The 288,358-nt window shown below is 42.0% G+C and overlaps 8 protein-coding genes across 16 annotated transcripts; 3 read left to right on the top strand and 5 right to left on the bottom strand.

Moving 5' to 3' along the window:
• Window positions 1-38,905: 38,905 nt before the first annotated feature.
• On the top strand, window positions 38,906-42,215 carry LOC138588955 (G-protein coupled receptor 26-like). The gene is made up of 3 exons (XM_069659213.1): window positions 38,906-39,576; window positions 40,908-41,021; window positions 41,939-42,215. Exons 1-3 carry the CDS (start codon window positions 38,906-38,908, stop codon window positions 42,213-42,215), a joined length of 1,062 nt encoding a protein of 353 aa, XP_069515314.1.
• A 22,506-nt stretch (window positions 42,216-64,721) lies between these two features.
• On the bottom strand, window positions 64,722-86,155 carry LOC138588601 (carbohydrate sulfotransferase 15-like). 2 transcript variants are annotated; one of them, XM_069658813.1, is made up of 8 exons: window positions 85,992-86,155; window positions 73,386-74,009; window positions 71,306-71,642; window positions 69,569-69,712; window positions 68,722-68,878; window positions 67,261-67,417; window positions 65,203-65,350; window positions 64,722-65,093 (listed from the first exon to the last, which is right to left on the bottom strand). In XM_069658813.1, exons 2-8 carry the CDS (start codon window positions 73,851-73,853, stop codon window positions 64,903-64,905), a joined length of 1,602 nt encoding a protein of 533 aa, XP_069514914.1. In that variant the 5' UTR covers window positions 73,854-74,009; window positions 85,992-86,155; the 3' UTR covers window positions 64,722-64,902. The 2 variants fall into 2 exon arrangements, with proteins under 2 accessions (XP_069514914.1, XP_069514915.1); XM_069658814.1 differs by having other exon boundaries at window positions 86,082-86,097.
• A 14,255-nt stretch (window positions 86,156-100,410) lies between these two features.
• On the bottom strand, window positions 100,411-102,510 carry nkx1.2la (NK1 transcription factor related 2-like,a). Its single transcript, XM_069659272.1, has 2 exons — window positions 102,294-102,510; window positions 100,411-101,009 (listed from the first exon to the last, which is right to left on the bottom strand). Exons 1-2 carry the CDS (start codon window positions 102,508-102,510, stop codon window positions 100,411-100,413), a joined length of 816 nt encoding a protein of 271 aa, XP_069515373.1.
• A 36,209-nt stretch (window positions 102,511-138,719) lies between these two features.
• Window positions 138,720-165,487, bottom strand: LOC138588519 (protein FAM53B-like). Of its 2 annotated transcripts, none has more exons than XM_069658673.1 (5): window positions 165,380-165,487; window positions 153,221-153,503; window positions 151,246-151,300; window positions 147,738-148,600; window positions 138,720-139,885 (listed from the first exon to the last, which is right to left on the bottom strand). In XM_069658673.1, the coding sequence occupies exons 2-5, from the start codon at window positions 153,299-153,301 to the stop codon at window positions 139,538-139,540; spliced, it is 1,347 nt and encodes a 448-aa protein (XP_069514774.1). In that variant the 5' UTR covers window positions 153,302-153,503; window positions 165,380-165,487; the 3' UTR covers window positions 138,720-139,537. The 2 variants fall into 2 exon arrangements, with proteins under 2 accessions (XP_069514774.1, XP_069514775.1); XM_069658674.1 differs by lacking the exon at window positions 165,380-165,487 and adding an exon at window positions 165,253-165,296.
• A 1,323-nt stretch (window positions 165,488-166,810) lies between these two features.
• eef1akmt2 (EEF1A lysine methyltransferase 2) lies at window positions 166,811-173,480 on the bottom strand. 2 transcript variants are annotated; one of them, XM_069658923.1, is made up of 6 exons: window positions 173,333-173,480; window positions 172,496-172,561; window positions 172,233-172,347; window positions 171,767-171,874; window positions 170,075-170,291; window positions 166,811-168,260 (listed from the first exon to the last, which is right to left on the bottom strand). In XM_069658923.1, the coding sequence occupies exons 1-6, from the start codon at window positions 173,443-173,445 to the stop codon at window positions 168,163-168,165; spliced, it is 717 nt and encodes a 238-aa protein (XP_069515024.1). In that variant the 5' UTR covers window positions 173,446-173,480; the 3' UTR covers window positions 166,811-168,162. The 2 variants fall into 2 exon arrangements, with proteins under 2 accessions (XP_069515024.1, XP_069515022.1); XM_069658921.1 differs by having other exon boundaries at window positions 172,506-172,561; window positions 173,333-173,340.
• Window positions 173,481-173,528: 48 nt separating this feature from the next.
• On the top strand, window positions 173,529-183,145 carry abraxas2 (abraxas 2, BRISC complex subunit). Of its 2 annotated transcripts, XR_011307832.1 has the most exons (10): window positions 173,529-173,627; window positions 174,937-175,027; window positions 176,798-176,834; window positions 177,262-177,328; window positions 177,580-177,770; window positions 178,436-178,558; window positions 179,241-179,325; window positions 179,410-179,527; window positions 179,778-180,489; window positions 181,909-183,145. XR_011307832.1 is itself a non-coding variant. In XM_069659304.1 (9 exons), exons 1-9 carry the CDS (start codon window positions 173,556-173,558, stop codon window positions 180,344-180,346), a joined length of 1,353 nt encoding a protein of 450 aa, XP_069515405.1. In that variant the 5' UTR covers window positions 173,529-173,555; the 3' UTR covers window positions 180,347-183,145. The 2 variants fall into 2 exon arrangements, 1 of the variants encoding a protein (XP_069515405.1); XM_069659304.1 differs by having other exon boundaries at window positions 179,778-183,145.
• A 796-nt stretch (window positions 183,146-183,941) lies between these two features.
• On the top strand, window positions 183,942-203,159 carry zranb1b (zinc finger, RAN-binding domain containing 1b). Its single transcript, XM_069658966.1, has 10 exons — window positions 183,942-184,236; window positions 185,406-186,472; window positions 191,148-191,335; window positions 194,381-194,534; window positions 195,422-195,493; window positions 197,169-197,367; window positions 197,993-198,113; window positions 198,489-198,618; window positions 200,902-201,131; window positions 201,354-203,159. The coding sequence occupies exons 2-10, from the start codon at window positions 185,500-185,502 to the stop codon at window positions 201,570-201,572; spliced, it is 2,286 nt and encodes a 761-aa protein (XP_069515067.1). The 5' UTR covers window positions 183,942-184,236; window positions 185,406-185,499; the 3' UTR covers window positions 201,573-203,159.
• Window positions 203,160-205,898: 2,739 nt separating this feature from the next.
• ctbp2a (C-terminal binding protein 2a) lies at window positions 205,899-284,547 on the bottom strand. 5 transcript variants are annotated; one of them, XM_069658499.1, is made up of 10 exons: window positions 284,242-284,547; window positions 259,094-259,260; window positions 221,518-221,672; window positions 215,277-215,421; window positions 214,363-214,569; window positions 212,816-213,030; window positions 211,312-211,442; window positions 210,987-211,114; window positions 209,532-209,655; window positions 205,899-207,562 (listed from the first exon to the last, which is right to left on the bottom strand). In XM_069658499.1, the coding sequence occupies exons 2-10, from the start codon at window positions 259,149-259,151 to the stop codon at window positions 207,379-207,381; spliced, it is 1,347 nt and encodes a 448-aa protein (XP_069514600.1). In that variant the 5' UTR covers window positions 259,152-259,260; window positions 284,242-284,547; the 3' UTR covers window positions 205,899-207,378. The 5 variants fall into 5 exon arrangements, with proteins under 5 accessions (XP_069514600.1, XP_069514601.1, XP_069514599.1 ...); XM_069658500.1 differs by lacking the exon at window positions 284,242-284,547 and adding an exon at window positions 271,608-271,669; XM_069658498.1 differs by lacking the exons at window positions 259,094-259,260; window positions 284,242-284,547 and adding exons at window positions 245,036-245,056; window positions 246,440-247,265.
• Window positions 284,548-288,358: the final 3,811 nt, after the last annotated feature.

The following is a 288,358-nucleotide window of genomic DNA, read 5'->3' as shown; positions in this document are numbered from 1 at the left end:
TCCTCATGGAGGAAGCTCCAGGGAGCCGTGGTTTAATTCCCTCCAATAAAAAGTACTTTTAAGTCGGGATTTTCTTGAATATAAGCCTATTGTGCGTCTATATAGACCAGGTATTACGATATTAACAGGGTTCATCCTTTCTTAACACCTCATGCTGATCTTAAGAAGTCACAAATAGCCAATGAGACACAAGAACATCCAGGTGGGGGTCAAATTCAAAGGCTCTGCTCTTGAAGATTCACCTCTTTTTCTACTTCTGCTCCTGAGAGCGTCCATTTCTGATAAAGCCTTTTGTCACAACACCTCGCTCAATAGTTCGAGCAATGCATTCATTTTGTTTGAGTGTGGATTACAAAGTGATTGAATTAAGTTCAAGCGTGCCATTCAGTGACATATGATGCACGTTATGCCCCTGCACAGTTACCCCTGACAGATAGAAAGCAGTTTAATTTGCTCTTTAATTTTCCCTCTCAGCGGTTACATCTTCTGTGTCTGAAATTGAAAGGAAAACAAGAACCCGGCTCCTCGTTTTGCTTATTGACATTGAAACCTGCTTTTCAGTTCACTGTACAGATCAGCCACTCAGACACCCTTCAGTGGCGTCAATTCCAAATAATATCGCTTTTATTTCCTTGTTGCCCTTGTGTTTGAACGTCATGGCCTCTACCCAAACACATAGAATGTTAATACAGTTATGCTGAATGAACTGCCTGTATGTGACAGTACTTGAGACCGTGCGTAGATGATTTTGATACCAAATATCAGCCAATATAGAAGTATGCAAATAGAATTTGATTTCTAACACTACCTCCTGTTTGTTGAGAGACACGGGTGACATTGTGTATCTTCATCATCCTTCCTCGTCCCTGAATAAAGCGGTGTTCTTTCCTCTGAAGGCACACAACTCTCTCTCTCTGCAAGTCATCTGTTAATGCAACATTTAACCACCTTTGAGAATTAACACAAATATGCAAAGCTGGACAAACTTTGAAATACATGCACAGGCAGTACAGCGCACACATAAGCAAACACACAACAACCATTAGCTTTGGCTGACACGGTAGCCATTAGCACACTGTTTCTAGTTGTGTGCGTTCCATTCCAAAAGAAGAATCATTTACATAATGTGTGTTTTCCCCAAACGGTGTGAACAACCGGCACTCTGTGTAGGTTTCCTGCTGGCAAATGTTTCAAACTGACCTCGGGAAACGGTCCACCTGCAAAACGCTGCGCAGTTACATCCATAATGGGCCTTTTACTTTGTTTTTGTGTATTTGCGTGTGCAGATGTGCGTTTGAGAAAGAGTGTGTGTGTATCTGCACGCGCACACTTAGACATTTGTGTGTGTGTGCGTGTGTGTCTGCAGCTGATGACTCGGTGCCAGCCGGACGGCTTTTATACGTATTAATATTAATATGTGCCTGAGCTGCAGCCCATCACATCCCTGCCCCTCGGTGCAGAGAGTCCGAGGGCGGCCATTATCATCCCGATCTGACTGTCAGTGAACCTGGAGGAAAGTAAGACAGGCACGTTGACTAGCGTGTCGGGGTCAAACAGTCAGGCTAATACAGCTCAAACCAGCAGCAGTGCAGAGGAAATGTGCTCGGGTGACGTGCATCTATTTGTGCCGCAGTGCATCTTCTTATATACGCATGCACGCCGTCATTCATGCACATACGCAGAAATGTGCACACTTGCCCTCATATACACACACTGACATAAAAAGGTATTCCATATGTGTACCATCATAAAAAAAAATCCCTCCATACTGGTGTTTATCAGGTACCGTCCTGTATGTAATCTATGACAGGAACTATTCTTTTCCGACTAAGTTGGTGTCTTGGTCCAGAGGGCAATATTGATGATAATGTTAACCATGTCCCATAAAATCAATCAATCAATGGAATATTAAATGTATATGTCTGGGAGGTTGTCAGTGGAGCGCTCAGGGGTGAATCTCCAATAGCCTGTCAAGCTTTATTGCCTTTTATGGGGGATCCACCAATGCGCTGTTTCCGTGAAAATACACCTGTACAGTATATCAAAGAGGCTGTGACATCACAGCTGCAGACAGAAAGTGAAGACAACCAAACACTCTCCATCTCTGTCCTTTTTTTTTTTTCTCCCTCCTTCTCTTTTATGCACGCAGACAGAAACACAGCCCACCGCCGCTGCACACCAAAATAGATGAATTTTGCTCCAACAAAGGCGGTATGGTAATTAAATGTCAGATAAGGCCATTCAGAAAGCCCGGGACTGTGCCAGGCAAATATCCTGATCAGCTTAAAATCAACCAAGTGGGACAGAATAACAAAAATCCAAATTGGTTGGTCTAGATCAGCTCGATAGGGCTTTTCAATATAACACACAACAATGGCCAAAATGAATAGGAATCAAATTACGAGAGCCGCGATATGGCACCAAACTGCATGGGGGAATTCAAGCACAATCACTTTTCAATGCGGCTTCCAATATTGCAGCCAATCCTCGCACGATTCATATCCGATCACAAATAATGTTTATCACCCTCATATCTCTCTCCCTAATGGAAAAGGCCTAGTGTTGGGGTTTAAGGAGTGCATTCATTTTTAATGAGGTCTGGGCATTGGCCAGAATGAAATGAACAGGCTGAGAGTTTTGGGCCGCAGTACAGCAGCGGCTGGCAGTAAAAGGTCGATCCATTCTTTCTAATTTGACCAGGTTATGTGCGACTATAAGTTGCTAAGTTGTTTATTGCAGCCGAGCAGCCATTTTGACTTTAATGTTACAGGAGTGTTTGGAAAAGGTGTAAAGAGCAGTTGATGGTGGGAACTTTCAAAGGGTGGCAGCGTTTTAGAGAGACGGAATACGACGACAAAAAAGGCAAAATTGTGTTTTTCCGATTGAGATCAACACTTTTAAATCACCTTATGGTTGCTAAAGTTTCATATAATCTATCTCATGATTTTCCACCAACAAAATTCCGCTGCGTCCGTGTTTAAAAACTGAATCTAAATCACTTAAACGGAGTAGTTCTCTTCTGTGTTTGCAAGTTTAACACCACCATCAGATCTCATGTAAAATAAGCTCTCATGCAGGAGGAGACACTCATATTTTATGTCTAATTCTGGAGGAGAAGACTTATTTCCTGCTTCCTCATTCAGGAAGCATGATTGGTGTGTGACTGCGCGTCGTGACGAGATCACTTGGCGGGGCTGAGGATAAAATGTCGCTTAGGATAATGTGATTGCCCTTAAGGTACAAGGAGGTGAATTATATTCCCTGATTTATAATCTGAAAATTAAAGACTCACTCATTTTCTAATTTAATTCCACCTTCAATGGAACAATGTTCACTCTGAGCCAAATTGGCGAATAATGTTACTAATTCAGATGCAGATGTAATTTCTATTCGGGGGGCTGCGGCGCGCCGTGATGAACGAGTCCCGGATGGATCGTTGCCACTCCTATCTCCCCGTCTCGACAATTCCCCAGCAGTTGTGATAATAACCTGAGCAATAAAGGAGGGAGAGGCAGTGCTAGCCTGCTCAAGTCATCTGATACTTCATCTAATAGTATTTCTGTCCTTTCCTGTGTCACTCTGTCAGCTGACACTGCGCTCCTCCACACAGGAAAACAGAGTATCCTGCGTATTATCGATGTGAAACTGCATTAACACGAGGACTCCTAATAACCTGCATAATTACTGCTGCCTTCTGCAATACAAAAAAGTCATTGCAATAAATCTGCTGTTAAAAACTTGATTGAATGCAGGGTAAATGTCAAGGTAATTATGAGGCGCTGAGGGTTAAAAGCAACGTTAAATCCTCCCGCAGAGTGGTGACATTCAGGCGAGGGAGGAAGAGATCGCAAAGAGGAAGAAGGAGGAGAGCGACAGAGAGAGGGGACCAGTTTGTAAATGTATCAGCCGGCACGAGTCTAACAGTTCCTCACTTGTCACGGCCCTTTTATTTATGACTGCGAAGCATTTGAGATATGACCTCTGTGTGACTGGTTTCTTCCTGCACGCTAATGGCTCCATTAAGGACAGGATTCATCATGTAAAATATCAGAAAGACGCAAACACGTTCAGGCAGATTATTCCTGGTGTAGCTATTTTCCATGTTAGCTCACTTGACCTGGAAAACGCAAAAAAAAGAGACAGGAAGTGTGGGGAGGAGAGGGTGGGGGATGACATGCACCGAATGGTCACAGGCCGCGAGTCGAGCCTGCGATCAGCGCGTCGACTGTGGCCGCTGTGTATGCTCTACCTGCTCTACCAACTGAGCTAAACCAGCAAACCGAAAATGATTCATTTTATCTGTAGATTTCATTCAAACACGTCCAAATCCAGCTTTGCCTCACACCTGTTTGCACAATAAGTTCTTATAATGAAGTAAGAACCTTTATAAATGTAATTTGGAGTGTCCAGGTGGAACGTATTTTAGGTTCCAGGTTTCTGGAGCTAGCATTTCTAATTTAGCAAATATTTTACTCCTGAATGATGATTCTATCATTAGTTTAACCAAATCTTAGAGAAGAAGTCTGCTTTTAGGTTTGAAGGCCAGTGAAAAGATGATTTATAGATGCTGATTGCTTTTCCCTACGCCAGTGGAGTATACTGCTTTTGCTCTCTTTCCTGCTGCGTCACTGTCTCGTCACAGGCGCGCCAGAGACAGGGTTAGTAAACAGTGAAGTTGTTACGGTGGTTCAGTCTTTATTGTATCTAATACTCACTCAGTCTGTGTATCAAACTCGGCGACAACAAATTTGGAACGATGTTCGAGCGCTGCTCAGACGGAGACAGGCGGAATTTGTAGCTGAGATCACCGTGCCGGAAAGGGGGCGGAGATTAACATGTCGACCTGGGTTTTGTGTTCCCATCATTGCCGATCGGAGCCGAGGCGATAATTACCTGGGTCTACTGCAGAGTTGTTTGACCCGGGTCCAAATGCCGATTGTAACCTTTCACATTAAGCATAAAAGCCGTGTGTTAGCAGGTTTTTTGACCAGTGGGAAAGCGGCTTAAATCAAATTTAGGCGTTTTAGTTGCAGAAATTTGGTTAAGATATCCAAAAGATACAAAAACATGTTTTTCAGACCTCGATTAATGCAAAGAAAACAAGTTCATGCTCATTCTTCAACAACAGATGCTAATGTTTTTCAATCAGGAGGAGTTCACAAATCAATATGTGGTGGAATAACCTGGTTATCTATCACAGCATTCACGCGTCTTGGCATGCTCTCCACCAGTCTGTCACACTGCTGGTGGGTGACGTTAGGCCACTAGAGTGAAAGCTCTGCTTTGTTCGATGTCTTGACGATCCATCTTCCTCTTGATCACATTCAGGAGGTTTTCAATGAGGTTCAGATCTAGATTGGGCTGAGAGAGATGCTGATTTAAGGAAAATTTGGAGTGGTCTTTTTTTCCTGGAGCTGTTTATATATATATATAAAATGATTTGATTGCTTGAGTTTTAAGGTGGAAGTTGCCACAGAAGCTGGAGAATTCTCTGTTGGACATCATCTCTTAATAACTCAAAGGATCATTCAGGAGACCTTCTGTCCAAGGCTCTGAAAAAAAGAACAACACATAACACCTTTGTCTGTATACAGATGTTCATACAGTCACATGACATGGGATTTGATCTGCTTTTATTTGTCTTTAATTTTCTTTTCTTCGATATATGTATGTTTCTTTACTTGAGAGAGGGCGGCTTTCGGACTGGAGGAGCAAAAACATGTTTTTAGAGGCGAATGATTTGCTGTCATATTCAAACTAAGCTCCAGTGTTGAAATATAAAAAATGATCAGAAGAAAAGGTGGAAGGAGGTCACAAAGTGTGAAAAGGGGGACAAAAGGAGAAGCGTGCACCTACTTCCTCTCTCATTTTGCACCCAATGCTATCCTGGGGCTCAGAGAGGAAGTCTGCTGCCTCCGTTCATCCATCTCAGCATCAAGCAGCCGTACAGATGCTGTAATACAAGAATTTATCAGAGGGGCCGGCAGAGGTCAGGTCATTTACTCACCGTTCAGCCTTGCTGAGAAGCGGGGTGGGGGGTGGGGGGGGCTTTGCGGGAGGGGTGGGTGCACAGCTGAGAGCCTGTGGGTGCTGCGTCGTGTGCCTCCTCTTCAGATCCTAATGATCTGCTGAGCATAATGACCCCAAGACGGCGGGGCCTCCACAAGCCTTGACTACAGGCCTCCTCCAGCAGCCCCTGCTCACACTCACTTCACTCCAGATATAATGTGAAAGAAAGGCTTTTTTCCTCCTGTTTTGTTCTCCCCCATTCTCTCCCCCCCGCTGCTATCCTCCCCCAGCCACTGTACTGAGCCAAGGCTCCATGACAAAAAGCCAATAGAGTTAGCTGCCAAGGCTCGGAGCTCTGAGAGGGATAACTGGCGCAGAAGGTTAAAGCAACAATGTGCTCAGGCCCATTGAGCTGCTCCTTCTGTGTTCATGGTGAATGTGTGTGTGGATGCGTGTGTGTGTGTCAGAATCAGTGTGTGTGTAAGGTGTCAAGGGTTGTTAAAATGTATGTGCTCGGATATATTTAAAAGAACACCTGTTCACTCAGCTTCCTGAATAAAGAGGCCTCATTTGATTTCAATCAAACCTTAGTTATGAGTTTAAGTAGAAGAAGTAATCGCCTGAAAGAAATGTTAATTATGAGGGTCTTTTATTTTGAAATGCCGACTGAATTTGACAGACCCTAAAGTGAAAAGCAAATGTCTGGATTTCCAGATAACAAACGCCTCTCCGGCTCTTACAGGTAACAATTTCAAGGCTGCTGCTTTTTCCACAGAAGGCACCCGGCGACAATGAAAGGTGTGATATCCCCTCTCTCTGCACACCATAATGGTGCCTTGTTTGAAAATGACAGGTGTACGAATGAGGCCCTCTCTTTTCCTAAGTACGGCAAACCGTGGTCATTCACTCTGCTTTGTTTTTAGCGTAATAGCCCCATTTACAAAACGTCGGCGAAATTAATGTGGGACAAACGCGGCGGTAACCGAGCCAACTAATTTTTGCTCATTCAACTTGAATTATTAATAGGTGAGAAATATACCATATGCTTTCAGAGGAGCGGCATACATTCATTTTATACGGAATCGCTGCTGTTTTGTGAAAAGTATAAGTAGCTTAACTGCTCTTTTCAAAAGGGGTGACTTATATGGAGGCCTTAATGATGTATAAATCAGGCGGTGTAATTACGCTTCCAGCTGCTGCCTTGGGCCGCGCTGAAACTATGGGCCCTCTGCACCGAGGCTGCAGCCTTCATCACCTGAATCCCCTTTAATCAAGCGGCACTAGTTTTCTCTCCTCAGATCACATTATTATGAGTTATTGAGAGAGGGGGGAGGGCTACAGAGAGACTGCTCAGAGCTGTGTGAGTGTGTTTAAAAGAGGTTGGAAAAAGTGTGTTTTTATGTGTGCACATGCACAAAACCCTTTTGTCTTGTAATATAACTTCATAATCTGGCTCTACATTTATACTTATTATACATATTTAACGTAATATTGTATAATATTTTTATTTTTGGTTTCATTTTTTTTTGTTTATTGACTGCTGTTGTTCGCTTCCTATTTCTTATTCCATTTCTATGCTCATTGTTTGCACCAAAACATAACATAATGCCTTATATGTGTAAATCTACTTGGAAATAACCTCCAACTCTGGCACTGAAAATACAAAAAAACAAGTAGATTAACAAACATGACGTGTCAGTGTTGATACAGGGTGATATTCTGACACTTCTGACTAAATCTTCATCACCCCGCTCTCATGCACATCATCATCATTACAGGTTTAGTGGAGGGTTTAACGGTGAAAGTACCACCGTGCGGCTTCTGTCCTGGTGAAGAGATGGGGCACCACCTAGTGCACACGCACCGCCACAGCTGTGAGCGGCCTCTCCCTCCACTCAAGCCTTTGCTGGTGGTTCAAATTTGAACACACAAATAGAACAACATAAACAGCATAAGTACTCACCCCATTTTTGGAGTTTTATATATTTTACAAGCGGGAATTCAAATCTTATTTGGTCTTTATACATGATTGATTAACAAATAAATAACAATTGGGATGTTGCACCTGATCTGTGTTAGGGGTTTAACAAACTTTACCTTATTTGTAAACGATTTAAATATTTCCAACTCCCACTTTTTAAAAATGGACTATTTTGTGTTGGTGCACTCAAATGACCCAAATAATTTTATTCTGCAGTTGTAACGTGACAAAATATGGACATGCAAATACGTCTGCGGGCACTGTACATGTAGGTGCATGCAACAACTTCTGCAGTAAAGCATCCTTTTTAAAGGCTTATTGTGCGTCTTTGCGTCACTGGAGATGAAATCTGTAAGATAAGAGATAGATCCTTCATTGATAGCAAGTAAGTAAATACAGTATAAAAATAAGAATAGATAAAATAAATAAAATAAAATGAAAGGTATGTACAGCTGTAATACAAGTAGGAGTAAGGGACCAGTTAAAGTGACTGGTTTAGCTGAGTATGGTTAGCAGCAGCATTTTAGCAGTGTGAAATAACACAGTATGATATGAGGTATAACATCAGGTGCAATATAAAAGAGACAATAAATACTGTGTGGTATATTACAGTATGTATATGTGTATAATGTATAATGATATGGAATATTAGTCAACAGTAAAAATGTAATATAAAAGGTAAAAATTGCAATTATATGCTATAATAGTATAATCTAATAGACCGATATGGTTTTTTCAGGGCCGATACCGATTATTAGTAATCAAGGAGGCCGATAACCGATATTTGGAACCGATATTCATTTGCAGTAAAAGTTGAAATATTGGCGTCAAAATTTTGAATAACACAAACTCCAACACTTAACTTTGTTTAAATGCCTTTAAGCAAATAATAAATAAAACAAAGTTAAATAAAATTTGCAAAGAAATGAACTCTTATCAGCCGTCAGATTTTAAATTTTTTTTTTAATTTAATTTTAAAAAAAAAAGGCCGATGCCAATATGCGCCAAAATGCCGAATATCGGCGCAGATAATCGGCCCGGCCGATAATCGGTCTATCCCTAATATGCAGTATGTCATATCAATAATAACTAATAACATATGTATAATAATAAGGTAATAACGTACAGTACAGCAGACATGCTACGATCGTCTATGATCGTAACTGTGCTTTAGATGATGCAGTGTGTAATAAATGTCTGCATTAAACATCCCAGTCTCCCTCCTACATCCCAAAGTGGTCAAAAATGAGCGCTGAAATATCAGCAAAGACGCAGCAGGGCTTTCAGCTATCTGTCACACTCTTTAAGAATCAGATTAGAAAACAATGAATAAGCCGTGCTGGCGTTGAGGAACACGTCTCTTTGTATGAACTTCTATCTTTATACAACCATACACTTTGCATATACAAACTCTGTTTGCTTGGCAGAGCTAAGAAAGATGCAAAGCGCTGCGGTCACGCAGACATGTAACGAGGGCGATGGAAAACAACAAAGGGCAACCAGTGACTTACTGTAAATGTGCAACAATGTGTTTTGAAAGGCTTCCCTTCCTGAGAAAAGGTTGGGTAAGTGAGATCGGGATTTAAATGAGGAGCGCGTCTATCAGTGTCCCTTTGTTGTGTCACACGCTGCATCAGTTATCATTTACATGTGCTCCTCGTTCTGAGGTCACAAATATCTTTTTCATGCAAATTACTTCTGTATAACTCTGACACATATGCACTGTTGATGCTGAGTGATTGGAAACAATGCTCAGTAGTAAACACTGAGAACTTATGACCACCATGAAGGCCCGTTTTATACAAGGACAATTTTACATTTAAATGATCTATTTGCTCATTTTGAGGCAAGTCAAATTAAATCATTTTAACAATCAAATTGTGCATCCTCATCTGTCTCTTCCTTTAAACATACCCTAGACGGGATGTTCTTAACAAAGATGGACGTCTTAACAGTGAGCAGAGTGAAACCATATTGGGATTGATAACCGAGCGCCTCCTTGTTAATTGTCACATCAAACAAACAGGTCCTAATTGGCAAAGGTTCCAGCTCGGTGCTAAGTGGACACAGAGTGGGCGCTGCCTCTAGATCGCTCCCTTTGTCTGCTTTCATTAGTTGGTCAAGCCCCTGCATTAAGAAGCCCACACTGCAGTCGTGTTTTCTTTGCCGGGTAATGAAACACACACCTGCTACTCTCAGCCAGTGAATAGAAACTTGAATCTAATATCAGCGTCATGGGGCTTCTATTAGCGGTTACAATGCCTGTGTTTTGTGTTGATTTTTGGGTTTGTGTGTGTTGCAGAACGCACAATTGCGTCTGTTTTTGTGCAAGGAGAAAGAAGACGGACGTAGAAAAGAGAGATGCACGGTGAGACAGAGGGATGAAAGAGCAAAAGGAAAGGAGGGAGATGTTCAACTTCTCTCCCGGCGAGCAGAGCGTCCTCTCTGGCCTGCAGCTGCCTGAGGGAAGGCAACATTTTCAGAGGCTTGAAACAAACTATAGTTGAATTTACATTTTTATGATGCTTTATGATCTGAATCATAAGATCAAATTTGCTCTAAAAATATTTGGATTTGGGTCGCTGGTTTAGCTCAGCGGTTAAATCTTGCGGCCCCACTCTTGGCCCTTTGCCGCGTGTTCATCCCACACTCTCTCTTTCTGACGCTCTTCACTGTCCTCTCACTTCATGAAGGCATAAAAATAAAAAACAAAATTTGGTTTGGTTTATAAATGCAAAAATGTCACCGAAAAACAAGAGCTCATACTGTCTGAATATTTGCTGTCTGATACTTTGAAGTTGACTGAACTGGTGATGAAAATCTAAATTAGATTGTCTAAATTTTCTGTGTCAAATTGCACACACTCGTCTGCACGCGCACAAACATGCTGCTCCATCTTGAAATGCTAATTTATGATTAGCATCATTATGCAGTAGTGTAATTTCACAAAAGCCTTCCCACAGTGGCGCAACAAAAGACTCATTCACCGCCAGAGGTGCTGTGTGTGGGGAAGAATTATGGCACGCAGATGAATTCATTCATGTGGCGAAGGATTTATTCGATAATTATAGACCTTCACAGTTTTAATGCCACTTAATGAGGAGCTTGCATAGCGTGATTCCTGCTCAGGCTGACGAATGGATGTTGGTTTTTTTATTCTGGTGTTTTTTGTTGGGCTCCGTGCAACATCTGTTAGCCTCTCTGTGCTTGTGAGGCCTGATTCTTCTCTCTGTGTATTCTACAATAAGTCTCATTAAGTAGGCGATTCATTAATAGGCTGGTGGTCAGGTGTGAACAAATACTGTAATAATAGTGCTAATACAAATACCACTACTCCCATTCTACTACTGTGACACATCACCTTTTTTTAAGCTAATTAAAACCTTAACTAATTAGTACTTTTTACCTGATATTATATGCTTTGTTTACCTGTGCTAGCAGCTGGCCATAAACACTGTTTACCATAATGTCTTAATGCCTCATAGCCGTGTTGTTTCCAAGCAGGTAATTAAGTTGCCAAAGTTTAATTGCTCAATCATCAGCAGTTAACAAAGAGGCGTCAGCGGCCCCCGCTATACTTCCAACATACTATATTTATAATGGCTAACAATTATAGCAAGGGCCCTTTAGCTGGGGGAGCACTAGTGAAAAGCTGCCGGCACTAATGAAAAGCTAAAATCACTCCACCCACAGCAGTTATTAGGAGCAAATTATGGGTCAGTGAAGGGCTGCTAGTTATGTGCATTAAAAGAAATAACACTGATGCTTGTGGCAAGTGCAGCAAATGAATGAGGAGCATGTGTTCACCAGCTTCTATCCCATAATGTTTAGGATGACTTGTTATTGCCTTTTAAGAGCGTCACATTTTTATTTTATTTATGAAAATTAGTGTTTTTTTGCAATAAAACGAAATGTATTTACAGGTTGTTTAAATGCAAGAAACCTAAAGAAGAGCTCATTGCAGCAACACCAACAGAAACAATATATAAATAAATACCTTAAAGACCCCTCCGCAGTGTAAATCAAGTGTTTTTCATGTGCTACAAGACATATCTACAAGACATATCAGGGACAACATCAGCAGTCATCTCCATAGCTGGGCCTGTCTGCTTTTAAACTGCAGTGTACCAAGGACAGGCTGAACAACACGTTTTCAGATTGGCAGGTTTGCGACGTCACAAACCTAAGGAGCCAATCCTGTTAATGGACGGGGTGACGCTATGCATATCATTATGTGCAACCTATGGCAACCGCTTTGGCGAAATTTATTTATTTATTTTATTTAAAAGGGAACATGTAAAGGTTAAAACATAAACGTCACCATTTGATGCACCGTACCAGATTATAGCTTTAAGCTAATTCACATCTGTAGTCTCTTGGCAGGTCAACACAAAACAAAAAACAGGACAAACAGTGCAGAGTAAAACATACGACAAAGTTACACAAAAAAAGAACACACCAAAGCTACACACAAAGCAGCAAATCATAAATATATGCTTGTCTAATAAAAGCAAGCCATGAGGACCATAAGATGGAATTCAAGGTCAGCGAGTGAAGCAGCTTTTAACAGACTTTTTAAGTTAAAGATGCTGATAGAGCAGCAGCTCGTCACATCATCAGCCAGGGTGTTCCAGCAGCTTTAACCGTCAGCATAATTTTTGCAAACTCACTACTGACAACTAACGTTAACGTTACTACTACTAACTACTACATTTCAACAAGTTGCCACTAAACGATGGCAGAGACGGGTTTTGTTTTCGGCTGTAATTTTACAAAATGAGAAACGTAGTGGGCGGGGCCTATGCACATTAAGGAATCTTTAACGAGGGAGAAGGAGGAGATGATTGGGAGGACAAGGTAATTAAATGTATTTTGCAGACAAAAAATATCAGATACAATTTATTATTTCAAGCAGAGCGTTTTATACGTCAATAACATGACTAGTCTTTAACCATATATGTAAGAATATATTTACAATTAAGCTGTTTTTTAACCAATAAAACCAATTTATTGACCATCACACACCAACCCATTCTGCCAGGCACTTCCCAAACCTTGATGGCCAAACTTCCAGATCAATAAGTTTTCTTTGGCCTGCAGAAGCATGCTTTGCAACCTCTCTAATTGCAGCATTACTATGCAAAGTGGAGAATAACCCCCTTTCTCCTCTTCACCCTCTCTCTCTTTCTATTCTTATCTCTTCTTATCTTCCTTTCAGTCCTCCTCTCCCTCGTCCTATTTGGTTGCTCGGCCCGAGCCGCTGGAATGCCACGTCTCTTTGATCAAGTCTTCATTATGGGTGACTCTGTGACGCTCGGCTGTCGGGGGGCTATCCAGGGGGAGAAGCGTGGGCTCCGTGTGCAGGAGGCCTCTCCACACAAGACTGAACAGTCGCCAGGCATCCCGCCTCCGTTAATGAGAAGCATCCCCGTCCAGCGCGGTCCCCGGGCCACCTCCGCCAGGTGGAATGCTCGGCCCCCGTCACTCACAGCATTGCTGAGGGCTATTAGCAATTCATTAAGTGACTGACTGAGCGCCTCGCTGTATCAATTAGGGGATAGTTGATATGTGTGTTATTGTCAGAGTCTGTTTGAGATTGCACTGCTGCTCATTCAGTGTCTGCTTAAGGTTTTGTGCAGAGGCAGGGCTGCTAGATTTGAAGTTTTTGCTTGCATGTGTGTGGTCTCGCAATAACCCTTAAGAGAATAATGAGAAGACCACTGAATGGATAAATATTGATTAGCAGATTAGACCATCCCTTTGCAGCAAAGACAGCATATTAAAACAACAACAACAGTGTTTATCGCATTTGTTTTGCTCCGATATCCTAAAACAGGAAGAGGGAAATTGTTGCCATCTGGAGGTTAAATGAAGTACTGTCACAATCTCTGCTGATAAAATGCATCATGGCAAACCGTGGGCCTCTGCTGCTGCAGATAAACTTTGGTTGCAGTTTTTTGACCTGCCTTTGTCTTATTAAAACACAACCTTTGTCCTGCAACAGACCATGTCAACTGTCATTTTATGTAAACAGGTAAATTGGGCTTTCCATGTTACCAACTGACAACCCTTCTCCCAGTAAACCCCTTTATATTATGCATTCATGAGTTAACAGGAACAAGAAATAAACGGCGCCGAAGTACGCCGAATTCTGAAGCGATTACTGTTAATTTTTTCACAAGGCGTTACACAGTATATAAGAAATTTGTTTAACAGCCGGCGTCCTTGTGGCCTCGTCTGGCTAATATATAAAATATCCCCGAAGAGTCGACCGTTGTTTAGAGCCAGCTAGGCAAATCTCAGGCAAATTCCCCCTGTTGTTCACAAACATGATTCCTCATTTCACTCAAAGCGAGCTCCTTTGCATGCATATCTGATCATTTCATACGGAGATCCAAACTGCGATGACCACTGTCTCTGTTTTCATACAAGTGAAGAGGCGCTCGATGAAAAAATCATACAACAGCGTTGTATAAAAGTAGCTGTGACCGTATCTATTTACTCACCTTGACCTTATTTGCATTAAAAACTGCAGGGTGGGTGATTTCACATCCCCTTTTTAGATTTGTCACCGGCAACTTTGACTGCTGCTTTCAGTGTCACAGCAGACAGTGGCTTAGGGTGTTTTGAACTGTGAAAGCTGAGTGATCCCATATAAGCTCTACTAAAGGACTAAAGCTTACCTTAAAGTGCACTAAATAAAATGTTAAATATGTCCATTAAGTTGATGTGTTACGATAATTTGTATCATGCGCAATCTCTGCATCTGGATAGTGTTTGAATAGTTACTTCTGTTGTGATGATGCTACTATATATTAATCAGTCCCTGCAGGAAGTTGCAAAATTGCATCCCCGTAAATTCAAGCAAAATCAACCATTTGCCGCATCTTTTCCTGCAAATTCCCTGCACGTGTGAAGTCATTTATGTTTGATATTCAAAATATTGATCCCCTGATATCTGTTGCATAAACATCTGAAGGCATCTTTTACTGTTTTATCTACCTGTTACTGATGTTGTACATGTATTTAAATAACATGAAGATTATCCTTTGCACATACGGGCAGCATTGAATGTGCACTTGCAGTGAGAAATGAGCATTTCATGGCTGTTGACTTTATTGTCATTCAGTTTTTACACATTCTATTTGGAGTCCTGAACCTGAAATCGACCTGGAGTGATGTCAGAAGATGAACAGCTCAGCTTTTTTTTTTTACTGGAGCGTTTGTCCCAGTCGCTCACAGTGGATGTGTTAATGTGTTAAACAGGGAGAAAAAGGTTGAAGGGTCGCAACTTTCAGTGCAACTTTGGACACAACATTTGGATTCAAAATGGCAATGTTCATCTTTTTAGAAGGCCCTATTCTATCTGGTGAAGGGGTCACTGCGTGGGTAAATTAAACATGCTCTCCTAAAAAAACAAATCAAAGGCACAGTGAAGGATTTGTTTAAAATTAAAATGTCTGGGGTGCAGGTTTGGCTCAGAGGTGTGCGGAGGCCATGGTCCAGATGGTTCAGACACTATCCGCTGTATCCGATGCACGATATCATCAGCACGTTATCGGTATCGGCAGATATGTCATTTTTCTGCTGATATTTTCCGTCGACAAAACAACACTTTAATTATGCCTAAATGCTCGATGATTAAGATAAGATCATCTGTGACACGTCTCAGTTCTGCACAGAGAGTATGAGCTGCTACCCTCTGGTAGAAGATTTCGAGTTCCCCGCTGCAAATTAAACAGATTCAAAAATTATTTTATCCCTGCGTCTACTAAGCTTAATATAGTGGCAGATAAAAGCCAGAAAAGGCCAGAGGGATGGCGATTTGCGTGTTTGCACTATTCACTGTTGCACTTTATGTATTTATCTTCGGAGTTGTTATTTAGCACTGATATTTCTTATTTACACCAGGGTTGTTGTTGTCTTTGTTTATGGCTGCAGCATGGGTGACTGGCCCAAGACAAATTTCCGACCTGTGGGACAATAAAGTTTATCTTGATTACCTGAAAAGCTTGGCGTAATGCTATGACATTAACTCGAGTGTGTGCGCACACTGCCTGCTCCACACTTCTTCCGTCAAGTGTGATAAAGGGTGCAAGACGTCTGCGGTATGGCAGCTTTTCAAAGTTTCTGAAACAGACAGCATGGTTGCTATTTGCAATGGTTGCCTAGCATCGGTCATGTGAGGAGGGGCCAAATCTCATCATCCAAGTGGTCTAAGTTGGATGAATATTATAGTTTTATTTGAAAGAAAATGTTACATAGAAATAAATATGGCATTTTGTACATGCCCTAAGTTGAAGTAGTTACCCTATGAATGTGTACATTTTAAAAAGCGCTGCATTGTGTTATTTCTGCATCTGCCAGTGGGCCACTACAATAAGAGAAGGCATGATATTAATTCCACTACAGGGGAGACTTGATGTTCTCTGCAATTAGGCGGCACAAAACATGTGCCAATAATATATCAGTATCAAAATCGGCAATCAGCAAAAAGGGTTGGAAAATATTGGCATATTGGATATCGGCAAAAAATCCAATATTGTGCATCCCTTAAAAAAATGTCTTTATCCAACATGGAAATATGTATCTAAAATAGCCAAAGCATTGCGACCAACTTGGTCTTTATCAGAGCCATTGTCAGAAGTAAATAATAATAATAAATAATATTAATAATAAATAAAGTCCCATCATGTTTTGGTTTTAAATTTATGCAAGAAAGTAATGTAATCCTTCACATGCCAACAAAGTATGCAGACAAGGCACATCACGCTGCTTTGAGCTCAGTCTGCAGCATGAAAACTGTTTGGTTACTGACACACTGTTTGGCAGAACACAATCAAATAACAGTCAGATGTTGACTGCATCCTGATCACAACGATACATGAAAAAGCAACAAAAGACACGCAGACAATAATAAGGCCAATTATCACATTTCTCTGAGGGGTCAGAGGAAGCAGCATTAAACCAAGTCACCATTACCTGATAAATGGCTGAACACAACTCTTTTCTCTCCTGTGAGATTGTTTGGCAGCCATTAGCATCGCAGTGTAACGCCAATGATTGACGTCGCTGTCTACTTAGCGGTGACAAGGGATGTGTGTGTACGGGGAGGGGGTCAGCAGGCTGGCGGGGGGGCAGTGCAGGGGATTGATCGGGGTCTGCGTTGTTGCCAAACGTGGGGGTGAGGGTGTATTGGCGCGTAGACAATGAGCCTCGGCCAGCGCTGAAAGGCCCATTCTGCGGATCCCTGTTAGCTGTCTATTATCCGCGGTCTCCAGGGGGCTGCTAAATAGAGGGCATGTGTTAGGCAGACATTTATCATGTAATTACAGCACTAGGATCCGTTTCTGATGGTGTGTGATGATTACTAATAATTACTGTGCATTTCACGCCTCCAAAGGGCCCAGATGGGGTCCCAGGGCGTCAATACAAAGGGAGGGAGGGGTGGCAGGGAAAAGACGGGGAAGGAGGGATTGTAGGGGAAGAAATGGAAAGACAGATGAAGAGAAAGAGAGGAGGGATAGTGTCTCGCCTTAACCATTTAGAGGTGCTCATTAGCTAAATGAATTGAACCATATGTGTCCAATTCCTAATTAACTGGATGAAAGGAAAGGAAAGGAAGGGAAGGAAACAGGAAGAAACCAAGCTCACTTCCTTTATCCGTCATTGTTTTAACCAGAAATCTGGACCTATATTTATTTCATATAGTAAAAAAAATTCAAGATATGCAAGAAGAAATATAATAAAAATGTGGACGGAAAAACAAACCATGTTTGATTTACTGTTGGCATCCTGCCCAACATGCTTTGTTCCAGCATACACACATTTACACTGTACAAGAATAATAGCAAGGTTTCCTGTGCCTTGATTTGTGCTAGCATGACTGATATACAGTCATCCTCAAAAGGTTTCATATCTGTAAATGAATGGGCTGAGACTGGGGGTTTAAATAAAAAAGAGAGACACCCTCTTATGAAAGCAGCCATCTTGGCTCTGTCAAAGCAGGGGAATGGGTCTGCGTGCTCTGGGAGCCGATGTGGGTGAAATACAGTGGCTCACAGTTGTATTTCTGCCCTCTACAGGGAATCAGGATAAATCAAAGAGGTCAAGCTGCCACTGATATGATGTAGTAAGGAAGCATAGGGATGGGTTATGCCTTTGAATGTATGTGTGCGCATTTGTGTGTGTGTGTGTGTGTGTGTGTCACTGAGACCTGCAGGCATGAACTGGAAAGGACGGATCAACAGCAGAACATTTCCCTGATTGCTGCAGTCAAGTTTTCATTCTCCTCCTGAAGCCCCATGTGCCCCCTATAAATACTCACATTAACCTGCACAACTAAATGAGGGGTCCTCTTTTTGCTCTTTCAGGCGGCCCCAGGTAAAGACTACAAGGTATCCACCTGGTCAAGGTGAGCTCGAATGAAACCAACTGACTGGCAGCACAAAAGCCATCCGAATCAATATGAGTGGTGGGGAGGGGGTAGGGGGGTCGGTTCGGGGAAGATGAGGACCGTCCTGTTTAATAGAAACAAATTGCTCTCCACTTCCCGGTGACACAGATAGCGGACCATTTGTGCCTGCTGGCCTTTGTTGGGAACAACAGAAAGGAAATGTACTCATCCTGGCCGGGGATAAAGTTCGGGGGCTTTTTGTTACACGCCAGTTACCTTAGCCTCCGTGCCCACCCCCTCGAACAAGCACAGCGGTTAAGTAGTTCAGGTGCCTGCTACATTCTGTTAGATTAAAGGTCCCTGCTTCTGGTCCGAGTTGAATTGCCTCAGCTGCAGTTGAAGGGAGAGGAAGAGGGGAGGAGGGGGGGCGGCGAAGTTGTAGGACCATGGGGCATGAATGGACATCTTGTGCGTGCTCACAGAGGCGAGACGCTTTGGGACAGCCGAGCGGCCTCTCTCTACACCAAGAACCTGAAAGAAAGTCTGTTGGGTGGGTTAGTGAGTAGGGGTGTGTGTGGGGAAAGGCGGGGGTAGCCCAGCCCCTATTCACCCTCGCTCCTTTTTTGCTCTATATGTTCACCCACATTTCCCCCAGGTTAGTGGAAAGCTGTACATTTGTTTGCTACAAGGACTAGTGCAGGTGGGTAGTGGGTAGGATCTCAAAGGCTTTTTTTCAAAGCTGGAAACACACTGTTGCCCCTGTGGAACATAGACCTAAAGAGAATGGACACAATGCACACAGGACATGAGGGAGGGGGGTCTATGTAACTGTGCGCCAATGTGCACCTGTGCTACTCATTCACTTACACAGAGCGACAGTGGATGCAGGGGTCTGAGAGGAGAGAGTTGAACCCCTGAGGACATAGAACAAAAGGTGATTGACATCTGACACATGGCGGGTTTAACTTACTCCGCAATTATTGATTGACAGTTTGATGTTTGATTCTTTTAAATTAAGCTTTGTTTAGAGACGGCCCTATGGAGATTAATGTTTCACTTTCACTTCCAGAAACACATCTACTGTCTGTGGCCTGAGTGTAATATATCATGTGTACTGTAAGGGTGTGTCACTCGTCAGTTATTTAAATCTATCTCTCTCGGTTACACAAGTCTGCTAGCTCGTCTATCCAGCTGGCTCTCCAAGATCAACCTGAGATTGGTCAGGCGGAGATGCATAACAGAGGTTGAGCATGTCTGACTTCCACAAACTCATTCCCAAGGTACGGGGTCAAGTACAAGAGTCAAAGGTGAAGTCTGCCCCACAGGATTAGATTCCAAGTGGATTTTAGTTGAGTACTGCTCGATCCCTAGCTGTATGGTAGAGTTCAAAATAACACGTTTTTAATCTAGTGAATCGAACAAACTATATCATCATCATACTCGTCATATTTTCTTGACTGGGTGGAAAAGCTGCACCATCCAAATTCTGCATCAGCTACAAACCAAAACACCATCAAATTCACAGAAATGACAAGTGCATCCCTTTGGATCACAAGACAGGATTGTAAGACGGTCAGCGTGCCGTATCACTTTATAAAAACACACCGCATGCCTCCATCTGTGTGACATGAAGTAAATGTTCAGTAATCCACATCTTAATCTTTTGCCGCGCTCAGCGCAGCTTAAAGAAACCGATACTCCTGTGACTACTTTAGCGGCTGATTGTGTTACCTTTACAATTCGGCTTCCCCTCCTTCCTGTTTTGTACCCTTGGAATGCCCGATAAAAGTATCCCCACTGTGGCTTTCCACCTGCACAAGAGAGGATATGGCAGTGGTCTAGGGTCAGAACTAATATGCAGCCCCATGGGGAATCTACACAGTTTTACCATTTAACAAGGGTTTAGGAGCAATATAAGTATTGGTGAACTTTTAATAAATCATAATTAAAGTAAAACACGTGGTTCAACATCTGTTAACATTCTTCTACGAAAATCCAGAAACCTAAAAAACAAATCTCTTGTTTTGTTGTGACGTCTGGTACATGTTCTGTGTTACTATCTATACAAAGACATGTATTCATATGCAAAGCCTGTGGTTGTGGTTGTCAGCAGACAGTAACATATTCCTTTTCTTCCTCTAAATTCTGTTTCGTTCTGTGTAGCGGGGGAGGCAATTTATCTGTCATGGCTTCCAAAAGAGGCAGCTCACTTTGCCCCCCTCCGCCCCATTATACTGACAGCAGCCTTATTAGCCACAAGGGAAACCGAGCGCCGCATGAATTTGGCCACTGTTCACCTCTGGGGCCAGGGCAAGCCTCTTTTTACAATAGCGCCAATGACGCTGAGATTTTCTTTTCAGTTATTAATTTGATAAATATATTAATTATGACCTGGGGATGACAGTCCAATCAGATTGTCAGGCGCCCAGCCGAGGCCCCCACCCCCCACTTTGGTGATAAGTTCTCTCAGGTTTCTAGAGCTGTCATCCACTGGGCTTGGACTTCTTATCAGCACTGGGCCCATTCTAGGGATAATTTCCTGTGTGTCGTAATTAAATGGTGGCTCTCTGATGGCCAGGGGCGCCACTTTTAAAGAAGGAACCTCTTAACTTTTGTTTTTGTAGGGATGAGTTCAGGCGCGGCAAAGCCTTTGATGGGGTCAACATGATGAAAGTTTTATATGTGTGATGGAACCACTGAAACCTTGTTGAGAATCAGTCCTTGGTGAATTTTGTGCATTTCAAATTTGTTTAGACTGGTTGGTTGTTTTATACTGGAAGCATCTGGTAGTCCTCATGATATAAAAGAAATTTGCAATTGGATATAACTACGACTTAACAGGCAGTTGAGAGATACAACACTAACAGCATATTGTGTGAGCAGCCGTGTGTTCGGCGGACAAAATGTGTGTAGACACTCGCCTACATCAAGAATTTACTGCCTCTAATCTATGGAAAGGTACGCAATCATAGGTAAAGTAGCAAAAATTCACACGCCTCTATATTAGCCTGAAATATGTATCATATGGGACATTTTATTTGGGTGTTTACTCATGTTTTCAACTTGGCATCATATTTTTCTCAATGGAAATACACAGAGAGCCACACATCAAAGGTGGCTGCTTTTGAAAAAGCACTCTGCCTTGAAAATTTTTGTTTATTTTTTTGTACCAAATGGTCACAGGCCGGGAATCGAAGCTGCAATCAGTGCATTGAGGACTGTAGCCTCTGTACATGAGATGCCTGCTCTACCAAGGGAGCTAAACCAGAGCCCCACCAAATTTCTTTTTGATCGAGCCACAGGGTAGAAATACGTGGACAGTCCAGGCAGACCCAGAAATCCAGTATTTGGTTGGTGACACCAGTGTGCCTTGACAAACAGAGGTGCACGGCCAGTATCACCAATGGTGATGATCCCTACAAACTGTTCGATTGAATCCGAATAAGCCCATTGCTGGAGGACAACCAAACCTATTGCCTAAGGTGGTAAGGCGAGGGCTTTGGACTGGTGAATGTAGTATAAAGACTCTGTTATATACTGAAGGAGCAGAATGGACTGCTTCAGAAGGTCATCAAGGAACTGGAAAACCAGGGGGATCTGCTTGAGGAGTGGATAGGGAGGCACTGGAGAGTCGTGCAACAGGAAAAACTACCCAGGACAGTAGCTGAGAAAGCTTTCACTGGGCAGCAGAAGAGAAAAAAAGTCTTACTGAGGGTTCAGAAAACTGGTTCTAGCCTCTGTAATGTGACATGCTTGGACCTGGAGGTTCAGGGTCAACATGAACCCTTGAACATGATGTACACAGGTTGCTCTTCAACAGATGCACTTGGGGTTTTAAGGCAGAGATCAGGTATCTTAGACATTGTGTTGTTAAACCACCAGAGACCAGGACTGAATTGAGATACATGGACACTGGCAGTGGGCCAGGAGATGACTTCCGCAACTGCTACAAGAGAGTACTAGGATGCTTCCAACTGGGAGGAAGCTTAAGGAGGTCAAGGTCAGGGGTCAACTATGTCAACATATAAATGCAAAATACAGTCTCTGATGGGTTTGTTTTTGGGCCCAATTAACTGAAGCAATACCAAGGACAAGAAGCAGGACCCAAAAGCCGATACACAGGCTGGTGAGAATGGTGATCACTAAGGGACGAAACGTTACTGAGCGTGACAAGAGCACAGGTGAGGCAAGATTATGGAGTGCAGTGTCGAGGCAGAGGTTTTTGGAATGAGCCGATCTAGACAACACTACAAGCAGTAATTTGGTGACCCAAGTGGTCCGCCTGTTGTATTGGCATGCATTCCAAACCAGCATGCACTCCTTGAGAGAGCACTGTATGAGAAAATAAAAAGACTTATCAACTTATAGAGGAACTAATATTTTTGTGACTGACTTGACTGCATGACTGACTACTAGTATTCATCATTTCAATATGAATCATGAATGAATCCTGCTGCTGTGCAGTACCAGTGGAGAAGGAGATGTGAGACAGAGCTTTTCATGTTAAGTAGCCCGCTGCTGGAACCATCACATCTTCCCCCGTGCCACTGGACCTTGTCTGACAGCCGTCTGGACTTTAAAAAGGGGTGATAACTTAATTTCTACTCATGTCAACACTGCTGTGGGGGCCAAGAGGAAACTGTGGGCCTATTGTGTGTCTGTCATATCGTCCTGCATTATGTGGCCCCAAGAATGAAAAATATTTAAGTGGCTTTGATCTCCTGGATCTTGTTGAACTGCTCTGATGGTCTGAAAGCATTTGAGTCCTGCTTTCCTTGATGCTCATCTTCCTTCTCTCTTTATCCTTTTATCCTTAGCATGGAAATTACCAAAAATTGTTTGTTTGTGCATGCGCTACTTGCTTGTTGTTTAGCTGAGTATAGGGCTACTTGCATACAGCCAGCAATACTGCCACGTACCCTAGCAAAGGCAACACAAGTGCAGGGCTTATACTGGAACAACCTGGAGCTTGAGGGCGTTGACAGCAGCTTCTATCTGCCAATCTCCCTGTGGATATTGTTGCAGTACTGGCAGACAGACAGCCAGGGCTTGTGGGCTGACAGATCCTCTCTGTCAGCAGGTTATCATTTCCAATTAAACCCTTTCATCTAAACGTACAGTCAACTCCTTGGCAAGCCAAAAAATGACCCGAATAAGACGTTATTAGTCTATTTCAACAGGTACCCATTTTTTCAACCTCCGCCCTGTAACGGGAGGGGGCTGGGCAATCTTTTAAAGCATTACGGTTCTAGATTCTTCAGCTATCTTGATCCAAATAGCTCAGAACTTCAGCCGTCTGCGGTGGTCACTTTCTGTTAAGAGATAAACTTTCAAAATTGCATCGGATTGACACACCGGCATGTCCTCTCTAACATGTGTACCACACAAGGGCCTTTTTGTCTGGCTTTGTTCTGTCGGGACCCACTGTGGACAGCGCTGTTCCTGTCCACCATGCAGGAGACACGAAGGAATGCGTGCAGAGCTCAGTAACTGTCTGTTGAAAAAGGCCTCACAACGTCTCATTTCCTTTAATAAGATGGCCTCTAAGGCATCCGGATGGACCAACTAAATACAGATTAACCCTCAGCATCATCAGCAGCCACTCAATCAACATGACCGACTCACCCGTGCATGAGTGTGCAAGCATGCAAACAACTTGCAATTCATAAGACAATTGAGACTTTTGTCGTGATAGATATTGATATTTCATATTTAATTTTTGTTTTGCCTAAAGAAATCCGCCATTTGAAAGTTATCTAAAACACTTAAACACAGAGTTAAGTTAATGTGTACAGTACAACACAGATAATAATTGAGAAGCCAAAGACCTCCAATGACCCAGTAAACCAACCCTAAGACAAACAGGAATGTCGATATTGGCTGACTCTACATAACCGCCTCACGTTTTTATGCTGATTGTGCCTACCAGGCTTGTGTAAACTTGCCCAACACTAACCAACCATTTAGAGTAATTTGTGAGGTGCATATTTGCCCAATGTGTTTTTTATTCCTAGGGCAGTAAAATGCCTTCATACCTACAATCCCGCACATCGTTTCAATCGACTCCCATAAGCAGAACTTGCTGTTGTTGACCTCCAATGATCTGACCCCTGTTGGTCTTGTGCTGGTTGAAGCGAGTAAAAGCACGCTCTCACAGCTCCAGGGGGGAAACAAGCTTTAGCTCAGCTCCACTTTAACCTATACACCTACCTGTAGATCCTGGCCAACTCCTCTGGCATGTGGGTTTGCTTAGCGCTTCGTCTAGTTTTACAAAGAGGGGTTTTAAGTGCAATTCAATTCACAATTTCCTCTTTTAGCTCTACAGTAAGATACACTGAAATGTAGCCCCTCTAACCCACACCAACTTCCTGCTCAAAGACACAAAAGTGTACACTTTGAAAGCAGTCAAGAATTCAGATAAGTGCAGAATTAAACCCAATTTCAGATTGACTCCCTCTCCGTCCGCTTAATCTGCTTTAATCGGAAAATAATACTTTATTTATTCAGAGCGGGAGGTAGAGTTGTCCATTGGTGAGATGGAGAGTTTGCACTTTTGGGAATTAGGGTCATACAGAGAGTAATCCTTGGAGAAAAACGAGAGTTGAGAAAGGGAAATGAAGTGAAAACAGGGAGAAGAAAGTGATAAGGGAAAGGCTAAAGAAAAAGGAAAGAGAGAAAAGGACCAAAAGAGGGAGAGTGTTATCAGGGCACCTGTACCTGAGGTAAAGAAACACCGTCAGAAATACTAGGATAATCCTCTTGGTTTTAATGGTTTTGAAATGCTATGAAAGATTAGGTAAACAGCGCATTTGATTAATGGGAAAAGAAGTCAATTGGCCATGGAGCGTGAAGCAGCACACAAAGCTCCTTTCATATCCCCGGTGCTGCTGAGCCCAGAGATGGTCAAAGGGATGTCTTGGCACGGACAAGACTTAGTACATACCCTCACTGGAAAGACTACAGTCTCACACTCTGTAGAGATTTGGAAACTTGAGTGAGCATGAGGAAGTACTGATGTGTAACACACACACATGCAGAGAAGTTTAAGTGGATAAGGAAATGAAGGAGAGTGATTAGGGATGATACCATTCCGGTTTTGATGACAGGATTTCATGCGATGCTAAATGATTCACTTACTCATCCCTGAAATTTTGAACCAGACTCCAGACAAAGTGGATCTCTGCAGCCCCCACCCCCTGATCCGTCTCCGTTTCCTCTCTCCAGGTAAAGGTCAGCTAGCCCAGGTGCTTGCCCTCCACTTGACTCCTTTCCAGCAGACTGTGGCTAAAGCAGATTCTGCAGTGACCCATTCTAACTCAATGTCATCTATGCATGATCAAATCCCCCCAAAACAGCTTAGCTGGGCCGAGTCAGGGCCTGGGGTCTAGGGCATTAGTCATATGTGAGTATGACCTTTGGAGGAGGGGAGGATTACCCTGATGTGAAACTCATTCAAAAGGTCCCGGGAAGTTTTTGAAATGGTTGCTTTATCTGAAAAGAAATGTTCAGGGTAAATGTAAGTCAGCTAAGATTCGGCATCATATTTATATGTATACATATAGGGTAATATTGGCTGGTAAGGGTAAGGGTAGGTATCAAACACTTGGTTAAAGTTAGGACGGTAGCATGAATAAAAACACAAACACGAATTGCAAGTCTGTGATGGGACGTCTGGCCTCCTGCATAAAAGAAAGACGTGCTACATGCCCATCCTCCAGTCCAACCTCCAAAATCTTACCTGTCTACATAAATGGTTGCTTCCGATGTTGGCATTGCATACTGTATATGCATTGAACACAATGCAATTATTATGGGGCGGCTGCGGCTCAGTGGTAGAGTTGGTCGTCTCCCAATCGGAAGGTTAGGGGTTCGACCCCTTGACTGCTACAGTCACATGTCGAGGTGTCCTCGGGCACGACACTACACCCCAAAGTGCTCCAGCGTATAAATGGGCATATCTCTTGATTGGAGACTGGCAATTAGGCCTTTGCCATCAGTGTGTGAATGTGACATGTAAAACAGCGCTATATAGGTACAGTCCATTTAAAGTCCACCAGTCATACACAACAAACAGTATTCATACTCAAACCCTTTTTAAATGGACTACATGTGACATTCACACCCACATTCACACACTGATATCAATGACCTAAGTGCCAATTTCCAATCAGATCTATGCCCATTCATCCCGATGGATATGCCTTCAGGAACAGGTCGGGGTTCAGTGTCTTGCCCAAGGACACTTCGACATGTGACTGTAGCAGTCAGGGATCGAACCCCTAACCTTCCAATTGAGAGACGACCGACTCTACAACTGAGCCACAGATACGTTTGCAAGTTAAGAATTTTATTAGATAAATACAATAGTCATTAGCATCTCAAGTACCAAGGACTTACCTTTGCACATAATCTTTAGCCTTTTGTGTCTTTCCTTTCATTGTCCGTGTCTTGCTTACTTCATATGTTCTACATGATGTACATACACTTCCTTAACTTCCTTTAAGGTCAAACTCACAGGTCGCGTTGCCTGTTTAAGAATGTTTCTGAGTAAAAGCAGGTTAATTGCTACAAACAGAAAACAATTTGATGTGTTTGGTCTGTTGGAGCTCTTGACCTCGACCCACGGCACATTCTTGACTGATGGGATCAGAAGGAAGTTAACCACGAGAAGCTGCAGCATTGCATAAACAACTTATTGACCTTGACAATCAATGTCCTTAATTTTGTGCAGAATAAGCGCAATAAGGACAAGCAACTACTTAATTTTTCATCTCTCAAACGAAGAAGGTAACTTAGTTTTTTTACATACATTTTTATATGTATAGAATCAAACAGCTATGAGTCAACATGCTTTAGGATACCAGAGACGCCATGAAGGCTGCTAATCCCCTCATCCATAGCCAGAGGCAGCACAAGGCAGCATAAGCTCTCCTGTCTTCCTGCTATCACCTGCCTATTTACTGCCATGCCATCCCTACGGCGCTTTCAACCACTCTCCTTCTCTTTCTCCTTTCCTCTATTTCCATCCGCTAATCCTCTTTAAGGACATTACCTGCTAATATATCCAGTCAGAAGGTATAAAAGCCCAGCTATCTCTTTACTGCCATCGGCGGTACGCTAAATAGGCCATTAATGGAGGGAGGCAAATGGGGGATATCGTGGTTTTGACCCCAAATACCATTCAGATCCTGGACTCTCTGAGTGACTGTCTGCAGTGCAGCATGTGTTGGGTCACAGGGAGCTGAGGGAGAGGAAGGGGGTGGTGGTAGAAGTGCTAAAGTGAGGTTGGCCTTCAGTGTTTGAGACGTTCCAGGAGATCAAATGTTTTCCGTGTTAATCACGAGGGGATTGTTAAAAGCACATATAATGCCAGGTTTCAATGTCAGGAAATCAGGAAGCAGCACCGTATCAAGATTCTTAACAAAACCACTTAATATTACATTTTTAAATACACGAACATACTAAATGTTTGCTAAGCTTTATGTGCTGACCTCACTCACAGGTGCCCCCCACGGCAGAGAGTCAGAACTGCTTGACATATTTTACCTTAAATATCCAGAATTCATGATTGCATAAGGGAGTATGCTGCATACAACATTCCTCTGTTGTTCTTAGTTCAGAACAAAAAAGGGACAAATATTGGTGACACCATCTCCCTCTTGACTCATGTTTCTTCATCTGTTGACTTTAAGCACAACATTTATATTCAAATTGTCCCAGAAGGGGAACCCTGTTTTGCCAAAGGAGCACACTGAACGTCACAATACACAAGGACAATATCAACAGTAAAAACAAGACACAATACAAATGATCTTATCTCACTTTCCCAAAAAATGTCCAGCTCCTATTCTTTATGGATGATAATTTCAGTTATAAATGCTGATATATGTGCATTACACTGTGATTAAGGTTCATAAAACATGTTTAGAGGGAAATAGTGCCTATGTCCCAGTGTCGTAGTGCTCGAGTCCAGGACTCAGACACGACTTAGACTCAAGGATTGGCTTCATTCGGACTCTGACTTATTTATTGATAAGGACTGTTTCATTGTTTTTGTTAGTGTTTTTGTAAAAAAGGCCTAATAATTTATTCTGTTTCGAGCGAGGACCCAGGAAATTGTGTTCACCTGCATGCACGTTCACATGGCGTCTTGTTCAGCAACAGTTCCTGTTAAGACGCCTAAAGAGGCAACACGAATCGTGTGTTTTGCTATCAAAGATTTTATGCAAGCAAGAGCAGTGCAACATGTTTGATATGTAAAATAACAGGGACATTCTCAAACTTTAACAGAAATCTGTCCAGGATGCACCCAGAAAGGTAAGTGAGATGCTGAAGTTACTTGGACTGTTGATAACATTACCCTCAGCTAGCTGCTAACTAACTTGGACTCAGACTCAGGTCAAGTGCATAGTAAGAGTGCAACATCATGTATGTCTTATTAAATGTGTCTCTTTAATTTAAGTAAGAATGACATGAATCTGGGGCTATTCAGAGCGTTTAATAAGAACATAACAACTAAGAGTTTGTTCTCTGTTCCTGCTTGCAGCAGTTTAACCTGCAGACCTCCTCACTAACAAAGTTCACTTGTTGACTCGGCCTGGAGGCAGGGCAGCTGCTCATTTTACTGCCACTGACATCGCTTTAATAAGCCAGCAGTAACGAGTGCTGACAGCTCAGGCAGCACAGCACCACATCAGCTCACCTCCACCAGGTTCAGCAGGCGGAGTGTACAGAGAGCAGAGAGCGCCCTCTTTTGGCCAAAAACAGGAAATGACCACCACAGGGACCGGAGGTGCTACAGCAAATAGATTCCCCCTCTCATTTCCTGTTCCTGTCACCTGCTAATGCTAAAATGTGTTAATGTGTGTGTAAATAGAATACTACAGCTGATTAATTATCACACATGGAAATCCATCAGTTTAATCACTATGACAACAACAAACTAAGCATGGCTATAACCTCAGTATTGTAATACAATATTAAGCTACTCATTGCTAAACATTATATTTTCAAATAATTCTTTTATAATTAGAATAAATTATTTCACAAAATTAAAGTTATTTAAAAGCAACCAGTAATTTCTTGATCTGTAATAATAACTTCCTATCCACTAGGGGGCAGCACTGTATCAAAAGTGTTTAAACAGAAGCTCTAAAAACGCTTCATAAAGGATGAAAACGACCTGACAAATGCTTTTTTACAGTGCATATGTAATATGCGAATGAAATAATGATACATTTACGTGTTTTCTTTCACAGAAATAAAAAGTCTGCAAACAGCTGCTTGAAAAAAAAATTGGAAAAGATTACAAAATCACCCTATGTTCCCCCCTGTCCATCTCTGTGTGCTCAAACAGCCGTATGACAGTGTAATAAATTGTAGCAGCAGCTGCCCTGACTGTAAAGGAGGAGCAGTGGACACACACATCAGCACATCCATCCACCCACACTGCAGACAGGACGGGTGCAATGATTGCTGCCACTGCTGCGTGACAACAGAGGCTTCTTCACAGCGAGTAGTCAAAGAAAAGGACAGATACAGCTTTCATCATTCCCCACAAAGGGGCGCAGTAACTTCCTCCGAACAACAAACCGCAGCTTTTTCCTGAGCTGAGAAGAGTCAGTGAAGCAGCAGCATTCAGCCAGCTAGTCTAACACTCCCCTGAATCCTCTTTAGTGATGTTGTTATGATCAGAGGTAGCGATATTGAGTTATAATGCATTTTTGTGACCATCTCATCAAGTTTGTGTTCCCTTTCACATGTTTTTTTTCAGCTAAAGCTGTAACACAAAGTATTTGCCTCTCATTATCACAGCTGAGATAAGGGAAAGTATCCGATCATTTCCGGGCTTTAGAAGGTCACATCATTGACAAAGGTGTTGGCAAGTAGCCGCGACAAGACAGGACTTCACTTTATATCCCAGTGATTATTCGTATATCTGAAAGTGAGGGGAGCATATTAATTATGACACCTTGTAATCAGAGATGTCACCTCGTGCTGGGAGGGCAGCAGCTCTGCCAGAAAAAGAAGATTCTTTCTGTTAATTTAAGGCTCAGGAGGCTCAGGAGGCTGTCAGTCCAGCACTGCAGAGGTGTTTGATTTTATGTAACAAGTGTGAAATGAACAATGCTACGCTTACATTATAACAGCTAAGATGCATCATAGAGAGAACAGATGAAATACTTAAATTAGGCTCGGACAAGATCAATTATTCATAATAAATGAATAAATATAATAATGTGATGCAGAATCATTTCTCTGCAGATCAGGGAAGCATCGTGTCTTATTCCTCTTAATAGCAGAAATTATGAGACATGCCAAACATATGTTTGTTTCATCATCAAATAATCTGTCCATTATTTCTTTAGATCCGTGGTTCTCAACTGGTGGGTCGGGACCCAAAAGTGGGTCGCGGAGCTGTTTTCAGTGGGACGTGGAAGTTGTGGCAAAAAGTTTATGCTGCGCTTTTATTTTGAAGGACATGACATGCATGCAGTAGTAGTGTTCACACTCCATTTATTCACTGATTGGGTTACCAGCTACAGTTACATTCCTGAAAGTTTATGAGCCCAACAGTAGTTGCATTTATGTTGCAGTTTCTTAGTTTATTTCTGTTGAAAAAAGGCTGCTAATTGAATAAATTGTAGAGGGAGTATGTCCTTCTTATGCACTGCTATCTGCTCGACTTTTATACTGTTGTGTTTTGTGATGTTGACATACTGTCATGTTTTGATCCATCTCAGGTCCAAACTGCACCATTTTTCATTAAATAAGTGGTTGAAGTGTCAATAAATGTCAGAAATTTGGGTTGCCAATTGTGGTGGGTCCGGAGGCTAGACCAGTTGAGAACCACTGCTTTAGATGTTCTATGGATAAAATGTTACACAATTTAATTTAGTGTGTCCCAAAGCCCAAGATGACGTCCTCATATGTCACACCCCACAGACGCTCAGTTCACTGCCATGGAGGAGAAAAGAAACCAGAAAATATTTACATTTAAAAAGTTGAATCAGAAAATTTTGACTTTTTAAATCACTTCAAATAAATAAAAACGTTAGATTATTAAATATTTGACGACTAATTTCTTAACTGCCGCAGCTCTAAGGGCAAAATATGACTTTCTGTATGAGACAGTTACACTACATAAAGCAGTCCCTCCAGGAAGTTGCGATGTTGGGTTCCCACAAATTCAACCAATTTTTCTCAACATTGCAATTTTGGCTTACTTTTCTGCAGATTTGACCAGAGTAAATGTTATGATGTGTAGATTCTCCTTAGCACATATTGATTGCATTGAATGTGCACATGAAGTGACAAATTAGCATTTCCTTGAAATTTTACTTCAGTTTTTACACATTTTTTTTGGCATCTTGTAGAGCTTAATGATTTTGAAAAAATATTTAATTGTGATTATTTTGACTTATGTTGCAATTTCGATTTAATTTGCAATATTAAACTGAATGATAACTTGATAACTTGAAAAACATGATTTTGGTGCATTTTCTTCAGGAAAACCAGACAAAGATATTTGATACTTACGTCTGTGTATGATGTGTAGGCCAATTCTGCAGCACAATATTTAAATTAAAATAGTATTTTGACACATTTCATCTTTAAAAAATATAGCGCCTCCTGCTATTTGAAAATTGCGATTTCGATTAAATTTCGCTTAATTGTTCAGCCCTAGCGTCTTGTCACAGAAATCAACCTGAAGTGATGTCAGAAGACAAACAGCTCGCTCTGCCAGTAGATGGCTTTATTGGAGCGTTTGTCCCAGTCCCTCACAATGGCTGTCATGTGTCACCACAACTTGGGCCTTTTTGACCGCAACAATCACAGAAAAAGCCTGTGAAATCCTGCATGGACTGATTCAGGGCCCTGCAAAGAGCCCTTTTTTGGTTTATCTTGTGAAGTATTCATTCACGAATTGATTCAAATGTTTACTTTGTGTGCTTACTCTCCTATTCGACCCTCATGGACTGTGCATTTCCAACAAAAACAACCGCCCCTTGAGAGAAACAAAATTCAGTTACATACTTGCATGCTTATGATTTATCTGGTGCTCCTCTGAGTCACCAAAGCAACGTATGATAGTATGAATCATGACAGGGACGAGCAGTCTGGCTGTGCATGTGGATGTGAATCTGCAGAAGTGAGACGGCTGTCCGAGCACAAACAAACAAAGAATAATACGAAAAGACAGCCTCGGAAATTGTGCGCGAGCCAGTTGGGGCTGCAGCCAGGCGCGTGTTTATTCTGCCACAGGCATTGTCATCTACTGTGAGCACTGCTCTGCATCACGCATACTGTACAGCACTGGTTTTACTATGTAAGTGAGGACATTTCAATATCTAACTTGTTCCTTTTTTTTCTTTTTAAATAAAGACACGACAGAAATCTTCTATAAAGGAAATTCTTAAGATCTCTGTCCGAGTAGAAGCATCTCATTCCCATAAGAATAAAAGGTTGGACACACACACACACACACACACACACAGATCTGTAGCTACCAGCAGAAACCAGATAACAGTGGAATAAAGCTTCACACAATGCATCACACACATACATTAAAAGAAAAACCACATGCCCAGTGCATGAAGGTCCTGACATGCACCATCATGATCTCTCATTAAAGCCCGCTCGCTTCGTTTAAAGAACTACTGGGAGCAGCTTCCTGTCATGCTCGTGTGCAGCGATGTCACACTCATTACCAGAGAAAAGGACATCAAAGCAGATGGGCGAGCGTGATTAACTGAGCCAGGAAAGGCTGCGAGAATGTATGTACAGCCAAGATGCAAGCAGCCATATGAGCTTCAGCCAGTAGGGAAAAAAAGCAGAGCCTTCAGATCAACAAGAAATTCAAGATGAAACGGGTTCAACATCAGATGAGAAGGAAACACTGACTGTATACAGTAAGCTCTGTTTACAGGTGATTCTTTCAGAGGGAAAACGCAGATAAAAGACACAAACTGTACTTAGAAATGTAGTTACCACAGCCAACTTGGATTCATTATCATCTGAAGACTGACTAACCAGATCTGAAGCCAAACTGATAGTCCCGGCAGGGAAATGAGCTTTATTTCAATTCTTCTCTAACTGTAGCATGGCAGACAACTGGCTACAGCAGGTTACATCAGCTGAACAGTCAAATCAATACTACAAATCCGTCTTAACTAGCTAATTCATTAGACTTCACAAAACAGACAAGCTGATTGATATTGTTTGCAGAAGATGCAGCTGAATGTATGTCCTGAATATCAGCACTGCTGTGATTATCTTTGGCAAGAGGCCTGCTGATATTCAGTAGTTTAAATCATAACCTTTTGTTTGTAGATATAATCTAATCCTTATATACATTTGTACAAGTTTAGTGTTGCTTTAAAAGGTATAATAAGTAGGATTTTCCTAGAAAAATAAAACATAGACTTTTACAAATATAATATAAATCATCACTTATGGGTCTCTATACATGTGTGTTGGTGAGTGTGTGTGCAGACCCTTGTGAGACCCTTCCCTCTGCATCTATTCTGTTGTTTTGCTTTGCACGGGATGTTTTCAGGAGGGGCGCTGTTGTGGTTCCCTGAGACAATCACAGCGTATAGGTGAGTGTGGGAGTGGTTCAAATTAGCAACTTGGCCCCATTCAGACCGGCGAACATGGCAAAAGAGCGATGCAGAGTTGGCCTTCTTTCTGTTGGACAGGTAGGTGCCTCAAACCGGGTAGGACAAGCTAACCGCCAGTTAGCTTCAAAGCTAATCGGCCGTTAGCATGCTAGCACAAAGGTAATCGGCCATTAGCATGCTAGCGCAACAGTAACCGGCGGTTAGCATGCTAGCGCAAAGGTAACCGTGATGCTGTCGGTGTTAGCTTGGCCGCGTGAGCGTGGTCTCACACGAGAGAGTGAGAGTGAGCTTCTGGTGATGAAGAGCCTAGGAGGAGGGGCCCAGTTTGAATGTGTTGTTGACAAAACGCAAGAAAAAAGCCTACTTATTATACCTTTAAAGACCAGCTCAAGTCATGTTTTAAAACATAAAAAATGTTCTGCTTGAAATAATAAATTGTGTTTGACATGTTTTTTCTGCAAAATACGTTTAATTACCTTGTAAAAATCCTCCCAAGGCACCTCCTCCTTCTCCCTCATTAAAAATTCCCCAATCTGCACAGGCCCAGCCCACTATGTAAATATCCAACTGCCATTGTTTCAACTTCGCTAGCTTGGAATTTAGTAATTAGTAGTAGTAACGTTAACGTTAGCAGTCAGGAGTGAGTTTGCAAAAATCACGATGAAGGTTACAGGTGGCTCGCGCATCGCCGAAGTGGTTGCCATAGGTTGCACATAATGATATGCATAGCGTCACCCCGTCCATTAAAGGGATTGGATCCTTAGGTTTGTGACGTCTCAAACCTGCCAATCTGCAAACGTGTTGTTCAGCCTGTCCTTGGTACACTGCAGTTTAAAAGCAGACAGGCCCAGCCATGGAGATGCTCATGTTGTCCCTGATGTGTCTTGTAGCACATGAAGAACACCACATTTAAGCCAACTCATTGGTGTCCACTGATTCTAATGCTACAGTGTCCGTTTTGATCCTATCCTATTCAAAACCAAAAACTTATTATAAGCAATATTCTCTTGTAGATCTAGATACTGTATATTTATGATGAGCCTTGCAGAACAGTGATAACAAATAGCGTGTTAAGTAAAATCACTTCTTGGTTTAATGAGATAAATATAAACATCTGCTTCAAATGTGAATTACAAAACAAACAAAAAAACACACTTTTGGAGGATGAAATAAGTGTCTCTGTAGAGCTGTAACCTTTCACCTCAAAAACTCAAACTATAAGAAAACAGAGATGAGAATTATGAAGGCAGCACTGCAGAGACTTGATTCAGCATTAAAAAAATCCAATGTAGTTTCACCATCTGTTCCTTCACAAGGTGGAAATTGCAGAAGTGAAAAAGTTCTCTCTCAGTGGAATTAATTAGAAAATCTGCAAAGCCAATATTGTCAATTTGTCATTACTGATAATTCATAGGATAGGACAGCTGCACATGTGAGCGCTGTTATAACACACAGACGGCTCTCTCTTATCCTTGTAGCCGGACAGTGGAGAAATCTCTTCCAATTAAACTCTACAGATCACATCCACGCTTTTAATTCTGCTCCTGGAACTAATACGTGCAAAATCATTTTCTGTTAATGAGTAATTTTAACTTTCATCTTCACTTGGGGGGTTGGTCTCAGTCAGAGCGTTAATTTAAATTTCCAACGAGCGCAGATGTATGGTGGTCTGTGACAGTGGTAGATGAGTCTGTTCTGTACTCAAAGAAGAAACTGATATATGACTAATATTATATCGTACATCCTCTATCACAGTCACACTTATAGGCTAATGCTGTTAAATCTCACATTGCTCTCATGCTTACAAACCCAAAGGAACTAAGGCTTGACATGCAAAGACAGCTTGAACACAGCCCGGAAGCCTGTCTGGTCCCACGTGGTACGAGCCTGTGATCCGTTACCTGGAAGACAATCGGCTACTGAAAATCACTACTCTGTTCAACAAGCAATACTACAGCATGAGACCACATGTGGAAAATACAACTGCATAGCACTACAAGCTTATGTCAGTGCTGCTAAAGCTATTACAGCGGCCGGAATTTCCTTCTGTTTAGAGGATACAATATGTGATTCTACTTGAGCTCTGAGGCTGTACTTGCTATCGCACACAGTGGAGTTATCTTTAAAATAGGGGTTAGACAAAACACCGATACAGAAATATATTTCGGCGTCCTGACTCGTGCTATACACTGACACCATTATTGATATTGTAATTGACAAATATACAGCGCTCTAAACTAAACTACTTCATGACTCCTCGAGGTGCCGCTTATGACATGAATGAGGGTAGCGCGATCGGAAACGAATTAGCCGAAGAAGTTGACAGCAAGATAAGGAGATAGCTGGATAATGTCGCACAGAAGTTGAAATGTGCCAGCAACTTTCTAGTTTCTTTCTAGTGTTTCTACAATTGTTGTGTAGTTCTGTAAATTCAATTTACAGACTGAAAACACATACGTTGTTTCATCTGAGCTCTGTGAAACACATACGCCTACATTAATCGTGCACTTGAGCTTTTAAGGGCCATTTTGTATTCTTCAGTTAATAAGATATGTATCATTAGATGATTGTCTTGGAATATATCACTTATCGCAGAATCGCTGTATCGTGATATTATCGTTATCGTGGGCCGCGCATCGTATTGTGACCACCCCTTCTTTATAAAGCTGAGTTATATGAAGGAGCCTTTAAGCATCACACTTTGGAATTAGTATAAAAGATGTAGTTATCTGCAAGGTTACTGTGAAGGATACACAGGCAGCAAATAGTTATTAAAGCCAAAGAGTCATGTGTTATATTTGTTGGGGGATTGTTACAAAGTACCTGTACCCAAGTTCTTTACTCCTCCACTGTCACGGCTCAGAAATAATCCAAGCTTATATCCAAAAATTAGCTCTTCAGTTTGCCCCCACTCTGTCATCCCCAGCTCTCCAAATCGCTCTCTGTTCCTGTCTCCAGCCCCTGCTCACGTCTCCGAAGCCATGTATTCTTCTCCTGTCCGTCCTGCCATTCTCCACCTCTCCACCAGATGTCCTCTCTCTTTTATGCTTTCCACATCTACACACCCGTTCCTATGTCCTTATCAACCCTGCACTACACTTGTCCGCCTACCTACCTGCCTGTTTCCCGATACCAGCTCGCCTGTCTGCCTACCTGCTTGTAAGCCATTGAATGTGTAACAAATCACTGTATTGCACCAGTCCTCCAGGCAGGATCAGATAAAACTACAAGTTTACGTTTCTCAAAAGGCAGGGGAGGAAACTAGATAGACAGTCAGATCAGGTAAAGGAATCCAATAAGGGGCGAGGCGGAGAATCATCAACCTGAGAGTCAGACAGGCAGAGAGAGGGCTTGTAATGAATGCATATTAGACAACATGGCAGAGACAGACACACTGCAAGACTGATAATGGAAAAGGAGAACAAAGACGCTGATTCTGATTCTTTAGAGTTTGAGGTTCGGGTGTCTTTCGGCCTGCCTCTACCCCGGCTCAGCATCACCTGTGTTTTAATGGTTTGGATGCACTTTAGGTACTCAAGGTGCAGTTCATAAATTGGGCCAGACAGGAGGCCGGTTGCCGGAGGTTGGTTTTTAAGGTCATTCGCGACAACACTGGCGTCCAAGATGTCCCCTGCTTTTGATCGGTTCAAGTGAGGAGAAGCAACTTTTAAGGCCACGTTCTTCTGACGGCAAAGAAGGAATGTCCTTAAATAGTGTGAAAGGAATTACTAATAGCTCCTGTTAACATCTGTAAGTACTCTTACTGTAAGTACTTTTACTACAGAACCATGTTTTTGCAATATCAATAGCTTAAGATGTAAAAAGAACTTTTTCACAATGACTGCATCATGACTTTCTGTTGCCCTGCTGCATCCATCCTGGAGCCGATCCCAGCTGTCCCTGCTGCACACAGCTGCTGGTATTTTCTTTGTCCCTGTTCCTCACGCAGGCAAAGGACACCACTGGCTGAACTTACAAAAGTACAACAAAGGCGAAGGGACGGAACAGCCATGCCTCCTTAACTACAGTCAGTGATCAGTCTGGTCCATATTCATCCAATGATGGTGCAACAGACAATGATACAACGTTAAGTTTCATTGTTGCAGTAAAATGTATGGAGTAGTAGCTATACTGCAAAGCACCATATAAGGAACACTGCACTCTGGGTCTCCATCTATCACCCTGATGTCTGAGTTGTGGATTAAACTGTTTGCTGCTGAGATATTTGAATGAGTTACTATGGTGATGTGATTGTATTTACTCAGATACAAACACGGAGAAAAAATAATAAACCAATTTCTATTTTAAAATTCACGAACTTGATCTACGGCATTATTTACACAGAACATCTCATTACCAAAACTGCTGTGTTCAACGTGATGCACATGACATCAGCGTTACCACCAGCCACGCAACCGTGCGTCGTGCTTCTATTTTTACACCTGGAAGCTATTTTGAACAAGGGGGATGCGCACGTGCTTTAGACGCTGGATGAGAATACAATATAAGTAGCTGGAGAGGGCGACAGCTTAAAGTACTTTTATGTCCTTTTCAAAGCTGCCAGCATGTCAATGCGCAATTGCGCAGCCAGGAAACCCTGAGCGGAGACAGACGAGGGGGCTTGAAAAGTACCGCAGCGCGTCACGAGACCAAACCTCATGCTGTGACCGGATTCCCATGAAACGGAATCCCAAATTTACGCATGACAATCAGGTGAGGATTCTCTGTATGAATTCCCTGCGACTTAATCGTGGACGCTGTTGGAGGGACGTTTAATAAGGGGGGAAGTGAGCATTGCAGTGTGTTGGAAATGTAGTGGCTGCAACTCGCGATGACAGTTTGCATCAGGACTGCGGATGCACTCATCAAAAGTGTGGATATTTAAGAGGGAGCGCCATGGACGCAGCGGACGTAGCTGCTTCCGTGTTGGTTTTGGGGATTATTATCGTGTCGCTGCTGTCCAACGTTGTGGTGCTGATCTGCTTTCTGTACAACCCGGAGATCCGCAAACAGGTACCCGGTCTATTTATCCTCAACTTGACGTTTTGCAACCTGTTGTTAAGCGTGTCCAACATGCCTCTAACTCTGGTCGGGCTCATCACCATGGGCCACCCCGGAGGCGGCAGCTTCTGTCAGATCGTGGGTTTCCTCGATACTTTTCTCACCACAAACTCCATGCTCAGCATGGCAGCGCTCAGCATCGATAGGTGGGTGGCGGTGGTGTTCCCGCTGAGCTACCACTCCAGAATCCGGCACCGGGATGCAGTGATCGCGCTCGGATACACGTGGATACACTCACTTTGCTTCTCGACGGTGGCCACCTGCCGCTCCTGGGTCGGGTACAATCACCTTTACGCATCGTGCACTCTCTGCAATGTGAGGGCAAAGGGAGCCGGGACGCAGTTTATCCTTTTCACCGTGGCTCTGCACTCTCTCACTTTCCTCCTCACGCTCATCGTGCTGTGTGTAACATACCTGAAAGTGCTGAAAGTTGCGAGGTTTCACTGTAAACGCATCGACGTGATCACGATGCAGACGCTGGTGCTGCTTGTGGACATTCACCCCAGGTAAACAATCACTACAGAGGCGCTCAGCTTGATCCATGTGTCCCCCACTGAAGTGTATGTATCCTTTCATTTTGTCCAGCACGTGAGGCATTTCAGATCCTGTGGGAGAATCAGAGCATGCTCTTTGGAGGTTGTTCTGTGTGCTGAAGACACAAATAGTGATTATGGCAGAAAGCCTGCACTTAGTGTGTTCATATAGACGATCAAGAGGAGATGATGGTGGATTTTAGTGCTCTTTTTCCTGCAAAAAGTGCTGAATCAATGAGTTGATGGGCAGAAAAATAATCATCTTTTATTTATCAAAGTTGCAAATCATTTTGTGACGTGATGATATTTAGGCACCTGTGATTTACAGTCTTCTCTATACTTTTTATGAACCAAATTAATATGTTTTTTGCCAAAAAAATTCTAATAATCAATATTTAAAGTAGTTAGTCGCATCTCTACACTGACAAAAGTAAACTATACACTAGGGATGCACGATATTGGATTTTTTGCCGATATCCGATATGCCGATATTTTACAACTCATTTAGCCGATTACCGATACCGATATTTTTTTCCTGCACACCTAATTGCAGAGATCATCAACTCTCTTCTGTATTGGAATTAGCGTACAATATAATGATGATACTCTTCACACATTTGTTACAACGGTCGGGGTGACGGGTCTTGAGATGGTTAATCAAGTTTGTAGTGTTGAAAGACTTTGCCTTGGCTCCTCCTTGCATCACCGAAGCTGAGCAGTCATTGCAAATAGCAGTTTTGCTATCTATTTCGGACACTTTGAAAAACTTCCACACCACGGACATTTTGGCTTCTAACTCTCTCATGCTGCAGGTAGACACACATGACGTCATCACGCTGCGCCGAGCAGTTCTTCTTCGTGCCGGGGACAGTGCGCCGAGGTCGGGCATTTAATCAAGTATGCAGCAGCCTCTTATTTTATTGGTTAATTATATCGGCGGATATCGCGCGTGTTGGCCGATATCCGATAGTTCATTTTTAAGCCAATATCGGCCGATACCAATAACGTGCCGATAATATCGTGCATCCCTACTATACACACATTTCAAGGGGGCCTCTGACTACAAATGACTTTAAAGTAATGATGAACTTTCATTAAAAGCTTTGCCATCCATCCTGATTTCCTTAATTCCACTTTCAATCGCCCTCCATTTACATAATTGACATCTGTGACAGCACACAGCTCACTGCTTCTTCACAGCCATTCCACGTGTTTCCTCTGTGGATGGCTCCATTATGTCTGCTTGTGTGTGTGTGTGTTATGGTGCGTCATGGGTGGGTAATGGTACCTGTGTGCTTTGGCAGCGTGCGGCAGAAATGCTTGGATGAGCAGAAGCGGAGGAGGCTGAGGGCCACCAAGAAGATCAGCACGTTCATCGGCACATTTGTGGTGTGCTTCAGCCCCTACGTCATCACAAGGTGAGAAGAAGAGTTATGATGATGAGTTTGACATGTGTGAGAGTGTATGCACGTGTGTGAGGTATTTACCACCATACAGCTTCAAAACGTGATAGTTTCCTGCCTTTTGAATCACAAGATTAAAAGGAAACATGCAGCATTATTTATGCACAAACACAGGTTTGAAATGATCTCCCTCATTCCACTTTATAGATAGAACATCTCTCCCATGACAGAGTTATTCAGGGTTTTATCTTACCTTGCTGTGGCTGCTAATGCGGTTAAACTTGGCTTATCGCCCGAATACAGAAGGCGATAATAATTTTCAATGCCGTCTCGCGATCAGGTTGCAAATTTAAAGATTTTTTAACTGCTTCATTTTCCTCGTGTCATAGCTAATTGGCTCCACACACATCTGTAATCCCCTTCACTGAGCCTCTACACCTAGGGGGGAAGAGAGGGACGGAGGGAGATAACAAATGAGTCAGTGATGGTATCACTGGCTCTCATTAGTATTAGCCTCAGTATTAGTGGTGGCAACCTGTCACAAGCTGTTAGAACAGGGGAACGGAAATAGAAAGGAAGCACATTAGGAGCTGGGATGTGTTAGATTCAAAGAGATCATACTAATTAAGACGACAGACTAACAGTAAAATAATGCTGCTGTTTGTTAAATCAAATCCTAAATAAAAAAGAAAGCTAAGATTTGTCGTCCTGAAGCGACAAAAATGGCACCCATCAGTTCATATTCCCCAACACAGTGATGACATTTCAGTGAAGTGAAATGCTGACATTTTCACAGTATTGCAGCACTGGGGGAGGGCCATTTGCTTTACATTTCTTCCACTCCAGTTACACTGATGGAAGAATTGGCTGTATTTTCTATTTCCATGTATTGTGTTTGACTGTTTTTCTCCTGTTTGCTTTATTTGAGGTAGAATCGTAGAGCTCTTCGCCCCAGGGCCCATCAGCCCTCACTGGGGCGTGCTGTCCAAATGTTTGGCCTACAGCAAGGCAGCGAGCGACCCGTTTGTCTACTCGCTGCTCCGTCACCAGTACAGGAAGACGTGCAGCCTCCTGGCTAACAAAGTCCTCAAGAGGAGTCAGCTCAACTCATCGTCCCTCAGGATGGAGAGCAACGCAGGGAGGAGCAACAATAACGGCAACACGACCAACAACATCCAACCGCGCACCAACAAGCCACTCAGCCAGTGAAGGTCAAACTTTCAGAGACGATCACGGGACTTTCTGTGCTGAAGGTTCGGATTTTATACCTGACACTCATGAGAACCTCTTTTTGACAGTGTAACATCAAAGTGATGAGGGACAAGGCTGGTTATATCCTGAATATTTCCTATGTTCAAAAACCGAATTACTTCCCCTCATGACTGTGGCACTCATTCCCACGATTATTCATTCCTACAGTGGGGTCATAAGTCTTAAAAATAGGTCACAAATTTGACAAATACTCTCATTTGAAAAAGGCAAAATAATTTCCTCAACAACTGGGAGTTGCAGTTTTTCAAATGTTCCTTACACAGTAGTAAAAGTTCATTTGCAGGGGTCAACTTTCAGCAGCAGATTTGGTACATTAGGGATCATGGGATTAACTCAAAAAACCAGGGCCCATGTTCAGAGTAATGAAGGAACGGTCCAACAGTTTGGCTCGTGGATGTGTTTTTAATCTTTCTCGATGACAATGGGGGTCTATGGCACTGATGAATAAGCTGTATCAGACTGGTCAATAATATTTGGCATCAACTTTTATCGGAGAATCGACCGACCACTTTTGTAGGTTGTGTGTTTAGTTTGAAGTGTGATACAGTATTTTCCTGTGACGGATCTCTGATGAGATAGTTCTGTGGTATATTGGTAAATTTGTGTTGAGTAGCTTTTTTAACATGGAAATTGACATTTTGCTGGTTATTTGTTGATGGTATCATCAAAGGCACAATCGAAACATGAACACAAGTGTATTCCCAATTTTAAAATGGAGAATACAGAAGCCCGTTATGACGCAACTGTCCATGCCTAATATACGACCATACTGGTACCCAGTGACATACAAAGTCAGACACGCATTTTAAGTGGCCATATTAAATATGATGACGAATATAGTACACAAAAAGGTGTTAAAAGTCCATCAGGATTGGTTATCAGGTGCAGGGGATGTTCAATCAAACAGAGGACTTTCACCCAGGCAATCTTGGGAACCATCGGCTATCGACTGATATAGGGGTGGGAATCACAAGGTAATTTCATGATACGATACACCATACGTGGCCCACAATAACGATAATATCACAATACAGCGATTCTGCTATAATTGATATACTGCAAGACAATCATATTATGATGCATTTAGATATCTGATTAACTTCTTCTTCGGCCAATTAATTTCCATTCACGTTACGCTCATTCATGTCATAAGCGCCACGGCGGAGAGTCATGAAGTAGTGACTCCTCGAGTCAAAATCACAGGGAAATTTAGAGCAGAGTAAATTAAAATATCAATATTTGGCGCCAGCCTATCGATAATTGTCTTGCACGAATCAGGACGATATCTTGCTGTATCGATATTTTGTCCCACCCCTAGTCAGACGACAATGTAGCCTCTGGGGCAGATGGACTACTTTTAGGGGCTTCCGGTGTACCCAGCAGTGAGCGATAAAGGACTTCCGGCTAAGAGTTTAATTTCCGTGCGTTGCCATTGTTTACAATTCAACAGGCAACTTGAATAGCAGCGCTTGCACGAAGATGTCTGTATACTGATAATGATAAAACGGTAAATCGTCGTCAGACAATAGCCGATGGGTTTCGAGATTTAATTGTGTTCTCATTTGCTCTCCAAATGGACAGTTTTCCTGCAATACAACCAAAGCTCACAGAAAAGCAAATGGACATACCACTCGGACCATAAACGGAAACCAGAACATTCCCAACACCAAAAATTAAGTCACTTGCCTACAGTCATAAATGTACACATTTGTCATCATCAAAGGTGACCAGGGTTGTTTTTTTTGTTTTTTTTTAATTATGGGATTATCAACACTTACGTACACAACGTCACTTCTGTCACATGCATTGAGTATGGACTCATGGACGTAATATAACGTAAGTAGCATACTTACCAACAACTATTGGTGCCAAAACTAAACTGTAACCGTTTCACTACGTTAACCGTGTGTGACCCCTTTGTGGTCTTACATGCTGGGGGACTCCCTGGTTATGGCTGAAGTTGTGGACTAACAGTAGCCAACAACTAAATCTTAAGTATTAACAGTCTCTGATGACAAAGGTTTGTTCCAATAGGAATTGGTAAAAGTGAAAAAGCAAGAACATTTTCATCACCTCAACTAAGTACAGTTGTAAATTACGTGTTTAAGGTTGGGCCTTTAAATGTAAGAAACTTTACATCCCACCTGAACTGTATGGCTGAATTTCTTGATTTAAACTTCTGACCTCAAAGACGATTCTCTGGCTGGAATAAGCAGTATATATGTGCAGTATTTTTGTGCACTGCACTGGTGGTTTTATTGACTGTATGTTGTAGCTACGAGGCCTGAGTTCTAAAGTGCCTTTGAAACTATGAGCTCTCTGATTAGATCAAAACAGAACAGAGGAAACATTTCACAGTGTGTTATAGTCTTGGTATCTGTGCTGTGGTGACGATAGAGCCTGTTGATGCAGTTTGGTCAAATTGTAGGAAAGTTCTCAGTATCGTTTATTTTGTAATATCACAGAGTTGTATTGTTGCATCAGGAAAAACAGGGTGAAATAGTATTTGAATGTGGTAGCATCTATTCAGTGATGTGTAATTGACTTTACAGCTCACACCATGTGAGCGCGGCTGTGTGATGTCTGGGTTGTACAAATTATTCATTTTGCCCACACTGGCAAATCAGGATGTTTTGTGTTAACTGTGAAAGTATGAAGCCTTTAAAAGGTGTAAAAATCTATTTATTTTTGTCAGAACTGTGTTTGATTTTTTGCTAAATACGTTTGTGATTTTATTGCAATAAATGCTGTGCATTTTGACATTTTAAGACCTTACGGAGTACCTTCTTAAACATTTGTTCATGTCCACATTCATTGTTATATAACTTAAAAGGGTATAGACAGTAAGCCAAATTTATGCCTGAACAATGTTCTATCAAAAGACGAGCCTTCCAAATCTTAACACCTTTATTCTCCCACGCTGATTAAGTCAAAGAGAAGGAATAATTAATTTGAAAAATCATTTAGGATGTGTTCCACCCACCACCGCTGCTGTTGTTGTGGCAGCGGAACAAAGACTTTTTTTTACAAAAGCATCAGGGCTGAGAGTTAAAGGCTTTCGTAATTGCAGAGCTTCTAGCGGGATTGGGGAAGGAAGAAAAGGAGGCACAAAAAGGAGAGGGAAGCCGCTAACTCACCAAGTTAAGGCAGCTGTGACAGTGCTAGAAAACTCTACAAAACTGCATCCTCCATCCTCCTCACCCTCATCATCATGACCCTCACCATCCTTGACAAACTCTGGTTAACCTCCTGCTTCCCTTTAACCATTTAGATAACAAGTGCCAGAAACAATATCAATTGTTTCTAACAAATCGGCACAAGGCCAAAAGCTGCATTTACCATATCACTTTATTCACAGCACACCAACCAAGGGCAATTAGTGGAAGGTATTCACAAAGTTTGGAAGCATCCCCAGTCTGGAGGTGTGTGTAATCTCCCTGGGAGACTGACTGAGTGGGTGAGAGCCAGACACAAACCTGCCATACACGAACACTGTGTGCAGACCTTGTGATTAAGCACCAGCGTGTAGGAAGTACAAGAGAACAGAGCAGGATGGCAGCGAAGACGAGTGTGGTGGCTAACCTCACACAACCATGATGACAGAAGTTAATCTTTCAGTCTTGTAAAGCATACGGCGTCTGTATAAAATATAATCAAAACACTATTATGTCATTTTCTCATTGGAGATATGAAATGCATTTGTTGTGATTTCTTAGCTAATGTAGAAACGTGTAAAAATGCACCTTGTATACTTTGCTTTAGGAATTTATCATGTCTCACAAATTACTGCCACACAGTCAGTGCTGCCACTTTCTCTACAGTGTCAACTGACTTTGTTGCGTCTGCTGTTACAATTCACCATAGTCACGTGGCAGCCATTTTCCTCTGATGTCACGCTCAGGATGGGAAGCTTAAATGCTGTACTGTTGTACCCTTGTGTTCCTTGTGTAATCTTTTCATCGCTTCTCAAATAAAGACGGACAATTAGGCTAGTAGTGAAACCCAGAGGGATGTTGAGCCACATGCCAAGCTAATAATATATTGTAAAAAGATGTATTTAATATCCCATTCGCTAACCTTAGACAAATACTAACATACCATTAGCTAGCATGTAAATCCCTAGCTAACATTACATTAGCTAGTAATTTACGCCTTTATGATTGTATTGTATAACACTAACGATGTATCATTAGCTTTCAGCCTCTTCCCGGCTAAAGTAATATTAGCAGAAAGTGGTTGAATGCCTACACTAGCTGTTGTCTGGTATCATTAACGTTCAGCCTCTTCCTAGCTAACAGTCTTTTTAGCAGTTATTAGTTGAAAGCTAACAATAGCTGTTGTCTTGTATCATTAACTTCCAGCCTCTTCCTAGCTAACAGTAACATCAGCAGTTAGTGGTTGAAAGCTAACAGTAGCTGTTGTCTGGTATTATAGTTTTCAGCCTCTTCCCGGCTAACATAATATTAGCAGAAAGCGGTTGAAAGCTAACAATAGCTGTTGTCTTGTATCATTAACTTTCAGCCTCTTCCTAGCTAACAGAAATATTACCAGTAAGTGGTTGAGTGCTAACGCTAGCCATTCTCTTGTCATTTTAGCTTTCAGCCTCTTCCCGGCTAAAGTAATACTAGCAGAAAGTGGTTGAATGCCTACACTAGCTGTTGTCCGGTATCATTAACTTTCAGCCTCTTCCTAGCTAACAGTCTTTTTAGCAGTTAGTAGTTGAAAGCTAACAATAGCTGTTGTCTTGTATCATTAACTTTCAGCCTCTTCCTAGCTAACAGTAACATCAGCACTTAGTGGTTGAAAGCTAACAGTAGCTGTTGTCTGGTATTAAAGTTTTTAGCCTCTTCCTGGCTAAAAGTAGTAAGTGATGTAAAAGCTAGTGCTAGCTGTTGTCTGACTGTAGTTAACTGGTCATGAAAAATGCTAAAATATGGCCATATTTCCCTCCGGATTTTCACTATTTGTCTTTACAGTTTCTGATAAATTGATCATTTGTACAATTTCCTGCATTTATAAGACTTAAACATGGAACAGCAATTTGACATTTTAAAGGCATTTGAGCTTTCAACAGTCAGCATGACGTCAGAGGAAAATGGCCGCTAAGTGAACTCCTTACTGTATGTCAATATAGATATTTATCTGGTAGGCCCAATAAAGTGATGCTTACTAAATGTTCGATTGAGGTAGAAAGATGCTCACTACAACAAATGCTTGATATATTCTGGCTTGGTCGTTAAGCACACTGTAATTTTCTAAAGCTTTTTAAAAATATGTGCCCAACAATTAATCTTGAGAAATTATTTAAAAAAGGGCCACTGGAAAGCTGGACGTATGCGATGTGGGCTGTGTATTTTGAATTGAATGCATAACGTATTTTTGGAAAAGAAAGCAACTGTCAAAATGTACAGAACAACCAGAGTAACTGAAGTCAACCATCCACAAAGGCTTCTTCTTACAGGCAGCAGAGCTGAGTCGATGAGCAATGAATCATCCACCACACACTGAGAAAACTTAACTTCTTATTTTCTATGTGCCAACAAAAGAGCCCACAGTGCACTCACTGTAAACTACCTCTAGTTTGCTCATTAATTATACTAATTCATCCCAGTCTGCGTCCAAACATCACATATCACTTAATCACTGCAACTAAAACATGAAGAGATAATTATTACTGTATTGTGATGTGCTTGTATATTTTGTCTGAATGAGTCATACCCTTTTCTGAAGAAGTAGCCTGACAAGCTTGACCACAACACAGAAAGCGCAGTCAAGAACTGGCCACTGGCATTTATGTAATGTGAATCATGGGAAAGTTGAACCCAGATGTCATGGTATTCCCCATGCCCTCAAGCAAATAGCCCTCACTTCTCAGGAAATACATAAACAGGCCATCTATTTCTGTCCTGGAATGCTCTATTTGTTTTAACTCTGTACTGAAAACGGCTTCTGGAGCAATTGTAGCAGGGTTTAAAGAGTATCACTAAGTCTTTAGTCTTAATCACTGAGTTTAACCTAAGCTAGTTCCTTGGTTGCAGTATTGTATGCTACATGCTGCCTCATCACATGGTCTATTGGAGCACTTGATGGAGCAGACTTCTTGTTAATGAGATTTGTTTCAATTGAGTTTTTTCGGCTTTAAAAGGTCTGCTGGCTGTAATCCATCCAATAGTTGTTCAGACATCTCACTCTGAACTGCAAATGTCAACCTGCTGATGATACCAGAGGAGGGATCAGAGGATCAACCAAGTCATTAGAATTCCTCCTCGAGGGAACAAGGCTGTCTGTACTAATGCTGGCACCAGTCCATCTTGTAGATGTGGAGATATTTCACAAACCTTTCCCTGATTATTCAATACGGTCATTAAAATTAATGATTTGGAGACTATGGATAGGAAATGTCTTGGCAATCCAATCAACTGTTCTTGAGGCATTTCACTAAGAATCAAAAAGTCAACAAAATGATCTTCATGCAAACACTTCTGTAGGACCCTCTGGGGTTCATGAATGTCTGTATTAAATTTCATGGCAGTCCATCAAAATATCTGTTGAGATATTCCTACAAAGACCAAAGTCATGGACCAACCAACAGGCATTACTAGAGCCACCAAACGTTACTAGTTTGCATTACAAATGGAAAAAGTTTCTGTAAACCTTGCTAGGTTTAAATTGAGCCTTGTTATGCTCATAAAGTTATTACATAATTCTTTATGACCTAATATTGGTTTCACGGCAACGTTTTGTCTGTTTATAAATGTTAGCATCCTCTGCTGACCAAGAATTGATGGTCTTGGGTGACTAGTGACGGCCGTGGTTGTCTGCTGCAAGAGTTGAGAGTGGGCAGGGTGTTGAACACCAACGGGAGGAGCTTAATGGTGCTGTAGCCACTATGTAGCATAGCAATCATAAAGTGGTGGTGGGGGGAGAACTAAAAGGGGCATCTAAGCTAACGTTACATGAGTATGCTAACTGCTAACTATGACATGCCTGTATGTAACAAGTCTGTGACCAGTTGAGATAAATAATTACAGATGTTGGAGGCCCTGCCTCCTCTTGTGATTCTGACTCAGACTACTCAAACATTATGATGAGGTTTGCTGATAGTCACATGTTCTATTGCCATGCAGATGAGTCAGGCAGATGTCAATCAAAATCAGCCACATCCCCACAGTGTTGAGAAATGGCTTAAACTGTGAAATGAGCTGTTTTTCATCTTTCAAAGGCTTTAATGACTTTGGTATCTATGTAATATTTTACATATGTTTAATGTAATTTATGCACAGATATTTTAATAGCTACATTACTTGCTTATTGCAATGTCTTCATTTGAAGATTCAAGCACAGATACTCATGGCAGACACATGCATTTAATAATACGTTAATGATCAGGATCCTCCCATTCTCCATATGAGCACCAATCAAGATGCGCCGGGTTCGCTTCTTCAAAAATAGATCATCGCCTGGCAGCACTTTGCACACGACATTGTTCACGACTCAAAGCAATAAAGGCTCTTATTACTTAACCCAATCTGACCTTTACGTGAAGAGATTAGACCATTGTTCAGCTGTAAGATCTATAAGAGCCCTCTCTCTGCAGTTGCTGCAGTATAATAATAATCAGATGTGTTTAAATATAATTATGTAAAATAATATGCGTGTTCTGTCTTAATGACACCTTTTAGAAACATCAGGTTGTGTATGTGTGCCAGATTTATTCACCGTTTCTTTATGCAAAGGCAAAGAGAGTGGAAAAAGACGATAGAGATTAGGCTCTTTTATAAAAATATAAAAGAGCACAGAGTCTTCCTCTTTTCCTGCAGCTGCATCATATCTCTCAGCAGAGGCAGAAACCCTGGCTTCTCCTCGCCGGGTCGCTTCATGTGTGAGTCACATCCACAGCTGAGTAATGCTGCCCTGAATCAAACAACAGCATAACTTCAGGGGATGGAATTCTGCTACTCTTTGTGCTTGAAAATAGATCAGAGGATAATCAAAATTCAGCACAAGAAAGCAGGCACATTAAGGTGTAACCACGAGGCTTTTATGAGCATTTGAATGCAAAGTGATTTGATTTGCATTCAGGGGCTTTCTACAGGTATCATGAGTGCTTTTAAAAGAATACTCAAGGGTACTCGACAATATCCTCTTTGCTATTTTACTATGCCCGGTAATGTTTTGGTGACATTAACTGTGCCTGCCGCTCTGAGAACTGCACGAGTAGAGAGTGTGACGTACGTGGCTTCAGTCCTCGGAGTGCGTCATTTATCCATCTGTCTAATGATCAGAACCGGAGGAAGACATGATTTGGATGTTCTACAGATGGTTCACAGTGAAACTTTTGATTGGCATCAAATAATTAATGGATTGGCATCAAATAATTAACGGCCTTGAGAGATAGTCAGGAGGGAAAAATTGTATTTTTTCAAGTGATTTCTCTGTTGACAATGGGGGCTAGCAAGAAGGAGTAGCAGCAAATATGATACAAAGTGATGATAAGGGCCTGTGTCCACTAACAGCGTTTTTTGCTCTAGCAGCACCCACAACCTCAGTTTGAGAGCGCTTCTCACCAGGGCGCTTACTGTTGCTAGGTTATGAAAGTTGTCTGGCACATAGACTGTATAAAAAGATGGATGACATGACAGATCCCTAAAAGTGAAGCCAAAACATTTCGGGCGCCCCCTGCTGACTGGCTGCAGTATAGGTCATAAAGCCCGCCTCCTCCATGTTAACAGCTGGGACATGAGTCAATCTATAAAATCAAAATACACGCCAAACACACACAAGTTAAGTGTGTGTTTTGTTTAGTGGAAGTGGCTACGGCCGCTTCACTCGCCGATCTCTACTGCGCAGTCCCTGGCTTAATATGACGTCACCATCGCAAGATAGCAGCGCCTATCACAGGGGCTATTTTGGCGACAATTACATACAATGGGAGCAGATGGAGACGCGTTGTCCATCTATATATACAGTCATTGATCTGGCAGCACTTCCGCGTCTGTTCTAAATAGCTCTGTGTGCTTAACATTTGCTTATGTTCAAGGAAATTTAATAAAGAAAATGTAAACAAAGGGAAAGGAATCGTGTCCTGACATAAGCAGCAGCATTAGACCTGGAAATCGTACCCTAAGAAAAATGTAAGAATGAGCTTTTCCTCTGGTATTGTTGTTGGTAAAGTTGATATTGGAAGTCCCACCCCTTCTTGATTTTGATTGGTCGGTGAGGGAGAAGTGACATTGAAAAGCGCAGCCGTGTTCCAAAAAACTATTTTTAACTGAGAGCGCAGCGATAAAAAGAGCTGACAGCGAGGGCGTTTTTGCGCTGAAAATGCTGAACTTAATAGAAAATAGGCACTGCAGGCTCAAAAGTCCCTGTTAGTGGACACAGACCCTAAATGAGTAAATAATAGACTGTTGCACGACTTTCTCTTGTGAAATGTAGCTCTACTGAAAAAAAGCTATAATGTACAATCTAAATTGTTTTTTTACAGAGCTTGTGTGGGTGGCAAGAAGATAAATATTCAGCTGTAATATGCCATATACAAAGGAATACATAAATATGGATTAGAATTTGTAAGGTAAGCTGTAGGATGACAATAAAACAGAAAACCTGGCTCTGTGTGAGCATCTTTCTTCTACAAAATGTACAAAGTTACAGCCTTTACATGTTATATGTAGCAGGCTAAGGAGGTTTAAATACATCACCTAAACACAGCTGCATCTGAACGTTGTGTTTTAGGTGTTTAAGTCGCATTAAATCAAAGTCCTGCCAAGCTAAGTGCGCCAAATGCTGTCTGGTCTTCTCCGAGTTTGTTTCGACCTTCACGTCTCCAGTTAGCATGCTGCCCATGTTTACCAGCGCTGCCCGGTATACAAGGCACATATTCAGACAGCCGCCTCCTACTTCATTGACGGAGCCCTGCATGCAGACTCACAACCTCCAAAAATCCATTAACTTGACTCCACAGCGTTTCAATTGATGTTTATTTGTCACAGGCAATTATTGAAAAAAAAGTAATTGTTCTATGAAAAGAGTCTCACATCCATTCACAGCCACTTTGCTTATGTCCTGAATATCAAATAAACACTGTGCACCTTTGCCTCGGGTCATTCTGCTATAAAACCTTTGAATAAACCCTCAGGCCGAGAGCGGATGCTTTGAAATGCATCTGACAGGTGATTCCACCTTTTCATTACTCTCCTGTCAGCCACAGTGAAAGCCGTGTGAGATAAAAATGTGCCAAAAGGATCCACTCTGACATGAGATACCATTAGAAATCCCATCAGACAATAATTGAGACCAGAGAGGGGGCACATCCAAACTGACAGAGGGGACACATTCTTTTTTTTTAAGGTGGGTTTGAGTCTAGAGAAGGTTAAAGGTGAAGACACGGCTCTGGATTGTGCGTGCAGAGTTTTTTCTGAGGGAGATAAAAACAGAATATCCGCTAATGCCGAGTGTTACGTTCAAATGCAACAAGATGCGAATGTAGCTCAGCGACCATTTATGTTCCACTCATCAATACCCACAACCACAGAGGAAATCTAACAGAGAAAAGTAAGGAGATTGCCATTATAGGCGAGGCGGGAAAATCCAATGGGAGGGATTGGGAATCTATCAGGAAGGATAGAGAACACAACTGATCCTCGCAATCATTGTTTCAGCCGGCGAAGAGCTCACAGCTTAGGGAAAAAAAAAATCCATCAAGTCATGTCATTAGCAGAGACCGCAGCAGTGAAAAGATGTGGAGACAAAGAGGCTACTTTCTGGAAAGCGGTGGTTACACATGAATAAGAGGTCAAAAGGTTCCCACAAGCTCACGTCGTGTGAAAAGGAGAATTACTGACAGGTGAAAACGACTGATGACAATTACCAAGATAGAGCTGGAATTACAAATGCCTTTCTTGTAATTTCCCTGACGTCAAAGCCTTTAAGACACATGAGGAAAATGTTTGAAATGTCTAACGAAAAAGGGAGATGATCCGGGTTGTATCTGAATATACTCCACTCCTTTACTATCTTGGAAGGATGCATTAAATCCTTTACCGCACAATTTTGTCAATAAATAACGCAAGGAGCCTGTTGATCAAGCAGCCGAGTGCGATTTCAAAAGTTGTCAACACCTGCGGAGTGCTGCAGTGATGAGCACGGTCACAGCGCCTGCACGATTTTCCTCCGACTCCGGTGTCCTCCCACACTCAGCCCAAACACACGCAGGTCAGATGAACTGGAAACTGTGGGTGTGATTGCTTTGTCTATGTGTCACACTTGTTAGACTGCCAGAGTATAAACTGTCTCGGCCCTGCACAGGGTAAGTGGGCACGTATAATGGATAGATGGAACCCCTTTCAAGTTTGAAAACATCACCCAGTGTCAAGCAACACTGTGATTGAGTACTTTCTGTTTTCTAAACTGTTGTTTGTTCACACATTTTTTTACACCAGCTTATATTTAGACACAGATGCCGATGCCTGTCAGTGCACAACTTATATCCAGACGTAAACATATAAACATCTCTACTTTATCTTTTTGTATGTATGCCAAAAGGCAGCAACAACACAAAGCGAGAAGTTAAGTTCAGTGACTGAATTGGCTGTGTTGATGTCTAGCAGACTGTAATTTAAGGCTTAATATAATTGTAACTGGTGAGTTATATAAAAATTCAGGCCCTGTACTGTTCTTAGGAACAGAGAAATTAGGTATTTATAACCAAACTGTATTTTTGTACCAGGCAGTATGTTTATTTCTGCTGTAAAAACTGGCTTTTTTACATCTGCCCCATAGACTGTGTTAAAAGATGCACAACATGACAGCTCCCTAAAAGTGAAGCCAAAACATTTCGAGCGCCCCCTGCTGACTGGCTGCAGTATAGGTCATAAAGCCCGCCTCCTCCATGTTAACAGATGGGACATGAGTCAAACTATAAAATCAAAATACACGCCAAATAAATGTTTCTCAAACATGGTTTCTGTCATTATAGTTAGTTCTTATCAGGCTGATTTATGTCCATGTCTTTATTTTTCTGACCAGTTTATTTTTCATTAGATATTTGATGGTGTAAAAAGGATGATTGACAGCTCTACTGACAAATACTGCAGCCGATCACTTCTGGATTAGCAGAGAAGAGGAGGGACGGCGAGAGGAGACGTATCAAAAACAATCACTACAGTCATTGAAGTTTCCATATCTGTGAACGCTTCAGACCAACACTAGAAGCTGTTCTGCTGTTAAACACACCAACGTGCCGTTTTTTTCCTGGTAAGTTAAGTGTGTGTTTTGGTTAGCGGAAGTGGCTACGGCGGCTCCACCCTCCGATCGCTACTGTGCAACTCTGGCTCCAAATGACGTTACCATCGCAAGATAGCAGCGGCTATCACAGGGGATATTTTGGCATCACTTTGACACAATGATCAGATGTAGACGCCTCGTCCATCTATATATACAGTCAATAGTCTGCCCTAATGGCCTTCTGGAGCCTGCCTCCAGTGGACACTCTAGGAACTGCAGTAGCTTCATTTATCAACACCGGAGGTAGCCGCTTGGGTGATACCTTGTCCGAAATGTACATTTTTGGCTTTTAGTAATATACAGTATATCAACAGCCCCTTTTACATTGCCAGTTCAAGGTGGGATTATTGCACCACTGTTTCTCCTCCTCGTCTATGTAAAACACACAGAGGTGGTGTGGTGGGGCAAAGTCATTCCGCCTCCGAGCCGGCATCGGAGCAGAGTGGAACAGCTCCATGTTTTAATGTGAAGCCCGCGCTGTTTGTTTACACCTGGGGCACGTTTTGCTTCCACAGTTCTGGAATGTGAGTTGGGCTGGGAAAATCAGAGTTGAGAATGTGGGATAATAAGCAGATCTGTCAGCAGGGAAGTGGAGGGAACAAACATCTCTGTAAGCTAGCCCATCACTCATTTTAGTGCTAATTAGCAAATGTTAGCAAGCTAACTCAATAAAGTAAGATGGTAAACATTTTAAAGATTATACCCGCTGTGCAAATGAATAAAGAGTACTAACTACAGTAGAAGACACACACGCACACACAACCCAGTAAGGCTTCATTCAATTAACAACAGCAACATGATTAAGGACAGCAGCTGACGTCCATTAACAGGTATGTGTGAATGTGTCTATGTTCGTGTAGACGTGTACAGAGAACTAAAAAGGATTGAAATAATAGGAGTGAAATGACGTGAAACATGACAGAGGCGAAACATAACTCGCTGTGAACTATGAAGACCGGACACATCTCAAACTAATAAGGAGAGAGGAGAACAGAGAAATGTGCGTGAGTATGATGTATTTAAAGACGAAGGAAGAAAACAGACAAAATGCTGCTGCGGAGGATTTTTTAATAAGGCGATGATGCTGTCGTGGGAGATTTTGATATTCTTCATTTATCCTGACCACAACAGGTAATAAATTTAGACGAAAAAGGGACATTATAAAACGACAATCCATTAATATTTCACGCAAATCTGTGTCACAGTTTGACACATTATCACATTACAAAAGTGACAATCATCGCATTTTAGGTTTGACATAATTACAGTTTGGGACACTTGAGATGAATGAGTCAGACGTAAATCAACACAACAGCTAAGATGTCAGATTGAAAATGGCAGATATTCACACACACACACACACACACACACACACACACACACACACACACACACACACACACAGCTGTGGCTCAGGAGGTAGAGGAAACTTGAATACAAGCATTGTCTGAAATCAAAGTGAATAACGCTTAGAAATGATCGTACATTAAAACACATAACCTATGGCAGCCAGGCACCTTCATGAGTTTGAGATATGACTCATGTTGTGCAGTATTTTTAGAAAGGATAGTGAGGATTCAGAGCTTGTTACCTGGTTACCTTCATGTTTTTATACCTAACATGTTGAGTTGGAACGGTGGATTAGCTGTTCGCTGACGTGTCCGGTTATGTCTTGATAACGGGCTATTTATAGCGGCCCTGGTAAAACTCACCTCTCTATCTATCAATCTTTGAGTGACATATTGAAATCATATCACTTCTGTGGTCTTGACAACATCACAATATCATTCATTTTCATTGCCAGGTTTGTAGTGCTGCATGAATGAGGTTCTTGGTACTGCTGAGGGGAAATAGTTCACAAAAATGTACTATTGAGTTTCTCAGTTCACTCGTTACTTCCTGTCTTTATTGAGTGAGTCAGGAGAGAAAACTGAGAAATAAGTCACAGTGAAAAATCCACACGAAAAGCAAACAGAGCTTCAAACTGCTGCTGCAATTCATGGTGAGTTGCTGTATATAAAGAAGCGTCTCCACCTCCTCTTATTGTTCAAAAAGTGAGGCCAAAATACCCCCTGAAGCGGGCGCTGCCATCTTGCGCATTTGGAGCCAGAGTCTGCGCAGTAGAGTTCAGCTTGGTGGAGCCACGGTGTTGATGTCCCGCCCCTTCCGCGAACATAAACACACATCTAACTCACTGAAAAAACACAGCAAGATCCCTCATGTCGGTGTATGCAACAGCAGAGCAGCTTCTTGTGTTGGTCTGAAGCGTAATTCATGGATATATAAATTTAAACGACAGTTTTATTGTTTTAGTTTCCTCTCACTGTTCCTCCTCTACTCTGCTTATCCGGCTGCAGGTGCCGTGTTTGTCACCAGAGCTGTCAATCAGGACTTTGGACACTTTTTAAAACATCAAATAAGAAATTAAACTTCACAGAAAAAATGGATGCTTGGTCATAAATAAGCATGATAAGAACTAACTGGAATGACGACATGACAGCTCCCTGAAAGTGAAGCCGAAACATCTCTATGGCCCCCTGCTGACTAGCTCGAGTATAGGTCATAAAGCCCGCCTCCTCCATGTTAACAGATGGGACATGAGTCAAACTATAAAGTCAAAATACACGCCAAATACATTTTTCACACATGATTTCTATCATTATAGTTAGTTCTTATCTTATCATGTATTGTGTCCAAGTGTTTATTTTTCTGACAAGTTTAGTTTTAATTAGTTATCTGATGCTGTAGAGAGGATGATTGACAGCTCTGCTGACAAATGCGGCTCCTGCAGCCGATCTGTTCTGGATTAGCAGAGTAGAGGAGGAACAGTGAGAGGAGACATAACTAAAACAATCACTACAGTCATTGAAGTTTCCATATCTGTGTATGTCTGCTTCAGACCAACACAAGAAGCCGTTCTGCCGTTAAACATGCCTACATGCGGAATCCTTGCTGTTTTGTAAGTTAAGTGTGTGTTTTGGTTAGCGGAAGAGGCTGCATTTTTAATGTTGTTCTGCTAGTTTAGCAGTAGTAATAAAGTACATAAGTTCTTTGTGTGTAGACACATCAAGCTTTTTTGTACATTATCACTCAGTTAGTAGAGCAGCTGTTTATTTCTAACACTGACAGGATGCAAAAATATTGTTTTCTCTGTTTTGCCTAAAATAAAATAAAAGAGTCCCAGCAGCGAGGCTCTATTTTGCACTCAGATGAGGTAACAGGATGAGTTTCGTCTCGCTGAAATTGAAGTCATAGCACAGTTCAACCATGACCGATTGCCTCCGCTTATAGTACACAGAGATTTGTCTCCATCGTTATTTAACTGTGTCTCTCTGTGAGTGTAAAACGAGACATGCTGCCTTTTGATGTCGCTTGTTGTCGCTGCTGATGGGCGAAGAAACAGGTCAAGGAAACAGATCAAATACAAAGAGAGTGAGGACATGCTGCAGGCTTCGGCCACACATGGCCGCTTCATCAGAGGGTCAGATGGTGGTGTTTAGTTCTGTGGAAATCCCATTGAAAAGTATCTTATTGCTCAATGTCTGACATTTCCAATATATAATGCATCAGCTCCAGATTTGTTTTAAGGCTGAGCTTTTCCATCAAAGTCAAATATTCTTTAAGTTTTCAGCATCATTTTATGTACAACGCTCCAAAAATCAGGCTGGCATACCAATCTTTGGTGTCAGGGGAAAACCTTTTGATCTCCACTCATATTTAAACTGAGTAGGAGTTGAGACAATGTTTGGCTGGACAGCATTCTTTTGCAGTGAGCGACCAGTAGCAGGCTGCCGCTAGTTAAATGAAGGAAGAGTTGTTTAGATTGATAATGAGCCTCTGCAGTCAATCATTAATACAAGTCTTTTTCTACCCATATTTTCAACCTATATTTTAAAGTACTGACTTTTAAACAAGACTAGGTCAAAACCTAGGATGTGGCTGACCGCATTGGTTTAACGTGTGCTTTTGTGGGCAATGTGTTACAAGGACTGTCCTTATGAGGCCGATGACAACGTGTTTAAAAGCAGGTGCGCGCTGCGGACGTAGGTGAGAACAGCCGAGGAGCAGCCCCGCCTACTCCTCGAACAAAGTATCCAGAGCCGTATAGACAGAGAGTCGCGTCAGTGGAGGTCCAATATGCTCCATGATCCGCCATTGCGATGTCACAACTCTCTCTCTCTACGGCTGTGAAAGTACCGTCACTCACTCACTCACTCACTCACTCAGACCCTGGCGGTCAGTCAAAAAAACAGGGTTAGCTGTTGTATTGTGTTGATCACAGGTCCCTCTGCTGCCAGTTCTACTTGACCGTTTTTTAAGAAAATAAAGGGACATTCTGTAAATTACCAATAAAGTTTAAATACAATTTTTTCCTGTACGTCTCCGAGTCTTATACTATAAGCGTTGTAGTTGCCATTTCTTTTTTAAAAATTTTTTCTTTTGGCCATTTTGCCGCTATAAGACAGGACAGCTGAAGAGAGACAGGGGATATAGGGAGAAGAGTGTGAGGCATGACATGCAGCCAAGGGCCGAGGGTAGGAGTGGAACCTTCGAGGAATGTAGCCTCTTTATGGGGTCTCTGCCTATGGAGCGGGTTGGGACGGAACAAACACAAGATTTTCGCCCAGTAGACCTTGGTTGGTGTCCCATATTTAAACTGAACATCGAAGTATTTTAACCTACCATAAGTTCACTTACTTGCACAATTAACTAATCAATCTAAACAAGTAGTTTTGTGCCTTTACCCAACCAAACAATGATGTTTCACAACGTTAACCACTTATGCTAAGTGTCATAAGCTAAGGTCATATGTCATTATGTAAAATGGTCATGTTCTTTTTGGAGTGCGAAGTGTTACTTTAACATATCTTCTATTATCCTTCTTTAATTGCACATTTCAATTCATTGAAGAACATCTCACAGTTGTCTCCTAAGAATCGAAGTAAAGAGGGAGGACATATTGTTCCGTATTATAAGTCTTTATCATGGATCTATTAAAAAAACTTACCAAATGAGCCTCGAAGTGTTTGAGCGTCACCATAATGAGAGTGATTCAGACTCAGGTCTAATTCTGTGTCTGCAGAGGGGACAGATGAACCGTCGTATAATTGGATTAATTGGACCGAGCATTATCTGAATCATAGTTCCACATGTCTGCAATTTGCTGTTCTCAGTACAGCGAAATCGTAAAAGCTTGATCCTGCACACTGATGTGTTTGCCTCAAACTACCTTTTTTGGAAAACATGAATATGGTTGTTTTTTTTTAAACCCTTTCTATTTTTATATCATCCACAACGTCATTGTTCCGCTGCACATCAAAGAGTGTTTTTGAAGGGGTGAAGTTTGACCTTTTGCTGGTCAATAACACATGCGAAATACTCTTTTTATAGCAAAGAAACACACGCAAAAGTACAAACTGAAATAAAGTGCAAAAATAAGTATGGTTTGTTCCGATACTTGTCTTGCAGAAAACATATTTTCCAGTGAAAATACATCTTGAGTGAGTCTTTTTTTCACTCAGCAGTCATGCAAGTCCAGGGTTGTATTCAAGATGTCTACAGCAACAACCCACTTATGAAGCTTACAGTATATTCTGCCGTAACCCAAAGACCAGACAGTTTCTTATGAAACTTTGCTCTTAGTTTGACCATGTATGCTTTATGAACTACTGAGAAGAATTGATTGAAATAACAATAATGGGCATACAATTAAAATCAACACTGAAACAAAGAATATACATCTGCTTTAGTTTCTTTCTGTACATTGAAACTTTATCACGCCATGCTTCTGGCTACAGCCCTAACGGTGTACGTGAGAGTCAGAGCTGGAGAGAGGATGTACGTTTGTACTATTCTATGTTTTAGGGTGTTCATTCTCCTCTCTTCTTCCACTATGCCTGTTTCTTTCTGCAGCTTTAAGCTTCTGGGGCTCTAGATTAAAGATATTTTGCTCATTGTGTTCTCTATTGATTCACTAATCAATGAGTAGAAGATGCTCCAAAGCTTCAATTGCTTATTTTCGCCCGTGGTCATCGCAGATGATACAGCCATACAAGGTGGGACTATTTTTAGAGAAAAAGGGATTAGACTTGGGAATCAACTTAGACTTGAAAAAATATACCATGTATTTAGAGATTTTACTTTATTTTGTGTAGCCTATTTTATGTTTTTTGTAGGCTACCTGTGTTCCTCAGTTTTGGCGCAAAAGAAATGTGATAATGGAGGCTTTTCAATATTACTATAAAACAAAACTAATGCATACAAAAAGTAGAACTACAACAACAAACAATCGCGTTTCAGACTAAAGTCACCACAAAAAGCATTTGTGGGTTTACAAAATCCTTCAGCTGAGAGTAATAAGACTGTAGCACGGCCTAATGGGCAGTAACAGTACTATGGAAACAGCCCTACACAAGTCCTGCTCGCTAGTAGCTGCCTGCCAGCTGTTAGCTAACGATAGCCAGAGGCACACAGCAAATGACAGCAGTAGTTTACTTTTAGTTTGAAACGCTTACTTACAGTATTGATGCAGCTCGTTCAGACAATCCTCTTCTTCATCCTCCTCCGTGTGTAAAGTGTCCCCCACGTTAGCATCCTCATTAGTGGAATTAACAGTCTGTGATTGTCACGTGATCCAAATAATCCACTCTCGCTCGTTTCTTATGGATATCAAATGTACTGGTCCATATTCAGCTGATTAGCCTGAATGTATTATATTTCACCGGAACGATTTTGACACTTGTATAAACTTTGTATGTTTAGGTTTTACCACACATTCAAAAACACCGGCAACGATACGGACCTATCCAATCAAATCGCACAACCGGAAAGGTAAACGGTCGTCATCAGTCGCGTCACTGCAACGTCATTATGTAAATTAAGTTTTTTTAATTCCGTAATTATTTTTATCACAAATTTACTGTGGGAGGGAGCTCAGCCTTAACCCTCTCTCCTTTACTGGTAAAAATAGGTCTCTATGTGTTTTATGTTTTTACCTTGCTGTAAGATAATTACCCGATGGTGACAATAAAGTTGAAGTTAAATGACACAAAATAACATTGAATTAGACAACATTAGAATGAAAATATAAGTGAGATTACATAATAATATAGTAATATGAATACAAATAAAGAGTTATCTGACTACCAGTAATCTAATAACAACAGTTACGTAATTAAATGTTATATAATAACAAGACTTCTGACTACAATTTGATCCGGAATTTGATTATATTTTTAACTTATCTGTTATCTTGTAACAGATAAGTAATCTGTAATCTGATTTTAAAATTAAGACCCTGAGATTAATTCAGATTATTTTGAATGAAATCAATTAAATGCAACTGTTAGAATTCAGAGATCAAATTAAATAAATCAATTCAGATTTAACTACATCAAACCAGTACATTTGCATTAAATTATTCTCTTTACATTTAATTTGAATCAATTATTCAAGTTGTATTTTGCCACATAACATCATATTTATAATACAATCAAAGTGCAGTATAACCCCATCATTTCCTTCAATTTATGCACTTAAAAAGGAGTAATGGTTCAGTGGACAGTAGATGAGGATTGGGATGATGACGATGATAATGAAGGTGCTTTTTCTCCTCAGTTTCCAGGTGTGAGTGAAATCTGTGAGACTTGGTGTGAAGAGGAATGATGCGAGTGAAAGGGATGGGTGGGTGCTCAGCTGACTGATCATTCTCGCTCCTAAACTGTGTCCCCACACGCTCCCACACTCTTACATGTACAATACAATGCCTTACGTCCTTTACAAAAATTCCTGGGGAGGATTACCGTCGATATCACATGAAGAGGGCAATCAGACGAGCCTGATACCTTTCTCTCCTCGGCCCTGCAGCTCCTGGAGCTCTGTCGTCATCCATGAGACCAATCACATTGTAAATGCACATAATCACAACAGCTTAACAAGAGGACGCTCCCTCAAAGGCCTCTTCAATCTCTCATCTTTGATTTTCTTTCCTCTGTAAGTGCATGTTGACAATTACAGCGAGATAATGTTCATTTGAATTGCGTATGGTGCATTAAGTAGTCAAGCCACAAAGTCGTGCACAGTGAGGGTTGTATTTTGTCCTCAAATGACAACATTTTTTTATCTCAGTAGCCTACTCTGAAATGAAATAAGTCCCTGTGACGCCTCCTGTCCTGTCTGCTGAAATGTGAATTTGCATATGTTGTCTGAAACACCTGAGTCGTGTACTCCTACATGACGTAAACGCCCCAGAATTCACTGCTTCTCTTCACCGCCTACACCTGTCACCATTTGGTTTTCTTTTACACCTAACAACAGATTACACTTCATTAGTCACACACAGAAACTACTGATAGGGCGGCTGTAGCTCAGTGGTAGAGTCGGCCATCTCTTAATCGGAGGGTTGGGTGTTCGATCCCTGACTGCTAGAGTCACATGACAAAGTGTCCTTGGGCAACACACTGAACCCCAAATTGCTCCCGGTGGCATAGCCATTGGTGTGTGAATGCGTTGAGCACACTTTACGCAGCAGCCTCTGCCATCAGTGTGTGAAAGTGAATGTGACATGTAGTATGAAAACACTGTGAGTGGTTGTAAGATGCACTTACACAACTCAAATTTCCTTTGTTGCAAACTCTATTCTTATGATTTCCGTGTCCACTTCATACATTTACATTTTTACAGCTACATATATTATTTTGGCATGGCCTATCGGGTCAGCTTGGCAAATATATTAAACAAATCTCAAGCAAACTAAATTTCATATCATCCATCATATATCACATAAGTATAAAGTATATAGTATCAAATCATGTAATGTAAAATTTGATTGCCATGTAGTATTCTTCTTTAGTTTTGTATTAAATGTATTCCATTGTTTTGTAATCATTTCCTGTGTCTAATTACCTCCATTTAGTCTCACTGTTCCTTCCCTTCCAAGCCAGTTCGTCCTTCATCAGACTTTCAACCCTGCTGCTTGTTTCCTCGTATCTCCCTGTGTTTTCACCGATGGTGGACCTTTGCTGTTATTCTTCCTTTGGATATTTGTTTGCCTAAAAACTGGCGCTAAGCCTTTTATTTTTGCAGTTTGTCTTTTTTGTTAAAAGAAAACCTTGTCTGCATCAGGGTCCTCTCCCTTTAGTTGTGACAGTGGCCCAAAGGCCTGAAATTAATTTGAATCTCTTAATCTTTCCCTTATTGAAAATGACACAAATTAAAAGTATTAGTAAGAGATGAAATGTTACAGCTCAATAGATGGGATATTTAAAATATTGCTACTAGAATCATTATTCAGCACACTTACACTACGACATTTATATCATCACCAAATCGGCTAATGGTGTTGCGTACCTGCGTGGACATACGGGTATATCACCGTGTGTTCTTAGGATTGGTTGTTGTGTTTTTTACCCTCACAATTTAGAGAAAAAGAATGAAATAAATAAACAGTAAGTAGAAATTATAAGATAAAAAGAAAGTTCTGATTTGTTTAGGATTGGTTTATATTTTGGGTCTGTGTAATTGTCTGTGTAAATATTTGAGACTGATTATAAGTACATATAATTTTCCTGATCACCAGGAGGGATTTGATTGTTGGGGGTGGAGTCGGTTCATCAGGGCCATCATCATCTGGTCTATGCGCCTGCTTTCTTTCTACCTCTCTCTCTCTCTCTCTCCCCATGATGTCATCCTTCTGGATTGAATAGAATGTATTTAGTTTGTTTAATACACCGTATTGAATTGGTAGGTTTGATAATTGCAATGATTAAACATTCAGAAGATAAATAAACCTGATTATGTGTCCCCATCAGCCTTTATTCACATCTTTTATAAAATCCCCAAAACTAAGAAAACACAGTTTATAATTCTGTACAGCAGTAAGTATTAATCTGTTTTGTATCCTTTTAATAAGATTGTAAAATAAGACCTGAGGAACAACAGTGTTAGGACGTTAAGGTTCTGTTATAATCTGTGCTCTAGTGCCCTCTTGTGGTTAATTCCAGTACATCAGCACGACGTCACTCAAACGCTTCTCTACTCTGTATGTATTCAACTCCTTACCATCAAGTTTTCCCTTCTCTTTCCCTTTAAGGTTGTTCATATACATATCTTGTCTTGTGTTTAGGAGCTCTTAAAAGGCTTTTCAACACTTAAACCGCATCAAATTAAAACACAAATTTATTTAGAAAGCAAATAAATATCACAGACAAATCCATAAAATTCTTTAAAGCTTCATAATTCCATTTACAAACGTACATCTGTGTGCTATTTCTCCCACTGTATCTTAATTTATATCAGATTTTTTCACATCCTCGACCACCTCGTCCACGCTCCTGTCCCATCAGGTGGTGCTCCAGAGGAAGGCCTTGCTGTCCATCACGCTGGCCAGTTTATGGTTAAATGGGTGGTGAAAATCCCTGAGGAGGTTTCTAGTGGCTGGAAGCATCGGGCCCAGGTTCCTGTCTGCCGCCCGCCGGGTGTTAGACAGCGGCCTTTTAGTCAGTGCTGCCTCCTCCTGCTCCGACAGAGGGCCTGCATGGAGGAGGGGAGGTTGATAAATACACAGCTCACAGGCTCATGTTTCCTGATATGTGCATTACCTGTACACAGAGTATGTTAATGTAGCTTTTTGGATACTTACCTACACTGAGAAAATTAAAAGCTTTCTTGATTGTCCCTTTAAGGTTGGCTGCGTAGTCCTCCAGTCGAAGAATTAAAATCTGCTCCCTTTGGAAAACTGTCAGCCAGTCCAGTAGGAAGACGATGTACATCCCCAAATTGAGCCTAACCTGTGGGGGAAAATCAAATCAAGTCAACATCTTAAGTGTCTTGTGGTGAGATTGTTTTGTCAAATGAATTTCCAAGGTCAAAGGTCAACTTTTGATCTCAACTGGTATTTAAACACAGACCAGATGTCCTTTTAGTGTGCTGTGGTAAGAATTCTTTGTCAAAGCAGGCTGCAAACATTCCAGTGGCAGACAATAATAATGTAAACACTTCCCGGGAATACATGGAAATGAGGGATAAAGATGGGAATATACACAAATATTTGACTAGTATTTGTAGTATTGACAGTAGAGCTGCAAATCCTGATGAGTCACATTGCTGCACTGGGTGACATGACGCAGTTTGTTTTGAGTCAACACACACGCTGCCCTCCTGTCGTAAGTACTCAAATAGTTGCCAACAATTGCACTGATTTCTGTTTAAGTTAAGGTTGTTGTTTTTTAAAATACGGGCCAGGAACTGTTGATCTTTTTTTAAAAAAAGGAAATGAATATATTTCTGATTCATTTGCTTTAATGGAGCGAAGGAATGATTTTGAGATAAGTGTCATAGACAGGGCAGGGAGGGGGGAAAGTGTTCAGGGAAAACTACGGTAACACATTGCAGTTTTTTTTTTTCACAGGATTAGTCGACAATGAGAACATTTTTTGAATATAGCAGGCATCCTCCCCTAACTGTTCTTTTAAATTCCTACAATTAAAAGTGTTTCATTCAAAACAACAAACACAGTTAGTGTTGGGGCAGCTGTGAAAGAGCACTGAAATCAACACTTTAATAAGCTTTTAAATCAACATTAAGTCTACATGACATGCAGCTACAAAGAAACCAAACTATTTCTGTCAAACTTCACAGGTGAAATATGAAAACTTTAGGTCTGCTCATGTTTCAGTGTTGTATTAAACCAGATGCACTGACAATTTGATTCCTCAGGAGGGCGCCAAAGTCTAATACCATCCACTGAAACTGAGCTACTGAGCTGTGATTCATAAGCAGAACTTGAGCAGCATTTGAAAGCTCTTGTCTTTAGTACATAAATTCCAGAAGAGCCACATAAACAGAAACACGGTTATGGTGTTTATCTGAATGTTTTTGCTTGATTTGATTCTGTTCCGGAGGTTTCAAGTCGAGCTGATTGCTGCTTTTTCCTGCAGTAAATCTCCCAGGATAACACTGCTGTCACCTTTATATTGTTATACGGAGTGACAACCGACATGGCGCATAACTCAGCTTACGCCTGGGGGAGCGCTGCCTGAGAGAATATATCTCGAAGGGTCTGAAGTGTAATATCTTTTAAATGCACTTCTGAGCAGTGATATCCATTATTATACAACAGTTACTTCCCACCAAGTAATCTGATTGGACAAGAGGCATTGCATTAGTTCTGATATGGAGTACAACACCAGCAGCACTTAATTATGTATCACTCCACCTTAGGTGTTCTGAATACTGTTAATTAACGTTACACCCAGCGGTCTTCGTCATGACTGATCAAGCTGGTGCCTCTGACTCACACATGCCATTAAAGCAACTGCTAACAGACTCTTATTTCACTGGTTGCGTGATATGAACAAATACAGACACAGTTGGCAGGGACAAACGACGGCTTATATAAACAAAACTGTGTAGTCTGTTGTTACATATTACTTCTAGATCTGTTGTTGAAAGGCAATATCACACTAGAGGTCGTGCTGTTGTACTGAATATCAGCACGGCTCTTAGACATGACCAAATTACAGCCGTGCTGATATTCAGTACAACAGCACGACCTTGAGTGTGTTATTAGTTAAAACCACTTGGAGGACAGCTAGAAGTCTTGTTTTTACACATAATTAGATATAGTTATAAGAGCTGTAATTATTCTGTTGTAAACTAACATTCAGGCAGTAAAAAGTGAGACGTCATGTCAGCTCACCGGCATCGAGTTGGAGAGGCTGGTGTTGTAGACACAGGACCGAAGTGACCTCTCAGACAGGCAGGACTGAAACAGCTGTATAGAGTCTATGACCTTCTGATGGAAGTCCTCTGCTGACTTGTTGGCTATCTTAAAGTACAGGTAGTCAGAGTACAGCCTGTTAAAAGACAGAAACATTGTAAGTGAGTTGTAAGTTATAATTTTTATCAGATATGTTCAGCAAAATTACAAACTACAGAAAAACCTATTACAAGCAATTCAAATGTACCAACACTGCCCGGACAGATGAATTGAAGGTCAATGATGTTAAAATCATCTATCCACAGCTTGAGCTAATATTTCATTAGCTAACTATTTCAACAAGCTAATTATTTAAACCCTTTATCTAGCCTACTTATTAGGCTACTAAAACTAGTTATCGGTGACTTTTAGCTACTTTTAGCGACCCATGTAATAAGATTATACTTTAATTTAAGGTATTTATTTCAATCATGCATCCATTAGCCTACGTAAAGCTAGTTGGGCTATTTCAAACACATTCTGTTAGCTACTTTAAACAAACTATTTCGACTATTTATCGGTAACTTTTAGCTAAACTTTGAATTGGTTATCCATAAACTACTTTTCCCTCAAGATTTTAACCCTTTATCGATAACTCAAGCTTATCACTTGTACAGTTTATCCAATAGCTTCTTTTAGCTTAGCATTTCAGCCCTTCATCCATTACCTTTAGGTAATCACTTGAGCAGTGTATCTTTGACTTTTCACCTACAGACTTCTGTGCTTGCTAGTTAAAGATAAAATCCTGAAGTTTTCTGTTTTGTTCTATTCAGCGGCACCTTACGCCGATAAATAGAGCTACAGGCGCATACGTCCCAACTTAACCAGATGTCTACAATTGGCTCCCTTATTCATGGTTGTAACTCCTGATTTTCCTCACTGACGGTCGCTTTCCTTTTTTAGACTGTTTGCCTTCATCGGAGTGTAGAATTTGTTTCCTTTTCTTTGGATTTCCACTTATTGTTGAAGTTGTATCTGTCGTCATCAATCTTTTCTTTGTTTGTTCAGCCATAGTAGATTACTACTTAGTCGCTTGCAGAGACCGGACTACCCTCTCTGGCAGACCAACCACTGCTGGGTGATGGAATGCCGCAAATGTCGCCACAGACACCCAGTCCATAATAATACTAAATACTAAAGGCTAAAGGCTTTCATCAGTGGGCCATAGGCTCAATCACCATTGTGTTACCTCATTTGGCGATAGATAGCAACCAAACAGACATTTATTTACAAGAAAATCTTCAAGATTTTCACTTTAACTATGTTTTATGCACTCTTACATGATTGCAAAATTTTGTGTAAAGGTGTATTTCTAAATACTTGAGCTACTCAACAATCTTTCCATGTACACTCTGGCAAGTACAGAAGTATCCCTGGTCGGAAATCACAGCTCTACAGTACCTCTCTACTGGATCTCTGAGCATGATAATGATTTTGGCACCAGGCTGAACTGTGTGGATGAAGTCCTGGGCCAGGAAGGGAGGCTCTCCCACCTCCGTCTCTCCATCAAGATAGCTCCAGGCTTGATTGTCCCACATCGTGGATGCACTGGCTTCACCTGTAAAGAAATTGACAATCTAAGCATCAGCTCGGGAAACAAATTCAAAAGGAGCAAGTAGTGCAGACGATCAGGCATAATGTTGCAATGTTGAGGCCAAAAAACACTTGCCAAACATATTTGTGACAGTTGCAACATTTTAGTAACCATTCACTTCAGCAACCAAAGACACGTAAGCTTAACCTTCTTATCAGGACATTTCAGTTAACGCAAAACTACAAAACCAATATAATGTCCTGCATTGCCCTACAAAACATCAGTTCTCCTTCAATCAAAATGTTGTTTTTGCATTTAATTTGTGGTTTATTGGAGGATTTTCTGTCTTGCAAGGCCCTGCTAGAGAGATCAAAGTTTTTGTCAACCTAATTTATAATACAAGAGACACAGAGAGCCAAAAAAAACCTGGTGTAACAGCACCTGGAGGCAATTCTGGTTCTGTGTATACTTTGAATTACTGCTATAGTGCTCCTGAGGTCAGAGCCACTTGTGTGTGAATGACAATAAAAGGAAAGGAAGACAAAAGGCAGCTGGAATTTGAATCATGGTCAGGATCCAATTGTTAAGCTGTTCAAAAGACCTCTGAAAATGACAAGCCTAAAGGCGAGAGATTCTTCCATCTGACGCACAATGGGCGCTAACAATACCAAATCATACCCACCCACAGACACAAACACTTTCACATATGCTCACCTGTTATGAGCTGCAGTGCGCGGTTGTCTCCAGATGAATTTCCACTGATGTCTTCTTGGATTTTGTGGGCTGCCAAGTCAAACAGATCCAGGTAATCGTCCACAGGAAAACTTTCCTGGAAGCCATCTTTGAAACGGATATAACCTGCACCCAGAGGAACGAGGAGCTAAATTACAGCCTTTTATTAACTCTTCTGCTTTATAAATTCATTTATTGTAGTGTACGAGGATTGAATCAGTTAGTCTTTTGCAGACTTGAGTACAGAGACAAACAGGCAGAGAACAAACACACACAGTTCAATAGTTGCACAACACATTAAGTTTCTTTTGTGTCAACAGTTACATGTGTGGTTAATCAAAGCACTTCCTGCAAGCTCAAAGGAAAATGTCTTCATTGATGAGGATTAATGAGGAATTTTATGAGGAAGCAGCTGCAGATAGTCAGTGAATGAAGTTTAGTTTTTTAGTTTAAACACATTTAAATACTACCGGATAAGAACTGTGCTTATTTATGTGATACACTTTTTGTTTGATTATAATCATGAACTCTTTAACTGAGAAGCTTCCTGGTTCGAATCCCGGTTCGGACGTTGGGGGTCTTTCTGTGTGGAGTTCTCCCCGTGCATGCGTTGAGTTCCCTCCGGGTACTCCGGCGTCCAAAGACATGCTCGGTAGGTTTATTGGTGACTCTAAATTGCCCATAGGTGTGAATGAGGTTGTCTATCTCTATGTGTCAGCCCTGTGATTGACTGGCGATCAGTCCAGGGTGTACCCCGCCTCTTGCCCAATGACAGCCGGGATAGGCTCCAGCCCCCTCGTGACCCTGAACAGGATGAGCAGCATAGATAATGGATGGATTCTGAAACTGAATTTATTAGGTCAAATCCAAGTTGTGTTTTTTAAAGGTAAGTGAAGAGCATCCGAACAGGACAAAACCTGAACCAGCAAAGTAACTACTACAATAAAAGGCTTTGCGCTATCTTGAGATATTACATTTAAAAATATACAATGATAACAGACTGTTTAACTCTTTATGTTCCAATCTTCAGTTTTTTGTTACCCTAAAAGTACTAATCAATTGTGTTTATTATGAAAAATGTCCAGATTCTTATCCAAAAATCTTCCTCAAAATGCCATATTCATGTTTGCCTAAAGCACAAAGTGACACCAACATGTGTCTTGATTTATCCCACATACAGTCCAAATCCACAAAATATTAAATTTACTCAAATGTAGGAGAGGAAATTATAAAAATTGAGAACTTAAAATAATGAAACCATCAATCATTTGCTTGAATTATTACTTTAAACAAATAATTGGTTAGCTAATATTCGATGATTAATGCTACAGAAGGAAACATTATTAAGAATTTTGATCATTGCATGTCACTAACTATTTTAAATTGAAATAATGTTGACGTCTGATCTGTGACTGTGAGAGCCTGCCCCGTCTGAATCAAACAACCAATCAGGGTATCACGTAACTAGCCAATCACAGCAACTCTGTAGACGAGGGTCAACATCGGAGAAGCATTTTTCAGATGACGGCAGCTGCGGGAGTGGAAGGGGCTGAAGAGTGATACAAATGTTGAGGTCTTTTGATCCATTAGACAATTTTCCACCACCTGTTTCTGTCTAAGGATGGGCTTAATTCATCAGTTATAACTATCTTCCAATCTATCAGCCACAAACTTTTCCCACAAACATTAAGAACCACCATCCATCTCCTGATGACTCACCAAAGCGTTTCCTGGTCCACCAGTGCGGCTCCTTCATGGTGTTGAACTTGACCTCTGGGTGCAGCAGCAGCCTGTGGAACAAGTCCGTCGTGCCACACTTCGGCTGCCCGATGATGTAGAAGAACGGCAGGCAGCGCAGACGAAACAGTTTGCCGTCTCTGTGGTGTAAGTGCTGGTGTAAGTTGGCCCTCAGGCGGTCACAGATGCTCCTGAAGCTCTTGGAACGCTGAGTGAACAGGTTCTTTCTGTACGGATTAACGAGATCACCGGAGAACTCCTCCAACCAGCAAGGGCTCTTGATGCCGGGCAGGAAATCTTTTGGAATAACAGAGAACATCTACAACGAGGAACAGAGATCATTGTTAATCGGTTACTCTGAATTGCTCATAGGTGTGAGCGTGGAAGGTTGTCTGTCTCGATGTGTCAGCCCTGTGATTGACTGGTCCAGGGTCCACTCTCGCCCAGGGACAGCTGGGATAGGCCCCAGCCCCCCACGACCACAAACAGGATAAGCGGTATAGATAATGGATGGATGGATAGCAAACACTGTGATAGCTGATGCTTTGTGAAAGTAATTCTGACCCTTGAGGAGTTGGCCTGGAGTACCACCACACCTGGAATTATGTGTACATTTTTGTTAAGATTATCTGGATTAAATATAAATATCATTAAGTGATATGTTGCAGTAAAATAATCCTGCGTTGTCACGGCAGCCTTAAAGGGCCGGTTCGCTGATTTTCAACCTCAGTCCTATCATGCTATCATGGGGAGCTAATGCCATTATGGTAGGAAAAAAAAGCTGTTTCATGGAGGCCAGGGAGCTTGCTAAACTACACTTCTGTCTCGTTCAAAATTGTCAGGTTTGAAATCTAGACTGCAGACCTGAAGACTTTTTAGACGATCCACCGGTATTTTTTCGTCATATTTTGGATTCAGCGATCAATGTCCTTGAATGGAAAACGTAAGTATTTCACTCCAGCGTCTCTCGCTGGGCCGTTCCTTTCAGAAGGAGGTGCGCAATGCACGCTGGGTGTTGTAGGAATGTAGAATGGGCGACACCACAAGCTGTTTGTACAACTTCCTCCACAGCTATGGTGCCAATTTCAAATATTATTGCTTCTATCGATTACAGAGAACACCAGCTTTGACTGACGGCTGCTTTTTCAAGGGGCGAATTGCTCCTTTAAGATATTTTTGCTAACACAACCTATACCTGTATAAGTGCTTCTGTAGGCACCTGTTTCTGGTGTGGTATACTAATGACTGATATTTGTTAAATTAGCTGATTACTTGCATTACAGTATAACTTGGTATCAGGTGGAAATGTTCTGTTGCATCACAGGAGTGAAACAAGCTTCAGAGCTCCGGTATCATCTGCCCATAAAGAGTATCAACACATTATTAATGTTGAGCCGAATGACGTGATTTTGCAGCTTTGCCACTGATGCATCATCACCTACATTTTGAGCCATTTCCTACGACTGTTAGTTGCATTATGTGGTTTAACAACTCAGTAAGATATCCAAATGTCTGACACTGACACATACCACTTATGGGTATTCAGCTTACTGACTCACTTGTGTTGCCACCTCTGTAATAATAATTTACAGTGTAAATGTCAGGACTGCTGATGCCTTATACATTACCACTATAATAACATCGGGTAAGGTAAAGATGAGAACATACACCCAACATAGGATATCAGTACATTAACACATAGTAACAGCAGTCAGTGGGTCCTTATAAACACCAAACATGTAACCTGATATTAACTGAACAGCCTGACAAACATGGAGTTGAATCGACACCTCTGTCTGTCTCCACAAACACCGCTCATTATGAGCTCCACCACGCAGCCATTACCTGCAGCCATGATTGTAAGGTGTTATTTTTCAGCTACATTAAAGTCATTTTGTCATCAAAAATGAAGCAATCACAGTGGTCACTTATTGACACTTTCCAGTGCAGACTAGATTCATCATTTTACAGCATATTATTGCAGCCTGGAAATATACCAAGAAACAACATTTATTGTAGTTGGTCTATTGATTTAAATCTTGTGTTTTTTTCATAGACTTACATGGGAGTCCGTTTCAATTACGTCCTTTTCATCAGGCACCTTCCTGGGTGTGTATTCCAGTTTGGAGCTGATGATCTTCACCAGCAGTTTTATGTCTATTAAAGTGTTTTGAGAGGAAACGTCAGCTGCTGCCGTGCAGATCGGGACGCCCACGGGTCTGAGCTGATCAGGCAAGGGGGTAAACAACAGTCCTTTCTTGTCCCACATAAGGACGTAGGAAGCCGTGATGAGGAACATCAGCGTCAGGCCCATGAGGAAGCTCACCACTTTGACCTTTGAGAAGCTTCGCAGGTTAGTCAGAGACACCAGGGGAGCCCACTTTAAATCCAGACTTTCAGGCAAGTCTGTGTGTCTGAAGTCAAAAAATGTCCTGACAGGCCTTTTCCCATAGTTCTCAGCCATGGGCAGGCTGTGGAGACTGTAATTGCAGTCCTTTTGGCTCCCATGTTTGCAGTCTGAATGTGACATACTGACACAGAAGCACAGCAGCAGGCATGTAGAGAAACCAGCCAGGATGTTGTTATTTCAAAGGATGTGTGTCCTGATGTGTCCATTCACCGTAGTGTTTTAATCTGCAGGTCATCATTCATCTTCAACTTGCTCCCTTGTCTTCATCTGGGCTTCCTGTAGATGAGAAACAGTTGTTAAAACACGGGACATGTTTTTATTTAACTTCATTTTTCTTCTCGCCAAAAAAGCAGCTTCTGAGCTCCCTTTGAAGTATTTCAGTCATCCCCCCTAATTCCTAGAAAGGTGGTTTGAACACTTTTAATATCAGGGTATTTTAGGAAGCTTTATTCCCCATCTGGGGCATCAGTGTGCGAATTTAAAGCTCTACTCCCTCAGCACTTGTAACCTCTATAATGTTCGAGGTCAGCAGCAGCGTGCGTGTGGTCTGCTGGATGGAGAGCCCGTGCTTTATGATGAGGCCTTAAAGCGCAAGCAAAGACAAGCTCTACCAAAGAGACTCTCAAGGTTAGAATAATAGTTACTCTGTAATTCAACACTGAAAACACACCATTATTCCCTGTTAGGCAAAAAGCCCGCTGAGAGCTCTATTTTCATAACCTGGAAATATTATTTCCAAGATCAAGGTTTTTCACTGAGAGAACGGAGTGAGGTATTGATACAGGTGGAACGCACTCACTGTGGCAAGTGCAAGCGTTTTGTTTTCTCTTCCCGCCGCATGAATAATAAGAAACTCGTTATTATTTCAGGACCAGCGCAGAGAAATTCCAGATATCTCAGTGTAAAATGTTCTTAAAGCACTTCTCTGATACTTCCTCAGAACATTTATCTTTGGTTTGTTGCCGAGTCGGTTCAGCGACAGTCCCACCGGAGCAGGGAATGAAATCCTGCACTAGTCATAGCCAACTTTATAAAGCATGCTCATATTTTAGTGTTTTCTTTTCTGACTGCACAACAGGGGACTGTTAAAAGTGCAGCCACAAAAACATGATGTGACTCAACGTGCTCACACTTACAACATTAAAGGTGCAAATTCAGATCTAAATATTATTAATAAAGGCTCAGCTCAGTCATCCTACTACTGCTACTTTACTACTAAACCATTTGTGCAATAAAATCCAGATCGTGCAGACACCCACAGAAGTAATTGGCAGGCCGCCATCATAACTCTCAGGGAAGCCTATCATCTCGCCTTCTGTAGCTGTAACTGAGAGCAAATTCTTAAATTACTGGACAATGCCGTGAACTCGATACCAGCCTGAGGAGGTTTTCAGAGGTTATTGGATGTGTTGAGAGAGAGTGGCTCTGGGATAGAGGGACCAACACTCAAATCTACTGAAGAACTGAAGTCTTTTTTAACAGTGCAATAGTGCGCAAAGACTTACTGTGAGGAGAGGACAGCATGTGTACACACTCGTCATAATGTTGTCCAATAAAATCAGAGTAAAGTGGCCGTCCACAGATTTTACACATTAGGATTAGTTTACTTTTAACATGGATTGCTGCAATAAAAACAGTTGAATCATGTCATAGTGATGTCATCAGGGCTGGGTTTAAATCTACATTGTTTAACAAGAAAGCCCGTCTTACAGACTAACGGCCTAGAGATCGAAAGGCATCTCAGTCAGGCAGGTTAGATCTTTTGTATCACTTTTCAGTTGCATTATGGGTAGTGTAGGATTCAGTGTTTTTTTGTAGCTTTAAACACACATAGGACTCGAAGTCTAAAGAAATCTCGGCTACTGTTGTTTCAATTTTGACCAACTTTTTTCAACCAATCCCATGGAAGTGTGACACTAAAGTGATGAAGTGCCCCTTTAAGACCTGAAAAAATGATGTCATCACAGCATACTCAGCGCGCACACACACACAGTGCTTACTTGGGACCTGCATTCGTGTAAAATGTTCTCACTTGCTCCGAGCGTTGGTTGTTGATTTTGGAGCCTTGGCTTAATCGCTGTTGTAATGTTGTAACAGGTGGGTAAATCGTGGGTTACTCAAAGTTTGCACGAGTACGTACTTGTTCAATTCCGGAGAAAATCCTTCAGATATCGTAACGGTAGCTCTGAGCCCAGGCACACTTACCAAGAATTCATGACAGTGGTGTTCAGCAACATATTGTTGATCCTTTAAGAGGTGTAACGGCCTCACTTAATGAAGCATCAGTAGGCAGAGTTTAGCTCTTTATCATACCAATGACACCTCCTGCGAAATGTAATTCTCACATCTACAGTTGTTGATAGTTTGAGTTATTAGTGATTTTTTCTTCAACTGATAATAATCCCAAACCTTGCTTCACCTTAAACGTCTTATATTTTGAGTTGTTTTTATGCTCTTTAATGATGCGTTCGTGTCTTTCAAGCTGTGTTTTAAAAGGTATATCACTGTTTCCACTGTACTCTGGTCCCATTTTATTCATGCTCTGCACATCTTTATTTCGACAAATCTCGGTAATTGCTATCCCCTCTGATCTCTGTAACCATCTATTTATTCTTCCCATGAATGATTTATGTGTAGTTCGTGCAAAATTCAAAATCGGGGAGAAGAGAGAGATTCGGAAATGTGACAGAGCATAAAGAGGACAGCGAGAGTCAAGGGTAAAAGCTTGGAGTGGAGAAGTTTAGCAGCGACGATGAGAAACACAGTGTGAGAAAGAGCAGAAGAGACAGCCTTTGGACCCCTTTGGTCTAAAAATCGATCTGTGGCGGGAAGCAAACAGCAGGTGGGATTGACTGAGGTGAAACGGCATCAGCTGAATCCTGCTGACTCAGAATAAACACCAGCATTCGTCATTGCATTAGATGCTTTTGTTGTCCTAAGAGCACAAAATGTCACGTCTGATCCGGTAACAAAGCTGGAAAGGGATATTACTCATGTAGTTGTTTACTGTGAATCTATCTGAAATCTGACAGACCAAAGATTGAAGCTTACACAGTACAATAATTCAACTACATATATTATTCCTAACTACCGCATATAACCATGTGTGCAACTGTGCAAAAGCATTATTTTATTATGTATTTTTTACACTCTGTATTAATATTTATTCTTCAAGATTACACTACCAATAGTTCAGAATTAGGATGTTTGGAATGTGATTATTTTTGCTGGTATTTGGTCATAAACCAAAGTATAGACCAGGTTAAACTTCATAATAAGATAATGACGCTACATAAAAAAACAGATGATCACCAGAGTTAAAATATATTCATCCTTAAGGGACATTAATGTGTATAATGTGTATTCCACGGTTACTAATGCAGTAGTTATTGAGATATCTACCGTAAAATTCGGTGTATAAGACATTTTTAATAATTTCATCTAAAAAGTGGGCTGCGTCCTATATTCTGGTGCGACCAATATACCAGTACAAAATGCAAAGAGAGGTTACGGTATTTTACACAGACGACAGAGCTTTGATCTACTTAAAGCTTCGTCACGGACATGCACCGTCATGATCGCCAGCGAGCAGACATCCTCACGGCAACCAACGTTACTGTAGGCTGAGCTCAACCGGCAGTATTGCAATGGTGAAAACAGATGGTAGGCTAAATTTTGTGTATTTTTAATGTGTTTCAAATGAAAAGAAATTGAAATAGTGTTGAAATAACTTTAATAGCAATAGAAAACCTTTTTTCCCTCTGGGTTACCCCCAAAAACAGACTGCGTCTTTTATTACAGATTTTACGGTAACTAATAAAATACAAATGTTAGAGAGTAAAGGTCAGGGGTGGCAGTGTCAATATTCATCCTGGACACAAAAAGTATAGAAGAGAGTATCATGGCAATCCATCATATTGCTGTTGGGATAATTCAGTCTGCACTGGACAGATTGATCTTGGCATCCATAGCACCATGTCGCTTACGTGGCTGAAAACTCTACAAAGTTATTCTTGTAAGCACACACTTTGTTTTTCTTCTCTACAGTAATTTCCAAACTCACTAACAGTGCGGCCTAATTCCGGGAGGTCGTTCCAACAGTTGCTCTGTCCGTCAAACACTTGGCACCAAATCAACACTGATAAATATCTGCTCGCTTGATTTTTGCTGAATTGGTCTCCAGACAATTACTCCTGATGTGTTAGCTAAGCCCCGACCTCTCCATCACAGTGACACTATCAGGACTATTTGTACTGATATGTTGAAACTAAATGGCCGACAGCCATGGAATGTAGAGAGCGCAGCCATGCTCCCTCAGGAAAAACTTTTTCCATTTGAGTGCTCCTCTGTCCTCATCTGCAGGTCAAAATATCAAATGGAAATAAATTGCAGACTGCTGTGAAATTTGTTGAATCTATTCAGGATCAAAGAGTAAAACTATTTGGTTAATGTGGCCAAGAACGCAAGAGCTGCTGTTATTCTCACATTTCATTTCAACTATTATAAACCAAGGTCTCCTCTCTAAATAACTAATAGGATGAAACCGTGCTGATGTGCAGCCAATTTATTATGTTTATATGAAACCTCTTCTTTACATATGAGGATGGATAATGCATTTCAAATATCTGTGATGAGGACTAAAAGTTTATGAATGAACAGACGAATCAAATGTTTTCATGCCCTTTAGATGATCCAAACCACAATGTAAGATAACACACAATAATACCACATACAAAAACAGGGTGACAACGTCTTTCAACAAAACTAAGAGAGTCTTCAGTTATGCTAACAGTTTACGCAGCTAAGTGCTAACATGAGGATGCTAACATGCTCTAAATGACACTGCCAGAATGCTGATATTTAAATAACATCAACTTTACCATGTACATCATCTAATCATGCTAACATTTGCTGAGAAGTGCAGAAGAGAAACAGGTTTTTTAACCAGAAAGTCTTCAGTTATGCTAGCAGTTTATGCAGGGGGCAATTTCAGCTAAGTGCTAACATGAGGATGCTAACATGCTCTAAATAACACTGCCAGAGTGCTGATATTGAAGTAATATAAATGCAACCATGTACACCATTTAATAATACTAATATTTGCTAATAAGTGCAAAAGAGAAACAAAACTAAGAGTCTTCAGGTATGCTAGCAGCTCTGTGAGGCTGTAGGCCAATGAGGAACAAGGGCAATTTGAGGGAAATGCTAAAGTGAACAAGATGGCATGCTCAGAATGACACTGCAAGGGTGATAATGTTTAAATAGGCTAATAGGCTATAAATGTTATCATATTCACTATTTAAGCTTAGAATGTAAACAACATTTATGAACAAAACTTAAAGTTTTCAGTTATGCTAGCAGCTCTTTGAGGCTGTACTAAGACACAGGGGCAATTTGAGCTTCATGATATTGGAGCAGGCTAACATGCTCTAAAATTTAAATGACAATGCTAGAATGCTAATATAAAAAAGCTTAATACCTTAGCATGCTAACATTTGCTAGTTAGCACAAAACACAAACTACAGCTGAGGATGAAGGGAATGTCATGAGATTTGTGGGTGTTTGGATGTGATGATGGCACTTGAGGAAATTAAAGGCAGTTGAAGGGATTACAATTCATCCAAATAATGTAAGTCATCCAATAGCTGATATTACTTTAAAAACTGAACCCTGTGTTAGAGCAAAGTCCTGGATAAATGATCTGGGAACCATGCGTGTCTTTGCAAACATCTGTGCCAATCCATGAATTTGAGGTTGACACATGTCCCTGAATAATGGCTTGAGTTGTCATGTCTTAAGCACACGTAGATCCCTAAATGATAACTTAACCATCTGTCTGAATGCTTTAAAATCTAACCAAGAGTGCTGTGAAATACATTGTTTACTAATTTGCAGCAACAATATGTTCAGCTGTGATAATCATATCAGTAGCTGGTGGCTGTAACATGGACAAACCATGAGGCTCGTTATTTTTAATTAGACCCAGCTGTACAGATTCCACAGCTGTGTGTCAATGGAAGTAAAACTTTCCATAAACATAAACAACACTACCGTGTGTTGGACCGTCCGGTGCTGGCTGATTCAGACACATTTATTCATTGCTTGATTTGTTAATGACATGCACCTTACACACTGTCTCCCTGTCTTGCATCCTCTTATTTTCCCCTCTCTACTTATTGTTTGTGAGATAATGATGCCAATCAGCCAGAACCCAATCTGTGCTGCAGATACCAAAATACCAACTAAACAGGAAGTGAAAATCAGCCTACCCACAGAGCCTTCCAGAGAAAAAATGATGCATGCTGTATGTACAGCTCTGTTTAGTGTCAAAACTCTGAAACATTAGCATGAAATAGCTTTAACAAATGTGAAGAACATCTTGAAATTAGTTAAAGCGAGGAGACAAGAGCTCGTACACACATAATCTTGCCTCTCTCTCTCTCTCTCTCTCTGCAACATGTTTGAATCGCGTCTTCATGTTTAGAGCTGCGTAAACACATTCTGACCTTGTACAGTACACTTTGTGACTGGAACTTGGCTTAATCCCAGCGCTGAGAAATGGGAGGCACAAGAAAACCAATGCCACAAAAGGAAATAGGCCAGCCTCCCGGTTGACGGGGAAAGTCAAACAAAGACGGATGGGATACCAAACTGCAGAAATAATAACACTTTCTCTACTTGATGAAAAAGAAATCAGAAGTCGAAGCAATTTGAAGGACAGAAAAACAACAAATACTCCCCACTGGGAGGTACTAAAAGATCTTTTTTTTCTGGCCCTTTTCAGAGTCAGATTAGGGATAAAGCCTTGGCAGGAAATGTAACAACTCCCTGAGAACACAAATATCTCAGGAAGTGGACTCTCCATCGTGAATTAGTCCTCCCTTTCCTTTCCAATCCCCCCTAAGAGAAAGAGATGAGCTGGTTGATTTGCTGTCACTGAAGACCGTTGTTTGCCTTCACAGGAATCTGACTCCTTAATCTGTTAAACAAGCAGGCTGTTGAAGAAATAGTACAGTCTAAACTAAACAGACGCGTTCTAAGAAAAGCACACGAAATGTTAAACCTCTTGTTTAACAGTGTCTGACTTGATCGGCCAGGTCACCACAGTCCACCTTAACATCTGGAGAGCAGATGTGGTCCTCAGCTAAACTGTGTATTTGCCCGCATGTAAGTGTATATATTTGCATGTGTATGTTTTTCTAATAGTATTGAGTTGTTTGCTTTAGCAGCACTTTAAAACCAACGTGACATTAATAACAAGCAGAGAACATCTGAAACATCTGTCCTTACGTTTGCGAGGAAGAGGGAGTCCTGAAGACAGGAGGCAGAACTGAGGGCAGCCCTTGTGACTAAAATGAGATTTAATTTGATTAAAGTCGGGTCTTATTTTCAGAGCTATGGCCAATTTTCTATCAGTGTGCTCAATTAAAATGATTGATGAGACCTGGGATATGGCACGAAAGTCAGACAAGAGAAGAAAGATGTTCTTAAAACAACAGTTATGCAATCGTTCTTCCTTGGGGTTGTGAGTTGATGAGCTAGTTTAAACATGAACGCTACAGCAAGCACAGTAAGTCAAACAAGTGAAACAAGGACATCTGTCTGTAAACTACATAGCTAAAAACGAGAAGTGGACAGGATGGCACGGCTCACTGGGAAGTTACAAAAACATTTCGTCAGGCTTCTGTATTTTTTGTAATAGACATCTATGGGTAGTCAAGACTTTGTCACTTGTGTTGGAGCTTGAACTAATTGTGATAAAACAAGAACTCCCTTCCATCTTTGTTTCACAGCCATCTCTTTTCAGACAGGTGGCTAGGCTAATCTCTAAAAGGGATTGTGATAAAGTTGTTTGTCTTTAACAATGAAAAAATGTGGCTTTCTTGCTTGATACAAGTTTGAGTTGTGTAGGCCATTAGGAGCCATGTGGTAGGGTAGGTAGTGGCGGCGCTGTCAATACCTGGAACTCGCATTAATGGAGCCTAGGTCTGTTAAAGTTAGCAATGCTGCTTGGGTTGGGGTGACCACGAAGAGTCATGGGGTAGGTTAATTATAAGTACAGTATTGGGATGAGGGCACAAGGGGAGGGGCTTCTTCACTGAGCGCGTATCCTTATCATTAGGGAACAAGTATCTTGTGTTTAATTCAAAAAGTATTAAATGTGTGACGTAGCAATAGGCTGCTAGGCTAGGTCGCTAGTTCTAACGTACAGTTTATATGGCCTCTAGTTCCACATTATGCACAGAAGTTTGGCATGACATGATTTGGTTGCTAACACTTTTGTGCAACATGAGCAACCATCACGATCATTTAAAACTGACGGGAAAGCGGGTTCAGAGATTCCACATCAGTGGCGGCCATCTTGGTCGTTCATGAAAATGCTTTTATGAAACCTGTCCTTTATATTACAGATGGTTGTAATTAGGGGTGGGACAAAGTATCAATACGGCAGTATATCGTAGTCCTGACTCGTGCAATACAATTATCAACAGGCTGGCACCAAATATCGCAATTTTCATTTACAAATATGCGCCGTTCTTAACAGATTTCCCTGCGATTATGACTCAACATGTCACTACTTCATGGCTCCTAGCGGTGGCACTTATGGCATGAATGAGGGTAACGTGAACGGAAATTAATTGGCCAAAGAAATTAATCAGATATCATGATGTATGATTGTCTTGCAATATATAAATTATTGCTGAATCGTTGTATCGTGATATTATCCTTATCGTGGGCCACGTATTGCGCATCGTAACGTATCGTGAGCTACCCTGCGATTCCCACCCCGTAGTTGCAATTGGCCTGACCCAAATAAGGTCGGATGGAAATCTGTCTGAATGTGAGGGGGACCAGGCGCATCTACAAGAGAAAACACTGGCAGATTTGTTTGGTTCCCAGGCTACAAAGTTTGAATCTAAACGATCCAAAAGTAATGAATCCCAGCGCTGAGCAGGGTCTGTCTTATCAGGCTCTTAAACATTTATTTTCCTTAACAATTAAGCTAATGTGCAAAAAGTGGCTTCTCCTCCTACGTGACACTTGTATCTTCTTTTGTTGGAAGCAGGAGTGCATTTGGCTGCCAATTACACTGATGAAAAACGCTTGAAGACAGATCCTGTCAGTCCTGTTCAACTGCTGCTGCTTTTGATAGTGTGTGACGACCTAGTATAGTAAATCCCTTTTGCACACACAAAACATTGCCACATGACATGTAGGAGCTCGATCGTGCTTGTTGGAGCTCTGTGAGGCAAAAGCTGTTCACACGCGCTAAGGAGGTGTAAGAGGTTTAAACTCTGGAGTGATTTTTCCACAGAATGAATTAAGTTAAATGCGTCATGAACCTGATAAATATGAATCACTCCTGATTACCTAATCAACCTGTCACTTTGATCACTGCCCAGATTATAATACTTTTATTCGTTAGGGAAAACATTTGTCTTGGCCGGTGACCAAGACCAGATTTGACGCAAGGCTACAGCAAGTACGCAGCTAATAGACATTTTTGATGTGTTGCATTTCGTGAACTTTTACTGATGATTTTAAATGTTTCAAGCATGAAACTTTAAACTTCAGCTTTTGTTTAAGGTCAAGTGAACTTTTATTTCTAAAGCAAACATGAGTCATAATAGCCTTTATACTCCAGCGTAAAACATATCTTATCCATGACCCTGTTTATTCAGTGTGTCAGAATGGATCAATTTACTATAGTTTTCTGTTACTGAGGTACATGCGGAGCAAACAGCCTAATCTTATGGGAGAAATCTGTCTGGCTCAATTGTAGAAAATGAGAATGTTGAAACAACACTTCATCAAATGGAAGCGAAAAACAAAAGGAAGAAAAATCCCGGTGAAAAACATCATTAATCTGGAGAATTACTCAGCAGCAGGACAGCTCGAGCAGAACAACAAGGGAGTGACAGATGCGGATCAAAGTTTGACTACATTGAATCATCCCTTCCGGAACAGATTTCACAGCTGAAATAATGCAGAGCCAGTCGTGCATTACTGAGAATTGTTGTCGTCTCCAGCTCAAAAACTAGCGTCGCTTGAAATAGAAAGTGGGAGCCGTTTGCCAGAACACTTAAGGATCATATAATCCTCCCACATTCCTAATGTGCTCTGTTACAGAATCCTTTTCTTCCATTTGTGTTGGACCCCCAGAGTCCAGTCTAAACAATCTGATATGGTACAACTCTCACTTTCCATCTCCCCTCTCATACTTTCAGCATTACCTAAGCCTTCCAACATCAGTCCTTGCCAAAAGAAGCATTGCTCTGACATCTTAGCGGCTCTACGCACTTCTTCCACAAACTCGAGGGGCAACCTAAAACCTTATGCGCAGTTGACCAGACAGACTGCAGGGCCGGGTGCAGCAGACGGTGAGGTTTTCGGTTTGGGTGTGTGCAGAGTTATTGGGCGTGGAGAGGTGGTACGAACTGACTTTGTCCTCTTTTTCTCAGACTTTGAACCCTCTCTTTCTCCTTCCAATTAACAATAAAACACACATTTAGTTATTAAGAAACTGAGAGTCCACTGATGCGGTTTTTGTCAAAAGGTCATCTGCCTACCTGTCAGGTCCTCAGCTCTGCACTCTGAACAGAGCTGCAGCCCCTTTAACAGAGCCGAATGGGCAAACAATGAACTAAATGTCAAACAGAAACAGTGAGTGCACAATCATCTCACACTAGAGATTTTCTGTTACCATTTTTTCTTTGCTGATACCGATTCTCATACCCAGACTTAAGACTTAACTGGCTGAATCTGAGTACTTTTACAACTCTAGTGTGATGAACCAAAATATATAAAAAATGTTTAATGTATTATTAATAACATATATATATATATAACAGCAGTGTTCTACTCACTGTGTGTGTGACATGATTTCTATCATTTTTGTACAGCCTGGCTCAGTACACTTAAGGAATCCTAGCCTTGGGGTGCTGGTTTAGCTCAGTTGGTGGAGTGGGCGCCCCATGTACAGAGGCTGTAGTCCTCGTCACACTGATCGCAGGCTCGATTCCCGTTCTGCCGATCATTTGGTGCATGTCATCCCCCACTCTCTACTCCCAACATTTCCTGTGTATCTTCAGCTGTCCTATAAATAAAGGCAAGAGCCAAAAACAATAATCTAAAAAGAAAAAAAAAAGAAATCCTAGCCTTAAAACACGTTAGGCTAACATTAGCGGCAGCTCGACTAGCGGTCCGCTGAAATGTGTCAAATAAAGCTTCCTTTTTGACATTAAACTGTTTTATAGTGTGTCGTTGCAACTTTTTATTACTTCCTTTAATAAAATAAAATGCAGTCTTGAAATGTGTGATCTTAAAAACATGAATGCTGACATTTTGCTAGCTAAAGTCACACTTTCAGTTAGCACCACACTGTTGCTGTTTGCTTAATATCAGTTCTCATTTGCCGCTTTTGGAGAAGAAGAAACAATACAATATTTGACGCGAACAAATTATGCTAACTACACTCGCACTCGCCGATATCTGACACAACATTTTAGCTAATACGGGGGCATTTGCCAGAACAAAACAAACCAACCAAACCCCGGCAACAGCTGGAGTCACTTTACAGCTTTTTTGTTTGGGATGTATGAGAGAAAACACTACGGCATAATGGAAGGAAATAGTCAGGGAACATCTGTCATATAACTAGAGGTAGGCAAAAAACGCTCCAGTTTGTTATAATACAGTAAACAGAATAATTACAAGAGCAAGAGATTGGGAGCATGTGTACAAATGTTTAAAGGAGTTTATCTTTGACTCATAACACAGTGCTGTTTGTGGCTCTGACTCTGGTAGACCAAGTGTCTGTTACCCCCCAGAGACATGACACTGAGATATTCTGCAGCTGTTCAGTGAGCAAGAAAATATAACCAGGAGGAGGTTTGTTTTAAGTATTAGAAACTTTTCAATACATATTATCACTTTGGGGGACTTCATAGCTCGTTTTTGGTGTTAGGCTATGTCTTTATCTTTCCGAATTTTTAGTTTCATTCATGCTCTTATTGGGTGTTGCTGCATTTACAGGCAATCTAATCATAGACACTTATCTGCTGTCAGCGGATTTTTCATAACGTTTCCTTTGATGAAAAAACTGATCAAATCGAACTTTATTTCAAAACACGCAACATTTTTTATACCAGGATAATTAACAAAACATAATGAGGATGGGGATGAATCCCTTATAACATCATAAATCTAACAACTCCCATTTTCATCACACAAATACTGTTTTAAAAACATACTCACAGTCTACTTGAGGCGGTTTAATCCACGCGCCTCTTGTGCAGCCGCTCACGAGCCATGATGACCACCAATCAAGGCGACGAATAAACTGACCTGGCAGGTGTCTGTGTGAACCGCTGAGTGAAATAAACTCGGCTGTATCCTCAGCATCAGCGGTGCTCATGTTGACAGGCGCCGGCTGGGTTTTGTCGCGGAAATGAGCGACTTTCCGGAGTCTTCATCTGACTGAGCTCCCCCGCGCGCAACAGAGAGTGAAGAGGAAAGAGGATAGAGGAGAGGGGAGGGGAGCCGAGGTGCGCGCGAGGTGCAGCGCAGGAAACACCGGCAACAGAACCAATCTGATCTACATTTCAGCCTGCAAATGCCTTTATTGATTAGGTGTGACGTGCTGTTATGATGAATGGAATAGCACTTTAAAAGCAAATCAATAGATGAAGGTTTCCTCGGACAGCTTTCCTAATTATTGATGCCTTGAGGGGAAATAAGCTCCCTATTACCTTATTATCAAAAGTTGTCCTTTGTCCTGTCCAAAAACACAATATGGAAATCAAGAATCAACAAACTCTCCAACCTCCAGGTTTAAACCTGTGAAATTAATGTTGCTCTGCTTAGTTCTGCAGAAATTGATTTACCCCATGCAAAGTCCCTGCTCGGGGACTGAGTACTATCCAAAGGTCTAGGAACTTCCAGGGTGGGGCCTGCAGTGCGGACCGTCTCTGATTGGTCGAGAACTTGCAGCGTTTTATTTCACCCACCATGTTTATAACACTGCAGCTGCAACCTCACTGTTATCATAGTGCTTTGAGATGGAGTCTCCATGCTAACAGGCTAACTGGAGTGTAGCGCTTTATGGCGTCATCTTTGTTGTATGGCCTTCATCTTCTTCATACCGCCACCTACTGAGCTGGCGGTGTAGTCCAGTTACTTTTATTGCTTCTCCATATGTCATTGGCCTGATTTGCATAATCTTCCCGGGATTTTAGGCTGCTGTGGGAACGCTGACAAAAATAGGGCCACGGGAACCATTTAGTTCCTTGAAGAGAGGTTCCTGGGACCAAAAGTTCGTTTTGTGTGCTGAAAGTAAGCTAAGTCTGTTGTGTGCTGTGTATCGTGGGCTAATGTTAGCTACAGCTGGCGGGCTAGCTAGTAGGGGTTATGTATGGCTGTTTCAGTAGTAACAAAAGATGAATCTGCTTTATCATATCGTTACAGCTTAAGCGTTTTTTTAAGATCAGATGCACAGATGCTGTTTTGGTGACTTTGTGATTGTTGTTGCACACATTTTGTTGTGCACATCATATACCCTGGCCCTATTCCCTGGCTACTACCTCTAACTTAAGCGTTCTCAGTTATATACCGTAAAGCACTTTATGTCAAAATTATGTCCACAATGGCCCCAGTGTCCTCATAAAGCCCCACAGAAATCAGACCCATAACATGTGCTCCATCTCCTGCAAATGGTGCATTTATTTACCTTGGCAGAGTCACAGTCGTTCATTCTTATGAACAAACCAGACTCTTTGAATACATAGCAAGCACTCAACCTTGGAATAATCTCCTTATTATTATCTAATCTTTAAAAGGCTGTTTGACCTTTGTCAATTAAAAAGAAAGATGAAAAGGTATTGAAACAAGGCGCAGTATGGCCTTGAGCAGTGTGGTGAATAGGTGTCTTTGAAGCTTATCATCCACCAGCTCTCAGTGAAACTTTTATATTGCCATCATACTTTTATTCACAAGGACAACCTGTTCTTAGCGGACTGACAAATGCTGATGATTTTCTGTGAAATATTGTGCAATCAAGGTTATGCAAGATGTACAATTAGTATTACTGGAAGAGCTGACACATGCACATGACAGGTGAGTGCCCCTTTTTTTAATGAGGTTGTAATGTTTTACAGTAATGGAGAATGTTTTCTTCATTAGTTGCTGTGACTCATTCTCTGTGAGTGGGAGTCAATGGGGATGTTTCACAATGATACGGTAGGCGTAATGAGAAAACTACAAGCTCTGCTGAAACAAAACTGAACTGCAGGTCCACGCAGATATGATACAATTGTATTCATCCTTTTATTTACAAAATACAGGCCGCATATTCCTTCAATTTATACGTTTGGTACATCTGTGGGCTCGACTTGCAGCTTCTTTTGCCATCACAAGACGACAACTTTGTAAAAAACACCTAATCTAAGGTGTTAGGAAAAACCAGGAAGCTACAGTACTTAAAATCATTTAAGAAAGTGGTGCAGTAAATCTCCCTTAACTTGCCTTCCTGCTGTTTCCTCAGTAATTTTCTTCAACAAACAAACTTCTTGGTTTCCCGGAGGTGAGTATATTTACAGTGATTTCCATAAAACGTGGAACTTATCAAAAAAAACACCAAAAAGTTCTAAGACCCTACAGGAATTAACTTATAAGAATAAGACACATGTTAAAGGCAGCACAGCCTCACCTTTCCCTCCCGCAGGAGCCAACTGCACCAGGCTTTATAGGCTGTTCAATCAACCCATCGACTGCAGCTGCTTGTACCGCTCCCCAAGAAGGTGGACTTATTCCTAAACCTTAAGACAAGGAAATCAAAACATATCCTGCCTTTAGCCTTCGCTCAGCTACTTAACCCAGTGGACTTTTAACAGGTAAGTAATTTCTCTCACATCTCCACAAGATGAATGTAATAAACATAAAATAATCACTCTTCAAGATAGGGTACCCCTACACTTGGTACGACCCAGTGACATCACCAACACCATAAAAAGCAGGAAATGCTGGGCCTGGCCTTTTTTAGAAGCAGCCCTGCATGCTGGAACAAAGGCACAAACAAAGGTAAGTTTGAAAAAAAGAAACAAACATGCAACTTTTTACAAGTGACTGAAACAAACTTTGACTGTCTCTTTGCTTTAACTTACTTGTATGCTTTGATGTGAGAGCTAAGCTAACACTAACTCAAACAAACCCAGGATAGTAACAGCTCCGATGTTACAAAAACAAAGGTTAAAGCTACTGTAAGTTTGTGTTGATTTTGGCACCCCCTGTGGACTTACCTCTTACCTCTTTGCTGATTTGATCCTGTACATGCTTAAGTGGCGGTTTTTGCTTTTTGCTTCCTTTAACATTCATATGTATAAATCAGTTTAAATGTTTGCCCTGGAAAATGTAAACAAAGGCAGTGTGCAGTTAAACGCTTTGCCTGACACCTACCCCCTTCATTAAATTATAGTATAGCAATTAAGCTAACAGACCACATTCTGCACACTGAGTGGCCTCTATGATCACAACAGTGTGCTTTACTCAAAACAAAGTATGGCCTATTGATTCTGAACTTTTGTGGCCCCTGTTAATGGAGAAAAAGATATCATAGACTTTGATATCAAGTTAATGCACCCTTTAACAATAGAGAATGCTGCTCGTACCAAACTACTACTAACAAGATCTTTGTCTGTGATTTTAGAAGCGTGACATTTAACTTATGTTCAAAAGACCTAACTATGTATTTATTTTGTTGGCCTCCATTTCAACCGCTCTGTGAATTTGAAGTGTCAACAATATTAAATCCAACCAAACAACAAAGTGAGTCCAAAACGTATAGCCAGTTTCAGTTTAAGTTCCCGCAGCGATGTGTGTAACACCATGAAAAGACCTTTCATAAAGAAATTAAATCCTTTCAGTTCATCTAATTCATTAAAAAACTCAGCCTCCTCTATAAACCCTGCCCCCGACACGTTTCCCCCCTCTTTACAGGAAGCAAATTAAGTCTGTTGTCGGGAGAAAACTCCCTCGACATTCGTCATGACATCTGTGTCTTGCAGGGGAATAAACGGAAAGGAATAAGAGAAATGAAATGAAATGTTGAGGCCTGCCACGATGTTCATCTTTGCCGCTCCCACCGGTAGCAACTTATAAGACGTGAGATGGTTCATTTCTGACAAGTGAAAGAGCCAGCCCGTGGAAACTGACGCTGCTCTATGAAGATAAAGTCTCATTTGAATAAACTGCCTTCCCTTCAGAGCACATCCATATGCATGAGACTCTGAGTCTAATTGCCTTTAATTTCTGTTAAATTGTTTGTGATTCATTCACATACCAGAGATGCACGAGCTGTTTTTATGATGATTTCCCCACAGAGTCACCTGAATCACTTTGAATGTTTCACATGTGGTTTATGTTAATAGATGTTCTCACGTCCAAACACAACAATACATCACTTTCAAGGGATGGTAATGTGAGTCTGCTTTTAAATGTGGTACAGCCATTCACGTTCCAGAGACTTGTTGTCACTTTTCTCTTGATCTCTTGACCTTTTTCTTTAGTGTCACACAGAGGTCGACATTTGTAATTTGTCCAAAAACTTTGCTTCGTGACAAAATTCCCGCTTGACTTCCGACATTCCTTCCAGTCTCGGCTTTACTTTACGTTTACAGCTGAATATCACTGATGGTGCAACTTTCTAACTCACTAAATTAAGATGGTAAGCATGGCAAACATGATTTAGTAACTACATATAACCAATGTCATTGTCATTGCGAGCACGTTAGCATGCTAAAGTTTGCATGTTGTTTGCGCAGGCTAGTAGAGCCTCACAGAGCTGCTAGCAAGAATATAGTTTAATAAAATGCACACAAAGAGGCGCAGGTTAAACTCAGTTGGTGGAGCAGGTGTCACATGTACAGAGGCTACAGTCCTCGTCACACTGATCGCAGGCTCGACTCCCGGTCTGCCGGTCATTTGGTGCATGTCATCTCCCACTCTCGACTCCCCATATCCTGTCTCTCTTTAGCTGTTCTATGTAATAAAGTCAAAAGCCAAAAAAATATTTCTTAAAGAATTTATGATTAATGTTTTGATAAAAGCACGATCAAATGACCCTGTAGTTATTTAAGCCCTTATGTAAGAGGTAGTTTCATCACCTGAATTAATGTCCCCTTTGGATTTTCAGAGCTTTAAAGTGAATCAAAACTTATTCTAATTTCAGCTGTCTAGCCAGCAACTTCCAAATGCCTGTACTGGCACGGGCCATCCAAGGAGCCACCTCATTTCCTACAATATAACTGCCTTTCTGCCTGGTCAAAGCTGGGACCTTGCGTCATATTTACCTTCGTAAAACTTGATAATAAAACACAATACCAAGCTGCCTTTTCCAAATGAGATTTGCAATAAGCCAGCGCCCCACTTGAGCCACCTGAGTGTCAAAAATGTGGACATGCCTCTGCACAGCAGTAAGTAGTAAGAGCTCTTAAAAAGCCCCCTGCTCTCGCAGCTTGGCACCAAACAGACACCAAAGACAACAAGCTGGCAAACAAAGGGGAGCATTTAGCAGCTAAAAAGCCTGATGTATTATTAAAGAGTTGACAGAGAGAAACATGTGGCTTTACATTTGCACGTAGGTACTTGTTTCTGGTGCCACAAAATCCAAGTAATGACCCTTTAAGCTAAGAATCATCACTTTTTAAACTGTGATGTCTCTTATTCCTAGCAACAGTTTATGCAAATACTGTCGTATATCATTTTAACCATTATGTGAGTAAACTTTATGACCTTTATAGAGGTTCCAAAATTAATTTAACTTACTTGCGTTTAATCCTGCTCTTGGTCTTAGGCCCGCGAGAAGAAAACACCCCTCATCTGTACGTATATGAAGCGCGTGCTGTCTCACATGTTGCAGAATCTATGAACAAACATTGGCCTAGAAACTTAACAAAAGTTATAAGTTCATGAGAGGTGAGGCACAACTGTTGCATCTCGTTTTCAAGTCTAACAGCAGCAACAAAGTTCATTAGCCTGCCATAAGTTCAGTCAGCAGCCGAGATAATGCCCTCTAATGAACGTGTTGGAGCTTTGTGTGTGTGTGTGTGTGTGTGTGTGTGTGTGTGTGTGTGTGTGTGAGGGAGGACGAGCTCTCTTGCAGCACTGCGGTCTTTGACTTTAAGACAGACTGTAATTAACAGTGCGCTTCCCTCCTCTGTGTTATTAGCACAGCTGACCTTTGAATGCATCAGATCAGTGAGACAACACATCTGGTGAAGCTGCAGTGTTTGGGGAGCGGAGAAGCTGAGAGAATATTAACCAGTCAATGAGAGAAAGTTTCAGTAATTAGCGCAGGGCTGACTATTGTTGCATCATTTTTAGTGGCTCCATTAATAACCAGATTTTTACTTGAGCCCAACTTCAGTATTTATCCTCCCCGAAATCCATTATGTAAGACTTCATATAAGATTTATCACAGGACTTTTCTTAAAGAGCGGATCCACCAGAGGATTTCACTAATGATGTCTCTGTCACAAGCTCAAGCTGATCACACAGTAGGATGATTTTATACTTAAAGGCCCGATGTTACAAGAGTCTCTGAAGAGTGACGATAGGAGACACACTCCTGTCAGAGCTGCCTGGGTTCAACCCAGAGTTCAAGTTGATTCCAGGATCTGGAATCCCCCCTCATTTTGACTTGCGATTAAATCACATTACTCTCATTTCCCAAGCCGCAAAGCCGTTTCCTTGGAAAATCTGTTTTCATCCAGCGCTTGCCTTCTGTGCCAGTGGTCTTGTAATCACATCAGCGTGTCCACGTTAGCCTCTGCGCAGAGATTACAACGTGTAGTGAGAAGATTTGCGAGTGGGGGGAAAAGATGGACCAGCTTCATTAACGTATCCTGCCAAAAGTTTATCCAACACATCACTCACACACTGGCATGCCATTTCCGGTCTGTCTTGAGCAAAAACCCCAAACTGGGAAGTTCTCCAAATATTTCCCCTGAAGTCAAATCAGGCCTGATGCCTCGCTCTAAATCATGATCGCTGCTGTAATTGTTTTGCCACACACAGCCAGGGAACTTTTTTGCCTTTTGCGAAGCCCTTCTGTTTAAATTCCTCTATGAAAACCACCTTGTTCATCATAGCAGAAAGAAATCTACGAGTAAGGGGAAAGTGAGACAGAATGAGACAAAATACTGACATTCTATGGAAATCTGAACACACTACACTTCCTCTGACAATCCCAAAGACAACAAAAGGAAACTCTGATTTAGTGACCAATATGGAAAAGAGGATACGTACCGACTTTAAACACTTGGAAATTTCATTTCATTACAATATTTCCTAATGGCGGTGAACAGCTGGATAATGCAGCTGAAATGATGACAGACTGCAGGCAGGCAGAAGGCAGCGCTTGGAATTCTTTCTCAAACACAGTAGCTGTCTGACGTCTGGGCAGTTTGGGTTTTAGCTTCGAGGAATTAAATGAAGCAAACAGCTGGTGGTGCTAAATAGGATGTAAATATTCTGGCATGAGGTATAACACAATTGTGCTAAGATATTCAAAATGTCTTCTAGATTACAATGGCAGCACAAGTGGGGGCTGGCATCGTCTTAAAGCGAGTGAGTGATGATGACCTTTGACCTTTACTGCTTGTTGTTAGATTGGTGTTTGTTTGCAAGTACAACTTAAACATATGTTACTCTAACAGTCTCCTGTCTAGGAGTTACCGTAAAACCTGGTGTATAAGATGCACTTTTAATACTTTTTTTAATCAAAAAAGTGGGCTACGTCTTTTATACCAGTGCGACTAATATACTAGTATAAAATGCAGTGAGGTATTTTATAATGTTACAGAATTTTACCCAGAAGATGGCGCTATAATCGAGCTAAGGCTTCATCACAGACATGCACTGTAGTGATTGCCAGTGCAGCCGCTACCCTCACAACAATCAATGTAAACGTAGGCTGCTAGCTAGCACACCTGTAGCTAGCAGAATTGTAAACTTGACATGGCAAAAACAGATGGTAGGTTATAATTTGTGTGTGTTTTGAATGTGTTTCAAATGAATCAAAATAGTGTTGAAATTGAAGTGGAATACAATCAATTCGTGGCAAACAACTGGACCGCACTACATTTGTTATTGAAGAGAAATGAGCAAGAGATGTACTCTAGCAACAAGAAAGCTAATTGCTGACATGGCAGAGAGATTATGATGCCAAAACATGAAGTTTAAGGACAATGAAGAAGAGGACTGTCTGAATGAGCCACATTCATACTGTAAGTTAGCGATGTGGGCTAAATGTAAGCTGTCATGTGCCGTGTGCGTCAGGCTAACGTTAGCTACAGCAGGCAGACAGCTGTTAGCTAGCTGCACCGTGAGTGCTTGTGGTTGTTTTATACCTTTTTGTATGCAGTATACAGAATTAATTGTGTTGTGTTGTAAATTTGGTAACTCATTTCAATTATTTATATGTAATGGAGTCTTGTTTTTCTGTAGTAATTTTAGTATTTATTATTTTATTTTTTGTTAATAATCATTAGCACTTGCTACAAGTTAACTGGCCCCCTGCAAAGCTAAGACAATTACTTTCATTATTAATTCTGATGCTGCTGCTGCTTAGTACTGGTGCTTTTTAAGTTTTTATGACTTCCAAGGTTTGTCATTGAACTCACCCAGAGATAAGGTGATACAGCACCGCTCACGTCTGAATTCCCAAGCAGCCCTCAACCTCTGAGGACTCGCCCTCCATCTTCAAACCTCCACTGACTTTCACTTTCTGCAGCTGATTAAAAGACCATTACCAGTTGGCTCCTTCTGCCGCCTGACTGCCACTTGGTACTGAAGAAATCAGTTTTTATCTCCTCCTGCCTTTGCGGGTGTCCCTGCTGCGCTGTCGGATGCCGCTGAAATATAAAGCACCTACGAGAGATGTCAAGGAAAACTCGAGCAGAAGCAGGATGTCTAAAAACTCTCCAGGACCGGCATTAGCTCGTCTTCGCTCTCTTTATTTCCCAGCGTGCAGAGTGCTCACAGCAAGGTAACGGGAGAGATATACTTGAGAAAGCACTGGAATCTATTGTATTGCACCCCTTGATACATAAAGTTGGTGCGATATAATAAATATTAGAAGCGCCAGAGCTCTGAGAGAATTGGCTTCAGTTTAACATTAATAATAAAAACCTGGGGCGGTGTTCAGTAAGAGTGGAAGTTCATCCTTCAGTCAAACACACTTTTAGATATTAAACATAACAAGCTCAAATTGATATTCTCAGATCTTCCTGACTGTATTCTGCCGCATAAAGAGGATTACTCTCTAAAAATTCCCATACAGCCCACATACTTTCCTCAGAACACCACTATAATGATATGATGTTCAGAGAAATAGAAGCATTTAGTGTGTAGGTGCAAATCTGATCTGCTGCCATTTTCTCTTATAAATAAACCAGCTTTGTGGATTCTCTGCACCACGGAAGAAGCTGCTTGGATATTCACAGAGAGATAGCCAACATGGTTATAGTTGTGTTGCTTCCATTTTCTAGAGCAATTATAAAGCTCGTTATGCGCTGTTGTAGGTTTTATGAATTATTGTTTTTGATTTGCTTTGTTTGGACAATTTAAATCCAATCCCTGGAGAATAGACAGTGGACATGGATGTTGTTTTTCTTACTTCTTTGGGGGAAATTTTTTGGACCTTTGTTTGACTGCTAAAAATGAGCCTCCACACTCTATTTGAATGTTAATTTTTTTGTTGGTTAATTTTCCCCTCAGCTCTATTTAGCATTTAACGTCCTTCCTCTCCTTGTTTTGGTTTCACAGCCTGTGACTTTATTATTTTGGTTCAGTCTCACTGCTCTCATGAGTGTCATTTCTTACAAGTAGTGTCCAGTAAAATGCAACCACTGTACTTATCCAGCTGGCGGAGAATGTGGAGCATGTAACATCAAAAGTGCTGTGTATTTCTTGCAATGACTGTATATAGAGATTTCCACCTCCTTGTTGTACAAAAATGAAGCTAGGATGTTCTCTGCAGCGGGCGCTGCCATCTTGGAGTCGGAGTCTTCGCAGTAAAGATCGGCTGGCGGAGCTGTGGTATTGATATAGCCTATACGGTCCCGTCAGCTAACCAAAATCTACCAAAAACACAGCAAAGATCCTTCACGTTCACACATACAACAGCAGAACAGATTTTTGTGTTGGTCTGAAGTTCAATGACTGTAGCGTCACTGCTAATACGGATCAGATCGGCTGCAGGAGCTTTAAAAAATGAACACTTGGACATAATTTAGCATGATAAGAACTAGCTTTAATGACAGGAACAATGTTTGAGAGAAATATATCTGATATATTTTTTCATTTTTAAGATTACTTTTTGGCCAAGTTTTTTTGGGGGGATTTTTGCCTTTTATTGACAGGACAGCTGAAGAGAGACAGGAAATGTGTGGAGTAGAGAGTGGGGGATGACATGCACCAAATGACCGGCAGACTGGGAGCCGAGCCTGCGATCGGTGCGTCGAGGACTGTAGCCTCTGTATATGGGGCGCCTGCTCTACCGACTGAGCTAAACCAGCCGCCCCCTCTTTCAGCATTTTTGTCTTTATTTATAGGACAGCTGAAGAGAGACAGGAAATGTGGTGGGACAGAGTGGGGGATGACATGCAGCAAAGGGCCGAGGACGGGAGTCCAACCTGCAGCCTCTGTGTCGACGATTGTAGCCTCTGTATAATGGGGCGCCTGCTCTACCAACAGAGCTAAACCAGCGCCCCATTTGACATGTATATTGATTTTATAGTTTGACTCACGTCCCATCTGTTAACATGGAGGAGGTGGGCTTTATGGACTATACTGCAGCCAGTCAGCAGGGGGCGGTAGAGCTTCACTTTTGATGAGTTGTGATGACGTCCATCTTTTTATTCAGTCTATGGTGGTGACCAAAAACAGAGCTTAAAGAGGCTGAATATTTGACTTACATTCAGAATGAAACACCTGTGTTTCTTCATACCTGCTGGATGTATAAATAATAAACTGTTCAGCAGCTAACCATATTATATTCATAAGGTCATAAAGAGTCGATATAAATTGCTGGTTTAAGCAACCAGGCAGGATTTAATCAGCATAAAAGCCGTTTTAAAGTAGCTGAGCCAAGGACTAAATCCTAATTAATGTCTAATATGAGTGAGTAATCATAAATAAAATACTAAAACCATACATTATTAAAGAGAAAAACATGTGGCTGTATCCTTATAAAAAAACTCCTTTTTCCTTCTGTCTTCCTCTATCTCATTTTACCTCCCAGCCCACCGCCAGCTCTTCCCATCTGACCTGTGAACCTCAGTGGAAGTGATGCCGGTCCCTGTGGGCCACCATAGCTGAAGATAGCACACACACACACACATTCACATACCAGGAAATCCTCAGCAGCATTTTATTTATTCAAGCCTCCCACTCGCTTCTCTGCAAAAGATAAGTACGGGGAACAGGGGCTGGAGATGGAATTTTCTCCCCTTACCACCCCTCACACACACACACACACACACACACACGCAGACATGAAAGCACTGTTACTATTAACATCTGACCTTGTCCTAGAGCTTTCCCCAACATGAATTTTAATCATGCGTCCTCTTTGCCCGGACCAAAAAGACCCCCACCTTCAAAATTATTCATCACATTGTCGTATAACTGTTGCCTCAAGCCAAAATACGGAATGGGTTCCTTATGCCGGATTTACCACTGTATTGATCAAAACTGTCAAATCCTTCAGCTGCTTGCCAGGCCTTGTTGGAATGAAAAATATGCCTGAACCAAATTCCGGGGACAATCCGACACACAAGTCAGAACGAAGACATCAAAAAACATGTGGTTAATGTGCGTTGCGCATTTTTGCACGCGTGTGCAAAGGGGGGGGTTGTATGCAAAAACAACAGGTACACTAACGGCAGCACGGCAGCGACAGGTTGACATTCGCCGGGTTTTGACAGTAGCAAGAAAATTCCATCTAATTGAAGGATGCTTGTCAGCCCTCGAGCCGTCAAACTGATGTCAGGAGAAAATTGCCTACCAGTCATTCTGAGTCTGCTCCTCTCCTGTCTCTTCCTCCAGCTGCGTGCTCACTCTCTGCAGATATAGGGATAGAAGCTGCTTGTTCAACCAGCGTAATGCAGATTAAAGTAAAGCACAACACGCACTTGAAAGATGCCAATTAATGACATTGGTTTGACACTGGGTTTAAACTCTTCACACAGCTGTTGTCCCAAATCGTTTTTTTTGTTGGTGCTCTTCTATTAGCTTCAATGAGGTAGCTTAGCATGACATGTTACATCAATCGCGTACACCTGCTGCACTCAAAATGATGTAAATGAAGCACAATAGACGAGTGTATTCCCCAGAATCCTTCAGCAATTACACCAATAGTGCGTTGATTCAACAGGCAATTATCTGTTGTTCTAATTTCTCTCTGCACATTGTATCTGTGCAAACTTTCCCAGCTGAAAATCCTCCAGTTTCTCCTTTAGATACTTTGATTAACTCACGTGCTTTTGTAAAATGGGAACGAGTGTATGCCTTATATTAAACCTCTCGGTCATCAGGAACAGGCCGCACTTGTCAATCAGAATATGTATTGAATAATCAAGCGTCACTAAACATATAAGATAAATGTGATAAAGAAAGACTTCTTTATTACCAATAATAAAAAGCCTTATAAATCAGTTCTGCAGTAGATAAAAACTTTTCTTCCACTAGTGTCTTCATGTAAGCTGAGACGATGTGGAAAGAAAGAAAGGAAATGGTGACACTGTGTGGTTGTATCGTGTAAGTGAAGGTTACAGTGTGAACATGGAGGAGGTGTGCAGAGTAAATGTCCTGAAGACAAAACAAATATCTTTGCTCTCACTACAGCCCCTTTTATTAATCAATATATAGATTGGTACAATTTTCTAATAAGGCCCTCTTTAGTGTTTTAAAATGTATCAAATGCCTTAAAAGTCAATAGAATATTTACTTAATGCTTTGACCTTTGACCTCCTTTTGCTCTTTTTTTTAATCGATCATGTCTGTAGAGTAGCTGTTACTAATATTTTGTCAATAAATAACAGACTTTAGCTTTTTCCAGAAATAGGTACGCTCAAACGGCCCATTGCAGCCTTCCTGAAGCAGTTTTAACCTTTTATGTTGTTTATTTAACAGGTATGTAAAATCCTGATTCATGAGTTTCATCTTATTGTACAGCTGTCCGCGTCAAAACTTTACTGCTGCGCCCTCCAGCACAAAGACACCGTTAACAACTTCATGGTGAACATAGCGTAGCATTTAGCAGCTATATTTCCTGCAGTAATTGGTAGAAATGTGAATGAAAGCTGCTGTTGATCCACGTCTACTGGATGTGAAAAATAAGCAACTGTTCGGTAACAAGTTTAGAATCACATTTTATAAGTTATTGTTATAACTTACAATTGATCTATTAAGCATTTTTAATGGATATTTTATCCATTTATGCAGACATTATTACAGATTATAAAGTCTTTAAAATAATCCCTTATTATAAAGGACACCGGCATATCATACTGTTGGATTCTTATATGTAAAACACATGAAATCTAAAGCAATGCAGGATAAACTCTTCTTATGTTTGTATCTCAAATCTTCATGGCCTGTGACTGCAATGTCGCTTACTTCAGCTGTGATAGAAATGTAATGTACGAAAAAAAGTACTAATTGAAATGTAGAACAGCAAATGCGTAAAATAAAATATAATTAAATACATTAAAAGTTATTAAAAGTTTAGTACAAAGTGCCTGAGCGCAGTGTGAGGAATTATTGTTCTTCTTATTTTATTCTGCAATGAATCGCATTTTTGGAGGCTTTAACATGCACAAAAACTCTCCACATTTGACCTGCTCATCACATCTGGCAAAAAATGTGACATTTTGTGGGTGGCGCACTTGAGTGTGGCAAAATGGCTCCATAGCGCCCCCTAGAGATTTTCTAAAATTCAGCCCCTGGACTAGGTTCCACCTACATGTATGAACTTTAATTGAAATGTTTTCTTAAACGTCTTCTGTGTCTTTTAAGATCCCTCATCTTGCACTAGAAGCTCAGCCTCTGTTTCCCAGGAGACAACAAAGAGTAATTTCCCCCACGCTTCAACAAGGACATCTACAACTATTACACACCTATTATTGATGTCACTATTTGCCACAGTAACGTTAGGCAAAACGTCCCATAATCCATTTTCATTTAAAGTGTTTTTTACTCTGTAATCCACGAGCCACACGCAGATGTTTTATGCTTTTTTAATTAAGTTACACTGGTAATGTTGTATAAATGTCACCAGACATAAGCTGTGCAGGAACACAGCCGGGTGTTGGATGGTTGCAATGTGACAATACACTTATACAGAGAATTATGAGGTGTATGAGGTGTCGGGTACACAGTGTGAGCAGGTGTTTGAACAAACGTGGTGACGATCAGTGCATAGTGGTGCAGTCTGTCAGAGAGTTTAAGCAGCACCAGGTTTTAAATAACTGTTCAGCTCAGTCACATTTTGGCCTTTTTTATGTTCACGTTTTGGAAAAGGTCCATGATGAATCTTTAAAGACAGCCAGCCTCCCACTTTGAAGGTTTTTTAGTTCCCTTAAGATTTGATCAAAAGTATCAAGAGTCTTCACTTCTTTCATAGATGTGGATTGAAATAAGTTGGCTGCACGAAACCGCTGGATATGAAGGGATGCAGGAGCCCTCCAGTGGTAGAAAGCGGAACTCCACCCGCGGTGTGGAAGATCACATTCCCAGGGCTAAAGTTGGGGAAAGTTTGGTGGAAGCTCGCGGGGCTAGCCGCACACGTGGAGGCGTTCGGACTGACGTTGACCAGAGGGTTTGACCCACCGGGCTGCAAGGTGCTGTCCGCCCCGGGGTTCTGCTTTTTCCATTTGGTCCTCCTGTTCTGAAACCAGATTTTCACCTGCGTCTCGGTCAGACTCAAAGACAGAGCCAGGTTCAGTCTCTCGCACACGGACAGGTACCGAGTGGTGCGGAATTTGTTCTCCAGAGCCACCAGCTGCTCGTAGGTGAAGGCGGTTCTTGCGCGCCGGGGTTTGGCGCAGGCCTGGTCCTGGCGCCGCCGTTTGTGAGGTGAGGGGTCCTGCAGGGTGACCGCTGACTCTCCGCCGTCCTGCTCCGACTCTGGTTCGGCTTGTGGGGATAGAAGAAGGGGGTCGGCGACGACTGCGTGATGCCTGGAGGGTGGAGCATGTTCATCTGCTGTCTCTTCCTCTGTAAATAGAAAAGAAAAGTTAGCTCACGTTCTGCTTAACTCTGCAGCAAACCCAACATCGAACTTATACTGTTAGAACAAGCTTTGTTAGTGTTTCATTTTTAGGTCGAAAATAAAGTGGTCATGGCACGTGCTTGATATTTAAGGCTCTATAATTCTTCAATTCGTGTGTGTGCCAAAATCTTTTTAAGGGTAGAGTCATAATCAGTGCTTTTACTTTGAAGGATAACATCTAGCATTCCCCGGTGGTTCTTTAAAATGTTCTTCTTAGATTTATGAATATTTAATAGACGTAAACATTAACTTTTCATGTGTCTGTGTTTATTAGCAATAAGCCAAAAGGCCTACAAATGAGCTAAATAGTCCGTGGTGCTGAAAGGACAGCTCCCGAAAAGTCATTTGTCAGATCTCAAAGCTGAAGGTGAAGACCTGTCTAACAAAGTATGTCTTCATCGTGCTGTGTTGTTCCTCTTTGTCCTGTCGGAGCTGCAGGTTTAAATACCAAACACAGGAGGCCTGAAGCTGACATGTGTAAAGTGCTTGATTAGGATCCTGAGGTCGCTCGAGCGGCACGGAGCATAGATGCCGAGTAGAAGAGGGGAGACTTGGTCGCTAATCCTTAAATAATTTATAAACCACACAGCGCCTCAAATGTCATGTTGCGGAAAAGAAATCCCGTCTAAATCCAGCTCCGCCACCTCAGCCGTGACGTGCTAATGGAGTTTCATATTTGCGGACGGGTCGATAAATGTCATCTATTTAAAGGGAAGTTTTAATCGAACGATATTTAGGATCAGACATGGATGGGGTGTGAAGTTTGTACCTGCAAGGTGCTGGAGGGAGATATGCAGGATGCAGTAATGGGATATCGATCAAAGCGCGCAGAGGCATCCTCAATGGGACGATTTAAACAATTATCTGGCCTGCCTGTCCCAGTGCCAATCACACGCTGGGGCTCTGGGAGCAGAAGCCTTTGTGGCTTTCTTGAAAGGAAACGCAGCCTTGGAAATTAAGGGAAGGTCATACAGAGATGAGAATAAATCTGATAGAAAATAGCGTCTCACTTGCTGGTGTTTAGACCCGCAGAGAAAGTTTTTGTTGGGTGTTTTTATACCAATTCTTTCATTTGTTTTACTCTGGTGAATTTTTATAGTGTAAAGATTTAACGGTGCATAAATACGGAATTTGTAAGGAGTCTGTATATGAAAAAAACCCCGCAGAAAATAACGTAAACGTCTCATCCATAGGCATCGATTATATTGTTAAATGTCTGTTTTCTTTACCTGCTTTCGCGCGCTCAGCTCTGAAGTCTCCGCCTGCACTGCTCTCCGACTCCACACTTGCTCCCTCTGCATTGGGCGCAGGAAACTTCTCCTTTGCGATGGAAAGTTCGTTCACCCTTTTGCTGTTGAATTTGTTCGGATCCAAAATATCAATAATAGAAAAGGAAATCTTATGAGTGGACGTCATTGTCACTCCACAGTCCTTGGGGTCCAGCATCCTTTCAAGAAAAAACGCTTTAAAGATGGAAAAACTGACGTGCGTAATTACGCGTGTGGAGAGGAACTTCTCATAGTTTAGCCTTCTTCTTGTCTTCAAGCTTCATCAAACCGGATCAGCAGCGATGATCCCTCCGAGTGTAGACTTTGCTCTTCTGCTTCTGTCTGTCAGCGTGAATGAGATGACCGGCGCGCGGTCTTTAAAGCGTCTGTCCCCCCCGTCTCTCAAGCGGACACGTGACACAAACACTATTAGTGTTTCACACGACCACCTAATGGGCTCAAAGCATTCGTCGATAATCACCCATATCATTAAATTCAATAATCCAACGAGCTGAAAGGAAATTGGGCACAGATGGCACTTGGTCCGTATCAGAGATCAGCCTGTGTCCCCAAATTGGACTCTTTTAGAGGAGCTACAGTCACGAGCGAGAGGAAAACTTTCTCTGAATGGGAACAAAACGGTCTCTGCGTATAAACTGAAGCCTCTTTATAGAAGTGAGCCTCAACTTTACATTTTAAAATGTAAACATAAAAACACATCAACATATGCTTTCTCTTATAAAAGGAGGTTAAAGACAATCATCATTTAGCAGATATTTTAGTAGAAAAACACGTTTAAATGTGCAAATATTGTATCCAGGTAATATTTGGGTGTTGATTTAATATTTAGGATTACTCAGATGATAATTACTTCGAGTTGTTTATGAAGATATTGCGTTTTATCACCCTTAAGATGCCATGGCAACTCAAATTTGCTTAAATAAACAGTAGAAATGTGTCAATGCAACCTTGAAAGTAACTTCCAACTTTATTTTTAATGTAATAATTCATCAAGCTGAGCTTTTGTACGAAGCTTATTCGTTAAAATATATCAGTAGCATTATTAAGCAGTGCACATTTATTGTATATGCTTCTTATGAGTGTATTTCAATTAAACTGCGAGTTATGAAGGAAAATGTTACAACTGCCCCCGGTCTCCCCTACATATGAGAGTTAATGCAGCACAAGTGAGGATGTAGACAGGAGGGAACAATGTCATTAAGTGCCAACAAACAGCTTTGAGTGCGGTAACTAATAGGCACAGCACTACTATCCTCTAATATTGCTGTTTTCATAATTGCAGTGGTCTTGTATTATTTTTTCATGTTTTTGTTGATCTAATAAATCAGTGATAATTGCACTGCAGCAGCCTTCACACAGTTTAATGACCATATGATGCTTGGAAAGACACATTTTGTTGTCTTCTGACTTGTAGAAATCACTTTATGCTTCATTTGCGTGCATTAGCATGTTAACATTTTACACCAAATGACTTCCACTTACAGAGCATTATGTGTGTGTTTTGTCCAGACTCTAAGGATCCACGAGGAATGCTTCTCTAAAACTAAATCACCGTCCTGCAGTGAATGCAGCTGATTGTTTTCTCACCTGCGCTGATAGATTTATATTCACAATCAGTCGTCTCCCTGCTCTCGGCTATTAGTATTCAATATATAGTGACGTGAGGGTGTTTAAAGCTTGATGCCGGGTGATGGCTAAAATGGTGAAACCAGCACCGGATCAATATTCTCAGCAGGTGTCCGATAAAGATAAACCCTGATGGCTACAGACAGTCAGTTTGGATACTGGAAGGCCAAACCAGTAAGTGAAACAGCACGGGGGGGCTTTCTTAATGCTTCCTTTAAGTCCTCAGTCCTTGAATGACCTAAAATATTTTCATTTTCAGCTCATTCTTCTCCTTTATCTTATTTTAAAGAGGTGTTTTTGCAGAATCAGAGTAGTCTAAAGATATAAATGTTCTTCTTCTAGGTTACGTTGTTGCTGTTTTTGCTGCATATGTTTATGCATTTACATATTTTACCATCTAAGCCTGTGAGGTCTGCATTGTGGATGAGACGGACAGAAGGTATGAGGGCCGGTCCTCTGTCCGTATCTGTCTGGTGTCAGTGACGTGGGGGTTCTGACCATGTTTACACACTGTTTCCCCCCTACACAATTTCCTGTGTTACTTCAACAGTTCAGGGATGTTTCATTGCTACCCCAGTCATAGTCTGGTGGACCCGCTTGGTCTGCAGTAGTTACATAGTCAAACATTTGTTAAAGCCGCCCCTACAGGGTGTCTGCGTGTCCGCATTTGCATGTGTATGGCACTTGCACGGCCATTACTGTAGTCCCTCCATATGAATAGAGCCCGCTGCACACTGGAGGTTTACAACTTCCTACGAGAAGGCCCAGCGGCCGGACATCTGTTTGTGTGTGTCGGCGGGACAAAAGGGACGGGCCCCGAGGACAAAGACGCCCTCAGGTAGACTTCAGAGAGCGGGAAGATTCTGTACAAGCCGGAGCAGGACCACAGAGAGGAGGAGCGAGCCTTGTCAGACACCGCAGGGAGCCAGAGAGACACACTTCCATGCAAGACCCCCCTCCAGGGTCAGTAAAGTCATCACTTCACGGGGAGGCTGCCCCCAGTCTGCTAAGCGTCAGATAATTTGTCTAATGGCAGGAGAGGCATTATGATCTGCAGCTCTACTCAAAGACTGTAGTGTCCATTGTTTTCTCTAAAGTCCTCCACGGCCTCCCCGACGCTCCTGTAAAGTGAGACTAAACAAAGGATCAGCAAGTGTCCGGTGAAACATTAAGGGAGGCTGTTAGATCCTCTGTTCCAGATTCCTAAACTTTGTAGTTGTGGTGGTTTCTATGATACAGAACAAGCAACTCTCACAGCACGTTTTGCATGCTCTTTTTTTTACTAGGAAACCGCTGCTTATGTGCCATGAAACCAAAAGTTGACTCATATTTTTTCGCCCAATCTTTTCCCAAATCTGATAAATACTTTTAGTGCCTTAGAAAACTGTGTTTGTTTTCTTTACGCAACTTTAACATGTTAGAAATGTGAAACAAATGCAGTTGGGTTGGCTTCAGTCACCAATACTGATTATGTAAGAAAAAAATGAGGGTTAAAATAACGCACCACAAATGAGGCCACACACTCACACCTACGGGCAATTTAGAGTCACCGACGAACCTAACGAGCATGTCTTTGGGCTGTGAGAGGAACTCAGACGCATGCACGGGGAGAACATGCAAACTCCACACAGAAAGGCCCACTTCGTCCGAACAGAGAGTCAAACTAGGAACCTTCTAGCTTCCACCATGCAGCCCATGATCAGACTCATGTGGATTAAAGTAAGTTTGATTTATGATCTCACACAGGAACTTCAGTCTCCACAGTAAGAATTGTGTTGTTTGACCCCTCCATCCATCCCGACCTTCTTCTTAACTGGAGTTTCTCAACATTTGTCACCTGACTTCCAGAAGGTTCTCATTTGCAGGCACAAAATATAATTCCAGATGAATAACATAAGTTTGAGAGTCATGTCCACTGTCCCAAAAAAGGTAAATTCATGTCCATGTACGTGAGTCTACAAAGTACATTTCTGACTATTTTACAGACAGACATGAGACTGGGTTGTACAGTAAGATCAATCAAGAACATGCTGATAGTTTTTGTCCTATTACTGTTCACTTACCTTTACTGTTTGCTGGTTTCAGACAAGATTGATTGTCTTTACTTCAGTGTGATGAGTATCAACCAATTGCTGTATATAAAGATGGATGTCTGTCTCCATCTGCTCTCATTGGACAAAATTGAAGTCAAAACAGCCCCCGTGACGGGCACTGCCATTGTGCAATGGTGACGTCATTTGGAGCCAGAGCCGCTTCACAGCAAAGATCCCGCACATTGTTTTAGTTACGTCTCCTCTCACCGTTCCTCCTCTTCTCTGCTAATCCGTAACAGATCGGCTGCAGGAGCCGGATTTGTCAGCAGAGCTGTCAATCATCCTTTTTACAGCATCAAATAACTAATTAAAAATAAACTTGTCAGAAAAATGAACACTTGGATGTAAATCAGCATGATAAGAACTAACTATACTGACAGAAACCATGTTTGAGAAACATTTATTTGACGTGCATTTTGATTTTATAGTCTGACTCATGTCCCATCTGTTAACATGGAGGAGGCGGGCTTTATGACCTACATTGCAGCCAGCCAGCAGGGGGGCGATAGAGATGTTTTGGCTTCACTTTTAGGGAGCTGTCATGTCGTCCATCTTTTTATACAGTCTATGGTATTAACTAGCAGAGACCTACAACTTGCTTGATCGCACATTAAACAGACTTTATGCCTCTATCACAAAGCGGACACCACCAACATAATCTTTTGTTTGCTTGCCATCGTGTCTTGGCTTTGATGAAAACTTTGCTTGGATTTGCCAGCTGATTGTGACGTCTTGGATGTAGTACCGATCAGTGTACTTTGCAAACTCTACAAGTTTTATATCTAACATGTAAAGTTTTTGTGCCACTCTATGCTACTGCTGTTTGTACTTTATCTGCACTCACAGGCAGTTGGCATTGATATGTGCTGCTGCAGATCAATACAGAACAATCTTCTATAAAGCTTCCCTCATTTTGCCAACTCTCCCGTCTGCACTGCACGCCTTTGGGTTTTGCTGCCAGGCCTCCTTTCAGTCAGACCTCTGTGTTTGTTTGACTCTCTCCGACAACAAGGTCAGTGGCATTGCCCAGTAATTGTCCTAACGGCCTGTATACCTGTTGGGTGGAGGCGAGTAATGAGAGTTTTTCATTATGGGCGGGACGGGTGAGTGCGCCTGGCAGATGCTGACAGGCAGCAGATGTGTAAAGTTGGGGGTGATTTGTAAAGGGGTCAACTGCATCACAGAGGAGATGCGGGGCGATGTGGGGCGGGGGGGGTAAATTATGCTGAGGGACGTTGTCTGTCATGGTGAGCCCCTGTCATAACAAGGTAAAGGTCAGTTCAAGCGGTGATGTCGTCGCAGCCAGCTCAGTGTGGACATGCGGGCAAACTTTCTACCACATACTGACCGGAGATGTTTAGATCAAAGATTGTTGCATTTTTTAAAGCTTTTTTGTAACTTATTTCCATACGAGGCCTCATTTTAGCTGGATGTACATGTGCAAATAATCTGGTCTGACATTCATCATAATTCACTCCACAAAAAGCTGTTAAATTCAGTCGTATGTTAGCTTAACGGAAGCTTTGAGAGGAGGTGTGAAGTGTCAAGCTAACGTTGTTTTCTGTCCTTGTTGTGCAGCATATTTGGCAAGAAGACAACCAGGACTTGTCCTGAATCCTGTCTCATTAATGACACATACAATATAAATTATTATCCTGAGGCATTCACACAGCTTTGCAGGTAAACATGGATTCAGAAATCAATGAGAATCATGAACCTTAGCTGTGCTAAGCTGTAGGTGATGGAGCCAGGATCAGAGCATTTGATCTAATTTCTCTTCCTTATTTCAGGCCCTTTTTAATTGTTTAACAGCTAAAAGCAATGATGTAATGCAAGTAAAACCATTAAATACTAATAAGGGTAAATACTAGTAAGGGTTTCTCTTCCTGAAAGACAACAAAACAGTCATGTGACACAGCAGCGTTTGGGTACAACGCTTTTCTATCTTAGCCAAACATGCTGGTTAGACCATCAGATTGTTTAGTCTGTAATTTAGGCTACAAGAGTATTTTGGCCGGCCTTTCCTCTCCACACAAACATGCATTTGCAGCCAGAGCGTTGTGGTGAGTGAAGGAGCGTGTAAGAGAGACCAAGAGGAAACAGACACAAAGTGCTGCAGCTGCCTGTTTTCTGCAGCCACGGGGCCTGCCAGTAACAGCCCGGTGGTCCCTGCATGTGCACGGAGCGCACTGTCACTCAACGTGAGCATTGATTAGCCATTGTTCTGAGAAGGTCACATCATAATTCATTAACAATAATTAGCGCCGCGGTGCCACCTGCACTCCTTCTCTCGATTGCCCTGTTAAATTACGAGCAACCATCACGGTTCACGCGTGGAACAATGAAGATGTATCCGCAACGTAAAGGCAAGAGCTATTAGTTACATTATTTAAATGGACCCGTTTAAACCTGGGGAGCTGTCTTTATGAAGGGCAATTAGGCACTAACCGTAATTGATAATTCGTGCTAATTACAATTAGGAAATATAAATAGTGGGTGTAGGATTTATCATCATTGCGGTTAAGCGGGGAGCGGCGGCGGTGCAGGCAGCAGGGAAGGTGTGATGGAAGGCAGCGGATAACGCCCCATTCATCTCCATCTAGTGCAGAAGCAGATTGTGTTTGTCCCTTTATATTTCTCCATTGACCATTATCCCTGTTTTGTTTCTGTGCCCTTGCCAAATAGTCCATGAGGTAGTGACAGTGTGAGGCTGCAGTTAGTGAGCTGCAGAATGAGAGCACTTTGGTTCTGTTATGGTAGATGTTACTGGGAGTGCTGGTGTCTTCTCATGCATCCCCGTGCTGAAGTGATGCCATTAGAGTTTCTTTTACTACTGAGCAAGACCTCTTATAGTACTATATCTCGACATTTTAATTCTTTTTTTTTATTAATGTAAAGTCCTTTTTTTCAGCTTAAGTGTGGTTATTGTTTCAGTTTGTTGCTTACGGGGCTGCAGACCGATCAAGGTGCCCACGCTGACCCCTGTCCACCATAGAAAGCGCCTACGATGGGCATATGAGCATCAGAACTGGCCAATGGAGCAAGAGAAGAAGGAGGCCTGGTCTGATGAACCAAGTTTTCTTTTACATCATGTGGATGGCAGGGTGGATGTGTGTCTCTTACTTGGGAAAGAAATGGCACCAGGATGGGAAGAAGGCAAGCCGGCGGAGGCAGTGTGATGCTTTGGGCAATGTTTTGCTGGGAAAACTTCCATTCATGTGGATGTTACTTTGACACGTACCACCTATCTAAACATTGTTGTACACCCCTTCATGGAAACGGTATTCCCTAATACCAGTGGCTTCTTTCAGCGGAGTAATGCTCCCTGCCACAATGGGTTTGAGGAACACCACAATAATTTCAAGGTGTTGACTTGGCCTCCAAATTCCCCAGATCTTAATCCAATCGAGCATTTGTGGGACGTGCAAGTCAAACTTGACAATCAAGTCCGATCCATGGAGGCCCCACCTCGGCCTATTACAGGATTTAAAGGATCTGCTGCTAACGTCTTGGTGCCAGATACCTCAGCACACCTTCAGAGGTGCAGTGGAGTCCATGCCTCGACGGGTCAGGGCTGTTCTGGCGGCAAAAGAGGGTCATAGACAATATTAGGCAGGTGGTCATTATGTTATGGCTGATCTTAATAAATCTTAAATGAATGCTGTTTTTTAATAGACCACTTGAGTTTGTTAAATTGGCACTAGAATGGCTTTCTGTGTTGAGGGGAGTGAGTGATGCTCCTATGAAGGCCAGACAAACCATTTAATATATCACAAAGTAAGCATTCATAAAAATGTTTTTAACATGTATTTAGAGAAAAATTAACTAAACATGTTTATTTTATTTTCTATTTTTAATTGGCACCGTTTTTATTCAGTTGTAGTTTATAATGATTTGTATTTTTATTTCAGTTAATCACAATAACATTCTCATTATCTCCAGCTTAGTACCTTACTTTGGCTCAGTATAATATTAACAGCCAGCAGATGATGTTTCTTGAACACCAGGTGACCTTTCAGATTAAATCTCGGCCCTTCACCTTTAATTAGATGACCGTTCTCCCAAGGTCGCCTCATCTGACCTTTGAACCTGGTGTCTCAACCACAGGGATTAAAATGTGTGTTTGAATCGAGCCTGTTCACTCGCTGCTCAGTTCATGATGACAATATCATGTGAAAGGATGAGATGTAACCTCCTCCTAAAGAGATCCAGATTATGTCCTGTATTATTGGTATGCAACGGCTACATTTAAACTACATGCAATTAATGCAAAGCCAGGCCCGTGTCTGCCATCTAAAGTCAACCTACACGTCAGTTGCCTCCCAGCGTCTTTGGTCTGAGAAGAGACAACAGTGTGATTTAAATATAAATACCGAGCTGTCTTAGCTGAGCAAACAAACGAATGAGACTGGCCTCCGTGGTAGGTATGTGGGCATGTTGACTCAGATGTGCCCCCATTAGACTTTATTGCTTTATTCACCAGGGATTTGAATTAATCATTGGGGTTTGTGTGTGTGTGTTTAAGCGAGAGACAAAACAAGAAGGCACCTCTTATTCTGCTCTGTCACATGCAGACCCCAACCTGCTCTGCTGTATGCCATTAATGATAAAGAAGAGAGCATAAGTCAGTGAAATTATCCTGTTTCATTTCAGTACAGAGTCCAGAGATGCTTCCTCTTTCAGTCCGCGCTCTTCGAATGGGGCCCTGCACCGTGAGGCCCCCACCGGCCGGAGGTAATTGCTACAGTGAGAGCTGGATCAGTGGAGCCGCTCTAATCAATAAAGTCTTCATCAGCCATTTCCCCTGATGATTCTCCCTCATTTCTCCCTTAATTGTTCTTTTTCATCAAACAACGTCTGTGCCGTGAGCGTGTGTGTGTGTGTGTGTGTCTCTTTGTATGTGTGTGTGCTCCCAGAAGGTGGTGCTCCGCTCCTCCCTCTCAGTGGACTGCAGCTAACAGATTGCTAATGGAAGTTTTGCTGGAAACATGCAGGGGGGAACCTTTGCCTCCTTTAACTAGACTGTGACCTCCATGGGAGAAGGATTACTGTTGATCCAGGCTCAAGATACCCCAGAGCGGCTCCAGGCCCGACACTGAGCACGGCAGCTGACTCAAATAAAGACTGACACATGCTGCTCCATTTTATTGTACTTTAACTACAACTATGATTCCTGTGAACCTCCTAATATGTATTTTTTAGCGATAAATTCTCCTGAATATAGAAAAAAACATTAGTTATGCCTGTTTTAAGCCATGCAGTTTATTAGGGTGGTGAATTAACCCTTTAAAGAAGCAGTTTTAACAAAGGTAAGATCTCTAAAATCTACTACAACTTAAACTTTTCCTTAAGCGCATACATTTAACGCTTCTAAGCTCAAAGCCTCTTGAACACATCGTAGTTGCCCTCTGCCGCCCTGTAACCTTCATCCTCAGTTGGGTTTTTGCTCCATGACTGCCAAAGAATGGGAAATGATTGGGGTATAATTGTTTTCCTTTAGCTCTGATTGCCCTTCTGTGCCTGTAAAACGGTGTGGGTCCTCTCCATCCCCCAGGGGGAGGAGTCGCTGGCTTTCATAGGGCGTCCGTCCTGGCTGTCTGGCTCTGCAGGCATCGCTGCCCGTGTGGAGCATCGAGCCGTTAAAAGGCCGACTCTGGTGCAGAAGAGGGTTTTGTGTCTTTAAGGTATGTTCATAGCAGTTGCACCAAATTCTCACAGCTATGAAACAATTCTTAGTTTTTCATGCTGTATTTTAACACTGTACCTTATAAATAAGAGTTGCTGTAACTCCTTTAGATCTGATATAAATATGCTGTCGAGCTACCACAGGAGGTTAAAGAATGTTCACAGCTTTAGAAGTCAATTCTCATTAAGAATTCTTCACTAAAACTCAAAGTTACCTCTCGCCAATCACCAATAATTCTGTAAATTGAACAGGGGATCATCGCCTATACAGCCCTCCCTGCGGGTCATTAACTGCTCTTAATACGATATCACTACGCTCCCTTGAATTAAAAGGAACTGCCATCTCTTTAACCTCATTGATTTCACAGTTGCAGCAAAGAATAGGGAATAAAGCATCAAGAAAAAGTCACAGACTGGATACTTTTTGTGGGATACTTTAGAGTATATCATTCTGAATTTTTTGAACGTTTGAACTCTAAAATACATTCCCTGATTACAGAATTACATTTAAAGATAATAAATATGATGCAAAACAGTAAAGTTATTGCCTTATATATTCCCATCCATCCATTGTCTATACCACTTACCCTGCTAGGGGTCGCGGGGACTGGAGCCTATCCCAGCTGTCATTGGGCGAGAGGCAGGTACACCCTGGACTGGTCGCCAGCAAATCACAGGGCTGACACACAGAGATACCCACGCTCACACACACACCATATGGGAAATTTTAGAGTCACCAATGAACTTAACGAGCATGCCTTTGGACTCCGGGAGGAAGCCGGAGTACCTGGGCTGCCATAACTTTTTGCTGTGTGAATTTTACATTATTTTTGTCCGGCCCTCGTGTGAGTCATCAGCTATGGGGCCACACGAGGGGGCCAGCTGCACCTCTGACTGTGTACTGATTAATTAATTAATATATTTATTGTCTCTGACATGCTCCTGATGCTGTTGTTGTGGATGTACGTATGGTCTGGGTGGACTGTAAAAACTGAAAATGAAGTTAACTGAATCTGAACCAATGCATGCATGAGGAGAACATGTGAACTCCAAACAGAAAGGCCCCCTACATCGAAACCAGGAACCAGGAACCTTCTGGCTCTGAGGCAACTTACAATGAAATGTAGAACTCATTTGAAATCAAAACTTGTATAAAACTGAAGTCTTGAAAAGTCCCGCCTCTCGCCCAATGACAGCTGGGATAGGCTCAAGCCCCCCTGCGACCCTGAACAGGATGAGCGGTTTAGATAAGTCTTTAATAATTGCATTGCTAATATACCACAATATGTATATGAGATGCTACATTTAACTTAAAGGTATAATAAGTAGGGTTTTTTTCTTGCATTTTGTCAACAACACATTCAAGCTGGGCCCCTCCTCCTGAGATGTTCGTCACCAGAACCTCACTCTCACTCTCACGTGCGAGAACACGCCCGCCCCGCTGAGCTAACGGCGACAACATCATGGTTACCTTTACACTTGCATGCTAACCAGCAGTTATCATTGCTCTAGCATGCCAAATGTTGGTTACCTTTGCACTAGCACGCTAACCAGCGGTTAGCTTGTCCTACCCGGGTTGAGGTCTGTCCAACAGAAGAAGGCCCACTCTGCATTGCTCTTTCGCCATGTTCGCCGGTCTGAATGGGGCCCATGTTGCTAATTTGAACCACTCCCACACACACCTGTACGCTGTGATTGGCTCAGGGAACCACAACAGCGCTCCTCCTGGAAAGGTCCCATGCAAAGCAAAACAACAGAATAGATGCAGAGGGAAGGGTCTCACAAGGGTCTGCACACACACTCACCAACACACATGTAAAGAGGCCCATAAGTGATGATCTATATTATATTTGTAAAAGTCTATATTTTATTTTTCTAGGGAAAACCCTACTTATTATACCTTTAAGAAAACAGCTAATTCTGCCATTAGATCACACAGAGAGACGGGATAAATGCTGCTTTGGCACGCTGCCATAACAATAAATACGGCCTTGATGAATCTGTCCAGTATTATGACTTATGGAGCCTTTAGGGTGGTTGACTTACAGGCCTTTATTGAGAAAATTAGATTTGCGTTGTCTAACAGCCGGGCCACTCATCTCCTCAGTAAACTGCTGTAGATTGTCCCGCCGTGGGTTTTATCGACGTTTCCCATTACTGAAGTCTTCACGTTTTATGACCATTTCCATAAATTCAGCCCGGGACAATCTCAGCTCTCTGTGGGGCTGATGGAAAGACCATCTCAGGGGCTGTCGTTTGTCGCTTCAGCACCCTCACACACACTCGCACTCTATCTGGCTCTCTCTATCTCATGATCAGAGATGCCCCCCTCGCTCAGCGATGGAAATGATTCAGACTCTCCCAGACATCTGGGGAGAGGACGCAGAGAGTGTTGAATGAGTTTACACATGATGAGAGTCTAAGTTCAGGTCAATCTGTATTTACAGCTCAATCACTTAACAGAGCAGGCCTCTCTATTAGACCTCTATCTGCACGGCTGACACTCAGCAGCAAAGAGGGCAGTAAAGGGACAAGGAGGGCAACTGATAAGACCTCAGGGACTCACTGAGCACTCTCAGGGGGGTTTGCTCCGCTTTCCATCCAACCCCACTCCACTTTAAATCCATTTATGGCAAACATTAAGTTAATGATCAATTATAGGCCGTGGCCTTAATTAAAAAGGATGGCTTGGTACGGCTTAATCGTCTGTTTTAACCAGTTTCCACCAATTTAATTGGCCCATGTGCATCCCCAGTTTGTCTCTGTTAACATAAAATAACAGAACGCTGAATCATACGTTTGAACACATATGGTATGATGTTTTGTTGCTTTCAACCAAACCCCATTTAATTCAGTACAGCTTTAAAAAGGTAATTTAAAGCATTTGAGACCACAAAGGACAATCGAATCCAGATACTGTAGAGGGTTTATTCATCCAAATTACAAACACAAAACATATTTACCCCTTTGTCTCTAATGATATTCTTACCTCCACCGAGGAGCTCATGTTTATGGTTGCATTTGTTTGTTTGTCTTCAGGATAACAGAACAACTACCGGCCTGGTTTCCATGAAACTTGGTGGAAGGATGAATCATAGACAAAATACATTTTGGACTTGATCCCATTAACATTTATCTTATTGTTCAGGAAATATATCCAGACCCAGTGCATGTAGTGGTTTCACTTAAGTGTAAGTAATAAGACATCACTATTGGCCTTACAAAGTCTGCCCTCTCAGAGAGCGCTTTCAGTTTTGTGTTTATTTGGTTATAGAATATCTATCACTGAGATTTCTGCCTCCACCTCAACATGTTGCTCAGCATTGAAAGTTAAAGTTTCAAATTTCAACAAATTAGGCTGAAGGCGATCTCCAAGATAGATATCGCAAAATCTTGGCCAGCAGAACCAAAACCATCTCTGTAGCTGGTTACAGTAGAGGTAAGAGAGAAGATGTATCAGTGGCGAAAAGAAGAGGGGACTCTAACAGTAATATCTACGGAAGCCCTAAGCGGACGCATCCATACATTTGGTTTACTCAGTTTTTCTGTGATAAGGGTAATTTCTGACTTATTTCTCTCGTTATCTCGAGATAACGCTGCACCACTGTAACGTCAGATGATCATGATCGTGGAAACTGAAAAACATTGCTAATTGATGCTTTAGCAGAAACATTGAGCCTTTTATTTAGTGATACGCTGCAGAAAATGGCAGGTTGTGCAGGCCTTACATATGCTGTTGTAAAGCTGCTTGCTCATTGTCCTGTACCGTCTGTTTGTTCTGTGATTTATATACTGTATATTGTGACCTATTATTTCTGAAGGAAACACTTTGGGTTATGGCACAAGGGAGAGAATATTACTTAATGTTGAATAAGGTGTTTCAGACTTCAAATGTTGCTCTTGTTGTTTGTGCTGACTTTGTAGTTTTAGTTTTCCAGTAAGTCCCCCAGTAATTTTAGGTGTTGCATATTACTCCACTTAAATTTCAATTTGTTTTATCCTGTTATTTTAATACGTGTCTTTGAAATAGGCCCCTCAACTATGTAACATAATTAACTTTTTACACAGAGGAGCGATCTGTGATATTTTCTGCGTCAGAAGAGGGAGCAGTGACCTCAGAAATCTCACCATGAGCATTCATCACATGAGTTTCTCTAAGAGTCTGCATGTGTTTTGTTATTAATCCATAGAGTTAATTATCTGAGACATAAAAAAAGGCAAATTCATTGATATGTTCATGCTTGTAACATCCAAAATAATGCATCAAAATAACATTAAATAACACATTAAAACTCCCTCTGAAAAACAACTGAAGAAAGTAAAGAGATTCATAGCTGCTGTGCAAAATAACTTAACTCTGGTTCTGCAGTGTTGTGGAAAAATACGTATTTAAATGAGAGTTGTGGACTGACCCTTCAACTCACCACCTTTAAACATTAAATAACAGTAAATGGTGCCATCTGCTGGCCGTGCGCTGTAATGAGCTGCTACAGAGCGTGTTGGCTGGACTATTTTCCCACAAATTACAGGATTTTTATGATGGGCTTTATTATGTTGGTCACTGGATTTAGCCTTAACATGCTCAGTATTACATGCGGTCATAAAACTTTCCAAGCCAATATACTAAAACATGTGGCGGCTTGTATACTTGTGTGTGTGTGTTTGCGCGTGTGTGAGCAGCAAAGGGAGGCTGCCTGATGCTTTTATTAAGTAAGAGCGTCATTGGCAGGCAGCACAGTTTGTTTCTCGGAGCCTGTGAAAGGTGTTGTGCAACAGTCTGTGAAATGATTACCGGCCCCTGACAAGGACTATTAGATTATGAGCCCCTCATAGAAAGGTCAGGATGAGGTCATCAAAGGAGAGAAAGATACACACACATGAACACCCTTTGGTCTGTGTTTGTAAGCATCATTGGTGTTATTCTGGGTCATTTTAGCCATTAGCTGAAGGACTGCTGTATTGTTTTTTGGGATGGATCTGAGCACAGGTACAAAGACACACACGCATACATCACTCTACATCAACCAAGTGGGGACCCCTCTTTAAGGACACTTTCTAAAAACAAAAGCAGAATAGAAAATACGTATTTAATTTTTTCCCCCATTATTTTACGTTGCTTTTCCTCTGACTTTTGGTCTTTCGTCCACACAAACACCGTTTTAGGTCACTGAAAACGGACCTTTTGTAAAACTCCGGCCAGGGTTAAGAGTTTTAGAAACTCCGTTTCCATGGAGACATGTAGACGGGGTTTACTGTGTTTTTGACTCGTGACGTCAGGCAGTGCGCCGTTATGTCCTATCTACAGAAGCTACATTCCTTGCAAAGTGACGGACGTGACAAAATCAGTGATGCTTCTAACCTTGCTAACAGGACTTTTTACATGTTTACACATATATGTACAGTTACTCGTCCTCTATGTTTGTGTATCGTCCCCCTTCCTCAATGCGCCATTACAGCCCGCCAGGTAGTCTTCCAGCAATAGATTTTTTCAGACTTTTAATTGGCCGGAATTTTCTTTTTCTTCTTTGCATGACTGGGTTATATCGCCGTCTGCTGGTGTGGCATTCTCATGACAGCGTTTATGTTGTGTTTTTGTTTGGATGGGAATTTTTTTTTATAACCGTGCTTGTGCGGACGGGGTTGTTTTGGAAACGAAGGGAGGAAAAACTCTGTTTTGAAAAATACCAGTGTACGTGTAGACATAGCCTTAGCTTAAATGTTAGCGTTATTTACATTTATCTTATTACATCTAATATTCATGGTCAAGTTGATGAAATCAGATGAAATCAGAAGTAACTTGGTCTTCATCCATTTGAACCAAGGCCTGCTGTATTACAAACATTTACTTTATGTCGGCTTTAACTGTCTAAAGATCATTCTTAAACTTATATTTTAAAGATTTATCACATCAGTGCACTCATTTTTAAATTGCTCTCAGGGGAATCCACATTCTTTTGCGTTTGTCGTCGGTAATTTTTATGACTTGACACATGCACATGCACACAGCTGCCACGTTGCTCCATCTATCTGCTCCCATGAAGGCTCCGCTCAGGTTCAAAGCCTCGAGGAGCGTTCGCCTGCGTCTCCCTGACAGCTGCCCCTCGGCCCGCGTGTTGAATAATCATCTCTGGGCTTATTGGTTTGGTTATGGCTTCTCAAATTTCCTGTCCTTCTGCTGGATAGGCGTCTAGATGGCTTTTTACTGGAGCACAGTGTAATAGAGTGACATTCCAGGAAGGGCTGTTACATTAGCTGTAAATATAATGTGTTTCTGTGTGCATTTACATTGTGCTAGATGTGTTCAAGGCCAGATGCAAAAGCGTTGGTTCACTGCATGAATAGTTATGTGCTGCCTTACCCAAACCTGTTTGTGCCTCGCTGTGTTGTTCCAGCTCTGCCCTGCTCTCTCAATTACCTTCAGAGTACAAACCCTGCAGGGGCCGGAGCAGCTGATTAGCCGACACCGTTTACTAAATCAGGAGTTTAAAAGCAACTTCAGTGTTTTTATTTCTAAATGCAGAAACTGTTAGCTGTGGTGTAACCACTTCAGTCACTGTTTTGCAGCTTGGGAAGTCTCAAGGTAGTGGAATCTGAATTTTCATCTGTGCATTTGATTTCATGATGGGCTCAGGGGGCTTTTGGATGGACTTAGCTTGGTTTCTTCGTCATTCTGACACTTTTCAAAGGCTAATCTGACGGGGGGGGGGGGGGTTTGGGCCTTGGGATGACCCTGAAGCAACACATGACACCTGCTGACTCTCATTTTTATCTCTACTTCTTCCTCCTTGTTCTGTTTTCAGGCTTCTAAGTTTCAGACCCTCAGCCGGTCTGGGACCCATGTGATTTGTGATATTAGGCCCAATTCCGACAAAGGAGTGGATAAAAAAGCTTGGACAGCATCCAAAAAATTTAAGAAAGAATTTGACACGCAATATTTCTTGAAGATCATCCACAGGGCTTATCGGTAAAACTGTTTTTCCAATCAAAATTTCTCGAGTGACAAAGAGCATCCATCTGCTTGCAGATGTTTCCCAGACTCATTTTAGAAAAAGCTGCACAAGACAAAGCAATGCAACAGGTTTTCTTATCTCAGAGGAGCTCGCATGGAGTTCAGATTTGTCAAGATTTCCAGAGAGGGGTTGCTGAACAAGATGGCCAGCTTTCGATTGAGACAGCCAGACCATGTTTCAGCATTTATCTGATGACAGTTTTATAAAAAAGTGTCACTAAAATCTAGAGATGAGTTTCATTCAAGTTATTCCAACAATCAAACATTATATCAGTGTGTTGTATAGCCTTAGAAATCCTTGGCAGCAGTGGTTAATTCTTGCTCAATCATCTGTCAGCATTAAATTACCAGTACATACAACAAAGGAGTTACACTTAATAATTAAAACTAATTGAATATTATTTATTATTATTAATTATTAAGGGCCGCAGGGCTGCAGTGGTTAGTACTGTTGCCTCACAGCAAGAAGGTTCCTGGTTTGAATCCCAGTTGGGGCTTTCTGTGGGAGTTTGCACACTTTTACTCCGGCTTCCTCCGACAGTCCAAAGCTTGTTAGGTTCATTGGTGACTGGTTGTCTGTCTTTATGTGTCAGCCCAGTGATTGGCTGGGTCAATCGTTCAGTCCAGGGTGTGCCCCACCTCTCGCCCAGTGACAGCTGGGATAGCCTGCAGCCCCCCCCCGGAACCCTGAACAGGATAAGCGGTATAGATGATAGATGGATTATTACTGTTATTTATATGAACAAACCAGCAGAGTTAATTTTACTTGTTTATACTCTTGGTCCAGATCCGTATCAGCACAAACATCTATGAAAATATGATAGAAACTCATTAACACTGGAAACAGAATTCTGTCTTTCCTGGATAAATGCAGGCGTAACATTAAAACTATGCTGATGTATTGTGAGTGTGTTTTTGTTGCAGGAAGAGGAGAAACACAAAATGCTACTCAGAATACAGTCAGCTTGTATTGTTTGGTATTTCCAGTTGTCACATTAGATTAAGCTGCGCTCTGGATGATACACATCAGCAACCCCTTTGCATGTCATCACCAGGAAAAAACACAAATCAACCAACAGTGAGTGTAAACTCCAAACATCCTCCGGACCCTAACACCCGCACCCTGCAGGCCGCCTCGCTCTCAGATTCCTACATGCTCTCCTCTCTGGCACAAACATTGTTTTCATTACTTTGATTTGTAATTGAACCAAGATTCATTTGAATAACTTTTATGAGAAATCCTGTATGGCTCTGAACTTGTCTGTCCTTGTCCTCCTCCCCGGATAAGTGCTGGCTTCCTGTATTGTTGCGCCAGCCTTCCAGGCAAGCGGCCACGGGGTCCCAGACCACTCTGCCAATTAGACTGCACACACGCAAACCAGTGAGGAAGAAGAGCCAGAGAGTGAAAATATGGATGTTTTCTTTTGTATTCTTCCACCACTATCTCATCACAGAAGATCCTTCTACCTTTGCATGCCATGTGGTGTTTGAATACACATAATCAGGGAACAATATGCACTAAAACAGACACACAAAGGAGACTAAACTGAATAGGTTTTTTGTATGCATCAATCCACCTCATTATGCAGCTATCACAATCTGTCTGTGAAAAGAAAAAGTTGCCAGCAAACATTTACTGTCATCAGCCGCCTGTTGTGACAGGGGTTTGTCTGAGTGATAATGACAGCCTTGTGTCTGTGGTGAACTCAGACATCCAGACAGACAGTGGCAGAACTAGATTCTGTGGCGCTGCTTCTTAAAGGTAGTTATGGGCACCTGCCAAGTGTGAACTCGCACTGATGGTGAAACACCCACAGTGTCATGCAGTCACTTATGTTATATACCAACAGGATCTTAGCTGTGTTTAATATCACAGCACATGATATCCACACAGTAAACATTCAGGGAGAGGAAAGGACACACACACACGTACGCACACATCTAGTGTACACAAATACAAGCAGTGAACACCATGTTACAGCAGGGATTTACATGTCATGCGTCGCCTCTGTCAGTATTTGTTTTGTTAGCAGGGCCAAGATGTCCCTTCAGGGGATACGACAGGACACGAGTTCAGTCTGTCAAAGAATGGAAAACAATCCTTACACCGTTTTGTGTCACTTCTGAACATCACATAAATGTCAAGCTTGATCGCTTCATTCCTTAAAGGAGCAGTTCGCCGCTGGGAAAAGCCGCAGTCATTCAAAGCTGGTGTTCTCTGTAATCGATGGAAGCAATAATATTTGAAATTGGCGCCATAGCTGTGGAGAAAGTTGTACAAACAGCTTGTGTTTCGGCCATTCGACATTCCTTCAACACCCAGCGTGCATTGCACCCCTCCCTCTGAAAGGAACAGCCCAGCAAGAGTGAAATACTTCCGTTTTCCAGTCAAGGACATTGATCTGAAATCTGAAATACGACGAGAATATGCCGTGGGATCGGTTAAAAAATCTTCAGGTCTGCAGTCTACATTTCAAACCTGATGATTTTGAACGAGACATGACGTCAGAGGCGGGCGTCTAGATTGAGGAAGTGTAGTTTAGCAAGCTTTCCTGGAGGTTTTCCAGGGCCCATTGGAGAAGCGGATAGCGTCCTCCAAAGGCACAGAGCCAAATTGCATTTTTTTCCTACCATAATGACATTAGCTCCCCATGATAGCATGATAGGACTCAGGTTGAAAATCGGCGAACTGGCCCTTTAAAACGCTCTTATCTTTAGCAGGGTTACACCGAGGTGGCATCCTTTGTATCCCCTCCTTCTCATAACTCAACTCATCCCTCTGACCCCTTCAAGTCTTGCCTATAAACACCCATCTCTCCCCTTCCTTCACCCCTCCTCCCACAGCCAGACCTTGACTCATGCACCCCAAGGGGCCACCCAATGTCAAAAGGCAGACACCCCGCCCCCACAGCTACTCGCTCATGACCCCCTAAGACCACAACAGGAACCACATTCTTTCCTTTGTGACTGGTCTTTCATCCCTCTCCACCACCGGGGCATCAGAAATAACCTGCAAGGAGCATTGTGTGGCAAAAAGGAAAAACGGGAACCTTTTGTTCGGGTCGTGCCAGGACCTGCTGATAAAGTAAACACCTCAGGCTCCGTCCTTCTCAGTTTCTTTTTGTGTGTTTCTGCATAGCTCTGTGTGTTTGTGATATACCTTTTCATGCATGTGTGGGAGTGACAGGTAAAGCTGGTATAGTTTCTATCATAAGATTTTATAGGTATGTGTATGCTCAGGGAGTGTCACTTAGTGCATCTTTCTGCTCCCTTGAAACTGTGAAAGTGACTTGAACACACCTAGTTTCATATTTTCCCTCTGCGGTTTGCTCATGGATATAACATTCAGGAGTGATGCAACAGATTTGCTGCGCTGTAGACAATTAAAGCTAAGCCTGCCAGCGATTTAAAACGTCAGGTATGGCACTCCTGTTGACCCAGAGGCGGCGGCAGCAGCAGCAGCAGGCAGGCAGAGTGAGACAGGATCTGACAGGACAAGACAGTACGAGGTGTGGTGTGTTTATCTTTTAGTAAGGCTTCCTTCATTACACACGCACTTCCTGCATCACAGATAACACCTTGGGATTGTGGTAAACATAGTCCTATTTTTGCTCTGTGTATTGTACAAGGATGTGCCCTTTAAAACTACCAGTTCACTAAATTGTTTAATTGTTTTGTTATTAGGACTGACATTTAGGAATTGGCAGGGTTGTAGATGAGAGCAATGATACAACTCTCATGCTGGTTTGTTAAGTGTGTGGCTACAGCCAGGAAATGGTTAGTCAGCTTTAGATAGTAGCCAGGGGCGATGGATGGCTCAAACATAAATAAGACTTTTCCCAAGAAGACCTGAGTTTGAGTCTTGTGGGGTCGAACCAAAAGTAACCAATTTAATTTTCTTCATGTACCTAATTTAGTTATTTACATACAAGTAACTTCACTGACTTCTCACCCAATAACAGCTGGGATCGGCTCCAGACCCCTGTGACCCTGAGCAGGATAAGCTTTACTGACTTAAAGTGGTAATCTCCAAGGTCTCAGTTTCATTCTCCTTGGCGGGACCTATGGCGATAAACGGTAATTGCGGGAGCACACGTCCCAGATATCCTGTTAGTGTTGCATGTGTGACGTCCACGGTTGGCGGTTGTAGCTCTTGATTTTCCTTGCTGACGGTCGCTTTCCTTTTTAGACTGTTTGCCTTCATCTGAGCATCAATTTTTTTTCTTTTTCTTTGGATTTTCACTTCTTTTTGAAGTTGTATTTGTAGTCATCCATCTTTTCTTTACTCACAACACTTCCAGAGACCGGAAAAGCAGCCGCTTTACGTTGCATTAGCTCCGCCTACCCTCTCCAGCAGACCAACCACTGCTGGGTGATGGAAAACTAACACTAACTGGGCACTTGTGACATCTTGTGTCACTTGTGTCATCCTGCAAATGCAAACTTTATGAAGCCTCAAGTTCACCATTTTGGCATTTGGCATCTTGGTTTTTGGCACCAGAAGTGACCATATTTGGAGGACAGGGTGGTTGCACATTGTTACGTCTCCATTCGGGTTGACAGGCTGCTGTGGTACTGATTCGTCAATACAAACACTTTGTGGGTAAAAAGGCAGAGGGCGGGGAATCATGCAGCCAGACAGATGGAAGGCAGAAACTTTACACCAGTCTGTGAATGAGGAGGGTGGGACTGTTTGTTAGTAGAAGAAGAGAAGAACAGATCAGATCTGCTCTGATCAATAGTGATTCAATCTGTTACCTTTAATCCCTCATCATGAGCCCTGTATTTCTAAGACAAATACATGAAGGATTGCCTTGATGTGATCTTTGCTCGACCGGTGACGGTCGAAAGTTATGCAGGGAAGCTTCCCTTCAGGATTTCACAAATGAAGGAAGAGTGCATGTTTGTTTAGCTCCTCAGATCACTCCTCCTTTCATAAACCACAGTTTCCATGTTGGCACCGAGTTCCTTTCCTTGCTGACACTCTCCGCTGGACAAACACTTACAGTAATCCAACAGGCTTTTTGCCAGCAACTAGATGGTGTTCTGGTAATTCCAAGCAAAACATACAGTACAATGTTAGCCTACGAGGAAAGTATCCATGTACGAAAAACTAACTGTGTCGCAAGCCTGGAGTCTGTCCAGTCAGTGAATCATAGACAGAAACTGACAAAGGGAAACAAAGAAACCCAAACCCACTGCACGCTACCTTTCCGGCAACAAACATCAAAGAGACAACGTTTGGGAGTAGCTGGTGAACTTTTATTTGCTTTGGTTGACCCTACTTGCTTTTTCACTGCAAACAGTGCCTGCTCACTGTCATAAAATGCTTAGGTAACATAATTTACTCTATAAGTTTTAGTTGTTAAAATGTGTTGTGGACGTGCATATCCGATCTTTGACTCTTTATGAAGTTGTTGCTGCAGACCACATACCCAAACTAGTGGGTGATGGATGTCCTTTGTCTCGTTGACATGTGAGGGACTGGGGATGATTCTCTCTTACCAATCAATGGTCTTCAGCGTTTTAACCTCACATTTCAGCATCGGTTTATCTCATATGGAAACTTGGCTGAGGTGATTCCAACAAGCTGTACCAGGTACCCATTAATATCAACAACTTTAGCCATGAGGAAGCCAAGAAAGAAGAGTTCCAAGGAAGTAAAGTCGAGTCGAGTCATGCAGTGGAAATGTGTCGAGAGAGTCAGACCTCTGAGTATAGGCGACATTGGAGCTAATTGGACCCTAAAGACCTGCTAACATCTGGCTTTTTTGCTTAGTGGGAAAGGTTACAATCTGCATTCAGACCCGGGTCAAATGACCCGGGTAATTATCGCCTCGGCTCTGATCGGCATTGATGGGAACACAAAACCTGTGTCGACACTTTAATCTCCGCCCCCTTTCCGTTGCGATGCTATGCTCCGTCGGTAACTTCTGCTACTTCTTGTCATCTCAGCTACAAATTCCGCCCGTCTCCATCCAAGGAGCGCTCCAAATTTGTACACAGACTGAATGAGTAATAGATACAATGAAGACCTAACCACCGTAACACCTTCACTGTTTACTAACCCTGTCTCTGGTGCGTTTGTGACGTCAGACGGTGGCACAGCAGAAAAGAGACCAAAAGTAGTATACTCCACTGGCAATGAGACAATCGGCAGGTCTGAAAACACCCGCGTCAACGTGCTAAATTGAATGCTAATGCTATGTATCTGCTGGATGTGTAAATAAGCGACGGTATGGATAATAAATATATCCACGCTTTGATTACAGCTTGTTGCGTTCCACAAATTGGCCGATAAAATCAAGTTGTTTCATTCTTTCATTATATTAAATACAGAGAATTGTAACTGATATCGTCTCCAGTCGGTGCTGTGCTCATTTTCCCGCCTGTATTTTAACATCAACCTATACACAGCTCTGACAGCTCACATCCTTACAGTTACAGTATCACCTGCCACAACAATCGCTTCAGTGATTGGCCGCCCTCCAAAACATGATCTCTCGCCTTGAGCATGAAATCTTCTGAATAGGAGGAAGCTTTCAGTAAATATTTAGACACAGCCAAATTACAGATATGTTAAGATCAGAAAACAGATCGACTGTGTTTACATGTCAAATCTGTCAAAACAAAAAAAATGTATACACTGTTGTCGAGCGTCCTGTGGTTCTCTGCCTTCATGTCAGTGTGGTCGTAGTTTTTTAAGTGGTGGGGGCCAGTGGGGAGCAGAGCAGAGACGGGCCATATGACACAGATTTTAAAGCACTTTGTGGTCGATTTTGGCAGCTGGAAACGCCACTATAGCTTCAGCGGTATGCACCAGGGGGAGATAAAGTGTAGAGAAGAGAATGAAAGAAAAGAAGGAAATTGCTTTAAATGAAACCCTCCTTTTTTTCTGCAGGGAGTCTTTGTGTCTACACAGAGCTGTAGATGGCTCCGAGTGGGCTGAGATCGGTGAATTTATGTTCACCATTCTTCCCCAGTGGAGGATAGTAGAGACCAGGAAATCAGACTCTGATTATGTCAATCCACAAAGGCCATGCAGGACATCTGGGATAAAAAGACAGATGTGAAACCCCAACTATGGCACATTTAGTCCCCTTTGAATATGACAACCCATTGCTTGCAACTTCCTTGTTTTCATCACTAAACTTCTAATGCGAGAAAGAGAAGTGGGGAACAGAAAGAAGTAAAAGTGCAGCTCAAAGCTCATAAAGCTCCTTCCTCCCACTCTCCTGACACCCAATCAATCTGTTCCTGACATCCTGCTCTCTGCACAGGTCCACCCATGAATGCAAGCCTTTTCACATGGTACCATTTTGTTCTGCACACGTTATGTAACAGTGTGCTACAACACAGGGCCTGCAAGTCATAAGAACTTTTATTGCTAACATTGTGCGCATACTGTAGATTGACGTCAGTGTGATTTGACATGAGTTTGTATAGAAGTATTCATTAGGCCACGCCATGTATAGAGACTATAATTTAGCTGTCAACCCTGAAACTGACCTCATGATTATTCCTTTAGATTTATTATGACACAAAGATTCAACGTTAACAGACCTACAAACTGCAGTTACATATTTATATAATGTTACAATGTTGGATGTTCACACTAAACGTGGGTGAAGTTTCAAATCCGTAGGTAAATGTATGTTGGAGTAATCTCCAGTTTACTCAGCTCAGTCTGCAGGCTGCTGTGAACGGCAGGTTTCACACTGTTTTTTCTACACGCTGCCCTTTGTGACGTTACACAGTGCAGCCTCAATAGGCTTTGGAGAGCTGGCCAATCAGAAGAGAGCGGGCTTGTAGGGGCGGGGTTTCTTAATGGGACAGAGCTGACGGAGTCGTTTCCGGTAGAGGCTGTATGAGAGCCTGCACAGAGTGAAATGTGAAGATTGAAATGAGCATAAACCTTTAAGATTGCCGGAAATTGGTAAACCACCATAAAAAAGAAATTATTATCTACCTAGGAGATAAGAAATGTTATACTTGCATTGGCACCCTGAGGCAGCCCCATACCCAACAAACTGCAATGCACTGTGTGTTCTGACACCTTTATATCAGAACCAGCATTAACTTTTTCACCAACCTGAGCTGCAGTCACTCTTCTGTTGGATCGGACCACTCATGCCAGGCTTCACTCACCTTGCACATCAATGAGCCTTGGCCGCCTATCACCCTGTCGCTGGTTCACAGGTTTTTGACCTTGGACCACTTTTGGTCGGTACTGACCACTGCAGAGCGGGAACACCCCACAAGAGCTGGAGATGCTCTGACCCAGTCGTCTAAGCCGTCACAATTTGCCCTTGTCAAAGTCGCTCACATTCTTATGCTCGCCCATTTTTTCTTGCTTCCAGCACATCAACTGTTCAAATGTTCACTTGCTGCCTAACATATCCCACCCACTGACACAATGTTACTCACTTCACCTGTCAGTGGTCATAATGTTATGTTTAATCGTGTATTTCTTTAAGGGTTATCATCTTTGTTTCTTATAAAGAAGGCTGGGAAAATGTTTCTACTTCTTTGCAGGAACCAGAACAATATCTTTCAGCGTGGGAAAATCCAGGTAGGATCAACTTTTTCTTTGAGTCATACTCAAGTTTATTATCACTATATAACTAAATTAGTGTCATATAATAAGTGAGAATAACAGAACATAAATATGTTTTATACAGGAATTAATCATCTTGTGACTTCTTAGATTTTTCTTGTGACTCTTTGAGGAGGCCCTGACCCCCAGGCTCGGAACTTCTAAACCGCCTTTGATCATGAAATCAGAAATCTTTGTCCTGCAGCTGTTGTTCAACAAGTCTAAATTGATGTATTAAAAGTTTGTCATAGTCTCTTGTGTGCCTGGAAGCCAGCTTTTGATGCCTGCATGTGTTTTTTGTCTGCGTGTCTGGCAGCAGCACCAATAAATGAGCTGGTGACTTGTGTCTCACGCCTCGTGCCAAGATATGTTTTGCCTGCCGACTGTTTCTTCTTTCCTCCTTCGCCTCCTCTTATACTCTTCCCATGTTTTCTTCTTTCAAGTCTTTGTTTGTTTACATTCTCGGTGGATGGAAATCACAGACTCAGGAAGATGCAGCCAGGAACAAGGCCGTTCTCTCCCTTTTCTTCGTCCTTTCCTTCCTCTTTTCCCTCCTCGCTGAAATGCAGGCGGTCCGGCTTGCTCGGGGCTTCCAAACTAGCGTCTGTGTTGGGGGGTCCCTGGAGAGCAACCTCGCCATAATAGCCGGGTGGAGTGGGCCGGAGAAAGCAGGGGGAGGGAGAATGAGTTGCGTGCTGTGGTGCTTTCCAAACCCTAACTCCTTACAAGGCCTTTGTGGACAACATTGTGCTGAATTTATCCGTATTTCACAAACCATCCAGCATGTGATGAAGGACAAAGGTTGAACAACGTTTTGTGGCCTGTTTGGCGTTCTCACACTCGTGTTTGGTGCGGTCAGGCTGGTAACACTGTGAAGTTGCAGAAGAGAAGCTGTTTGTGTCTCTGCCCTATATTTCACAACTCATCCCTGTTTCCTCTTTTCTTGCTTTGTAATTGTGCACATGCGCTCAGATATATGCCGACATGATTGAGGGCCTGCGGTATGTGTGCATGTCAGTGCCCATGCATGTGTGCACGTATGCCAGCGTGTGTGTGTGTGATTCTCGTGCAGAGGAGTCGACCAAGCTGCGGCCGTAAATCTTAAACGGAAGCAGATAAAAAGAGTGCCAGCGACAGCTCCGACTTCCTCCCCTCAGAACGGACTTTGCTCCCTAACCTTGGGAAAGATCTGCCACGTGCTCCCGAGAGGAGGGATCAGACGACTCTGTGATGGACCACAGAGGAGAAGAAGAAAAACAGAGGAAGAAGAAGACCCCCCCTGGTTCTCATCCCTCCTCCCATCCCTTCATCTCGCTGATTATGAGCGTGCATCAAAGGAAGGGAGGAGTGATAAAAAGAGCCAGAACAGGAGGAAACGTCCAAATCTCAGACCAGACAGGCGTGAAATGCGTCCACTGACTCACTCTGTACGATACACAAAAAAAACGACACAGACGACCGCATTGTTTGATCGCCGAAAGGCATACACAGACATGTACACAAACAGGGCGCACACTTGGAAAACACACACTGTGCAAACATGGGGAAAGGCCTTTCTCTTTTGTCACAGACATGCAAACCTGCGGGGAGGCAGGAAGAACGGACACCAGCCCTGTCTTTGCTTTGAGCGCTATTGTCCTCTCCGTCTTTCCCCATTTACTCGTATCCCTGTACGTATAAAGACACCAACCGTTTGCACTTGATCACCCTGCAGGGCTTTTACACAATGAGGCCGGGGATGTAAGGGGAAGTGAAAACACGGGAGGGCAGACACAACAGCAGAGTCTTTAAAAAGAAAGTTAAAGCCTGTAACAAAAAGGCTGCAGACGGATGAATGTATAGATACAGTAAGCCTCCCTATCTCGCTCTTTTGTCAGACGCAGGTGTAGCCTTTCAGTCGCTCTGAAGAACTTCTTTCATTTTAACCTTTGCACGGCTGAGAACAATCAAACGCTAGCGAAACACAATGTTCTTCTTCTTCAGAGATAAAACCAAGCCGCTGACGCTTCAACTCTTATTTTCTCTCTTTGCCTGCTAGATCAAACAGTTCTGTCTGGGCCCATCCTTGACAGAGACCCACACCAAAGCAACAACACGAGCTCGCACAGATTAGTGTCTGCGCTCGGTGGGAACCTGAAACACCGAACGCAGCCGCTTCAAGAGTATCTTCTCCCACAGGAGTTGATGGAACTCCAAGATCCTGTCTTGCTCCTCCTCCCTTCAGATTTTAAGGGAACAAAATGAAAACATTTATCAAACTGAATCTGTTCTTCACGCGGCAGATGCAGTTGCTTAATGAGCACTTGGCTGAATAAAATATGGGAGTTGTTATAATTGCCTTACAGGAAAGACGGGGAGGTGGTTCCAATCAGAAATAATGCCAGATAAATAAACTGAAGAAGTGCAAGATATAGTTCGGAGCAAAGAATTTCATCCTTGGCTAAAGAATAAATAACTAACTTAATAACCAGTGTGTGGCTGCAAGGTCATTTAAAGTTATAATCTTGAAGATCTTACTATCTATCGCCGAATGAGGTAACACAATGATGATTGAGCCTATGGCCCACTGATGAAAGCCTTTGCAGTATCACAGACTGGGTGTCTGTGGCGACTTTAGTGGAAAAAATCACAAGCAGCACTCAGTTAGTGACGCGTTCTATCAACCAGCAGTGGTTGGTCTGCCAGAGAGGGTAGGCGGAGCTAAGCGGCTGCTTTTCCGGTCTCTGCAAGCGTTGCGAGTAAACAGTAATCTACTATGGCTGAACAAACAAAGAAAAGATGGATGACTACAGATACAACTTCAACAATAAGTGAAAATCCAAAGAAAAAACCCCAAATTCGAGTCTAAGAAAGTCTAAAGTCTAAAAAGGAAAGTGACCGTCAGCGAGGAAAATCAAGAGTTACAACTGGAGCCAACCGTGGACGTCACAAACACGACACTGTCTGGATATCTGTGCTCCTGCAATTACCGCTTATCACCATAGGTGCCGCCACCGAGAACGAAACTGAGATCTTTGAGATTACAACTTTAAGATGTATTTTTAAAAATGTGCTAGCTGTTCTCATAGATAATTATGATCTTCATTTGTGTCCAAAGTTATCTTTGTAACATAAGTTGGTGAGCAGAAAAAAGATGCTATATTTTTGATAACTGAAAGCCAAATATACAATATCTGTGTTCACCATAACCACGTCGTAGACAGGGCCAAGAAGGGCTTTAAAGCTTGCCAGCTTCTGAAATATTAACATTAGCACTGAAGGGGGAAAAAAATCCAAGGAAAGAGAGGAACATAAGCAGAAAAAGTCATAATGCGGGGAACATTCTTGGACTGAAAGATAATAACAAGGAAGATTTCCAGTACATTAAACTCTAAAGTAAAGAAGGTACATTTTAAAGTACAAATTAGCTAGTGAAAAGTATTTGTATGCTAAACACTCAAAGTGCTTTGCATCTTCGCATGTTAGGCTTTACCTGAGAAGATCAACATTTAAAACTGAAGTGTCTTCCAGCTGTGTCTGTTGATCCGCCTGGATTCTTCCAACCAGTTTATCTAGGCGTTTTTTCTGAAGCTAATTAGCATTTTCATGTTCAGTTGTTGTCCGCCCAGCAGCTAATGTCTGTGTTGATAACATCAGCGACTGCTGCCTACCCGTCTGCCCATGTTTACAGATGTGTGACCGTGGCAGGCGCCTTTCCTGTGCGCACCCACAGGACCCAGCTGAAGGGTGGTGGAGTAGATCTGATGGACGTCAGACTAATTATTCTCTCTGATTGTGTAATCTACACAACAGACTTTTATAACTCATAAGCCCACGGGTTATTTGCTACAAGTTCATTTCAAGCCAAGTAAACAACAGCTCTCAGAGACAGCTTCTTGTTTGTTCTGGAGTGTCTGTCTGCAGCTTTAAAAACACACTTTGTATAGAGCTTAGGTTGTGTTTGTATGTTTACTTTTCAGCTTCTAGTCTTCATGCAAACTATGTCAGTGTATGTTTAAAGAAACGTCCTTTTAGTTATTTAATGTGCTTTTTTAATGAACAGGAAAATAGCCGTATAAACAGCGTAAACTTACTCAACTATCACAGACAGTGCTGGCACATGGACGCCTATCACGCCCAAAGTTTTTGGACGTGTCCAGAAATTAAATTATTCTGAGGTGAAATTTTGAGGTTGTGGAATCTCCAATGATGTTAAGGTCCTGTATCTTGCAGTAATTGGAGAGGATGTAATAATAAAGATAGTCTGGTATCTGTGTAAAAGTTTACTGCTTGTAAAAAAGCAATTACAAGGATATGGTATAAACCTGACTCTCCTAATGTCAGTAAATGGATGGTTAAATAGTTAAATAAACCAATTTAATGGAAAAACGTTCTCTGTGAGACTTAAAGGAGGAATTGTTTCTAAGTAATGGGAGAAATGGACGGCTTTTGTTGCAGAGGAGGAGGATGCTAACTCCCGATGACTCTCGACACTGTGTATTAGGATTCCTTCGGCTGAGGCCTCCGCAGGGTTTTCTTTTTGTTCTCTTAGTCTGTTTTTTTATTTATCTTTATGTAAATGTGAACATTTACTCAATAAAAAGAAAAACAAACAGAGTTCAAAGCTCCTCAAGCAGCAGGTGCAGGTTGTTAAAGGTCAAAGGTGAAACGTTCATGTCAAGTCTTAAAATGTGATAATAGCCAGGTGTCCCGTGTGAACTCTTTTATTGACAAACACTGACTTTGATCATTGTTTCTTTTTCCTTATGATGCATTAAAAACTGTTTATCCTCTGTAACTGAATCAACACCATAAAACTGGCCTCTACATCTTAAACTTCTTTTAACAAATTAAATCTTCTGTCTTGGAAATGCATGTGAACAATTTGTGCTAAAGAGAATAATGTTGTCAAACGAGAGGTCATTTCACATCCATTATCGCCCCAGGTGGTTGTCTCACCAATTCACCCTCTATTAGCTATGACCAGGCGAGACTCTTGAAAGCGCCCCCCCCTTTCCCCCCTCATTACCTTTAGACTCGAGGTCAAAGGTAAGCAGGCCGTCTGCTGCAGCTGTGCGGGCTGTTTTCTCAATCCTGAAGTTGTTTCTGATCGTCGTCTGTGAGTAATCGCTCGAGTGTCCTGACTCAACCTTGTCTGCTTTGGTCACATCCATCACAGGCTGGAGCTGGAAAACAGACCTCAGCAATCTGACAGAGCAGCAGACCTCAGGTCAGGTTATAAATCAAGACTTTTATACTGAAGGGTGATACAGATCGGTTTACACTGCTTTTGCATGACCCAGGGATTTAACCTTGCACACTGTGTGTATTGCGATTTTATGGAAAGTGTTACGTGAGTTGCTAAATTTAGATGAACATGCTGTGTAATGGCATTTCAGTATTCTGTATTTGTTGACAGACAGATAAAAGTCGTATTTATCACAGAGCTGTTTATTAGGGCCCGAGCACCAAGTGGGACAAGGACCCTATTCGCCCGCTATGTTTACGATTCATCTGGTTCCAAATGAATCGCATATTTTGCAGCCGATCTTGTCGATGTAGATCTTGCACATTGGTGCAACAATATGGCTCCGTGGCACCCCACTAATTGTAAAACATTCAACCTCGCAGCGGGTTTCACATTCATGCACAGAATTTAGTAGGCAAATGTATCATTTTAAGACTTACAAAAAATAATATTATTGTCATGATGTTAATCCAACAGGAAGTCAGCCATCTTGAATTTATTTTTCATATTTTTGGCATGTTTTTGGTGATTTACAGGGTCGATATTTGATCAAATTCCTCCTAGATGCTTCATTTGATCCGCCTTTAATCAGCGTTTATAAATCACTTGCAAATTTTAGTTGTTCAAGTTTGAATTTTCGTGAAAGCGCACGGCCAGAGAGGCATCCCCGAATTCACCGAAGGTGCTGCAACATTTATATAATGTTCAATCTGCCCCAAATTTCACATATTTGATACAAGTCCCGGCCTGAATCGCACTGTATGCCTGACAAATTCACAGTGTGGTCTACACTTACGTACAGTGTTATGTTTCTTGACTTACATTAACAGCAATAACTAATGATTAAACTACAAAATAGTTTTTGTAACTTTACTGTTTAAGTGCAAAATCCGTCATACAGTATCGACGTATCACTTAACCTATAAACAAGGTACACTCACCACTGTATCAGTAACAAAAAGTAGTGCCAATTGTATGTCCAAAATATAGAAATAATGTATTATTTTTCCAAATACAAGATATAGTGGGTACAGGACTCCTGCTGCAACATACCCCAACTTTATGTGTGTGAAGGCTCGTTCAACTCTGCTTTCAGCTTTAATATCTGAAATGTCAAGAACCCTTCATTAATCACTGCCGATATTTATTGACTACACGATTGATAATTTGTCTTCAGTCATCATAAGAAACAGCCACTCTGGATTTGGACCAGGAGCACAGGCGCTCCAGGCAGCACTAGTCGACCCAGATGTGACTGGCGTGATGGATGTATGTGGACCAGCCGTTGCAACAACATGTCTATTTCAGTCCCCCCATTGTTTGGCGCTCAGTCATCACTGTGTATGTGGCAAGTCAACAGCCAGTCTCCTGTGTGTGCTACCCTTCAGCTCACAAAAGAAAAAGGATTCATAGAAAAAAAGGGGGAGCATGTGTTTCCTCTCTCAGCACGTGTCCTTCCACTGAGTAAAGCTGCCCAACTCCCACTTTCCTCTCTCCGTATTCTACAACACACATACTCGGTTGAAACACACGCAAGTGCACATGTTTGGGTGGCATGGCAACATATTTCCAAAATGGAATAAATGCTTGGCAGCATGCATGTTGTCAAATAGTCTGTGCTCCTATGGCACTCCTTTTTGTTGTAATAGCAGCGTTGTTAACAGGTCTGGCAGCGTCAGTCCTCAGTGAAACACTCCATTTGAACGAGTTGCTGCACATCAACACCAAATAATGTTGCCATCTGCTCCCCATAAACGCAGCCAGATTTACGAGCAGCTCTACAACGTGATTTCTGTTTTTTTCCAGGGTTTATCTCGGTCAAGTAAACAACACATTCTGCTCGGCTGCCCGTCACTATCTAACTTCTCCTTCCTCTAACTGACAGCTGGAAGGAAGGACTGCTCCCTTTAGAAACATTGCATAAGAACAGATATTAATGATGCCGATGGAAAGCATCGTCCAAATAACACCTCCCTGAAGCAAATGGTTTAACGTGTTTATGGCTGATTAAAAAGCATTAAAGACAGTTGGTTCTTTTTGGCAAGTTGCTGGAGGAGACAAAACACATGACTCATAATTATCCTCATTCAGGCTATTAAAAAAACCTGTTAACTTTAACTGTTTATGATGTTTGGATTGTGTTCGAGTCAATAGATGCGATTGAAAACGTCCGTGATACTTCATCTAACTAAAATATGTTATGTCCGATTTCTACAAGAATAACTCTCTGAGCTTTTTCAGCATAGTGGCTTTAACATATGTGAAACTAGGCCTCTAATTCAGGGATTTCGAGGTATTCTTGGGTGGCTCACACATAACAGAACCAGTCATTACAACATTTATGTGGATGTAAATCACACATCGATGCAGAGGTGCAGGGGAGGGCTCAGCATTCATGGGAAACATGGTGACAAAGTGTTGGGTTGCACTCTGTCACCTTTGAGGGGAAAATAAGTCAATCAGTGACATGTGACACCGCCGGCCACCTGTCTGACTTCGATAGGTGTCTGCTAACACACGGCGTACGCACTTACAAGTAAACATGTAGACCCAGATAAACGCAGCTGTCCTGGACTGGAAGATTCATTTGACCACAGAAAAAGGCACAAAGTGTCTCTTCAGCGTACTGGAGGAGTGATTCTCAGCAATTCTGTCTCATAACTCAAGATGAAAGAAGCAATGCCTACATGAGAGCAACGACCATACGATTAGCTTTTTACTTGCTCTCTTCTTATGGAGTGTGTCCAACTTTCTTTTTACTCAAACTTTAATAGCTGTAATCTTTGTTCATTCATGACACACAAACCCCGCTGACAGGAGTGTGTCATAGAATATGTAATATGTTTTAGAGCATGTTATAGCTGGATCAGAGCCACTGATGTCAATAAGGTTATAATACTTTTTAGCACTAAAAACAGCTCAAGTACCATCATGTAATGTGATGCAACATAAAGCCATCTTTCCTGAATTAATGGACGACTTCTACGTTATACACTAATTGCCAAAAAAATATTAGGCATTATTCAACATTAAAGGAATAATCTGGAAGATTTTCATCTAAGTAATGTCTGTTAAGTCACTATCTATCGCCGAATGAGGTAACACAATGGTGATTGAGCCTATGGCCCACTGATGAAAGCCTTTGCATTTGCAGTATTATCGACTGGGTGTCTGTGGCAACTTTTGTGGAACAAATCACAAGCGGCGCCCAGTTAGTGACGCGTTCTATCAACCAGCAGTGGTTGGTCTGCCAGAGAGGGTAGGCGGAGCTAAGCGGCTGCTTTTCCGGTCTCTGCAAGTGTTCCAAGTAAACAGTAATCTACTATGGCTGAACAAACACAGAAAATATCGATGACTACAGATACAACTTCAAAAAGAAGTGAAAATCCAAAGAAAAAGAAACAAATTCGATGCTCAGATGAAGGCAAACAGTCTAAAAAGGAAAGCGACCGTCAGCGAGGAAAATCAAGAGTTACAACCGGAGCCAACCGTGGACGTCACACATGCAGCACTGTCTGGATATCTGGGAAGTGTGCTCCCGCAATTACCGTTTATCGCCATAGGTGCCGCCAAAGAGAAAGAAAGTGAGGTCTTTGAGATTACAGCTTTAATGTTTGAAACCGCTGGCCACCACTGATGCATGTACAGGACAAAATTAGCAAGAGATAAGAGGTATGGCTTTGTCCACAGGGGGCGCTAAAATATAAAATATAAAAAATAAAAAGTTCCTCACAGGAGCTTTAAGCATCTCTTCATAATATTCTCTGCATACTTTACATGGTGCATTACCACATGAGTGTTCATGTAGTGTAACTTGAGACAGAGCCTTTTTCTGGTAAAAATCTTGTTGACATTAGAACTGATACTCAGATCTTTGACAACTGCATGAGTTACTTTGTCCTTCTACTGTAATTATCTTTGCTTTTGTGTTATTATCTTTTATGGTACCCTGTTTAGTCTTTTCATTGCCCTCTTTTTTTAGGCCGACTTACAGTATACACAGATGTCTCGTTTCCGCTGTTTTGCTGTTCTATTTTTGACCCATCTGAACAATAAAAGCCATTTTTCACCCAAACACAAAAAACTTGAAGAGAAGATTCTAGAAGAGGAGACCTCAGACTTATGAATATATAAAAACAAACCATAGAAACATTCTTCTTACGCTATTTTGCCAGCACAATTCCCACTCAGCTGGACATAAACATCAGATTACGCCTTTAAAAAGTGACGTCAATATTCTGACCTCCTCTGAAGTTCTCAAAGGATAGTTCAAGTGAATTTGCTGACAGCGTAAAACACAGCTTTCTTTGAAAACGCAGCCAATGTTTTCTCGCATGTAATCGAGGCGGCGCAGTCCAGGGCGCTGTAAATTTGTGTAATGCGGCCTTTCCTGTCTCCCTCTCTCCAACGTCTACGATTGCCAGCCACAACTACAATGCTCCCTATTTATAGTGCTTTTACCTCAGATATTAACTCTCTCCCCCGCTTAGGCTGCCACTTCCTGCCAGAGAGGAAACGTGTGTGTGTGTGTGTGCGCTTGTGTGTGTGGTTTACTGACCTTTGGGAGCGGTGAGCAACCAGAATAGTGTTGATAGCAACAGGAATTTGTGTTTCCAGCCTTTTTTGTCAAGTTGAAGAAGTGAGGTGTGAACAGATGTCGGAGCCTTTCACCAGCTTTTTTTTTGCTTTGTTTCCCATCCATTAGATTTGTCCTTTTTTTCATCAACTCGTGCTTATTTGTGCAACATCTGGAGGAAGAGACAAACTCTCAAAATCGACAGCCTGTATATTTTTACAGGCCGGCATAGCACGCTCAGTTTATTTGAAAGTGTGTGTGTGTGTTTGTGTAAGACAACACCTCAGGGCTGAGATGTTGGAGTTCACCCTCCTTCAAGGCCATGATCGAAGGAAAAGCTGCAACTGGCTGGAACATCCTGTTTTGGACGTAAACACCGTTGTGCTGCCGGGCTTTCCCCCCCAGTGTCTGAAAAACAATCCGTCCTATTGCTCTATTACAGAAATCGGCCTCCCTGGTTGCCAATAACACTGACCGCACAGCTCTTTAGTGCAGTATAAAGTGAGTGACCCCTACCAATGTGAGGATTATAAAGGCAGCAGGTGCTTGGAGTTTGTTTCAGCGACTTGGACAGACATAAGAGGGACATGATAGGAAATCCCAGGGAGGAACGGACTTGCCTGGTTGACGTGTCTGTCTGTCTGCCTCGCAGGTCCCTGGACTTTTCCTCCTGACATCACCTCCTCTGGTCACTGCTGGGTTACGGGCCAGGGTTATTCCATGTCTAGACTTCCTGCCTTTTTGTTTGGAGCAGGTGGGCAACATGAGGGCATTACACAGATGTTTACCTAACCTGCTGCATTCGTCAACAGCTGAAAATAACTCAAGTAGCCGCTGTGAAAAGAAAATAGCTCCATAAACAAAAGGACATCAAAAGATTTAAGTTTGAATAAGACAGCTTCAATAAAACGGTTCTCAAACGCGTTGCAGGAAGTGAGTGTGGGGGAGCTTGTCAACTTCTAAAGGGTATCTGGAAACTTTGCAGATTTTTCAGACCTTTGATCTGTCAGATTTTAAATCCGTCTTCAACAACAATCTTGCAGTTGGTGCAAAGCATTAAAGGAGCAATTCGCCCCTGAGAAAGTCAAAGCTGGTGTTCTCTGTAATCGATAGAAGCAATAATATTTGAAATTGGCGCCATAGCTGTGGAGAAAGTTGTATAAACAGCTCGTGGTTTTGCCCATTCTACATTCCTACAACACCCAGCGTGCATTGCGCCCGTCGCTCTGAAAGGAACGGCCTAGCGAGAGATGGCAATGCAGGCGATGGCTCAGAGTGGTACAGAATCCAAAATAGGATGAGAATAAACCAGTGGATCATCTAAAAAAACATCTGCAGTCTACATTTCAAACCTGACGATTTTGAACGAGACATGACATCAGAGGCGGCCGTCCTAGATTGAAGTAGTGTAGTTTAGTAAGCTTCCTGGCCTCAGAGACACAGAGCTAAATTGTTTTTCCTACCATAATGGCATTAGCTCCCCATAATAGCATGATAGGACTGAGGTTGAAAATCGGCGTACTGGCCCTTTAAGTAATAAGCTGAAAGCAGACATACGAGTGCAGGTTGTACATTTATTTCATGTCCATTCTGTTAGAAGAAAGGGCTTGCATTCTTGCTCCTTCACAAACAGCTCATAAAAAACAGTTACTTAGAAAAATATACATTGATATTAGGACTGAAAACTTGAGATTCAGTGTTGAATTCAAATATACAATTTGCATATTAAGAAACTACAAAAAAAAAAAAAGGTCAGAAAAGGTGGCTTCCATTGAGGCTAGGGCGAGCAAGCGTCTAAAAGAAGGCACCGTCGTTCTGAACTCCTCGTAAAGCTTATTGAGCTTACATTCAGCAGAAAGAATCAGACTTTCATGTGCGCACAAAACATGAAGAGGACAGTCAAAGGCAAGTCTTTCTGGTTTCCCCTTTATCTTTGACGCCCCCACTTTCTCTGAAAAAATAAAACTAAATACAGGAGAGCCCAGCTACTGCTACAGTACTATAAATCTAAAGGTTAGCTGACTTTGGAAAGGTCATCAGGTAGAAAAGATAGTGGGGGCTGTTTTTTTAAGACTTACCCTCACTTTCCTGCTCCTGAGTTAAGCTGAATACCCAATAAAAAACAACTAAAGTTACTGCTTTTTGATTCAAACAGTAAGAATGTTCAAGGCAAATGTGTCATTAAGACGCCAGCAGTTTACAACATACTTAATCCTTCATCTTCTCCGTCACTTTCCTCGACCCACCCTTTCAAATTCAACCAAACTTCCTCCACTCTTTCTATCAGCCCGTCTTAATAATAATCTCCTCAAAGTCCGATAACTTCCCACAACAGTCCAGACACAGTCTTCTTTTAAAAACTATAAGAATGTTCAGTTTCTCTCAATCTGGTCAAGATCCAACTCTCCCCCGAGCTGGAAAATGTCCCTCTGTGTCCCACAATCACCCTTCCAGAGGGTACGTTTACCGCCCAAAAGGCCTACAGGAGACCCGGGCCGTGAATCCACGCTACAAGCCGAGTCGCTATCCAGCTCCTCAAAAGACGAATCCTCTTCCTCGTCATTTCCTGCCACTTCCTGCCGCGACTCCAGTCCAAGCTCGGACACAGCAGCGAAGCCCGAGTCCAGTCGGCTGAAGGTCTCGGAGATGGGAGGGGGCAGGTTGTGGCTGTCGGTGGCGGAGAACCCGGGGCAGCTCAAGCTCTGAAAGGTCTGAAGTTTCTGCAGAGAGGAGACAAAAGGAAAAAATAGATGTTGGTTTGTGCACCTTAGCTCATTGTGGCTTCACTCTGATGAGGCTATAAAAGCAGACTGGTTTGTCAGGGGAGAAACAAGCTCGGGGTTTTTCCAGAATGTCAGTCAGAGATCTTGTTACAGTCAAGGCAAGCAAACGCTGGCTTTCCCTTTCATCGGCGGCATGTGAGCGTGTAAACACGAGTACAAACACAAGCCACTGAAGACGCACGCAAACTCTAAACCTTCTAGATTGAAAAACACTGAGATGAGTTGCAAACCGCAAAAGGTATCTTGTTGCAAACTGTGCTCTGGGTCTATTTATCACTGTGAAAAACACACTGCATGACTGGAAACCCAAACTTGGAAAGTGGAGGACTTTAATTGTTTAAGCTTTTGTTATCCACAGCTGTTTTGTACGTCTGCACCCGAGGGACAGTCTGGGAGAATCTGTACGCGTTTCTGCTCCCACTACTTGACCTTAAAGAGATTTAATTCACTACAAAGTTGTGTCTCGGTTTGCTTTTATGCTCTCTTTTCAACCTGAATTCCTCCCTGCAACAAAGAGAGGCGGCCTTGCAGCGCAGTGAAGGGGTTAATGATCTCTGTAGTGGCCCAGCAGCAGATGTTGGAGCCATGGAGGTGAATAGAGATGAGGTTTTCTCTATAGAGCCTCAGCTTACATGACAGACACCTCCTAATGTTCCCCTGTGTGTTAGGACATTGCTTTTCCTGTTACAATGAGCTGGGAGTCTCCCTTTCTTAAGTCTCGCTTTAGTAGGCTCACTTTTTACCCCCGGCCCAGATTTAGCACGGTCCAAATGAAAATTTAAAACGCAGGATTTTGGCTGTCGGGAGTTTTACTGGATCGACTTAACATGTAAGCTGCTCAAGCGCAGGATACTTCATCTGCAAACGCTTGAGGTGATCGTGTGAGGCCTTCGCTGTAGTTACCCCACTGGTCTGGAAAAGGGGATTTCAGAGTCCTCGCTCTCTCTGCACAACCCCCAGTATTACCCCCCTACTAATTATCACAGCAGAGGAGGAGACGAAGGGAAGCGAGGAAGGAGGGGGAGAGGCAGCTTCTCCACAATATGCTTTCTATAAAACCTAGGAGGCTGGCTGGGATTTGGGTGGGTGTGGTGATAGACTGAGGGGGGGAGCACGTTTTTTCTTTCACTTGAGCATGGACGACATCCAAACCATCGTAACTATTACTACAAACTAACACCCACATCTGACTTCAAGCTACCATGTCTCACTTAAACCTACAGCCATAACCAGGAGTTTGGCATGTTGCTTTCTTGATTTTATTACTTACTGGCACTTTAAGGGCCTGTGTCCACTAACAGCGTTTTTAGCACTAGCAGCGCCTATTTTGTAAACAAAACCAATGCATTCAGCGTTTTTAGCGCTCAGTGACCTCAGAGTGGCAAAAACTGCTCATAGCGCTCCCAGTTGAACTTTTGGAACATCACCACGCTCGTCAATTTCACTTCTCCCTCACCGACCAATCAAATTCAAGAAGGGGCGGGACTTAAGATATGAACAACAATGGCAGAGGAGAAGCTAATCCTTTCGTTTTTTCGAGGGGAAAATGTCCAGGTCTCGAACTGACACTAATGCCTTGTGATTCCTTTCCATTGTTTTTACCTTTTCTTTGTAAAATGTCCTTAATTAAAAGCAAATATTAAGCAGACAGAGCGATTTAAAAACACACTTAATGGTCACGACAGAAGGAAGCAGAAGTGTCGCCAGACAACTTTTGCAACCTAGCAACAGTAACCGCCAGTGAGAAGCGCTCTGAAATTGGGGTCGCGGGCGCCGCCAGAGCAAAAAACGGCGTCAGTGGACACAGGAGCTAAAGCTATAATACTCAGAGCAATTTGGCAAAACATCTCAACAAAGTTAAGGGAAATGAAATGGAATGGAAACAACAGGGGCAAAAATATCCTGCCTCATAGTATTCAGTTTTTTTTATGAGCTTGATACTCGATACTAATGACTAAATTTCCCAGACTGCAACTTTGATTCAACCCCTCTTCCTTCCAGCTGCACACACAGGCCACTCAGTAATACAGTTTTAATGCTTGCGTTCTGAAGCCCACAGTCTTTAAAAACCTGATGACATTATCAGTGTTTTCAAACTTTGAAAAGCTCCTCCAGAGCCTCTGACGACATTAAATTACTGCTGCTGTTAGTGATAATTTGTAAACTCGGTGGAATGCTCCTTTAAGTTTTTGGCCAATGCGCTTCACCAGCACATGTTCCAGACCACAGGGAGCAGCAAACACGCCCCACATGCAAAACAAGAAGAGCAAATCTAGACCATGTTTAAAACTTAGTTAGGACTGAGACTGTTTTATTGAAGATATCTTCCAACAAGGTGATACTAAACTGATGACTAATGTCTTCCGCATTACATGAAACCACACATGCAGCAGCTTCAGCTTCCCACACAGCGAGATCATTGTCACATGTGGGAATCAGGTAGTCACAGTTTGAATGTTGATTGTTAAAGCTGTTTGTAAAAATGAAACAAAGAGAGGCAATGGCAGAATTGAAACATATTCACATGGCGGCCATTTTCCTTTGGCATGCTGTTATGTCTTACTGGTTGTAAGTTGTAAAAAGAGAAAAGGAAAAACAACATTTTTGATGACTCATCAGCTAGCCTCAAAAACAGCTAATGTTAGCATTTAACCACTTCCTATCAAACATAACATTAGTTTGACGTACATTCCTAGTTAAAACAATGTTAGCAATACAATAGGAAAGGTGTAAATTCCATGCTTATATTGGCTAGAAATTTCCTGTTGTATCATGTAACACTACCAAATGGAAGAATGAGCTTTCAGCCACCTCCTAGCTCATGGTACTATGAGCTAGCAAGTGGCTGAATGCTGACATTAGCTGTTTTCGGACTTGTTAAAACTCCAAACAAGGCGTGATGACCCTCAGGGTTTCACTATCTGTTGTCTTTTCAGTTGCTGATGAATCCAGAAGTGGTGAAATAACAATGATTTGTCAGATCCTCTATGTTTAAACGACTTCAACACAGCAGTACAACATGATAACAACAACTGAGCTTTCCACCCTGAGTGTTACATTGGATGATACTGGCAGCTGTGTCAATATGGAGATCCATTGCACCACTGTTTAAACTAAGTTTTTCATTTTCTTTTAACCATTTACCAAAGTCATAAAAACAAAACTTCATTTTATGCACAAGGCTGTTTTTCTGTTGGTCTCCATAATTCCAATCTCTCAACACAACCAGAACCACTGCTTAAAAAAGGCATGATCTACTGCTTTTGGATCGAAACACAGCTGGTGTGGGAGAAGCACAAGCCGAGAGGTTAGACAAATATCCTCCTGATAATTAGAGCAAACAACAAACAACACCCTGCTAAGGACTTTGTCAAACGGCCTGCTGTGAACTTGACTCAAAACAATGCACACAAACACACACTAACATGTGTAAATACACAGTTAACACACGCAGGTACTCTACTTTGCACACTGTGTACAGATTCAAAATGTGAGTGTTATTCTTTAGCTTCGTTGCGTGCTGAAATGAGGTCAGCAAACAGCAAACTGCTCGGAGGAAGAGAGGCAAACAGACCTCTGACAGTAAACAACTTTAGAACAAAAGACAGGGCAGAGAGGTGCAAGCAAAGACAAGGAACTCATTCCTGACAGGTGGACTACATACTTGCACACCTCCGCATCAATTATCTCTGTTGCTGTCTGTGTGCAAACATCCTTGCTTTGGACTGGGTGTTACTCACTGTACCACACAGAGAACGCATGGCTAGCAGTCAGATGGAAAAAGATAAATATGTCAAGTTGGAGCAAAGTTGGAACAAGCAGGGGTAATATGACTGCACGCTGACATTTGGTGATGCTTTACCTTTTGGAACAAGTCTCAACATGTCCCGCTACACCACGGCGAGCGCCACACCTCAAGACGCCCACCTGGGTGTTCCCATAAGCCCATGGGGCTTGACTCTCAGCTATGATCACCATGCATGCCATCCCAGGAATGAAGAGGGACGGGGAGAGGAGGGGACGAGCGGAGGAGCTCGAACTTGGGAAAGTGAGAAGGTATTAATAGAGAGGAGTGAGGGGTTTGTCTGCCAGCTCCCCTGCAGAAATAATACCCCCTTTCTTCACCCTGATATTTCTCTCCTGAACGCACATGCACTTGAAAAACACAGGGTCGCCTAATGCAGCCTCCTTTTGCCACCTCTACTGCTAACACAGCCTACAACTTGTCTTCAAAATGTATGATGCCAACTTAATCTTGATGTTTTGTACTCCTCTACATCTGTTGAAAAGTGACAAATTGAGGGGTTAAGTGTTCCTGTATACTTTAAGAAAATACTCCTACTTCTTAAGCAAAATAAACAACTGTATTCCCTTAATTTATAGCCCGTAGTGAAATAAAACCGGGTCTAGAAAAGAGACGACACAGACTTAAAACAATCCAGATGAGACTCGCCATTTCCCCAAAAGCAAAGTGTGAGCCTTGAGCAACAATCATCCAGCAAGTGACCCAGAATCGAGAGATAACATTCCCCCTCTGACAGCTCGCTACACCCACCACGCAGAGCTAAAAAACAATGAAGGGGGCGAGGTGAAAGGGCAGCCAGGGATAAAACCGTGGCAGTGGACAGTGTAGTGAGTATATATACTTGGCTGACACGAGGAGGATATTCAAGGAATTTTGGGGGTGGTCACGTCTAAATCCCTACGGTAGTAAAGCTATAGCTGATTAGCACGACATGCATCCCCAGAATTCACACCCGCCTTCATTGACGTGGTTGAGGAATCTAGAGGCCAAATTGCGCCGTGTTCCACTGACAACACACGCTGGGGACTTGTTACACGTTGACCCTCACGATCCAAACAATCCTCAACCCCCCCTGAATCTCCAGCTGGCTTTACAACGACCATCTGCATTTGGATCGACCAAGCAAAGACGTTACCATAGGCTGTATAAAAAGATGGACGACATGACAGTGAAGCTAAAACATCTCTATCGCCCCCTGCTGACTGGCTACAGTATAGGTCATAAAGCCCGCCTCCTCCATGTTAACAGATGGGACATGAGTCAAGCTACAAAATCAAAATACACGTCAAATAAATATTTCTCAAACATGGTTTCTGTCATTATAGCTAGTTCTGATCATGCTGATTTACGTCCAAGTGTTCATTTTTCTGACAAGTTTAGTTTTAATTATTTATTTGATGCTGTCAAAATGATGATTGACAGCTCTGTTGACAAATACGGCTCCTGCAGACGATCTATTCTGGATTAGCAGAGTAGAGGAGGAACGGCGAGAGGAGACGTAACTAAAACAATCACTACAATCATTTAAGTTTACCTATCTGTGAACGTCTGCTTCAGACCAACTCAAGAAGCTGTTCTGCGGTAAAATACGCCGACGTGCGGGATCTCTGCTGTTTTTTTCCCCCGGTAAGTTAAGTGTGTGTTTTGGTTAGCGGAAGTGGCTACGGCGGCTCCACCCGCCGATCTCTACTGCGCAACTCTGGCTCCAAATGACGTCACCATCGCAAGATGACTGCGCCCGTCATCGGGGCTATTTTGGCATCAATTTCGTGCAATGAAAGCAGATGGAGACATGTTGTCCATCTATACATGCAGTCATTGGTCCGCACAAAGACAACTCCTTTGGGCGCAGACGAATGTCACACATATGCACTTCTACCACTTTAAATTTTTCCACCCCTGGATTTCAGACTGTATTGCTCATCCGCACCCCTGTAAAATGAAGGATGTACGGTGTGTGTAGGTGTGAGAACAAGTGATTACTCTTAATTCGCACCCTAAGCCAACACCCTATTCAGACTGAAAGTGCAGTGATTAAGACCCACCCACTTCTCGGGAGCGAGTGGGTGAAGGTGTGTGCATAGCCAGCAAAAAATAGAGTGTCAAGTCAGTGTAAGTTCAAACACAAAGTTTGCCAAAGTGAAAACAGTCAAACGGCCGAAATGTGGTGCGATTCTGACATTTATAACCGCAGGTACAAATCACGCAAAGAACAAAATTCCCAACAGAGGCGTGAAAATCTCATCTGGTCCCAACCCTGACGGTAATTCCTATGTTCTGTCTTCACCAGAACAGATGCAGGTTGTAACCAGCCCAGTGTTTCCACATTATCACTTCCTTTTCCAGACAGTTTGCCAGCTTCTAGCTTTCCCTTGGCTCTCACTGAGACGAACCACTATGTCAATTTAGCTCGATATAGTGCAACCGGGATTGTTTGGGGGATTGGACGCGCTAAATGCAGCCTTTGACATTGAGAAAGAGAAGTGAGAGAGTAAATGTGGTGTCGTTGGTACTGTTATGTGCTGTTTTAATGCTTACTTCCTCTAATCCAGGCATGCAAGAGTAGAAAGTGAACACATTGAGTAGATCCGAAATGACGCATCTAACCTGCAAGGCTCCTTTCAACATTAATGAGCACGTGCAATCATGCAAGACTGTTCGACAACTCAAAAAAACGGAGGTAAGTAACAACTGCTCTGCCTGTTACCCCAATGAGAATCCTCTTCAGAGGCGTGGTCCTGCATTGCTGCAACCAGAGGGAACGTAAAACTGGCTCCATGTGCGTGTTTGTGTATCTGTGCGATCATCGTGCTTGATTTTTTTCCCCTCTTTGCCGCTGGCATGACTAGAGGAAACACGCTCGCTAGGCTCCATTACCAAAGCCTTGTTTATCCAACCCTGGCTAGGTCCTGAGGGCGACTGGCTGGGAATACAAGTCTTCGGGAAAAGGAAGGGAGGGTGGAGGAACAAACTGATGATACTTTCTAATAAGAGAACAGGAAAAGGACATTATGACTGTGACAGGAGGTATTATGAGGGAAGATTTTACTGCGTCACATGAATGTTCTGAGTCATTATGTCGTGCCATCCTGAGCACAGGTTGGCTTTGGTATCAGTGGCTGCACACGGAGCTAAAACATTGACTCAAAAGAGCATTCAACTGATATTTTTACGTAGCCTACATAGATTTGATTCTTCACATCACATCCTGCATCATTATTCAGAGACTGGCTGTTCTATTTTGGGGTTTGGTTTGTCCGGGGTCATTAATCCTCTCTGGCTCCTTCCTCTGCTTTTGCAAAAAGAATAAACAAACTTCATGGGGAAAGCTTTTTGAATTTCTGTGCCTCCATATCACCTTTGGTTGCTCAAACTTCCCGATCACAGAGGGCAAAATAAAGGGCTGAAGCCATACAGGAAATGAAAGATGGAAATACAGGGGTAGACGTTGCAGAGAGGAAGCAAATGAACGGTGAGGGGTCGAGTCTCTGGACGGGCTGTTTACCCAACAGAGGGAACGAAATGATAAACCGGAGCCGGGTCTGCTAGAGTGTGGCGCTACGCAGCGTGACCGAACATGAGGAATGCTTTTTTAGTAAGCACCACTCGCTGAGCTGAAGAGAGGGAGGGGGGGCTGACATCACCTGGCCCAGAAGCCTCGGACCGACGACCCAGAAAACTTAATTCAGCTTGATTTAATCTGAACCCTGATCAGGTCGAGAGAGAGAGTTGTGTTTGAGGATCTCTTGACGTTCCCCTCAGCGTTAGAACAAGAAGGTTTTTGTTTCGGTCCAGGGTTTAGTTAAATGCATTAAAGGTTACTTTGCAGCATTTAAGCAGGATTAGATGTAAAGCTGATGCTGATTTATGTTTGCTCAGTGAACGACAGTGTTTAAACTGTGAAATGAGTCAAATCATAATACGGGATGTGAATGTGTGTGCTTGTCTGTGCGTGTCAACATGCATCCAGCACTCCCAGCTCACCTGAGTCATCTTTGCCAGGTCCAGGGAGGGCCGCTGCTCCTGGGCGTCTTCTGGTCTCCTGCGCTTCATACCAATCTTTTTGTCGTTTAACACACATGGCTGGGACCTGCTCCGAGACAGACACCCCCTGCCCCCGGCTCTCTGACCCGCCCGCCTTCCCAACTCTGGGGTAGAGTCGGAAGAGCTGGCCTCGGACGCCTCTTCGCACTGGAGCTCCGGCAGGCTGATCTGCTCGTGGGAGAGGGAGAGGAAGTGGTGATGGCGGGATTGGGGATGATGCGAGGAAGGAGAGGTAGCGGTGACCGGAGAGGCCGTGAATTGAGGGTGGAGAGGCAGTCGCTGGTTGAAGAACGGCAGGTCCAAGGCTCCGTCGGCAGGGATGCTGGAGCGTGAGGGCAAACTGAAGCTGGAGCTACGCTGCATGATGGGAAAATTGCTGCTGGAGAAACCACCTCCTCCTCCTCGGACACTTCCTCCACTGTGGCACCTTCGTTTCTCCACTGTTGTCCACACTCGGGAGCCTTGGGGCCTCCAAGATGAGCGGAAACCACCGAATTCATCAGACAGCGACAGGGAGCGACACTGGCGTTTGCTCGGGGGTGCTGTTGGAGCTTGGCTGGTGGCTGTAGTGGTGTAGTGCGCAGTGCTGGACGTGCTGTGGGAGTGGGGGCTGCTCACGCCGCCGTCCACGAGGCTGAGATCTCTTATCAGACTGGTGATTGCTGTGCCTGGCTCCTTGGCCCAGTGCCAGCTCCCCGGCTCAGGCATCACATCCCACAGGCTCTCCAGACTGGCACCAGACTGGCAGGGAGCTCTCTGCGTGATGCCACAGCTTTGCCCCCGGTCCAGCCACCGATCTGCCTCTGAAACATCCAAAACACACAAACTCACTCTGTTAGACCTCGTTAGCAGCCCTTTATATTCTGGGTCTCTGGGTAACGAGTAAAAATAAGCCAGATTTGCATGATGAGCATGATGAATTTCAGTCAAGTGCAGGCAATAATGTCAGCGGAAATGATATGAAATACTGAACCACAGTGAAAAAGGCGCAGGCAAACAGAAATATGCTAAAGGTCAGAGGTGGAAGAATTTTCAGACACTTTACTTAATCAAAGCTGCAATAAAAATGTTTGTAGCATCACTATGACAACCACGTATCTCTCTAAAGTCTACTTTTATGAGCTCAAACACAGCTCTGTTTTTGGCTTTGTGACAATGCATTTCCAGCTAATCCAAGGATTTAATAAATATATTTTTTATGTTAATAAGTAGGAGAATTTTCTGAAACAATAAATGAACACATCAAATTGGGAGATACTGGACAGGAAGGAAATAAAAATGTGTGATGTGAGAAGTAACTTAAAGATTCAATCTCGGAGATTTCAGTTTCGTTCTCTGTGGCGGCAACTTTGGCGATAAACGGTAATCGTAAGGGGTACACTTCTCAATTTAACCAGACGTCCACAGTTAGCTCCGGTTGTAACTCTTGATTTTCCTCCCTGATGGTCGCTTTCCTTTTTAGTTTGCCTTCATCTGAGCGTCGAATTTGGTTTTTTTTTCTTTGGATTTTCACTTATTGTTAAAGTTGTATCTGTAGTCATCCATCTTTTCTTGGTTTGTTCAGCCATAGTAGATTACTGTTTACTCGCTACACTACACTACAGACACCGGAAAAGCAACCTCTTAGCTCCGCCTACCCTCTCTGGCACACCAACCACTGCTAGGTGATGGAAAATGCGTCACTAACTGGGCGCCGCTTGTGATTGTTTCCATGAAAGTCACACCAGACACCCAGTCCATAATAATGAAACCATAATAATAAGTTATACCTTTAAGCTGTCAGATAAATATAGCGGAATAAAAAAGGAGAATAATTCCCTCTATATGTAGTGCAATTATACAGTTGCATGAAGTGGCAATTCTAAAGTACAAGTACCGAAACTTTATACCATTTGTAAATGCACTAAGTAGCATCCTACCACTGCTTAAGGCAAGAGGTTTAGTTGCTATAAAACAAGCAGTTTGGAAGAAAAGAAAGGGGGGTTATTGTCTCGCAACTGGGAATATACTGAACATAAGTTAACATAAGTAGAGCGCTAAGCACAGAAATTGGAAAATGATGACCTTTGGTGCATTTAAATAAATGTCGTCAATCTTCTGACTTAAGATGGAAGACAGCCTAAAGGAAATAACTGCAGCTGCACACTTTAAACCAGAACATTTTTTCACTGTGCAGTCTCATTTTAAAACTAACACTCAATGCACGATGCATTATTGGCCAACGAAGTTTGGTATGACTGAATAAGTTAGTTGAAGATTAACTAGGAAAGAAAAAGTCGAATTGTCCAAGTAATGAAAACTTCTTGCTCCAGTTATAGTCCACTTAATGTCATTTTCGTTTTAAAGTATCCAGTACACAAACAAGCAGCATCCTCATTCCTGACTTTTATATCCCGCATCTGCAAGAATGCCGATTCCGAAAACATCACACTACATACAATATTATGATAAGAATCAGCCAGTGAGGCAGTTAACAAGTCACTCCCTTTAGTCAAGTGGGTGGCAGGATACGCTTACAAAAGCAGTTTAACTTGCAAGCCGTCTCACCACCTGCACAAAAGAGTCTATCCCGCAGCTGTGGGAGATAATACACCTACAGTAAACTGTCGTAGTGACTGAAGCTACAAAGCCAAGAGGTTAAATTGTAAATCTAGTGAAGCGTTTTGGCAGAAAGGGCCGCTCGCTGATCCAAGTCCAGTCCTTTTGGATGCTTGTCTCTAATTTTGGCATGCTATCCGCAGACTGCTGGACGGAAATCATTGTTTTGGGCGGACAAACAATGCAAGGGGGCTACAGTGACGACCTGACAGGAATGTTAGGAAAACAACTTGACAAAGGGAGAAAGGGATGAACTTCAAAAGGCCACCCTTTGAAAGCTAGAGACAAAGTGCTGGTTAAACTAACAAGACATGCTAGACAATGTTAAAGTCAACATTAACATTGGAAAGAGTGAGACACTCTCCTCCCTGTGACGTCTCCCGCAAAAAGAAAGAGATTACAGTGAGTGATAGTAGCATGTCTTTTAACACACGGGATAATTACTGCAACACTAACACAGCTGAAGGGAAATTGTTGACATAGGCAACAGCATATTCAATTACAGTTGACTCCCATGAGAGCCGTGTGCAACGTTGTGTGGAGGCAGGTGCACCCTGATCATGAGAGGGGGATGAGTGACAGATGGAGAAAGGGAGAAGTGAGACAGGGGAGATAAACAAGGAGACGGTTATAGCTGGGGTCACTGACCTTGATGGTTGCCTTATCAAGGGACTTCAGAGGCATCCATTAAGCTAATAAATTGTAAAATTATATCATGACAAAAAGGATCCCACCTTGTCCGTTGTAAGTGTCCTGATTTTGAGTTAAAGCAGAGGACAGAAGGATGTGAAAGAGGAAGCAAAGAAGGAAAGACAAACAGACACGAATAGAGATAAAGGTGATAACTCACCCACAGTTCCACAGGAGAAGAGGGTGGTCCCTCTACTCATGGTGTGGAGGTCACGCTATGGAGGAGAGACAAAAGTAACCTTCATGTGAGAAACAAAAATCCAACATGTTTGCCCCTCCACAATCAAATGAGAAGAATGGTTAAATGTGTTTTGGACCCAATAATACATTAATTAATTTACTTTAGTGAAATTCATATATTAACAATACATTAAAGGAGTGTAATGTGAAAGGTTATTGCTAGTATTTATGTACGCACTTGACTCTAGTTCCCTGCAGCGCTTTGTAGCTAGCTTAACAGCATTCTTCAGCTTAATGTTTTAGTTTTATGCCCTGCACCTTCACTGATTTGGTTCACTCTAAATCATCGTCATTTCAGTTAGGATTTTTTTTTCAATAAGAAGTTTGGGTAAACACTTTATGCTACCTGCTTGGATCAAAGAGGCACATAGTCAAAGTTAGCAACTAGCTGCTGAACGCAGAGTAGCATTTAGCAGGTAAAGAGTCATAAATCTCCCTCAAGAGTTAGCGGGGAGAAATATAGAGCTAAAATATGGTGAATATTAGCACACTGGCTTTCATCTGGAGGACAGGAACACAACAAAAGTTACCTGTTACAGTTAGAAGGTATCATATATTGTTGTATTTACCAATGTTACCAAACACTTCTTCCACTTTGCTAAGCCTAGTTTGGCTAAATGCTAAAAACTAAGAATCTGCTACCCTTGCAAGCTCTGTCAAAAGTCAAAAGAGAACCATATTAAAATTATATTAAAACGCCTGTATTATAGTCTGGTTTCTTACAAGGAACAGATGCTATTAAGGGGTTATAAAACAGTTCTCTCACAGTTCACATACAGTTCTTACAACAGGGTGGTGGCTGTATGCACAATGGACAAAAGCACAATGACATGATACATTGCTCTGACTCACCTTAGCTTATAACCGCAACAACAAAATGTTTTCCAAGATACAAGGCACAAAAAAAATAAAGAGTATTATGTTGCGGAAGATTACTAACTGCAACAATTAGTACACTGAAACCTTGAACAAGATTAACTGATGAAGGAGTTCTATAGAGCTAAGAATATGGAAAACCAAACAGTCCAAAAAGCCTGTGTATTGACTGATTTAGTTTAAAGCCAAGCCTAATTAAGCTCTAAAAAAGAAGAAGAAGAAATTACTTTGAGAAATAAGAGAAACACATTTGCAAGGCCAATGGTTTAAGGCTATTCAAACTGAAGAAATATGGTATGTAAAGATTTTTTTTGATACTACTCCACTTATAAGGTTAAAGAAGTTTGATTTTTTATCAACAGCACGTTGGTCTGGGGCACATAAAGCCTATCTTAGCACAAAAACTGTAGTTGCGTCATTTTCAAACCTAGCTTCCCCTCTTGGCAAGACAAGGCTATGTTACACTTTTCAGCTAGCAAAAACTATGTGAACGCTAACACAATATAATCTTTAATTTTAGGTACTTTGAACATTAAATACACCCTGTAAGAAACTGTTTTGGAGTTGTAAGAACGTGTTTTTATGTTGGACCGAGCTACAAGCTATATTGGGCTAGCTTTCCCCCTGCTACTTTTAGCCTTCACTTTAAGCTAGGCTATATACATTCTGCACCTCTGATACTGAACACACAATGATGAAATTGGTGTGAATCTTCTCTTCTGGCTGAAGCTAAGACAGGTAGAATAGTAAAAAAGAAGATTAGTCTTCATTTGACAGCCACTTTAATGGGAACTAAACACTTTAAGATTAAATTACTCACTGCTGGCCGATTACAAATAAGCTACTAGATTGTGGTCTGGCGTGCTAACATGCACTGTGTTAGTATACGTTCTTGAGGTGTCATAGGCATGTGGTCATACAAAAACATAAAATAATCTCTTTTCATTTTGCTGAGTACAGCTGTACATGTGAAAAACTGTTTGCTTTGTGTGAAAGTCAACAGGTTTCATTTCTCTCACCAGCCGTCTCTCGATGTTTGTGGGCCTTACATCATTGACACCCTTCTTCTTTTCCAGTGTTTTCAAGAAAATGATCACCATGGTACCACACAGCTGAGCTCCAGTCTTTTCAGGTGCAGAAGAAGGCCACAGGCAGCCATCTTAGATGAGGGATGAGGGCAGACAGTGCATTTGGGCGAAATAGAGGATCGGTTTAGTGACCTCCCATCTGCGGAGCAGCCCTCAAGTGCTTATGATGGTGGTGTGGGAGGTAGGAGGGCCGCTCTCAAACATCAGACGATCCCTACAAAAGAGATGAGAGAAAAAAAAGTATAAATATCAATTTTATTTTATGATAACAGAACACATTTTTCAACTCGCCACCCAGGTCTACACACACAAACATTGTCGGACAAACAAATCCAGCTATTTGGGAGCGTGTGGCTTGCTGACAAGACGATTCAAAAGATGGTCCTACACAGCTCAGGTTTAAGCATCAACTAAAGCACTTAAATAATGGTCTAAATCTGGCCCTACAAGAAATATATTTGTTCCCCTTATTGCCATTTAAGTTTTTATTAAAATATTTCCGCTGTTGCTGATGGTCTGGTTTGCTTTTGTAGCTCATATAGAGTCATCAGAATTAATTTCTGTTTCATAACCAACAAAAAACTCCTCACAGGAGCTTTAATCAACCATGACTAAAGAAGGCCACTGTTTAGCCAATTTTAATAACATTTCTAGTCTTGTAATGCAATCAAGAAAATATTCCCATAAAAGAATCATATTTTAAATTAACAAGCTGTTTTAACTCTGTTTCAAATGTTATTTTTTATTGAAAACATACCGTAGCTATATGCCCGTTTTAAAAGCCAGCCCATGGCCGAGTCCACTTGTAGAAATCTGGCCTGAACCAATAGCTCACAACAGAGGAGTAGCATAATTTGACAGCTGATATAGTTGAGAAAAAGGAGTGCTGACTTGTGTTTTTCCATTCAACACTCTAACACTTCTAGTAACCACTCTCTAAGCTGCCCGTCTATAAAGCTACTGTGTCCCTAAACAAAACATGCTGCCACATGCTAAATTGCTTCCTTATCCCTTTGAATAATGGAACATTTGGTATAATCCAAGGAACATATGGGAATGTAAACATGCTGTAATAGAAAGCAAAGTTTAGCTAATCCAGGAAAAGACATCAGTCACATCTCATGACTACAGATGTGGCTAAGAAACCCGCAGGCCCCGTAAAGCAATGCCTGTAGCTGCTGCAGTAAACATAAAGGTCTAACTTAAAACACTTGAAGAAGGTTACATGTAAGGCAGATGGTCCATATGCTTTCTCACAAACATGCCCTGTCATGTCTGCTCGACTCAGCCTTTCATGGAAAAGATTTAGGTAAATGGGGGCAGCTTCAGTTATGTCTTTTTATCCTAAGTATGGGAAAAAGTAGGAATAGCTGCAGTGACCTCAGCTTGGGCTTCTCTCCTTCATTAGCCAACCACCAAACACACTGAAAGCGTCCAATTAGAGAGTACCAGCGTGGTTCAGATCCTCCAATCAACTGTAAGCTAAGAACAACTCTCTGCTTTCTGCGGAGCGACACACGAGGCTAATGGATCTTCCAGGCCTACTATGTTATCCTGCCCGTGTAACATGGGGTTTCACGTTAAGTAAGGGTTGTTGCACTTATATAACATGCCTCAGAGAGAACGTGCAAGTGCTTACTGGGTATTAAATGAGTTTTGTGGGGCAGAAAAAAAATCATCTAACAGGAAAAGATGAGCAGGTTCTTCACACATGGATTTGATAAGCAATTTTATACCAGTCTAGTCACATCTTGGTCCTTCACTTTGTCATCTCTATCTTTTCCCTCTTCTCCAGCCCCATAACTACATGAGGACTATAAATGTTTCATGTAGGCCTGCCCCAAACCAACTGCTAGCATATGACTCCCATTATCTCCATTTATCCCGGAGAGTCAGTGGAGCACAACTGGGCCTCCGGAGGCGAGAGGGACTGGTGCTGGTGGTGGGAGTTAGAGGAGAAGGGAATGTTCTTCTTGATCAGTTTCGCAGATTACTTGACTGATTGGGACTGACATTGAGTAATGGGAGTGTTGATGTAGCGGGGTTCGTGTGTGTGATATTAGACAGAGTGGGAGTTGATGAGCATGACGGTCATGTGTAAAAAGGTTGTAACCATAGTGTGGGGGGTGTGACTTGTTACATCAGGGCTGAAAGAGCACCTCAAGCTGAGAGAAAAATAGTGTGTATATGCGTCTGGATATGCACGTCTGTTTATGCTAACCTGTGCGTGCGTAGTGTGGAGTGACTGGTAGGTGGGGTCATGGGAGAGGGCAGAGTGAGTGTGAATTCAGACCTGGAGCCATGCTCACTTAATGAAGCGACTCCTCATGATGGGGAAACCAGAGCATAATGGAGAGAGCACTGTAGAGCACTCCACTGATCAAATCAGATTTTCACTGTTTAAAGCAAGTCTTGGCTGTTTCTCCCTGTTTGAAAAAGCTTGATTGTTTGACTTGCAGTCATGCTAAAGAAACCCAGAGTTAGATTAGTTTGAAGGACAACTCGTTTTCAAGTTTGAGGCGTCTGACACTTAAGTAGTTTAAAAGCTGGCAATGCTGGTATCTTCAGCCAAAACGATCTCTGAACCGATACATAGCCTATGGGTGCGACTCCCGACGGCTACCAGTGTAACCAGCTGGATTTCCTGGCCATGACGTCCAATGGGCAACTTAAGATGGGAAAATTTAGTTGGAGTTTAGAGACGACGGCTAAGACCAGATTGTCATACATATGTGGATGTCTACATAGAGATTAATAAAAGGATAAAATCGTGACCCCCAATGGGTTTCAAAATTGCATTACTGCCGATGTGTTCCACCTCTTTTGCTTTCCACAGGGACGTTTTCGCGCATACAGCCAAATGCGATTGTACAATACTACTCAGACAACAAACAGAAATCAGAACGCTTCCTACACTAAAACTTGTGTCCCTCTTCTACAGATTCTGGAACCTTGTCGATCAGCAAATGAAGGGGAGTGGCTTAGACGATGATTTCACACACCCCTTCTTGTACTTCCTTATAAAATAATTTGATCAAGGCACTTGAGATACGACCCTAAGACTGGATGAGCCAGTTCTCCAGTCATATTCTTTGAAGGAAGAGAATTGTCTCTTATAGTCCTCTACCAATCCTACATGCAATAACAAGAGTTCCAAACGTCTACCGAGCCTTGCAAGAAAGAAAGAGCAACGTCTGGCTCTGCAAAGTTAATTCTGGTCCCTGTAATTGCGCATTCCAAAACCCCAAAAAGCGTCATCACTAAATGGAAACCAGGACTTTGTTGGGCCTATAAAACATTCTAGGTTCATTTAACTAAATTTGACCTCCATAGCGGACTAAAATCCGATGGTAATTCCAGTCAGATTTGTGTACGCCGGGGTGCAGACAGCAGCTCTTGGCTCACAATAGCCAATGACTCAGGAGGGCACTAGAAAGGGCAGCTAAGATAATATGGCTCCTTGCCCGGGCTGTGATTTGTACAGGCAGATGAATAGAAGCCTATTTGGGGCCCCCTAAAGTTCTGTGACGGGGTGTTTGGTGTCCATCACCAATTGGCTCTGGTTACTGCATACTTGTGCGGAGCGCGTCTGGTGTCAGGACTTTGATCGGTGGCTGCAGCTGAAGGAAACCAAGTCTTTTCAAAATAAATAAAATGATTGGGACGAAACAAACCAAACATTGCAAGGATGACACAAGTGGAAAACCTTACGCATATCAGATTCTTATTTTAGAATAAGAATCTGTTAACAGAACATATTTTATGGTGCTCAAACTGGATGTTGACGTCCGTTTTACGTAGTCAATTTAGCCATGGTGAACCTAAGTTAAACAACAAAGAGAATAGTTTTGCACACTCAGGCTTTTTTGTAGTCTGGGGTGACGAAAAGTAAGAGCCGTTCTTTTGTCAAAGTCTGCGGTGTGGACTGTTAATTCAGGGTGAACACACAGCCACCCCTCTCTCACAGAATGAGTCCGAGGTCGTAAAAATGGTCCTAGGGAGGTCAAGACATACCACTGAACGCTCTGGCCATCACCCTAGTACCCACTGGCACAGCAACACTGGCCAAAAGCAACACGCCATCACACCACTAGATCTTCACAAGTGCATAAACAATGAGGAGCTCATTCAGTCAAACTTTATGCGTCGTCAGTGGTCAAGTTTTGGCCTCCTTCTGTAGATTCCCCCTTAAGGGTTTCTCAAACGACAGCGACCGTCAACTTCTGCGTAAACACAGCCAGCACTTAAAGCATCTACTCAATGAGCACTTTTAAAAGATCGTGATCTGTGTTCTTACGCTTGAATAGGAAGGGTCACCCATGACTTTAGCTCTGAAATGAAATCAGACGCAGGATTCATTGTAACAAAGAATTTCTTGAGAATTGCGTCTAAAAGCACCAACCTGAAAGTCCAGTTCATTCAAACGCTTTTCTCACTGCTTAGTTGGCATGAAGACATTACACGTGCAAGTACACTTCCCTTTGCAGCACACGGGTTGTGCTTCCCTTGTGGTCACATGCTGCTGTTGAATTGGGTGTGGAACGTACTGGCTCATTACAAAATACATGCAGAGAGACAACCAAAAGTGATATTCACAAAGCATTGTGACACCGAGTTGCAATTGCAATGCCTTTAAAAAAGAACACAACATACGACAGGATCATATATGCAACTTAATCTCTTAATGTCATGTGGTTATAATTACACAAAATCTACCTGGTAATAGCTTGTATGTGAGGATTGTATTTGCATTAGCAGTATTACAGGTGACGGGTGTCTGGTGCGACTTTCGTGTGAAAAAAATCACAAGCCGAGCCCAGTTAGTGACGCGTTTTCCATCAGCCAGCAGTGGTTGGTCTGCCAGAGAGAGTAGGCGGAGCTAAGCGGCTGCTTTTCCGGTCTCTGCAAGTGTTGTGAGTAAACAGTAATCTACTATGGCTGAACAAACAAAGAAAAGGTCGATGACTACAGATACAACTTCAAAAAGAAGTGAAAATCCACTCAGATGAAGGCAAACAGTCTAAAAAGGAAAGCGACCGTCAGCGAGGAAAATCAAGAGTTACAACCGGAGCCAACCGTGGACGTCACACATGCAACACTGTTTGGATATCTGGGAAGTGTGCTCCCACAATTACCATTTATTGCCATGGATGCCACCAAAGAGAACAAAACTGAGATTTTCGAGATTATATTTTTAATGCTTCGGATTCCTTTTGATCACTTAGTTTTATTTCCCACAAACTTAGGATGTCTGTTCCAACTAGGGCTGCAAATTAGTTAGTGCAATATGAGCATTCACAATAAACATCCTTAAAGTCTGAATTTATCGGAGAGTGAGTACGAGAAAAATATTTTATGCACACAAGTGACACTTTCTCACTCAGCACGCATAATGTAACCTGTTGGATCCCTGGGTATAATGGCCATGCTTTCACACTATTTTAAAGCAATCAGATGAAGCCCAAGCTAGCTCTCAGCTACCCTTAGATGTATTGGTGTCAATTTAGTGGTGAAAAACAGCTTTTTGAATGCATTTTAGATTCAGGGAGGACATGCAGAACAGCAGATAGACATTAAAACTAACAGTTATAACTAATATGCACACTTTAATATTTGTATATTTATCGCAAATCATATAATTATCGCAATATTGAACAGTGTAATCGCACATCGCAGAGTTGTCTAGGCCTTGTCCCAACCTATATATTGATTTCAATGAACTGGCACGAAAATAATCTGTTTTAAGAGTGATTCTTCTAACTTAAAGTTGCAGCAAATTAAGCTAACTTACCTTTTGTATGTATTTGAGCTGGAGCCGGCAGTAGACTAACACTTCACTTTCACTTTATAAGAATAAATGTTGGTCAACCATAAAGATCTTCCTGTGTCACTGAGTCCTTCCTCTCTAACCAACACAACGTAGAAATCCACCGGTTACCTAAGCGCAACATACACCTCCCACTTTGATTTTACATTAACAATTATACTAAGTAAACTGCATCATAAAGGGAGTAGAGTTTTGGCTCGTCCCTTTTAAGTTTACTCATGAGTCATCGCTTCATGATAAGACTCACTTTACATAACTTCTATTGTTTCATTAGCTGCCACAGAGCGGAGAAGTACAGCATGTACTGTCAAATTGTTTAGTCACACCGACGAGCATTAAAAGGTCCATCAGTAGGATTTTTCACAGATATTTCAGGGGGCGAGTTTCCCTCTGACTTCTTCATAAAACAGCTGCTAAGGAGTTCATTGTTCCTGGGAATATAATAGGTAGACATAGCAACCAAAACCAAAACAGAGACAAAACAGTGACAACTGGAGATGTGAAAAAAGGCGGACATCACCCAGCCGGTAAAGAGTAATAACTGGACAGCTCATCGTTTCTTTATCAGTGACTGTGTTTGTTGGAACCTGGACTATTGAACAAGGCCGGTGTATAAAGCTGCAACCTGCAAACACAACACAGTTCTCTAAGTATAGGCAGCCTGAAATTTATTTGGGGTCGACCTTTGTGTCTCAGACTAGGACTTAGTTAACTGACCTCTTAAGAAGCCTGACAGGCGTAGGATCAGGTGTTTCAGTTTGAGAAGAGGAAGGTATGGGGCCTCTTGCCCCCTGGAGTGACCCTCGCATGCCACGGCTCTCCATACATCAGGTACCCCACTAATTACACTACACCCCCTCCGTCAATCCTTGCCTTTCCGTCTGTGGTTTCTTCCATTATCCATGAGTGCCTGTGCTGTTGTGTGCACACTAACCAGAGCCCTAATCCATCAGGGATACATTACATGGGAGCCTCCAGTGCTGCTCGCAATCCCCTGCAATTGCTCAGCGCTATAAGGGCGACCACTCCTATATTGTGTAAGCAAATGATGTTATATAGACTGTCACGACTAATCAGCTAATAAAGGTGACATTACTGCGGTTACATAATGCTATGTGTCGTTGGGGTGTACGTAGTGAGATGAGAGTGCATTGGTGGGAGAAAGAAAACTATGACGGCATTCCATCGGTCCATTCATTCATCCATTCATGAGGGGGCTCGGCTCACCATATGGGCCCTCTGACTGCTCAGCATAGTGGGTTTTAGGGGTAAAAAACTAACTTACTGAGGGTGTATCATTGTAGGTTTTTTTACTGAAACATCACCTACAGACTACTGTTGCTCTGATACTGACAGCAGTATTGGTATTGGCCTCCGATACAGCCTAAAATGTGGTTTCGGGTTATCAGGAAGTATACCAGTGAATGCATCGATCCAATACTACAACAGATGGACATCGAAACTATCCCAACCTAGAAGCCTAGTCCCAACCTGTAAATATATTGATTTCAATAAACTTGCACTAAAATGTTATGCCATCGATCCGATACTATAATTTGCCAGAATCTCCCCTAAATCACCTGGTTTTAAGTAATTGATCATGTGACATATTGGTGGGACAAAATAACGATATGGCAACATATTGTCGTCCTGACTCGTGCAATACAATTATCGATAGGCTGGCGCCACATATCGATATTTTCATTTACAAATACACAGCGTTCTAAACAGATTTTCCCCGCAATTATGACTCACCGCGTCACTACTACATGGCTCCTCACGGTGACGCTTATGATATGAATGAGGGTAACGTGAATGGAAATTAATTGGCCAAAAAAGAAGCTGAAGGATAAAAGAAGAAGAAGACAGCTGGATAATGTTGGACAGCGGTAAAAAGAAGTTAAGAGATGCAACGGCCACTATTAAATCCAAAGTCCTGATTCGTTTTTACATTTGTTCTATAGTTCTGTAAATTTCAGTTACAGACTGACTCAGGGCCTGATCAGACAGAGCGCGTTTTAGCAGCTGGGGGCGGCTTTTTGTAGTTGTTTTCAATCAGAGGGATGTTTTTTGCATGCTGCTTTTGCGATGCTGAGCGCCTCGCGTTTTTCCGCTCTGAGCGCTTCGAGTTGAAAAAACTTCAGGGGTTCCTCGATACCGGCAAATACTCAAGCCAAGGTATCAGAATCGGCATCAGGAAAGAAAAACTTCAGAACATCTCAACTGTTTGAACAGCTGACAAAATAGAGTAGGAGTTAATAAATGTTTGCGGGTTCTTTTACTTTACATTTAAACTCCATTACAGCGGAAGTTTTAACAACAACTTAATATTTTTGGTGTTTTTTACAGATCACATTTAATGATCTGTTCTTTTGGTGTAGGAAAGATCTCAATAATTTAAATCAAACGTAGCCAGAAGGTATGATTGTTATCTAATCATTAGTTAAAGAAAGCAAATCAATGCATGTCTAAATTCTTGGCTACAAGTAAGAAGCGACAACAAAACCTTTTTTTTTACCCCTCATTACATTTTACCAGGCTATAAATTACATTACTTCTGTTAGATCTCCATCTGCACCAAACTCAAATTACTTCCTTATTCTTCTGCAGTGAATCAGCTGCCAGTAAGCTGCTCGTTGCTGTTCAGTCTTGTGCTGCTGTTTGGAATCACCTGCAGGTGTATGTAAAACATGCTGACAAACTCAAACCCAGTTACTGACAACCAATTAGAATATACATTGGAGGCCAACAGCCGGGAGTTACGACACATGTCGCTATGATAATTGGCCTTCTCTGTGCAAGCAGGATTGTCAGGACACAGTGGCTCTGCTCTCAAGCCCGGGCTTGCACAACAAGCTACTTTTGGAGGATGTAACACATTAAGTGTCAGGCTCGAATGAGGATACGCCGTTGCAGATAACTGTAGAATATACAGCTTTGACACAGCTGTGGAAAACAGCTTCTAAAAATACATCAAATCCGACTATCTGTGCCAAACGCTAACAGAAGCTTTCATTTCTCTTTTTCTTTGACGGGATGCAAATAGGGGATTGTTTCAGCAGACCAGACCTACAGAAAGCTATCTCCACGCCGCGTGATTCAGACAGGAGCTATGTGATGGCTGACATTCTGAGGAGTAGCCAATCCAAAGCAGCTGAGGAAAATAAACAGAACAATGCCAACCACTGTCACTCATGAAAGCAGTGTTATGATGACACGAAGCAACGGTAGACAAAATATTAGCTCATCTTAGGTTTTCCAGGGGGGGATACAGGTTATGCAAAAACTTTTGTCTGCAACATGTTGATACCATCAGACACTGGACATGCGAACAAACTGCCAATGTGCCAGTGAAGTGCTTCTCTTGTTTCAGACAGAGATAAAAACTAAGACCCAGGGGATCTAAAGCCACGCATTTGAGAGTCAAAAACTACCACGAACAAGTTCTTCTTTTTGTGAAACTAAACTTATGATTCTTCACCCGTGTGGGATGTGTTGATGGGAGCACTCCTATTGCATCCCAGAATGCTTTTCATCTCTAAGTAGAGTCTGGTGGCTGTCTTGGGGGGTTGGGGGAGTGCTTCTCTGGTGTATGTGAGAATGCCTCTTTTCTTTTCTTTTCAGCTGCAGGTCTTTGGCTCTGTGGGCGTCGAGACGCCAGACTTAGAAATCTATCATGTTAATGAGGAAGGAAAACACTAAATGAGGAATAACAGCATTGACACACAGATATACTGACAAAATTAAATAAGCTGATACTAAGTGGTATGAGTTTCAGTGTGTCTGAAGCAGCTGCAGTTATGACTGCAGGTCAGCGAGAAGAAAGGGAAGCTTCTGAAATGAATAGAGAGTAGCACGGAGGCACAGACGGGCATGGCTAACAATCCTTTTCTGGTGGGTTTGCATAATGCCTCAGGCCACAGAAGGAGAGACACAGACAGGGGGCCACAACATTAGAGGAAGAGAAAGACGAATAATAGCAAAAAAAAAAACAGGCAATAAGTGAGTGAAATAAACAGAAAGTTAAAAAGAGAAAAACTGGCAGAAGGTGGAAAGTGTGCGTCTGTGTGTGCACTGAGGGAGAGTTGTACACACAGAGGGAGAAAGGACCAGTGGCTTGCTCAGCACACAGGCACACAGCTGCCCTCTGACAGAATGGGGCTCTAATAGGGCCTTTTGCCTGCAACACAAAGACGTTGCAAATGTGTGCGTCTTAAGCACACACTGGAGTGCAGAGTGATCCCCTTTAAAAACCCACCGGCCTTAATTGCGTCCATAAATTATGTCTATGGTCTGTGCAAGACAAGTCCAGAGGACTGACAATGCCAAAGTTGTTGTCGAGTACAACTGCAGGGCATGAAGTTGGGTTTGGCTAAAAATAATAAACGCATAAAGTGATGAGTTACTTGCTTCTTCCTCTTTCATAAGTTATTGGGCTGGGAACCAAACCTTTCTGAGTAAAGACCAAATGTTTCTGTAACACGGAATATTTAAAAAACGTGGTTGAATCTCCAATTTTAGACTATGTTAACTCAAAATGCTTGGATGCCTGGTTTGTGACAGGACAGTCTTACACACTAATGGATCACGCATTTAAAACTAAAGAACTTTTGCAGGTATTTGCACCAGTACAGAACATTTTAAACCCATCCCTTGTCAGAAATAAATCATCAGTTACAGCAAACTACACATTTGCTGGTTCACATGATGAAAGATAGAGAGGCTTGTTAACATTAACATTCCAGCATAGTGGAAATCAAAGCAAGGTGTAATCATCGTAATCTCCAAACTGGAAAGGCAGATCAGAAATACCCTGAGCATGCTTTCTCTGAGCCTAACCTATATTTGTGAGGCGGTTCACTTATCAACTTCCTTTGTAATTAGACAATAGAGCTGACGTGTTATTAAATCTTTGGCCTAACTCTCTGCTTCACCTCCAACCTGAACTTCAGCTAGCAAGATTCCTCTCTAGAAAACATTTCCTTTTAAACTAGCCAGCCATCCCTGCGAGTCAAGGACGGCCGCCGCAATGGTGGCAGTGAGAAAAAGTTCCAGGTATTCTCAATTAGGGTGCCCTGGTGCTAAACCAGTTCCTCATGGTATAATGTTTATGGTGTCCACAGAGATAAACCAACTGTCGTGCAATATTAGAGAGGGCAAAACATAAGCACCAACAGTTACTTCCTAACGCACACAGGAAAGGAAACTACACTGACAAATAAGCAGTTTGGGGCTTTGCACACCACTGTGCTCCTTATTCAGAGGGTTGAATGCCTTTCATTTTGAACATAGGATGTAATAAAGTAGTTGCAAAATGAGTGTGAACCCTGTCCTGTGATTAAGTCACAAAGCCCTGACAATATAATGTCTTAAGCGTTTTGGGGTGGGAGACTTTATCTTATCTGTTTTTATCATCCTGATTTAGCTAAGTTTCAGTTTCACAATTGTGTAATGTTCATTTAGCAAATAGCCTATGTCACGTAGTCATAACAAGTATGCAACCTCTTAAACTGACACAAAATTAAGGAAGAATAAAGTGTCTCAACTTATTCAGCATAACATATTACCTCCTCTGTTGGACTAGGCTCAGAAAAGCTCTGTAATTAGTAATTACATATCACTATGAACCTAAATGTGTGGGGGAGATTGGTGGGGGATATGCAACTAGGCCTCATGACTCAAAGCACTCAAGCTTCTCTCAATCTCTTCTCACAAGTTGTGGTGAGTAGATGTGTGTTAATACGAGCTGCACAGTAACCACACTGAGTTATACCACCTACAGGTATCTGAGAGTCTGATCTATATTTATTACCACAGTTGAAATATGGAAGGGAGTTTTCTGACTTAAATAGCTTTGTTCTTGGGTGCAGCCCCTGTAGTAACAGGTTATTACACAGAAACTGTTTAGGGCCAGCGACAGGTTGACACAGCAACACAGATTTTCTACAGCAGCCGATTGGGTCCAGAAATGTTTTAATTACTAAGCTGGAGTCAATAATGACATCTACAAAGATCTAACAAGTTGTACTCTTTCGTGCCAAATCTGGTTAAAAAGTTGTAGAAACTAATTGGCATTGTGTAAGTAGAAGTAATTCAACAAAAAAAAGGCAAGTAACCTAATTATGTTGTCATATACCGTTTCAGTCACAGAGGAAACCAGCAGCACGAGCAGCAGACAAAGTAAACTTCACAGCAGCCAAAGAAGAAACGTGATGCCTGCACACAGTTATAGCGATCATATATCTAGACAAATGCCCTACTACCTGGCCAGCAGAGGCTGTCTTTCGAAGTTAGGTCATCTTCAACAAAGGAGAAAGCAGGAAAAAGTTTCTCGCAGTTGCAGCCGCCAGTTCAGCGTCGCCAGCGCAGGACTGAGCAGGACTGCGAGCAGCTGAGAGCTCGCTGCTTCTTTCAGCCCACAGCAGTGATTGTAACAATATCCGCATATGGACGCTACCATGACGTCGGGGGGACACCAGAAAAAACCGAGGGACTATTAAAGATGCGTGTAAAGCAAAGTTCGAGCTTAACGTACAAGTAAAGCCTCAATATTTGAATATTGATTTAAAATGACAAAATGTCTATCTGCCTGTTAACACATAGCCCGAAGTTTTATTACAATTAACACAGCGCACCCCTTTTGATTTGGTATGTTCCACTGCGGTCCTCCCTCAGGCATTTACGAGTCTCATGTGCTACTTTGTGTTACTATGCTTTTCATTGATGTTAATTCAAGGAAATAAGTGTAGACTTCTCGGTACCTCTGGGGAAGCTAAGTTCACACTAATTAACTAACCCAAAAAGTTGCTATCTCGCCTTGTAGTAGTTGTTTTTATAACTAGCCTAAACAATAACCGAGACGTGTCGAAAAAGTTAACAATCGATAAAAATGCACTTTATGGTGGTCGTTGCTCAAAAGGCGGAGTGTGAAAAAGTCTGAATTCCTCTAAAAGTGGAGTCTTTCCCACTTCCACTTTGGCTCTCCTGGTATGGAAACTTCACTGCTACATGGTGGAGTAATTCAATCAATCCAAGAAAATCCTATTACACGACCTTCAAACGTGTTTCCACGGAGATGGAGTGAAAAAACATAAATATTTGCAGTATCACACTTGAGAGGTTAAAATGAAAGCGTGGTATTCATGCTGGTAGAGCAGCCAGTGGGCTATGGCATCAAGTCTAAAGGCTTATAGGTTAGTATTATGAGTGGAATAAAAGTGTAACTTCACACATGTGCCAACCCAAAGGACATGGGAGTGCTGACAGTGGTAAAACTTACTGTAAAGCTCATTTGAACTCAGCAAGATCGACAGTTTTATGTTTTATTTTTTGTAGAGGGTTGTAAAATAGTTTTGAAGATGATAGAGAGAAATGGTTCCAACTTCTGTGATTGAAATGAAGCCTTAAAACAAGGAAGCCAGAATCCTGAATGTGTTTACTTTACACAGCAGGGCATGTCTCAGACACGCGCAATATAAATGCTCATTTCTAAAACATCACAGACATGAATCTGTCTGCACACATTGTCTGGACTACATCAGAACATAATGACTTTGTAGCTCTTCAAAAATAAGTTTTAAACTACTATTTTCTCAATGATAATTTCTGAAAATGACTCAAAAAGCTGATGGCTTTACTGTTACTGTCCCTTTGTCTGTTTCTTAGCAGCAGGAAATGAGTGGGATACAATTCAATCAAAGAGGTACCTTCAGTAGGTACCTATAATATTTTAATGACATGGTTTGACACAATGAAAAAATACTTCAAGAGCTGCCTAACAAGATGTTTTGAAGACAGTGAGAGTGAATGTCGACAGAAGCATAGGAGCAGTTATTCCATACAGTTAGAGCTTGACGGAGGAGGTCTCAGTTCATGGGAAAATATCTGAGAGAGCTGTAACGTTGGCATAATATGCACATCCAGGCAGGATATCCAGAGCCTTGTAAAATTCCAGGCAGTAATTCTTGTAAAGCTTGTGTGTGTTTACTCAACTGCATGCCTCAAAATCGACGGCCCCCATTGGACGACTTGCCCAGCTTGCAATTAGGATCCAGAGTTTGGCAGTTATTAATGATGCCATTCAGAGAGGAAATGGCAGGCAAACTTCTCCTCAGACGCTGCAGCCTCCTGTTTATTCATTATGTCAGAAGTTCTTAATCATGGTCCCCGGGACCCCAAGCTCTGCTGGTTTCCAGTTTAGCCAATTAGGTATGGGCTATTTTTCACATGGCATGAATGATGGATGCAATTAATGACCTTGTTAGGCAGAACAGTGGTTTTCAAACGGCGGGTCAAGACTCTCAACGGGGTCCTTGCAAAGTACTGTGAGGGAATATGAGATGATTTATGGAACAGGGAAAATTAGTACATATAAATTATAATGTATACACTTTGTTCTTGAAGCCCCATTTTTAAGAAAAGAATACAGAATACAGTTTAACCTATAAAATCTGTGATAATTTATCAAAAGAAACAGAATAATCATCAGGCAGAATTACCACAAATAGCCTCCTTGAAGAATTATTACACTCACAGAAGTGTCAGTGGGTGCATGAGGGTGAAGTCATGTTATTCAGAGGTAAAAGGTTTCATGAGAAAACATTTCACATTATCCCAAATCTAATTGTACAAAACCAGCCTATGATCTGTTTGCTTTATCTGGCCGTTTAAACAAGTTTTCATTATGCAATTTTAAATCCCCTCCAGTGTGTGATCAATAAACACCAGTAATAGAAAAAGGAGTTAACAGAAACGGCCTTTCAAAAATACAATTGAATAAATCAATCTTGGTAGCTGCCTGGGTAAATGTATTATATCTATTACAGGAAATTCTCATATATTTAACATCAACAGAACAAAAACCGATTGTATTTATTTCAAAAGAACTCAGTTACACTGTACATCTGCTTCATTTGACATACTCTTTAAAAACGAATCACATATAAACAGATCTTGTACAAAATATCTTGTAAGTGTTAAAAAACAGACAAAAGCTGGCAGAATTGATCGGACAACAAAATATAAATACCACATGAAGACATGTGAGTTATTGTACTCGCTTGAAGATGAGTGCTGTCACACTGTTGCCTGTCTTGCCTCCAAATTGAAACTTAGGTGTAGGCAACTCCTGCACAAACTCAAATCCTGTGAGGCAACACAAAGAGAACGTGCAGGTTAAGAAATGTGCATTATGCAAACTAACAAGAACATCAAACATGCTGCCTTAAACACAGATGCCAAGACTCCTTTCCCGCTGACTGTCGCTACAGAGGGGTTAGGAGAAGCACTGAGAGTCAAGAACTATCCATCCGCCATCTGTGGTGCTTCCTGGGGCCTAGTAAAGACAGGCTGTCAGCGTGACAGATGAGATCTCCAGGCCCTTTGGCCCCCTGCAGGCTCTCCAGAGTGACTACACTGAGGGGAGTGACAGCTACTGGAAGAGTGCCGAAATTGTGACTTTACAAGGCTGTTGCCTGCAGCTCAACAACCTGCCAGGTAACTGTCGCAGGCGTGGAAATATGCCTGTGTTCTGACTGAGGGTCAGACAACTGAACAGCCAAATAAAAAGATGTTACAAGCCAGAAAGACACAACTGTAAATCACACGGATGCAGGTCTAAAGTTTTACGTGTTTTCCCAGCAACTTAACTAATTTACTGAACTTAAAAACATCCTCAGGATTTATTTTCTAAATTGACATTTACACTCAGTGTAGTCAGCCACCAGAACCCACTGTGTATCCATTAGCCATATGAAACACGTTTAATGTATCTCCTTCCTCATAAAACATTAGCTAAACCATATATTTAAGTACTTTAAATCCAGCGTGGTTAAATGAATGTGTAATAGTTAAGTCTTTTTCTTTACTGTCTTTTTTACAACAGCTTTTAGTACTGCCACCTGCTGATCATGGAGGAATAATATGAAGCCATTGGCAGGAATGTGTATTTTTCCATCTGTGTGTATATGGGAATGCTCTCATAGGAAAATAACTGCATAGTGCTACTAGAGACCACATTTTCATAATAGGTTTTTCTTCTCTAGGGAGATATTTATTCTTATTAATTCAGTTAAAAGAAACAAATAACAATGTAATCCACTATAGAAAAGACTGGATTTAACAAAGCCTGATACCAAAACAGAGTACAATTTCTCAGGAAGGGACTATTTTATGTTTCGCTTCTATGCACTCAGGTGTGAATGTTCGCTAGAAACTGATACTAGGGTAGGTTTATATACACATTTACGGGTTTCTTAATTCAAAGAAAGGTAAAGCCTGTTGTTATTGTCAAACCACGAGCTCTGTTTTCTCATTAATTGCATCATGGAAGGTGTCTGAGCAACACCTTACATATTAGTTCATCAGCTTGTTTGTACAAAACTAATGGAAACACTCCAAAACACTAAAATCATGTGTATTTCCTCAAAGATATCGCTGCATACAATAATACTAATAATGACTGAACCCCTGCATATCCTTCAACAAGGAAAAATGTGTACATAGTGTGAATAGCTGAATTATTTTGTGTGTGTTATTATTTATAGTCATATTTTTTTAAAATCTTATTATTGCCACTTGTACTTTTTGTCAATTTTTTTATTACTTGAGTACTTTGTTTAATTTGCCTGTTTTGTGAGCTGCTGTAACGAGTAAATTTCCCCTGTGGGGGATCAATAAAGCTTATCTTATCGTAAAGTATAATTTTCATATACCTCAGAAAAAAACAAAAAAGGACCACCCTTGCACAATGGCAAAAAAATCAAAACTGCATGAGGAATGATGTGATGTAATATACTGTGTTTGGCTGTTTTTTTTGGTGAGTGAATCTGCCTTGTGTGACTGTTACGACAGCTGAATGACCTGCCAAGCAAGACCCAAGCAGCTCCTTTCATAAAGAAATTAACATGATTCAACGGGAAATCAAACAATCAATACATAATTTCAGCGTTTCCCCTCACCTTCACTGAATCTGTCCAGCAGCTGCTCTTTGGTCCAGTTGCAGGAGGTGATGGCAAAGAGTCCTTCGTCCTTGAGAACATCTTTTAGGGCTTGGACATAGAGTTTTTTGCCCTCCTTGGTTTTGTCTGGGTTCAAGCTTATTGCATCAAATGTTCCTTTGTCGATGCAGACATCAAAATCCTTTAGCTCGCCTTGACAGTTTAAAAAATCCACCTCCTAAAATAAAGCAAAGAAAATAAAGTTAAGGAAAGGTTTGACTGTTGATTGAAATAGAAAATAGGGTACACTTTTTAGTCACCTGCAGCAGAAATCTTTCAGCATTAACCAACATTAAAAGTGTTACAACTCAGTGGTTAACTTAAAAACTACATTGCAATATTAATATAAGTTAATTTGGCTGAGGTGCTGCCCTACTATACAACTGAAAGGACCCTTTATCTGGACATAGGGCAGAACAGCAGACCTCTGGGGAGAGCTCAAGAGCCTCATACTGTGCTCAAAGTGTGAGCAACTAAATGTGTGATTTGTGGAGATGTAATATCAATAATTTGGCAAGTAACCAGAGTTTGATAGGAGTTTAAGCACAATGAAAAAAAATTGGGAATATGCTGAAGGAATGCATGAAGGTGTGAAAGCAGCAGCAGACAGTGACTAATGTAAGTGGAGATGGCTTGGCACAGATTTAAGGACCTTTAAGGTAAGGCTCCTCAGACTCCCACAGACTGCACTCCAGGCAACAAAAGCACACACAAAATATTCTGGCATTCTGCAGTACCGAAAAGATGAACACGATGCCAACAGAACACACCATCTCGCTCTCACACACACACACACAACCACGGTGCTCCCCCTGTCCAGCTAAAGTCAATATTGACTCCAGTGGACCGCTTTCTGCCCCTGCAAAGCACACACCATCACAGCAGTGAGATGCATATGACATATATGCAACTTTATTAAACACACAGGAAAGGAAGAATCACTCATCTTCCATCCCTTATATAGCGGCCAGCATTTACAGCATGTTTTTCTTGCAGATATATGTTAGTAAATGTGTTAGATCCTGCCAATGCATTTGGGTTTGAGGTGGTTTAAAATGAATGGTGGGCAGACTTCCATCACTTTCAGGTCCTTCTTCCGACCCAACTCTCCCACATGGTAAACACGGGAGAGTTTCCTCTAACATTCCCAGGCACATGATGGCTCTCAATATTCCTGGAAGCTATATTGTATAATGTTAATTAAAAGTGTAAATGCCATCATCGTCAGAGGGCTGCAAGGCATTTTTATACTTGTGTAGAAAATACAAGTGCATAAACTCCAGTCTGCACTTATGTGAAAGCTCCAGTGGTACCACCTTAGCTGTATCTGCTGTAAAACCTAAAAAGCTTTGAAATTGAATTTGAATTGAGTTTGTCCATCATAATGAACATGTGAGTTTGAAGAGAAAGTAGTCCCTGTGGCTGCTAAATGTGTTGGGATACCAACACAAGTTAAGCGTATAATAAAACTATAGATTTAAAGACAAACATTAAAATTAGGTTGTTTATTTTCAATATCGTCCATGTGATCCCAGTGTCCACAAATCAATGTCCCATGTTAATACTCACCTGGACAAATAAGAATTGAATTGAAGACAAAGGATTGTATTGCTCCTAATATTTTACATTAATATTTTTATGAACTCAACCCACCTTTACAGGGACATCCTTCAAGTCCTCTGCCTGCAGAATATTTCTGGCCAGTTCCACAGACGCTGGAGAATAATCTATACCAGTCAAATTCCTGTATCCATGTTGAGCCTTAACACAAAAAAACACATCGAATTTAAGAACAAAGCTCAATAATATAAGTTAAATGAAGTATAATAATAAAGTCAGATCATCTAAACCACAAACATATTTCCACCTCAGCCCTAGTGGATTTTAGTACGGCAGATAGTGTAATAAGATTGCTGTGAGTGTGAGTAGGAAGGTACTTGTATTGTGGCTTAATAAACTTTGATACTAAAATATCCATATGCCAATTATGCTGGATAATCCACAGATGTTGCACTAGTTGTGTTATTTGTTGTGATTTTTTTCAACTAACTCAGTAAGAACTGCAAATAAAGCCAATGACACTCAAGACGCAGTTGTCTCAAAGTGTATTTTTACTCACAAGTTCAACTAAAAAGGCTCCATTTCCTGTGCCAATGTCAAGAATAGCTGCGTTTTCTGGAATCTTAGCTGTGTCCATCCATCGTAGCACGCGGCGCATGCTTTCCTCACCAAACCTAACGAGAAGAAGCAAGACAACAAGATAGGCTGTTATCAGACAACAAATATACTGCAAGAAAAATGATCATGCGGTGGCGCTGCTTTAATAACCACTGGAAATTCTGGGTTATTTCTGGCAAGCATGTAGATACTGTGAATGATTACCATATCTCACCAACGTCCCCAATTTCTTTGAATGTCTCCAGTTCTTGTTGATATGCATCTTCCCAGCTGCAGAAAAGGACAGTAAACAACAATTTTAGTTGTAACACAACTAGTGATGCACGATATTGGATCTTTTGCCAATATCTGATATGCCGATATTTTCCAACCCTTTTGCTGATTTCGATACCGATTATATGCAGAGAACATCAAGTCTCCCTGTAGTGGAATTTATATCATACCTACTCCCACTAGCAGATGCCGATGCAGATATGTCATTTTCAAGCCAAAATCTGCAGATACCGATAACGTGCCGATAATATCGTGCATCCCTAAACACAACAAGCACAGATGGCTCTATGTAATATTTGAAACACGACCGAGTGTACAGCAAATAACAAAAAATGAATATGTAGAGCGACTTTAAGAGTATTGTTTATTACTAAAGCAATCCCTGCTACTCTCTATTGTTCAGAGCGACAGCAAACCCCACCGAACTAAATAAAACTGAGGCAACAAAATCTGACAGCTCAAAATAAAATCGAAAAAAATCCATCTTCGTCTCGTTCTCAACACAACACGCTTGACAAAATGTGTTAGGTTGTCACTTCACTGCATGGTGGATAAAATGCATAAAAAATGTGGTGACATCTAGCAATTTCGAAAACCAAAATCCTAGAACACATTTCATAGGGTTAATGTTAACGTTTTGCTAGCAAGCGCTTTTGTTGCCTGTTGTAGTTGTGGAGCTCTTAGATATATCTATAGTGGAGCCTGACAAGAATAACCAACCATTATAAGTTAACGTTAGCAACAAAGCTAACGCAGCTAAAAACTTACTATTCTTTCGTTCCGAGTTTCGAAGTGCCAAAATCGGCATCTGCGCCTCTGTCTTCCTCCGGGTCCGAGTTATTTCCACCACAGCCATGTGTGCTTTCTGTAGCGACTTCCATGCTGGAAAGGAGTCTGTCAACTCGTCGCCTACAGTTCCCACAATACGTTGCGTTTGAGGAGAGTGCTTGCAACCGCAGGGGGCATCGGGATTGATAGGGATGTTTCCATCATGGCGGCATCCATTTCAGGTTATACTTTTAGTTCTGTGTGCTATCACAGTGCTAACAGCAACTCAGATCATGTGAGTATTACATATTCTGTTAACAAACTAGTATGCAATGGCTGCTAAACCGTTCGTAGCTCCGGGATTTGTCTGATCGTTTATCAACGCCATTAGTTTGTGTTGTTTTCCAGTGTCATCATCCTGTTGCTGGCTAGCTAGTATTGGTTCCGTCTATCTACCGGCAGGTACGGTCTATCAGACTGTATGGCTATAGCTACAAGAAGACATGACTACTCATCTTTAGATGACCTTGTGTGTTACAGACGCACCAGTGTTTATTACATAGCTATAACGTCAGCTTCAGATGCCCATATACATGAATACCTGTTATTTCTAAATGCTGTGTAAAGTTTGGGTTCCAGGAAATACTCAGCAGTTAGCTACTTAGCATGTTAGCTAAGCTTCTAAGGCAAGGGACTTCCGTGTTTCTGTGCTGCAAATATCTACAGTCAATCTGACCAGTTATCTTATAGCAGTTATATTTATCGTCAAAATGTGAAAAACTGTCTCCGTAATAATCCAAACTTGGTAACATTAAACCTGCTTCTTCTCATTTGCCAGATTAGCTTGCTAGCCACTTAGCTAATGGTGGTTGTATTTCAGTCAACACTGTCTATCAAAATCACTGACATGCGTTGGAACCGTTTTCTTAACTTTCACTTTGGTTTACTCATAATAGGGAACATTGCAAGTTGGGGGAAATGCTTTGTTGTCACCGTATAGAAAAGAAATAAGTTACAAAAACGTTAGCGCAAACTAAGCTAACTCCGGGGCGCTGTTTACATGCCTTTACCTCTTGTCAAAACTTATAAAGTCGACCTGAGCAGGTGGGTCGCTGCTAGATACTAGTTTGCTGGCATTCCTGACATAAAGAGAAGGAGGAAACCAGCACTGTTGTTTGCTATTGGCTGTATCTTTACAGTAGTGTTACATGGACAAAGTAAGAGGCTTTATTTACTCCGAAAACAACAATTTGATTTGTTATTGATTTGATTTGTATATGCTTTACTTGTTCAATAAAGTTTAAAACATATGCATGAAAACGTTAATCTTCTGACTAGCCTTTATTCTGTACTCTATATCCAATATTACTGGACTGTAAGGTTTTAATGTATGTTTTTATTTTTTTATTTTGTGTTTATTGATAAAACATTTGGTTTTGAAACCCTCGTAAATGAATACAAATGTCCTTCATCATTTCCCTGAACCAAAGGTCTTCAAGGTGCATGTTTGTTTAACCTATAATCCAAATAACTAATGGATTAATGGGCTAATTACGTCAGGTCGACAGTATTGCCCTAATCAGAGTTTTTGTCTATTTCCACAGGAGGGCTTCCTATTAGGAGAAGTAAGGCAAGAAGAGACTGTCAGCATCAGTGACGCACAGATCAGCAATGCAGAATTGCTCCAAGTAGTAGGTAAGCCCTAAAATAGACAAAACAATAACTTTAGGCCATCTTAAGCAATAAGTATCAACTGATTATTGCCAGTCTGTGATGGACACCTTAAGAGTCCAAGAGTTCACACAGGATCACAAGCCTCCTTTACAAAATACATTTTGAAATGTTACAGTAGGAAAAGCACAGGTGTAAATAATACAATTAACAATGGCTGGAGTGCATTTAGCTGCTTCGACGTCAGGGTCCTGGTATTGTGCATGCTGACGCAATGTCGTGGCATACTGAAACACTTGAATTGAACAGAGCCTTAGTTACTGTTAAAGTTCACACTTGTGTTTTTTCTGTCTGCTGTGGAAAAGCCTAATACAGTTTTTGTTTTTTAAATGTACAGCTTAGAGAACATGTAAAACAAGTTCTGTAAAGCTCGTGTTTATCTAAGGCCTACCTTCACAGGTGTTCTCGCTTATTTTGCATGTGAAGGGGTCTTCTAAAGACTGTGTAAGCTTGCACGTATTAATGTTTGTCCACTCTCTCCTGTTAATCTTGTTGCAACTATTACAGATGACTTTTATCATTCTATAAGTTATTAAATGTTGATGACGTGCCACGACTCCCTGTGAAGCATTTCCAATTTCTGAGGAGATGTTTTATCAGCCACAAGTGAAAACACCTGTGTAGATAGGAAAAGCCCTGGTTAAACTGTAAACATACTTTTTCTTGTTCAAATGCCTCATCAAACAAGCAGCATAACAAAGTATGGAAACAGTTGCTACAAAGCACATCTTCATGTATAAGTAAAGCACACTGAGGACAGTGTAGGGGAGGAATAAAAGCACAATCTCCTCGGCCTACAAAGTTCTATTGGGTGAAGCTTTCTTCATGCATCTGATCATAAAATGTAACTAGGACCGAAATGATACCAATAAGCTGTTTTTTTGTGCAACATTCAGCTTCAGTTTACTTTGTAACAGAGGTTTGAAGATTTCTGCAAATGTTCTCTTTTCTAAGGAGTTGGAATAGAGGGGAATCTACACAGGCAACGTATTTGAAGCGTATTTTTGACATGCTTTAGCCGTTATTTAATGCTGCGCGAGAGGCGGGAGTAAAACGAAAGTAATTTTCTGCATGTCAGTGAAGCAGAGAAAGAATGCTATATAAATACATGCCCACAACCAAGGAATCCATGTTAAAAGATGTGATCTCTTTATTTTGGCCAACTTCAGTTTCCTATTGAAGTTATTGTCAGGCTAGATGAGCAGGCAAGATTCATGTGAAAGAGCAATGAATATGTACATTTTCCTATCCTATTAATTCATTCTCAATTGACTTCTACATCCTACATACATACATACAGAATTTATGCACAATTAAGAAATAAGTCTATACATAATTTTGTACTGAGAAAAGTTTCTCTTAAGTTATTGTGCCAAGCTTCCTGATTGAAACCCCTGATAACATGACAGTGAATAATAGCTAATTCTGCATTTCCTCAATGCCATCAGAAATATCCTATTTGAATTCATTCACTCGACTTCTACGTGATGTATAAATACACTCGGCCCATTCATTCAGAAAGCAACTCATCTTTGCTGTCGTCGCAGCCGGTGTAGATTGCTAAATAGATGCTGCCGTGATGCTTGTCTGACGCTACAGCGTCAGTGTAGATTCCCCTGAAGACTCAGCTTGGTTCAATGTGATTTTTTTATTATAAAATATGACAACTAAAGCTAAAATCCAATGTAACATGTCAGTAACATGCCTTTATTTATCACTGTTTGTTTCCAACAGAAATCCATAACCATGATCCTTGTGCACAGTTATTTAGGTAAGATATGAGCTTTTTATTTTCAGTCCCAATCATTATGAATTAGTAATTCTCTTGGTGTAATGTGCCAAAACAATACAATACAATTGAAAAATTAAAGAACTGTCACCTCTAATGCATGTGAGGAACCTGCTCTCATTGAGAGCTCTGAGCATTTACTATTGTTGCTGTTCCCCTCAATAAAATGTGTCTTTGTGCAGAGAAGCTTCTGCTTTATTTCTGTTCTGTTTGCTGTAAATAAACTGACAATTTAAATGGAAACATAATTTTGCCTGACTTCCAATTCATCACACAGTGATTTAATTTGACATTGGACAGTAGATGGCTCCATCTGACAAGATTGGGTAAAGAATTAGGCCAAGGCAGAGGAGGAGTAGGAGCATGATGAATCAGTTTTGACTAACTTGTTTTTTCCCCCTCTCATCAGCTTTTATGACTACGCAGGCAAAATCAATGAAGAAAGTCTCAACAGCATTCTTAAAGATAGGCGGAAAGTGAGTGTATTGTGTTCAACATACAATGTGCCTGATATCCTGTGAAATTCCAGTTATGCCTTCTTATCACCTTTAAACCAAGGCTACACTAATTTGATCCTAAAATATCCAACATGAAATCTATATTATTATTTAAGTTACATTGTAAACTAACAAAGGATGGATAGAAATCTAACAACACAATGTACTAGTGCATTGAATATGATGACTTATCCATTAAAAAAAAAACCTTGTTTCTTCGGTCTGTGTAGAGCGTCATCGGTTGGTACCGGTTCCGGAGGAACACGCAGCAGCAGATGTCGTTCAGGGAACAGATCATCCACAAACAGCTGACTGAGCTGCTTGGTGTGCCCGACCTCGTCTTCCTTCTTTTCAGCTTCATCTCAACCGCCAACAGCTCCACGCACGCTCTGGAGTATGTCCTCTTCAGACCTAACCGCAGGTAATAACTGCCTGTCGACCTACATGAGCAAGCATACACATTCACACACTCGTTCAACTACTGTCTGTTCAATAGATATTTACTATTGTCCAGCTAATGTTTAAAGTAGAGGTATTTCCAATCCTGTCTTTTTTTTTCTTCCTTCATATCTAAGCGCAGGGATGCTCTGATCTGATGGGTATCTGGACTGATAATGACCTTATTAGGTGGATTAGGTGAATGTCTGTTCAATTAAATACATAATATTACATTTAAATGCAGTTCATTGGTCGGTATCCTTAAAAAAAAAAAAAAAGCGTTTCTGCCATTCGTCACATTTATTTAGCCCCTTGCCTCATGTTACCTCATATAACAATGGGTCCAATGCAGTGAGGTATACAGATTCAAAATTTGGAAGAAAACCAGAATTGATGCCGGATTGTGAGATTTTTACATCCAAAGTGTTGCAAATTGCCTCCTCTAAAAATATATATATATATATATATATATATAAAATAACGATTAGAAAGTTAAACATAGCTTGATGAGTTCCTAGAATCTCTCTCATAAATTTTTGTTGAATCAAAAAGTTTTTTGGTTGTATGTGTTTTTATTGTTTGGCTCTTCATTTCCTGATATATAAGTGTGCCATGTTTAAACAGTGCTAATTTGTTGTCTCCTCACAGTAGGTACAACCAGAGGATCACCCTCACAATCCCAAACCTTGGCAACACAAGCCAGCAGGAATACAAAGTCTCCTCAGTACCCAACACCTCACTTAACTACACCCAGGTCATCAAAGAGCATGGGTAAGCTTTTTTTGGCACTGCAAAAATGTCACTGCTTACCGTACTCCCTTTTTTATGAGAGAAAAGTTGAGACGGCCATGTGTCTTCTCTGATATGTGGGGAGCAGCAGCAGGAGCCACCTGTTTTCTCCTAATGGCAGCTTCACCTTAAGGCCATAATATGTCAAACCGTTCCCCCAGTATTAGTGCCTGCACATTTATTGGCTCGATTGGTGCACTGCTGTCAGAGATTTAACACACTCCATTGGGTCGTATGTGAAGCCAGCACCCAGGACACTAAACATTAGTGTGTATTTGTGTCTCTGTGTATGCTAGTCCTAGTTTACACTTGACTGACTGCAGTTGAAAGCTGGTATGTAGCAGGCTGCAGGTGCTTCTGCTAATATTTATGTGTCTTTGTGTCTAAATTTAGAGACGCTTTTTTTCCATGGTAGAGGGTTTGAATACTGTGTGTCAGTGTCATCTGTACTGCAGGGGCTTTAGCAGGACCTGTCTCCCGATAACAAGTCTTTCTCACCTCAGCTCATTGTGTGTGGAGTATGTTGGCTTGAGCTTCTTTACTACTCTAATATCTTGTAGTTTTAAATCTTATAAAACAAATATATTAAGCTTGTCCTATTTTATCTTATAACTTATGTCGTGAATGATATAATTGATATACACAATGGTGATTTTATTTCCAGGGCTGAATTTTTTGACAAGGATGGCGTGATGAAGGATATCCGAACAATATTCCAAGTCTACAGTGCGCTACAAGATAAAGTGCAGGTGAGTTGACCAACAGACAGCAGGATTGGTGAAATGTGGTGACTGTAGATAAAGAAGTTTTTCTCCTGTTTGTCACGTGTCTAGGCTGTGTGCGGGGAGGTAGAGCAAAGTGAACGAGTGAAGGAGAAAATTCAAGAGGATGTGAACAAACTCAAACAACAAATTGCTCTCAGGAAACGCAAGACGGCAGAAGAAGAGAGAAGTCAGTACCTGTTCTGTATTCACTATCCTGGAATTATGTCATTGATTTTCTGTGTGCGTTTCTAAAACCTGGCTTAAGATGAATCACAAGCGGCGAAGAAGAGAAATATTAAGCTGAGGTTGCATTTTATTTCTTCTGAGTTGATCCCTTTCCCTAAGGCCCTTTTTAAATATTTGATCAGTCAACCGGTCAAACTTGATTTCCTCAGATTTTAGGTGCTCCTTTTTTCATCTTCCTTTTTGTTCCACAGGGCTCAGTGAGTCCCAAAATGCAGACTCCCATTCCACTTCGGAGGAGACCACGGACACGTCTGAGGCTTCCTCTCTGTCCAGGATAACTTTCCAGACACCCTCTGCCCCGGAGCGGCCCAGTACCTCGCCTAACCCCCCATCTTATGCTGACCTCTTGTCCCAGGATGACTCTCTGCTTTCCTCTTCTTCCCCACCCACCAGCGCTGCTCTCCTTCCCCGGCCCCAGGCTGTGGGATCTCCAGGACACCCCACCCCTGGCCCAGTGGGGATGGGCCTGGGCCTCGGGCTGGGCCTGGGCGCCAGCTCTAATCCTGTCACCAGTCCCAGCAGCCCGTACCTTGGCAATGGCGACGGATCCAGCTCTGACTCGTTAGACAGACAAGCTGCTGGGCAGGAGGATGATGAAGATGAGGATGAGGATGATGAAGAAGATGAGGACAGTAGCGAATATGAGAACTTACTTAGTGAAGCCCCACATCTGCCAATGGTCTCTGCCAGCGTTTTAGCGCAAGGCCGACCAGCTGCGCTCAGTCCGGATGGGGACGCTCGTGGCTCACAGACCACATAGAAACATGCCACAGGGTGTGTACAGGACACAAATAAGTGACGCACCTTGAGAGGTTGGCATCTCAAGCAATCAAAGATAGACACATATAGACATAAGAAGTGCCAGTCCTGAAAGTGAAAGGCATGCACAGGTGGTTTCCCGCTGTGAGTATTTCTTCTCGTCATAGTCTGATCCCCATTTTAAGGGGAAACTTTGCTAGGCTTTGCAGGCTCAACAGGTGTGTCTCTCACTGGGGGAAGAGTCGTCAGTTTTCCTTTTCTCTTTTTGGATGGGGTCGATCTTGGTACTCCTGTGTGGATGTGTCTGGTTTCAGGGTTGAAAGTAGATATACAGAGCAATTTCTGCCAACTGGTTGGCAAGCTGGCTCCCTAAAGGACAGGCCCCACTCCTCGCTTTCTGTACCTTTTCTTTGTGTCATATTTGCAACACCAACTCTGAGCACCCACTCTTGCATTACCTCTTGCACATTTTTTTTGCCTTTGTTTAAACAAACAATCTCAGAATATAAATGGGACAATATTTTGCAGCCTTCAAATGTTTTTTTAAATTAAATAGGCAAACAATTGTTAACTTTTTATTTTTAAATTTGAAGACAGATATATATATGTAACTATTTCTTCATCGTGCACATTTTTTCTTATTTGATTTTGGACTTATAACATGTTTTTTCCATGTTCCACATCCTATAATTAATCATACAGTTGCCTATTTAAATGATAAAGACTAGATTTCAAACTAAATTTACTCTGCCACTTCTTTTATGGGTGCTTTATATATACATATATACTATATATATATTTTGTCAGATTAACAGTTAATCTAATTTGATTGACAAGAATGTCAATGTCTTGTTCCTCTTGGATAACACTGAAATTGTATGCGCTTTGCTGCACTTAACAAAATTTAAGATTTCTTTATAATTGTGCTTTACCAATGCTGTTCTGTTGTGCCACTTGAGTAGTCCTCTTTGACCACCCTGAGCTAACTGGGCTCAGCTTTTCGTGTGATGTACGGGGTTCACAGGGCAAACACAATGTACTGTAGCTTTACTAACCAGATGCTTAAGGTTCCCTTTCTGCTGCTGCAACCGAGAGAGCTACCACTTTTAAAAAAAACTGCATCTGTCTGTCTGTTCCTCTTCTTCTTCACATAAAACTTGGCTGCTACTTCCACTTCACAGTGCTGGTTGTCCCAATACTACTGACCGTGATCGTATAACCACTTCAAGTTCACTTCTCACTGACTTGTTCTCTATTAAAGTCATAATGGAAGGCTGATACCCCCTGTAGTGTGTGAATTGTAACCTTAGGAACAGAGCGAGTTAACACCTTCCTGTCAGACCTCATGTATTCTGGCCTGGTCGGGTCATTGTTACGTGTATGGACCTGGATAATGTGATGAAAACATCATGACCTTGCTTCAGTATACAGTGCCTTTCACTCAGGGCAGTTTCTATCTGCACATGGATCACATTCACGGATCTCTTTTATTTAAGGGGTGAAGTCATAACAAATGTGTTGTGTTTGCAATAATCGACTTCCAGCTTTTTTTGTGTGTTTCAGTGGTATGCCTCCCTTCCCATTTTGTGCTGTTTTGTCTACCTGAAACGATACTTCCTAAAGCTGTTTTCCCCTTTTACTTTCACCGATGACTTCTAAGTGGACCTGGTTGCAGCTGTGGCTTTGCTTGCTTTAAAACATTTAAAACTGGAATTAAAAATGTAAGGTCAGGGGGAGTCTTAGTAAAAGATACCTCCAGCAAGGCAGAGTTGGTAAAGATGAGCATGACTGACACGCAGATGACTTTTTTTTTTTTAAAACATCTGTCCCATTTGAAGACAACCAAGTATTGAGGTGTTGTGTGATAGGGTGCTGGATGTAGGATGCTCTCCTTGCATGAACCGGCCAATGCCCAACACTGTAATTATTGAGTATGGAGAGACATTTGCACTGCACATGGAGGACGTCTCAGCAGGTTGCACTGTGGGAGAAGATTTTGCCTTGTGAACAAGCTCAGCTTTATATACACAGCCTGTTTGTATGTCATGTTTTTTGCCTTAGGGTCCTTTTATTTGCCCTGATGTGTAATGCCAATGCATCACTTATCGGGAACTGGCACTCAAAATGTTACTAAATAATCACCAAGAGTAACAAAATCACACAATGTTGAAAGAAATTATATAATCAGTTTGTTGGGAGAACGGTTCCCGTTGAGTACTGGAATACAATAAGGAAATGTTTAATGAATGTATAGTAGAGGAGGGAGGGGGTAGCATTTAAACAGCACTTACTGTATAAGCCTGTCTCAGTTGAGTGTTGTAGTGGTATAGAGCAGCAGTTGTTAATGTTAGTCCTCACTTTTTATCCTGGTCCTCAGTCACTGAATGATTGCTTTTTGAGTCTTTCCTTCTGGCATCCCGAGGTGTAACCCTGACTTTGTGGACAGAATGATAAAAGCACAACTCTGGTGCTGAGGACCACTGTCATAAACCCTGTGAGGACTGACATTGTTAGGATCCTATACCTTTCAAGTTCCAACATAGTACAAATATACACTCAAGTACTCTTACTGTATGGGTCGACCCTTCCCTTCCTTCCCCTAATGGGCCATTGCAACATCAACACCTCCCTGAAAGCACAAAGTCCAGTACACAGCTTAGATCTTCTCTGCTTTTATCTGGATATGTGAACTTGACGAAAGCAGACCAAGGACTTGCTTGGATGAGCACAGAGAATATGGTTCTTAAACTGGGGGATAATAAATGAGACATGCATATGTGATATAATGTGCCTCTGTTTTCTTATTCTTTGAAATGTGCTAAAAGTGATATTTGCTTTAAAATTGTTTTTTTTTCAACGAAATCCGTTCTTCGGGTTAATTACACAACAGAAAACTTGTAAAAATTACTTCAAACGTCTACCACAATTAATTTATCTTAGACGTGTATATTAATGCGCAAAACCTACTTGTGCTTGTGTCAATGACATCTCATGGGTTTTAATGTAAACAAGAATTTCATCCATGCGTAAATGTTTCTCTGGTGAAAACTATACATGATTAAATTATATATATGATATAAATTAAATTCCGCCAGCGAAGAGTGTGTTGATGCACGTCAACTATAACAATATTTCGCTGGGAACTGTTGCTCAAGCTGTCATGCATTACTGCAGAATGCTTGCTGCAGTATTTTTACGATGACATCATCCTCTTATTCCTTTTGAGGGGATACCACGTGGTTGCTTGCCAGAAATGCAACAAAATACGATGCACGAATTAAAAACAAACCTGTTTTACTGTAAGAAACTGAGCCTATCGTCGACCAAAAGAGAATAATATTCAAGCGGAATTTTTGTTGATATTACTGTGACATAAGAGCCTGTTTTGCTTTAACGGAGCCTTTTAACAGTTGGAATGAGAGACGTAGACTCTGATTGGTCAGTGTCAAGGGATACACAAGAACCGACCAATCAGCTTGCTTGGCAGATTCGGGTGGTAAATCCTGATCCTGCCCCTGCCTGTAACACGGCCCAGAGAGCGCTCTGCTCTCCCTTCTCGTAGTGTATTTTTTAGCCCTGCCTCGGTTGCTTCCCTTCCCCTGTGCCGCCATTAAAGCCCGTCAGTTTTGTTGTTGGGAATCGGGAACAGGATAAAAATGATTTAACGCGTCAAAGCAAACAGAAGAGGGACGGGACAAGGGGGGGTTCTTACTCCGCGGTACGTATGGACCTTCAACTGCCAACTAAACGGCGCCCCAAAGAAGTAAATATGCGGTTAGTGTGGGCCAAGTGAGTGAAGCCTGAGTTCGGATTGGAGTGGGTTTCTTGGGGAAGCTCCGTTTGTTTTGGCTGCGGTGGGAAACTGAGGAGTGTAAACACAGCAAAGCAAAGGTAAGCGTTTCATCGTTAGCTTGTAGAGTTGAAAAGGGCCTTTCAAACGGCCACATAATCCCGTAATGTTAGCGAGCAGCCTGCTAGCTTGGCTTTAATTCCTGGCTGGTAACCGAACGATCGAACGTAGCCTGGTTGTCATGGATAACTAACGGCTAGTTAGCTCGCGCCGTGTATCTATTTACACGCGACACCGTGTTAAGTTATATTGACTAAGAGCACAAATGACACTACTCGAATGCTCATTTGAATTAAACCCAGCTTGTTGTTTATTTAAGTCCATTTCCTAATGTTTTAATTAACATTAAAATTAGCCTACCAAAAATAAACAGGTTGAACGACTATAGCTGGCTGGTAAACATAGGTACGTTCCTGTTTTAGTTTGCCTAACCTACTAAACATGCAGCTATCTCGCATTTGTGTGTTTGTAAACTTGGAGGCGTGGTGTAAACACGATAACTTGCAACCAACTCTTGTGCCTCAGCGGCCCAAGCAATGTTAACGTTGTCTTATCAACTTTTGTCTCGCAAATAAGGTTCAGACCAAGGGCACATGTGGTTTGAATCATTAAGTCTCATATGTAGGCTTTAGGGCGAATTAAATTTCAGTGCATCTGTATGTGTCTTAACCAGTCACGCGCTTCCCTGCTGGGTATCTGGTTTCATATGTCCTTGTCTCTTGTTACCCAGCTCGGTTGTAGGGCACATTTGCCAGGTCCATGTAACTTACTGTATGTGTTAAAAGCCAGCGTTAGGTTTTAATAGTCGCTTCATTGTTACCTTCCAGGTTGCATCTTCGTCCTGGGTCTTTGCTTTGTGGGTCTCTAAACATTGCTTCCTCTAAATGTTTAATGCAAATTAGTGCCAGATTGAGAAAGGACATCAGTGTAGATTTTTGTTTGACAGTAAATCATCTAACGGCTGAACAATGGGACAGCAAGAGATTTACCGCCTAAAAACGGGAAAGTTAAGCACCATTTTTTTTTTTTTTTTAAAAGCATCGTTTTTAAGTGAATTTGTAATCCTTTAACTCTTCCAGAGTGCTTGTCTTTGAATTATAAGATATATTGAATTTCTTTTATACTTATGTTGCATTCGATATGCTTGTTGCCATAACATCAAATCATTATGCTAAAATAGCATTTCTCTTTTGTTTCTGTTTTACCCCAGTGGACTGCTTGCTGTGTGATCTCCTTAAGAGTGGATCTGCCGAGCTGAGAACCCCTCTGAACGGCAGGAAGCCCCCCTCAGCGGCGGTGTGACGATGACCGAGCTGGTTGCCAAGTGGGCCTGTGAATACTGCACATACGAGAACTGGCCGTCCGCCATCAAGTGCACCATGTGCCGCGCTCAGAGGCCCAGCGGGAGTGCCATCATTACTGAGGAGCCCTTCAAGAGCAGCCCTGCTCTGGATGCCAGTCTGCACCAGTGGGACCCTGCAGGCCTCAGCAACAGCCCATCCCAAGGGGGCTCCAGCTTACTTATTTGTCCAGACTCCAGCGCACGACCCCGTGTCCGCATTGCTGACGCACCTGAGACTAGTAGCAAGTGGTCATGCCACATGTGCACCTACCTGAACTGGCCTCGGGCCATCCGTTGCACTCAGTGCCTGTGCCAGAGGCAACAGGCTCAACAACAGCAGCATGGGCATCATGCAACCCATCAAGGACTTCATACCCAGCAGCCACGCAGCCCCACAGAATCACCCCAGACCTCAAGCTCTGGGTGCCGCCCTGCTCCCCCGGCCACTACTACAGACCCCTGTGAGGAATATAATGACCGTAACAGACTCAACACTCATGCACAGCACTGGACCTGTACTGCCTGCACTTACGAGAACTGGGCCAAGGCACTCAAGTGTGTGGTTTGTGACCACCCAAGGCCGAATAGTCTGCTAGCTGAACCCATCGAACTGGCATCGGAGCCCGAGAGCCAACAACCTTCCTCCAAACTTAATGAACAGGACAGGGACAACAGGAGGGGCATTGTTGGGCATGTTGTTGGGCAGGGAGTAGGGAGCGTGGTAAGCGGGCTGGGGGGCTGTAGCAGCAGCCAGAGGAGGTCACCCCCGGCCTCAAAACGGGAGTCAGAAGTGAACATGGACTTTCAGAGGATTGAAGTGGCATCAGGGGCTGGGATTGGGAGCAGAGAGGAGCTGGAGGTGGATTTCAAAAAACTGAAACAGATTAAGAACAGGATGAGAAGGACTGATTGGCTCTTCCTCAATGCCTGCGTTGGTGAGTTTTAAGAATATTTATATATTCAACTTGTTTCCTCTGTTTATTTTGTTAAGTTATGTAGTTGGCATCAAGTCTAGTGAATGATGTAATGGGTGGCAACAGAGAAATGGATGACTGTTTTAACCATTTGGAATGAAACTGGTTGCAATCCACTTTATATCGCGCATTTCAGATGAGTCAGATTTGATACACGGGTGTATGCTTAGAAATCCCCTGCATTCAGCTATTGTACAACTTCACTACACAAACTCCAAGTGTCCGGCCACCCACACTGTAGACTGCTGGTGAATGTGGAGTGGGAGGGAGTATGAACATTTAAAGAACAAGTAGAGATTGCTTTTTTTCCCCTCTCTTACACCACTATCTCACTCTCTCCGGCCTTCACCGTGCCCACATAGAGTTTGTTCTGCACACCCACTCAACCTCTATTTCTCTTTGACAAACAGCTCTTTTGTGTTACACTGACAGCCACACATGTATTTGATATCCCAATGAAGCCCTTTTATGGATTAATAGTTGCACAGTGTTTCATGTGTGCTCAAAGCAAAGGGATTATCGGGTGTGAATGTCACAGAAGCATCGGTGTAGTTAGTTTGCTTCTGGTCCTGCACTGGGTCTCTTACAGCGCGTGACATAGTGAATTCCCTCATGTCTGAGTGGCTTGTCCCCTAGGGAACAAGTCTCATCTGGTTAGAATGTCTGATGTGAGTGGGTGTGATTTAAAGCAAATTCAAGTGTTAGCTCTTCTTATCTTATCGGAAATGCCCCTTACTTTCTCCATTGTTCCTTAAGGGAAGTGATATTCAAGTGATGCAAAATTTGCTCGTATTTGTCAACAAATACACATACGTCGTGGATATTTAAGGGCTGCAGCCAGCCAATAATTTCATGAGTGATATATCCTTATTATTTCCGCGATTATTCCATTAATCACTTGGTCTTGGGAAAAATGCCCTTGACAGTTTCCCAGAGTGCAAGCAGACGTGCAGATTGTTTGTTTTGTCTGACCAACAGTCCTTAACCCCGAAATATTTCCTTTAACCCCATAGAAAGTAATGATAGGAAGCAAATATTCACAACTGAGCAGCTGGAACAAACCCCTTGTTTTGCTTGCAAACGTATTTGGTCGATTAATAAACTAACTTTGCCTGAATGTAACAAAAATCCGAGTTTGCACACTTCTTTGAGCTGATAATGCAAGTTGTGCCTTTGCTCCTGAGATGACAGACATGCAGGTTGCACTCATTCCTCACCACATCTTTCAGCCATGTAACAAGCTCTCGATGATTCACCAGTGTTTGATTTCTCCGTGTAATGCCGAAAGTGCCTAGTTCTCATTATACAGGCAACAGTGAGTGAGTGGATGAGGTGTGACCCAGCTGCAGTCTCAGAGGAGAGAGGGGAGTGTGTAGCCCAGTTGCGTTGAGGACAGGCCAGTGAGTCTGCCCCGTGTTGCCAGGGAGGTTTCCCTGTCATTGACGTTTGGACCTCAGTGTTTGTATACAGTGTCCTCACAGCTCTGATAGATGCCCTGGTTTCAAAAGGGACCCGCTGCACTAAAAATAGCACGATCCATGTAACAGAAGTTGAAAATAAATAAGTCTCTGGCAACAGCAAAGACCTTTGCCCCTGTGCTGTGGATGACCCCGGACCAACTCCTTCAACTCTACTGATGTTGCTTACATATGTGGTTACACCTAAAAGCACTATCAATGCATTCTCACTGGCTCTGGTACGATCAGGTGTAAAAACAAGCAATAAATAATGTAAATCCCACCTATCCTAATCGCAGAATTTTAATTTTTTCATAAAAGTATAAAGCTCTAAATAGATGACATGAATTCAAGGTAACATGAACGGAAAATTTGCAGCGGAAGAAGTTACTCAGATATCGTGATGTATAATTATATGATTGTAACGTGATATTATCGTTATCATGGGCCACGTATCGCGTATCGTATCATGAGTTACCCTGTGATTCCTACCCCTAGTACAAACCCCCAAAACTTAAATACAAAACTTCCCACTATCATTTAAAAATAATATTACCTGTCAAAATAATTGAAATATGTGCATATCTTCCAGCCGTCTTCCACAACACAGTAGAGAAAAAACAGTGTAATAATCATCTCACCGTGTGTGCATTTTAGTTCGCTTGCTGTAAATAAGTATATTCAGATTGAATGAATAAAAAGCTCTCTTTTACAGTCTGGGGAGAAAAAGAAGTAGTTTTTTTGTGTGTGTGACAAGATGCAGTAAGCAGTGATATTTAACTTGTTTCTGTCGGCCATTTTTTAATCTTCACTCTGGTGGAAATGCTGCCAGTTATACTGCTCCCAGGGAGAACTTGACATGGTGGTGAATTACTCACTAAAGTGGCTAGTGTAGCAGGTACCAATCACAAGAACACTTCAAACTATCAACATTTCTCTGACAGTTGTTGTTCTTTTTTTCTATCCCTGTTTTCGGGAAAGCCCAGCATCAGTGAGCCTGATCCATGCTGTCTCATCAGTCTGTCTTTAAGTGTATGCCTGTTTGCACCTTTTGTGCTTTCTAAAGGATCTGTGGGTACAGTACTGACTGCAGGGCTACAGGCACGCCCACACTAATGGAGTGTTTTGTGGAAAGTGGTTGTGATCCCTCTCTATCACACTGCGCTGCTATTGTGTAGTTTCTCTCCTCATCTCGCACAGTGCCAGCCAACTCCACATGGCACAGCGAGTCCTTCCACCCACTCCATGTCTCTCTCGCTCTCGGTCTTACTCACACACACAGATTATGCAGCTGAGCATTGTGTGTGGTCCTTTGACGTGAGAACAAAAGCTCAGCAGTGTTTTAATGCTGTCAAATGTACGAGAGAATACCACATAGATGGGCTTTTACTGTACATGCTAGAAATGGAAAGAGGGATTTTGTGCAGCATTGAAATTAATTCACACTCTGAGGTTTGATGTCATTTGATCATAATAGCACACTTATCCAAATAGTTTACTCTCCATAAACAGTGAATAACTTTGGCTTTATCTCACTGAGTTAGTGGTTGATTACAGTTACAGAGGCCAGCATTGGTGCTGAAAACTAAAGCAGACGACTCTTCTTACGGCGAGCTAATCATACAAGCATGTTCCTGTCAGTCGACTTTTCTCTGTTTGTGCTAGTGCTTTGTTTTACGAGTTGGACTAAAAATATCTCATCCTTTAGTGTCTCTGGACTGTTCAATATATTTTTTTTAATCTCAGATTCTACACTTTATTACAGAAAATTACAAAAATGGTTCATATCAGAACATCTGATGTGTATAAGCTCACTGGAAAAGTATCACTGTTGAATCCTGGCAGTCAATTTGTGTTTAAGACCAGCTCCAGTCATGTTTTAAGACATAAAATGTTCTGCTTGAAATAATAAATTGTGTCTGATATGTTTTTTTTTTGCATTTTTAATTACCTTGTAAAAATCCTCCCAAGCCATCTCCTCCTTCTCCCTCTTAAAAAATTCCCCAATCTGCATAGTCTCCGCCCACAATGCAAATTTCCAACAGGCCCGTCCGTCGTGAAAACTAAACACGTCTCTGCCATCGTTTAGTGGCAACCTGTCGAAAGTTAGCGAGCTTGAAATGTAGTTATTAGTAGTAGTATGATGGTTACAGCTGGCTCGTGCATCGTCGAAGTGGTTGCCATAGGTTGCACATAATGATATGCATAGTGTCACCCTGTCCATTAACGGGATTGGCTCCTTAGGTTTGTGATGTCTCAAAGCTGCCAATCTGAAAACGTGTTGTTCAGCCCGTCGTTGGTACACTGCAGTTTAAAAGCAGACAGGCCCAGCCATGGAGATGACTGCTCATGTTGTCCCTGATACGTCTTGTAGCACATGAAAAACACCACATGGAGATGTTTACAAGGTTAAACACTTGCTTTTCATTGGATGGGTTTTTTAAGGAAAAGCTTTAATTGACAGATAACTGTAATGTTAATGTGGAGTGTTGTATGTTTTCTGCTGCTTGCAGTTTAGTGTGTAGTATGACTGTCTTGGGGAATAAGTAAGTAGTTAGGTTTAAGTGCTGGTGATAAATTGCTTCTGTTGGACTTGAAAAGGAAAGAAAAGCCAACACCTGCATCTGTCCGATCAAACGCATCCTTCAGCCCTCATGCTAAGAGATCTAAGCCTGAAGATTAAAAGGGGAAAAAATAACTGACGGACTACAATGTGGCCCCCTATTGTCTTTTCTCCTTCACTTCAAAGGCAGTGAAGTCACAAAGCTGTTACAGCTGTGATGGAGATAAAGCACACTCTGATCTCTAATATTTTACACTGTTTGGTTGAGCACAGAAAGTCCTCTGCACAAGGTTGTTGTATTGATAAATCTCTTGTGTACAGTCATGTTGTGATTTTAACCAAAGCGATAAACGTGTTTTGTCAATAAGAATGCCAACAAAGAGTAAACCTATAAACTCCTTTATTATACTAATAAAAGCTTTTGGTTAATAATAAGCCTTAGGCTGTTTATACTGTGTTTAAATGTCTCCATAAATAATTGCTTGTGTTAACACTGTTTGAGTGGCTCCGTAATGCTAAATGTCTTTCATGTAAAAGTACATAAAGAAAAAACAGGTGCCAGTCATAAGTGTTATTCATGAATTTGACCTTTTCTGTCGCCCTCTTTGTCTGAAAGGTGTTGTGGAAGGAGACCTGGCAGCTGTGGAGGCCTACAAGTCATCAGGAGGTGACATCGCACGACAGCTAACATCAGACGAGGTGCGCCTATTAAACCGGCCCTCAGCGTTTGACGACGGCTTCACGCTGGTTCACCTCGCCATCCGCTTCCAGAGGCAGGACATGCTGGCTGTGTTACTTACCGAGGTCAGTAGAGACAAGCAATAAGATAGCAGGACTAAGGCCTAATACAGGTATCAGAAATTGATATCACGCGGTTGTTCCGAGTGTTTGAATCTGTAAAGCCCCATTTCACTCTCTTAACACTTTTACTTGTGTAATATCCGGATTCATTACCTTGGATAATCCAGCCTGGACTCTCCCACGACTCTTCCCACCTAATTTGTAGACACAGGGCGTCTCTCCGCGTCCCATTAATACAGTGCATTCCGTTGAAAAATAAGGTGTGTCCATTTGTTGTTTGGCGTGGATGCCTTTGTGATATAATCAAGCTTCCGCTGTGGGAAGGCAGGAATGCAATGCTTGTATTTTGACAGACAGATTAGACGCTCAGTAGAGAAAATGTCATGGATTTTAATTGTCTGATAGTTCCTTCGGGTGTTGTTAACGAAAACATATCTGTCGTCGGAGATTTTATTATAAAAGATATATTTTACGCCCGTCAGCTCGTCTCTGTCATGGAAAAAAGGTCACTGACAAAGATTTATCGTCATAATTTTCATTAACGAAATCAACACTGCTCTACCATTCAGGATTTATGTTGGTAGATTATAGATACATTGTAATATCTGTCAGATTTTGTCACTGAAATTTGTTTTTCATGTTTCCGTTCATGATTTCAGTTGAGATGTTTGTCTGTTTATCACTATGAAACAGGTCTGAAGTATTTAGGTTAAAAGGTTTACAATACAAATAGTTCCAATGGCATCTAAGAGTGCAAAGGGTAGTAAGCATATGCTTAATCTGTGTTACAATTATAAGGGGGTCCTTGGAAAATGTTCCCCCCTGTAAGGGGTCCTTGGCCCAGTGGCCCCAAAAAGTTTGAGAACCCCTGTTATAGTAGAAATAAATTAGACGCGACCAAGAACTTGAAGACAATTTCAAACAAAGCGTAACCCAATATTGTTTTAAGAAACATACAAATGCATATATCTCTCTTAAATCATAGTGGGTTTTTTTAAAGCATGAGCATATGTTTATGGCCAGGTGTGATTTAGGAGTTATTATTGAAAAGGAGTAGGAGACCAAAAAACTGGATCATAAAAATTGCAGGCATACTTGAGTTATGGTATGATCGCAGCGGGGCTTGTTTTTGCGTCAGAGATGTGGCAGCCTTTTCTGGTGAAGGCTCTTAATCTCAACATCAGATGAGATCAAAAAGGAGGAGGAATCACAGGGGCAAAGGGGTTTGCAGAGAGGAAAGAGACTGGAACCCAGCCACACACTCCCTCTGGGTTTATAGATCAGATTCAAAGAGGCCTGGTGCACAGAGAGTAATAATACCACGTCCTCATCTCAATAGTGATAGTTCATGTATTTAATGTTGATTTTTATATGCAGTTTGTTGTTGTAACACAGAGACTCACAGAGCTAATGTGTGTGTGTGTGTGTGTGTGTGTGTGTGTGTCTGCAGTGTGCTGAGATGTACTGCAGCTTGCTTGCCGTCAGCACTGTGATCCCAGATAATCCGTACACACACCTCTCCTCCCACTCTCAGTCTCTGTCCTAGTTTCTCTTCCAAAGGGGGGGTCAGTGAGTAACCACTGGATCATGCCCCAAAAATTCTACAAAGCTGCTTTAACATCAAACAGAAACAGTTCTTTTCCTCCTCTTTTCCTCAAGGCAACTTAGATAAGATTAGTGGAAGTATATTTAGCTCAGGTCACAATGTTGTCTACCTAAAAAACCCAAACTCTGATTGCTTTGTAAGTGATCAGTCTCCAACTATGATAGAGTAATACATTCTCTTAGAGCCACAGTGTTTGTACTGTATATTTTTGCAGAAGTCAAATTGATATTCAGCAGCTATCAGTAGCCTGACACTGTTATTCCTGCGAACACAATATTTCCCAGAGTAATCTGTCATGGTTGAAAGGCATTCTTTGTAAAAGACATCCCAGAAATGTTCTCCAACTTGACATATTTATTAAAGACCAGCTCCAGTCATGTTGTAAGGCATATAAAATGCTTGAAATAATAAATTGTCTCTGATATGTTTTTGCTGCAAAATATGTTTAATTACCATGTAAAAATCCTCCCAAGGCATCTCCTCCTTCTCTCATTAAAAATTCTAGAATCTGCATAGTCCGCCCACTATGCAAATTTTCAACCGCCACCTCGATCGTGAAAACAAACACGTCTCTGCCGTCGTTTAGTGGCAACTTGTTGAAAGGTAGCAAGCTTGAAATGTAGTAATGTTAGTAGTCAGTCGTCGGTAACAGCTGACTCGCGCATCGCCGAAGCAGTTGCCATAGGTTGCACATAATGATATGCATAGCGTCACCCTGGCCATTAGCAGGATTGGCTCCTGAGGTTTGTGACGTCACAAACCTATCAATCTGAAAACGTGTTGTTCAGCCTGTCCTTGGTACACTGCAGTTTAAAAGCAGACAGGCCCAGCCATGACGATGACTGCTTATGTTGTCCCTGATATGTCTTGTAGCACATGAAAAACACCACATGGAGATGTTTACAAGGTTAAACACTTGATTTACACTGCAACATAGCTCAGGCTGTTTTGTTCTTATCACCCTCATTTAGGTTTTAAAAATGCAGCCATTAACCTCTACCTCTTTTACTTCTACAGCCCTTTAAAGGTCATGTTTTAGACAAAGTGTTTTCTTCATATATGCTCTCTTTATCTTAAATAACACTTTTGATCAGATTGGAGAAATCCGTCTAATCAAGGTGACAAGATAGAATTCAGGCACTTTGAATGTCTGGTTCAGTGTAGCATTTCATAAGGGCTTTTTACACTGCTAGGTCAAGGCGAGATTATTACAAGTCTCCTTTACGTTATGTCTTCTATGTAAATTGCACAGAGGCGGAGGTAGTAACAGGCGTAACAGGTAAAACGTCTGTGTAAACATCAGAGCCGGCAGGGTGGAACTGTACCTTGTGTGTGTATTTGAAGCATGCGCTGTTGGCGCAGTCAATGCCAGAACACTGTAAAAGGAGGCACTTTATATATTTAGATTAAGTTTCCCTCCCATTTTCCTCCCCTGTCTGCAGGTGTCCCAGCAGGCAGCCAAGTGTATTCCGGCCATGGTGTGTCCTGAGCTAACGGAGCAGATCCGCCGTGAGGTTGCAGCCTCTCTTCACCAGCGCAAGGGAGACTTCACCTGCTATTTCCTCACTGACTTGGTGACCTTCACCCTGCCAGCAGGTCAGCCCTTCAGCAGTAAACAAACGAAAACAAAAGGGTCTTTATTGGCTTAAAAAACTCTTAATTCATGGCTGTCAAAACATGAATTATTGCAGCTGTCAAGTTTGCATTCTCTGTTTCTAAGAGAAACCCCTAATAAAACTCTGTAGCTGCAGAAACCCTGTCTAGCTGTCCCCTCTGGCTCGCCAAGTGTGAGATAGAATGCGTGTTTTGTTTACTCGTGGCGTATGAAATTGCTTGTTGTTCGAATGCTGAGGGGACATAATACCACGGTTGTCTGTTTCCAACTGCCAGAAGACGGAGGCCACCTCTGGCTCATTCTTTGAGTATTGTTCTTGCATACTGAGTATACCCGCCCGCCAACGATGCATGTCTCTTGTTCATTACTGAGATATAGTTAGCATTTTTGCCAGTGTCTCTCTGTGAAATTACATGCAGTCGGTGCTTTTTTCTGTTCAATTTCTTTTTGTGGAACTGCTTTTGTGGCTCAGTTTGTCGCTGGTAGCTAAGCTAAGGATTTTTGTTATGCACTGTTTTCAGGACAATGCAGACCTTGGCTTCTGGCCACTATAGAAAGCCATTCTGTTCAGTTCCACAAAGTCAATGCATTCATTTATTTTAGCTGAAGAATAAGCTACTGTGTTGACGCGAGCTCAGAGCATGCAGAGAAAGCCAGTGACCATTGTGGGAAAAACAAAACATGATGGCTTGAGCCACGAGAGAAAACTAGTTAGCCTTCTCAGTTATTTCAGCTTAGTGTGACAGCTAGTTTAAGTAGAGATTAATGCGTCCATTTAATTAAACAGAAATTATTCTCTTCACCTGTGTCACCTCAAATAACCTCCCTCTTGGATTTCTCTCATTCACTTCTCTCTTGTTTCTTTCAGACATCGAGGACTTGCCCCCGGCAGTTCAGGAAAAACTGTTTGATGAGGTGCTTGATCGGGACGTACAAAAAGGTGACACTTCAGTTACACCCATCACATCCTGTGCAGACATATGAATGCAGTTGCTTTAAGAGAGAGAAACAGATCTGAGACGGTGAAGGTCAGGCTGCTCTGCAAACAGAGGGAGCCCTGTCACAAACTGTTTACTATGATAGGAAGGCCTTATATTACTTGTATCTTCCCTTTTAACCAACACTGTGTTTTGCCTGCCTGCGTCTTTATCGTGTCTACCAGTTGCTTCTGCCCTAATCAGCCTAATTGAGTTTTAGGGATTTCTCTGATCCACATTGGATGAATGTACTTCGTCCCAGCCCTGACGTACACACACAAATAAACACACATTTAAAGACAATGCATTCTGTCTTTGGTGCCCTGCTTATTTGTGCATCCTGTTTAATAAACCCTATGTCTAAAATATCACACGCAGGATAGGTAGAGAAAGACGCAAACCCTGGTTTCACCTTGAGTAACCTGTCTGCATGTGTGTTTGCACTTCATTAATGAGTTTTGGAAGCAATGATTGCCCTAATGAACAGAGAACCTTATCTCATCAGTCAGGTTAAGGGATTACAACAAGCCAGGTCAACACTACTTAAACACCTGATTACTTGGCCATGTAAACCCTTAAACCAAATGTCTCAAGGGTGAACAGCGTGTGTGCTTTTACAGGAAAAAAAAAAAAGGAAGGAAAGTGTCATTGGAGTAATGTAGCATAATGAAAGGAAAGATCTTTTTTTGTGTAGTGTCAGAAATAATGCAACACTTGACAAAATGGTTATAAACTACAGATATTGACTAGGGAGTAAATCTTTCTCTCTGGAGAACATTTTTTTCTCCAGAGCATTCAACCATCACAGACTTCCACTTGATTGTTTAAAACCACATGCCGTTTTGTCTCTTGCTTGGCTGTGATTGGCCAGTTGCATTGCCATGACGCTACACAGAAGAAATAATCAGACTGTGTTTTGTCTGTTTAGCTGAAAGAGACTGAGAGAGCTTCACAAGACAAATCAGCATGCCCAGTGTGGTGCTTTTATAAACCACCCAAAAAATACAGTTGATGCTCTCACTTGCACTTTATGTTTTTGTAACAGATTATAACTCAAACTGTAAGATGTAGCTGTATATTATATTATAAAGACCCACTCCAGTGACAATCAAGTGTTTATCTATGCTATGCATGTCATTATGTGCAACCTATGGCAACCACTTCGGTGTTAATATTACTACTACTTATTACTAAATTTCAAGCTAGCTAAGTTTCAACAAGTTGCCGCTAAAAGATGGCAGAGACGTGTTTAGTTTTTGCGACGGATGTGGCAGTGGCAAATTTGCATAATGGGCGGGGCCTATGCAGATTCAGGAATTGTTACAAGGGAATTAAAATGACTGAAGCTGGTTGTTAACAACACATTGTCTTATTTCTGTTGTAACACAGCTTCTGGCAGTGATTCAGTTTTCTGACTTACTCAGACATCGTTCAGACAAATCTATTTTGACAGGTCAGAGTAGTCATTAACATCGTCTGGAACAGTCCTTTCAAATGCCATCACCTGTCTTGTTAAACACTTTGGCCCCTTAAACTGCTGCTTCCTAAAGTACACTGTGTTCTCTTTGAAGAGTAAGAACCACTGAGAGGCTTTATAGAGAAACACAAAGCTCACCTTTTTCCTCCCCTTTCGTTCAGAACTGGAGGAAGAGTCTCCAATCATCAACTGGTCCCTGGAGCTCGGGACGAGGTTAGACAGTCGACTGTACGCTCTGTGGAACCGCACGGCCGGGGACTGTCTGCTCGACTCTGTGCTGCAGGCAACGTGGGGCATTTATGACAAGGACTCGGTGCTCCGCAAGACGCTACACGACAGCCTGCACGACTGTTCTCACTGGTGAGGCACTTAGGCGATTAGACTGTGTGTGCTGATAGTTATTTAAAGGAGGATGATTTTAATGATACTGCATATTTAATATACATATATGCAGGTGTGTTTTTAACCACTGCAAGATCAGAATCCAGTACGAAAACATCTGCTCATGCTTAAAGAATTTAGCCAACTGTTTTACACTGAAGTGAGCAGGTTGAGGAGTTCAGGAGTTCCTTGAAATTCAGCCTTCTCAAGTTATATTTTGTTTTCCTTCATTGCATGACTATGTTTGAAAGCGATGCCAGGGTTAAGAGGTTGGCATAAACACCAGAAATCTAAAGTTTTAAGATCCAGACCAGTTTAAGAAGACACAAATTTAAGAAGAGATTAATAAACTTCGGATGTGCTTAAGAAGTGTAAGGCCTGAGGCTGATTCTTCATGGACGTAAAAGCATGTCTGTTTCTAAAAGCTGTTGGTATTTCAGTTAGAAAATTACTATTTAAGCATAATGAGTAATTGCCATCCAACCTCCACCACAACAGTTCTGGAGGAATGCACTAAAATGCGGTCACCGCCCTTCTTCACAGTGAGGTCAAATAATGTCACAGACAAAACAACACGACTTGTGTTTGTGCGTGTGGTCGGCAGGTTTTACACGCGCTGGAAGGAGTGGGAGTCGTGGTATTCGCAGAGCTTCGGCCTGCACTTTTCGCTGCAGGAGGAACAGTGGCAGGAGGACTGGGCTTTCATCCTGTCCCTGGCCAGTCAGGTACAGCAAGCACACACATGAACATGGCGGCCAGCAGCTGGATCTGCTTAAAAATGTGGCACACTAATGATGCATGAATTATGCAAGAAGCTTTGCTGCTCTTACTGCAGTGTACTTAATCTGTAATGCCCTGTGAAAGTGCATCCTGTCTGTCATCAGCACTTCTCTGCCTCTCACTGCTCAGCGTGACCTCACAGACTAAGTATTTGGGCGGTTTGTTATTACATCTGGGCGTGAAAGCAAAGTAATTGTGTGTTTTAATGTTTTAATACTTGGCAGAGAGAACGTACAGTATGCAAGACTCTTTACTTTGTACTTTCACCGACGCCAGCTCTCTAACTGTTCTTTCCCTCCGTGTTGTGTTTTCCTTCACAGCCGGGATCCAGCCTGGAGCAGACCCACATTTTCGTTCTTGCACACATACTTCGCAGGCCTATCATCGTCTACGGAGTGAAGTATTACAAAAGTTTCCGTGGCGAAACGCTCGGGTACACCCGTTTTCAAGGTGAGCAGAAACACAACCGTTTTGACTAATGCAGTTTGGCGATAACATGTTGAGTGCAGCTCCAGTCCAGTGGGTGGAGAAGCTCTAGACTTCCTCTGTGAAATAGCTCCAGCCTACATGTGTCTGCATAGCTGACATAGCTGACATAACTGCCCCTCTGATCTGTCAGTAATTGCTATTTACATCATGCATCTGTGTTATGTCTTTCATTTAAGGGGTATTTTAGTACTTTGTGACTCAAAATAACATAAGCAACATAACAAAACGCCCCCTCCTGTCATAGGAGCACATTTAGAAGTGTATTGAGATGCCAGGAAGTGTTTAACACACACACACACACACACACACACGCACACGCACATTTCGGGGTACATTTCAACATATGTAAACCATCAGAGCTTCAGTCAAACAATCCCGCGAGCGTGGAGAGCAGGCTCCACGTTTACGGCGCGCAGTAAAAACAACCTGGACTCAGTTTGCCCGCCGAGCAATGCTGTGCTGGGGATGATGAAAGTGCTCTGTAATGGCCAACTGCTTGTGGTAAAGCCAGCCTGATGGATGTGTGATTTACTGTTGCCAGGAGCCGATGTAAAACACACAGAGGGAGGCGTGCGTACGGGCGCCTATAGGGAGGGGAGCGCGGTGTAAAGTGGTGACCAAGTGAACCCAGTAAAAACACAGCGGTAACTGGGAGAGCAGAGCAGCTACACACAGGCTTCTCAGTAGTGGTTTCAGTTACAGAGGAATTCACGAGGTGTGAGAGCTGCTTTGTTTGTGATTGAACTGGAGAAATATGAGACATGAATACTGTCCGTGTTGTCTCTGCTGCATTGTTCTGTGTGTAACCAGTATCTGATTCTGCCTTTAACTGTGGTAATGTGCTAGGTCATCTTCAGTGGTGGAACTTACTGTTACTGTACTGAAGAACGCTTTTTGCTTTATACTGCGTTATACTTTTACTCTAATAGATGGCAGAAAACATGTATTTTTTACTCCTCTTGTTTAATAGCTATAGTGACCGTGCAGATTTGAATGCAAAACAAATTACATTGATACTAACTAAACTTAATTTAACTTAATATACTTAAAGTGTAGACAATATATTAATACGGTATATACTACAACATGAAACTGCTTCTTTGAATCTTTTCATCAGTGAAAATAATCCTACAATCTGTATCTGCTGTATCAAAACTTTGATAATTTGGCAGATAATATCTGTATTTGTTTACCTTGTTAATATTGTAAAGGCAGGACTTTTTACACTGTTCTATTCATACGTTTAACAACATTTTACTGAAGGATATGAATAATTGTTCCATTAAATGACATGTCTCATCGTATTTTCCCCAGATTGTCTTAAAAAATTATCAATTTTTTCATCATTTAAATAATATACCTTGATTCATTTCATGTAAAAAAAAAAATATATATATTTAAATAGTTAAACAAAATACTGAAAAATACTTACATAAAGGTTAGTTTTAATTAATTTGGTCCAAAGCGGCAGTAACATTATTTACACTTTGTTCCCTTAAAGTCGAGGTTAAATGAAAAATGTAATTTTAATCATTTTAGATCACATCCCCGGTAATATTGTGGATCTATTTGACAATATAGGCCAAAAAAAATACAGAAAATCAATTTCTTCGTATTCTTATATCAAAATCCGATCATTTTTTCTGGCAGTAAAACTAAATTTCACGCGTGCTTACGTAAGTTAGCACCAAACTATTTCAACCAATCAATCTGCAACATTTAGCCGCAGAGCACCAAGAACGCTCGGTCAGTTAACTAGCTACTGCGCTGTGGAGAACGTCCGTCTACGCCCACTTCTCAGCGATCAAATCAACTCCCTCTAAGGATATGTCCCGCCTGCACGTCCTGTTTCACTTGGAAATACGTTACGATACGGAAGCTAGATACTCTCGAAATGCCGTTTCAGCTCGACTTTAAACAAGGCCTCTAAAATACCTAACAGGAGCTTATAATGCATTTCTTCACAGTACTAATGCACTGTATTGTGTAATGAGCAATGCTAGAGCAGAGAGTGTATTCCACTAAACTGTATAACCAGCAGTATCCCTGTAGACCAAGTAGGGAGCCATGAATGTGGTTCAAATTTGTTGGACAACAAAGGTGATCATATTCCATGTAATGAACTGAACATGAACATTAACAGTGGACATCTTTACCACCTCTGCTCTGTAAACGTAGGTTTTCATAAAGGCATAAAGTATATCTTCAGAAATGATTCAAACTAACCGTCTCCTCTCCCTCCAGGTGTGTACTTGCCCCTTTTGTGGGAGCAGAGTTTCTGCTGGAAGAGCCCGATCGCTCTGGGCTACACGCGGGGCCACTTCTCAGCGCTGGTGGCCATGGAGAACGACGGCTTTGACAATCGCGGCGCGGGCGCCAACCTCAACACCGACGATGACGTGACGGTCACGTTTCTGCCGCTGGTCGACAGCGAGAGGAAGCTGCTTCACATTCACTTCCTCTCAGCGCAGGAAGTAAGGACCCCATGTTTGTCTTTATAGAATTTAAATGGGTTTTGTTTTTTGTTATGGGCATGAGAGCTTAAAACGAGGATGCTTTGTAGGAAAGGTTTCTCTCCTTTGTGTCAACAGTTTAAAAGATGCAGGGCTTCACCGGGACTGTACATTGTTGGTATGAATTGGGTCTAGTAATGTGGCTCCCTCTGATGGCCATATTTGTGTCTCCCTTTCTATTAGATGGGTAATGAGGAGCAGCAGGAGAAGCTTCTGCGGGAGTGGTTGGACTGCTGTGTGACGGAGGGCGGCGTCTTGGTGGCTCTTCAAAAAAGCTCCCGCCGACGCAACCACCCGCTCGTCACCCAGATGGTGGAGAAGTGGCTGGACGGCTACCGACAGATCCGCCCCTGCGCCTCTTTGTCTGACGGCGAGGAGGAGGAAGACGACGACGACGAGTGACAAAACCGAGGTGGAGGGGCGGGACTCCTCCCCCTCCTCTCTCTTACAGTTCTTTTTTTCTTTCCTTTCCTGACACGGACAAACTGTGAAAGCCTTCAGGAGAGGACCGGGAACCAGAAGCTCCCACACCCACCCTCCACCTCTGACAGAAGTCACTGCTACTCTTCTAGCACACGCAGACATTATACTTAAACACATTCACTCCTGACAGACCTGAAACTGACAAACTCCGCTGCTGCACAGCAGATTTGGGGAGAGAAAAAAGGTTTACAAATGCAAATGACCTTGTTTTGATTTTCAAATGTAAAGGAAAAAAGGAATCTTTATCCATAGATGTAAATGCATGTGGTTGTTTAAAAGAGTATAAGGAAATATACCAGCAATGATTGAAATCAACACTTTATATCCGTTCAGTGTGGGCACTGACAAAAGCACACTTCCAAATTGATCTTTCTGATGTTTTTTCAAGTTGTATAAGAGTTGGCTTCTTTAGCGTTTTGTTTTTGAATGGGCAGGGACGAAGCCAATAAATATCATTATCTTTAGACAACCGGAGATTGTGTAATAATAAATGACTTTAATCCTTATTACTAAGCACTGCACATTTATTAAAACATTTCTATATAAATACAGTATCATTGCTTGAATTAAGGTCATATATGAAGCTCTTGAAAGGGGAGATGTTTCTCTTTTACAAGTCAAACCTACACTCATTAAGGTTTAGCACACGAACATTCATGTTGGATCTTTGGTTTACCTTTTTTCAGGCTGATTGAACTGAGAAGTTGTGTGTGTGTGTGTGTGTGTGTGTGCGTGTGTGTGTGTTTGGTTTTTCTCTGAACTTACTCTACATATTTATTGTTTGGAAAAATATTTTGAGCTAATAAGAGCTTTCTGTATATTTTCTCCTTTTTGTGGTTTTGTTAATTATTCTCAATCTCGATGAAGACACGTTGCACAGAAACACTGTTGCTGTGAGGAAAGAACCAACAATGACCATCAGTGAAAAGTTTACTTACGTTGTTGCGTGCGATTTAGTACCTCATCTGATTGCCTAAAATCTGGTGCTTTTGTTTTTTGGGCAGGCGAGTGTGCGAGTGAGACCAAGAGTCACACTTTGTTGTTTCAGACTTCCTCTTTGTCCTTGTTTTCCTTCGAGCATTTGTCGTCAAGGTCACCCTCATGGTACACATCCGTTCACCTTCTCTGTAACGCCCCGTTTGTTGTCATTATGTGAAACCATCTTTAAGTTTTTGATTAAGGTCGTCGTGAAAGACTGCAACATATAAAACCAAAGCTGACAGAAAAAATAAAAAACACAAGTTGTCGTTACTTTTTTTGCTGTGAATGTTTGCATTTTGTTTTCTCCCCTTTGCCATTGCGTACTGTAACCTCTTTCGTGTGTCATTCAAGTCATAAACGTTTTTTGAGCATCACCTGTATGTTGCTTTGTATTTATGCAATAGTTGCAGTTGTGACTATGATGGTTTGTGGATTTAGGCCTGACTTCACTATACAGAGTGTAACGCAAAGAGCAGGCAAAATAAGGAAAAAATAAAGGAAAACCTTTTTGAATGTCCAACTAAACTGTTTCTGTCTGATGTTCTTGTTTTTACCCTCTCTCTGTATTTCAATTAATGATGTGATTTAAAGCAGGTTAGAGAAGCTTAACGACACCTGTGACAGGTTTCATCCCGGTGCTAAGTGATTCAAAAGGATCAAACAGATCTTAAGTTTCTGTGGCACCCTCTTGTGGATTTTAAAATCGTTACACTTTTTAGTACAATCAGGTCGCTTGAAGGTTATGAAGTAAAGATACCCTTCTTTATAAGGTTTAGCGTCATTCGCTTTAAAATAGCTTTATTGACAACTTGTCCCCAATGCAAAGGAGAACAAAGAAATCACTCAACAAAAAAAAAGCTTAAAACCAGAGCAGGTCTAGACCTTTCACAGCAGCAGCAACAACAAGAGAGACAAGAGAGCACAGCTGCTACAGGGAAGATACAAAGTTAGAAACATGCATTAATGGGACATGAATGTTAACAGATGGAGAAGAGAGAGAGGAGCTCAATGTATCAAGTCCCCCTGCAGGCTATAGGAGCATAACAAGGCAAGCTCTAACTATAAGCTTTCTTCATAAAGCGAAGTTTTAAGCCTACTCTTAGAAGCAGAGATGTTACTACGCCAATACAAACTCAAGGCATTGAAAAATAGATTTCACTGATCTACTTACATGTTGCTAAGCGCAAGCGCGTGACGGCTGCCTTGCTGAACTGCGTCTCGTACTTCTCCGATGTCCACACAGGCAGCACGTCGGGTATACGTTGCTGCAGAGCTGCTGCTGCCAGCCCTTTCTCTTTACATGAAGTTTGCCTTTGATGATGGCTGTTAATAATTGACATGTATCCGTTTATTGTGTAGTGTGTCAGTTGCAGAACGTCTACCTGTTACATGCACACCAACATGAAAAGCGAGAGGTAACACGACTGACACGCACTACAGGTTGACCAAGGCATTACAGATAACAACTGTTAACATTATACTTATGCATCTTCTCGCTCAGCTACTTTTACCTCAAACTACAAATCTATCAATCAATTTAATTTACTTTAAATCGCAACAATAGTTATCTCACTACACTGTGCGAGCAGAGCGGGTCTACACCATTTACAGCAGCAGCAGTCTGCAGCAACGATCCTCAGGAACCTGTGACACGAGCGAGCACAAAAACTACAGGGGAGATACAAAGTTAGTAACATGCATTAATGAGACATAAATGTTAACAGATGGAGAGGAGAGAGGAGGCAGTGTATCAAGTCCTCCAGCAGTCTAAGAGCAGCATGACTTGAGGCTGGTCCAAGGCAAGCCTGAGTCAGCCCTTAACTTTTAAAAAAAAGTAAAGTTTTTATATAAAGTTATTAATCTTTCTGTACTTTTAGTTGAGTAAGATTTGCATTGCTCAGAATATATCCTAATACAGTGGATTACACCTGACTACTGTTACTTACATGTTGCTGAGCGCACATATGTCTGGATGGCATAGGAAAGGGACTGCACAGCGCTGCAGTGCTGTACTACTGCTGCACGTACCCACACTTTGTCCACACAGGCAGCGTGTTTACTGCTACGTTGCTGCAGAGCTGCTGCTGCCAGCCCTAATTCTTAACACTGAGTTTGTCATAAATGACGGACAGTAAATATTAAAAGTGGCTGAACGAGGACATGCATCAGTTTATAGTAAACATCTGAAATATGCTGTATATACAATACACAGCATGACTCTGTCAGCTACTTTTGCCTCAATCTATCAATCAATCAGTTCTATAGAGCACAGAACTACAGGGAAGATACAGTTAGTAACATGCATTACTGGATGAATGCTTACAGATGGTGAGAGAGGAGAGAGGAGCTCCCCGCAGTCTATAGCAGCAGAACTAGGGGCTGGTCCAAGTCTGAGCCAGCCCGACTATAAGCTTCATCAGAAAGGAAAGTTTTAAAGCTTGAACTTAAAAGCAGAGAGGGCGTCTGCCTGCTAACACTCGTATATGATTCAACATGTAAGAGTGTTAGCAGGCGAACAGTAACACGGGCACCTAATTGCTGGTACCTGCCAATCCAAACTACTGTACACACAAATAAATAAGTCACTTGTAACATTAAATATAATTCAGGATGCATTGTATGTGTTCCATTCTAAGTTATTCCAACATGTCGTCCTCCTGAATCAGTTAACTCACTTAACTAAGTGAAAAGTAACTAAGTTTATTTACTCGAATACACTGTTTCATCTCAGAGGGAATATTTTACATAAAACTCTGATTAAGTTACAAATAATTACCATTAACTAGATGCTAATTAGCATGAATATATTGGTCAATATATAGAATTTACGAATGAATATTTACTTTCATCCGCCGTGTTTCTTCGTCGTCAAATCTGGTACCAAAGTATTACTTTGATTTTTTATTACTCCTAACACCAGGTGTGAGAACGAGTTTCCGGGAGGGAGAGAACCATGGCGGCAGTAAAACACAAGTGGTCTGTGGCCAGTTGAAAACTGCAAAAAGATTATTTGACATACTTTTAATTTGCCAATTTGCCAAAATGAGGACAAATCTAAACTGAAAAATAACTTTCTAGTACCAGGCATAATGGGAACTGTTGGAGCGTGACTATCCACCAAATACAAGACATGATAATAGGAGGAATTAAATCATTTTTTTCCCTGCGGCACAATTTTTTACAGACACTGAGACTAATCTTTAAAATAACAAAAAAAGTGTCAAGTAACACTAGTAACTCAAAAACGTTCCACACAGCCAATCATCAATCAGAACAGTAAATTTTTATTTATTGTTTCCAGCTGCACTGTATGCTATATGTTCACCTTGTACAAGAAACAAATACAAATACTCACACTAAAAACCAAACAATCTGCTAGCAGCCGTCTCTTGCTAACGTCACGGGGCTAAAAGGGGGTGGATGTGGCTGCTGTTGTTCAGAGAGGGCGTGGCGCCTTCCGAGAGCCACAGCTGGCTTTCATTAGAGCGGAAAAACAAAGAAACTATAAGGAGGAGAGGGCGGGGTCGCTCACATAAGACTATGATTATAAGAACATTTAACGAGGCAAATACAAATCTAACAGGACTGAAAACCTTGAACATCAAAAACCAAACATTTGATATATAAAAAAATACCACAATGGAGAAAGAGTTGTGAAAATCAATAATCCGGACTGGTTTTCTTCTCTGGTCAGATTTGGACATTTGAAGCTTCGTATTTTTCCTGAGTCAGTAAGTAATTTACTTTTCCCCCTCCCTCTTAAGCTTGTTGCTGCGATGCACTGTAGGTCCTTTGGGTGCAGACAGATATTTGGGACACTTACCAAATAATGTAGGTACCTCAGCTGAGCAGAGTTGGAACAGATACAACAGCAATATTAAATTGAGGCGACACACATACCTAACCATGAATGGCAGACACTCTTTTTTCTTTTTTTGGTTTCAAATGGTCATTTTTTACCTCATAAGCCGAAATATTCTTCCTGGAACTGAAACCACATTTACAGCCCCACATCTTGTCTTTACATTCAGGGGCCACCAGCCATGACGGTTAGAAAAAAAAGCTAAGATGGAGTTCATATTTCTGATGGAGACGGCAGAAGCTGACTTTTCTTGCCTGCTTAACGTACATGGAATCGTAAATCCATTCATTTTCACACACTGAAGAACATAAAACAGATATTCACTTGCAACAGAAACACAGAATATAGGATAAACAGAAGAAATAATAGAAAAATAACAACATGTTTGCTCTGAAATGGGTCAAACTGACGGGGAAGAAGGGAAACGGAGACAAAGTTTTGAAGTCACAATCCCTTCAGGTTTCTCCTTTAAACCAGGAAGTAGGGTCAGATTTCCATCCTGCACGTGGTATCGTCAACGTGTCCCAGAAATCCAGAGGAATCTCCCTAAAATATACTCGAAAATAAAGATAAAAACAAAAAACATCAATGAAGAAACGAAAACAGATATGGGGGAGGAGAGGCGTCAGAGTTTGACGGTCAGTCCCATCTCAGTGTGGCAGCTCATGTGTGCGATAACATCCACTGTCCTCACTTGGTCTTAGAGGTTTCATACAAAAAGAAAATGTGTGAAACGTTGCCCTGCAGGCAGTCTGCTGGTAGGTTCAGATGGCTGAAGTCAAGCGTAACGTTGGATGGTTTTGATGGTAGGTTTCTGGGTTTTTTAAGTTTACATTGTTTTGTTTTTTTTCTTGCCCCAACTGCTCGGTTCCAGCAGCAGTCCTACGGCTCGCTCATGTGCTCTCTCATGGGGTCGCCATGTTTGGAGGGTTGGTTGGGGGAGACGGCCTGTGACGGATGGGTACCGGGGGGCAGGGTGTGGGCGATGGGCACTCCCCCAGGCACCAACCCCTCCATAGGTCCGGGAATCCCGCCGGGGGCGACGCCCACCACGCCAGGAGGGAATCTGGAGGAGGACAGGAGGTGATGAGCAGGTATGTTCAACTGTAATGTTTTTATTCTTTATTTTCAGTGCCTGATCATATTTCTGCTAAACATTTCATCTTGAATACTAAGCTCATACTAATATTTGTTGCTCTCGATAATTTCTAGTATAGTTTATGAAATACAGAGCACATTTGGTACAACTATGCACTTTTGTGTATACAAATAAACACATGGTAAGGGTTAGGGTCACATCCTAGTTTCGGTGCACTCTAAGCAATGTCACCTCTATGTAACAAAATATTAAAGTTAAACATCACAAGGAGCAACGTGTAGGCAACACATTGAAATGTTAGGGGATTTGATCTGGTGTAAGGGAAGGATTTTAAAGGTAAATACACCCAAATTACAAAAGTTATATCTCACTTTCCTCCATATGTCGTCTACCCATACTGATAGGTATGGCTTAATTTGCTCAGGTTGTAAGATACCCAAGCCAAAAAGCATTAAATAAATTCATTATCAACATCTCTTTCCTTAAATTGTGTCCCAAGTAAATGAGAAATATATATTTGTTTTATAATCTGGGTACACTGATCCTTTGTTACAGGCAGCTGATGGGAAGACTGTGTGTGTGGATGGCACATATTTCAAATTAAACAGCTAAAAATAATATCCTCCATTTGTGACTATAAATCAATATTTTCCTTGATAAACTACCTCGTGAGAACCTCACCCCAGTTTCCCCCAAAAGAGTATCTGTGTTTTTCTTTTTTCTCCACTGTTACATATTTCTGCCCCCTAAACAACAAAACTAAACAACTAAAAACAAAACTTCACTTAAGCCCCTTTTACACTGCTCAGTTCAAAGCGGGATTATTACTCCTCTTCTATGTAGAATGCACAGAGGATTGAATGAATGGTGGGGCGAAGTCGTCCCGCCTCTGAGCCGGCATTGGAGGCAGTAACAGAGGCGAAACGGTGTCTGTGTAAACTGCACATCCGGCAGGGCGGAACAGCACCGTGTGTGTGTGTATGTGAAGCATGCGCTGTTTGTTTACACCTCGCACATGTTTTGGTTGCCGGAACGCTGTGTAAAAACACACACTGGGGGCGGCTTTATGTGGGTGTTGCTTGGTCCGATGTAAAATGGTAATGTCTGCATGACGGTGGAGCTTCGTTACAGCGCTGAGTCTGAACCGCAGTGTAAATAGGGCTTAAAACTTCCCAAACTTCCCTGCTTTTTTTATTCTTCCTTCTTTACTCTTCAAAATATAATTATGAACCTATTTTAATCCTTACACCTCCAACAATTCATTGTTTGAAATTCCAATAAAGAATAATGGGGACGTATACTACTCTTGATTATGAGTGTGACATATTTCACTTTAAATGTAAGAACACATTAGAGAGTGAGCTTGTGTCTGAGGCCTGTGATAGAGGGGAGGGTTTGGGGGATTGATGAGATGCTGGGTAAAGTGGGTACAGTTACAGGACATGTAAGTTAGGAGTGTGAGGCAGGAGAAACGACCACAGAATTCAATGGGGTTTGGTTTTTATTAATGATGTTGTTCATTTGCCTTGGCCTGTGGGCCAGCAGTGGTAGTATTCATTTACCTGGTTGAGAATTAGGTATATAATTTGTCCTGCATTCCCCCCGTTGCTATGGCCTGTACCATGGTTTGGTTCATTCGGCTGTGTGAGAGAAGCAGTTCATTCTGGTTGAGACAAGACTGAAACACGCAGAGCCTAAACTTAACATGGGATTAATTCATGTGGGCCACAGTCTATGTCAAAATACCCACAAAAAAGTAGAACCCAGCCTAATATGCAGGAAAAGAAAGTCAGAATTGTGACAAACATACATGAGAATATCTAAACTACCCCTCCCCCGTGTGTAAAGCCTTGTTGTCTGCAGGTGTTGAGATGACACAGGTGATATCTGTGCGATGAGAGTATCCTGCTGGGGGTCACGAAAATCCATCTCCTACCTGTAAGCGGCCCCATTGATCTCAGGGTGAACTTGAGGCTGCTGCTGCTCCATCATCCCCCAGGGTGCCGAGGTCACGAAGAACTCTTTGTTGACACAGTTTCGGAGGCTGTCGGGGATTCGGCCTGTTTGAAAAGATTGAACATAGGTGAGTTGAGACACCACAATGTGAGACTGTGGCCTATCACTGTATTCACTCGACGGCCATTTTCCTCTGAGTTCAGGGAAGGAAGCTCAAATGTTAACATGTCTCACTGCTGTGTTCCAGGTTTTTAAATAATATAAACTTAAGGAATTTGGTATTTCATCACATCTTGATTAAATAGCAACTAATACTACAATGGACAGTGAAAATCCAGAGAGACATCAGTCCATATTTCAAGTGAAAACAACACATTTGATAATCCATGAGCTAACGTTAGCATTCAACCACTTCCTAGCTAACATTTCCATTTGATAGGTTCACCTACATTTTAAGTCTGTAAGTGTTACACAATGCGAAAGCAAAGACATAACTTCCTCGCTAACAGCAATGTTAGCTAGCTAGCTGTATAGTAAAACAAGATATTTAATAACCAATGAGCTAACATTAGCAATGAACCACTTCCTAGCTAACATTACTGTTTGACAGGGTCACCTACTTTTTAAGTCTGTAAGTGTTACACAATACGAAAGCAAAGACATAACTTCCTCGCTAACAGCAATGTTAGCTAGCTAACTGTAAAGTAAAACAACATATTTGAGTTGTTAGCTACCAAAGGGTTAGTCCCATCAGCTAAAGTTAGCACTCAGCCAATTCCGAGCTAACTTTAATGTTAGCAAGGAATTCATGTCACTCCTATTGTATTATTTAACACTTTCAAAACGTTAGCTAGGAAGTGGTAAATGCTAGTGTTAGCTAGCTAACGGTAGCCAATGGGCTGTCAAGTATGTTGTTTTACCCTGAAATATAGCCTGATGTCCCTCCTGATTTTCACTATACATAATAATAATAATAATAATAATAACTTTAGTTATATAGCACCTTTAAAAACAGATGTTTACAAAGTGCTTTGACAGACAAAGCAAAGGCAGGAACTAAGGTAGATTACAGAATGCAAAACAGATTACAGAGCTTTCAACAATGAGGCCAAACAGAGAGTAGTCAAGAAAATTCAACAAAAGGCAAGAACTCAATGCTAACAAAAAAGGTCAACAAGAATAAATGCAAGTAAAAGGAATAAAAGTGACAAAACAGAAACAAAGGCAGTTCGAGCAATAAGCAATACAACTAAAGAGATAAAGAAATAAAAGCAATAAAAGACCATAAAAGGTTATAAAAAGACGATAAAAAGATTATCCTCTCAATTGCTGATTAATTGAGACGCTATTAAATGATAACGATGTCTGATAACTTACATTTATACGACGTCAAACCTACAACTCAGAATATGTTGAATACAAAATGTCTCCACACCTGTGATGGCTCTGCGTATTTCTGTAGCCGCAGCCTCTCTCATCTCCAGGGACGCCTGCTCGCTGTACCAGGCGGTGTGGGGTGTGCAGATCAAGTTGGGGGCGTCTTTCAGAGGACCTTGAGAAAAACTGTCCAAATGAAAGACGGAAAAGAGGAACAAAAGTGATTCAGAGATGCAACTGATTTTCATCATATAAATGAGATTTGGCTATCCATGTCATCTGGGGTGTAGTAGCAGTATGCAGTAGCAGTAAGGGTCTTAACTGAAACAGATTTATGATTAAAAGTGTTTTTAGTAAGAAGATGAAGGTGTGAGCATAAGCACCTGAAAGGCTCTGACTCATGGACGTCTAAAGCGGCTCCCCGTATCCTGCCTTCCTTCAGGGCCTGAGCCAAAGCTTTCTCATCCACCAGACCTCCCCGCGCAGAGTTGACCAGGAACGCACCTTGACGCATCTGCACACACACAAAAAGGTTTTCTCAGTATTCAACCTATCAAGATGGTTAGCTTGGAGATGCTGTGGTTGACTCAATGCTGCTTGGGAAGTATTTTATTTTTGTAACAACTCAACAAATCAGTTTCAAATAAAGAGAATGACAACATAACAAAAGGCTTGTTAAAGAAAGGGGACATTAAAATGACACTAATCCCTTCATCTTCTCAGAATAGCATCGAGCACGTACGTGATGATGCATTGTTTTTGACACAATAAGTGTTATATGGAAATTTGAAACAGCTGTCAATGTCAGCAGCTGAAAAGTGATTCAGACATTGTCTTCAACAAACCCTGCAGTTCACTTTATATCCTCCAGGTGGCAGCAGCGGTCAGGAGAAGACTCAGTGCATAACTTATGCGTTTCTTGTATTCATCATGTGAGCAGGGCAGAAATTGGTTCTGTTTCGGGGACTTTTTTTTTGGAGGCAAAAGGCTGTAAACTTAATTTCAGTGTTAAAATAGATTCAGTGTAAAGATTAGCTGCTGATTCACCAAGGCTGGTCGTCGAGCACGTCTGGCCCGGCTTGGCAGCCCTCACTCGGCTGGCAGCCGTGACTTGGCTGGTCAGTAGCATTCCTTGGCTCGTCAGTGACTGCTTTGTTGGCAACTAACAATAGGTATGGTCCGTTCAGACTTTTTAAACACAGTGTGTTAGATTATATGGCAGAGAAGATGTACACATTTATACCATCTATACCCTGAGAAAAGCTCATGTTTAGTGGTTTATATTATAAGAGTACAGTGTGTTGTTTGGGTCCAGATGAGATGCTTTTATAACCACTCCAAATACACATATTTGTTTATGTCACACTGACTTCAGTGTTAGGAAAGAACAACAACCATGAGGAAAAACAGGCAGATCACATTTAATCTTCCTGCCTCATAACACAAAAAAAATGATGTCACCACCACCCCCTTATGTCTTTCCCTCTTATTTTGGCTTAATGGAGATCTTCCAAACATCTGTGTTTCTTTGCATGTACTTTGTTCCGACTATCTTACCACCCTTTAAAAGGTTGTTTAACAGCCTGTAGTTGGACGTTGCCAACAAAAGAGTGCTGGCAGCCGAGGAATGCCAGTGGCGGGCCAAGGCAGCTACCAGTTTGCAGGGTAAAAGCTGTGCAACCAACCTTCAAGGATCATTAGCCTCATGAGGAGAATGTGCAGCCTTCTTTGGAGGAGAAAAAGAGCGTCTTACATTCACAGTTTTATGAGGCGATGTCAGACACGGTCTTGTTTTTAATTTGAGATAGAAAAATCTGTTTGTCTTCATCTCTTAACTAAGACTCACAACTGATATGTCGAGTTTCCTCAGCACTAAAGGCCTCCTACCTGTTTGATGGTGAAGTCGTTGATGAGGTGGTGGTTGTGTTCGTTCAGGTTGCAGTGCAGGGACACGCAGTCGCTCTGGTACAGCAGGTCCTGGAGCGTGTAGACTCGCTGCACGCCCAGCGAGCGCTCCAAGCCGTCCTGGAGGTAGGGGTCGTAGAAGATCACGTTGAAGCCAAACGCCTTGGCCCGCATCGCCACCGCCTGGCCTGAGCGACCTGAGGGGGGGCAGGAGAGGGAAAGAAAGCTTGGATTTAGAGGTAATTGTGATTCTAGGAACTTAGTTTTATTGCCCCATACCCAGATGATGTGTCCTTCCCTAAGCAGTGCTTGAAAAGGTGAGCTACTTCAGGTGTAACAGTGCTGAAAGGGTTAATCTACTAGCAAGGACATCCATGTTTCCCAGAGGATGAAACCGACTGATTCTGTGTAAACCTTGACATTTCCTGTAGCACCACCTGCAGTTTTCACCTCTCTTAGGAGATATCTCAACACTCATTAGTCAGATTTGCACAAAATCTGGTTTCCAGACGATGTATCCAAATAACTTTGGTGATCCAGTCTGACATTATATGAATTATAATGTCTTTAGTGAGCCCTTTACCTGATCCTCAGCAGCTCTGATTATCAAGACAACAGCACTTCCTCTTGTGTGACATTGCTTTTTTGCATCTTTGCATGAAAAGGGCTAAACAAACAATGTTACTGAAGTTTTTATCTTCAAAAAACAAGACACATTTTAAAGGGGACATATTTTAGCTGTGCAATCAATTTTCTATTATTCGATAATTTGTTTTTGAATCACGTTGGTGAAGTTTGTTTGGTTTTAAAAATTGTAATAATAAATTGTAATATTCATATTTTAATTTAATTTAATTTAATTTAACTATTTAATTAATTATATCCTTCTGAAACAAACAAGCTGTTTTGCCATTCAAAGGTCAGACCTTAGCCACGATTGGCTGACAGTATTTGGAGTGACCGCATAGCCCCTCCCCCACGTGGGGTGCGGCCGCACTGTCACTCCAAAGTTGTAGAAAACATGGCTGCTCTAGGATCAGTTATTCGGCCTTATATGTACGAGCCAGTATCGCCAGGAGGTATCAGAATGGTAATTTTAAACCTTGAAAATGACTTGACTACAAGCTTGTGCAAGAAGGCAGCCTGAGGTGAATGACGATTGGTTGATTTCAGCAAAAGCAAGGTTCTACGTAGAAATCTGCAGCTGTTCTGAGCGGCCCATTTCAGAGGCACCATCAAAATATGAGAATATCCATTCAAGAGATACGGCCCCTGTAAGATATCTATAACCAACTGTTTCCTTTTCTAGTGAAAAACAGCTCTCTCATACAGCATGACCACCATCTCTCTTTTGAGTGTGACCAAAACAATAAAAAGGTCAAGTTTGGAGAAATTCTGAACTTCTCCCTCAAGCACAAACACTCTCTGACATGTTGTTATATGCTCTCTGAACTCCACCTTTAGCTTTAGTCTCACATGCTGTAACCTGGCTTTACCTTTCCTACTAAAACCACAAAGAAGCATCTCACCAAACCCGATGAGGCCGAGCGTCTCTCCTCGGATCCTCGCCGCCCCGGACGCCACCTCCCGGATCTGCTCCACGCTCTGCACCCGCGTGCCCTCCCGCAGAGCCTGGTACAGCCAGGTGTTTCTCCGGTACAGGTTGAGGATGTGACAGATTGTGGAGTCTGCCGTTTCTTCTACGGCTGCTGAGGGAATATTACACACCGCGATGCCTGGAGAAAGGTACGATGGGAGATAAGAAATGAGGAAATAATGGCGCTTCAAATGTGTCACAGATTTAATAGTCATAAAAGTTGGTTATAAATACTGCAGCTGCTTTCAGAGAGATTCATCTGCAGTTTGTTTATTTCACAAATTAACTGAGAAGTTTTTTTTTCTAAATGACCTTCTACAAAATAAAATGGCACCGTGTAACAAAACTGAACTGTGAAGGATAAGAGAATAATTATAACTGCTAATTAAGCCCATGAAATGTCTGTGTGCCGAACGGATCACAGCAAACTACAATAATTATGATATCACACTACATCCGGCTCTCACACCAAACATATGCCGAAGGGGCCAAATGGGAATCTGAGGGAGAGTTTCATATCTGTCGGAGCATCTGCTCCGCATATGCAAACAGATCCATTACGTATTCTGTTTACAGTGTGGAATCATTCCTGTTACATATGTTGTTTATGTTAAGTCAGTAGAGCAAGCAGAGTTTGGTTTGGCACACGTCCAGAGTCGCACTATCCTTATCCATAACGCATGATGTCTGTTTTTATTGTCTGCTTTTGGTTGAGAATGAAAGAGCCCTACTGGCACACACACAGCCCCTCCTCGCTCATTTATCTCCTCATACGATGACTCTCTGCTTCTGCACACTTTCTCTTTCTGTTCCTCCTCTTTCATCAGAATCCGTCGCAAGTCTCACCGAGCTCCCCGGCAGCCTTGATGTCGATGTTGTCGTAGCCGCTGCCGATGCGGATAATGATGCGCAGCGCCTTGAACTTCTCCAAGTCCTCTCTGGTCAGGGTGATGGTGTGGTACATCATGGCTCCTACTGCCTCATTCAGCACCTGTGGGGGACATAAGAGGGGAGCAGGCATCTTACATTAATGCTTGCATGTTTTTTCCCTAGCATTATGTATGAACAACTTCTCTCAGCCAACATGAATAAGAAAGCGTCCACTACTTCCTGGACCTAAGTTTATGTCCGCTCTTCTTCATCTAAATGCAAATTGATTGTTTATGTGTTCTCGAAAATATAAGCTGTTGTCTGTGTGTTTATAATGAGTCTTTACCACAGCTTGTTTCTGTCTCTCTGTCACTCAGGCTGTATGCAAACAAGGTTGGAGTGATTGCAGGCAGGATCATAAAGTAGACTGACAGCTGCTGAGGAACTCCGCAAGCATAAGCAAGTAGCTGCTGCAGGCCAGCGCTGCTAAACAACCGGTTTAAATTCACAACTCGCTAACTGAATTAACCTAATCCAGCCAGATTAGCATAGCCATGAATTTCTACACAACATGTATTTTTTACTGGAGCTGGCTGTAGTGAGAGCTGGATGCTGAATTCAAGGTTAAAGCTCTCCTCATGCATTAATCTCATTAGTTTAGAGAAGCAGGGCAGCAGCAGGCTTGGCTGGAGACGCTGCCGGAGAGCGACACAGAATCGGAGCAGACTTTTGAATATAAGCAGAGAGCACATTTGCATGAAGTGGAAAAAGTGAGCAATTGGGTCATTTGTATTGTGTTAATTAGTTAAAGGACTGGTCGGCAGTTTGGGCTGGCGTGTCACAGGGTATGTGCACCTTCACAGCACGGGATCATGAATATTACAAAGCACATACAGCTCATTACAAAGGAAACACTTATTCAGAACAGTACTTATTCTACATGAGTGTAATGGCTCATTTACAAAGTCTTAAAGACGTATTACAGCATGGAGATTCATTTATGGTGTAAGAGGGAGTTACACAGAAGGAATATATAACAATAACTGTAAAATAATCAGCTTTATTGATGACTTAATTTGTGGTTCTGAGCTAGCCGTTCCCACTGCTACTAGCCTCCCCCTGCTATGCTAAACTAAGCAAAGTAATTGCCTCCTTGCTCCAGCTACACGATACATTATGTTAATACTTTTCCCCCCTGAAAGAACTCTGAAGTATCAAGTCCTCCTTTGCTTTTATTGGCTGGTTGAGCTGCACAATTAATCTCGATTTTATCGTTATCGAGGTATGAGCAAAAAGCCTGAATTTATCGCATAAAATAAGACAAATTATCTTATGTAAACAAGCCATGCTTTCTCACTAAGCATGCAAACATTGAACTTATTAGAGCCCTGGGTATATTGGCCATGCTTTCACAGCATTTTGATGCAGCAAGTGCAAGCTAGCTATCAGCTACCCTCAGATTAATTGGTGTCAATTTAGCTTTTTGGATTTAGGAGGGACATGTTGCAAACATGGGTATTGTGTGAAACCTGCAGAACAGCAGATAGACATAGAAAGAGTTATAGCTAATATTCACTCTTTAATATTTCTTTATTTATCACACTTCATATCATTATCACAATATTGAACAATGTAATCGCACATTGCAGATTATTCTCCTATCTTGCAGGCCTATTGGCTGGTACTAATGTGCTGTGAATGACTAGGAAAGCCAATAGGTCAAACACAGGTCTGTTACCCAGAAGACCAATATTTGTGCCCTTCTTAAACCAAATGTCAACTTGAAATTGTAACCGAAACCATGATTGTTTTTAAACAACCTAAGTAGTGTTGGTGCCTAAACCTATCCAAGTACGTGGTTAACTTTGTAAAACAGTTTGGTTTGGCTTCTGCATCAAAATTACAACGTTAGGTCGGGGAAAGATTTTGGTTTTGGCTAAAACATTACATCAACATGGATATTCACACAGGACACAAACAGCGTGTTCCTGAATTCCTGGCTGAAACAAATACACGTCTCTCTGATGAGGAGAGCCCTGAGGAAACTCGTACGAGTTAGTTAGTCAGTAACTGACTTTAAGAGGCTTTGTAGGCATATATTGTTTTTTAACTGCGTAGTGAGCTGGGCTCGCCTTTAACCCCTGCTTTCTGTCTTTATGCTAAGCTAATTGCCTGCTGGCTCTAGTTTTGTATGTGGAATCAATCTTTCCATCTAACCCTTGGTGAATCTTTCCCAAAAAAATAATCATATAAATTTATGCCAAAACACTTGCATACAATATATAACATGATTTGATCAAATAACAAACATAATCACGAAAGGATTCACACTCCTGTCACAACTTTGTGGGTTTATTTTGCACCTCTCATTATAGGATTATCACAGGCCTCAGGGAATCAGGCGATGCCATGATGTAAGCATTTGCAGTATTACAGACTGGGTGTCGAAAAAAATCACAACGACGCCCAGTTAGTGACGCGTTTTCAATCACCCAGCAGTGGTTGGCCTGCCAGAGAGGGTAGGCGGAGCTAAGCGGCTGCTTTTCCGGTCTCTGTAAGTGTTGCGAGTAAACAGTAATCTACTATGGCTGAACAAACAAAGAAAAGATCGATGACTACAGATACAACTTCAAAAATAAGTGAAAATCCAAAGAAAAAGAAACAAATTGGACGCTCAGATGAAGGCAAACAGTCTAAAAAGGAAAGCGACCGTCAGCGAGGAAAATAAAGAGTTACAACCAGAGCCAACCGTGGACGTCGCACATGCAACACTGTCTGGATATCTGGGAAGTGTGCTCCAGCAATTTCCGTTTATCGCCATAGGTGCCGCCAAAGAGAACTAAACTGAGATCTTCAGGATTTTTGTGAGCCTGCACTTGATGGAGGGAGCCACGAGGAAGAGAAAAACAATGATTTGACTCCAGCTGAAAAACCCTGTGTTTAATATTTCTCTCCCAACGTTTCCTGTCAATCAATACACAGGTTACTATGAAACAAAGTCCTAGATGCCAAAAAAACCCACTGCCACTCTTCTGTGACAAACATGACACGCTTCTCTTGAAACATTTTATTCTTGATTGATAATGTTGACACATGTCACTTACTCAATTACATTCTCTACAGAGGTTGCCATTTTCGGTGCAACTGAAACAGCTGCACTTAACACATTAAAACAGCGGTTAATGATTGAGCATCATTCAAAGACACTCGAAAAACACCCCACTTTTTATCCTCCTGCTATTTAACAAGCCTTTCCAAGGGCATTACTGTTTTAGTTAATAGACCACAAGTGTTGTCTAATAAATTTCTTTGAACACGTAGTTAAACACACACACCACAACAGTTTTGCAGGTCACTACTGGCTTGGAGTCGTACGTGTAGAGCAGTTTACAGAGACAGATCTGTTTAATCGCTGCATCTGCTCACTTTCAGGCCGCGCATGCAAAGAGACAGCAGTGTGCTTGTGTTTGCTTGCTTGTTGGGTTTATATAGTTGTGTGTGAACAGTACTTTACTACTGAAACTTGTGTGAGGTTGTTGGCAAGTGTGTAAAATGTGTGTGTGTGTAGAGTAACCCCATCTGTACCCTCTGCTGTGCAGTTATGGCTGTGGGAACGCGGCCAACATCTATTCTCCCAGATGGGTCCTCAGTATGTGTAATGTGTAACTATAAGAGCATCTTACTGGACAGAGACTACTAGGGTTTTATTTATGTGTGTGTGTGTGTGTGACTAGAGTAATATAAGTGTGGGAAAAACGTGTATATATTTTGCTTTTTTCAATTTCCAAATATTTCCAACAGCTCCATCTCTGTCTATCTTTTGAGCGTAAATCAAAAGTAAAGATGGTTTAGAGAATAAGTGGACGGTAGCATTTTCAATCGTTTAAAGTAGAGCCCTTCCTCTTCTCGCTCTGACTTTAAAGACACAAACCCTCCAGCTTGGATTGTAAAATTGCTCCAGCTTGGCTCCGGTGTATAGGCAGTAAAATAAGACAAATGTTTCACCCGCTCTGGCTGGGAACAATTATACTGCATTTCTATTACCAGCCTCCTCCTCCTTATTTAACAAAGCAGCACTTCAGCACCCAGCGGGATTAGAGGCAGTGATGAAACCATTAGAGTTGAACTGGGAGAGTGGAACAAGCCAGTGGGCTGAAATATTATTAAAACATCACAGAGGATGAGACACAGACGGAGGAAATGGATGATTCTTCTGGGCTCCGCTGAAAGAAAATTATTCAAGAGATGCTTTTAAAGTTCAATTTAAGTCTGTATTTCATAGTGAGTGGGCCTGCTGATAAGTTCATGTAGCTGCGGCCACTACTACTGTAACTATTAGTGTTGCAGCAAGCTGACTACTTTGTGTGGTCTGACCTTTTCAGACACCGTTTCAAAACACACAGTGAACGTTAAACGTACAAACGCTGCTTTACATCCTGTTTGCACATAAGCTACATTTAAACCATAAGAGGAAACTCAGAGGGAGAAACAGTGAAGTGTATGCTGCTTACTGAACTACTCAAAAGGGCCAATTGAATTATTCTTTGCATCACGTTTCGTCACTTGTTTGTGTTTTTTAAAATTCAGTTAAACTGCTTTAACCGCATTCATACTTTAATTTGATAAAATGTTTGTGTTCTTAATTCCACTCAAACATTGCATTTCCTTGATTTCATGTTATTTGGAGATCATGCGGAACTTGATATTGAAATCAAACTGTCAGGAAGCTGGTATATAAACCTCAAGTTTAGAATAATTAATCAAGAATGCATCCATGAACAATTACCGTAAAATATGTTGTATGAGACGCACTTTTAATAATACATTTATTTCATCGAAAAAGTGGGCCGCATCCTATATACCGGTGCTACCAATATACCAGAATAAAATGCAGAGAGAGGTATTTTATTGTATTTTATTGAGTTGACGGACATGCACCGTCATGATCGCCAGTGCAACTGCCACCCTCACAACAACAACAGTAATTTGTGTGTGTTTCGAATGTGTTTTAAATGAAAATAAATTGAAATAGTGTTGAAATAATAAACAGGTTTTTATTAATAAATAGCGATAGAACACCTGTTTTCCTTCTGGGATACCTCCCAAAACTGACTGTGTCTTATATTCTGAATTTTACGGTAATATCATTATTTTAATCTACACCAGGGATTCCCAAAGTGGGGTGCGCGAGCTACCTCTAGGCGGGTGCGTGTGAGGAAAAATTTAATGGCACATTTATTTCACCAGGTGGAATTTTTCACTTGAAAATCCTCAAATGGATCCACTTTCTGTGCATGTGATCTGCATCTGAGCCTCTGCGTGTGTCAACCTAATTTTTCTTTACTTGGTGGATCGTGTGCAACTCTACTGCAGTTTGATTCAGATTAGGCTACTGATGTTCTAATTTCCCTAACTGCTATGTTATGTTTGGTATTTGTAATTTAAACTTGATTAAATTTTTCTTTCATGTGGCTGAAAATATGACAGCATTTTCCCCATCTTCTCTCATGATGGGCCTATCTGCCTGTGCGTCTCTCCTCGCCCTCACTCATCTTCTTTGCGCTTTAAAAGTGAGGACTTTGTTGTGATCTGTTGAATATTTTGAATATCTTTATTATTTGTGCAGAATTAACCTTGATGCCTGTAATGCGCCTATAAATGGGCTCTTTTTTTTAAGTGCCGGGGGTTGGGGGTACATCAACCCGGTCGGGATGTAGAAGGGGGTGCGATGCATAAAAAGTTTGGGTACCGCTGATCTGCACTATCAAGAAAGAAATGAAAACAGTTTACGACTGCAGGAAACATGATATGACTGTTTAATATGTGAGGTTGCTCCATCCCTTGACGCATTTTAGCTTTTATCCTTTATCTGTCCCTTCAGAGAGGCAGAATTGAAGCATATCCACTGAGGGCTTATTTGCTATCAACTCCAGATTGCTTGCAGCAACAAAACGAAAGTAAACATAAAATTAACAGCAAATCAACAAGAACTAATTAAGTTAATTACACACATAAACAAAAGCTGCTAAACTGAGCCTGTTACATACAGGAGCATCCGTGGAGAACACTCAGGCTTAAAGAGTCATCCGAGGATTGTAGTGAGATTTTGAAAGGGGTAAAAGGTCAGTGCTACAGGTGACTGAGTGCATGTTTAACTAATGTTATGATAAAAGTAATTAAATCCTTTGCATTACAGATTAAACAGTTTTTTTCGTACCTTTTCATGTATCTCCTGTGTGGACTGGGCATCACAGAAAGCCACGGTGGCCAGGTCTTTGAGGATGGGCATCTCTACAGTGCAGTCTCGTCCATCCAGCAGCGCCACCAGGGGGCGCGGGTGCATAGGCCCGTTCATAATCTGGGGCCGAATACCTGCAGAGACACAGAGAGAGCGGAGAGAGGGAGTTAATTATTTATGTCTGGCACACACACAGTCAAGTGAGCTGCAGAAGAGGCAGCAAAAATGTAAGAAAATTCATCACAGCGGCAGGAAGTGTTTACACAGACTGCGACACACAAATACACACACACCTGAGGATGTGTAGCTCTCTACTTTTAAGTATCATCATCATCTCCCTTACCTGGCACAACTGGTCGATATTACACAAACACACACTAAAAGACACACAATGATGATATGAATACACCCCTCTTTCTCGCTGCTATCCACACTGTTACCAGGCAACAGGTCCTTTCACCCCATGAGGTCATCACCTCCATTATCCTATCATCATACAGGAGCCGGCAGGCCTTCACCGTACGCTACTGTGTCTGTGCGTGTGTGTGTGTGTGTGCACCTTCTGCACAGTCCTACACCCTCAACAGACCCGACTATTCTGAATGACACTGAAGATCAGCAGGGAAGCAGGAGAGTTTTTTAGGTGTCGGTCATCGAACGCACCTCGTTCAATAAGGACGCCCTTCAGAAAGAAAAGTGGTAAAAACTGCAGGAAACTAGAAACGTGCAAGTGTTGATGAATCCTGAGTGTCTTATGTGAGTGATTCAGTTGACTCTGATGAGTGTGTCAAACTCCTCTCCCTAAAATCAATGTGAAGCATCCTTTAGGTGTGAGGAAAAGACTAACATCGACAGGAAAACTGGATCTAAATTCCACTAAAGCGAGGGGAAAAACGCGTGAAGGGAAAAGGAGAAAGTGGGGGTCCACACACCACCACTCTCTGGCTCCCTGCTGCCTGTTGTCATGGTGATTAGAGGATTTGGGCAGGATTATGAAATATTTTATTTAGTGACATCTGCGCTGCTGGAGAGGACGTCCAAGCCTCCTCGCTCTGTGTCTGTCTTAGAACTCCTCCAATTTTTTGGGAAGCAGAGACAGTGTTTGTGACCTGCACGGCTACAACATGCTAACATATGTAGTTTAAATATGATCACATGCGTTTAATGGAGAAAACAAAAACAAGATGCAGTGTTTCAGTTAACTGTGCTTTAACTCCAGCAGCTGTAAGCTCTTCTTCTGCTCTGCTCAGCTCATGGAAAAGGTTACACTGATTACTGATCCAAGTTTTAGAGGATGGTATTTACAGGTACGACAGGTCGACAATTTAAAAAGACATGGATGCAAACAGTTTAAATCTAGAGCAGTTTAAGCCGTTTTATGATGAAAACAATGATGCAACACATATTTCCCTGCATGAAGCAGAATTAAGAAACGCTTTAATAAAAATTTGATGTCATTTTTTAGGGTTTTCTTATGTTGCCAGGAGGCCGTCATAAAATCTGATCATACCACACCCAATGATGAATCAGATCAGCTTAGATTTTAATTGCCTTGCTTGACTCTGAAGAAATCAGAACCAACTATGTACTCTAAACTTTAACTAAATTGTTGTATATTTAGTCATGAGAGTAGTAGACAAATATTTCTTTAAAATTTGTGACCCCATTCAGCATATCAAATACGCCATGTTTAAACAGCTATTTACTGACATAATTTTTCCCAGTACCATGTAGCCCTGAGTTGAAAACAACAGGTTCAACCAGTGGTTGGTCTGCCACAGAGGGTAGGCGGAGCTAAGCGGATGCATTTCCGATAAATGTTGCGAGTAAACAGTAATCTACTATGGCTGAACAAACAAAGAAAAGATCGATGACTACAGATACAACTTCAAAAATAAGTGAAAATCCAAGATGAAGGCAAACAGTCTTAAAAGGAAAGCGTCCGTCAGCTAGGAAAATCAAGAGTTACAGTCGTGACAAAGCGAACCGTAGACGTCTGGTTAAATTGGGAAGTGCGTGCCTGCACTTACTGTATCCACTAGGTGGCGCCCACGAGAACAAAACTGAAATCTTTGAGATTGTCAGTTTAAAGATAAGAAACTTTTGAAGTGAGAAAACTTGCATTCAGAAACAAATTCTGGACGCAATGTTATAAAAACTGTGGATTTACAATGTACTTCTTACAAGTTACATGCACCTCTGTGCTGCCACATCTTCTCAAGATATTCAGTGCTATAGTGAGAAATCATTGGCTGTAAATAGAACAGTTTGATGCTTTTAGAAACATGCAAACACAAATACAACACAAGGAACAACAGACAACCTGCTTCAGACCTATTAGAGAAAGACAAGTTAACAGAGGCTTCATTTAAATAAAGCCTGAGTCATTAACACTAACTGCTCTGACAAACATACAACCTGTGTATGTAGCATCAGTTCAAATCACATCAATTCAAAGCCTCTAACAAAATGACAGTAACAGATACAAATCTGCCAAAGCATCAAAGAACTTGTCTCTGTTTCTAGCACATCACAGAGAAAGGTGAACCACATCCAGACACCTCAGAGGTGAGAAACCTGAAATGTGCAGCAAAAAATCCCGACTGGCAGAGACGACTTCTATGAGAAGAGCCGATCACTCAGAGGATTAAAGATGAGCTAGGAGAGCAGGGGAGTGTTTTTGAAAGAGAAACAGTGTGGTGATGATTGAAAGAAACTTGAGTGTGTTTGTATCATCCCATGCTTTAAGTGGTTTGCCTCTAACTGCATTGGGAGATATATTTTATTATAAAAGGCGTGGATGGGCCTCTTTGGGACAGCTCCACTGACTGTAAGCATGAATTTGTCTTTGCTTGTCAGGAGGAGGTTCTTGCTCAGCCCGTAAAAACTGATGTGTAATGTCTCCTGTGGATTTGGAGTGAGAGGGCCATCCAGAAAATAACCCTGGTGATGTCATAGTGATGTCATCTGGGATCTCTGGACTTAGGCTTGAGACTTAATATTCTACCAGAAAGCTTACAAACCGGATGTGTTAATTTCAAACGATTTGGGTATTAATGCTATTTATGAATTGCATTATGGGAAATGTAGTAGAGGAGCTTGACGCTTATTTAAAGCCTTCGTTGAGCAGTTTAAATGAGCTGAATAATATTTTTTTAGTTAAATTCCTGTTATGTTTTTAGTTAACACTGACTCTTTCCTTTCTGCTGTGCTTTTATTGTTTGTGTTTTGTATCTATTCTGTTTTAAAACTGTGTTTTACTAAATGCTGTGTAGTTAAAAAGTCTTCTGTATTATATTTCTTTTTGTTACAGCCATTAACAATATTATTATTGTGCAGCAGTCCCGATAAAAGCAGCGCTTCGTAAAAGCCTAAACGGTGAATCAAAAGAGAAAAGAACAAAGGTGCATAAAAAGAAAAAGGTTAAAAGAAGAAGTGACCTCGATCTTTCTGTTCCATTTTTCAGAGTATAAGCTGAAAGTGTTCATTATTCTCACCGGTGGGACTCATTGTGTGTGTGTGTGTGTGTGTGTGTGTGTGCAGTACGTGTGTGTGTGTGTGTGTGTGTGTGTGCAGTACGTGTGTGTGAGTAAGAAGAGGAGGAGGAGGGGGCGGGCTGCTTGCCAAACACACCTGTGGCTCCTCATCACACTCCTGCAGAGTTCATTATCACAGCTCAGACTGGCTGAGGAAGAAACTACTTCTATCATCTCCAACAGTCGCACACACACGAGGAAACACTACCGACACACACACACACACACACACAAACAATCTGAACGTAGAAAGACTTGCTTCCACACACACATAGACAAGATGCAGCTGGTGGAAACTGCAGCGTCACTCGTAGGAAGTGGGTCAAAATGCTGTTGATTAATTATTTCCTGGTGGCTAATAGCCTTTCCTGAGCCTAATAAGGCAGAACGTGGCACCGCATTTAACACATGATGAATCTGCGGATAATTAACAGCTAACAAGGCTCTTAATGAGGGTCTTAATGACTCGGATACCTGGCCGGTGATTTGAAGGAGCTCAGAAAGGACTGAAGCTTCCCTCAGTCAAAGAAAAAAAGTGAAACTGAGAGCATCTTTATCATGCATGAGCGACTGTGTTTGTATACTTAATCTAAACAGAGTTCATGTTCAGACGAAAAACAAACCATACTGCTTATTAGTAAAGAAAATAACCACACATTCAGTTGTAAAGGTGTTGTTGATTGAGTCTCTGTAATGGCCTCTTGTCCCTTCAGGGAGGGTCTGTCTCATCAGAGATAATGAGTTTGGGGGGCTTTCATCTCCAGTATCACACTGTCACTACATTTCCTCCTACCAGTTCCTCCTACCTATCTGACTAAGTTAACGGACTTCTGATACAAATGATGCGTTCAAGTTAAAGTTGGAGTTTAGGATTTCACAGTTGAAATTTTAAACGACAAACCAACACGTCAAAAAATGTTGTGTACATCCAAATGTTTTTACATTTTTGCCATTTTTAATGTTTTCTTAAATAACTTTAACGGACAGGAGGAGGCCTTGAGAGATTCCAGCTACCAAATAACATTGGCAACATTTTTAAATTAATTAACATATAGAGCAGCTGTTAATATGTTCTAGCATGTATTGTCTGCGAAGGTTCTCAGTCATCCAGGTCATGCCTTTTGGATTAAGCTTAGGATCTAGCATGTAATGGTTTAATTTAATAGAGGCATACATACTTTACAAGGCTTTTATTTGATGGTTTACCAATTCAAATGTGCTTCTCCATGGGTGCTGGCATGAGTGTTTGTTTCTTTTAACGTAGCCTATAAATGAAAATAAATAAATAAATGAAATGAAAGATTATTGATACTTTTTCTTGTTAAAAGCAGCTAAAGTTATTGGTATCTCCAACTGTGCCAGGAGGGATTTATGTAGTAATATGGCTGAGTTGACAATAAGTGTATGTGTACTAATCCTTTATGTCCACAGTACAAACATTTAACCAGTGACATTTTCTAAAATGTATCCAGGATTCTCACTCATCATTCATTTCTTAATTGTGATTTGGGCAATAGAATGATTTATTACAATATCACCAAAAATCAATACACATTGAATCAATTCCCCGTCCTAAAACAAATGCTCGGATATCCTTATATGCCAAAACCCCTCCTCCATATGTGAAGACACTAACAGCATCACATTGTTAAGTTACAACAGGAACACATTATCAGTTCTGGTAGTAATTATGTAGGAATTTGCTTCCAGTACGTCTTATTTGTCAGTACATGCTTCTGTGAACTAAATGTTGATTACACAGACTGTATATAAAGTCTATGGTTGATTAGCATGAGGCCTTTATCGGTCCTTGTGGAATAATTCAGACTCAGAATTAGCTTGCTGCTGTGGACGACTGTAATAACAATTCATCAGTTGATGTTACGTATAAGCACTACACTAACTGGTAATGGCTACCTTATGTCTGTCTATTTCAGATGATTAACTGAACAGAATGAAGCACATATTTATCGAATGAGTGATGAGAAGAAGATTGAGAAATAAGGTTTTGTAATTACAAGAAAAAATGCATGACACTCACGACTGCCGTTATTGAATTCGTCTGGAAAGGAATTTGTTATCTCATGAGCAATATTCCCGCCTATGTTCTTTCAACTGTCCAACCTACCCCTCACTGTGACACTGTGCCGCGGAAAATGTAAAGAAAGACTCTTTGGGGAGCAGGCTGTGGAGATAGCTAAATGTGTACAGCATTCAAGTCCAAGACAAGTTTTCCTAAGGAGACAAGAATGTAATTGTAAGGTATGGTATGGTTATGTATGGTATCATTATGTAAGATATAATGTATTGTATTGTTATGTATCGTATCGTAATGTATCGTATCATAATGTAGGATAAAATGTATTGTAATGTATCGTATCGTAATGTATCGTATGGTTATGTAACATATCATACTGTATGGTATTGTTATGTATGGGTTGTTATGTATCTTATCGTAATGTAAAGTATCATAATGTATCCTATCGTAATGTATCGTATCATAATGTATCGTGTCGTTATGTATCGTATCGTAATGTATTGCATCGTTAAGTAACATATCATAATGTATCGAATCGTTATGTATCTTATCGTAATGTATCACTTTGTTATGTAAGATATCATAATGCATCGTATTGTTATGTATCTTATCGTAATGTATCGTATCATAATGTATCGTGTCGTTATGTATCGTAACGTAATGTATTGCATTGTTATGTAACATATCATAATGTATTGCATTGTTATGTAACATATCATAATGTATCGCATTGTTATGTATTGTATCGCAATGTATCATATCATAATGTATCGTGTCATTATGTATCGTATCGCAATGTATCGTATCTTAATTTATCGTTATGTATCGTATCGTAATGTATCGCATTGTTATGTAAGATATAATGTATCGTATCGTTATGTAACATATCATAATGTATCGTATCGTAATGTATCATATTGTTATGTAACATATAATGTATCATATCGTTATGTATCGTATTGTTATATATCGTATCGTAATTTATTGCATTGTTATGTAACATATCATAATGTATCGCATTGTTATGTATTGTATCGCAATGTATCATATCATAATGTATCGTGTCATTATGTATCGTATCGCAATGTATCGTATCTTAATTTATCGTTATGTATCGTATCGTAATGTATCGCATTGTTATGTAAGATATAATGTATCGTATCGTTATGTAACATATCATAATGTATCGTATCGTAATGTATCATATTGTTATGTAACATATAATGTATCGTATCGTTATGTAACATATAATGTATCGTATCATAATGTATCATATTGTTATGTAACATATAATGTATCATATCGTTATGTATCGTATTGTTATATATCGTATCGTAATGTATCATATTGTTATGTAACATATCATAATGTATTGTATCGTTATGTAACATATAATGTATTGAATCGTTATGTATCATATCGTAATGCATCGTATCTTTATGTAACATCATAATGTATTGTGATACATTATCGTTATGTATCAAATCACATCGTAACACATAGTGTATTAGCATATCATGCACCGTCAGACACAGGCCCGGCTGCAGAAATTCTTCTGCAATCAGGCTCTTCAAACTTCTTCCTGACGGTCTCCTCAGCTTTTGTAGATCATCGGCATCAGTGTTACTTTCAGAATGAACTCTTGTTTTGCTATTTTCTCTCTGTTTATACCAACTCCCTCTCTTTCCTCCCCTCTTTCTCCCCTTTACTGTTGGGTCAGCAGCAGCCAGTGGAGTTTGGCACCAGCTTGCCAGCCGCCCCGCCCAGCGTGCAGACCCAAGAAAGCCAGAACTGTCCTTGTCCAAACACAGAGACCCACCCAACACCAGACAGAACACCAGACTCACTTTTAATGCACCGCAGAGCCATTTTTCAAGAGCCCACTTGCTGTTACGTAAACTTGTGTGAGCAGCAGAAAAACATCACTAAAGATGGTTTACATTAGGCAGTAGGATACTTTGGCTGGGAGTCTTTGGGATAAAAATGCAAATTGCATGTGTCAATTTCCTGTTATTGTACCAATAGCATTTATCAAAGCAGGGCGGCCAGCATTGTCTGTAAGCCAGAGAGTAATAAAGGAACAAAGCCAAAAGCTTGACTAACTCTAAACAGTGTGACAGCAGATAGTCTTATCCAGCGGAGGTCATGTGTTCTTACATCCCTAAAGGGAAGCTTGAAAGGACTAAAGGTTGATATCATCCTTTAGCCAACGCTAATCACAAACTGGATCGTTCTACAGGAAGTACGAGAACTTTTGGCAGGGCTGGCAGGAGCGTAATTTCTACCACAAATGGATCACAGATGTTTCCAAGTACAAAGACGTTTTGGATTCTGACAACAGAAATAGAAGTAATCTTTTAAAACATTAGAAGAAAACAATAAAGAGCTCATAGAAAAGAGACTCTCCTTGGTGAATACGATCTGGTGTATAATTCTCTCGCTTGGAAGCGGCGATCTTGGAAAAGCAGCTCAGAAAAATCTGATGCCAGACGCTGTGAGTCAGAGTTTTCAGAGGGAGACGGATCCTTTCCTAAATAGAGCGCAAACAATCAATAAAGAAAATAAACCGTAGCTCAAATCTGTGGGTTTGGAAACCGGTTTCTAAATTGGCATTTAATAACACAGCACTACGTTGGTTATCTGTATTTCTCAGGCTTTATTTTTCTGACAGATTGTGTTCTTTGGTTCTGTGGTTTCATGGATCTCCAACGTGCCTCGGTTGGTTTACAAAGACTATTTCATTTGGAAGGTAGCACCTTCCCCTTAGAGTTAGTTGCGGCTTGTCTGTGAAGTAGTTAAAACACTTTTTGTAAAATGTTAAATGGTCCACTTAGAGACTGCAAGTCGCATTAACTTACCTGCACTATTGTGATTCCCTGAATAATTACAGTGTACTCTGTCATCTTGAATCTCTGTTAATAGCCTTCTGAGACACTCAAGTATCCTCACCTCACAGAGGCCTGACACACTTTACAGACTCTTTTATATCCTCATTTCTTTGTCAACTGATTTCAGGTGACTTCTTCTAGCAAACCCTCACCACCCACCAGCTCATTCTTTTCTCTCTGCTCATTTCCCAAGGTGATGAAATGCTCCTAAATTACTCAAACTGGTGTGATACATGCCATGGACGCTCCCACGCCGGTCCCCGCATCAGTGGAACAATAAAAACTGCAAAAACAAAAGGAAGTGAGGAAGATTTTCCATGGCACGATGATGTCAGGGCCACAGCGGCGGTCGCCGAGTTCACAGCGAGCTTTCAGAGAAAAACTACTCTGCAGTTGACAAGGAGCCAAGACGGGCTCAACGGGGCTTAGGACCAACAGCTGGTTCTGGTTACCTAGCAACTCCCAAGCTGGGGGGCTCGGCGGTGGGATGGTCCAAGAGTGAGAGGGGGGGGGAGGCCGGGCCGATAACCCAGCAGGCATTTTATTGTGGCAAGTGCAGCAGTGAGAAAGGAAGGGCTTCATCTAAAAAGGCGACGTGCCACAGGGCCACCCAACCTGGCAACCCAAATATGGAGTCCGAGCTCGAGTGGCACAATCAATGTTTCGCTCTTGTATTTTTCAGGGAAGCATCAGACACACACACACACACCAACACAGTTTTTGGCTGCACTTAGCTTCACACACACCCACAGATGATAACCAGTAATAATCAGCGATTATCAGGGATGTTACAGATTCTGTTGAATTAAATGTTCAAGGGCATTCACAGCTCTCAATGCCAACGCTCCCCTCTTCTCTGTTCTCTTGCTGCGGGTTGTGTGCGTCCACCTGCACAGCGCTTACAATATAAAACAGCTACGTTACACTCATGTTAACAAGAATCCGGCGCCTGCGTTCTTGGGAGTGTCTACTTTTCGCTAGTGTGTTTACGATCCCCTGGCATCTGTAGAAAAAGAGGGGAGGTGTAATCTTGTTCTTTGGCAGACTTGCCTCCTCCAGGCCCCCACCGGACCCTATCAGCGCCCGGCTACACCGCCGCCACCCCGGCCTGTCTCTTGTTCCACTATGTGGACACACAAAGACCTTGTTTGTCCTCCCTCTGCCTGCCCTCCTCCAAACTTATCACCACCAAAACGCCCAGCCAAGAGGGGTGAGGGAGGGATGAGATAAAAGGGGGGGGTGAGAGAGAGAGAAAAGCAGGGTGAAATTACATGTTAAAGTGTGAGAGAGGGAGAGAAAGAAAGCGGGAAAACACACGCTGACATAAAGATATCACAGGTGGTGTCAGCGGTAAATACATCACAAAGTGAGAGAGGGGCGCATCCATCCATCACCAGCTCCTCTTTAAACGATGTCTTTTGTGCTTTGCCAGCACGGCCTAAAAGCAATCGGGGTCCTGAGACAAAAGCAGCTGTCACTGCTGATGAACAGCGGACCCTGCTTTTACTTCACACACACACACACAAACACACAGAAGTGAGTGTGCGCATGTTGAGAACATGTACGCACACTAACATGGCATGAGAGGGAGATAAGGAATCTGTGACATCCACGCAGGCTAGAAACGACACCCCGTGGAGCGTGTATGAAAGTAGAAAACACTTCAAACTAATCAATTTTCACAGGAAATAGTTTGTTGTAACGAGCCCCAAACACATCCGTACACTGACTGAATACACAACCAGTGACAGACCATTAACACTCACACACACAACCATTTCTCCATGACCTTTGACCCCTTCAACGACAACCCCTCTTATCTCACCCTCCTCTCTCTGCTTCCAAACGGCGGAAACACTGACACGCACTCACATGGGCGCTCGCCCTCGTGCACACACACTGTTTTCATGACACACTCCATTGCAAAAACATAAGAGGCTCATTAGCCTTAAAGCCAAATCCAAACCCCCCACCCCCGACCTCACGCCATCACACACACACCACAGCTTTTTATTATTACCCCTGATGAATACATGCAGAAAGAAAAAAAAAAACACGTATGCTAAAGACAATGTGAAGCATGCTTCTTGCCTGGGAAATGCGGTCTCCACATTCTTCAAATCAGGAGCTGCACATGGCAGAGGAAATGCAGGAGAGAGGGGTGTTCAAAAAATTAAATAAAAAGAAGTGATTTTGGGACAGGGGGGGGGGGATTCTCCCTCCCTCACGTCTCCCTCACTGCTTGTTTCCAAATCTGTCCTCCTTCGTCACCTCACCCCCAAAACCTCCATTTCTTTTTTTTCTTTTTTAGACGACTGGGAGTCTTTGAGAGGGAGAAAAATGGAAGGTGGCACAGGAGGGCAGTGGGTGAAGGGGAGGACGGGAGAGCGAGAACTACGATCGTCAAACCCCCCCTGCGCAGTTAAAGCCTTCAACTCCTTTAATCTCCAAAGAAGGGGAGGTAGAAAAAAAATTGGATCTCAACTCGTCTTCAGCTGCAATCAGCACTTGTGCGCGCTCTCTTCTTTTTTTTTTTTTTCTCCGCCTCTCTAGCCAGATCACTTGTATCTTCTCTCCTCTTCTTCCCCCGCTCCGTCACCCTCTTCTCTCTCCCTTCACGGCAGGTTTGGGCTATTCATTCAGACGTCAGCCTCACTCCGTCAGCCTTTTGTTGCGAGTCACAGAAAAGACAGGGAGAGCGAGAGAGAGAAAGAGAAAGAGAGAGGAAGGGGTGGGGGGAGAAAAAATGGAAAAGACGACAAAAAAAAAAAAGGAAAAAAAGACAAGCCGGTGCCACAGCTATGCAGGAGGAAGGAAAAGAGGGAGGCAAATAAAAGAGACGAAAGAGAGAGGGGGAGAAAAAAATCCTTGAAGAGCACCAGTCACAGCGAGAGGTGCAGCGCTGCTGGCACACGTTCGACTCCCTCTTCCATTCTCTCCGACCTTCCCCTTCGCTCAACATATTTTCCTTCCCTCTTTTTTTTCCTCCTTCCCCTCCCTCCCTCCCTGCCTTTTTCTGTTTTATTATTTGTGATCTGGCCCTCACGGTCCTTAAAGAGTGCCAGCCCCTTTCTCTTTCTCTGCCCCCCCTCCTTCTCCTCCTCTCCTCAGTCTCACTCCCTCTTGCTCACAAACTCTCTCTTCACGATCTCAGGCTGCGATTTTGATCCTCGCTCTTTTACACAAGCACAAGTTGATTGGTTTTAGCCGTTCAATGAGCCATGAAGTGCTTCATCTCTGGGATTCTACAGGGGAATGTTGCTCAGCAGCGTTCACATCAATAATCGTCGTGCATGCACAAAGATGTACGTGCAAACACAGAGACACAGGTGAGGGACAAACATCTGCTTTTGATAAAAAACATCCTGCAGGTGCGACAATGAATATGTAAAAGCATCTCCAGAAGCACACACCTGCTACTGAGCAGAACAAACAAACAGTGTGTTCCTCTTAAATCAGATCAGAGTGGTGACTGTGTGTGCGCTTGCATACACAAGCAAAGTTAGTTTCCTACATGTGAACTCGCGCTAACACTGAGGGAAATCCTTCCAGGTGTCTAATCACTCAGGAGATTTAAACCCCAGCAGCGCTCGGACAGCTTAGCATGTTTACTACTACACTACTCTAAGAGGGCAGCCCAACGCTGAGCCTCTTTGACTCCGACAGGCCCCTTAAAAAGGATTTCCATAGTAAGGTTAAGTCGTCTGCCCTGACCGTCAGGTCAACATACCCAGACACAACACTGCTATTGTAGAAGGGAACAAGCGTTCTGAAAATGAGCCATCTGGTGCTAACGTTTCAGTTTTTTAATTGATATGATTAGTTAATCCAATCTGATCCAAACGTATTTATAAAGCACATTTAAAAACAACAACAGATGACCAAAGTGCTGTACAATCGAACACAAAAGCTATAGAAACAACACAATAAAAACACTAAGACCAATTAAAAGACAACAGGACAATAAAATAGTAAAAAGCGTTAAGACCAATAAGAAGTAATGGAAAAGGAATAAAACAGGTAACTCTCATGCAGAGCCGAAAGGTTTGATTTAAAAACAGGCAGGGTGGGGGACAGCCGGAGGAAGAGCTGCAGTTAAATGATCAGTCGATCGAAAGAACTAATCTCCAACTACTTAAATTATACATAAATCAATTTGTAAAATTTCAAGAAAAAATGTCAAATATTTTTACTACTCAAGCCTCTTAAATGTGACGATTTGAGGCGCCGGTTTAGCTCAGCAGTTAAATCGTGCATCTCATGTACAGAGGCTCAGTCCTCGATGTTGGGCCCCGGGTTCGACTCCCACCGTCGGCCCTATGCCACGTGTTGTCCCCACTCTCTTTTCCCCGGTTTCTGACACTATCCACTGTCCTCTCAAGTATAAAAGAACAAAAAACAAAAGAAATCTAAAATCTTTTCCTTGCCTTTCATCACAGTAATCTCAAAATCGTTTTGTTGTTGGGACAGACATATTAACAGAGCTTATATTAGGCTTATGACTGATGTACTGACCAACACAAGATATTTCAGAGCAAAAATGTTAATACGGTAGATTTGACCCCAGCCTTTCTAAGTGAAGTTAAAAGATCCCCTCTGGACATGTTTTACATGTATACACTTATATACCTGTACTTAAATATAAATACTTAATTTAATTTAAATATGCATATGTGTCATGTCGTTATGTTATGTTCCCTTTGTATGTGGTACAGATGTAACCTATGTGTCCGAGATGTACTGTACAGACTGTGGCACCAAATTTCCTGGAAAGAACAATAAAGAATGTAATCTAATCTAATCTTGTGTCTTTCAAAGTTCGAAAAAAATAAATAAAAAAAAGGTTCTTAGACTTTGATTTACTCCTTTTCATTCATCAAAAAAAACAGAATGTATGCATAACAAGACTAGCTCAAAACCTAGTATGTGGCTGACCGCATCAGGTCAGTGAGCGCTTTTGTGGGCAGTGTGTCACAAGGACTGTCCTTATGAGGCCGATGACAATGTGTTTGAAAGCAGGTGCGTGCTGCAGATGTAGGCGAGGACAGCGGACAAGCAGCGGACAAGCAGCCCTGCCTACTCCCCGAACAAAGTATCCAGAGCCATATAGACAGGGAGTCTCGTCAGTGGAGGTCCAATATGCGCCATCTTCCGCTATTGCGATATCACAACTCTCTCTCTCTACGGCTCTGAAAGTACCGTCACTCAGTCAGTGAGTCACATACAGAGCCGTGTGTAGGGCTGACCCTGGCGGTCGGCCAAAAATAGGGGGGGCAAAAGTATTTTTTGCTTGGCTAAGTTGCCACAGCCGACCGATTGACAATCAATTGAAAAAGTGGTGGGTGTTGTAACGCAGGGTGTCTATTGTACCTAGAATGTCAGACAAGCTGCAACCACAAAATCTATAACTTGATAGTGGGCCCAGTCGAGTAAGTTTCATCATGCAGTGAAATTCAGGCTAATCAATGAAATCGTGCTGAAAGGTGTAGCAGATTAACAGTTATGTAACCGCTGAGCTAAAGCTCAAACAATGTTGGCACTTTATGATCACTATAGTAATTTATATACTGATTAAAGCCTTTCAAATATGACGCTCTTTCCCTTTCTCTTGTTTTACATCATTGTAAACTGTATGGCTGACCGAATGCCTCGAAGCTTCAATTGTTGCCATGGTAATCAATGTCAAAAAAACAAATGGACTTTTGAAATAAATTGGATTTCACAGTCTATAAGATAAATTGACAGACTAATCATCAATAAAAATACTGTTAGTTGCAGCACTCTACTGACAAAGCAAACAAATGAACCCATGAGTCTACTCAGCACCTCTGTGACTAGCCAGTGAGCAAACAGTTTTTTTGAGCAGATAACGAGCAAAACCAGCGTATTGTAGAGTACAGTGTTTAAAGGGCTCCATTGAAGAGGCTGTGTTACAACATGTAACCGGAGCCCTCAAACCGGGCCTGGAGTAAAAAAGGCTCATTCATTAAAAAGAGAGCACTGGAGGGAGAAGGGCCTACAGTATAATTTGACCTCTAAAATTCACCGTCCCATCTGCCTCCTGTGATCTACACACGACATGCTGCTGCCAAATGATTGAGGCACAAATGAGCTTGTGGGGAGAAGGGTGAGAGGAGAGGAGGAGTGATGAAAAAAAAAAAAAAGAGGGAGAAAGAGAGATGGCACAGCTGCAGGTGGACAACAGATGTGGAAGGTTTTTTTTGTAGGGAGACAATTTCAACACATCATTTTTTGTTCTCCCATTCAGACCCCGTCTGTGCATCACTGCACCTCTCCAACACTGCCGTTCTCCTTCTCCTCCACCTTTTTTCTTTCTCTAAGACTTGAGCCAACTGGCCTGATTAGAGAGAGAGAGAGAGAGAGAGAAAGACAGAGAGAAGAGAGGCAGAAAGAGATGTAAAGCGAGCAAGAGGGTGTGTGTGTGTGTGTAAGGCAATGTCTGTATATATAGATGGACGACACGTCTCCATCTGCTCTCATTGTACAAATTGAAGCCAAACAGCCCCCGTGATAGGTGCTGCCATCGTGCGATGGTGACGTCATTTGGAGCCAGAGTTGCGCAGTAGAGATCGGTGGGTGGAGCCGCCATAGCCACCTCCGCTAACCAAAACACACACTAAACTTACCGAAAAAAACGGCAAAGATCCCGCACACTGGTGTGTTTAAAAGCAGAACAGCTTCTCTATTGGTCAACAGAGCTGTCAATCATCATTTTGACAGCATCAAATAACTAATTAAAAATAAACTGGTCAGAAAAATTAACACTTGGATGTAAATCAGCCCGATAAGAACTAACTATAATGACAGAAACCATGTTTGAGAAACATTTATTTGGCGTGTATTTTGATTTTATAGTTTGACTCATGTCCCATCTGTTAACATGGTGGAGGCGGGCTTTACAGCAGGGGGGCGATAGAGATGTTTTGGCCTCACTTTTAGGGAGCCGTCATGTCGTCCATCTTTTTATACAGTCTATGGTGTAAGATAGCAACAGAAAGAGAGGGAGAGAAAGAGAGAGGATGGGGATGAATAGGGAAGGCATTGCTTATTACACCCCTCATATACTGTGTGCTACATGGACACACACACACAAACACACACACTCCTATAATACAAACAGAGGACTATCCGTCTACATCAACCAAGCGTGGACTTCTGATTCCGGTCATTTACCATGATATATGTTCTTAAATATGTGGCCAAGAGGGGACGTGCAGGCCTGAGTGATGTGCACCCAAGAAAGAGGGGACCTACTCAGTGGAACTGTCTGTAACAATTCTAGTGTGAACAGGCATCCATTAACAATGAAAGAAGATGCATAAATACATGGGGAAAGATTTAACCAGTAACAGGTTACCTTAAGAAATGTATGTTGTGGCCAAATATGTATATCAAAATAGGACTGTATATTTAGGATCACACTCATACAGACACACACACACACACACACACACACACACACAGAAACAATGGTCCCCCGTGTGACACTAACAACACTGTGAAACACAATTCCATTTTCAGCCTCGTGTGATCCTGAACACCACCGACAGGCCAACTGAGAGATGTATAATATTTTCCTCGGGTGCAAATGAGATTTATCTGCACCTCTAAACATATCTCCACCACGCTTTTGTTAAAACACAGCCAAGCAAAGTGTCAAGTTCTGCAACGCCTGGTCACCAACACACACTCACACTAAGCAACACACTTCTACACACACACATATTGTATACAGACAATGTGGTCAGCCCTGCCTCTTCTTCGCTGTGGTTTAACAACCGTGAAGATTTCATTTTCACAAAATGAATAATTCAGGGCGACTCCCTGGTTGGCACGGAGAGGAGAGGAAGGAAAGGAAGAGAAGAGGAAAGGAAAGGAAAGAACAGGGGGGGAGAAAAGTAAAAGGGGAGAGGAGAGGAGAGAAGGAAGAAAAAGGAATGGTAAGGAGATAAAATCAAAGGAAAGGAGAGAAAAGACGATGAGAGGAGAGGGTAGAAGAGAAAGAAGGCAGACACAAAAAAAGAAAAGAAAAAGAAAACAGATGAGGAGAGAAATGAAATTGGAAGAAATGAGAAGAAGCGAGGAAGAGGAAAGGAAAGTATATATAGTAAGAGGAGAGGAAAAGAAAGGTAAGGAGAGGTAAGACAGTAGGAAAGGAAGATGAATTAAAGAGGAGAGGAGAGTAAGAAAGGAGAGGAAAGGAAGGAAGAAGAAAGGGAAAGAAGAGAAGAAAAGGAAAAGTAAAGGAGGAGAGGAGAGGACTTTTGATGAGGAGGGATGAAGTCGGGGTATTTCAGCTTCTCGTTTCATTCCCCTTTCTTGCTCTTTGAGCTGTAAATGTTGAGCGTGTGACCTCTTGCGTCTGTCCTTCCCTCGCCTCTGCTCTCACCTCCAGCAGGCCATAACTTCCAAGTCAACTCTGAAAGGATGCATCAAACCTGCCACAAAGAGCACACTGCCTCCACAGTCAGACTTCATCTTTTAAGGTCCAGTTTTTCCTTTTAGATAGCACCTTTACAGTATGTAATCACTACTCTGTTTACTAACAGCAAAAGTCTGTCACATACTATCTATGAACAACCGCATTCTGGTCTAAGTGTTGCAAGAACCACTTCCTGAAGTTATATCTTTACAAAACTAAAGTAATGCCTGTTAGGAACTTGAACCATGACCTAAACAAATCTACAGCTGTGTCCAAATTCAGCGGTTGCATCCTTCAAAGGACGTATTTTAAGGTAGGTGGCATCACAGCGGTGCGTCAAAGGCTTTCCCATTTTGAAGGCTCCTTCAGATGCGTCCTTTTCCCAGGCCACGAAGGATCCATTGGGTGTATCCTTCACGGCCAAACGTATCCAAAGATTCATCGGGCAGCAATTCAAACAAGATGGCGGACTCTTAAGCGGTTGAGGAAGTTTTTGGTTTCAGCTCAAACGAATAGCTAGTGATACACGTTAAAAATAAAGAAAGGGACCTTGAAACAAATTATCTTAAAAATAATAGTTACGCGGCATTTGTTATGATAGCTAGTCAGCCCGCTAGCTATCTGTTGCTAGGCGACAAGAGCCGTGTTTGGTGATGCAAGGTTAACGGTGGGAACACCTGGTGAAGAAAACAGGAAATCCTCTGTAGTCCAGACCGTCTCACTTCAGTTTGACCTCAGTTGTCTACACAGGCTACCAATGACTTATCCTCCATAGACCACGTCCTTCGAAGGATGCAGCCTCTGAATTGAGACATGTGCAAAAAGGGGCAGAGGAGACTGCCCTTGCTCACAGACTGCATTATTTTAATGTGGAAAAGACACTGACAGCTTAGACATGATTATTGCAATTGATGTGTTTTTTCTTAAGTACTTGGTGTACGTCCACACGGTGCAAAGCTAAAATAGTTTTGTTCAGCATTGTTAAGATAGCCTGCAAGCTAATTGGCACTCAGCCGCCAATTCTTCCTTGAGCAGAGATCTATGACAGAGAAGTGCTACAGAAGGCACGGTCGATCTCAGCCAGCTCTGACCACCCACTCTTGGACGAACTTTTTCTCTTCCCTACTGAGCGAAAAAGCACATCTCACAGGGTAAAAAGCACTACCTGTACATTTCTCTTCCAAGTGCAGTAATTGCGCTTGAATCTTGACTGCACTGCTCTGCACCACTTATCCCAATGGTTTGATACTTTTAACAACCAGATACGTCTTCACTTGGCTGTTTGCTGCAAGTATTGAGATTATTGTCCCACATTCAAGACATTATGTAATCTCCAATTTGCACTCCCTTAACCATTTCTAAGAGTCTATCACTGCCGCTGCAGCCCTCGATCTAATCTAAAGCAGCTCTGTGTGCTTTTAACTCTGTTCCTCGGTCTTTCTCGCTCAATCTTCTCCTCTCTTCTGCTGTCTTTGGTTGAGTTCAATCACCTCCCATCTTTCCTCATTTCCCTCATTTTCCTGCAGACAGACTCTGTAAGCCACAACCACAGTCATGAATGAATGTGCTGAGCTGGGTATGACGTTTGTTTAGAAACATATTTCTCCCATTACCTCCAACTTCTTTTTTCCCCCCACTTTCCTCTCTCTGAAGTTAGTGTCATAGCCAAATCGTTTCCTACCAAGAAGAAGTTTCTACAAAGAGAGACCAAGAAACTGGGATCAATTTACTCCAGACAAAAAAAAAAGAAAAGAGACGAAATGAGTGATTATTCACTCATGAGGGAAAAGGAAATCAGTGTCTGTTAATAAGAGGAACATCTGGTGGGGAATGGACCTCTGCACTGTGACCTAACAGACGCCACACCTGCCAACAGCATTTTGCAAATTGGTGCACACATACAAACTACACACACGACTTCCTGTGAGTTGTGATGTGGGGAGCAATGCTGGTTTTGTGAGTTTTCTGGTAACCTGTCAATTCAATGTTCCTCAGCGAAGAAACAAAGAGGGCTCTCAGATGATGCTTGTACAATGCTGTATGTTAACTGTGGGCTTGGTGGGCTTGGTGGGTTTGGTGGTTTGGTGGTTGGCTCTAAATACTAGGATAACAATTTGTACAGGATGGGAATTTAGAAATGGTTCTAGTTAAGAACTGGTTTGAAAGAAATGTTTTCTGACAGTTTCACATTGCAAAACGATGAGGTCAAAGTCATTCATCAATACTGCTGGAAACTTGCACCATAAAAAAAATCATGGTTGACAAGCGGAAATAGTCCAGTGAACGACAACGATACTAACAGTAAAGTCTGTAAAGTTATCATTTAAAGTCAGGGGTGAACACCAGCAATACGCTGAATGCCATGTATTTCACAATACCATAGTGCAACTGTTTCCCAACCTTGGAAATTTCACGTTGGCTTTACAGATTTCTTTATCAAAGAAAGCCTGAATGAAAACGAAAGCTGTACAAATATCCTCTTGTTTCACCCTTTTAAGATGGTGACAGACAGACTGTTGCTCCCAGACTACTGCAAGCTTGAGGAGCTCACAATAAGCAGAATCAAAAATAGCATTGGCAATCTCCCCTCCCTACCCATAAGCTTCAAACGATATTGCTAGAAAGTAGCCTTTGCTCCATGGGTAGGCCAAAGTTCAGACCATGAAGGGGTTAGAAAGGGGACTAAAAGATTAAATCAGAGGTGCAGTAAATAACATTGCAATTGACAAAAACTCACACCACAGTTGCTCAATTCTTTCAAAATTCCAAACTAGGGTTTAAGCATCTCTTTAGCTAAGTGGTTGCATATTTCTTGTATGTTGACAGGTTGACTTTTTCAACCAGATATTTTCTAACACAGTTGCTCATCTTTTGCAGAAAATTATTTAACAAAACATATTCATCCCAACCTTGGAAGTCCTCCAGCTGCTCGTCACTCATTATTGTCCCTGCACAAAATTAACTTGTGCTTCCAGGGTGGTGAATTACAGAGGATTTTACAGATCGAAACAGCAGAGGCTTTAAATGTCTAAATGCGCAATTCAGTTAATGTTCGTGTCTATCCCTTGTTGCTCTAAAAACACCACAATTTAATCCAATAGGTGCATAACTCTAGGTTGTGACTCTGGTAAGCCATCCTCTCAGGTCAGAAGGAAATGATATATGTATCATTGTGTATGCTGAACCAGTGACCAGCAGCATAACAAAATCAACCTTTAACTGTCATCCCAGATTAAGGCCAAAGTTTGACCGTCAAAGTTTACGATGAAACATCGACTGCAGTCTCATCTCTTTGGACGGTCCAAGGTTGACAGACAGCTGCAACGCCCTGTTCCCCCTCCCCCATCCGGAAGAGAAGCAATCATTATCCATCAGTAGTAGGATGTCCATCTCTCTCTCTCGCTTCCTTAATCCCTCACTCAGCGTAACAACTGCCTGTAGCTTTGACCTGGGCCCGTTAATACATAATCTGCTATCTCCAGGACTAATATGCCATAACCCACCCCCATCATCACGCTAGGCCTATAGCAAGGAAGGAAATTGCGGCTAGTGTGTCACGCAGGGTAGAACTGACCTGAGCTGGCATCACGTCGCCTGGCCGGAGTCCAAGAACGGGAGCCAACGCGCTCCGCAGGGTGGAGATAAAATAGTGGAGGTCCAACAGTAACATCACGGGTGATAATGCTGGCGAGGGGGATGGGTAGTGAGTCCTAGTTAGTCATATAAAGGCGGGGTTTTGCTCAAGGGTATTCCACGAAGCATCAAATACGGAGATGGACTGAGAAATTCCTTCTAGTTGTGGGTGCAACTCACTACTGTAACTAATTCATTCTCTGAGGTTGTCAGAATATCAGGAGGTATCATAAGCTCGTGACTAATTGGATTTTAAGGAATGCAAAATATGCTTTTGTTGCTTATTACAATGTATTTTATCTATTCAACAAAACATTTCATCAGAAGCAAGAAAAGACTTCCAGATGCATTAGATTAACCCAACATTTTGTTTAAAAAAAGGTAAATTTGCAGTGTTCTCCGACAATGGGCCGACCCTTTAACCAGAAGCAAATCTGCCCACCATTACCAAAACCCACGTTGCCTAGCAACATACAATTTAGAAATATGCTTTCAGAGCAGCTTTGCGCCTGTGTCCATTAAGAGATGAAATTACCTAAGCAACAAATGTCAGCCACATGCAAATAAGGTCTACTCTGCTGACTGTGTGTGTGTGCACTAACAATGCGATGTATGTGTATGTGGCGAGTCCTTTTCAGAAGCATATGTCCGTCTGTGCTAAGAGCAGCAGTCTGTTTTGACAACCAAGCAATGGGGCACTTTTAATGTCTGACAACAACAAAACTGGCTCAGAAACAGTATTTGTTCGCAGTCTGCTTTGGCTGCCATTACAGTCTATTTCGGCCTACTGACTATACTGTAGTTCGCAGATACTCAAAAAGCATGGAGGCTGGTCGGCACAGAATGAGAATATCTGTGGATTAGTGCAGCAGTGGAAATGGAGGATCTGATGGATTAACCCCCCCCCCCGCCCCCCTTCTCATTACAACCTGCACAGAGAAAATGACACAATCACACATCGGCCATCAGCACTGTAATTCGATTTTATCTGTCCAGTGATGCTGCTAGTCAGCCTCTGGTGAGTGGGTGTTGATGGAGAAATCTGTCCTTATTGCCCAAAATGTCTCAGACTTAAACCAGGTAATTTTAAATGTAGCAGCTTTAATTATTCTATAAGTGAATGATTAACATGACTACACAAAGACGAACCAACTGAACCCTTTATAATGGAAGTAAAAAATTAATTTGGGACAGACAAAATGAAAAGTTTAGCGGTCACTAAAACAATACCTTTAACTGTTTTGAACACCAGTTAAAGTGAAGAGTCTAATCCCAGTGAGAGATTCTGCTCAAGAAAAACTAATTGCTATTTCATGCCAGTCAGTCAGTCGTCCACCTTGACTGCTTTAGGATTGAGAAAGGCTGTGCAGCCTGAGTAGCTGCGAAGCCTTTCCAAGCTACTTTGATGCAGCCTTATTATCATAATGCAATAAGACATCCATGTTTACAACAACAGGGGACTCGGCGGGCTGCAGGGAGATGGTGCGTGGCAGAGCAGAAAGGACTTCATCAAAAACAGCTGCAGTTACAATGACACAAGCAAAAAAGCGACATACAACGAATGCTACAATCACCATTCAGCAAGTTTATAAATGTTGTTAGTTGAGGCGGTTATGATTTTAAAAAGTGGCCAGCGCTTTTAGTTTTGTGCCACTGACTAACTGATGGCACTACAAGCAGCCAATAAGAGCTACATGGGGAAAAATATCCTCACAAGGAGACTATTGTATGTACATAGATGCACACAACTGCAACACATAGCGACGCCTGGACACCTCATGTTCCCAGGCACTAACGCGTACACAAGGGGACTTTTCTGGTCAAAGAAGTCTCAATGTGAACTACTCACACATGAATACTGCACAGTTGTTACAATTTAAAAAGGTATCAGAAAGGCTGCTGACAGCTGTTCCTCCCAAATCCTCTATATTGTACCCCATCAATGCCATTTGTGTTGTATTTAATGGGGTAATGTTTCATTCTGACAAGAAGACAGCATGAGATGACTAAAGTAAAATAATAAAGGACTTCACAAAGTATATGGAATACGGACAAATCCGGCTCTCACACAGATAAGCAGATGAGAAAGTGGAGTACAAGTATCTTTTTCGGATCTGGGGAAATGCGGAAACCAAAAGTAGGACAGGTTTGGAAAGTTATCCTTTAACGTTCTGAATCATAATCCTGGAAACAGATTTGAAAAAGAGATCGTCATCAACATTTAAAGTCCGTTCCACTGGCCGAGATAAGGAGAGAACAGACACATCATTTATCTATTGTTGATGTAATGAGAACAAACACAGAACAGTATGACAGCACTGACCAGAAAGATAAAACGATTTCAAAGAATGATCTAACTTTATTATTGTTTGGACTTTCTTAAGGTCAAGCATCATGCATCACACACCAGTAACCGCATTCAGCTAAATATATCTCACATACCCCTCAGCAGAATGATTGTTGCACAGACCAGAACATAATACAACTCCTCTTACTTGACAGAGATGCTATTCACATACTAATTATATATCACAATAGAAGATGAAAATACATTTGTGGTGGTTATTTTTTTTCAAAGCAATGGCTGCAATCTTATTGACTCAAGTTTTTGCCTTCAATATAGAAATGTCAAGCAAATTGTTAAGACGTGATATGATTCTAAAAACACAGCGGCACAGCTTTGTGGAGCTTGTCAAGGAAATGAAAGGAATGGGAAATGGTGTCTTACATAAAGCATGCCAAAAATGCTCTGGCACAAATCCTTTTTCTTATCTATTAAAAACATGTGAAACAGCCAAGAGAAAGCAAGAGCAAATGTTTCAAGAAATCAGACAACGAGCAGATGACAAGGACGGAAGGAGAATAAAAAAAGATTTACTTGTATCTGGAGACGCCATAGTGGACACGATGACTGGTGGACCTGTGCGTCGACTTAGCTTCTGGTTAGCGATCAGGGCACCTTGGCTTTGGCCAGGTGGTCCTATAGGAACAAGGGCATTGTCGGGTGCAGGTCCCCCACCCTTACGCATGAGCTGAGGACTGGGGTGAGGGCTGTGCATGGGCGACAATGGCAGTATGTTTCTGTCCCTCTTCATTAGCTCCATGGGCACTGTGTAATTGGTAGAGTATGCTTTCGGTACCTGTTGTGGTGGCTGTGGTAAAGCTGGCATGGACACAGGCATCTGCTGTGGCATACCTGGCATAGAGTGAATAGACCCTGGTATGGCAGGCATTGAGCCAGACATCTGTTGTGGCATCATCTGCATACCCTGCATGGGCATCCCTGGCATTGCCATCCCAGAAGAGTAAGCTGACATGGGTCTTTGTTGAACTGGCATAATGGCTCCAGCGTATGGCCCTGGGGAGCGAGGTGGTTGGCCTGGGTAGCCTCCAGATGCTTCCAGAAGGTGCTGAGAAGGAGCACTGCTGGGCCTCCTACCCATTGCTTCTCCCATCCTTGGGGAGATCGTCTGCATGGCCCCAGGGGTCTGTGGGGGCATCATTTGGGGATCCACAGTCAAAGCCTGTGGAGGGTGCATTGGATGGTGGGGTTGCTGCTGATGGTGGTAGACATCTGAGCGATGGCTAAAGCTATTAGAGCGGCCTCGCATGGGTGTTTGAGGTTGGGAGGGGGCTGGCGTAGCTTCAACAGGCCGCTTGCAGTTGTGGACCAAGCGAGACAGCACACGTGCCTGGCCAAGGTTGGGGGCAACAGTGCGGACATCGTTTTCCTCCATAACAGCCAGCATGCTAGTGGAGTCAAATCCCTGCTGGATAACTGAGGAGATGGTGCTCTCTGAGAGGCCCTCATTTCGCAGCAAGGCAAGGAACTCAGGATCAACAGTTTTCTTGGGGTCCACAGGCAAAGGTGTTTGTGGGGCAGTAGTTGGAGGAGCAGGAAGAGGAGCAGGAAGTGGAGTAACTGGGGGAGGAGGGACTGAAGTTGGGACCACCTGCACAGGGACAGGTGCAGCTATGGCAACTGCTGCGGTCTGCACTTGGGCAGGTGGAGCAGGAAGTGGAGCAGCCATAGTAAGGTTAGGGTCAGCGATCGGCATAATAGGTGGAGGTTGCTGTTGCAGTTGCAGTTGCAACTGATCTTGCTGTAGCTGTTGTTGCTGGATCTGCTGCTGTTGTAGTTGCTGTTGCTGTATCTGTTGTTGCTGTAATTGCTGTTGTTGAAGCTGTTGCTGTTGTAATTGTTGCTGTTGAAGTTGTTGCTGTTGTATTTGTTGTTGTTGAAGCTGCTGTTGCTGTAACTGCTGCTGCTGAAGTTGCTGCTGCTGTATTTGTTGTTGCTGTTGTAACTGTTGCTGCTGTTGGACAGTGTAGGGTGAGGCTGTCTCCTGCCTCATAATCATACCTTGACTGGCAGGATCTACTACAAGACAGGTAGCAGCCTGCTGTTGTGGATCCAATGGGCGACCATTAACATCAGTATATACTGACTGGCTGGTCAGAGGTGGAGGCTCACTGGCATACCGAGGAGACGCATGCTCCATACCATAGTGAGGAGATGGGTCTCGGGAGGGTATGCGCTGTTGGCCATCTGGCGTCATTTTGGCAGCAGCTACAGCACTTGATTCCCTATAAGCCCGATTCAACTCATGAGCAGTCGGAGGAGGAGCAGGAGCAGGTAGGGGCGATGAAGGGGCTTGAGGTCCGGCTCTCCCTCCCTGACCTTGATCCCACACAGCACGAGCCCCAGGTGTCATTCCGAAACGAGAGCCTGACCTACTAAGTGGATGAGGATGAGGCGATGGAGGCTGCTGTTCTGGCCGGTAAAAACCCTCAGGTGGCCGGGGAGTCATCGCCGGGTCATGGGGATAGTAGTCCGGATGAGGAATGGATCCTCGATGAGCCATGGGTGCACGTTCGTAGTGGTTTAGATCAGGCACAGAGCTCTTCCTAAGCGCTCGTGGGTCGTGTCGCTCTGCGTAAACCTGTCCGTAAAGAGAGTCTTGATAGGAATATGGGTCACGTTTTAAATCCAGTTCAGGGTGCTGCACTCCTGGTGGAGGCTCGTACCACCCTCCTCCCTCTCCGTATGACAGAGAGCTCCGTCGGCCAGCTACTCTTGCCTGCTGCTCATAGACACTCTCAGCCCTGTCCCACTGACCCTCATTCCCCCCTAATGTGTCCCAACTGTGGGAGCGACCAAGACTCAACTGTTTGTTAGGGACAAGCATTGGCAAAAAAGAAACAAGCCTAAGAAAGCGTCAACAGAGGAAAAAAAAAAACCCCAAAAAGTTCTCTGTCAAGTCTTGATGTACTATAGCAGTAAAACAGAGAGAGGGAGGAGAACCAGCAGAAAAGATGAAGCAGGGTCTACCGTTTCACCCGATATCAGGTTGTAATATTGTAAGTCCGTACTATCAGGTGACTCCTCCTTTGGCTGCGGTCCTTGAATAATTAATCTCTGGTCATGCTGGCTTGTTGTGCGCTAGGAAAAAGGACACCACACACAAACACATCACACTAAACCACACAAACAATGGACTATGCAGAGGAAGCACACCTACTCCATGGAAGACACTGTAACGGTGCATGCTTGAGACGGCCACCAAACGAGAAAAAAAAAAAAATACAAAAAAAACGAAAGGAGGAGATAGGTTGGGTTATAGGTTGGGATGGGCTGGGGCTTGTACTAATCCAACAGGGTTTATCTCTCTCCTTCTCTGGGACGTTTTACTCGCTCTGCCGATTGCTATGAGGGATTACATCCAAATAAAGCCTGTTTAATTCCACTTCCCACTGTGACGTCATGTGAACCAGATACGAAGGGGATCTGGTGATGATGATGATTATGATGGTGATGATGATGCCCACGATTTAGAGTCCACCCACAAGCCGCTCACCCTCTCATGAAGAGTCACCTACCTGAAGCTGCTGGCGTTGTCGTAAACAGGTTTCAGTTTTGAGTCTGCCAGACTCACAGCGCGGGGAGGGGAGGCCAGGCAAGGCACACAGCTTCATTGAATACAAATGAAATACAGTTCTGTCAGCTAAGTCCCATGTGCTGTCAGTAAACATCAAATCCACCCTGATTGGACACTAATCCTCCAGGCCCCATGCCTGCAGCAGAGCCACCGAACAACTGCTGCCCAACTAACACTGAAATGTCCTTGATGCCTTCGTATCGCTCACTGTCACTGCCCCACTCTCCTCAATTTGAGATCACTAAGACCGGCTGTCTGTATGTTGACTGGAGGACATTGAAAATTACAAGACAGGGATTGCAGAGATATTGCAGTATACATAATGAAATCCACCTGCAATGTTTGTCCTATTTGCCCTCCCAATGGTTGTCATTTCTAGGAGTAATCCACTGAATGTTAATAAAACTGTCCGTCTCGCAGGAAAAATACAAGCGTTAGATGCTTTTCTCACTCTTTTTAGTTGTCTTTTTATATTCCTACACAAATTTGAATTTTTTTTTTTACATTTTACTGTTAGTAAAACGATGCACCTTCCCCCTCTTTCCTAAAGCTCCTCTGATCTCCTTCACTTAGACAAGCTCTGTAATCTGGATTTGCCCCTTTGCAAAGAAAAGTAAAACACAGGGGGAGTGGAGGGGTGTGCATCTGTGTGTGTGTGTGTGTGTGTGTGCAAGGGGGGAGGGTGCTTTTTGTGACAGCAGTTAATCCAAAGCACCTACAACCTTTGCCTTACAAAATGCTTGTTGAGCAGAAACACAGCAAGAGCTCATTTCACTTCATTCAAATATGAAAAAAGGAGGGCTGCCCTGATTAAAGATTTTCCCAGTTGACCTGTAGTCGTTAGTATCCGAAAATGTGTGAGTTTCAGGACTGAATAGAACGTTTTAAGCAACATTGTTTACACTGTTCTTCATTGTAGAGAAACACTAAAAACGAGCCTTTGAAGTTTGCATTTTACAAGCGTCTGATAACATGATTTATATGAAATAAAATTGAAAATTGATTTAGTTAAACTTCGACCCTTCCCAGCTTCAGTTGGTTTTAGCCTGGCTGGGACGGCTGACAGGAAACCGAACTAGTTCATGGCGAGACCATTCATTTCAGAGTGCTCCGCCTTTTTGCACCTGCTTCGAGCGCCTCAAGTTGAAAATCTCTGAACTTATCAGAGGCGCTGGTGTCATCGCCGCCAGGCAACCAATCACATTAGGTACCACTTGCCACCCTGGTTACCACCAAACATGGAGGAGCAACTTGTTTTGCCCGTTTCTGTCTACCTGGAACTGTAGCCTACAATACGACAAACAGTAACAAAATCGAAACCGAGAAGCCCATTTGTGGGAGCAGATCGGCCGGACACTAAATGTTGCTGCTAAGTGTTTTGCTTTTATCGGCCTGTGTTGTAAGCTTGTTGTTAGCTGTGTAGTAAGTTAAACACACATCAACCCTTTACCCAACCGCTCAACTCGAACCTGAGCTTATTTAACTTCACCTCACAACTGTTAGTTCATTAGGCATTAGCTTCACATTGTCTGCTGTACATCCTCCTACTTTTCTTACTTGGACAACACCCAGGAGAGATACACCTCCCACACCACACTCCAAACTATGTCACTTGGACGTGTTACCAACAAGGCCACCTGTCTTAAAGGGGAAGGCTCGGCCTGTAAAGCTACAGAAAGGTCTTACAGAAGCAGAAAAGGTGCAATTTCCTTTAACTAAGGTGATGTTCAAAATAAGACTCTGAGGGTGAACCTCCCTATGTAGCTGCTTGCATGTCTCATTACATGTCACTGTGTCTGAAACCTGATGCCTACTATGAGGTTCCCTGTTTATTAATGTATGGAAACAGATGTAAGGTGAGGAAGTGTCCAAAATCTAATCTCATAGCTAACCATAGTAAGGTGCAGTAATACATCATTTAAGCTGTGAGGAAAGTCTTGTTAAATTGAGCATATTAAAGTTTTTGAATCTCCCTCAGAGGGCCTGTTGAAACTGTGCGGGCATGTCTGTCGTCGTCTGCACTAATATCTTGTTTAATCACAGTTGTGTAATTAGAGTAGGAAGAGATCAGAGAGGGAGCATAGTACTCTGCTGTTTTCACAAGATGACAGGAAAAAAAGCTGATGACGGTGGCTCCTAAAAACCAATTCCGCAGATGACTGAGAACTTTTTCGCTTTCGGTAAGGTCAGAGGAACATTAGTCAGCTTTATGTAAAACGGAAATTAAAATGTGGAAGGAGAGGAGGCAGGAGCGAGGCCTCAAAGCGATCTAAAACCGACTGTAAAGATGAATTATTAAATCAAAGCCGAGAGTGGAAAAAAACATTTTTTAAGACCATTTTGATTTTATTTAACAGTTTGCCGTTATAAAGTCAATCAAATTTTACTGTCATTTTGAGGATGGGTGTAAAACATCACCTGAAGGCACAAAGTCGCTCGTGTTTTTTCTCTAGTTTGAGCTCGTGCAATAAACTATTTTCACTAAATTCACGTATATCATTCCTAAATGAAGACGCTCGCTCACAAATGTCATTGCAAGGTTAACAGTCTCCTTTTGAGACTTGAAAGTAGCTGCTTAGATTTAGGAGAAAATGTTCAGAGCCAAAATACACACACACACACAGACGCACACAGATCCATGTCAAGAGCAATGGCCTATAGTATATGTGATCCTCTGGCTTCTTTCCCCAACCTCATCCACTCCTCTCATTACTACTTCCATCCCGGCTCTCAGGAGACTCTGGCTCTCGCTGCAGCAGATCACTCATCCCCATAAAGTCAACTTCAAACACAGAGACGGGGGCAGAGGTGTGTACTCAGGGTTTGCCGCTCTAATCCTGACAGGAAAGTAAATCGCAGAGTTCTGTTTGTCTCCAACTAAACAATGTTTGACTTTCAAATTCTAATGTTCCTCCATTTGCCATACTTGCCAGACTGTGCACACAACGCCAGTTTCACTGTAACAGAGGGATTTAGGAATTAAGCCGGGGATTGTGGAACAAATATAATACCACCCCAGCAGAGGCTTATAAAGACCTTACATTGAATAAGACTTGACTGGTGGAAAATTTAAAATGGGTAAAATATATGGAAACGTTGAGTGCGGATGCTATTATGTAGTTCTTTTTAGCAGTAATAGATTTCAGCTACTAAAACTAAAAGGCTACTCTGCTGTTGCATTGTACAGTGGACTTTTACAGGACTATTATTTCTCTGAGTATTAGAGAAAATTGCTTTTAGTAAGAACATGCAGCAGTTAGATCAGCAGCTAATCTGTCACACAAGAGAATTGCTATTATTCTATAAACACCAACTTTTTTCAGTCAGAGCTCTTAGTCTCTGCCGCCACATGAATATCTCTGCCTCCACATTAATATAAAGCAAGACAGAGAACCAGAGGTGGGTCACTTTATGTGCATGTTTTAACAAAAATGTGAATGTTAGTACAGGCCAAAAATATGCATAACACAACAGTGAGATGACGTTACAATCTGGGATGGGTTGTTATTTTCAAATACTCAAATGGTCATTTAATTATAAAAAAATGGAAAAGTTCATGCGACTATTATCTCATCTGGTGGCTGTAGCGCAAAAAAGCTGTCTGCTAACCGCCAGTTTTGTTCTCTTGGGTGAAATGTAATGGCAACAATTTGGCTACATTTGGCTCACTTTGTCACGATTGTAACTCTCATTTTTCCTCGCTGACGGTCGCTTTCCTTTTTAGACTGTTTGCCTTCATCTGAGTGTCGAATTTGTATCTTTTTCTTTGGATTTTCACTTATTTTTGAAGTTGTATCTGTAGTCATGGATCTTTTCTTTGTTTGTTCAGCCATAGTAGATTACTGTTTAATCACAACATTTACAGAGACCGGAAAAGCAGCCGCTTAGCACCGCCTACCCTCTCTGGCAGACCAGAACTGCTTTGCTCCTATAGTGTGTGGAGAGCAACGATTACGCCAAAACAGCACACCACACACCAACAGATTCCATTCTCGAACAAGCAGAGTCCTGACTCTCAAAACTGGAAATCTCACTAAATCTCATGCGGTCAGACGAGACTTTAGAGTGAACAAACGGGCAGGAAGAATTGGCGATGATAGTTTTTGGACTTCTTACTGAAAATTCAGGTAGAAAAAAAGAACAAACTGTGGAAGAAGTGGTGGAGACGGCGTGAACATGGGCTGTACATTTTACTTTATTCTCTGCTTTTGTTGCCATGGCTGCGGTTGTTGTGCTTCCTTCTTCAGTCAGCTTGCTTTCCCATTGGCTATCGTTTCGCTCCACGTGACAATCTACACAGCGTGCTCGGCTGTCATCGGGGTTCCCCCCACACAACAGGATAACGGATCGTAAATATTGAACATGTTTAAGATTTACAATTTGAAATCGGTGCGGCCATGACGTTCTTCCGAGCAGATCGGGGGAAGTAAAATCACGGTAAACGTACCTCACACTACGGGAACATCTGGAGAGCTCATCTTTAGAACCATCAAAAAATCGGAACTTTGCTTACGATTGTCAGGCGCAAAATCGGCCCGATTATCTTGATCAGAGCTGATTTTTTTTTCTCAAGTGAATGCAATACGCTTCCATACATCCTTAGTAAACACTCCACATTTGCTTTTCACTCAGAGCCCTTAGTCCCTGACTCCACATTAATATAAAGCAAGAAAGAAAACCAGATGTAGGTGGCATGTTTTACCCAACAGGTTTTTTGTTGTCGTTTGCACAGGAAAAAAGTATGCATAACACACAACCAACGGTGAGATAACGTAACAATATAACCTCACACAAAAGAGGAAAGACAACTATTTAACAACAAAAAGTCCAACAGCATTAAAAGGAAACAAAAGACAAAATTTAAAACACAGGATCTCTTCTGTAATTACAAAAACGGTCCCAATACATTATTGGTTTTACACACATGCAAAATTTAACCAAAAGGTTTGCATGCTTAGCTAATGTTGGAATCAGCGGGCTTCACATGCAACAAGCCCATATAGTAATTTGCTGTCACTCACACTCATCCCTCCAACTACCCGTCCACTCTCACACACACACACACAAAGCACACACACATTGAGCTCACACGATCCTGGATCCCCGCTCACTCCTCTGACCCTGCTCTGCTTGTCTTCACAGAGACAGCAGCTTCGTTAATGTCCCTTTTCATACACGCACGCAAACCACCGCTAAAGCCTTGGCCTCGCTCTGACGTGCATACATGAATAAAAAATCGCACGCTAACTCAAAGTGAATGCTGCAGCGCAACAGAAATAAAAACAACTGTCTCCTCCGGTGTGACACGTCACGTACTCAAGGCATGATTTGAATGTTAAACACACATTGACTTATGCATGAGGGCCGGGCAGGAGGCACTAACTGGAAATGAGATTACAATGCTGCAAAGAACAATGCTGTCAGATGAATTGTAATGCACACTTAACAGACATTATGTACACGGCTGCCTTGTGTGCGATTCCAGTGGGATTATTTGTCTCTGAAAGCATCTCCATAGGGACTAAATGGACTGTAAAACGGAGGTCGATGGATATGAAGCTGGTACTTATCTTAATAACAATCATACTTGGTTAGCGCTCCATTCAGATTGACACACGCAGACGCTAACGCACAAACATTTACATGCCAGTTTACTGTCCCTCAAACATATCCCTCTCTCTCCCAATTCTCTGACCCATCTTCGAGCTCAATGACATATTATACTTACTGTATAACTTTCAGAAAACTTCATTCAGAGTGCACAAGAACCAGTCTCACACTAATGATAATAATAGCATAGCATAGCATAGCATAATAGCCGGTTCGCTACAAATTAAAGAATCTCCTTCCAAAAATAACACTTTCTATCTGCTCTTTTCCCCTCTCCTCCCCCTCGCAGCGCTCCCTACCCCTCCCTGCCTCCCCACAAAAGCCTATAAAGGGGTCGTGGGTTTTGGTGAGGAGCCTGGAACAAGCCCGAGGGGGGGGTCAGACCCCGAGACCGCTCCGATGACTTCATACCAGAGCTGGATGCCAGAGCGTGGGGAGAGGAGAAGGGAGGGAGGGATGAAAGCAAAAGGAGGTGGATGCAGCCGAGTTGCGAGTCTGTGCTGAAAAGCTCACCCCCACCCTGCTGGGAAGGATGACATCAGGACCCCCCCTCACTTCTCCTCAACAGCCTCTATTTAATATGAAGTGTTTGTTACAAAAAAGGTTAATTAAATGTAAGAATATGGATCATTTACAGATTTAGTTTTTAGTTATTTTAGCTGACTGGCTGCATTATTCCCTGCGGACTGTTTAAACACACACAGGACAAAACAAGATGCATTATAAAGCATTAACATATGCAGTCAACTGCCAACTACAACACTTGGACTGGCCATGACAAATTACACTACCCCACCTTGTGGTGTTTGCACCCAAGCACAGATTTACAACTTGTAAATCAACATTCAGGAACATGCTGTCGCGGCGACCTAGTTCACGTCGCAGAGCCGCTCACATCCCGTCTCTGCCCAGATCAGTCAGTTAGCTCTGGCTAAACGGCAATGGCAACGACTCGCGCTGCCGCCCAAGCCAATGCATGCTGGGTACACAGATGGAGCAGACAGAAGGAGAGGCAGAGAGGGAGAGGGAGAGAGTGAGAGAGAAAAAAATGGGGGGGGGAGAATGAGAGAGTATGGGAACTGATGCTCACAACAGATGTTTGCCACAGTTCCCTTATTGCAGTTACACTCTTCTTGGCTCTCTATCAAACCCACAACAGAAGGAACAGTTGTAGCATATACATCCTGAAAGCTGATATCTAAACTAAACAACGCTGTGAGGCTCAGCGGGGAAACGAGTGTCGCAGTTTGTATCAATTAAAAGTGACTTTATGGGTTTTAACTGCTCAAATAAAATCCTTCTGAGTGTTGACAATCAGAAAATACAATGACGCCAAACGTTTGGTGGTTTTTTGGAAGGGAGAGCTACGCATGCTTGGAGCTTTAAGTATAATTTAAAATTCATACACTTTTATAAGGTTGCAACTAACTTTCCAGACATTCCAGGTATATCCATTCATTTCTTCGCCTGTGCCATGTTAGAAAATAGTTACAAAACAGTAAATACAATTTCCCAGAGGTAACAGTTAATGTTCAATTAAAGTAGTAGAAAAAGCATCAAATCCTCTCTACTTGGAAGCTGGAACCAGCAATTTATTTCTCTCTTGCTTGAAAAATTATTATCATGATTCATTTTGTCAATTAACTAATCATTTCTGCAGAACAGAATTATCGTCTATTAAAAATATATAAATATGTTGGGTCGCAGGTTTAGCTCAGTTGGTAGAGCCTCATGTAGAGAGGCCGCAGTCCTCGTCCTGATTGCAGGTTCAGCTCCCGTGCTGTGTTCAAAATGCCATACTGTATACTATATACTGTATACTACATACTGCATATGATGTTTGGTGGTAGGGTGTAGTATGGAGGAGCTTTTTAAATTCATTTTGCAGTATGCAACGCCAGGCGTCAGTTTCCGGTTCTGCAAAGCAAAAGGAAACGCCGCTTCTTTAGCTACAGCGCCTTCTTCTGCTCGAATGCTGCTGCCATTTCAACTGACGTTGTGACGTTGAAGCGCTTTGCATTGTGGGATACAGTAGGCAAGGTAGACTTGTCCGATGCACACTGAAATTTTTTTCAAACCTGTACGACATACGGGTATTTTTGTCATACTGCACATTTTGCTTGTGTTTGCATACTACATACTACATTTTGGCCAAATCATTACGTACTGCTAGTGTAGTATGGCATTTCAAACACAGCACCGGTCTGCTGATCATTTGGAGCATCCCCCACTCTCTACTCCCCACGCTTCCTGTCTCTCTTCAGCTGTCCCATAAATAAAGGCAAAAGCCAAAAAACAATCTAAATATATATATATATTTATATATATAAACCTTTAGAGGAAAAGGGAAACGACAGATTTTCACACAGCAAATGCCACATATCTAATAAGAGTTTCTGTTCTTTAGGCCGTGCCCTGCTAACAAACTGATCACAAGACATGATGTATCCAGATCTGGCTGGTTTACAAGCTGGACTACAGGAATGATCTGGGGAAAAACCCTGATATGCAGAATATCAGAAAATGTTAGCTTTTTTTCTTGTAAATTTCCTTTTATTTTCAGCGCCCCAAATGTGAGCATTTGCTGCTTTTCTCTATTTTTATCACTGTAATTTGAATTTCTTTGTGTTTCTGACAATAGTTAGAACAAAAGAAACCGTCAGGACGTCACCTTTGTCTCTGGGGAAATGGGACGAGCATTAGTCACCATTTTCTGTCAGTAGTGACTAATCTACTGATGAATCAGAGACAACATGGACAGGAATTAGTTGCAGTCATAATGTTTAACTTGTGTCTAATATGAATACCACAGAAACCCGAGATAAAAGCAGAGACAGTGGATAACATCAGATATCCTGATTGGTAAAAAACCCCAGTTCCAGTGCAATCAACATTCCAGCACCGTGACTACTTTTGATGGGAGTAAACAGCCACACTCGATCAGCCATTTCGAATTCAATTTGGGCCACGGGCACGGCTCAGTTAGCCACTCATCACAATGAGTAAAGATGTAATCAATGCACGCCGCTGTGAAACAAGTATTGGATTGACACAGTTATCCAGAGAAGATAAATGGAGATTAGGGAAGCCGCTCTCGCCGTCTCGCCGAGCGCAGCCCACGACGGCAACGCAATCACAGCCACTCCATAACGTCCTTGTTTTTGTCAATACACATGATGCGAACTTTGATTTCTATTTCACGCCTCGGTCCAAACACTCTGTTTATAGATAATAGTGGGTGGCTCTGACATTATGGTGCAGAACACCCCATGCCTCTGGTTTTAAAATACCCTTTTTATATGGCTGAGGAGATTTAACGCTACCGTGAAAACAACGTGATTCACCACCCTCTGATCTTTTAACTTCCTCCATGTGAATCACCCTCTTCTACACGTTTTTTTTTTTTAAGAGCAGCCGCGGTGACTAACTGTGTCAGGAAAAAAAAATCCCCTTATTGCAGAATGACTTCATTGTTGATAAGCGGAGGAGACACGGACGCTGCTGAAGACGTCTAATGGGCCAGAGCAGAACATATTGTTATTTGATGTTATAATGCTGCTTTTTTTAGACGGAGTGCAATCACTCTTTCAGCTTTAAAAAAAAAAGTGTTTCCGAGCAGGCACGGTTGGTGGTTTTGAGATGCCACATGTGGGTCTCATTCTGAGGGTGGAAACACTCAGCCTCACCGCATCATGTAGGAATCTGTTATAAAGCGTTTCTCAATCTCAATGGGATTTTCCTTTGAAATGAATTAAGAGGAATCTTGATTCTCTGTAGACTTTTAATGTGAAGTAACTCAACATTTCCAAGACAATCTGCTGGTTTCACATATAGAGAGCTGAAGTGAAACTGGAACGCCTATTTTTCCTTTACAGAAGCACGACTCCAAAACCGCACTGACATTTGAAATAACGCAAAATTCTCAAAATACAGCCACGCAACATAAACTTCCCCTCACGATTCACTCCGTGTAGGATGTGAAAGTGCTCATTTTTGGATATAATATCATCGTTCACACCATTTCCCGTAAGCAGCAGACAGGTTAGACCTCACTAGCTTTACAGTCAGAGGCCAGCTGAGCGAACAAACAGAGAGGGCCGTGCAGTGTAAACACATTTTAGACAGCAGAGACAGAGGTCGAGAGTGTGGGTGGACTTTATGAATAGAGGGGAACAGTTAAGGCCAGACTGATGTCTAAAAGAAGTTGAAAGTGTTTATAGCAGCTCTGAACTAGAAGGCAGAGAGAAACGCCTGCAGCCAAAGAAGAGGGCAGAATGTGACAACTGTTTGAATTGGGATTCATCCGCCTGCCCTGCACGGTATTCATGGTGTTGCACTAGTTTGTACAAGCTAAAACCGTAACAAGTAGCAATCCTACGGTCTTGCTGACAGTGTTTCAGGACCGCTGTAGGTAAAAAGCAAAAAATTACAGAGACAAAGGGAACAGTACACCGGAGAAAATAAAGGTCTGGAGAAAAACCAACCAAATTGTTACGTTGATTTTACGACAATTCTCCCAAACTTATGACATCATAATCTCTGGGAAAACTCAGAGGTTTTATCCCCCTTCGTCGCCCCTTTAAACCTTTATTCTTGCCCCCCACAAACCTGGCAAACTGCAGCGTTTGGAAAGGTTACAAAAACAGATTCAGCGCCTCCAGCTCCTACATTGGAAAGGAGTGGCAATTAAAAAATTAACTGTTGTTGAACTTAAATTCTAACACCAAATAGTGTGGTAAAACCTCACTCAAGGCACAGCCACACATGTGCATACACGCACCAAATAAACATTCAGTGAGTCCTGTCGGTGGTTAAGTAAAAAAAATGAGTGTGGAAAAACGAACAGAAAATCTTATGCTTTGTCCTTCCCTTAAACAAACACACACACGCACGCATATAAATGCACATAAGCACACAGATCCACCCCTCTACCAGCTACAATCAATCCCAGAGCTCTGAGGAGTGCTTCACTTTATTACAAACTCGCTACTTCAGCTCACCAGCGCTCTGAAAAACATCGAACTCAAGTCTCATCCAGCCACCAACAAACTAACCTCCTTTAAACACACACACACACACACACACACACACACTCCTTCTCCCGCCTAGACAGCCTTCAAAGCCGAAGTTTGGAGCCTCGGCTGGTCCCAAGGCTCCCTTTTGACACTCACAAACACACTTATGCAAACGATCCCACTGGCTTTTCTCTGAATGTGTAGCAGCCGGCTGAAAGGCTTAAACACTGGCTGGAACTTCATTTCCATAAAACAGAGGAGGGAATCTTTTTCTGTAGCTACAACATAAACCCATGGAAGAAACATACATATTCAAAGTTACACACACACACACACAAAGAATCCCACAGTCTACATTCTCACTTTGACCTGCGGATGTGTAGCTATCATCTCAAATACATATGTACATATAAAGCAGACAGAAAGCAAGGCGTAAAGGAGTGTGCGTCTCACCCTCACAGATCCTGTCCAGCCGCTGGCGTTTCACTTTATGTTTGTCGACCAGAGCCATCCCGTCACAGCTCGAGACGCAGCTCTCTCCTCTCCTGACCTTTGTGTCCCCCTCTCCTCCTTAAATGTCTGAAACGTTCCAGTCCTCCACAAGTTAGCTAGCTGGTGACCTGAAATTAAGGAGGGCAGAGACAAAGATTCATCTTAAAGGCCAATAAGACAGAGACGATTTAGACACTTTGATTTTCATGTTTAGACTTTTGATTTCTTGGATTGTAGGCGTTATGTGAGGGATCATTTAAGTGGTACTACATGTCACATTCACCCTTTCACACACACATTCATACACTGATGGCAGAGGCTTCTACGTAAATTACCCAACTGTCAATCAGTACTAATCCCATTCACACACTGATGGCTGTACCACCGGGAGCAATTCGGGGGTTAGTGTCTTGCCCAAGGACACTTCCACATGTAGACTGTAGCGGTCAGGGATCGAACCACCAACCTTCCTACCAACTCTACAACTGAGCCACAGCCGCCCGAACTTACTGTGCAATATCAACAATAAAAGTTTAATACTGATGTTATCTTGAAGCTAATTTGCAGTCCTGTCTGTAGGGCAAAATTAAAAGATGCTGTATACAAAATAACGGAAAAAAAAAAACAGATATGGTGCAAAAAGTGTGTTTTATGTTGTGCTATATAAATACAAGATAATATGGAGTCAAATACATGTCGAAAAGATTTGAGCTCGCAAAGTAATGGTCACAATTAATTTCACAGCCTACAGTTGTATTTCATGTTTTGTGTGTCTATAAATTTTTTTAATTAAGTATCTAAATAAGTGAATGCATATAAAAAAAATTGTCCTCACACATTCAAGTTTGTGAATTTCTAAATACGTTTTGCAGGTGTAGAAATATTTTGTGCACACAGCTAAGATTTGCAAATGAGTAAAAAGAAACGCTCAAAGTAGCTCGTAGCTTGTAACTTCAGGTTCACACATGCAGATAGGAAATTTGTATTTTTGTGAAATCTTAAAGTTGACATTTTTAAGTACACAAACACAAGAACTTTTTACATATTTGCAAATCTTATCTGTGTGCACAAAATATTTCTACACCTGCAAAACATATTAACAAATCCACGAACTTGAGTGTGAGGAAAAAAATTTTTTTTTTACGCATTAAAGGAGCAATTCTCCCCTGGAAAAAGTCGCTGTCAAAGCTGGTGTTCTCTGTAATCGATAGAAGGAATAATATTTGAAATTGGCGCCATAGCTGAGGAGAAAGTTGTACAAACAGCTCGTGGTTTCACCCATTCTAGATTCCTGCAACACCCAGCGTGCATTGCTCCCCTCCCTCTGAAAGGAGCGGCCCAGCGAGAGACGCTGGAGTGAAATACTACCGTTTCGCTGCAGGCAACAGCTCAGAGCGGTACAGAATCAGAAGTACGATAAGAATATACCGGTGGATCGTCTAAAAAATCTTCAGGTCTGCAGTCTACATTTCAAACCTGACGATTTTGAACGAGACATGACATCGGAGGCGGGCGTCCTGGATTGAGGAAGTGTAGTTTAACAAGCTCCCTGGCTTCTACCTGATGACGCATTTTATGTAGTCTGGCGGAGGTTTTCCAGGGCCCATTGGAGAAGTGGATAGAGTCCTCCAAAGGCACATTTTTCTTTCCTACCATAATGGCATTAGCTCCCTATAATAGCATGATAGGACTGAGATTGGAAATCGGCGAACTGGCCCTTCAACAAATTTAGATACTTCCATGCAAAACATGAAATGTGGGCAGTGGAATTATCTGTGAACATTATTTTACAAGCTAAAAATCTTTTGGACCTTTTGGAAGAGAAAGTGAGTAAAATGCAAAATAAAAAAAGTCAGGGGGTCACAGAATTAGGCCAATTTAAGCTTAGTCTTTTATTTTGATAGACCTGCAACTTTTTGCAGGAGTTGTGGCTTTAACTTCATGCTTGTTATGAGGCTAAAAAAGCGTAATAATGTGTTTTTTGCCTGATTGAACACATACTGATCATTATTTCCTGGCTTAGTGAAAGTGCATCACATACAAATCCAAGAATGTTCATCGTTCAGCCATCATGCACAGTTGTTTCCGTTGTAACATGTTGGCAGAACCGCTTATTTCCCTTGCAAAAATCTGATATTTACCATGCAGACACTCGACTCTCCACTAGAGGGAGCTTCACCTCAGTGAGCTCGCATTCATCTAACTTAATAAAGAGATGTGACTTCTGCAACCAGAGCCCCCAAACCGAGTGGAACCGTGCAAAAGCAGACAAACACAGAGTGAGCGAGTAAATGAGGCGTTTTACACAATCATTTACGTTCAGTGACTGATGCTCCTCTAAAGAGCAATCTTCTAATTGGTTCCTGCTGCAGCCTGAGGGACACGGCACAGTTTTTTTTTTCTTTTTGTGTGGGGAACAGGCAGACAGAACGCACGCACACACACAAAAAGATGACAAGCAGAAATGTAGGCTTCAGCGCACACACACACACACACACACGCGCGCTGGCTGTAAGGGCAGCGAGTCACAGAGAGGAATGTGGGTCAGTTAGTCAGCAGACGGGAGGAGGTTGTATCAGCAGAATAAAGGCATAAAAAGGGGGTCGGTGGGAGGGGAGGGTGAGGAAAGTACTAGAAAAACATCATCTGACGGGATGAGTACAGTGTGACACCATCCTCCTCCTACATTTTTACTGTATCTCTTTCAGCACTTGCGTTAATAACCCTGCCTCTGTTTCTATTCGCCCGGGGCCCGATCCTCGAGTGCTGCATTTTGAGAATGGCTCTCACTCGACTATTCATATGATGATGTATGGATATCTGCGCTTTAGCTGCAATTAGAAGTGCTTTGGTGGGGTGGGGGGAGGCTAAGCAGCAGCGTGGCTGAATGATGAATTGATGTTGCGTTCTTATTTGGCCAGCGGTTGGGGCATTTTCCCAGCTCCAGTGGGCAGGCGGGAGGAGGTGGTGCACTGCAGCTAAGTGAATTTAAAAGACTGTAGGTGCTAAATCTCTCATGTATGAGCTCCTGCGTGCCTTTCTTTACCCAAACACATCTCGGGCCTCGCTTTACCAGCTTTCCTCCTCCACAAGGTAAGCCTTCCTGCCAAAGAGCTCGAGACCCACATGTGGGAGTCAGAGGAGAAGTAATTGAGCAAGAGGAGAAGCAGGAAACAGGCAGTGAGAGGCGCGGGGAGGGGGGGGGTGGTCGCACTGACTCGGCTATGAATAGACCGAAGGAGACGAGCACGGGCATCTTCTGCTCTGAGCTGCATCAGCGGCAACACTACAGGTCATGAGTGCATCTGGTCATTTAGTCATTATAAAGTCTCCTGATGTAGACTTCACTGACAGCTGCCTCAGAGCAAGAGCAGCAACACAGGCGGCTGGAGTGCACAGGTGTCTGAAGGTCAGAATGTGCAGGAACATGTGCTGGTTAAGCAGAATCAGGGTGGGAGAAAACAAAACTAATCACAATACATGATTGGAATCTAGTACAATTTGCTTTATAGAGTTTTATAGAGTTTTGCTATAACTACATGTAAAGCCCTTTTTACACTGCGGTTCCGCCACAGCCTAGTAACAAAGCTCCGCCGTCATCTAGTCTTTGCCATTTTACATTGCACCAAGCAACAAGAAGCAAAACGTGCACGAGGTGTGAACAAACAGCGCATGCTTTACACACTCACACACAGCGCTGTTCCGCCCCAGCCGGCTCCACAGTTCACACAGTCGCCTCTGTTACAACCTCCGATGCCGACTCAGACGGAACAACCATTCCACCTCTGTGTGTTTTACATTGAGGACGACACGTAACAGAGGCGTAACAATCCCGCCTTGAACTGGCAGTGTAAAAGGGACTGAAGATCAGCACTTTAGGGACCTTATTGTGAGGAGGACAGGATCACATCATGTTATCGGATATCCAAATTAAAGTAAACACACAGCAACACAGCAACATATACACATACAATTAAATGGTTTTATGACGATATTTTCATGTTTCTATTTGAATTTAAGTATCGTTATATCAGCGTTTTTGTATATTGTTGAAATATTTTTTTATTTTACTTTGATACTTTGGCAAATTGATTCTGAAACTGACAATAAATAATTAGATTGTGATGTCATGCAAAAAGAGAAAAACATTTCACATATCACACTGATTTCATAAATTAGGTTCAATTCGACACGTTTGATACATCAGTGTTGTAAAAATGTAGATGATGACTATGTTGTCTCTGAGCCCTACAATAAGCCATGCACATTTAATCATCCACTAAAGATAATTAAGGTCTACATGTTAAGTATTGATTGATTAACTGATCAATTACATTGAATATATATCAAATATTTCTTACTTATTATTTAAAAAAAAACATGTTTGACACTCAAGTAAGTCAGCTGAACTGAGAGGTATCAAATCTCTTCACGTGCTTCTGATTCTTTTAGAACCCAGATCTAGGTAAAAAAACTTTATTTTAGACTATCTTAAAAAAAATGTTTTATTTATTTATTTTTTTTATTAATCTTTTATTTTTTGCTCTGAGCCAATCAACACAACCCTGCTTCAATTAAAATACGATGCCTGATTGGACCACCTTCAAAGCAACTACAGGAAACCTGGTGGCATTTTACTCAACTATGATGATAAAGTTCTATACTGGTTTAAGAATTACTTTCAGGGTGCTGGTGGTGCAACAATGCCCAGCCAACGTATCAAAAAAACAGTATTAATTACAACTGACATGCAGCGTAACTGTGCATTATGCTCATCCACACCTAAATCATTTCAGACATTTCATCACTGGTGGTCTCAACAGATAGGATGGCAAATCCCGACAGCCTCGAAGAAAAGTCTGCTCAGCAGTTTGACCAAAGAAACAAATCTGTAGTTTCATGACTTCATTTCCATAAATTAATTCCACAGATTGGACTCATGAGATCCACTCCATTTCCAGAGAAAAAAAAAAGGTCGACTCCACTAGTCGGGTCAAGAAGTCAACAACAACTCTGAGAAGAGCTCTCAGTCAGAGGAGTGGAGGAGAGGAAGTACAGTTACCCTGCGGCCCTCGGCACTGTCACCGCTGGATTGTTACTTGACTAAGTGCTGTTATGTAACTCAACAATAAGGGGACTGACCTGAGTGCTGGAGGACAGGAAGAGAAACAGGAGAGAAACTCACACATACACACACATGCGACATCAGAAATACTCGACTCCGAGGATCGTCTGGCTTGAGACTGAGAGGGCAGCCACACGTTGGCACTTTGTTGCTGTTGTCGCGGGTTTCCTCGTCACTAAGTCAGATCTTAACGAAAATAATGTATTAAAACAAAACAACACAATTCTCACTAATATGAGCTATACCATGATGACTGGTGACCGAGACATCTGACGCATCATTTCTGCAGTAAAGCCAGTCCCCACATGTTTTTTGTAATTACATTCTGCCTTTCTACTTGGATGCCTTGCATGCACCGCTGGACTCTCTGCTGTGACTAAAACCTGCAGCGAGCATGATGCCTGAATGAGATGATTTTCATACTGTATATATACCTCAAGCAATGCGTCATATGTTAATCAATTGTCCTGCACTATATCGTGCAATAAATGCATCATCCTGTTCTTCCTATAGTACGCAAATTTCATGTGCAATGTTAGACAAATTATTTGCACGTTTTGCTTGAGAGAAAAAAAAACTGACAGCAGGTCTATCTCGTCAGAATACACTGCATATTGTCAATGAAACAAAATCCCTTATAAAGTCTGTTCTGACATCTAGAGCTGAAACAATTACTTGATTGACAGATGATTCGTTCATATTAAGTCATTTTTTCAACATAAATGTCAAATGCTGGTTTCTGGATCCAGCCTCTAAAAAGTGACAACATGCAGCTTCTCTGTTTAAAATCAATGTAATCGGAATATCTACGCGTTTATGTTTACGGACTTACAGATAAATCAATCAGCTGAGGAAATAACTGTCAGATCAATAGAAAGTAATGATCGTCAGCAGCGCCGTTGATGTCGTACAGAGTTAATGATGAATTTCCCTGGTGTGCAGAAAGTGCCAAAGTCAAACTGTCTCATCATCAGCTGTCAGGGAGCGATGACTCCCCAGTGAGGACTGTAGCTGCAACAGAAACATTTTCACCACCAGCAACATGCTCCACCAGCAGAGAACATTCATGTCTGAGAGTGACAGATATTCATGGCATACTGCGTGACGAAGCCTGTAAAACTTGCACCGTTTTCACACAGTTGCATGTTTGAGCTGCAGACGTGTGAAGCTGCAACATAAAGCTTCGATATGAGTGTTAATTTCAACAACTTAAATGTCACTCACATGATGGGAGTCAGAAAACAAAGCTCTCTTAACAGTAGATCAATTATTGGCACAGCGTTCAGAGGTGCGCAGAGCTTACAGGGCTTTGTAAGACTGGTGAAATGTGGGCAGATGTAAAGCACAGATGTGCAGCCACAGCTTCTCTGCTGCGTCTCAAATAGAGACACAAACAGAAGTAACATTTTCATCCAGATGCCAGAAAGGAATCCGAGTGTCGTACCAGGCGCTACATTGCATTGTTGCAGCTGTTGCATCACTCGGAGATGTTATGAATTCATGTGGTGCTTCTCCATCTGACACCCCGTACTCTCACAAGCAGAGAGAATCAGTTTTACACTTTAGAAACCTATCATCTCTTCATGTTTCATCTCTTTCTTTCTGCCGCCTTTTTGGTTGAAAAGTGCAGAACAAGGCAGGCGGCCCAGGAGATCTTGTTTAGGTTGGTAATATAGCGCAGAAGACACAAAGAAAAAAGGAGAAGAGAAAGTGAAAGAGTGAGAGAGGTCTTTTTCTGTCTGAGGCCATCTCTCGGAGGAGCCGTCTCACCAGATTAAGAAACCTGTGGGTTTGGCTGAGGGTGAAAAGGCACAGAATGAAGTAAAGCTGCCTTTGACTATGTCAGAACACGTGTTTGACTGAAATATCTGTGGAGGCGTTTACTACAAGGGGGAGGTTTCATCTCGCAAAAAAAAAAAAGGCACGTCTCGCTCTTTCTTGTTTTAGATCATCAACCGAGCTTCCAGCACTTGACCTCAGTGAACTAGTTTAACTATGTGAACTCTGTGACCAACAGACGCACACACACACACAAAAAGAGACTGAGCTATGCAAGTACGGGATTATAGTCAAAGAAATGAGCTGAAGGGAACCCAGTGCCCTTTAGATAAACTGGAAATAACTTTTTTTACTTGAAGTGTATAAGAAGAATTCCAATTTCTTCCCTCTGGCGATAATCTAAAAATCTCTCAGTTTGCTTTCTTTTTCCGTCTTTTACTTTTAAATATCTTCTCTTTAAGTGCAGGCTTGTCTCTACATGCGACATCTCTTTGAGGAAATAGTTTGACATTTTGAGAAATACACTTATTTAATTTCTTGCTGGGAGTTAGATGAGAAGATTGATACACCCCTCATGTCTGCACAGTCAGTATGACGATACAACCAGCAACCAGTGAGTTTAGTAAGGCTTAAGAAACGGTTAGCCTGACTGTGTCTGAAAATCCAGCCAGACTGATATTAGATTTTTGAGACTGATACCGATACAAAAACCGTTACCGATTTCAGGCAGACAAAAAATCTACGATTTGTGATATGACTATGTAAAGGGACTCGTTTGAATAAAAACTTCACTACAGAACATGTTACATTAATATAACATTAACGAAGCTTAGTGTAAGTTCAAGTAGGAAGACTGTTTCATATCATCTTTTCATTCATTAATTCATCATTCATATCACTATCTCTCGCTCTCACCCTCTCTACCTCTTCCCGCTTCTCTGATCAGCTGATCAACTCATGGGCGTCTACTCTTTTAAAGCGAGGGTATAATGTTAACTTCAAGCTTCATATTTCACTCTGTGATACCTGTGGAGTAGCTTAGCATAATTTACAGTTAAAGAAACCTCTTTTTTCCTCACAATGGTGCTCTGTGCAGGCCCTCCAACAGCCTCTGCCTGACTCACCCACCCTAACCTCAACCTCAACCCACTAACACCCGCTAACACCCAGATTTTTTGCTGAGTTGGAAAGGGCGACAATCGGATTTCAGACCCGGGTGAACTGACTCTGCAGTAGACCCGGGTAATTATCTGCTATAATCTGAGCAGTGCTCGAACATCTTTCCAAATTTGTCATCGCCGAGTTTGATACACAGACTAAATGAGTAATAGATACAATAAAGACCTAACCACTGTCACATCTTCACGGTTTATTAACCCCGTCTCCGGCTCGTTTGTGACATCGGAGGGTGATGCAGCAGAAAAGATACCGAAAGTAGTATACTCCACTAGCGATGGGAATAAAGACAATCGGCATCTATAAGCAGGTCTTCCCGGGTCTGAAAAACCTGCGTCAACGTGCTAATTTCGGTGGGAAACGGGTATAAGAAACCCCACCCCTACAAGTCCACTATCTTCTGATTGGCCAGCTCACTGAAGCCTGCTGAGGCTGCACTTTGTGACGTCACAAAGAGAGAGAACGCCCCATTTCTAAATCACCTCAGGCATTGTGTTCTGTAAAAACGTTTTGATATCGGCACATATGGGACTTTGATACTGTAATATCTGTAATAGTCCCATATCCTTATAATAATATCATCAGAGAGATATATCTGTCAGGCTTAATGGGAAAGTATCAATATCTACCTAACAGCACCTCTTAGGCTCAATAACTAACACATTTTAGCTTGTTTGATTAATTTGTACAAAAACTGAAGTGTGAAAATCGCCAAAAAAAAGGTGACAAAAAAAAAAGAAAATTTATCTGCCTGGCAAAAAAATAGTCTGGCACGCTCACAACTTCCTGCAAAACCACAACTTGTTGTTTTAACACCTCTTTCTCTATACAGATAAAACAAACATCATACTAGGTGTTTGAAAGTGCGATTAAGAGGTGCTAAAAGGCGGATGTTTTAACCTTACCCCATTTCCAGCTTTTATGCTAAGCTAAGCTAAGCTAACCGGCTGCTGGTTGTAGCTGGAATTATTGCAGATCAATAGACACCGTCTGCAGTAAAAATCTCATTAATGCAGCACGTCATAGGACAGGGAAACCTTACAGTCAACATTTGGAGGAAGAATTGTGTAGCAGCTAGCTAAAGTGACTGCTTAAGAGTCTATGATTTATGTCCCAGAAAGTGCTAGATAGCAGAAAAAGCAGAGGCAGCGAGGGAGAGGTGGTTAAGGTTTCCCTCCTCTCATTAATCGGATAGTTGGGGCTCCGAGGGGCACGTAAAGCTGTCGCTCAGACCGCTGATTTACACCTTCCTCCTCCATGCCAGCCTCTTTCTTCCTCCATCCCTCCCCTGTCTAAATACACCAGTTACTGACAATTACAGCTCTGCTCTTTCTACCTCTCCATCACCATCACAATCCCCCAACTCTGCCCTTCCATCTTGCACCTCCCCGTGTTTCTTTTACCTCCTTTTGCATGTCCTGTCAGCCTCTGGCAGACAGCACCCTTCTTATTCCCCATACCTCCTTTACCTTGCCTTTCCTCTGAACCATCCCCCCCCCCCTTATATTCTCTCCATCTTTCTCTCAACTCTAAACGAAATGAGACTGCAGCAGTTCTAACTGCTGACTTGGGCTAATGCACAATTTTGTAATAATGCCTATTCGTTTAAGTCACCCAGGAAAAGCATAATGGTGACATTATTGTGCACGGCAGCCTGTTAGCCTAACCCACTGAGGCTTTTGGCATGGCCTGCATTCCTCCTCTCTCCGGCTCCTTACATCTAATGAACTAAAACAAAGTCTGGCATGAAATCTCCACTTGTATAATTGGCAATTTAGTTTTTCACAACATCGTTGCACGACATGGACCACTGATAACTTACAGAGTACTCATTTGAACAAATAAAAAGCATCTCTTTAAATATTATTCTGATATTTCTTCTTTTACCGACTAGAAACTGGATTTATCTTTTCCCACATTGCACACACACACACGAGCTATCACACAAAAACCTGTGCTACTTACGCTGACAGCTAAAAGGCTGTGTCCAAGATGCTTTTATTGTGGTAATAAATCGGCCTTTTACACTTTCCTGTTGACATTCAACGTGACGAGAATGACCTCGGACCTCTGAGGGACAAAGACCAGCGCTAAGCGCTAAAGCACGGACACACTAGCATTACAGATATGAACGATACACCCGAGAGAACTGGGCCTCCTCATGCTGGAAATGGTGGATAAGAAACTAGACATAATTAAGATGTACATTATGCTTATAGTTTGTCATGTATTCCACAATGAAGCGAAAAAAGCAAATAGGAACTGAAACCCAAATGTCTCTTCCTCTAAAATATATTATAGGATAAAAAAAAAAAATCTTCTACTTTTAAAACGTTCTTGAAACTCTGTTTAACATGTAATCTGTTTATTTTTGGTTTTATTAAACTTCCCACTTCCTGCTTGGTTTGGTTCATTTCAGTGGCTGTAGAAAATGTCGATCCAGCTCGGAGGTTGACTAAAACACTGGACCAAGACTTAATAATATAAGTCTTAATACTTTAAATTGAACTTTGGTTTGGTTTTATATTTCTGCGACAGTTGATCTGTGGTTTCAGCAAGAATTCAAAACCATCATTTAGGCCAGTAAAGACTAGCTGATTACTAAATCAGTGAATTGGTTAGAAAATACACCATCGTTACAATGGCACCTGGCAGTAGGTGGGGTATGTTAGGCTGCAATGAACCCTTTGCCCTCGATGTTGATGTGTTGGATGCAGGAAAAATGGGCGAGCGTAAGGATGTGTGCGACTTTGACAAGGGCCAAATTGTGACGGCTAGACGACTGGGTCAGAGCATCTCCAGCTCTTGAGGGGTGTTCCCGGTCCGCAGTGGTGCAAGGAAGGAAAACCCATGAACCTGACGACAGGGTCGTGGACGACCAAGGCTCGTTGATGTGTGTGGGGAGCCAAGACAACACATCAACTTTAATGACAAATAGTTGACTTGCTACTGAACATATCCCACCCACTGACAGGTGCCATTGTAACGAGGTAATCAATGTTATTCACTTCACCTGTCAGCGGTCATAATGTTATGGCTGATTGGTGTAGAAGACATTGAGGAATTCATCCTAGGCACACAAAACATTTTCTGCATTTTATGGACTTAAACATCAAATCAATAAAATAATTGGATGGTTTATTACATTGGGCCTTATACAGATTGCCTGACACATAGTTGTGTTACCTTGTGAGATGATGAAATTGTCCTCCCAATGACTTAACTGACTTCACGGTAACAGCTCTTGTAGGGGTAAGAATCACAATTTCATCATAGTCTGATTTTATGTTGATTCTTTGGACAATGATAGTATACTTGCGGATATCAAAAAGTCACAAACAATTTGGATTGAAAAGGAAGTTCTTCTTCACACTGTTGCCAAAGTACCTCCTCATGGGTCTCTGTCAATAATATAACAAAGAGTACGGCCTAGGCCTGCTCTTCTTGTGTCTGATTGATTCGCTGCACCCCTAAGCTCTTGGCTCATTCCTAGAAAGCCACAGTGATCGGAAACCAGCAAAACCAAAAGACAACAATAATTCCCTTCATACTGAACAAATAAACAAAACTACAGACATGAAAGCAACCGCAGACACACACAACACAAACCCCCATTGTTTTAATCTAAAAGCCTTATATACACGGGTTCAACTGAGTGTAATTTTTTATCAGTGGGCACTTCCAGCAGCAGAGCCCCTGAAGTCTGCACAACGACTTCCTCCAGAAGGGTAAACAATGTCTCCGCCAGCAAAAAACAATTTTTGCTCCAGATCATGTGTTATTCATAAAGTCTTATCAGTCTTCTACACTTCAGCCTGTGTGAAAGTGTAATCACCGGGTGTCTCCGCCATCTCACCTTGTCTTTCTCAGCTCTTTGGCACCTTTCCATTCCTGCAGCTAACAGTTCATTAACACCAGGCCAGACGAAGAAGAAAAAAACAGACAGCACGTCATTTTAGCATGTCTAAACATTTTAGTTCCATTTACTCAAAATATCTAACCTCCTGCTCGCTGATTTCTTACACCTCTCCAGAGTGAAATGTTTAAAGCCGTTTAACTGTAACGTGATAGAAACCCCAAGGAGAGAGCAAAGATGAGCGACAAAAATGCAATTATATTTCAGGGCGATGGAATAATTATGCATGGGGGAGATGGACGTTAAAAACAAAATTAAATTAATGTGTTGGAACACAGCCAATCCTTTAAAAACTCCTTAAACCAATGCCTGATTGAAGATGATTGAAGAATGAGATGCCATGGTCCCATTTTAAGAGTAAATTTAGGATTTTCTCAGCAACACAAATAAGCAGAGATTATAAAGACGTCTGCTTCTGGTCTTAAGAGCGAAGTTAGGATTCAGAAAGTCAAACGCACAAAGAGAGGAAGGACAAATACCTTCTTTCCCACGTCATAGTGATCGCTGTCAAGGGTTAATGGAAATATCTATTAACTATTCCTCATCGTGTAACAGCATCACTGAGAAAAAGTAGTCCCCAAGTAATACATTATTCTAAATCATTTCCACAAACTCCCCTCTGAATAGTTGGAGTCTAATTAGAGACACATTTTTGTGTGTTGAGGTTGGCAAGTGCCGATGTTAATTGTTGAACTTGATGAAATGTCTTTTCCTCCCAATTAACCACTGAGCACCTGATGCATATGCAACAACTGTAAAAGCAATTAAACTGCAAATTAACTGCGGAGATGAGTTCAAGATGTGAGTGCAAACGTGCATATTTTTGAATGAGCTTTGGTTCGCAAATTTAACATGTCAAGATGATACTGAAATGTAATCCTGACTTATTAGAGAGCTTCCTGAACCCTTGTTCATATTAAGCACCTCTTATTTATCAGGCTAATGTCTGATCTGTGTCATGGAAACCCATTGTAACACAAGCAATCACTTTAGCATGTTAAATGTTAAGTTTTTAAAATATCTAGGCTAGTGGAAGGACACTGTGCACATGCTCTTGAATCTTTTGGACGTACACAGACGTCTGATTCTGAAGCTTAAACAAAGCGCGAGCAAATGTTGATGTGCCGAGCATTTCAAGCAACACAACTGGTTTGTTCATATTAAGCAAGGGTGTAACAGTACGTGCATTGTTTCAGGCAAATACACGTTTGTTTCATGGCGTCTTTTGGTTGGCAAAAAAAGTTGCTTAGTCTTAAACTAGCTATTTAAAATTCTTTGTCTTAGCATGTGAGGAATAACTTCATTGATGGTGCTGATACTACAACTGCATTTCAGTATAATTACCAATGATTTCATGTTATTTGATCAATTTAGTTTAGTTTAAGGGTTGTATACATGTTTTTATAGAATTTGTTTATTAAACATACAAAACTTCTGAGTCTTTACTCAAGCTGCTAAACAAGAACTTTGCATCAATATATATATATATATATATATATATATAGATATAGATATCCAGCCCTACTGGTAGTTTTTCTGTGGTTAGCTTAATGGTTAGCTTAAATATGCTAGTCAGCTTTGCCATTGCCTATATTTAAATGCACACTAAGGGCCCGATCAGACAGGGCGCGTTTTAGCAGCTGGGGGCGGCTTTTTTGTCATTGTTTTCAATGAGAGGGACGCTTTTTGCGCGTTGCTTTTGCTTCGCAGAGCGCCTCGCTTTTTTCCGCTCTGTGCGCCTCGCGTTTTTGAGGAAACGCTCCGAGCGCCTCGAGTTGAAAAAACTTCAACTCAAAGCAGAAAAGCACCCGACGTCATGGGCGTTTTTTCTCATTGTCCAATCGGATGAGAGGAGAGGCGAGCCTTCTGTCAGTTTACAATGTAACGGTTAGGTTAATGACAGCTAATGATTCGGTGGTCGCCTTAACAACAGTAGGGAAAAAAAGCCGCCCCCAGCTGCTAAAACGCGCTCTGTCTGATCGGGTGTTTACTTTCACAAAAAGGCAGTGCGGTGCGCCTCGCGTTTTATGCCTGCAAAACGCGTTCTGTCTGATCGGGCCCTAATGTTGCAATATCATTTTGAATAAAGCAATATTTCAAATAAAAGTCTTTAGTATTAATTTCTCAAGGACAGTGAGTATAATAAACATTACTGTGAATATTCAAAGTTAGCCAGGATGCTAGTTTACAGGGAACAAGTAAGCAATGCTTGTTGAAGTGGGTTTTTTTTTTCTATAGACGTGCTTAATATGCAGGGCGGTGGATGAAAAAACAAGAATCATTGATTCTCCTTTTCATTTCCATGATGAAAATCATGACCTACAGCGAATACAAGGACACAAGCAACCCTCTTAGCCTCCTTAGCAGTGAGCTAAACATCTCTGAGAGTGCTATCAAGGTGCATCTTGCTTGGAGGAGCCACGGTGCCAGCTGAACCAGGTACAGTAGAAATACACTTGTCAGACTCTTTAAAAGCAAACTAGGTACAGTATGAGGTGAGTAGACTGATAGTTAGTGGAGTATAAATGAGGTTAAGAAAAGGCCACTCCTGCCCCAGAGGCCCACTCCCTTCGAGCTGAATGCCACTGACCTAGATTAATACCAACCGCAGCAGCGCCAGGACTATTAAACACACCCCAGTTTCCTGTATCCTGCCTTTCTGTCTGTGTGTGAAATGATTCCATCTGTCAGTCTCAGCTGGGCTGTGAGAACACCGCTGAACGCTGCTGCCCACACACACACACACACACACACACACAAATATATGCAGACAGACACCAAAAAACACAGACGTGTCGGCTGAGAACCGGGGCCAAGGTGGGTGTCTGGCTGCATCGAACCTCCAGGGTCTGAAAGAGTCTGCCCAGCATGAAAGGCTCGAGGATGGGAGAAAGTGACTGTGGCCATGTGCAAAGCAGTGTTGGTTAACAAGGCTTTGAAAACTAGCAATGGAAACTAACTTCTCAGAACATTTTGTTACAGGGCATCCTGAAAAGACCTCTTTTTCAAGTACAGCAACTTCTGCCTCTTACTCCACCTGCGATGAACTCTGTGCTTGTGGTAGTCTCTTTTCAGCTTCCTTATTGAATTAATAACTTGGTCATTATAAAACCAATTTACCTTTTTTGTGAATATGTGTGTGCTTTTTTGTCTATGTGCCGGTATGTGTGCCTGCCTTTATACATATGTGTGCTTCTATCCAAGAGGGGGTTTATTACGCTGGCATGCTTCCCTGACCAAGGACAGCAGCTAGTATTCAAAAGATACCACAACGGGAGAAAGACAGACAGCCAGCAAAAGAAGAGCCAGCACATCCTTCAGCCACCTGTGAGCGAGAAAACACAGAGATGAAACTGAGGGAGGACAAAAAAAAAAGGAGACAAGATAAGGGCACAGACAGATTAGGAGGCACAACTGATATTCAGAGGAAAATAAGGGAAGGAGAGCTTAGCGGCAGGAAGAGAAAAGAAAGGTCAGGGATGAGGTTTAACCACTGGAGAAAAGACACGGACAAGTGGGTGAAAAGTGGAAAAAAAAGAATAGGTCTTTGAGTTAGTGAAAATATTCAGTAGTTCAAACTTCCCCTGAGGCTGAAAAGACCGGAAAGCATATAACCTCTGCTTGAGCTTATCATCGTTTCAGCCGGCTGTGTAGAGTAAAATAAAAGCCTTCTTCTCATGGCACATTCGAGACAAGATTAAAACAAGAAACAAACCCAATACGAGCGCTGAAAAAAAGCTTTCTCTTAGTACATCATTTTTAGGATCTTTGCAGCAGTGCTGAATCGACTGCAGGTCTGAACGAGATAATAGGACTCCTCACTTTCTTTATATTCAAAGTTGGCCGACTTCAGTACGGCTGTAGGTAAAACTGAGGGCTCATGCATCAGCGAAATCCCTGACAAGGCAATCCCAATGAACTGTAGCTCTGTTATCCCGCTAATGCACTCCGCTATCTCCTGATGGCACAAAACTTCATTATAGGAAGAATGTTCACCTCAAGTCAAAAGATGTTGGACGCTATAAATAAAAAGCAGCATGCACTTTTAGTCTAATCCTGTTTAGTGCGTTTTATACATTCATCATAGAGAGTGATGTCTTTGCTGTCAGTATATGTAGCGTAAAGAATAAAAAGATGTTGAATAATTGCGGCATGTATAATCTTTTATACATATATCATCTGCTAAAGCTGTCTGAAAACCTCAGAGACACCGATTCCTAACCTCACACAGCGTCCCGAGGGGAGTATTCACAGAGGACTGAGTGGGAGGGACTGCGAGTCTGTGGCTCAGTGAAACATTAACCCACAGTAAATCCTTTTTGTTCAGGATCAGGAATCAAACATCTCCATACGGGTGAAAATCAAACGCGTCTTTGTGCGAACAAGATGACGAGGTAAAAAGCCAACCGTCCCACTGAGCTCCTCAGCAGCCGAGAATCAAAGAATTAGCCTCGGGCTCGCCAAACATCGGTAATATCCATATTCATAATGGAGATAGCTGAGGTAATAAAGACTCCATCTTTCAGCTCCCACACTCACTTTGTCAACACTTCCATAACTGCTAGTGACGAGTAGATAATACGCCACTTTTTCCACCACAGATGTGTGATGAGAAGCAGGATGACAGCTCACCCCGTTTAGCTCTCTGTACAGCAACAAGTACATAACTGCTTTTGTGTGACGTTGTGCGAGTGTGCGCGCAGGAACCACACCGATGTCCACTGCTCATTCAAATCAATGTGAAGTGCAGCCTCTCACTTAACAGTGTGGTTTAGGAGTCAAATGGTTTCATGGACATCTGCCAGGTTTTCCCTGTTTGGACTCCTGCCAGGATTTATGCAAGGGAAGAGGTTGTTTGCTGCATGAAAGAGGTGTGTACGGAGGCAGTTTAAACCTGGACTGGAGGGATAAAGCACTGCATTAAAAAGAAAGTGTTTTTTTTTTTCTGTTGGCAAACTTTTACATGCAAAGACAAAATAGCAAGTGCTGACTTTTCAGGGAAAGGTGGAGATTCCAAAATGGCTTCTTTGTTGGAATACAATCTGCACTGGAAAAAATGACAAGGAGGAGTAACAGGCATAATATCGGCAGGTAGAATTAATAGGGTTGTAACAAAACATCCATATGGATTGACATATCAATCCAATCTTTAAAGATGCAATATCATATTGTGGCAGGCTGAATGAAGCTGAATCAATGATCATGTGATAAATGTAACCCTAAATCTCTACAAATAACCCGTGCAAGTTCAGGCCTTAAAGGAGCAGTGTGTGCAATTTAGTGGCATCTGGCTGTGAGGTTGCAGATTGTCTACTCGTATAAAGCATCCACAGCCGTTTTCCCAGTGGTCAAAAAAACCCACTAACACCCGCTAACACCCGGTGTTTTTTGCTTAATGGAAAAGGTTACAATCGGCATTCAGACCTGGGTGATTATCGCCTCGGCTCCGATCAGCATTGATCAGCATTGATCAGCATTGATGGGAACACAAAACCAGGGTCGACACGCTAATCTCCGCCCCCTTTCCGGCGGGATGCTATGCTCCGTCGGCAACTTCTGCAAGTCCTTGTCATCTCAGCTACAAATCAACCTATCTCCGTCAAGCAGCGCTCGAACATCGTTCCAAATTTGTCGCCAATTTTGTCTCCGACGTATTTGTGATGTCAGACAGAGACACAGCAGAAAAGAGACCGAAAGCAGTATACTCCACTGGCAAAGAGAGAAGAGTCAATCGGCATCTATAAGCAGGTCTTCCCGGGTCTAGTCCCGGTTTAAGAAGCAGGACCTCCAACACATGTTCCTTTGGGCTCCACTATCAAAACGAACAAAACAATCATGCTATCACTATGGACCAAGGTCAGAAATGTTAGAAAAGAACAATAACTATAAGTATACCTATAAGTCTATGATATAAGTAAAATGTGGTTTAACAGGCTCAAATACAATTCAGAGAAACCAAAGGAGCAAGCAGAACCATGAGACCAAATGCTCGACAAGCAGGTCAAAGTCCAGGGAGATCCGAGCACTCGTGGCTGACTGCTGCTAACAAAACAGCTCATAATACACCGAGGACCAGACGCCTCGATGCAGGGCTGCCCAGCCAGAACCCCAGGGGCCCAGTCTAAAACTAGCAGCCCTACTTTGCCAAACAGCATCAGCAAGCTTGTAAAACAAGCTGTTAAACTTTATCTGCATCATAACCATTGTGATAAAAAAAACAGCAGATGTCAGAAATGCAAAAAAACAGATTTCCCCCGGGGTGGTTGTTTTCAGAATAAAAGGCTATTCTTTCTGCATATGGGTTGAGATAATCTCCGAGCTGCCATAAAAAACCAAGGCGATCATTTATTTTTTTTAAAAACTTCAGACTCCACATAATCAGCTAATAAAATGAGCTGATGCATCTTCCAGAGCCATTAGAAGTAGCACTCAGACAGCAAGCCTGCGTCCTGAAAGTGTACATACTGCACTACTCCAGACTCAAACATCCTATTAGCCTGCACATTCACAGAGCCATTAGCATTTAAATATGCAGAAGCTGTGCTCCTTTCAAAATGCCATTTTTACTCGGCTGCAAGGAGAGTTCTCTAGTTGTCATAAACAACTTTTTTTTTCTTTATTCAAGGACCTTTTCAAATGTCAGGGCCAATCAAACACAACACGACAGGTCTCTGGGTGGGAAAGAAAAAAAAAGCAGCTCAGAGGGCAGAGAAGAAGAGCGGACTTATCATGCATATTCATGTGGTTGGAAGGTTCAATGACTGCTGTCTCGGAGAATTGTGAGCGGCGGCAAAACAGTTTGTGTGGTAAAAGACAGCTGGGGGAAAAAAAGGTAAGCTTTAAACTCTTTTACCCCCCCCTCCCCTCACAATTTCCAAATGTCAGTGTCACAGACCAACAATGGGCGAAGCTCTGTGTGCCCACAAGTGACTCCCAAAACCCCAACTCCAACTCTTTTTCTCCCCTCTTTCTCTCCGTCAGCAAATTTGGACAGAAAAGTTTTCTCTGCGAAGTGGTGCTCAGCAGAATGGCAAACAAACAGAGCCATCTCTCCACTGGCCAGGGCCCACTTCAGCATTTTCAACATCTCTTTCACTTTACAGCTTGCCTAACATCAGCAGGATGGATCCTCCTGACACAAGTCTATGTCAGCTGGACTGGAAAAGGGGCTCTGCTGAGACACAATGGAACCCTTCCTCCTCCTCCTCCTCCTCCTCCTTTTGCCACCTCCCTCCTGAGACGCTGAGACAGGAGAGAGTGAGCAGGAAGGAAGGAACAAAAAAAAAAAGAGGAAATAAAACACAATACATACGCCTTCACTTTAACTCTGAGTGTAATCCCTCTTCAGGAAACTTTACCAGCTTGGACAGAGAGAACCGCACGCCCCACTGGTATCTCCCTCCTTATCTGTTTCTCTCCCTCTCTCTTTCACTTCCTGCCTCTCTTCATTAGCCTGTCTCTTCTCTGGCTACGGCAAGGCACACTCATCCAGGGGGACATTATTAGCTGTCAGCATTAACAACCAGCGTAGCAGCAACAGCAGCAGCAGCAGAGTCGGTTTCATAACAATGCTCACAGAAGGCCTCTCCTCGGCCCGAGCGAGAGGAGCAGGCAGTCAGGACAGCCTGCTGCGTGCAGATGGTGCTTTGTCTCTGCTAGTTCCTGCAAAGAGTGACACGCAGACACAAGCGCGAGCACACATGATGTACACGCACACAGAGTTGGAAGACCGAGCCACTATTCATTCCTAATCCTCTGCGGTTTGCATGAAAGTTAATGGTAGCTGTGGTTGTGCCAAGTGAAAAAGGGGAGGTGAGTGGGAGAAGATCAACTCTTTTTTTTTTTCGTGCTGGCAAACACACACACACTTTTCCATGTTAGAAAGACAGTGTATTACATCCCTTTTAGATCTCTAACTAAGCGCCTCCATCCATCCTCATCCTCCCCCTCCTCACTCACACATCCATCTCTGGCATCAGGTCCATGCATGCAGTAGAGAGCAATTAGGACTTCTTTGGATGAAAATGGCCGGTCATTAAGGAGGAGCAGGGACTCCAAGTGTGATGCTTTACACCAGGTGGGAGGCTATTAGACAGCCAACTCCCCTGGTCATAAATACAGGAAACAGTAAACATCCTCCACTGGTCCCCCACTGCTGCTAAGCACTTTCCTCCAACCATATAATGAGTTAATAATTTAGAGAAATGCTCATTATTGTTTCCACAACATACTGCACCCACACTTACTATACTGGAGTCATTTAAATGATTGGCCTTGTTTACAGCAGACCTGTTTGCACAGGTGTTACTAATTAACAATGGCTCTAATCTAACTCAAGTGCCCCAGTAAGACCCTGTTTACACTTGCTTTTAAAATGCGCTTCAGTGATTTAAAACAAGTTGACAGCCAGGACACATCGCTGTTCATACATGTGTCTACCATGCTTCTTTGAGGTGTCTAGCTGACCACTCTTTTAGCAACCAGCTAATCAGAAGCATATCAGCAGGCTTAGGGTGCATGCAGGAAAAACAGTCTGTGTGTTCTTTAATTAATCTCTATAAACAGACATCCGTCCGCTCTGATACCCCTTTCCCACTGAAATTAGTGCACTGATGGGGTTTTTTAGACCTGGGAAGAGCCGCTTAAAGATGCCGATTGTCTCTTTTCCCATTGCCAGTGGAGTATATTCTCAAGTTGCTAGTCGGACTGTAAACAAAGCAGCACATGGAAAAGGAAGTCCTGTACCGCTACACCTGAGCTGTGTCCCAATCCATGGGCTGCAGCCTTCGAAGGAGGCGGTCCACGGAGGATGCTCCATTCATAGCCTGCGTAGGCCGTTAAAGCCGAAATGAAATGAGACGGTCTGGTCTACCCTTGCGTCACCAGACGCCGCTCCTGTCGCCTAGCAACAGGTAGCTAGCAGGGTAACTAACTGGCATAACTAACGTCGTGCAAGTTAACATGTGTATCATCACCTATTCGATTGAGTTGAAACCAAAAACGTTTACATTTTAAAGTGTATTCCTTGGTCGTTTAAAAGTCTGTCAATTCATTTGAATTGACAGGCGATGCATCTCGGGATACGGCAGGATGCACCTGATGGATCCTTCGCGGCCGGGGAAACGGAGGACGCATTTGTCTGCCGGATCTGAAGGAGCCTTCGAATTGGGACAGCCTTCGACGCGCTTCTGTGACGCAATCTGCCTTCAAATCAACCTTCGAAGGCTGCAGCCCCTGATTGGGACACAGCTCTGGTTATACCGGAAGCCCTGAAAAGTTGGCAAATCCTCCTGAAAGCTGCAAGTATTCTGGCCTAAACTGTTCACCCTTCTGCAGTCAGATCACTAAATGCTCAATGGGTTTTCTGTTATTTGGCAGACGGATCCTTTTATCTACACTGATCCTGTAATTGTGTCATCCATCTATTTGTTGTGGAAGTCACTGTTTAAGTAAGGGCAAGCTGATCCAAACCAATCACCCTGACTGTGGGATTGATGAAGTTGTTTGTTTGTGTGATTGAATGATTGATTGTGTTCAGTTTTGGTTGCTGCCTACATCATCTCTGCTGGAAAGTCAAATGGCTCCATGCAGCCTGTTGATGTATAACTGTGTGTGATATTTTTTTCTATGGGTTAGCATTAGCGTGCCGGCATCAAAACAACCACAACGTTTTGCATTGATAGCGCATTTTACCGTGATGTCATCATCAGACATCATGACGAATTAGTGGTTACACAACAAAAAGTGGATGGTCAAATGAGTCACATACCACATCTTCTACACTGGTGGAAATGATTAGCGATTTTGATAATCAAACATTATAAACATTCACTAGCTTAGTTTCTAAGTTTTCTTCTTTGCTCTTTTTAATCTGCATCTTTATATGGTTTCGAACTGCTGGGCTGACATAACAAGCAATCTGTAGGCGTCACCTTGAGCTACATTTTCTACTACTTTCTGCCAAAATACTAATTAAATAATCCAAAAATACCGGGTCAATTACTTAAATAATCATTATTCGTGTCATTTCTTGACATGTCATTAAATAGCTGTGAGTTTTAACTTGAAGGGAGGGTTACGAGACCTTGAAGAATTTAAATCAAAGCTTCGTTTTAATGTTCTACACAAGCTGCGAGAATATCTACAAGCCTCCCTGCCATTAATCATGAAAACACTCAGAGAGACGATAAGCAGGGAATTTATGCAGCAGCAGTAAAGAAAATCTAATAAAACAGTGCAACTTATGTTGTTTATCTCTTAGGGTATAAATGGTTAAGATTTGGCTGTTATTTGTGGGAATGATTCTTCAGTTTTTATGTTTGATTATCTCAATTAAAACTCTTGGACTAAACTTTTCTTGTTTTCTGGTCAGCACGCCAGCTGAACCTCTAAATACATCATTTTGGATTGGCAAAGCTCACAAACAAGCTTGTAGGATGCCAATGTGGCAAGTTACACGGAGTTTGAAAAACGACTTCAGCGGTATTCTGGAGCAAACAACTGAGCAAATATCTGTCTCTCCAAACTGTATGTATTATATCAAAGCAGACGGGAGAGTGCATGTCGCTCACACAAAGAAACAAGAGAGCTTCAGAGGGTCCTGTATCTTTTAGGAGCGCTGTGCAAACACCCCTTATCAGTGCAGAGAATCAGACACCTGCTGCTGTCTGCTGCCGTCCACATCCACTCTCCCAAAACTATCCTTCACTAGCACAAACAAAAAACGTCTGAATAGGACGCAACCGAGACACAACAGAGCAAGTTTGAACAAGCAAAAAACAGGTGCGGGAGATTTGTAGAGTGCTCCGATTACTCTAAACACACAGTTGATTTTATTATCTGTTATTAGAGACAAAACTATCATCAAGTCGGAATGAGATACAGTGAAACAGTTGCTCAAAGAATATCAGAGTACAAGTGTTCCTTCCATTTGCTTAACTTGCATTTGGCGACAGTTTAATCCCAAATAAAGGAAAGCAACTAATTAAGAGAATTTCAAAATAAAAGATGCTTTGCAGCCACGTCAAAGACATGTGGTATAAATCCTTAATCCTCCTTGCTGTGTGATTTCGCAGAGCAGTATGTGGAAGTGACATCAGGCCATGCGTTTTTCGCCCTCTTTGCAGATGGCACAGTGTAATTTCACACCCATTACCTCCTCTCCACAATGCATAGCACAATCACATGACAGTACAATCCTCTCAGACCTACTCCTATGGGAACTTTTAGAAGCCGTTAGTGGCCCGGCCATTATGGGAATTCTCAGAAGAGTTCACAAGAGCTATTTCAGCAGCGTCCAAATTACTGTGTTAAATGGAGTATTAGGCTCCGAGAATATGATTAACCAATTGTAATTACTTTGCTTCTGTGACTTCAAAACAGGCAGGCAATGCACAGGCTGATTTTGTGCTTAGCTCTTCCTTTTTTATGCAGTATCCATGTAAACAAAAAGAGAAAGCAGTCCTGCAAAATAAAAACAACACGTATTCTTCAACCGAACACAACCACATGCTAAATAAGCAACTTGTGAGCAAAGTGAGATAGCACCTGTGCTTTCAAAACCCATCATCTCTTCCTGCATCGGTGCACTTGCTCCCTCCCCAGCTCACCCCTCGCCGCTATCCAGCGTGTCATAATACAGCAGAAACACACAAATGAGTCCCTACGCCAGCGTGTTGCACAGCAGATCAGCCGTGTACAACAGTAGCTTCTACAAGTACAAATCATGTTCGTAATCACAGCACACCGACTCCACCAGCCACCAGGGAATATCTGTTGAGGCAAATGAGACTCCTGATTTCCAATACAAACACATGGATCAACACTGATCGCTAGTACCATCAAGCACAAGCTGTACGCACCATATCATAAATATTAAAGCGTTTGGTTTTGCATTTTCTTGGCATTTTCCTTCTCAGCGATAAATCAAAAGGCCTGATAGGAGCTGCCATGTACATTGTGATGCCGCCTGTGATGCGTTTGCCTTGGGAGGCCGGCTTTCATATCTGAACACATGCGGGCCACGAAGACGTGAGAAGAAGTTCAACCCCCGGGGGAGTTGGAGGACGGAGATGAGAGAGGAAGAAGCTAACAGGGAGGGTGGTGTTGCAGGTGTAAAGACGGAAATCCCTGTAAGAAATGAGAAACTAATAAGTAATGCTATCAGGTATGTTTTTGGGGTTAAAACTCTATAATCTGAGGCTCAAAGCACACCTCTTGAGATGATCTGATATCCTCATAAACATGGCGTTTCAGGGGTCGGGCCACTGCCTGAATATCATTCACAAAGGCCTTTTCTCTGCGGGCAAGCTCCACTCTAAGTTCCCCTGCCTGTTGTTACAATGCCCACAGGGGGAGAGCAGATGTCCGTTGCCAGCAGCACATCTGCATACAGCCTCAATCCCCACCCCTTCACTGGCCAGACAATGGAGCCGCCCTCTTCCTCCTCCTCCTGCTCCTCCACTTGAAGCTTTTCTCCAAATGCAGTAAAAAAAAAAAAAAAAAAAGAGAGAGAGAGGGAGAGAGTTGCCTTTTGAGCAATGCCCTTCTGCCTGTCAAAACACTGAAATGGAAGGATTATCCTCCTGTTGGAAAATGTGCAGGTGCTCATAAGGGAGCCTGATTGGCTCATTAATTAAGCACTCATTAATTAGTAGGCTACAGATGACAAGTGAAGTTCAAACTGGATTTGTTTGGTTACACACATGCTAGCAAGAAATGTTGCAGCTGCGCAAAAAACAAAAAAACACGTGCACCAAACTTTTGATAAACTCTTAAAGCATATGCCAATGTTCTTTATGATTTCTGATGTGTTTTGTAGAACAAGCCTATCAACATATACAGAAACATACTCATAATTTACCTTAATTGTGTTTGTTACATGTTAGCCATTACCTTATGATTGCCCGGCTCATTTGTAACTTACTAAAACCTATTTCCACATCACTTAAGTGGAGTATCGGCTAATGTCTACTCCCACCCTCCCTCGTCCCTCCTTGCTGATGGCGCAGGGACACATGGACAGCGACGCGAGTATAGCTTTCAAAACTACACCCCGCTGGAGCACACACTGAAACATTTTACACCACCTTTTGCAATAATCTTGAATCCTACCTCGACTGGATGTTTACTGAGAGTTCACACGTCGGCTTTAGGGGCTCCAGAAATAGCATCGCAGGCTACGCATTTCAAATTCGCTTGTTATCTCGGATTTAGATAATGATCCACCTTTAGATGACATAAAAACTTAATCCTGAACGCAGCGGGACAATCTCCGGCGCTGGGAAACGGTGCCTGGTGTCGGTTTGAACGGGGGAAGTAGCCGCGGCTCTCGGTGTGCCTGGTTATCCTGCTGTTTACTTATACGGTTCATAAACACTCCTATTCTTTTCCTCCTGCCAGAATTGAGAGGTGTGTATCAGTTTGCTTTTCCTTTTTTTTCTCTCGCTTTTTGAGTGAGGCGGAGCCTTTGCCCACTTCTCCCTCTCACACACACACACACAGACACGCGGGCCCGCGCGCGCACACAGCACAGATGAGAAACACTTTGATGGAGATGGGACGGTGGAAATGTTCGAGAAAGCCGATTTGTGATTTTGATAACTTCCGTTTTAGGCTCGATGTGTTTTTATGCCCTCTGTAATTGCAAGTTTTGGCCATTCTGATCAAATTGGATTTTTCGAAAGCCCTTTGAAAAAAAAGAAAAGAAAAAAAAAGTTTAGGTTAAAGCCATATACACTCTCACACACTGTGCTCCTTATAATTTAGCAGTTTTAGGGATCAGCTATTCCTAAATCTAGTAACTTACAAACTTATGGTGATTTGCTTTATCATGTTACACAATTGATGTCTAGTAAGTACTTCAAATGGAAACAATTATGGCCACAAAACATCCTAAATGCCTTCCAGTCAAAAGCACTTAGCATGGTTAATTTTATGCTAGCTAATGGTAAACAGTAGGTCACTCCAGCAACAAAAGATAAACCATTTCAACTTATTTTTATATAACACATAATGGTCAGGGCTTTATAAATGTATCTATTACTCCCTATTTGAACACTGTCTGTATTCATAGAGTCTAGATTAACACAGAAATCTCAGTAGCTTTTATGTTAGCTAGCTTAACCTAAAACACAATGCTCATTTGACTTAGGCATTTTAGAGAATGACTACTCCTAAATGCAGTTACTTAGCCGACTAACGTCAAAACTGATTACAAAACATCTACAGCTAAAATGCCTTCCAGTCAAAAGCACTAAAATAGGCTAAGATTAGCTCGTTAAGTAAGCTAATTCTGATAGGGTCAATCCAGCGTCACAGGCTATACTATCCTTTTTCACTTTCAGTGTTTTGTAAATTTATGTATTACTTTTTATTTATCCATTGTCTGTATTCATAGAGTATGTAGCGTAAGGCATCAAAGTCACTGGCTTTAAAACTAGCCAAACTAAAAGACACAACTTGAAGACAGGTCATTTGGGACTTTTAGGGCCCAGCTAATCCTGAATTCAGCCTATTTCTGTAGAATTCTACAGGTCCCTAGTAAATACCTACAGGTGATTTACGTAATTTATTTGCACAATTAAAACTAGTTTTGTTGTTACAAACTGGATTTTAAATGAGCTTTTCTTCCTTGTGAAAATTGGAAATTCCAGTTTCACTCAAAAGTGCTAACATCAGGGGGATTTCTTATTTTAGAAGTTAGTCATCCTAGGTGTTTCAAAAGATTATTACAGCATTTGAAGTCTCAAACTCTTTAAAATTGACTTCCTTTAGGCCAATATTTAAATAAATACATAGCCTAGTTGAATGAATGTCCGATTGAGCCTATTTTATATGCAAGTATAGTCCTGGCAGTGTTGAACAAACAGACAGACAGTGCTGAACTGCATGTTTACTCGCGCTTTATGCCACAGGTGCACATAGCAGAAACTGCAGCTGTGCCTTGGAGTCATGCTTAAAACATGCAATCTATATTCTCCCCTTTTAATTCACACAGTTGCGCTGGCCATAAAACACGCACAGATGGCAGAAAGCATCTTTGGATTTCCCGGTCACTTAAGTCCCTGCATACTTTAACAGCAATTCCAGCAAATTGTAGTCTTTGAATGCAGCTTTCCACAAGGAGAAAGAAAATCACCATAAACATTAGAAGAACCATTTACATATCTTCTGGATCTTGTCAAGGCTTCTGTACATGTACTCTGTGTGTGTGTGTGTGGTCCCAGGCCTGGGGGCTGTTGGCCCTGTCCTAACTGCCTCTTTCCCTGTGGTCATTTTGTCTTCAACACAATGTACTACTGGGCATGAACCCAAACTCTCTAAAGACCAACACCGGTCAACAGGGGACACCAACTGAAGCATATGTTTGCAGTGGCAGCGGAGGGGATGGATGGCAGGAAGAAGAAGAGATGGGGGAATCACTGCTGTGAGGTTGTAGCTCAAAACAGGATTTATATGAAAGCTTCCCTATTTCCCACAGCAAATACAAAGGCGCAAAAGCTACTGCCAAAGCAATATATCAAAATCTAATGATGAAACACTAAGTCAATGATGCAGTATGCTAATTAATTATGTAAAAGGTATTATGAGGTTTGTATCTCAGTTCATTAACCCTACGAGGCAGAACTCTACTTTTGCATTCATTTTAGATATTACAGTTGTTCAAAATCTGCTGTATGTTATAGGTTTAATCCTACAAAAGGCTGTTTGTTAATTATAAGCTTATCCTTAGTTGTGTTTTCCATAGGTCATTTAGTAAAGTGCCTTCAGTGCTTTATTTGTTCCTGCACGTTTCAAACACCATCATGTTATAAAACTTAATCTATGTTCCCTTTTCATATTATACTCCACCCACTAAAGCAAACAGATCTGACTGTGCTAAGTCAATATCATACTGAAACTAATTCAAATATTTACTACTTTAGTAATTGATAGCCTAACCCTCTTATTTTTGTTTATACACTATTTTTCAGACGATGGCAGTCTGCACGCATACACCTCTAATCTGTTCACTGTACACTGGGTATTTGAGAGGATCAGTAGTGTGCGACTGCATATTTCTGCAGAGAGACATTATTTCTTCCCTCAATTCCTCCTGGCAGAGATCTGAGTGTTTGACCTTTTTAAAATGCAAAGCGATTCCTCTACTCCAGAGAGTGAACGGGAGGCTCATGATTGTGCCACTAAATTTGAGGGACTTAATGCAGTAACTCACAGAGAGGGAGAGCTGTTCTGCACCTGCTGAAGTCGAGACTTGGTTACGGGGATACAATAACATCTCCAAGGGTTATGTTAATCTTTAAAGACGGGTTATTCTTATGCTGCGCCACTCTTTTTTTTTTTTTTTTAAAAACCTCATTTGAATGGATATTTCTGTGCAACCTTGAATCAGTCTCTCATGCTTAAATCACCTTATTTTGCATAGCATTTCATTTTACTTGGTCCTGCATGCGTGCTTTAACACTTAAGTCTACTATCAAAATAAACTGTGATTAATCCTTATTCACTCAATGCAACCATTCACCCACTTTTATTCCATCAAATAATCCATTACTATTTAAAATAACCATGTGTGTATCACTGTGGATTACCCAGCTACCTCTAATATGACCTCACTTGTGATTTTTTGATGATTATTAAAGATCCTTCTTTAGAAAAGGAAATGCAGCTAATTTAACTTACTCATGATCATCCGCAGCTAAAAAAAAATGGAAATCATGTTAAATTGAGAATTTAACAACTTATGACACACAGTACATATGGGATATTGTAATGAGCAGCTCCTGGGAGTGTAATTTACATCTGATAATAATGTCAGATTGTTAACAGTATTTTCCATTGTATCTGCTCCACTAAAGTGTGCATGCAGCGCAGCCGCAGAATTTCTTTTAACTTTGCTTTTTAGAAGGCATAATATGATTCAAACAAAGCCACACAATAACACCACGCTGACCGCTCTCACATCTAATTATAGTCCAGCACATAAAGGACTGTGGCACATTCATAGCAGCCTTTAAAAGACATTCATTGGCTTGTGTTTATGCCTCCGATAGAATGCAAATGAGGCAGATTTACCCCTTAGACTGGAGAATAAGTGTGAAAACAGTTAATTAGACTTGTTGTGAGGTCTCTGGATGTTTTTGCTTCCTCCTACAGCAGGAAATAAAAAACTGAATATTTATGCGAGATGTTCACACAGTTTCCAAGGCTGCCTACAAAAGATATAGAT

This window comes from Semicossyphus pulcher, unplaced genomic scaffold (assembly GCF_022749685.1).
Source record: "Semicossyphus pulcher isolate SPU_LCO1_2020_fin unplaced genomic scaffold, fSemPul1.0.p SCAF_12, whole genome shotgun sequence".
Classification (NCBI taxonomy): domain Eukaryota; kingdom Metazoa; phylum Chordata; class Actinopteri; order Labriformes; family Labridae; genus Semicossyphus; species Semicossyphus pulcher.
Note: the sequence above shows the minus strand (reverse complement) of the source record. Positions and strands in the feature narration are given on the sequence as shown.

Excerpts from the sequence above, each read along its gene's own strand:
- ctbp2a (XM_069658497.1), bottom strand. The coding sequence starts at position 247,265 with ATGCTTGTCCCTAACAAACAGTTGAGTCTTGGTCGCTCCCACAGTTGG. Across the intron at positions 215,422-221,517 it reads CACAGGAGATACATGAAAAG|GTGCTGAATGAGGCAGTAGG; the intron begins GTACGAAAAAAA and ends TGTCCCCCACAG. Across the intron at positions 211,115-211,311 it reads CATGAGTCAGAGCCTTTCAG|TTTTTCTCAAGGTCCTCTGA; the intron begins GTGCTTATGCTC and ends TCATTTGGACAG.
- LOC138588601 (XM_069658813.1), bottom strand. The coding sequence starts at position 73,853 with ATGTCACATTCAGACTGCAAACATGGGAGCCAAAAGGACTGCAATTAC. Across the intron at positions 67,418-68,721 it reads CTCAGAGATCCAGTAGAGAG|GCTGTACTCTGACTACCTGT; the intron begins GTACTGTAGAGC and ends GTCTTTTAACAG. Across the intron at positions 65,351-67,260 it reads GCCTCTCCAACTCGATGCCG|GTTAGGCTCAATTTGGGGAT; the intron begins GTGAGCTGACAT and ends TTTCCCCCACAG.
- LOC138588955 (XM_069659213.1), top strand. The coding sequence starts at position 38,906 with ATGGACGCAGCGGACGTAGCTGCTTCCGTGTTGGTTTTGGGGATTATT. Across the intron at positions 39,577-40,907 it reads CTTGTGGACATTCACCCCAG|CGTGCGGCAGAAATGCTTGG; the intron begins GTAAACAATCAC and ends GTGCTTTGGCAG. Across the intron at positions 41,022-41,938 it reads AGCCCCTACGTCATCACAAG|AATCGTAGAGCTCTTCGCCC; the intron begins GTGAGAAGAAGA and ends TATTTGAGGTAG.
- eef1akmt2 (XM_069658923.1), bottom strand. The coding sequence starts at position 173,445 with ATGGAAGTCGCTACAGAAAGCACACATGGCTGTGGTGGAAATAACTCG. Across the intron at positions 172,562-173,332 it reads AAACTCGGAACGAAAGAATA|CTGGGAAGATGCATATCAAC; the intron begins GTAAGTTTTTAG and ends CCTTTTCTGCAG. Across the intron at positions 171,875-172,232 it reads GAGCCTTTTTAGTTGAACTT|GCTCAACATGGATACAGGAA; the intron begins GTGAGTAAAAAT and ends TTTTGTGTTAAG.
- abraxas2 (XM_069659304.1), top strand. The coding sequence starts at position 173,556 with ATGGCGGCATCCATTTCAGGTTATACTTTTAGTTCTGTGTGCTATCAC. Across the intron at positions 173,628-174,936 it reads CTAACAGCAACTCAGATCAT|GAGGGCTTCCTATTAGGAGA; the intron begins GTGAGTATTACA and ends CTATTTCCACAG. Across the intron at positions 179,326-179,409 it reads CGCTACAAGATAAAGTGCAG|GCTGTGTGCGGGGAGGTAGA; the intron begins GTGAGTTGACCA and ends TCACGTGTCTAG.
- zranb1b (XM_069658966.1), top strand. The coding sequence starts at position 185,500 with ATGACCGAGCTGGTTGCCAAGTGGGCCTGTGAATACTGCACATACGAG. Across the intron at positions 198,114-198,488 it reads TCCTGTCCCTGGCCAGTCAG|CCGGGATCCAGCCTGGAGCA; the intron begins GTACAGCAAGCA and ends TTTCCTTCACAG. Across the intron at positions 201,132-201,353 it reads ACTTCCTCTCAGCGCAGGAA|ATGGGTAATGAGGAGCAGCA; the intron begins GTAAGGACCCCA and ends CCTTTCTATTAG.
- nkx1.2la (XM_069659272.1), bottom strand. The coding sequence starts at position 102,510 with ATGCTGGACCCCAAGGACTGTGGAGTGACAATGACGTCCACTCATAAG. Across the intron at positions 101,010-102,293 it reads AGCTGAGCGCGCGAAAGCAG|AGGAAGAGACAGCAGATGAA; the intron begins GTAAAGAAAACA and ends TTCTATTTACAG.
- LOC138588519 (XM_069658673.1), bottom strand. The coding sequence starts at position 153,301 with ATGGTGATCATTTTCTTGAAAACACTGGAAAAGAAGAAGGGTGTCAAT. Across the intron at positions 151,301-153,220 it reads CAAACATCGAGAGACGGCTG|CGTGACCTCCACACCATGAG; the intron begins GTGAGAGAAATG and ends TCTCCTCCATAG. Across the intron at positions 148,601-151,245 it reads CTTCTCCTGTGGAACTGTGG|AGGCAGATCGGTGGCTGGAC; the intron begins GTGAGTTATCAC and ends TGGATGTTTCAG.